General features: G+C 43.5%; 7 protein-coding genes across 14 annotated transcripts; 2 read left to right on the top strand and 5 right to left on the bottom strand.

The window, feature by feature from the left end:
* Positions 1-79,213: 79,213 nt before the first annotated feature.
* CAAP1 (caspase activity and apoptosis inhibitor 1) lies at positions 79,214-104,636 on the bottom strand. Its single transcript, XM_035097470.3, has 6 exons — positions 104,465-104,636; positions 102,406-102,606; positions 96,073-96,157; positions 94,858-94,936; positions 89,769-89,842; positions 79,214-81,492 (listed from the first exon to the last, which is right to left on the bottom strand). Exons 1-6 carry the CDS (start codon positions 104,588-104,590, stop codon positions 81,155-81,157), a joined length of 903 nt encoding a protein of 300 aa, XP_034953361.2. The 5' UTR covers positions 104,591-104,636; the 3' UTR covers positions 79,214-81,154.
* A 3,901-nt stretch (positions 104,637-108,537) lies between these two features.
* Positions 108,538-134,685, bottom strand: PLAA (phospholipase A2 activating protein). The gene is made up of 14 exons (XM_035097471.3): positions 134,497-134,685; positions 129,788-129,981; positions 128,749-128,849; positions 128,518-128,638; positions 125,409-125,576; positions 123,865-124,000; positions 122,300-122,469; positions 117,572-117,729; positions 117,224-117,443; positions 116,798-116,869; positions 115,618-115,689; positions 114,110-114,211; positions 111,785-111,949; positions 108,538-109,258 (listed from the first exon to the last, which is right to left on the bottom strand). The coding sequence occupies exons 1-14, from the start codon at positions 134,643-134,645 to the stop codon at positions 108,693-108,695; spliced, it is 2,394 nt and encodes a 797-aa protein (XP_034953362.2). The 5' UTR covers positions 134,646-134,685; the 3' UTR covers positions 108,538-108,692.
* Positions 134,686-135,372: 687 nt separating this feature from the next.
* IFT74 (intraflagellar transport 74) lies at positions 135,373-185,100 on the top strand. 5 transcript variants are annotated; one of them, XM_088658726.1, is made up of 20 exons: positions 135,373-135,459; positions 136,900-137,044; positions 137,981-138,116; positions 138,586-138,634; positions 140,651-140,749; positions 141,450-141,510; positions 141,691-141,750; positions 142,988-143,049; positions 163,933-164,071; positions 164,511-164,573; positions 165,097-165,240; positions 165,612-165,652; positions 166,704-166,783; positions 169,258-169,311; positions 170,739-170,836; positions 172,781-172,907; positions 179,660-179,823; positions 181,598-181,723; positions 183,680-183,740; positions 184,647-185,100. In XM_088658726.1, exons 2-20 carry the CDS (start codon positions 136,925-136,927, stop codon positions 184,760-184,762), a joined length of 1,800 nt encoding a protein of 599 aa, XP_088514852.1. In that variant the 5' UTR covers positions 135,373-135,459; positions 136,900-136,924; the 3' UTR covers positions 184,763-185,100. The 5 variants fall into 5 exon arrangements, with proteins under 5 accessions (XP_088514852.1, XP_034953364.1, XP_034953365.1 ...); XM_035097473.3 differs by having other exon boundaries at positions 135,373-135,595; XM_035097474.3 differs by having other exon boundaries at positions 135,373-135,654.
* LRRC19 (leucine rich repeat containing 19) lies at positions 143,169-154,204 on the bottom strand. Of its 3 annotated transcripts, none has more exons than XM_035097475.3 (5): positions 154,089-154,204; positions 152,516-152,593; positions 150,775-151,285; positions 149,590-149,781; positions 143,169-144,543 (listed from the first exon to the last, which is right to left on the bottom strand). In XM_035097475.3, the coding sequence occupies exons 1-5, from the start codon at positions 154,110-154,112 to the stop codon at positions 144,230-144,232; spliced, it is 1,119 nt and encodes a 372-aa protein (XP_034953366.2). In that variant the 5' UTR covers positions 154,113-154,204; the 3' UTR covers positions 143,169-144,229. The 3 variants fall into 3 exon arrangements, with proteins under 3 accessions (XP_034953366.2, XP_060124707.1, XP_060124708.1); XM_060268724.2 differs by having other exon boundaries at positions 149,617-149,781; XM_060268725.2 differs by having other exon boundaries at positions 149,704-149,781; positions 154,089-154,203.
* A 9,752-nt stretch (positions 185,101-194,852) lies between the features above and the next one.
* Positions 194,853-249,128, top strand: TEK (TEK receptor tyrosine kinase). 2 transcript variants are annotated; one of them, XM_088659071.1, is made up of 23 exons: positions 194,853-195,243; positions 207,248-207,559; positions 214,526-214,636; positions 215,589-215,741; positions 217,021-217,152; positions 219,517-219,657; positions 220,941-221,072; positions 222,361-222,515; positions 223,642-223,792; positions 225,365-225,499; positions 228,164-228,298; positions 231,223-231,516; positions 232,638-232,934; positions 235,448-235,614; positions 236,600-236,810; positions 237,889-237,999; positions 240,871-241,061; positions 242,260-242,373; positions 242,988-243,058; positions 245,023-245,063; positions 246,626-246,722; positions 247,335-247,434; positions 248,735-249,128. In XM_088659071.1, exons 1-23 carry the CDS (start codon positions 195,171-195,173, stop codon positions 248,807-248,809), a joined length of 3,399 nt encoding a protein of 1,132 aa, XP_088515197.1. In that variant the 5' UTR covers positions 194,853-195,170; the 3' UTR covers positions 248,810-249,128. The 2 variants fall into 2 exon arrangements, with proteins under 2 accessions (XP_088515197.1, XP_034996942.3); XM_035141051.3 differs by having other exon boundaries at positions 225,344-225,499.
* Positions 249,129-249,152: 24 nt separating this feature from the next.
* Positions 249,153-269,066, bottom strand: LOC118075238 (RNA exonuclease 1 homolog). The gene is made up of 16 exons (XM_088659072.1): positions 268,860-269,066; positions 266,495-267,843; positions 266,002-266,097; positions 265,136-265,343; positions 264,146-264,288; positions 263,181-263,318; positions 261,339-261,453; positions 261,125-261,184; positions 260,537-260,686; positions 259,362-259,475; positions 257,940-258,013; positions 256,471-256,581; positions 255,458-255,573; positions 254,432-254,570; positions 253,283-253,403; positions 249,153-250,354 (listed from the first exon to the last, which is right to left on the bottom strand). Exons 1-16 carry the CDS (start codon positions 269,032-269,034, stop codon positions 250,263-250,265), a joined length of 3,201 nt encoding a protein of 1,066 aa, XP_088515198.1. The 5' UTR covers positions 269,035-269,066; the 3' UTR covers positions 249,153-250,262.
* Positions 269,067-271,441: 2,375 nt separating this feature from the next.
* LOC148683445 (uncharacterized) lies at positions 271,442-284,251 on the bottom strand. The gene is made up of 6 exons (XM_088658948.1): positions 284,113-284,251; positions 279,720-279,827; positions 278,613-278,678; positions 276,889-276,954; positions 274,742-274,913; positions 271,442-272,643 (listed from the first exon to the last, which is right to left on the bottom strand). The coding sequence occupies exons 1-6, from the start codon at positions 284,249-284,251 to the stop codon at positions 271,809-271,811; spliced, it is 1,386 nt and encodes a 461-aa protein (XP_088515074.1). The 3' UTR covers positions 271,442-271,808.
* Positions 284,252-288,358: the final 4,107 nt, after the last annotated feature.

Raw genomic sequence — 288,358 nt, 5'->3', positions numbered from 1 at the left:
GGCTGCTGTGGGGCCACCCACAGTGCCTGGACTTCAAGCCACCCTTCAAGCCGCTCCACTTCTGCGTGCAGTACTCAGAACTTGGCTGCTGCGATGTGGAGTGCGCCATCGCCCTGCTGGAGCGCTATTACCGAGTGGCCGAGAACTTAGACCAGGCTGCCTATGCCGCCTGCACCAGCCACCTGCAGAACCTCTTGTGCCAGGTGAGCTTGGTGGGGCGATGGCCCACCCCTTGCCTCCCACCCACACCCCCAAATCCTCGTGAGAGGGGCCATGGTGGTGCTAGAGTGTGGGACCTGTGGGACCAGGGTTCAAATCCCCACTCAGCCCTGAAGCTTATTGAGTGACTTTGGGCCAATCACTCCCTCTCAGCCTGACCTACCTTACAGGGGTGTTGTGAGGATAAAATGCAGCAGGGGAGAAAGCGGCGTACAACTTACTTTGGGGTTCCCCCCCTTTAAAAAGGTCGGCAACTCTGGGAAACGGGGGGAGGTGCAGGAGGGACCTTTGCACCACGGCGCCGGATGGGCTTAATACAGCCCTGCACCCACAACACAGGGTCTGGTTGCCAGGTCCCACCCTGCCCTCTTGTTAGGGAGGACCCAATTTAAAGAGCAGAGGGCTTCTCGCCAGTCTTAACACCGTGGTGTTACTGCTGAGACAGGCAAAGAGCAGAGGGGTCCATAGCTGCCAAGTCTCCCGTTTTCCCCGGGAAAACCCCGTTTTTACTTACCTTTTCCCAGTGGTCCCCCGTATCACTTCGTCTCCCGTTTTTCTCCGTTATTTTCTCCTGCCGGCGGCCATTTTTTTTCTTTCCGATTTGCCCTTCTATGGGCACAAAAAATGGCCGCCGCCAGCTTCAAAAGTCGCATCTACGCATGTCCGGAAGTGCATAGACGTGACTTCCGGTGTTGGCGGTGGCCATTTTGGTGCCCATAGATGGGCGGAGCGACACCGGAAGTTCCGTTGGCACACTTCCTGACATGCGTACAAGCGACTTTCGAAGCCGGCGGCGGCCATTTTGGGTGCCCATAGAAGGGCAAAGCGACACCGGAAGTTACATCGACGCAACTTCCGGTGTCAAATGGCTGCCGGTCCCGGATTCTGCAGTCCGGAACTTGGAAGGTAAGGAGGGGTCTTATCTCCCAATCTTTAGAGAGCATCTCTAAGAATCGGGCAGAACATTTTCGTTCCCAATCAGATCCAGGGACCAGGGATCATTTCCGGCCGCATCTTGCCAGGCCTGATCCTGCTTTAGACATTTGGTTATTCAAGAAAGCTTTCGGCTGAATGCTTTTTTTTACGTGCGGTATTAATGCTCTGTTCCCTTTTAAACTTCTTGACTGCGGTTTTATAAATTGCTGTTCTTCTTGATGCTTGATGCAATTTTTTTGGCTTGTCGTGTTAAATGCTGTTTTACTGTGATGAGCAGACACACGGGGGGGGGGGGGGAGACCGAAAATGAGCCCTTTATTTTTTAAAAAAAATGGAGACAGGGTATATAAGAGTTTTTTAAAATAAATAAATATATGAATCATAGCTGCCAAGTTTTCCCTTTTCTCGTGAGGAAGCCTATTCAGCATAATGGAAAATCCCTGAAAAAAAGGGATAACTTGGCAGCTATGATATGAATGTGTCAAGGGAATTCTTGGTCATAAGGTCAGGGCTAAAAGCAAAACCTCCTCCATATTCTGTATTGCCATTTTTCTTTTCTTTTTTCCCCTCCCAACTCCCCCCCCCCAACTCCCCAAATGCAAATACTTAACTGTTAAGTTAAGTCATTACTCTCCTGCTGTTCTGGTCTGATTAATTCCCCCAATATTAGCTGGCGATTCATTTTATCCCTCCATATCACAAGTCCAGCTGAAGGAGATAAGTGGCTGATAAAAGATCTTTGAGAACAGTTACAAATGATTCACTTTCAAAAGAATAATAAAGCAGCTGTGTGGAAGCTTGAGCAAAGCGTCCATACATCGCACGTAACTAATCTCATTTTAAAACTTCAGCAAATTAGTCAATAATCCTCACTGTCACCCTGCTGTTCCCCCAAACTTTGGAGCAGAAACCTAATGCTGAAATGCAAATATTTAATTAGTTTTTAATGGTGAGGTTTATTTTTACTAAATCTGGTCATCTGTCTCAATTATTTTCTCCATTTTTTATAGTTAACCACTAATTGTCATTCCCAGGAGATTGCTTCCCCCCTCCCCCTCTTGTTTTGCATTTCTTTTTTTCAAAAGTAGCTTTGGTGTAAAGCAGTTTTGCTCTTCTGTGTAAAAAGGACCCATGCTAATAGGAGATAAATGCCTCTATCATGACACTAATCGAATATAAAAAGATTCAACCCTCATCTTCAAAGTTCCTCTGGCCCAGTTCTCCGAATCACCTCACCCTGTGCTAACATGACCTCCTGCCGTACTTACATTTGGCGGAAAACAAAACAATGGTTCATTTCACACCGCCTGTGAAATGTGATTTGGATGAGCAGGCAGCATTGAAGAATGAGGCTGATTTGTACCTTCTGGGGACCCTGTGTGGCATTGATACCCTCTCTTTTATGCCCATTTATGGGCAGTGACATCATCCCAAGAGGAAGAATAAGAATCTACTGGGATCCTGCAATGTACCATTGCCCATAAAGTACACCTCCTATGGGCAACCTTTTGAGCTTGGTGTGTCAAAATTCGCCAAGAAAACGAGCATAACTCGGGTGGTGTGTCACTTCGAGAGAAAAACCATAATTTCGCGATATTTATAGTTTAAATAACAAAAATGTATAATTGTAATATATAACTGTATTTAATAAACCAAAAACTAATTATTTAACCAAACCAAACCAAAAACCCCTTATTTATCACAAAGTGCCCAGAGTTGTTGAGCTTTTGGGGGGGAGCTGCTGAGCTTTTTGGAGGTTTTTTTGGGGGGTGCAAAAGTTGCTTTGCTTTTTGGGGGGGATGCCCCAAAGCTGCTGCACTTTTTTGGGGGAAAAGAGAACAGAAATAAGTGACGAATAATACCTTCGTTGGAACTAACACGCAGCACCGACATAGTCTGCCAAAGCGCCAAAAAAACCAGCACAGAACGGGTTAAAAAACTAACGCTGTTACACCCAATCATAGTCTGCCAAAGCGCCAGAAAAAACCAGCACAGAAAGGGTTAAAAACCAATCTCTGGCTACCAGCAACAACAAAAAAGGATCCAGGTTTTAACAGCGGAGACAAGCTGTAGCGGAGACAAGCTGTAGGAGCAGGAGAACAAATGGGGGGGAAACAACAACAGCAGCGTGAATGGGCCGATGGGGCGCGTGCCAGCCGTGAGGGCTCTGCGTGTCACGTCTGACACGCGTGTCATAGGTTTGCCATCACTGCCCTAGGGGATACTGAGGAGAAGCATCAACTAGGTTACTTTGCAATTGCAAGCAATATTCTTGCCTGTGTTTGTAGAAGTTGAGCAAGAAAATAGGAATCCATTTTGACTCCTGGATGCAGTAACAAAAATACCAGACGTTTGCCTTCCTCTAACTCCATCCCTTTCAAACTAGCATTTTGAAAGTTTCTTCTTCTGGAGTAATGCAATGTAAAATTCCTTTCGGAGTCTCACAGTATAAACAGTGCAAGACAGAGAGGGGTGCTATCACTTAGGCCATTTTTAACAGATAACACCACCGTAATATCTTTTATGGCACTTCTTTAGAGGGTCTGGGGTGGCACATAATGCAGTCTGTTGACTCATGAACTGCAGCGCTGTGACTGCTATGTCAAAGGATTTTAGACTGAAAATTATTCAGAGTCAAGGATCTCTTCCCCTTTATGTCTTGCATAACGCTGATCATAGCAGCAACATCTAATAATACATCCCTCTGCAGACCGATATGGAGGTTAATGCCAAGCAATTCAACATCGTTTATACAAATCTCCTTACCAGTGAGACTTAACTTAGCCAGTATCTCAGTTCCATCAGATTGCAACGTCAGCTTTGGAGGACAACAAAAATTACAATGCCGCCATCAACTCTGGAATGAGATTAAGAGACTCTGGAAACAGATGCCACACTGATTCCACACAGTCATCGGGCCAGAGGGGTTACTGTTAAATCTATTTTATGATATACTGAAAGGCTTTTTGCCAATGTCAACATTTCTGTTCTTCAAGTCCATCTATAATATGTGCAGTGCTCATTTCATTCCCCGAAACGTTGACTTTAGACATAGCCAAAAACCAAGCATTGCTTACTCATCTCATATGATTAATTACTATTAACAATTATATCAGCCTATTAAAGTTTTTAGTTCCCCATCTGCCTTTTAACTCAAACAATAAATTAGTCTGTTAAATTTAAATACATGTGTATAATACCAATTTCTCATTGTAGGTGCCTTTTAGATATATTAAAGGATGCTTAAGATTTATATGTAATTTAGCAAGCAAAAGTGACTTCTAATCATTAGGTGATAGTTAATATGTACTTTTCAATTCCCTACTGGAGCAAGGCATCAGATAAAAGCAACAATTACTACAGCAAATAAGCAAGTCTTATCAATTTGTTTTAAGGTTTCACTTTCCTGCTGGGTTTCGAGGATGAGTCATCAATTCGCCTAACGACTGGAATGGAAGCACCCAACCTTTTCTGCCGCATTTGCCAGAGTGAAACCTCCCATGCAAACTGCAAACTTTTCTTTACAAAATGGTTTTCAAACACAATGCATACAAACATTACATTTTTTGCATATTAACTTATGTCTTTAAAAGGATAGAAAGGAAAGCACAAGACACAACAGAGTTCCCTCTCTTGTGCCATCATCATTCACCCTAGACACCTTCCAGTTGTTAGGAGCTGGATGGCTGTTACATGGAGCCTCCTCTTAATGCATACATTTTATGCGGCAGAAATTTAGTAGCTCGTGGAGCTTTACCCTTTAATATATACAACATACCAAAACATTTTTGCACATAGTAAGTCAGGTTTTAAGAAAACAAAAAAACCAGCAGTTCAGCAATGCACAAGCAGTTCTGACGCAGCAGGAAAAGCTTGATGGGCTCAAAACCATAGATTCCACCTAGTAACATTAATAATAATAATAATAATAATAATAATAATAATAATAATAATAATGGCATCAATCACATATGTATGGATCACAATGAACAGGGAACATTTCACAAGCTAATATTGAGCAGCATATTTTTCTCCTGGCCAATTACTGACGGAAAAGCATCTGAAGGGAAGTAGTTTTTCTTTCCCATTAAATTCTGTCTAAATACAAAAAATATTGCACCATTACCTAGCGAATTGTTTTTTAACATACAGCAGTTCATCATCTGGCAGATACTGTCATGGCTTGATGTTTGAGTCATTATACTTATGAGATTTAATTTTTAATGATGCAAAAATTATGCATGGTACACAGCTCCTTTTCTTCACACCGAGAGACTGTGATCTGATTGCTACCAAACTATAACGTAAATCAGAGTTAGCCAACTTTCATAATCTCAGAGACTATTCTACTCTTCAGGCACTTGTCCTCCTGGAGCCAAAAGCCATCTGACCGCACTGTGGATGGTGAGCAACTATAATATAATATGCAGCCTCACCTAGCAAGAAGGGCATCAGATACACAGGAGGAAGGCATATGGATGGAGTTAAGGCCTTCCATTGATGGAGATTCCTGACATATCTCCTTGGGCAAGTGGCAAAATAAGCATGTGAAGGCTTGTGGGCTGCAACCTGAGTGTGGGCCAGAAGTGAGCTGCTGGAATTGCTTTTCCATTATAAATGGATGCCTGGTAGAACAATAGCATGCATAGAATCTGATAAGGGTTGCAAATACTGAGAATGTGTAAAAAGTAAAGGTAAAGGACCTTGGACAGTTAAGTCCGGTCAAAGCGACTATGGGGTTGTGGCGCTCATCTCACTTTCAGGCCGAGGGAGCCGGCGTTTGTCCACAGACAGCTTTCCAGGTCATGTGGCCAACATGACTAAACCGCTTCTGGAGCAGCCTTCCTCTTGTGTGTGACTAGAGGTGGGTGTGACCTTACCTGTCCAGGTAACAAAAGGGCAAGGCACGGAGCACACTTCCTTCTTTTCAACTCTTCTCCATCTTCCTTTCGTCGTGTGAGCTGCAGTGACTGCCGGTCTGCAGTCATTGGGATTATCCCCCCATATGGGGTAGATCCAAATGCACATACTTTGTAACTAAGTCTGCCTTCAGGGATCCAACTGTGAACTGATGGTGTAAGTAAACCTTTTTTATATACTTTACACAAGATTGTGGCGTGTTCATTCTTCTAAAAGGGATATATAAGGGAATTTACCAGGAACCTAATATTGAGAGGCTTAAACAAGCCTGCAACAAGCTACCCGCAGTGTGTCTAAAAGGGGAATGTAAAACTCTGCTAAGTTATAGAACTTGCTAGCACAAGTTGGGAAGGATACTAATAAACAATATATCCTCTCCTGCCTCCCTGAGCAATCCCACAGGACAGGGCTACGGCATGAATCTGGGACCTTCAAAGCAAAGTATGCCTTTCTTCCCTCAGCTATTGTCCTTCCCAGTTCACATGCTTAGCTTTCTCCTTTCTTCTGCGACATCGAGTAGAAATTCTACAAGTCCTGATGTTGCATTATTCTACTTGTCCTAACCCATGCCCCACATCATTGACTACTCCTATCAACATAATGATGCAAAAATACATATACAGACGTTCGGAATACATATACAAACGTTCGGAAACCAAAGCGCAGCTTCTGAAATCGGAAGCCACGGAAGCTGCTTCAGACATTCGGCTTCCGAAAACCATTCAAAAACCGGAACACTCACTTCCAGGTTTCGATCGGGAGCTGCTTTGTTCGGGAGCCAAGGCGTTCGGGATCCAAGATACAACTGTACATATATACACTAGAGCAGGGAGAACCTGCAAGGCCAATGGTCAGCGATAATGGGAGTTGTAGTATAGCAACATCTAGAGGGCCACAGGTTGCCCACCCCCCGCTGTCTTCCATGGCAATTGTGCATTTTATGTAATATCTAGTGTGGAGAGAGGGATTCATAGACAAATTTGGGTTAATTTCCTTTACCCCTTTACAAATCCACAGTTATTTAGGAAAAGAGAAGTTCTCGAATCTAGAAAGCCATGTTCTTGTTTCAATCACTCTTTCTCGCATAGCTTGAATGGCACAATAATTAGTTCTTAGGTTCCCCCCCCCTTCTTTCCTTCTAATTCAGCCCCAATAAAAAAAAGTTTACTTTATGAAGGCTCCTGATATATAACATTTAATATTCCACAGAAGGTAGCTTATTATGGAGCAGTGCATTATTTCCTTGAAGGCTCCTGACAGGCAAAGAAATCTAGTGTCCCCATTGTGAAAACAACCAGGCTGCTATCAATTTTGGTTCCTTCAGCACTTAGATTTCAGTGATTAAGCAACTGAAGCAATATTAGGTCACTGACCCTATAGCTCTCCATGCCTTTTTATTGCCTTTCCTCATGGGATCTTTCACATCCTTTATATGAGCCTATCAACAGAAACACAGCAGAGAGTCTTCCTCTCTCCTCCTCCTCCTCATAAAAGGCTTGTACAGGAGAGAGGAAATCCCTGTGCTTTGGTAGATATTCCTCTAGGGCAGGAAAGCATGAAGACCATTTCTCTTTGGAAGCCATAAGATGTTGACTGCTCCAGTTGCTGCTTAATTTCTTCTGTGTTTTTATTTGCGGGGGTGGTTGGGAGGAAATATCTGTGGGTCCAGAAGCGCCTATAAAAAAACAATGCACGTCCCCAGTACTCACTACAGTGGTACCTCGGTTTAAGTACACAATTGGTTCCAGAAGTCTGTGCTTAACCTGAAGCGAACTTTCCCATTGAAAGTAATGGAAAGTGGATTAATCCGTTCCAGACGGGTCCGCGGAGTACTTAACCTGAAGCGTACTTAACCTGAAGCGAACTTTCCCATTAAAAGTTATGGAAAGTGGATTAATCTGTTCCAGACGGGTCCGCGGAGTACTTAAACTGAAGCGTACTTAACCTGAAGTGAACTTTCCCATTGAAAGAAATGGAAAGTGGATTAATCTGTTCCAGACAGGTCCACGGAGTACTCAACCTGAAGCGTACTTAACCCAAAGTATGAGTGTAATTGGTTCTGGAAGTCCATACTTAACCTGAAGCGAACTTTCCCATTGAAAGTAATGGAAAGTGGATTAATTTGTTCCAGACGGGTCCGCAGAGTACTTAAACTGAAAGTACTCAAATCGAAGCATACTTAAACCGAGGTATGACTGTATGAGATTTGGCTAGGTGATGACTTCGTTGAGGACAAATGAAGTCAATTGATGGAGAGGGTAAGAGAGGGCGATTGAAATGCAAAGGAAAACAGGGTTGTAAGTGGTGCTGGAAATTTATCCCCGAAAAGGGGGGACTGTTTAAAACTGCAAAACAGTGGTGGCTTTCTATCTTGATTGACTACAACTCCCTCATCCTTCCCCACTGGCCATACTGAATGGGGATGATGGGACTTGGAGTCCAAAAACGTCTGGAGGGCCAGAAATCCCCCCCCCCCACTGCTGTAGAAAGCGTCTTTGAAAATTTGTATGTGGTTTTCTCTCAACCAGCATAAGAAGTTGGAAGTTCCATGAACATGAGCCTAGATGTTCCAGCCCATTCCTAAATAATAATAATAATAATAATAATAATAATAATAATAATAATAGATTATTATTTATACCCCACCCATCTGGCTGGCTTTTCCCAGCAACCCTGGGCAGCTCCCAACAGAATATTAAAAACACAATAAAACATCAAACATTAAAAACTTCCCTAAACAGAGATCTTCTAAAAGTCAAATAGTTGTTTATTTCCTTGACGTCTGATGGGAGGGTGTTCCACAGGGTGGGCACCGCTACCGAGAAGGCCCTCTGCCTGGTTCCCTATAGCTTCACTTCTCGCAGTGAAGGAACTGCCAGAAGGCCCTCGGAGCTGGACCTCGGTGTCTGGGATGGATGGTGGGGGTGGAGAGCTAGGGTCAAACCATACTCCTAACAGAGCAGACCTGTCTTTCAAAACCTACTGAAGGAATTTCAAGGTGGGTCACCTGAGGAAGTTCCCTCTGTAGTAAGAAGAAACAGCATTGCGATGGAAGCAACCCGAGTAGTAACCCCCAGACTTGCGTCCTGTGGATTTGACGCAATTTTTGTCACTGCAGCGGGTTGGGGATCCAGTGCTTTATGATAATGACTTTGGGTGATAAGCAGGCTGCTTTTCTGATTATTTCCAAAGGCAACGAACAGGGTTCAAAGTCTTACATTATTGAACTTTAATTAGGAGCCTAGTTTGCATATATTTTAAATGTTAATCACTGTTCAGCCAGCCAGGGAATTTTGATGGGTCACAACCCGCCTGCTGTAGGAATAGTCTGTAGCTTTCAACTGGTACTTGTGCCCACAGCCAAACAAAATAGTCTGCGCATGGATAGCAGTGAGCCCTCTGCAGCAATGAAGCTTTACTAGAAAGAAAGAAGGAGGGAGATTTTTGAAAGACAGGATTTTAACTAAGGGCTAAATGACGCACTGCATACAAATGTGCGATTGCAGCACCCGAGATCTACCTTGTTTGCGGAAAAGGAGATTCAGAAGAGGGAGAGTCAGGGTCAAACCATATTTGGGCCCTTAAGTATGGGGGGGGGCAGTTAAGATAAATTGATAGCATGTAGAGGTGGAGATCTATAAGAAGCAGGAGACCCTAGTTATTTTTTTTAATAAAAATATTTTTATTAACGGTTTTTTCAGTTTACAAAGACGTGTACAATGTCTCTCATAACATTTTTACAGATCAGTTTCAATTGTTGAGACATTGGGGAGGAAAAGGGGGAGAGCGGTAGATAAGGGAAGGGGGTGGGGGTGGTGTGACAATGTTTCTGTTTTACTTAATGTGGGGGGGGGTTGTCAGCGTTGGTTGTGCAGGTTCTTTGTTGTGCATTTGTTTTCCTTTGGTGGTGAGAGTTGTTGGGGTTGGCCTAGGATATAGTTTTCTTTTGTGGTTGGCTGTGGTGGTCTGTTTTATGTGAGTGGGGTGGGTGGGTGTTCTGGGTCAGGTTAGCCAAATTGATTTGTATGCTGTTGGTGGATTTCTGTCGTTTTCTTGTTGGGCTGTGTATGTGATGAAGGGGAACCATATTGGTGTGAAGCCGTCTTCTTCTATTTGTCCCCGTGTCAATTTCAACTTATTGGTTAATTTTTCTAGTAGGGCTGTTTCCCATACCGCCTGGTACCATTGGTCCATGCTTACTCCTGACAGGTCTTTCCAGTGTCTGGTTATGATGCTTCAGGTTGCTGAGAGTAAGTGGTTTATGAGTTCTTTGTAATGTAGATGGGCGTTATTGGCCTGGAAGATGTTTAGCAGGGCCAGTTCTGGGGTAAGTTCTAATGTTTGTTGGGTTATTTTACCTATTTCTCTTACGGTTGTTCTCCAGAATTGTTGGGTTTGGGGGCATTCCCACCACATGTGGAAATATGTGCCTGTTGAGGTGCATCCTCTCCAGCATTTTGATGAGGTTCCTGGGCGTATTAGTGCTAGTTTTCGTGGTGTTAGGTACCACCTGTAGATGGTTTTCAGAGTGAGTTCTTTCCTTTTTGCTGATATGGATTTAAAGGGGGGTTTAGACCACATTCTGGTCCATTGAGTGGGGTTAATCTGGGAGACCCTAGTTATGATGCAGATCAAGTTCCCTATGCCATAAATTTGCACTGGGGGAGGAGTTCCTAATTAAGCAAGAGAAAATTGCCAGCGTGGGGGGCCCAATATTTTGGGGAGGCAGCTGGCCAGGAGTACCATGCAAAGCTTCATGGGGGCTACGGTGCTCAAGGGTGCTGAGTTGGCAATCCCCGTTTTATTTTATTTTTTGTAAATAGTTTTTATTTCCAGGTAGGTAGCCGTGTTGGTCTGAGTCGAAGCAAAATAGTCATTACCAAGCTTAAAACTATGGAGCCACCTGGGATGAATAAAGACATCGGATTCTTATCTCATTATGCATGATCAAGCTTTTTTAGCGCCTCAGCCCTTGTTTTTTTCCCCCAGGACTAATTGCAGTCATCACTCCCATCAGCCACTCCCATCAGCCCATCACCCATCCCCACCCACCCCCACCACCCTCTGTATATATATATATAAGGGTCTGACACTTCTGTTTCTAGTGTATCTGAAGAAGTGTGCATGCACACGAAAGCTCATACCAAAATAAAAACTTAGTTGGTCTTTAAGGTGCTACTGAAAGAATTTTTTTCTAGTTTTTATTTCATTTTACAAATTCATTCACACTCATATTCACTCAATGTGAAAAAAAATAAATCACAAGATTCTTCCGAATCTCAAAATGTCTCTTCTCCCTTCCGTGGGTTCTTTAAATAACTTTTTAACTGCATATTATAAGTCTGTCCTAATTACAGTCCTCCATTGTATCCACAATCTTTGTATCATTGCAAGAGTTATTTAAAACCTGCCAAAGAGCTCAAGTGTTTACAGCGGTATTTCAAGTATAATATAAATTTGCCCCATTCTTTGTTGAAGTTTTGATCCTTTTGGGTTTCTTATTTTCGCGGTTAGTCTTGCCATCTCTGCACATAGCTGCCAAGTCTCCCGTTTTCCCCAGGAAATCCCAGTTTTTCCAGCTGTTTCTAGCTGAAAAAAACGGATTTTTTGTTATTTCCCGGTTTATTCTGGCGCAGAGGCCATTTTGGAACTGGGCAAAGCAGCGTCAAAAGTCACTTCTGAGCATGCTCCGCCCAGTTCCAAAATGGCGGCAGCCCTACTTCCGGTCTGCTATTTCCGGCCCGGTGCCTTATTTCTCTGACAGCAACTTGGCAGGTATGTCTCTGTGGAGTCCAATAGTTTCATCTGCCAATCCACCCTACTAGGTGTCTTATCGTCTTTCCAACTCTGGGTGAGAAGCATTCTTGCAGCTGGGTGGTCCCTGCTTTAAAAGTCCTTCCACTGAAATCGCATCATGATATTCAGCCACAGAATGTGGCTCCCACATTCTACCTGCTACCAACTTCTTTGTCCTCCAGACTCCTCACTTTTTAAATCAGAGGCAATTCTTCAAACAAATGTTTCCACATTTCTCCACTCCCCCCCCCCCCCGCCGACAACCACCCCGACAATTTTTATGAGCAAGGACAAACACTCGAAGAGCGCAGTTACACCGAGTGCTTGAAGACAGAAATGATTTCCTTAAAGTGGTTAATTGTGCTTTTGAAAAACTACTTTCTCTGGTGACCTAATCACATAAATCATAGCAAAAGGTTAAAGACGAAGTTCAATTGCACCAAATTACGTGTGGTGCTTCTCCAAAATGGATTACTTCCTATTAAAAAGGGAACATATTTCACTAAATATCCATATATTTTTTCAGGCAACTTCAGGGTTCTAGCCTCTAAGGGTCAGACGTGACGTGACGGTGTGGCACACCTAAACCTTATTTATTATTATTATTATTATTATTATTATTATAATTTATATACCGCCCTATACCAGGATGTCTCAGGGCAGTTCACAGAACAAAATCAAAATATAAAACCACAAAATATATAATCAAAATAAAAACAACTTAATAACCCCCCCAAAAAAACTCCACCACATTTATTATTATTATTTATTGAATACACACACACACACACACACACACACCTATATGCTGTATCTATACAAAGCAGAGGTGGGTGGAAGGTATTTAAAAACACAGCCGAGGGACAGGGCCGACCCTACTGTCAGGCATAGTGAGGTGACCCCCTAAGGCAGCTGCTTGGGGTGTCATGAATTCTTTGTTATTTAATATATTTGCTGCCAGGAAGAGGTGCTTGTAGGATTTCCTTTCTTTCTCGGGTGTCACAACAACTTATCCTTGGGTCCCGTACATCTTCACTCGCCTCAGGTAACAACATGCCATGTGCTGACCCAAATGATGGAGGGGTTGGTGTCACGGTCCGGTCGGCGGGCGGTTGAAGCCCTGGCTGAGGACGTCAGGACCAGAGGCAAGATGGTGGTGTAGAAGCAGGAACAGGTGCAGGGCTGAGGGTCCAGCAGCAGGCAGCTGCAGGGTCAAGGAGCAAGGCAGAGGCGAAGGTCTGGGAGTCAAGGAGCAAGGCGTCGGCAAGGCGAAGGTCCAAGGAGCAGGGAGCAAGGCAAAGGCTCAAGGAACAAGAAGCAAGGCGAAGGTCCAAGGGTCAAGGAGCAAGGCGAAGGTCCAAGAGTCGAGGAGCAAGGCAAAGGCAAGGCAAGGGTCCAAGGAGCAAGGCGTCGGCAAGGGTCCAAGGGTCGAGGATCAAGGCGTCAGCAAGGCAAGGGTCCAAGGAGCACGGAGCAAGAGGCCAGATGCAACCAGGCAGGGATAGCGTTGCTGTGGCAAAGAGCTGAAGGGAAATGCTGAGCTTTTATCCCTCCCAGCTCCTGCCACCAGGTGCAGTGAGGTATCAAGTGGCCTCACCTGAGTGACCACTCCTTGCCTCTCCAGCACAAGCTGAGGTCTTCACCTGTGTGGCCACTCCTTGCTTCTCCAGCACAAGCTGAGGCAGGCCCCAGTCCTGCAAAGCACTACAGGCCTGACTTCTGCCCATACTCCTGACAGTTGGGGGACGTGACCTGAACCCGCCCTCGCAACTGCACTTTTGCCATGGTTAAACTGTTTCGCCTCAGTCATCCCCCACCCAGTGGGTGTGACGATTGGCAGCACCCACCCCATCGACTGAAAGCACTTCAACCACTTTAACAGTCACGGCTTCCCTCAAAGTATCCTGGGAACTGTAGATGGCTAAGTGTACTGGGAACCATAGCTCTGTGAGGGGCCTTGTGGAAACTTTCAGCCCCCTTAACGAACTACATTCCCCAGTATACTTTGGGGGAAGCCATGACTGTTAAAGCAGTATACATGGGAGCTTACCTTGGGGATAAAGGAACGGTCCAGGTGTAGGACCACCCTGTCCTGGTGGAAGGAGCCTAGTTGGGGGGCAGAGGACAGGGTCCATGTTTCTGAAGCCCTCCTAGCTGAAGTGATGGCAACCGGGAATGCAGTCTTTAAAGTTTGAGGACGGATAGCCATAGCTGGCATGGGTTTGAAGGGACAGCCCATCCAGGGGTCCTTTACATTTTACCTACTATTAGGGGATTGGTCTGGTTAAGAAAGCTGCAGAGTAGTGGGTGTCAAAACAGGGAGAAGCTTCCTTTGCAGCCCAGGAATCTGCCCAGCGTCACTGCTTGTCTCTTGCCTAGGACCCTCGTACTTACAGGACCATCTCTCCCAGTATGCCCCGCGGAGGACCTTAAGGTCCATAAACAGTAATACCTTAGAGATCCCAGACCCAAAGGAAATCAGATTAGCCTCTACTAGAACCAGGGCCTTCTCAACACTGGCCCCGACCTGGTGGAACGCTCTGTCTCCTGAGACCAGGGCCCTGCGGGACCTGACTTTTTTCCGCAAGGCCTGTAAGACAAGAGTTGTTCCGCCTGGCATTTGGCCTGGAGCCAACCTGATTCCCTCCCCCATTTTCCCTTTCTTTTTCCCTTTTATATGAGGCTGCATTTTTAATTTTTAATTTAATTTTGATGTATGTAGTCTTGTTGTCGAGTTGTATTTTAATCAGTTGTTTTATATTTGGTGTTAGCCTCTCTGAGTCCAGCTTTGGCTGGGGAGGGCGGGGTATAAATAAATTTTATTATTATTATTATTATTATTATTATTATTATTATTATTATTATTATTGCCGCAAGTTCTCAGTCGTTTCTTCTTCTTTGGCAATCACTAATAGTTGAGTAAGATTGTCTTCCATGAACACGGTTTTAACAGTGAGTCCGTAAGTGACTGTGGAGGCCAATTCTGGATCCACACGCCATAGCTGCCAAGTTTTCCCTTTTCTCGCGAGGAAGCCTATTCAGCATAAGGGAAAATCCCTTTTAAAAAGGGATAACTTGGCAGCTATGCCACACGCCCTTCCACAGTGGGGACATTGGTTTCCGGGCGGGAGTTGATCATGGTGAGGGTTTGCCAAATGTGCCTTCCTCTTAGCACATTTTCGTCCTGAGTTCGACCGTCTTCAAAACCTACAACACCTTTGGGAAAGGCTGCTCTCCAACTGGAGCTCTCGCAGGCCAGTGTTTCCCAGTTGTCCGTGTTTATACTATACTAGTGTCTTCAGCCCGTTAAATAAACGGGTGCTAGAATGCATGCCGGCTCCTCGATCCGGTGCTCCGCGCAGCGCTGATCAGCGCCGACCCGGCAGGCCGCGAGATCAAGGAAGCGGCCTGCCGGGTCGGCACCCAGCAGCGCTGCACGAAGCACTGGGGGACTGGCGGCGGGGAAGGCAGGCAGACGCTTGCTCTATTGCCTGCCTGCATTCCCCACTGCCTGTCACACGAAGATCGGCGGGCGCCGCTTGCCGGGGTTTGTCAACCCCGGCAAACAGCGCCCGCCGATCTTCGGCTGTCCCCCGATGCGCTACGGCTCGGGGAAGCAGGCAGGGAGACGCAACAGCCCGCAGCTTCCTGGGCTGTTGCGTCTCCCTGCCTGCTTCCCCAAACTAAAGCGCGCGGGGGACAGAGCCGAATTGCGGCGCGGGGGGGGGCTTCTCGTCGTTTGCCTTCCCCGAGCTAAGGGGGAGGCAAACGGCAAAAAGCCCCCGCCACGCCGCAATTCGGCTCCGGGACTGGCTTGGCGGCGGCGGGAAGGAGGGGAGGAATTCCTCCCCTTCTTCCCGCCACCGCCAAGCCAGTCCGCAGTGGGGGCTTTTCGCCGTTTGCCTTCCCCCCAGGGGGAGGCAAACGGCGAAAAACCCCGCCGCGCCATACTTTGGCTCGGAGACTGGCTTGGCGGCGGCGGGAAGAAGGGGAGGAATTCCTCCCCTTCTTCCCGCCGCCGCCAAGCCAGTCCCCGAGCCGAAGTGCGGTGCAGCGGGTGCTTTTCGCCGTTTGCCTCCCCCTTCACTCCGGGAAGTCAAACAGCGAAAAGCCCCTGCCGCGCCGCACTTCGGCTTGGGGACTGGCTTGGCGGCGGCGGGAAAAAGAGGAGGAATTCCTCCTCTTCTTCCCGCCGCCGCCAAGCCAAAGCCGGCTTCCCTCGGCGCCCGCTGCCGCTTCAGCCGAGGAAGCGCCGTCCCATGCCGGAGGTGCGCGGCAAGGCTGCCGGGGGGAGCGCTTCTTTCCCCCGCCGCCTCGCCGCGCACCTCCAGCATGAGACTGGGCTTCGGAGCGGCGGTTGGCGGAGCGGCGGTTGGCCGTTGTCCCTCCGTCCAATCCCTGTGTCTCTGGGGTACATGCGCAGTACCCCAGGGACACACGGGACAACTGGACGCAGGGACAACTTGGACATTATTATATAGGATATATTTTTTAGATTTGCCTTGAGAGAGTCTTTGAGCCTCTTTTGTTGACCACCAGCATTACACTTTCCATTTTTAAGTTCGGAATAGAGTAGTCATGGAGGAACTCTAGGATGTTGGAGATATTCCTGACTGTGGGGTCTTCTTTGCTCTGACTATGCCACACTACGTAGACCTTCCATGTTGAACTGTATGTTCTATATGTTGACGCCTTGCAGGAGACCAGGAGTGTGTCTCACAATTTTAGGCAGGTGCTTGTTATCCTAGCATGAGACTGGTTGTTGTTGTTATGGTTGTTACTGTCATTTTATAATTGTTGTGTAGTGGGTCTTCAGTGATTTCAGCTCAGTGCAAATAAGAAGCAGGAGGCGAGGATCTGGCACAACATCTCTTTACTTCAAAGAACAAGTAAGAGCCAGAACACTGGGAATGGGGAAAACTGGGGCTTATATAGTAACAGAGAACTAGCAGGGAAAAGATACATTTTGGTGGGAACCAGTGGCAAGGATTCCCTCCAGCGTAAACCAATCCAACAGCGGATCCAAATCCTGCACTCTGAACCAGCAAATGATATACGTTCCCACTGGAACTTATGCATTCAAATAAACTCTGCAATGCAATACAATAAACTCTCTCTATATATTATATTACAATACATACCCTGTTTCTCATATTTTAAGACATAACCACAAAATAAGCCATAGCAGGATTTTTAAGCATTCAAGGAATATAAGCCATACCCCGAAAATAAGACATAGTGGTAGGTGCAGCAGCAATGCCGGCCGCGGCAGGAGGAGGAGGAAAAAAATAAGACATCCCTTGAAAATAAGCCATAGTGTGTTTTTTTTGAGGAAAAAATACATATAAGACGTGTCTTATAATATGAGAAACACGGTACTTGGCTGTGCTATTACTTTAATACACAACAATAATGTCCTCCTGTTTAAATATCCTGTTTTATTGTTATTTTAAAACTACTGAGAGGCCGTGGGCTGAAGAATAGGGGCGCGAGAGCGCTAAAAGCAAAACGAAATGTGCTGTGTGCTGTAAGGAAAAGCAAAATATGCACACACACAAAAACTCGCAATTACCAGTGGATAATTGCCTGAGGGAGGATTCCTTCCCAGCCCCCAATATTGATGGTGGCCTAATGCTCTCTATAAACTTAAACGTCTCTGTAAGTGAAGAAGCAATATTGAGGAGCTATGCACCCGATTAATATTCTTTCCGTTCCAAAACAAATACTCATAACTCAACAGCGAGTGGTGGCAATTTTATGGCAAGGAAGGTTAGCTACATGCGTTGTTTTAAGATTTGCATATGAGAAGGTGAAAGGTAATCCTTTGAGGACGGGCCAGTTACCAAAGGAAATGTCACCCCAGATCACTGCTGCTACAGCTCCTCTGTCAGGTGGCACCTCCTTGGAAAAAACCGCATCACACTTGGAGGTGGAAAAATAGCAGCCTGTTTGGTTTATGAAATATACTCGGGTAGCCTGGATGAGTGGTGCGATGCTGTGTTGCCTGTGGTGGCTGTGTGCGGCAGGCAGCTCAGCAGGATCCCACCTTCGACGCCAGTGAAATATACTCGGAGTCCTGTATATGCTCTTTATTGCAGCACACAGCCACCACAGGCAACACAGCACACTCACCCAGGCTACCCAAGTGAATGAATTGCCCCCCCCCCCAAACACTGAATGAATTGCCCCCCCAAACTTCAGGCTTTTATATACATTATTTACACAATGAGCCCCGTCTGATTGGCTGGTTCTGCTTTCCTCCTGGAGCCTGATTGGTCTTTTCCTGCATGTGTATTACACGATTTCTCTACACTTGGTTGCTACATACTTGATAGGGATGCAGGTGGTGCTGTGGTCTAAACCATTGAGCCTCTTGGGCTTTCTGATCAGAAGGCCAGCAGTTCGAATCCCCACAACGGGGTGATCTCCGGTTGCTCTGTCCCAGCTCCTGCCAACCTAGCAGTTCGAAAGCACGCCACTGCAAGTAGATAAATAGGTACCACTGCGGTGGGAAGGTAAACAGCGTTTCCGTGCGCTCTGGTTTCCGTCACAGTGTCCCGTTGCGCCAGAAGAGGTTTAGTCCTGCTGGCTACATGACCCGGAAAGCTGTCTGTGGACAAACGCCAGCTCCCTCGGCCTGAAAGCGAGATGAGCGCCGCAACCCCATAGTCGCCTTTGACTGGACTTAACTGTCCAGGGGTCCTTCACCTTTACCTTTAACTTTACTTTTACCTTAACTTTACATACTTGATGTCTAGCAGTATCATACTTTATACTTGACTCTGTGAACTGACTCCACTGGGAAGCATCGTCTTGAGTTTCATGATTATTTCATGAGTACTGTATTAGAAAATCTTCCCATAGGTCCAAGGTGATTGGTGACCCCGGCCCTACAGGAAGACAACTATTAGGGAGCTATAAGTTCCAATGAATGTGTGAATTAGGAAGCTGGTTTACTTTGTCCTAACTTTGCAAAGAATAGAGATCCCTCTGGTCGAGGTTAGTCTCTCCCCAATCCCCTGCTTAGATACAGATTTTCATTTCTGAGTTTTACCCTCGTTATTGTATCATCAGATTAGGCTGTGTTTAAACACGTTTCTTTTGCCAAGTCACAAAAACCCTCAGAATATTTGCAGTCCTTTATGGCATCCGACTGTCAGGGCAATTAAACCGAATCTACCATTCTGCATACCAGTATCATCCAGTATTGTCGACGAGAGGTTTATAGGAGTTATAAATATATATTCATTATACCTTTCAATTTTGCATCTCATGACCTGGGAATTGCCTGCCTTTAATAGTTTAATGCATCTTGCAGCCATTGATGTAGAAAAATTAATGTAAATGAAAATAAATTGGGTATTATGCCCAGTAGGGAAAGCCCCCTAAATGATATCCCTCATCTAATTCATTGCTACGGCCAAAGAGCAGCATTCTAATGCAATGCAATTTGTTCAGAGTACAGTGCAAAATGCATTTCTCATTAACAATTTGCCAGAGAAAGGAATATAACCCATAGCACAAGCTCCACTTGGAAAAAACATTATCCTCTTTATGGATAGCGGAGACTTTCGGCTAGGATAGCCAAAATATGTGGAGCTTTTTAAGGCTCAAGTCATAGATGCTTAAAAAAAAATCCCTCACAAGGAGTTGTCCTGCTGTCACAGACACAGTGCCAAATTTACGTATAAGCTAAACAAGCTATAGCTTAGGGCCCAGGTCTCTTGGAGGACCCCCCCAAAAAATTAAAGGAAAAAAAACTGGGTGTACATTTCCAAAATATAAGATAAAAAACAAATAAAATAAAACCTACATACAGCAGCAGTGTTCTGTATTGTGTAGGCTCCTATGATGTAAGGAATGGGCCCCGCCTGCTAGCCAGCTCCCTAAAATATCACTGGTTTGCTCATTTCTATATATAGGGTGCCTACATTCTGCATGGACTGGTTGCAGGGCAACATGGGCAAATGGCTTTAGATACCTATTAGGTCCATAAATTGCCATATAGCATATATCCAACACAAAAAACAGCGACCATTTGTTGTTGACAAAGGACAGCTGGACATATACCTTCATTACCTTCAGTAGCTTCGGGCCTCATCAAACCAAAATCTGGCCCTGCACAGACACATGGAGGTAGCAACTAATGGCCAAAAGGAGTATGCAGCATCTCAACAATTTACATGAGCACAGAGTGAATGTTTGCTTTCAGTGCTTGTATGAGGAAGGTGCACACTGCGAGGAAGGTGAATGGTAGAACTACAGACCCTTCAAGGGTCCCTATTTCCCAAGTCCCAGATTTACAAAAGCTGCCCCGGTTTCTGATGTGATCCCAGAATGTCCCACTCTTCCTTAGGATGTCCCTAGTTTCACCGGAGAAATGTTGGAGGGTATGGAGCAATGCAACCCCCCAAGCCAAGGAGATAAGGAAGCTTTAGAAGACATCTGAAGACAGCCCCGTACAGGGAAACCTTTTAATGTTTAATGTTTTATTATGCTTTTACATATCTTGGAAGCTACCCAAAGTGGCTAGGACAACCCGGTCAGATGGGCGGGATATAAATAATAAAATTGTTGTTGTTGTTGTTGTTGTTGTTGTTGTTGTTGTTGTTGGACATCCCTATTTTTATTGCATAAATGTCAGAGGGTATGCTACTTTCTAAGATATGCTGTGTGTCTAATGCAAAAAAGGGCCTTCTTCCTGGTGGCCCCCTGACTGGGGAATGTTCTCCTCAGGGCAACTTACTGTATCTGTCACCAATCCTGATATCATTTCAGTGCCAGGACAATACCTTTTAATTTTATCAGGCCTGTTAATTCAATTTGATCTGCCTTATTTTCGCTTTGTTTGTTGTTGCTTTATACTCCTCCTGTTGATTTTAAAGTATGTCTGTGTGTTTTCATTTTGTTTTATTGTCTTTTAGAGTTTTGTAAAGAAATTGTTCTTGAAATAAATAAATCACAAAATAAATATATTTCTATATGCAACTCAATACATACCCTCCAACATTTCTCTGATGAAAATGGGACGTTCTATTCAATAAGAAGAAGAAGTTTACTATTTGTACCCCACCCATCTGAGTAGGTTGCCACTCTGGGCAGCTTCCAACATATATATAAAAAAACATCAGAAAACATTAAACATTTGAAAACTTCCCTATACAGGGTTGCCTTCAGATGGCTCGGGGGTCCGATAACTCCATAACCTCCAATACTTTCCGATAAAATAGGAAAGGCAAGACATTCTTGGATCAAATCTGAAACCGGGATGGCTTTTGTAAATCTGGGACTGTCCCTGGAAAATAGGGACACTTGGAGGGTCTGCAAATAAAAATGCAATAAAGAAATATGTATTGCACTGTAAAATAAAGTCTCCATTAGATTGAAAGCTTCTTGGAGTGGGGCTCCGGCTTTTTTGGATATACACCAAGCATATGTCCACTGATGCAGTCGTATAAATATGAGAGTGACTAAGATGCTATGATTTTGCAATAGGTACCTCATCCTACCACTGCATGAAAACAACACAGAACAAAGCCCCTTTATTTAATTCAGAACTATTTTTTAAAAACAAAAACACCATTCCCACATACACTTCTGAAAAGCGCATATTAAAGTTTCCACGATAACCCCCATGTTGCTGGATTCCTTCATTAAAATTCTAGTCCTATAGAGTTTAGTGACCTTATCCGCAGACATCTTATTCAATATTGAAATTGATTTTCTTCACCTTCTCATACAAAGACCCAGGGGCATATACTATGTATTCTCAGCTATACCTGTGTAAAACTGAAGTAACGCCGCTGAAATCTGTGGGAAGAATCCCCGTTTACACTGGTAATTAGAACTGAGTGTGGCCTTTGGAGCGGCCCGGGATGTGAAAGGTAAGCCCCAATGGGATTTTTCTACAAAGTGATACAATAAATAATACGAGCATGAACTACAAAATGGAAAGTTTCTCCTTCCTTTCGCTCCTCCTCCTCCTCCTCTTCTTCTTCTTCTTCTTCTTCTTCTTCTTCTTCTTCTTCTTCTTCTTCTTCTTCTTCTTCTTCTTCTTCTTCTTCTTCTTCTTCCTTTCTTCACAGAATCCGTGCCAAAGCTCATTACCAAAAAGCCACAGAAAAGAAAAGAATAAAGTAAATAACTACGAGAAGGTTTTATGCTGGTGGCCAGCAGCAGATGCAAACACACATAATAATAATAATAATAATAATAATAATAATAATAATAATAATAATAATATTTATACCCCGCCCTCCCCAGTCAGAACCGGGCTCAAGGCGGCTCACACCAATAAAATTACAATAAAACATAAAAAACTATTAATTAAAATACAGATTAAAATACAGTATTGAAATTTAAAATGCAGCCTCATTTTAAGTAGTCCATAAATCCAAGCCATGAGGGAGGAAAACCCAAAGGCCAGGCGGAACAGCTCTGTCTTACAGGCCCTGCGAAAAGATGACAAATCCCGCAGGGCCCTGGTCTCCTGTGAAAGAGCGTTCCACCAAGTTGGGGCCAATACTGAAAAGGCCCTGGCCCTAGTTGAGACCAGTCTAACCACCTTATGGCTCGGGATCTCCAGAATATGGTTGTTTGTGGACCTTAAGGTCCTCCGCGGGGCATACCATCCTCCGTTGGTGGCATTCAGTGAAGTTTAACTCAGACGAGACGCACTGAAATTACCGTATTTTTCGCTCCATAAGACGCACCCGACCATAAGGCACACTTGGTTTTTAGAGGAGGTAAACAAGAAAAAAAATATTCTGAATCAAATGTTGTACTAAACTATTTAATAAACAACCGGTCCTGCCACCGCCTCTCACTAGGGCAGGCACTGCGCTGTGCCTCTCCCAACCGCGGCTCCTATGCCGGCTCTTGTGAGCAGCAGAGGCGGCAGAGGGACGAGCAGCCCAAAAGGGCTGCTTTCGGACTGCTCGTCCCTCCCCCAACCCTTTGCCACTGTCGACGGCTGCGGCGGAGGGAGGAGCAGCCCGAAAGGGCTACTTTCGGGCTGCTCGTTCCTCCGCTGCCGCTGGGAGCCATGGCTCCGGCGGCAGAGGCATCCCTCCACTTGCAACTCCAGCAGCAGCCGAGGGATCCTGCTGCCGTCCAGTGCCTTCGCTCCGTAAGACGCACAGACATTTCCCCTTCCTTTTTAGGAGGGGAAACATGCATCTTATGGAGCGAAAAATATGGTGGTTGACATTTTTGAGGGTCATTTTTGTGAGTCTACTTAGTGCCATTTCTTCTAGGAAAAGAGATGCCAGAACACACCATGAACACCTCCCTCGTTCTCTTATAATGGCAAGGGTGCCCACCCCAGAGGTCTATAGCTATAGGTATTCAGACACGAGACTTTAACTCAGGCATCCCCAAACTTCGGCCCTCCAGATGTTTTGGACTACAATTCCCATTATCCCTGACCACTGGTCCTGTTAGCTAGGGATCATGGGAGTTGTAGGCCAAAACAACTGGAGGGCCGCAGTTTGGGGATGCCTGCTTTAACTGAAGCTAACATTATATATAAATACACGCACACACACACGCACACACACGCATACACACACACACACACACACACACACAGTGGTAACTTGGTTCTCAAACTTAATCCATTCTGGAAGTCCGTTCCAAAACCAAAGCATTCCAAAACCAAGGCACACTTTCCCATAGAAAGTAATGCAGAACCGATTAATCTGTTCCAGACTTTTAAAAACAACCCCTAAAACAGCAATTTAACATGAATTTTACTATCTAATGAGACCATTGATCCATTAAATGAAAGCAATAATCAATGTACTGTACTATAAAATAAATAAGACAGTATTGTAGATGATAAAAATTAGAATTAATTTTTTTTTCCTTACCTGCACTGATGATAGTCATTGTTTAGATGGGGTTTTTTTTTATCCATTTCCGCAGTCACACAATCAATCAATCAGTAGCTGAACTAGGTTCCACACAGTCACAAAAACAAATGAACCGAAAAAGCCTCAAAAAAACAAACGCAAAATAAATAGCAAAAACAAAAGGGCCAAATTTATTCCGTTCTGGAATTCCGTTTGACTTCCGAACTGTTCAAAAACCAAGGCGCAGCTTCTGATTGGTGCAGGTGCCTTGGAAACAATAGCCGACAGCTGCATTGGATGTTCGGCTTTCAAAAAAACGTTCGAAAACTGGAACACTTACTTCCGGGTTTTCAGCATTTGAGAACCAAGCTACCACTGTATATACAGGTGAAACTCGGAAAATTAGAATATCGTCGAAAAGTGCATTTCTTTCAGTAATGCAACTTATTATTATTATTTTCTTTTAATTTTTACAAATGCTTTCTTTTGGAAATTCCACAGTAATAAAACAAATAGTTACAATAATACAAATATAAACATCGCTATTACATTTCATTAATTACATTCCATTTATAATTGACCCGCCTAACGACAAATAATTACAATTACAACAAATAAAGGCTTGACATATCTTGCTTTGCATGTCATGCATCTATCTCGTATATTGGTTTCACCTTTTAAATTGCGTTACAGAAATAAATGCACTTTTTGACGATATTCTAATTTTCCGAGTTTCACCTGTATTTAAGGCCATTCTAAAGGTGAACTGTTATGAAAACGGGGAAACTTGTGAGGCTGCACACCAAAAAGTTTGCAGCTAGGCACTTTTAATATTTTAAACATTCATTAGGCTGACGCAGAGAGTGTATTTCCAGGTGTAAGTTTGTCACGCAGAGTTCCTGCTATTGGAAAACAATTTATTCCATGTTCTGGTATAACCTTTAAATTGATTACGACAGGTGCAAAGGAAAGTGTACTATTACCTTGGTGAATGTTCTCTTAGGAAAAGCAATGAAAGAGCATGCTTACTAGTTTAATAACTTCTGTAACTAATCTTGGACAGTGTATTAAGGGATTGTGACCTTCCCCTTGTGGCAGCCGGTTATGTAATGATCAGCTCTTTTCTGGCAAATGAAAAGTTTGTCTGAGCTAAACTGGCGTATTTATATCAAGATGCCTCTATCAAAACTGTTGATGTGTGTTGCAGTGTGAAAGCCTTGGAAGATATATAATGTGAAGGCCTTATGCCAATAGTAAACGCAATAAACCCTTATCATAAAGTTACCACCAAGTTTGGGACATTCTTGTTTCTAACACTCATGGTTGCCTTTATTGAAGAAAAATACCCACACTCTAAATGGAAAGTAAAATTCAGCAGCTCGTTAACCAGACTACCAACTGGGTTGACCCATGTTGCTTCCACTTGCCTGCCCAAGCGACCTCAGCAGCTAAAAACAAACTGGGCTAGGAGAAGTTATGATTCCATTACCTGCAGGAAGGCTAATTTTTGATCCATTCAGTCCTATTTTTCTATTAAAAAAAAAAAAGAGGGGCCGGAACTCACCATGAACTCCTCCCTCATTCTCTTAGAATGGCAATAGCGCCTAGTGGTGGAGCTTCATGCTCCAGCACCGGGGGGAAGAGAGCAGGCGGGGGCATGGCTGGCTCGCATCTCGGGGGCGTGGCACGCGTCTTGGGGGCGTGGTGTGCATCCTAGGGGCGTGGCGCTCCGCCTGCGGGGCCGTGGCACCCAACGCGGGCTGGGGGCAGCCGTGATGGCACCCCACCGGGATCACACTGCTGGGGCCGGTGCTCTCCCCCCGCACCCCTCTTCCTCCACTAGTGATGGCACCCACTTGAGAGGTGCCGGAACTGAGTTCTGGAGAATTCCAGCTGAAAAAAAGCCCTGGATTCATTTCAACCGAATGGAGTGAGGATGTTACCACATATGTCCAGTGTGTCTTTTCTTCCTCCAAAAGGCAACAAGCAAGCTTACACTCAAGGCATGCCATCAGTTAGAACCACCACTCAAGAACGGGAGTCAGTATCGCCGGAGGTTTTGCTTGTGCAAATGGGAAAGGAAGACATAACAGATTGGCATGTCTCCATGAAGTCATAGCGCTACTAATTTGCCTGTTGGTGCCCTCAAAGACCATGCTTGTGTGACATGGAGAAGGGGAGCTGGGTGGAATTGTGGCATGGAGACATAGCACGACTAACTTCCGTGGGATCCCCCCACCCCCACGTTTCCCTCTGGGCGGGCAGCAGCTGGAGGGTGGGCGGGACAGAGGCTCCGGGCACTGCACGGTGCGGCATGGTGGAGGCGGGTAAGGGCTGTGCTGCCAGTGGGGCTGGAGGGTAAACTTTACGTCCCCTCCCCACCGCCTGCCCGCCTGGCCTGGCCCCCCACCGGCTAGGTGGTGCACACGGTGGCGCTCTCCCTTCATCCGCATTTGCAAGCAGTGCCCGCTGCGCTTCGGCTCCAGGAGAATGGCGGCGGGGGCGGCACTTGCTCGCTTGGCTCGGGGAAGCGGGCGGGCTACCTGGTGCAACGCGCCAGTAGCCCCAATAGGAAAGACGGGGCTGGATGAGGCCCTAAGCTACTGGAAGTAATGGGGCCCTTTATATGTCCAGCTGTCCTTTGTCAACAACAAATTGTTGCTGGTTTTTTTTGTGTTGAATATATGCTATATGGTAATTTATGGACCTAATAGGTATCTAAAGCCATTTGCACATGCAGAATGTAGGCACCCTATATGTAGAAATGAACAAACCAGTGATATTTTAGGGAGCAGGCTAGCAGGCGGGCCCCATGACTTACATCATAGGAGCCTACACAACAGGGCCGTCTTAAGCGCCCCTGGTGCCATGGAGTGGCGGATCCCTCCAGCGCCCCCCCCGCCCCATTTCCCAGTGCGGTGGGTGGGCAGGTGGGCGCAGCACAGCTGCGCGCCGAACCGGCCGGCCAGCGCAGCCAGCGGGCGGGCCAGCGCCGTGGTGCCCTGCACCACCGGGGGTCTACCTAGAGCCGGCCCTGCTACACAACACAAAACACTATTGCTGTATGTAGTTTTTATTTTATTTGTTTTTTTATCTTATATTTTGGAAATGTACATCCAGTTGTTGTTGTTTTTCCTTTAAATATTTTTTGGGGGGGCCAAGAGAGTGGGGCCCTAAGCTATAGCTTGTTTAGCTTATACGCAAATCCAGCACTGACTGGCGAGAGTCAAAAGAGGCCAGTCAATAACACAGGAGTACTGCAGAACATTTTTTTTTTTTTGGTGCAAGAGGAGGAGCAGACAGTCCAGGACAAAACTGCTACAAATGAACATTGACCCTCAAAAAGCTTCTTGCTACTTACATTTAACTTCCTATTACCCACATTGTGTTGTAGAAAGTTTCTATTTGATTATGTAATGCTCCTGTCTGTAGGATAAGATGATTTTTTTTAAGTTACTTGAGACATTTTGCCCCCTGTTTTATCAGTCAACATATATATATGTCGCTCTGATTTGGACTGTGTTACTAATTCCTGGTTATCATGGAAGTCAGTTTGATTTTCCTTATCAATGTGTTTGTTCTCTGCTCCAGCTTTTAAGGAAGGTTATGAAATCAACCTGACTTATGTATTGCTTATGTATCAATTTTTGCAACCTCTATTTAACAGTATATTTGCAGGATATTTTCTTTTGCTTCCCTTCACTGGACCGTGTGAGAGTTTTCTACATTGCTACTGGCATTTGACAATACACTTTTAAATATATCTTTTAATCTAGTCTAGAAGCATTTGTGAGTTTTTCACAGTTTCTCCTTTCCCTATATAACTTTTTTGTCAGTATTTATTGGAATATTATTAGGGTCTGGTAACCAAACTTAAATTGAATTTTCCCCCTTCTCATATCTTTGCTTTATATGCTGTCCCTTATAAAGCAACATGGTGCTTTTAAAAAATAAAAAAATCCCCCACGGTGTTCATTTTTTGAATTGCAAGCCATTTGGAAGCTGCTGTCAGCTATGTCCCCCCGCACAGATTTTATTTTTCCCTTACTTTTTCCTCTCTTTTTGCTATCACATTCATAGTTTTTGTTCTTCCTTATTTGGTATGCAGTGGGCTCTAATCCACAAAATGCTAAGTCAATTTGTCTCCAGTAGAGTCCTTTGTGCTGATAGAAGTCACTTTGATCTTGGAGAGGATTTGGAAACTGGAACAAAGAAGGAAGCAATTATCCGCAATTCCTCCTTCCCCCTGAAACCCCCATTACATCTCCCGCACTGTTTCAGGGGGTCCCCCCCCCAAACACTGATAGGGTGGTGGGGACTTTAGGCAGGAGGTGGCAGGAAAGTGGCATCTGTTCTGCTTCATCTCCCAATCTGCCACCTCAGACAAGTGTCTCCTGGTAGGGCTGGACTCTAATCTATATATATATATATAAATGTAAAAATTGTGAAACTGCGTCCTACACTTTTCTCCGTAACCGCTTGACCGATCGTCCTGAAATTTTGACACAACGATCCAGGCCACTCCCCGAGCGTTGTTGGGGGCAAAAAACCCTCAAATCACACACCTGGGCAGGTGTAGACCTGGTTTTCCACCAAGTCAAACAGCGCCCTCAAGTGGCGTAGTACCCTCCTCCACCGCCTCCCTTCCTGTGAAATCTAAGCCACACCCACAAACCAAATGACATCATCAACCAAGCAACTGAAACCCCAAGGCAGTCATTATCAGACAGACTAGGCCGCTTTCCAGACTAGGCCAAGTGGAGGGGGGGGATAGAGGGCAGGGATAAGTAATGGGTCAGAACAGGGTGGGGAAAGACACAGGGATGAAACCTGCCCTCTCCACAATATCTCACCTCGGCTTTGCAGACTAGGCCGCTTTCCAGACTAGGCCAAGTGGAGGTGGGGGGGCCAATAGAGGGCAGGGATACGTAATGGGTCAGAACAGGGGGGGACACAGGGATGAAACCTGCCCTCTCCACAGTATCTTGCCTCGACTCAGGGGGACACTGAGGCTCAGGGGGATCTGAAGGGGGGCTATTACCCTCCATTTCACAGACTAATGCACAGCAACGCGTGCAGGGCCAGTTAGTATTAATAATACAAATGCCTTCAAAAATAACTCTACATGGGTACAACTCTACTCAAACCTACCAATTTCCACTTCAAACAAAGAAAAGTAAACAGCACATTAACCGGATGGTGCTGAAGAAAATATTCAACTTTCACTTCAGTTTCCATTGCAAATGCAAAAAGATAGCTTCCACAACGTGAGACGGAAGAGCCTATTTTGTTCGTATGAAAGAGAGTGATTCATTTGAACACCTATGGCAGCCTTGATCCCCATTCATCTTGAGGTTTTAAGACAGTCAAATGAATGACTCTCTCCTGTTTTCATTTCTTCAATTAAGAGATTACATCTCCGATCCAAAAGATTTTTAATGCAGATGTATTCATTTTTTCTTACTTTTTTTTTAGTTGGATGGGATTTCTTTTCATAAAAAAATGATTAAGTTTCAGTCATATTATTTGCAAGTAATGGATTGGGGGTTTTATTGCGATTGAATCTTTGTTCATATTATTATTTTTCCTTCTCCACTGTATAAACAGCTTTCTTCTTATTCTGTATATACACACTGCAGCCCCCAGCCTCATTGAAATATACTCGGAGTCTTGCGTTGACCTCTCGGCGGCTTCGGTTGCCAGGGCTTCCTCCAGAGCAATCTGGAACGTGAGGTCTTTTTTGGCGTAGAGGCGTCGTTGCAACATCTCGTCCCTCAGGCCACCGACGAGGCGGTCACGAAGCATGTTCTCCAACTCTGAGAAGTTGCCTAACCGGGCGGCTTGGCGGAGGGAGGTCACAAACCCAGTTATGGTTTCCCCCGGGGCTTGCCGCTTTGCGTAGAAGGCATTTCGGCAAGCTACCACCGAGGGCTGTGGTGAAAAGTGCTCCTTCAGCCGTTCCATTATTGTTTTGTAAGAGACGGTAGCGACATCTCTAGGTGCAAGGAGAGCCCGGGCGATTTCAAACGTCTCCTCTCCACAGACGCTGAAGAATGTCGCCCTCTTCATGGCATCGTTGGTGACTTCTTTCGCTTGCAGGAGGAAGTTGAAACGGGCGGCGTACCCTTCCCAGTCTCCTGATGCTGGTTTGAATGGCAAGAAGTTGCTGTCGGTTGCCATTCTGGGTTCCTTGGGTCCTGGAGCTGAAGCCTGGATGCACGGTGCGATGCAGCGGTGCAGCAGGTGGCGGTGCTGCGGTGCAGTGCGTGGTGGCGGTCAGCTCAGCAGGATCCCACCTTCGTCGCCAGTGAAATATACTCGGAGTCGAGAGTGAATTTCATGCTCTTTATTCAGCTCATATTCATCAAGGAGAAGAAGAGAAGATGAATGGCTCTTTTCCCAAAACCATCTGCTTATATACATTATTTACACAATGGGCCTTGCGTGATTGGCTACTTCAGGGCTACACCTGTGGGCCAATTATATTGTGGATTGACTTCTGCCTGCAGCCTGATTGGCTGCTCCTACAGGCCAATCAGGTAGCAGATTCACTTCTGCCAGCCGCCTGATTGGCTGCTCCCGCAGGCCAATCAGGTTGCGGATTCACTTCCACCTGGAGTTGGATTGGGTAGCTCCCGCTGATTCTGAATCCTATTGTTCTAGGATTCAGCTCAGTACATAACACTCATAATAGGCAGCTGCAAAGCTATCCCCTTTATATTATTATTATTATTATTATTATTATTATTACTACTACTACTACTACTACTGAATAGCTCAACGTCAAAAAAACCAAGATCATGGCCACTGGTCCCATCACCTCCTGGCAAATAGAAGGGGAAGAAATGGAGGCAGTGAGAGATTTCACTTTCTTGGGCTCCTTGATCACTGCAAATGGTGACAGCAGTCACGAAATTAAAAGACGCCTGCTTCTTGGGAGAAAAGCAATGACAAACCTAGGCAACATCTTAAAAAGCAGAGACATCACCTTGCCTACAAAGGTCCATATAGCTAAAGCTATGGTTTTCCCAGTAGTGATGTATGGAAGTGAGAGCTGGACCATAAAGAAGGCTGATCGCCAAAGAATTGATGCTTTTGAATTATGGTGTTGGAGGAGACTCTTGAGAGTCCCATGGACTGCAAGAAGATCAAACCTATCCATTCTGAAGGAAATCAGCCCTGAGGGCTCACTGGAAGGACAGATCCTAAAGCTGAGGCTCCAATACTTTGGCCACCTCATGAGAAGAGAAGACTCCCTGGAAAAGACCCTGATGTTGGGAAAGATTGAGGGCACAAGGAGAAGGGGACGACAGAGGACAAGATGGTTGGACAGTGTTCTCGAAGCTACGAACATGAGTCTGACCAAACTGCAGGAGGCAGTGGAAGACAGGAGTGCCTGGCGTGCTCTGGTCCATGGGGTCACGAAGAGTCGGACATGACTAAATGACTAAACAACACCACTACTATTACACTTGTAGCTCCTAGCCTCACCTTGCTGCTGCCCTGCTCGTCTTGACCCTTGACCCTTGACTCCCTAACAAAATGTAATGGGAGCCAGTGTTATATGGTCCCAGCAGCCACTCCCAGTTTCAAGGCATAAGTATCTACCTTCGAGCCATGGCTGCCTAGAAGTTAGATATAGGCTGCTTCAGAGGAAAACACAAGGAACATAATTGCACTTAAGAACTGATAGCTGGTTTAAATTATCCTTTTGTGCATGCTTGATTGGGCCCATCAGCTGATTAAGACAACGGGGTCTTAGTATTTGGCATTACTAATTTTGTACAGGACCAAAGAAATGCCCAGCCATAAAATCAAGACATTTGTAGAATGTTAATTCAACTCCAATGAGCTATTTATTTTTTTTAAAAAAAGTATTTTCTTGTGCGTGAGACATTTCAACGTTTTCTCAATCAGAGCAGAATGCCTCAGAAATGCCAGAGTGGTTTTAGCTAATTGAACAAATAGGATTCTTCTGGACTTTTCCCTCTCGGTTCTTTGCAGAAAGATTTAGTGGGTTAGAAAATAGAACAGGCATGTCCAACAGGTAGATCGTGATTGATCAGTAGATCACTGGACATTTGTGGTAGATCACTGGTAGATCATTAGCTCTCCCCCAAGGAAGCTGAACAACTGTGGCTCCCCTAAAAAAAGTTCAACATTTACATTTTACCTCCTCCCTGAAAAGTCAACAACTTTGACCCAACCCCCCCCCCAAAAATGGACCTTCCTCCTTCCTCTTTCCTAAAAAAAGCTCAAAAACTTTGATGTGAACCCCCAAAAGGGGGTGTCATCTGCAAACTTGCTCAGGATGCCTCCCATCAGATGTCAAGGAGATAAAGAAGTGTCTCCACTCCCATCATTCAGCCTGGACACTGAGGTCCAGCTCCAAGGCCTGGGCATAGCCAGGATATTTTGTTGGTGTGGGGGGGGGTCAGGACTTTGTTGGGGAGGCAGAACCGATGTAATTGGTAAGTTAATTAAGTCTTTCTATTCTTTTAATTGATCTGGGGTGGCAGCTCCCCTCTGCCCCCCCCCCGGCTATGCCCATGCTCCAAGGGCCTTATGGCGTTTCCCTCACTGTGAGAAGTGAAGTGAATCAAGCAGAGGGCCTTCTCCGTGGTGGCACCTGCCCTGTGAAACGCCCTCCCATCAGATGTCAAGGAGATAAAGAACTATACAGCTTTTAGAAGACATCTGAAGGCCGCCCTATATAGGGAAGTTTTTAATGTTTTGGTGTTTTATTATGCTTTTATATTGGCCGGAAGCCACCCAGAGTGGATGGAGAAACCCAGTCAGATGGGTGGGGTACAAATAATAAAATTATTATTCATAATAATCCTGCTACATTTGGAGGGCCAAAGGTTCCCCAACACTGTTCTAGGACAATGATAAATTTAGAACTCTGTAGCATTCCAGAGGCAACAGGTGGGTGTGCTTCCCTTATTCCTGGGATTCCCACACTTTACCCAACATGGCTTCATTGTTAAATGTGATCAGTTCTTAAAAAAGAACAATTCTGTATGCTTAAAAAGGGTGCAGATCTTTAATATCATAGTTGCATCCTGCCATACAACACAGGCCCTCTGCTATAGTCCTGTGTGAAACTCCCCTGGGGCAAATAAAAAAACACCACTATTTTGAGAATGATTGCAGACAAAAAGGAATTGCAAGGACAATAGGATTGCGGCCCCAAGCAATAAGGCAACAGAAAAGAGGAAGAAGACAAAAGAGAAATGCAGATATATCTCTCAACTGAGAGCTGTGCATTTTATCAAAACAAAGGAAGACTCATGACAAATCATTCTTCATCTATTTCCATGGGCACAATGCATGCCTAATAAATTTGCTCACCAATCTCCTGCAGTTACCAAGCAGTAGAAGAATATACAGTCCTGTGGAGGGGGGGGAAACAAAGTCAGAAATGCCTTTTGACTCTTTTATGCAGGTAAGAAATCTGTTTTATATTAGAACAAACAAACAGAAGCCAACATAAAAAAGAATTGCATTACTGCTTTGTTAACATAAGCCTTCTTTGGGCGTTGCTTTATGTGCACGATTACAAATCATTGTGACAAAAGAGATTACACAGGAAAGTGAGGAGTCTGGATCCTCGATTGACTTTGATTTCCAGTTCTGCACCTGATTTACCAACATACAACTGGTTAGTTAACCCTTCGACTCTTCCCGGTTGCTGTACATGAAACATGGTTTGGGTTACATCCCATGATGCATCTGAAGGAGCATCTCCAGCCCCATCGTTCAGCCCGGACAATGAGGTCCAGCTCCGAGGGCCTTCTGGTGGTTCCCTCACTGCGAGAAGTGAGGTTACAGGGAACCGGGCAGAGGGCCTTCTCGGTGGTGGCACCCGCCCTGTGGAACACTCTCCTATCAGATGTCAAGGAAATAAACAACTATCTGACCTTTAGAAGACATCTGAAGGCAACCCTGTTTAGGGAAGTTTTTAATGTTTGATGTTTTATCGTGTTTTTAATATTCTGTTGGGAGCCGCCCAGAAGGGTGGCATTTGTTATGCAAGTACACTTTCTTACCAATGCAAATCTTGCCTCTATCATACTAAGCCAAACTTGAGCAAAGACCTCATTAAGCCCAATGTGTGAACATTGCCCAACTTTGCTTTATTATTATTATTATTATTATTATTATTATTATTATTATTATTATTCCACATCTCAGGAACTCACATCAGACTGTGCCGGGAACATGAGCTGCTTTTCACACACAAACTTCAAAGCTTTTTGAGCACCTCTCTGCAATATTAACATCTGATTGTTGATCATACAGAAGAAAAAAGCAGGGAGACCAGTTTTGCATTTACATTACTAACCTGATTGAAGCAGGAGCTGCTGTAAGCCTTATGTGTGAAAGATCTCTGGTACTCAGGTGTTATGTACTAAGCTTGGATCCTAGAACAAGAGGCAAGTAGGATCGTAGAATGCAACAACTGATTGGCTTGCAGGAGATGACCAATCAGGCTCCAGGAAGAAGTTAATCAGCCTATTAGGCTGGTAGGATCGTAGAATGCAACATCTGATTGGCTTGCAGGAGATGACCAATCAGGCTCCAGGAAGAAGTTAATCAGCCTATTAGGCTGGTAGGATCGTAGAATGCAGCAACTGATTGGCCTGCAGGAAAAGACCAATCAGGCCCCAGGAGGAAAGCAGAATCAGCCAATCAGACGGGACTCCTTGTGTAAATAATGTATATAAAAGCCTGAGGTTTGGGGGGGCATTTCATTCACTGTTTTACAAGCTGCAATAAAGAGCATGAAGTCATTACCCCACGTCACAACAATTTCATCAGCGCTATTGGGTACTCTCTTTCCTGTTTTGCTCCGGAAAGAGTCCTCACTCTGCTCTGCTTCATATTCGACTTCTCAAAACCTTGCTTTTAAACCAGATGGAGAGAACTCTTGAACCTTGTAACTGCTTTTAAATATTATGAATATTATGTTCTCTTTAATCCCCTAATTAGAATCCCATATGCGATCAATGAAGGCATGTTTCTTTTGCTCTTTTCCCCCTTCCCCACTCTTTACAGTAGTATACAAGGCACTTTCTTTTAAAGCTGCTCTGTGAAGAAGATGCCTGATGCTCCAGCAAACACAAGGGTGAAATCTCAGATTACTACAGGCGAGGTGCAGGGACTGCTTTGCATAACAGTCTTCTTCCAAGTGTGTAGATCCCAAAGTCTAACCAGGAGCACTGTCAACAGATGTGAATAAACTCCCAAGTCCTAATAAGTGAGTCAAGAGATCTGCTTTCCTGCAGCTTGTAATGTGGGAAGAAGAGAGAGAGAGAGAGAGAGAGAGAGAGAGAGAGAGAGAGAGAGAGAGAGAGAGAGAGAGAGAGAGAGAGAGAGAGAGAGAGAGAGAGAGAGAGAGAGAGAGAGAGACCCTGAAGCTTCCATTATCCAGGCTGTTCATCAGAGCCAAAGTTGCTGTGTAAAATCAGCTGTGGATATGGAGAAAATCAGCTCACTCAGAGCTAAACTACAGTAGATGTGAAGTTAATTGCATTAATGTCATTAGCATGGCTTTGTGGTGGTGGTGGTGGTGGTGTTGTTGTTGCTGCTGTTGCTGCTGCTGTTGCTGTTGCTGTTGTAATAGCAGCCAGGTAAAAGCTCGAGCAGTCTCTGGACCTGGAGTGGGGGGGGGAGTTTAACTCTTTTTCTCCCTGCCACAAAAATAGTCTCTCCTGAGCTGCTTTTTGCATTTCAGGGGAGATTCTGACGGAAGCTTCCTCTGAAATCCAAATAGCTCCTTCGGATAATAATAATAATAATAATAATAATAATAATAATAATAATAATAATAATAAATAATGATGCTTTTGAATTATGGTGCTGGAGGAGACTCTTGAGTCCCATGGCCTGCAAGAAGATCAAACCGATCCATTCTGAAGGAAATCAGCCCTGAGTGCTCACTGGAAGGACAGATCGTGAAGCTGAGGCTCCAATACTTTGGCCACCTCATGAGAAGAGAAGACTCCCTGGAGAAGACCCTGGTGCTGGGAAAGATGGAGGGCACAAGGAGAAGGGGACGACAGAGGATGAGATGGTAGGACAGTGTTCTCAAAGCTACAAACATGAGTCTGACCAAACTGTGAGAGGCAGTGGAAGACAGGAGTGCCTGGCGTGCTCTGGTCCATGGGGTCACGAAGAGTTGAACACAACTAAACAACTAAACAACAACAATATTATTATTATTATTTCTACCCCGTCCATCTGGCTGGGTTTCCCCAGCCACTCTGGGCGGCTTCCAACAAAAGATTAAAAATACATTAAAACATCAGTCATAAAAAACTTCCCTAAACAGGGCTGCCTTCAGATTTCTTCTAAAAGTTGTGTACTGTAGTCGTTTATCTCCTTGACATCTGATGGGAGGGCGTTCCACAGGCTGGGCGCCACTACCGAGAAGGCAGATATTGCATGAGCCATGCAATATAAAATATTTGTTGGGAAATGTCAAATTAAGTCAAAGAAAAACAACTTTATGTAACTGTGTAAAATAATCATTCGTCGTTCAGTCGTCTTAGTCATGCTTGACTCTCCGTGACCCCATGAACCAGAGAATGCCTTGGAATTTCTTCTCAAAGCTTCTCCTTTTGTCCATGGCAAAATACGGGAGTGGGTTGCCCAGTTCCTTCTCCAGTGTAAATAATAGTTTAATTGTAAATCAGTACAATAAAAAAATTCCTTCAGTAGCACCTTAAAGACCAACTAAGTTTTTATTTTGGTATGAGCTTTCGTGTGCATGCACACTTCTTCAGATACAGTGAAATGGAAGTTTCCAGGCACTTATGTAGAGAAGGGGTGGGGAGGGGTGGGGATGGGGAGGGGGGATCACTCAGAAGGGTGGTGGAAATGGGTGATTGACTGACTGATAGCTGTTGATGACCGCAAACGACTGCAAATGGTTTTGCATGAAAAAGCAAGGGTTGAGATGGCTGAAGATCGCTTATCATGTATAATGAGATAAGAACCCGATATCTCTGTTCAAACCAGGTCCCTCCATGGTTTTGAGCTTGGTGATAAGTTGCAATTCAGCAACTTCTCTTTCCAGTCTATTTCTGAAATTCTTTTGTAGTAAGACAGCTACTTTGAGATCTTGTATAGAATGTCCTGGGAGATTGAAGTGTTCTCCTACTGGTTTTTCTGTCTTCTGGTTCCTGATGTCAGATTTATGTCCATTTATCCTTTGGCGTAGGGTTTGGCCTGTTTGTCCAATATAGAGAGCTGAAGGGCACTGTTGGCATTTGATGGCATACACAATGTTAGAGGATGAGCAATTAAATAGTCCTGAGATGGTATGTTGGATGTTGTTGGGGCCAGTAATGGTGTTGTCTGGGTGTATGTGGCAGCAAAGTTGGCATCTGGGTTTATTGCAGGCTCTGGTACCAGTGTCCATGTTAAGTCTGGTGGTTGTATTATTGTGGGTGAGGAGTTGTTTAAGATTGGGTGGCTGTCTGTAGGCAATGAAAGGTCTTCCTCCCAGAGCTTGAGAAAGGGAGCGGTCATTGTCCAGGAGAGGCTGTAGATCTCTGATGATGCGTTGTACTGTTTTAGCTTGGGAGCTGTATGTGATGACTAGTGGTGTTCTGTTATTTTCTTTTTTGGGTCTGTCTTGCAGCAGGTTCTCTCTAGGTATCTGTCTGGCTCTGTTGATCTGTTGTTTAACTTCATCAGGTGGATATTTTAGTTCTAAAAAGGTTTGCTGTAGATCTCTTAGGTGAGATTCTCTGTCTGTAGAGTTGGAACAGATGCGGTTGTAACGTAAGGCCTGGCTGTATACGATGGATTGTTTGGTATGTTTGGGATGGTAGCTAGAAGCATGTAGATATGTTTGTCGGTCAGTTGGTTTTCTGTATAAGGTGGTGTCTATACGTCCATCCTGTATTTTTATAGTAGTGTCCAAAAAATGTATTTCTTGCATAGATTGGTTCATTGTTAGGTTGATGGTGGGGTGAAAGTCATTGAATGTCTGGTGGAAGGTTTCCAGGGTCTGTTGTCCATGTGTCCAGATAATAAAAATATCGTCAATGTATCGCAGGTACAGGAGAGGTTTGAGTGGGTAGGAGTTAAGGAAACGTTGTTCTAAATCTGCCATGAAGATGTTGGCATACTGTGGGGCCATGCGGGTGCCCATGGCTGTGCCGCTGATCTGGAGGAACAGGTCATCACCAAATTTGAAGTGGTTGTGGGTAAGGACAAAGTGGCAGAGTTTGGTAGCAAAGTCCACTGTGGTTTTATCTGAAATGGTGTTCCTTATGGCTTGTAAACCATCATTGTGTGGGATGTTGGTATATAGAGATTCCACATCCATAGTGGCTAGTATAGTATTGTTAGGAAGATTGTTCAAATATTGTATTTTCCTCAGAAAATCTGTGGTGTCACGTACGTAGCTGGGAGCACTGATAGCATATGGTTTCAGAACAGAGTCCATATAGCCGGAAACACCCACTGTAATGGTGCCAATACCTGAGATGATGGGGCGTCCTGGGTTTCCTGGTTTGTGTATTTTGGGTAGAAGATAGAAAGTTCCTGGCCGAGGTTCCGCTGGTGTGTTTGTGAGGATCTGTTCTTGGATGTGTAGGGGTAGCTCCTTAATAATCTTGTTCAGTTCTTTTTTGTATGCTTGTGTGGGGTCTGAGTCCAATTTCATGTAAAAGGCAGTATTGGAAAGTTGTCTGTGGGCCTCTTGGATGTAATCAGTTTTGTTCATGATGACGACAGCTCCACCCTTGTCTGCCTCTTTAATTATAATGTCTGGGTTGTTCCTGAGATTTTCTATGGCTCTCCTTTCAGCATGGTTTAGATTTTGTTGTAAGCGATGGTGTTTTCTGGTCACATCCGTTTGGATTCTGTGGCGGAAGCATTCGATGTACAGATCTAGTGTGGTATTGCGTCCATCAGGAGGGGTCCATGTGGAGTCCCTTTTTGTGTAACTTCTTTTCGGTGGTAGTTGGTGGTCAATGTTCTGTTCATTGATGCGTTTGGAGGGTGATGGTTGTTCCCCAGTAAGTTGAGAGGTGTTGTGTTGTGGGGATGTAGTTTGTTCTACTTTGTCTTGTTCTTGTGTGTGATGAAAATACTCCTTCAGGCGTAAACGGCGGAAAAATGCTTCCAGGTCCCCGCAGAACTGAATCATGTGTTGGGATTTGGCAGGGCAGAATGATAGTCCCCGTGAAAGGACGGATTCCTCAGCTGGGCTGAGTGTTTGCTGTGAAAGATTGACAATGTTGTACTGTAAATCAGTACATTGGCTTAGTCGGAAGTTTCTTTTCTTCGCTGATTCGCACATCAGATATAATTATGTTCTTTTTCTATTCACACGTTTATCTCTTTTTTTCTTCTCTCTCTTTTTTCTTCTTCTGTTCTTTTTTCTATTTATACTCTTTACAATCTCTACAATTCATTGAATGTTTGTGTGTCGGTATTGTATGTATTTTAAGGTTTTTCTTGTTTAATAAAATTTAATTTTTTAAAAAAAATTCTAAAAAGTAAGCATGCCCAGAGTGGGTAACCCAGTCAGATGGGCAGGGTGCAAATAATAAAATGATGATGATGATGATGGAATAGGACACCCCTATTTTCATCAGAGAAATGCTGGAGAGTATGAAAGCTAGATGTGGGAGAAAGCGACCGTGATGAATGCAAAAGAGGCTGGTGGAACACACCAGCAGCTGTGCCCATCTATAAAGCGAGATTTTTGCAAACAATTTGGCTCCGTTAGCTGTAACGATTGGAGGAAGCCCTCCATTCATTCATCTTTTGGTGCTTTCCCACCAAAGAGGCACCCAGCACTAGAAGTGTTAAACTAAGAAACCCCGAATGTCTAATCTGCTAGAAACATACGAGAAGAGCAATCATATCTGGGATAAGTAGCTCGGAATGAGGTATGCCTGATTGCTTTAGGCCATGCTGTTTGTCAGTCTTTTAAAATTCAAGTCATTACCAGATGCTGATCTGCTATAATATTGTGATATTTTATCTGATTACACTTATCTGATTGTGCCATATCTGCTATTTGCCTCCCCATTTTTCCATGTATATTAAATGCAGGTGGTTTTATTATTCCGAGAGCTGGAAAGTGTTGACTGCTCTGAATATAAATGGGGATATTATATCATTAACTTGCTCTGAAATGCAGGCCCGTTCAGTGTGTAAATCACATGCAAGGTACCTTGCAGAGACACAATAAACCATAATGTCTTGAGAGAGAAAGCAATGAGGAAAGGATAAGGAGATAAAAATTTAAGGCATTGTTAAAGAAGGATAATCTTCATAATCCTATTTAGTTCTTTCCAGCTACTATTTGTTGATAATGGAACCTTTTCTATTCAGAACTCTTCCCCCCCCCCAAGTTCATTAAGCATCTCTTGGCAGAGTTGTTGTTACATGGAATGTTATCAACAATATGATTGAAGAAAAGTCGGTCTTGGTGGACCATCAAGTGGCTTTCCTAGCTTACTAAGAAGATTGCATCACTATATGCTGGGATAATATATAGACAACAACCACTTGGAGTCTTCCTGGCAGCCTGTATTATGTCTAACTCCTCTTTGGCATCTTTGTGGATAAAATGTATTCTCAACTGCCACAGAGTTCAACCCTAACAAAGTACCACACTTTCCCGTGTATAACATGCCCCCCGTGGGGGGGGGGACTAAAATTTAAGAAAATGGGGAAAGGTTGCCCAAAGTTGTTGAGCCTTTTGGGGGGGGATTCACCAGCGTTTTTGATGGGCACCCAAAATGGCCGCTGCCGACACCGGAAGTCGCGTCTACGCATGTCTGGAAGTGCGTAGACGCAACTTCCAGTGTCGCTCTGCCCTTCTATGGGCACAAAAAATGGCGGCCGCCGACACCGGAAGTCACGTCTATGCACTTCCGGACGTGCGTAGATGTGACTTTCGGTGCCGGCACCGGCACTGGCCATTTTCGGTGCCCATAGATGGGCAAAGCAGGAAAAAAAATGGCCACTGGCAGGAGAATTTTAGGGGGGGAAACGGGAGACAAAGAGATATGGGGGACCGCCAGGAAACGGTATGTAAAAACAGGGGTTTCCCAGGGAAAACGGGGTACTTGGCAGCTATGGGTTTCTCTGGTGGAGACAAACACTAAGCTAAGCCATGGACTAGTTAGGGTTGCCATACGTCTGGATTTTCCCAGACATGTCGGGGATTCCAATGATGGAATCCCTAGATCAATCATTTGTTGTAGTTTATTTAAAGAATTATGGTTTAAATAAGCTGGCTGTTTGCCGTAATTGATGGGTTGAGTGACAGAATAAGCTTCCAGGGGGCCGGGGGGATTTCGGGAAACATCTAAGTTTTTGAAACTTTCCCAAAGAAAGCTCAACAACTATCTTTGGGCGATTTTCCAAACAAAAAATGTTGAACAGGACTAAGGTAGGGGCAGCTTCACTTTGAGAAGTCACACATTTGCTTGCTCACACTCAGCCAAATTGCAAACTGGTCCATAAAGGCTCTTTCCCTGTTATTTTATTTACTGAAACTGGGAATGCTTAAATGCACTGCTGTGTGTTTAATTCTGGAATGTTCCCCAGTAACTCTCGTGTGATTGGTTAATTTTTGGGCACATGGGGGGTATCTTAATTACATTTTCCATTTTGTTTTGTGTGTGAGTGACTTGACTATAATGGCTGCATCTTCTTGAACACTGAAGAAGAGGCAGTGTTAGATAACTCTCTCAACGCAATTGAGGAGAGGAGTGCTAATGTTTCTGTGTGAATGTATGTGGCAGAAAGAAGTACAGAAGTTGATGTTCTCCCAAAGAAGCAGTCAGGAGAAGTCTGCTGGAAGGAGAAAGTGGGAACTTCTCAGAAGGTACTGCATGGCCCAGCTGGGTCATGTGCACAAAGCTGAGTGCAAATACTGGAAAGAGAGAAAGATAAGGTTTATTTGAATGTTTAAGAAGGAAGCTGTCCTCTTCAACTAAGAAAAACGAAGCCCATGCTCGGATGTGAATGCAAACACTTTGCATATATTCTTCTTCAGCTATAAGCTCTGCAAGTAAAAGCTGTTGAATATTTTAACAAGTGTTTGGACATTGTTTCAATCAGGGCTGGCCCTAAGGCAAGGCTGGGTGGCACAATGCGGTAGGGCGCCGGGGCGCCAGGGGGCGCCGCGCTGCGCCCGCCAGACAGCCCAGCCGCCCTCCAGCTCGCCCTGCTCCTTGCCTCCCGCCCGCCTGCCGCGGGTTCGAGTCCCGGCCTCAGCCTGGCGGGTCAGGTCAGGGGCATGAGGAGGACAAGAGGCCGGGCGCTGCATGGCACCGCCCCTGCCCCAGAAGAGGCCTCCGCGCAGGAGGAGGCGGCGGCACCCGCGCCCCGGAGGACAACCAGGCAGCCCGGCCCACCCGCTGCGGCGCCCCTGAGCCCAGCCCACTCTCAGCGCCCGGCCCACCCATGCCATGTCCCTCCTCTGCGTCCGCGGTGAGTTGGTGGGGGGGCGGCGGAGGTACCTTTGCGCCACGGCGCTTGATGTGGTTAAGACGGGCCTGGTTTCAATTCCAAGAAGAGAGACAGCATTGCAGAGGACATTGGCTTCCCAGCTGCAATTTAGCTACTCTGCTAACATTTCCAACATTTCCAGGCCTCTCTTCTAACAAAGTAAAAGTCAGTGTTTTGTTGTTGTTGTTGTTGTTGTTTTGCTTTTAGCGCGCAGTTGGACCCTGTGAGAAATAAGACCCAAAATGTAGAGTAGGGGGGAAATGTGCAGTTTAAAAGCTGGTAATGCGCTATTTCAGGGGTCAGCAAACTTTTTCAGCAGGTGGCCGGTCCACTGTCCCTCAGGCCTTGTGGGGGGCTGGACTATATTTTGGGGGGGAAATATGAACAAATTCCTATGCCCCACAAATAACCCAGAGATGCATTTTAAATAAAAGGACACATTCTACTCATGTAAAAACATGCTGATTCCTGGACCATCCGTGGGCCGGATTTAGAAGGCGATTGGGCCACATCTGGCCCCCAGGCCTTAGTTTGGGGACCCCTGCACTATTTGAAAAAAATGGAGGAGGAGAATTACTTATACATCTGTTATAGGAATTCAAAAGTCTCAAATATAGAATAAATGTTGATAATTCACAAGGCAAACACACATACTTAAGTATATAAACCACATGTCTAAAATAATACGGGAGAGAAACCCCAAAGCCATCTTGACTCTCCTACAGACTCTTAGTGTTTCCTCTGCCTCCTTCATCCCCCTTGCCTGAGAACAAGTAGGCAGATAGCAATCAGGGGAAGTTCCTGAAGGATTTCCTCTCCTATATCTATGGACCTCCTTGGTATTAATGGTCACGAAAGCTCATACCAATGACAAACTTAGTTGGTCTCTAAGAATTTTTTTTTATTTTGTTTCTATTAGAGAAGTTATGGTAACCTGTTGCTTTATGAAACTGATGATTTTGCAAGCCCCCCGCCCCCCAATTTGGGCAGGAATACAGTACTGCTAATATGTGAATCACAAAGATACAGCTGAAAGTTAGAACGTTAAGTTGCTACATGGTTTAAATGGCTACACGTAACCCAGCTTCCCAATACTGATACAATGTAACAGAACGATGGGAATCAGAACTGAGTCATCATAAATTGCCAGTGCTTATTGTGCATGTGTATATGACTGATGAAAATTGAAATGCTTTGTTTGAAACTTTATAAATACCACTGCCTGAACCATGGGGCGGGGTTGCAGTTTTGTAGAACTATCTGACTGTAACCTATTGCTTGGCAATGAACGTTGGACTCCTAACTCCTCGCATTTCTGAGTTTTATTATTGGCATAAACTCAGGAGATGAGCCATTTTTTGCTTACAACAACCCCACCTTAGGGGGGGGGTGTAATTTCTGACTGTTTGTAGAGGGGATGTCCTCCTTCTCCACGCCAAAATGCAAACCCTTAAAAGAGATGTTTCTTCTTGGTTCTCTCTTGCCTCCTTGCTAGGAGGGAGGGAACTCTGTTGCAACAGAAAAATAAAGATGTGCCTTGCTTTCACTGCACCTACCTCCATCCATTCATCACTGACCCATCATGGACTTGGGGGACTCAGTCCTTTGGGGAGTTGGGCAGCAAAAGCCAACCAGCCCTATTTTTCTATAGCACATCAAACATGAAAAATGACAAGTGGTGTCAGGAACAGTGTCAGACAGTTACTTACTGATGATAAACAAAGAGGTGGCTTCTCCTTGCCAGACTTAAAGATTTATTATGAAGCAGCGACCTTTTGCTGGTTGAAGGATTGGTTTTTGTTGGAAAACTCAGATATTCTAGATTTAGAAGGATATGACAATGTATATGGTTGGCATGCATATGTATGGTATGATAAAGTAAAGGCCCACAGAGGCTTTAAAATGCATATAATAAGAAAGGCATTGTATAGTGTTTGGTCCAGGTACAAAGATTTGCTAGAAAGAAAAACACCTAAATGGATTTCACTGTTAGAGGCCAAGGTTCGCAAAAGACTAAACACGGAACCCAGTTGGCCAAAATATAGAGATTTCTTGACTCAAGAAGGAGACCAATGTAAGCTAAAGACTTATGAGGAGTTGAAATGTAAATTAGATGATTGGCTCCAATATCATCAGATAAATGAAGTTTTTAAAATGGATAAATTAATTGGTTTTCAATTAGAGAAGTCAAAGTTGGAAACAGAATTGTTAGAACCTAAGTCGAAAATGCTTTCCAGAATGTATAAACTGCTGCTTGAGTGGCATACGAAAGATGAACAAACAAAGAATGTTATGATTTTGTGGGCAAAGGATGTGGGTCATAATATTATGATGGAGGAATGGGAGAAAATGTGGAAGGTGAATATAAAATTTACTGCGTGTAGTTTATTACAAGAAAATTTAATGAAGATGATGTATAGATGGTATCTTACACCAGTAAAATTGGCAAAGATATACCACGGTCATGACAATAAATGTTGGAGATGTAAGAAAGATGTAGGAACCTTTTACCACATGTGGTGGACGTGTCCACTAGTAAGTGACTTCTGGAATAAGATTTATAATGAACTAAAGAAAGTGTTGAAAAACACATTTGTGAAAAAACCAGAAGCATTTCTAGTGGGCATAGTAGGGAAAGAGATTCCAAAGAAAAATGTATCTTTTTTTATGTATGCTACAACGGCTGCAAGACTCTTGATTGCGAAGAACTGGAAACAACAAACATTACCAACGATTGACGACTGGCAGATGAAGATGATGGAGTTTATGGAATTGGCTGAGATGACTGGAAGAATCCGCAACCAGGGAGAAGAAGCGATGGATGAAGAATGGAAAGATTTTAAATTATATCTCAAAAAATATGCTAAAGTAATATATTAGAATAGAAATTAAGTTGTTAGTGAACTGTGGAAATTTATAATATGTGAGATGATAATTAAAAAATAAGATGTATGAAGTGACTAAAATGATATAGAATTTGCTAATTATAAATTTACTAAAGGACCAAAGGGAGGGAAACCCGAGGGGGTCCCTATTGACAATGTGAAGGATTAAGGAACAATCAATTTGATTTTATGTTCTTCTTTTTTGTAGTGCTATTTTTGTTATGTTTTTTCTGTTTTTTCTGTTATAGTGTTATTTTTCTTTGTTGTATTTTGAAAAACCTTAATAAAAAATATTATAAAAAAGGAACGGTGTCAGACAATGAGGGAGGTGTTCATGGTGAGTCCTGGAACCTTTCTCTAGAAAAATAGCACTCCTCAGGAACCATATGTTCCTAAATTATACAAAGGTAGAATGCATATGTGGCGATTCGCCCTGAGTCAGGACCCAGCGTGTAAGGGGTTAAGCTTGGGACAGTTAGAACCCTCAGGGGCGGGCTCAGCCAAGGGATAAAAACCCCTCCCGAGTTGCAGTTGGAGTTGAGTGAGTTAGTGAAGTCAGAGTTGGTTGGGGAGTGAGAGTCAGAGAGCTAGGTGGAGTATTGGGGGGAAGGAACAGACAGACAGGATAGCAGTTTGATATAAAACTAGTTGTGTTGTATAACTTAGAAGGTATAGGCCGGTATAGGCAACAGTTTTAAGTTCATGGTACAATATTATCAATCCAGTAACCGCACGCATATGTACCAATAAATAAACTAAACTTGTTGTTTTTACATCATATCCTGGTCTGTGTCATCTGAGAAGGGAAATAGAAAGTATCCAGCTGGCAGTCTGAGGGGAGCTGCAGCCTGGGATACAAAGTGTCATTGGTGCAGCATCAATTGATCTTGAAAACATCCAGTGGTGCTGTACACAGGTCCAGGCAGGACCGTGACAGCATATTTCTGTTATTTCCATATTTACAGCAAACTGCCCCTATGAAGTCACCTTATTTTTGGCCACAACCTCCTCCTCTTCTTTCTTCATCTTCAGGTAACTAATGCTCTGCCACATCCTTGTAATTACTTCTAAAGTTCTTATTTTGTGCATGCCTGTTAGTTACTGAATTGAGGCAGATCCCTAAAGAAATTGTGGCTATATAGTAGATAAGAAAGGGACGCGGGTGGCGCTGTGGTCTAAACCACTGAGCCTCTTGGGCTTGCCGATCGGAAAGGTCAGCGGTTCGAATCTGCACAATGGGGTGAGCTCCTGTTGCTCTGTCCCAGCTCCTGCCAACCTAGCAGTTCGAAAGCATGCCCAAAAGTGCAAGTAGATCAATAGGTACTGCTCCAGTGGGCAGGGAAACGGCGTTTCTGTGCACTGCTCTGGTTTCGGTGTTCCATTGCGCCAGAAGCAGTTTATTCATGCTGGCCACAAGACCCAGAAAAACTGTCTGCGGACAAACGCCGGCTCCCTCGGCCTGTAAATCGAGATGAGCGCCGCAACCCCAGAGTCGTCTGTGACTGGACTTAACTGTCAGGGGAGCTTTAGGTTTACCTTTACCTTTTTAGTAGATAAGAGCTCCTAACTCCTGTCCGGAAGCCGCCACTGATACAGGGTGTAAACAAGGAGCAAAGTTTGCTTTGTGTTCCTGTTTTGCTTTGCTTTTCAGGTTGTCTGATCAGGGATTTGTGCAATTGGAAAAATCTGCTTTAAAAAATGTTTTCTTTAAAAACATTTCTGACCCAGTGATGACAATTGGTAGTGCCCACCCCCACACGAATGAATAAATAAATAGATGAATGAATGAATGAATGTTTGGATGACTTGTTACAAAATGTTTTTATCTTGCAGGAGCTTTAAGGAACACAGAGGTTTAAAAATCTGTATAAATACATCTATGGGGTCCAGTCATTTATGCACTCTGTTTTCAAGCATTGATATGAGAGTTTAAATTTTCATTATTCTGTCCCATTGTGTGGCTAGGAAATGAATAAGGGGTTCTTTGGACTGAAAGCCATTCTACCGCTAAACACTGCAAAGGAATGAGCTCCCAAACACATATGGTTTACAACCTATTCTGATGGATTCACATTAGAAATAAAGCCAAACCTTCACCTATACTCCTTTACAAAAGCCCTTTTAGCAAGTCGTTCACGAATATCCGGCTTTACTTCATTGGCAGAAATTACATTAGCTGCAAAAATATCTTCACACTATATTACTCCATTATCTGTGTTTATTTATATGCTAATGTCCTTCGTAATGTTTATGCTGTAAATACATCTTATTTTTGTTTTCCATTGTCGGTAGTGAAGTAGAAGGCTCCTGAACCGACCTCACATGAAGTCCGAGGATTGTGGCGTTGTGAAAATTCATTTAAATGATAACGTTTATATTGTTCTGGCCGTACAGCACTCCAGACATTATCGATCAATCAATGATTTACCAGGAGGCATCCAATGCGATTGCAATGACACAAATTGGATAGCATTTCTGTATCAGTGATACGAGGGAGAGCTTTTATAGCGCAGGGCACAGTTTCTTCTCTTGGTGACCAAATTCACAAACTGATACCTCACGAGGTGAAGGATATCTCATATATATATATATATAATCATTCTGCAGGCTAAGTGGCTGAGCACTCGTGGATGCCAGAGGTCAGTTGACGGCAACATCATTGTGGTTTGTTGGCTCTGATAACTGTCTTAAGGCATAATAATAATAATAATAATTCCACTGCAGGAGGCGTGCTATGGTCCATGGGGTCACGAAGAGTCGGACATGACTAAACAACAACAACAACAACAACAACAACAACAACAACAATGATAATATATTTATATTTATATCCTGCCCATCTTGCTGGGTTTCCCCATATACTCTGGGCAGCTTACTGCATACAGTGGTTATGAACTTAATTCATTCTGGAGGTCTGTTCTTAACCTGAAACTGTTCTTAACTTGAGGTACCACTTTCGCTAATGGGGCCTCCCGCTGCCGCCACACCGCCACCGCGCAATTTCCGTTCTCATCCTGGGGTAAAGTTCACAACCCAGAGCAACTACTGCCACATAAACCCAGACAACACCATTGCTGGCCCCAACAACATCCAACATACCATCTCAGGACTATTTAATTGCTCATCTTCTAACATTGTGTATGCTATCAAATGCCAACAGTGCCTTTCAGCTCTCTATAGGCCAGACCCTACGCCAAAGGATAAATGGACATAAATCTGACATCAGGAATCACAAGACGGAGAAACCAGTAGGAGAACACTTCAATCTCCCAGGACATTCTATACAAGATCTCAAAGTAGCTGTCATTTTACAAAAGAATTTCAGAAATAGACTGGAAAGAAAAGTTGCTGGATTGCAACTTATTACCAAACTTAAAACCATGGAGAGACCTGGTCAGAATAGAGACATTGGATTCCTCTCTCATTACACATGATAAAGCTATTTTAAGCCATCTCACCCCTTGCTTTTTCCTGTAAGACCAATTGCAGCCGTTAACAGTCATCAACAGGTTTACCACACCTATCAGCCAATCACCCATTCCCACCACCCTTTTGAGTAATACCCCTCCCCACCCTCTCACTATATATAAGGGTCTGGTGACTTCTGTTTCAGTGTACAGTGGTACCTCGACTTACAAACGACTCGACAACCGAATTTTTCGACTTGCGAATTGGGCAAATGGCCGCGTGCTTACGAATGTCTCGACATCCGAAAGGAAACCGCGGCGGTTTTAGATTGGGATTTTTCAATTTACGAATTTTTAGATAGGGTTGCTTCGACTTACGAATTTTTCCGTCTCCAATGCATTCCTATGGGAAATCACGTTTCCAATGGCGCTTTCCGACTTGCGAATTTTTCGACCTCCGAAGGTGCCTTCAGAACTGATTAAATTCATAAGTCGAGGTGCCACTGTATCTGAAGAAGTGTGCATGCACACGAAAGCTCATACCAATAACAAACTTAGTTGGTCTCCAAGGTGCTACTGGAAGAATTTTTTTTATATTTTGTTTCGACTACGGCAGACCAACACGGCTACCTACCTGTAACTTCACTTTACTTTACTTAGTCCAGTGTCTCCTAAGATTTCTCTGACCCCCCAGAGCTTGGTGAAATGTTTAAAAACTGGGAAGGGATGGATCTTCCTACATAGATACGAGGTGACAGAGGGGTGTGGCAAGTCTTTCTTTCGTTAGGAAGAAAGAAAGCTTTGCTATCATTCAAAGCGGCAGTGGAATTAGAATAAAAAGCAGTGGCCTGCTGGCGTCCATCCTTGAGAATGGCCCAATGGTGCTATGTCATGTTGACAAAGCTATTTTAAAAAAGCTATTTTAAAAAAATAAAATAAAAGAGAGACTAATTATAACCCTTTGTCAATTTGTATCCTGACATTTTTTAAAAGAAAAGGGAAAAAAATGAAATTTTACCTCATGGAAGTCTCCAAAAGTCTCCCTCCCCTCACTTTCACAGGAGACTGACGGTCCCATTTTCAGCCCACCCTTAGCATTAATTTGCACAATCTTTAAAGGCAGAATAAGGCCAGAGGCCATCACCACCTTTTGTGCCAATGAATTCCATGTGATAAGCATGCGTTGTGAGGGGGGGGGACCTGACTTTCTATTGTTGATTATTGCAAATTTTATTTATTCCTAGTAAGTACTTTGGGGCACTTAAAAGGTCTGTTGTAGCTGCAATAAAAAAAAAGAAGGAAAAAAATTGTTACACTATTAAACATTTCTCCTTACTAGGTGACAAAAGAGAAGCTCTCTCTCAAGTTGATGGCAATGAAAGACAGAGGATGAATCATTGCTTGGGGAAACCAATTTATTTAGTCACTCTGTTCTGCGGTTATTTATTACTTGTCAGCACATGCTGTTAGTTCAATTAAATATAAAAACTCTGATGTTCTCTGCTGGCCCTTCCCTTGTCTCCCCCCCCCCTTCCGAACGCCTTTTTTTTTTAAAGCCCCCATACCAAACAAGAAAAATGACACAAATATGCAATACTAAAGCAGAACCCTTTGGGTTTATTGTGCTTGCCTTGTTTTAATTAAGCATTGTTTATTAAACCTTTTGCAGCGAAGGTAAGGGGATTATTAATCTTTTTCACTAGCTGGAGATAAAAGTTTGCGGGGTAAGAGGACATTATAAAAAATATAGTTTAGAGTTCTCCGCCGAGATAAACACACCGGGGGGGGGGGATTAAAATGAGGCCGCAAGACGAAGTGTTGATTATAACACTTTATCAATACCAACATGAGAAACCACAAAGAGTGAACCGCCATAGTATAATATATACGGTATATCTATTGCTTCGAGTGCATAATGGTGTGGGGGATTTAAAAAACAGAATGTGCCATTTCACTTTATAGAGGGTATGTGTGACATATGTGTCAAAAGAAGGGTTTGGGGGGGGGTTGGTTGTTTTTTTAGAGTACTCTGCTTAATGATGTCTATTTCTTCCCTACTCTATCCAAAAGGGATTCGCAAGGGGAGGGTGTTGCAGTTTATATAATTTCTCCATGTGTTGCCCAAGGTGTAGAAACAGATGCCCCAATCGCAGCCACGTGGAAACATATTTCTTAAGAGGATGAGGAACTGAAGATCCAAAGGATGTTTTGCAGTCCAGTCAAGCCGCTGGAATTGCATCCAGTTAACTGGCAAAATCGGTACTTTGCTTTTGGCAGGGAGTGGAAAGTTTGCAGATCCTCCAAGTGTCCCTATTTTCCAGGGACAGTCTGATTTGATCCCAGAATGCCCTGCTTTTCCTTAGGGTGTCCCTATTTTCATTGAAGAAACTTGGTCCTTTGATAAAGGGGGGGGGGCAATAAAGTCTTACAAACAATAAATTCAGCCCCTGCCCACACCCAGATACAACTAGGGTGTGGGAATGTTCAGGGAGGCAATAGAGGATATATTGTTTATTAATATTCTTCCTAACTTGCGCTAGCAAGTTCCTTTACTTAGCAGAGTTTTCACATTCCCCTTTTAAATACACAGCGGATAACTGGATGCAGGCTTGTGTAAGCCTCTCACGATTATATACAATTCAGTATTGAATTGTATATTCCTGGTAAGTTCCCTTTTATCTCTCTTAAAAGAATAAACATACGACAATCTTATTTAAAGTCAATAAAAGAAGTTTACTCACATCATCAGTTCACAGTTAGATCCCTGAAGGCAGACTTAGTTACAAAGTATATTCATGTGGTTTCTGTCCCATATGGGAATAGTCCCTTTGTCATCTGTTGGCTAAAAACCAACAGAGCATCTCTAGCTAAAAAGCTGTTGGTCCTACGATGGAGGAAGTCAAAAAGAGAGTGATGGCTGAATGCCTTGTCCTTTTGTGTTACCTGGACAGGTAAGGTCACGCCCACCTCTAGTCACATGCAAAAGGAAGGATGCTCCAGCCCAGAAGGAAACAGGAAGTTCCAGCTGACTGGACCAAACATCCCCTTGCATGTCCACTCTAGGAAAACAAGGAATGTTGTACTTGACTGCTACTTATGTATCACATCCCACATAGGGGTGGTGGGAACTGCCATCGAAGTTGCCCTCATGTGTTACAATCATACTCAGATCTCCTGGTCAAAATTTGGTGGAACTTTAGACTCTTCTTGTATCGCAAGCTACAGGGACAAAATTTGCATTTTTTGAGTGTTTTTCGGTCGTAATGTTGAAATAACAAGGGTCCCTGCTGCACACAGAGACAAAGAAGCGCATCTCGGTTGTTCTCGCTTTCTTAAACAAAAAAAGTGCCAGCACAATTTATAGCCTCCACAAAGGGATTTGCTGTTCACTTTATTCATGCCAAACCGAAGGTCTCAGGCAAGAAGTCTGCATTTGAAGGGGGGGGGGGAATTGTCTGCATTTGCACACATCACTGGGGGGGTAGCGGGGGAGGGGGAGATCTCTCCCATCTTGACTTCCTTCCCCCACTCCACCCATAAAAGCTCTCGCCTTTCCAATCAACTTTCCCATCAACTTTATACGTTCAATGTGTCGAACTCTGCCCGCTAATTTGGGGGGCTTATTAGAGCATTCAATGATAAACGTATATTACACCTCAAACAGCTTTATGAGGCCTGCAGTTCTTCATCGACCATAGATCTTAACCCTGCCATGTTCATTCCCTTCGGCCTATTGATATTTAATGAACAGTAGTGACAACATTATCTGCGTTTGCTGCTGCAAAATGGGGGGGAGACGTGCCTCTGTTGGGCATGTAGCTCGCCTGTCTCCATTCTCCCCCTTTTTTATTTGCTTATTTAAATAGAGTTGGATCATCACAAGAAATCCAGACAGGACTCGTCGGTAGCTCATCCCCGAAGAAAATGCAGTTTCACGTCACCACCTTTAAATGCTCTTCAGGTAAGGAGGCTATTTCTGATAAATGCACAGCAAAGGGCTTAGTGAACAAATGATGGATTTCATTCGATATCTGATGCAGGACAGTTAATTAAATGGGAATATGTTTTCCCCAACATCTTCAAACACTGGGAAGTTCCAGGGCGGCAGCCTTTTTGAGGTTTTTATAAGTTTTCTATGAGCACATAACTGCTCAGTAGCACTTAGCTCTACGTAGAAATGCATAGGATTGAGCTGGTCGTTTTCTCTGCAGAGAAAGGGATTACTAGATGCTTCCAGTGCTTTTTGACGTTTCCATTTTTCCAAAGATCAAATCTAAGAAAAGGGGGACAGATAGATTTCCAGGAAATAACAGCATTTTAAGGAGAGACTCAGCAGACCCTCCAAGTGTCCCTATTTTCCAGGGACAGCCCCGGATTTATCAGAAGTCATCCAAGTTTCTGATTTGATCCCAGAGTGTCCCGCTTTTCCTTAGGACGTCCCTATTTTCATCGGTGAAATGTTGGAGGGTCTGGAGTTAACCGACTCCTGAGCCAAAGGGAGAACAAATTATACAACATGAAGACATCGGAAGGCAGCCCTGCGTAGGGAAGTTTTTCAATGTTTTATTATGTTTTTATAGATGTAGGAAGCCACCCAGAGCGTCTGGGCGGGGTATAATAATCATAACGATATAATGGAATAGGGTGTTCCTATTTTCATTGGAATTGGGACACTGGTGGCGCTGTGGGTTAAACCACTGAGCCTTGGGCTTGCCAATCAGAAGGTCGGTGGTTCAAATCCCTGCGACAGGGTGAGCTCCCGTTGCTCGGTCCCAGCTCCTGCCAACCTAGCAGTTCGAAAGCATGTCAAAATGCAAGTAGATAAATAGATACCGCTCTGGCGGGAAGGTAAATGACGTTTCCGTGCGCTGCTCTGGTTTGCCAGAAGCGGCTTTGTCATGCTGGCCACATGACCCGGAAGCTGTACGGTGGCTCCCTCGGCCAATAAAGCAAGATGAGCGCTGCAACCCCAGAGTCGTCCGTGACTGGACCTAATGGTCAGGGGTCCCTTTACCTTTACCTATTTTCATTGGAGAGTGCAGGTAGATAAATAGGTACCACTGCGGCAGGAAGGTAAATGGCGTTTCCATGCGCTCTGGTTTCCATCACAGTGTCCCATTGCGCCAGAAGCAGTTTAGTCCTGCTGGCCACATGACCTGGAAAGCTGTCTGTGAACAAACGCCGGCTCATTCAACCCGAAAGCGAGATGAGCGCCGCAACCCCATAGTTGCCTTTGACTGGATTTAACCATCCAGGGGTCTTTTACCTTTACCTATTTTCATTGAAGAAATGTTGGGGAAATGTAGGTTACTGGATCCTCTTCCCCAAGACCCCTTCTTGTCTCCCAGACTGCAAAACTCAGGATACAGTACATATCTTACGTTAGCAACATTTTAGCTGCCAAACTGTTCCGAAAGTGCAGGGGATTTTTTCCCAGCCTAGCAGCCTGCAGCCAATGTTCTTTCAGCAAGCCCCCTTCAGACCTTCTTGCTCAATGCAGGAGGAGTGGGATGGAGAGGAAGACATCCATTCTCAATGAATGCAACTTGCATCCTCAATGAATGCAAGTTAAGAATACCTGACTAGGGCTTCTGCTGGCGGTTCAGGTATATCCTGATCTTGGCACAGGCATTCTACCTGTTAGTTCAGAACAGTTCAGGACACGCATAGCAAGAATCCAGAGACACCAGCTATTAATCACGTAACAAATTCTAGAACAGATTCGAATTCCCCACAATTTATTATGTTCATCATTAAAAGCTAGCCCAACATTTCACAATGTTTCAAGGAACTGTCTTCTCCTTTGTTGGCCTCATCTCACCTTTAACGCAATCTGGCAGGAAGTGTCACAAAAGAGTCTCCTTCGCAGTGCGTTCCTAAACGTAGGACTCAGCTACACGAGTCAAAATATAGTGTTATAAATGTGTTGTAACACTGTGGCACCAGATGGCGCTCTAGAGCTGAAATCACAACTCAAAGATATTTTCAATTGTGAGTTTTACAACTTTATTTGCAGATCATTTTCAGAGCGTTTTTTAGAGCCATGTTTACTCAGTAGTAAGCCACACTGAGCTTAATGAAACTTACTCCAGTTGTGAAAGGATTGTTGTTTTAGGCACTGAGGCAACTCTTAGCTTTGTATATTCTCGATGAGTTTTAATTTTTCCTGCGATTAAGGCACAATACCACACCCTTATGTCAATCTGTGCCTGCCCAGTCCTTCTCTCTTTTCCTGCTAATTTCATGGAAATTAGAAAGGGTTGGGGTGGATTTTTCATTGTCCTGGTACTATAATAGCATTTAAGAGATAAGATATCTTTATTGTCATTGTCCCCTTGCGGGAACAACGAAATTACTCGGTTGCTACATCCACTCCGATAAAGATGACTTCAAAGTCCAGGCTTTCCATTTAAGGCCAAAATCGCTCTAGAGAAGAAACTGTTCCTGAGACGGCTCGTTCTTGCCTGCATAGTTCTATATCTCCGTCCCGATGGCAGGAGCTGAAAGAAATGGTGACCAGGGTGCGTTGGATCTCTTGATATATCTAGTGCTTTTCTATGGCACCTGGTGGTGTAAATTTGTTCTAAGGTGGTGAGTGAGCAGCCAATAATGCTCTCTGCTGTTTTAATAATTCTACACAGCCCTGCTCTGTCCTGGGAAGTACAGCTTCCGTACCACACACATAAACCGTACGTGAGCACGCTCTGTATGGCACAGTGATAGAAGGCAAGCAGCAGCTTTTGTGGAAGATGGTTTTTCTATAAATTCTCAAAAAATACAGTCTCTGCTGCGCCTTCTTCACAAGCCCCCTCATATTAACACTCCAGGACAGATCCTCCTGTAACTCAATGCCTAGAAATCTAAACGTTGTTACCCTCTCCACACAAATTCCGTCAATCAAAAGTGGCTGGACCTCGTTCTTCTGTCTCCTAAAGTCCACCACAAGCTCCTTAGTTTTCTTTGTATTTATGAGCAAGTTGTTGACTCTGCACCACTCTGTCAGCCGCTCCACCTCATCTCTATACTCAGTTTCACCCTCCTTATCAGAGATGAGCCCGATCACGGTTGTGTCATCTGCAAATTTGATGACCCTATTTCTAGGGTGGGCAGCGACACAATCATACGTATAAAGAGTATAAAGGAGCGGACTAAGCACGCATCCTTGCGGTGTTCCTGTGTTAGTCCTAAGCATGTTAGACATATAAGGGCCCAACCGGACCCTCTGGGAGCAATCTGAGAGAAAGTCCAGTATCCACCCACAGAGTGATAGCGGGAGCCCCAGATTTCCCAATTTAGTTATCAGACGTCGCGGTAGAATGGTATTGAATGCTGAGCTGAAATCTACAAAAAGCAGTCTGGCGTAGCTCCCCCGCTGCTCCAAATGTGCAAGAACAGCTTGGAGGGCAATCGCCACAGCATCCTCTGTTGATCTTTTCGTTTTGTAGGCAAATTGGAATGTGTCCAATCCCTCTGGTAGGCAGGCAATGACATAATTTCGTACCAGCTTTTCAAAGCACTTCATAATTATGGGTGTAAGTGCTACTGGACGAAAGTCATTCAGATTCTCCGGATTGGATTTTTTTGGTACTGGAACAATAATAGAGGACTTCAGGCAAGATGGGACAGTAGCCTGGGCTAGGGATCGATTTAAAATCCCAGTGAAGACTCCTGCTAGTTGGTCTGCACAGTCTCTCAAGACTCTTCCAGCTACTCCATCTGGCCCTGTAGCCATCTGGCCCTGTAGCCTTCCTTGAGTTGATTCCCTTCAGCCCCTTCCTCATCTCTCCTTCCTCCACTTTGAATACCACATTCCTTTGCACCGCATATTTACTGCTTCGCTTGTTCAAAGTGATTTTTAAACAGTCGTGTGTTTCCCATGAAGTGTTGCCCCTACAGAACAAGGCAGGCTGGGTCAGTGATAATTAAAGAGATTTTTACGTCACCTTTTGACTAATAAATGCCCTCGTGATTCATTTTTATTGATCTTGTAAGCATGTAGCAATAATTAGACAGACAACAAAAGCACAAATAGGGAGCAATGACAGGCGTAAATTTATATTGTAATGCTCTGAAAAGCATGGGAAAACAGGACAGGCTTAATCTGGCAATTAAATAATGGCAATGACAACTCGAGGAAAACTTTTCAACAGAGGTGGTTGCCACAACTGAGTTGCCACCAAAGAAAAGGAATCTCTCTATTTTCCTCTCAGCCGCAAACAGAAGAGGCACTTTGAGGAGGGCCTGAGATGATGATCATAATCAGCAGACAAGTTGATATTATTATAGTATTAATAATTGATATTATTATAGTATTATATTATTACAGTGGTACCTTGGTTCTCAAATGCCTTGGTACTCGAACAACTTGGAATCCAAACACTGCAAACCTGGAAGTAACTGTTCCGGTTTGCGAACTTTTTCCAGAAGCCGAATGTGCTCCGTTTTGAATGTTACACTTCCAATTTGAATGCCATACTTCCATTCTGAGTACCACGCTTGCATTTTGAGTGCTACGGTAACCCTAACCCTAGTGTTTTGCTATTTATTTTGCGTTTTTGTTTTTGCGGCTTTTTTGTTTTGTTTTTGTGACTGTGTGGAACCCAGTTCAGCTATTGATTGATTGATTGTGTGACTGTGGTACATTTTTCATTGCTTTCATTTTATGAATCAATGGTCTCATTAGATAGTAAAATGCATGCTAAATTGCTGTTTCAGGGGTTGTTTTTAAAAGTCCGAGATGGATTAATCCATTTTGCACTGCTTTCTATGGGGAAGCACGCCTTGGTTTTGGAACGCTTTGGTTTTGGAACAGACTTCTGGAACGAATTAAGTTTGAGAACCAAGGTACCACTGCATTATTATTATTATTATTATTATTATTATTATTATTATTATTATAGAATTAATTTATTAGAATTAATTTATTAACCACCTTCTAAACCACCATCTCAGGGCAACACATGAGTAATTAAAGCTGTTAAAACCACAAATGCACATGGGCATAGCATGGGGAGGGCCTGGGGGGCCATAGTCCCGTTAGCATGGTTTGGAGGGAGCGAGAGCCAGGTTTCCCCATGCAAGGATCCCCACCCTGACTGCCGCTGGAGGTCTCTGGAGCCTGGAAGATGGCAACATTTAGTATTTTTTCCTGTTTAATTAATACTGAACATGGCTATTCTACACATGTTTTAAGGTTCCATTTTGCATCCAAGAACCAACGGGTGGTAACAACTTTATTCAGAATAGATTCACAGAAATCAATGGACATGGACCAATCTGGATGCCGAGAGCATCATCTCAGGCCCTTCTTTGTGTGCCTCTCCCATGAGCAGACTGGAGGGTGGCAACACAATTAAAGAGCTTTTCTGTGGTGGCTCCACATTTGTCGAATGCTCTTCCCAGAGAAGCTCATCCGGCACCTTCCGTTATTATCTTTAGGTGCCAGGAGAAAACGTTCCTCTATAACTAGGCCTTTGTCTGATTAACAGCCATTTAAATGTGTTTGTGGTAGAGTGCTTATTGGTCTGTTTTTTTGTTTGCGTACCTATTTTTTATTTTTATGTCATGAACCACCCAGTGATCTTCAGGTGGACGATATACAAAATTTAATCACAACAACAACAACAACAGCAACAAGCAGGTTCATTAATTTCAGTGGGTTTCCTCTGAGTAAAAGCTAGTTTTGACTGGATACTAATACTAATACTAATAATTAAAAAAAAACTAATTTATTAGTACCCCACCCATTTGGCTGGGCTTCCCCAGCCACTCTGGGTGGCTTCCAACAAAATATTAACATACAGTAATCCATCAAACATTAAAAGCTTCCCTAAACAGGGCTGCCTTCAGATGTCTTCTAAAAGTCTGGTGGTTGTTCTCTTTGATATCTGGTGGGAGGGTGTTCCACAGGGTGGGTGCCACCACCAAGAAGGCCCTCTGCCTGGTTCCCTGTAACTTGGCTTCCCGAAGCGAGGGAACCGCCAGAAGGCCCTTGATGCTGGACCTCAGTGTCCGGGCTGAACGATTGGGGTGGAGCCGCTCCATGTAACATAAACCCCATTAAAAATGATATGCTTAGGATTAGATGCGCATCAATTTAAATTTGAATAAACAAATCTCAAATGTGTTTAAATTTGTCTGGATTCTAGACTAAAGGAATTCGAATATCTGAACTAGCCTCAAATCTTGATTCACTGAAGGTTTATCCTAGATTCGGGGAGTGGAGCCATTAATCTCTGTGACAAAAGTCCTCATATTTAAATGCCAACAAGTGAAATCAGGAAGAGGAAGGGGCAACCTCTTTATAAAAGGGACTATGCAATGAGAAGCACTTATATAACAGGCAGGATATAAAGACACCCAAAGATTCCCTTTTTATAGGCACTAGCCATTAAAAGGCTCTGGAAACGACTGACTTTGACCATGTATTTCCAGAGGGTTCTGTTGGAGCACATGAAGATGCTGGGGAGAAAAAACAACCAGAGATGATAACTTGTCCTCTACAGTTTAATAACCATGCAATATTTACAGTTATGCTCTCGTTGCTTCTTTCCCCCTCTGACTAGAGAGTCACTTTGATTAACTGGTATGCAGCAAAAAAACCTTTTTTACAGGCTTCAGACTTTTCTTCACCTTTTATGTATCCTGTTTACATATTTTAATATTAATGGAAAGAAAGGACCATAAAACACGAGACTTGACAAAAAAAATTGCAGTATTTTAACATTTAAATTTGGCCATAAATAAAGTAAACATAATAAACACTTTTTTTCTTTTACCCCCCTCTGCACATATTGCAGATTGACTTAGCAATAAACATGAAGCTTTATATTATCATGACTAAACTGCAGGGCTTAAAAATGAGTTTTTAATTTGGGATCTGGGCTCCTTGGGTGGCATTATTTTCCTTTCCTTTTGGGGCAAAGTCTGAACCTAATACCGTCTCCGTTGGAAGTTCCACTGTGAAACTCTACAGGTCTTAGCAGAGTCTGGAACACCACCTTGGGGGGGGGGGTGTCCTGGCAACAGACGTGGATAACTTTGCTAAAGGAAGAAACATCCTCACATGAGTTTTCATGCATGCCCCAATTACGCCAAGAGCGGGGAGATCATGTTGGATGCACACACATCCCTCCCATAATGTGCTTTGAAGGTAAAAGATAAAGGACCCCTGGACAGTTGAGTCCAGTCAAAGACGACTATGGGATTGCGGCGCTCATCTCGCTTTCAAGCCAGGGGAGCTGGCGTTTGTCCATAGACAGCTTTCCGGGTCATGTGGCCAGCAGGACTAAACCGCTTCTGGCACAACGGGACCAGAGCGCACAGAAATGCCGTTTACCTTTGAGACTATCATTTCTGGGACGGATTTCGGTAATAAAAATGAGCATATTACCAAAGTTGATTTTTCTGTTTCAAAACATCCCAATAATACGCAATACAGGATGTATAAAAGAGTGGCAGAAGGAAATCTCTAGATTTATTTGGCACGGAGCAAGGCCGAGAATTAAGCACAAGTTGCTTATAGATAGTAAAGAGAGGGGAGGATTTGGTCTCCCCGACCTGAATTTATATTATGAAGCGGCCTGCTTCACGTGGTTAAGAGACTGGTTTCTGCTTCAGAGAACCAGTCTGTTGGATCTAGAAGGATTTGATTTAAGGTTCGGCTGGCACGCATATGTATACTATGACAAGACCAAGGTACACAGAGGGTTTAGTAACCACATAATAAGAGGCTCTCTTTATAAAGTATGGGCGAAATATAAAAATCTTTTGGAGCCCAAAACTCCATTATGGATTTCGCCGGTGGAAGCCAAAGCTGTAAGGAAAAAAACCACCAAGGACAAATGGGCTACTTATAGATCACTGCTGATTAAGGATGACGAACAATTTAAATTAAAAGGATATGATGAAGTAAAAAACGAATTAGTAAGCTGGTTAGATTACCATCAATTAAATGAAGTCTTTAAGGAGGATAAAAAAATAGGATTTAACCCAGAAATGTCTAGACTAGAAAAAGACCTGATGAACAGTAATAATAAGATAATATCTAAAATGTATCACTTCCTTCTTGAGTGGGAAGTATTGGATGAAGCAGTGAAAGAAGTCATGATAAAATGGGCCCAGGATAATGGCCATGCAATTATGATGGAGGAATGGGAGAAGCTGTGGAAATGCAATATGAAATTCACGGTATCATATACGATCAAAGAAAATATGTATAAAATGATGTACCGGTGGTACCTCACGCCCTCCAGACTGTCCAGAATGTATAGAAGCATTGCAAATGTATGTTGGAGATGTGGAGAGGCAAAAGGAGATATGATACATATGTGGTGGACTTGCCGCAAAATTAAAGTGTTTTGGAATCAGATACACGAGGAGTTGAAAAAAATGCTTAAGATCAATTTTACTAAAAAACCAGAGGCTTTCCTCCTCGGAATCCTGAATACAGATATGCCAGTAAAATATAGAGAGCATTTCCTGTATGCTACGGCGGCAGCCCGCCTGTTGATAGCTGCCAACTGGAAAGGAGACAAAATCCCCACAGTTGGCGAGTGGCAAGTCAAGTTATTGGGTTTTATGGAAATGGCTCAATTAACAGATAATTTAAAGGGAAAATCCAAACAGGTATTTACGGAAAAGTGGGAAAAATTCAGGAATTATATACAAGAAAACGACAACAGGGAAGGAATCTTCATGGCAGTTTTGCATTGATGGGTATACCATAAATACTCAGACAATTTGGTAGGATAAGCTTTATTATGTACAAAAAGAATAACAAGATTATGATGAGGAATGTCAGTACATGAAGAATATAAAGGAGACAAGTTGCAGATGGTGATGGGAAGTCAACGGCAGTATTTTGATGTATTTAGTTACCTAGGTGATGAAATGATTTTTTTTTCTTTTTTTTCCCTGTAAACTTTTTGTAAAACATTACCTTTCAATAAAGATCTGTTAAAAGCAAAGAAAAAAGAAACGCTGTTTACCTTGCTGCCGCAGCGGTACCTATTTATCTTTTTTTTTTTAATTTAAATACCTTTATTTCATATTTTATAGTTACAAACGAGATCATAAAACATAAACCATAAATCATAAATTATATATCAAAGTTACATAACAAAATCATAAAACATAAATCAATGAGATAGAAGAAAGATAGAAGAAAAAAAGGAAAAAAGAAAAAAAGAAAAAAAGGAGAATATAGCATATATATATACTCCCATGCATATGCAATATGTATGCATACACATGTACATATACATACCAGGTAAAAAACAACACATACATAAACATAGAAATATAATACCGATTAAAGAAAAAAAAGGAAAAAAAAACATTTCCTATTGTTTGAACATCGCTTCCCTTTATCAGTTCTTCCTTGTCCTGCTTTATCTCTATCCCCACATTATCTACCAAATTGACATTTCCTCCATTTATTATCCATTTGTTATTCATCCTATATGTATTTTACTCAAAGCATATCACCAAACTTGTATTTATCTTTTCTTTTTTTAAATACTCTTCAACATATTTCCATTCTGCTTTACTTTTCTGTATCGGGATATCTCTAATTGCTGCTGTCATCTTTGCCAAGTTCATGAATTCCACTAATTTTACTTGCCATTCACCAATTGTTGGTACTTTCTCTCCTTTCCAGTTCTTTGCTATAAGGAGGCGAGCTGCAGCGCATGCATATAATAATATATTTTTCCTATCGTTAGGGAAATTATCTGGCACCATACTCAATAACATTATCTCTGGTTTTTTCTCAAATGTAAACTTAAGCATCTTTTTTAACTTTTCATACACATTGTTCCAAAATTCATGTATTTTATCACACAGCCACCAGCAATGGTAATAATTTCCTAATTTCTTTTTACATTTCCAACATTCTTTCGAATTGGTTTTATAAATTTTAGCTATCTTTTCCGGTGTGAAATGCCACCTGTATATTATCTTCATCATGTTCTCTTTTATATTTGAACAGGCTGTAAATTTCATGCTTTCCCTCCACAAATTGTCCCATTGCTTTCTGAATATCGGTCTTCCTAGATCTTGTGCCCACCTTATCATTGTACATTTCACTTCTTCATCTTTCAGCTCCCACTCTAACAAGTGGCTGTATAATTTTGCTAATAATTTACTTTCATTATCTAACAAGATCTCCTGTAATTTAGATTTGTTATCTACAAAACCAATTTCCCTATGTTTGCTTAAAAGACTCTGCATCTGATGGTATTGCAGCCAGCTCGAACACTTATCCTTGATCTCATAATACGGTTTCAATATTAATTTCCCATTTTCCTTTATCAATAATTCTTGATAAGTTAGCCATCTCTTATCATAAGTTCTACTACATACGGCCGTCATCTCTAAAGGTGATGTCCACCAAGGCGTTTTCGGTTCCAACAGGTGTTTATAGTCCATCCAGATCTTTAATAATGCTTTTTTGAAAACGTGATCTGAGAATTCTTTTGGGTTTCCTCTCTTTTCATTTAATAAATATGTGTGCCAGCCTGCTAAATTTCTAAACCCTTCCAAATCCAAAATTTCTTTATTTTCCAATTTTATCCAATCCTTAACCCAGCACAAGCCTGCCGCGGCATAATAGATCTTTAAATCTGGAACCCCCCACCCCCCTCTTTCCTTAATGTCAGTAAGTAACCTAAATTGAATCCTAGCTTTTTTCCCCTCCCATATAAATTTACTTAAATCCCTTCTCCAATTCTCGAAAACCTCTTTTTTATCTATAATAGGGAGCATTTGAAAAAGAAATAACATTTTGGGTAAGACTGACATTTTGATTGCCGCAATTTTGGCTGAGAATGATAATTTCAAATTTCCCCATCTTTCTAAATCTTTTTTAATGGACTTCCAAATTTTAGCATAATTATTTTCGAATAAATTAATACTATTTGTTGTTATTTCAATTCCTAGATACTTTACTTTCTTCACGATTTCCCACTCTGTTATTGCTTTTATCTCCTCTTCATCTTGTCCTCTTATATTTTTAACCAATATTTTAGTTTTTTTCCAATTTATCCTTAATCCTGCCACCTCTCCGTATTTTTGTAGCGCCAATTCAAGATTTTTTATTGAATCCTTTGGATCTTCTACCATTATTACTACATCATCAGCGAATGCTTTAATTTTAAACACATTGCTTTTAACTTTAATCCCTTTAATGTTCTCATCCTCCTTTATTATTTTCAACAGGCATTCTATTGTTAGCACAAACAGGAGAGGAGACAGTGGACACCCCTGGCGTGTCCCCCTTGACACTTCGAATTCATCTGATAATTCCCCGTTGATAATTAATTTCGCTACTTGCCTTTTGTATATTGCGTTTATACCTTGGAAGAATTTCCCCTCTATTCCTACTTTCACCATCATTTTTTTCATATAGTTCCAATTTACATTATCAAAAGCTTTCTCTGCGTCCAGGAATATAAACGCTACTTTTTTCCCAGGGTTCCAATCCAAAACCTCTATAAGATCTAATACAATTCTCACATTTCTGCTCATCTTCCTTTCTGGTAGGAAACCCTGCTGATCTGCTCCTATAATCCTATTGAGAATCCCTTTCAAGCGATTTGCTAAAATTCCGGCGAAGATTTTATAATCTGAATTCAGTAGGGAGATGGGCCTAAAATTTTCCACCTGATCATTGCTTTTATCTCCTTTAGGTATTAACGTTATAAACGCCTCTTGCCAGGTTTTGGGAGTGACGCCATCCTCCAATATTTTATTTACTAATTTTTGATACATCCCTTCTAATTCTGATCTGAATACTTTATAATGTAAATTTGAAAGACCATCAGGTCCCGGTGATTTTCCTATTTTGAGTTTACCTATGCTTTCATGAATCTCTTGTATTGTTATTGGGTTATTTAAGATTCTCTTTTCTTCTTCACTTATTTGTGGTACTTTACAATTTTTTAAATATTCTTCTATTTTCGCCTCCTCTACCTTCCTCCCTGTATATAATTTCTTGTAATATTTCACAAAGCACTTTTGTATGTGTCACAGTGGCCGGAGCGGGCTACTTCAGAGTAACGACTCTACACAGCTCTGCATTTTATTCTTTTATTGGTGCTGCGTATTTACAGTGCTGAAGTCATTGCTATTTACACGGAGCTTTGTGTTCAGTCGGGTTCAGAACCTCCGAATGGCTTTTGGCGCGTCTTTCTCCAACACAAAAGCCTGGGTAGACCCATCCTCTTTCCTCTCCGCTTTCTGCGTAATTACGGAGTTGGGGGGATGGGTCTCCCCCCCTTATTTGCCCCTTCCTGTCCCACCTGGGACCCTGGCTCCACTACCTTGCCTGAGCCTCGGACACGACTTCCTGCTTCCCCACTGGAATCGGAACTCTCTCTGCTTTCCCCTGTGCTCGGGGATGGGCTTGAACTCAGGAGGGGAGGGACTTCGCGATATCCCCTGTCCCTCACATCCACCCCCCTCCCAAGCTCCCCTTCTCCCCTCCCCAGGGCCCCCCCAGGTGTCGGTGACGACTGGAAGCCTAAGAACTCAGTACTTTCCGAGCCCGTTGGTGTGAACACCTCCCCCCAGTCCTGCGAGCCCCCCCCTTCCGCCTGGGAGGACTGGAATCCCAAAAAGTCCGTGGCGTCAGAGCTGGTGGGGGTAAAAATGTGCTGCCAGTCTGCTTCTTCCTCTGACTGGGTGGATCTCGGCGACGCCCATACTTCTTCCTCTGGGTCCTCAAACTCCGCTTCCCATCCCCATGGTGAACTGCTCTCCAGTACTTCCTCCCCCTCCCCCTCCCTTTCCATGTGCCAGGGCTTGGGTCTGTGGGGAAAGAGGGCGTGAAATTCTTCCACCAAGAATTCCTCCCGTATCTGAGTGGCTGGGACCCATTCATTCTGTGACGGTGGAGCATCCTCCCATGCCATGAGGTACTCCAGGCCCCCCACCCCTCTCCGTGAATCAAGGATGGCCGTGGCCTCATTGAGTTGCTCCCTGCCTTCCCTCTCCCCCCCTCCCTCGGGGGTTTGTTCGCTGTCTCGGAGCCTGCTGCTTTCCCTGTACGGCGACAGCAGCGATCTGTGAAACACTGGGTGCACCCTCATGTCCTCTGGTAGTGCCAATCTGAAGGCCACCGGATTGACCTGTTGCGTGACCATGAAGGGGCCCAACCTTCTGGGCGCCAGCTTTTTGCACCTCCCTCTAATAGGAAGGCCCTCCGAGGACAACCACACCTTGTCCCCCACCCTGATGACCTCCCCTTGTCGCCTGTGGCGATCTGCCCCCTTCTTGTACGCTTCCTTGGCCCTCTCCAAGTGTTCTCTGAGCTGCTGGTGCACCGTCTCCAGTTCCTCTGCCCAATCCTCTGCCAGTGGGCCCTCCTCCTCCTCCTCCCCCTCCCTCTCCGGGAAAGATCTGAGGTCGCGCCCGTAGTTGGCCTTAAAGGGCGACACCCCTGTGGAGACGTGCACTGCATTATTGTAGGCAAATTCCGCCAGTGGCAGGCGATCCACCCAGTCCGTTTGTCTCTGGCTGACGTAGCATCTCAGGTACTGCTGCAGAATGGCGTTGACCCTCTCCGCCTGTCCGTTGGTCTGCGGGTGTCTAGCCGTCGATAAGCTGACCTCCACCTGCAGGAGGTTCATGAGCCGCCTCCAGAACCTGGAAACAAATTGGCGGCCACGATCCGAAATAACCCTTAAAGGTAATCCATGCAGTCTGAATACGTGGTCAACAAACAGTTTGGCTGTCTCTTCTGCAGAGACCGCCCTGGCACACGGTATAAAGTGGCACATTTTGGACATAAGGTCCACCACCACCAACACTGCGGTCTTGCCCCTGGACGCAGGCAGGTCCGTGATGAAGTCCATGGACACCACTTCCCACGGCCTGTGTGGTGTGGCTAAGGGCTCCAGCAAGCCTGCTGGCGCTGCTCTGACTACCTTTGCCCGCTGGCAGGTGTCACAGCCCCGTACATAGTCTCTAACATCTTCCCGCACCCCTGGCCACCAGAAGTGTCTCATGACTAGGTGAGCGGTTTTGTCCCTTCCAAAATGACCCGCCGTTGGGTTGTCGTGCATCTGCTTGAGGACCTTACGTCTAAGCTGGGTGGTGGGCAGGTACAGTGCCCCCTTGTAGAAAAGCAGCCCCCTGCGTTCTGCAAAGTCTTTTGCCTGCTCCCTCCCCCCTCTCAGTTCTCTGAAGATGCGGGTGGCAAACGCATCAGCTGCTGTCAGTGCTGTGAGTTCTGCCTCGCTCACCACTGCTGCTCCGCATGACCATGCTGATGGGGGGAAAATGTGCCTGGGTGCTGGAGGCAACTCCTGCTCCATGTACTCTGGTTTGCGGGAGAGGGCATCCGCCCTGACATTCTGCTCCCCCGGGATGTAGTGGATGGAGAAGTTGAAGTTCGAGAAGAACTCTGCCCACCGTATCTGCCGCTGGTTGAGCACCCTGGCAGTTCTCCAGAACTCCAGGTTCTTGTGGTCCGTGCACACCTGGATGGGGTGCTTGGCGCCCACCAGGAAGTGTCGCCAGTGCTGGAAAGCAGCGTGGATCGCAAGAAGTTCTCTATCAAACACCGTGTAGTTGCGTTCCGGCTGGGTCAGCTTCCTGGAGAAGAAGGCACAAGGTCTCCACTCTCTGTTGGCGTCCAGTTGCAACAGGATCGCTCCCAAAGCCCGGTCTGAAGCATCGGTCTCAATGCGTAGGGGCGCATCCTGCACCACGTGGAACAGGTTTTGGTCTGAAGCGAACACCCTCTTGAGGCTTTCGAACGCTGCTTGCGCCTCTGGTGTCCACCTGAACTTCTGCTTGCCTCTCAGGCAGTCCGTGATGGGAGCCGTAACACGCGAGAAGTTCTTGATGAATTTCCTGTAGAAGTTGGCGAAGCCTAGGAGGCGTTGGGCATCTTTGCGCGTCCTGGGGCTGTGCCAGTCCAGGATGGCCTGCACCTTGTCCTTGTCCATCGCCAGCCCCTTGTCTGACAGTTTGTAGCCCAGGAAGTCTACTTCCCTGGTGTGAAACTTGCACTTCTCCAGCTTCACATACAGGTGGTTCTCCTTCAGGCGCTGCAACACCTCCCTGACATCCTTCACATGTTGCACTGGGTCATTGGAATAGATAAGGATGTCATCCAGGAAGACCAAGCAGTTCTTGAAGAGGAGGGACCCCAGGACGTGGTGCATGAAGGCCTGGAAGCATGCTGAGCCGCCTTGCAACCCGAAGGGCATCACCAGATATTCAAAAGAGCCCAGAGGCGTGAACATCGTGGTTTTCCACTCATCGCCTTCCCGGATCCTGATCAAGTTGTACGCCCCCCTCAGGTCCAGCTTGGTGAAAATCTTGCCCCTGCGTGCCGCTGTCAGGAGATCGTCCACTCTGGGCATGGGGAAAGCCACTGGCTCTGTCACTGAATTGAGCCGTCTAAAATCCACCACCAGGCGGCGCTGTTGCGTGTCTTTCTTGTCCACCCAGAAGACCGGGCTGCCCCCTGCTGCCTTGCTTTCTCTGATGAACCCCCTCTTGAGGTTCTTGTCTATAAACACACGCAGATCCTCCAGTTCCTGATCTGACATGGCGTACAGCTTGGCTGGGGGTATCGTTGCCCCTGGCACCAGGTTGATCTGGCAGTCAAAAGACCTGTGTGGGGGCAGGTGGTCGGACTCCGCTTCGCTGAAGACCTCCTGCAGGTCCCAGTATGGTTTGGGTATCGCCTCACCCCCTTTGACGTGCATGGTGGCCACCGTGGCTATTGGAGGCCCCTCCCCTGGTTGGTGCTGCATGCAATGTTCCAGACAAAAGTCCGACCCAAACGTGATGCATCTCTGGTGCCAACTGATGGAGGGGTCGTGGCGCGCCAGCCAGCTCATGCCCAAGACGATGGGGGGGTCTGAGATGGTGGTGACGTTGAATGCCAGTGTCTCTGAGTGCCTTCCCACCGTCATTCTCATGGGGGGGGTTGATGAGTGATGGCCCCTCCCAGCAACTCCCTGCCGTCAATGGTGGCTACGTGCAGGGGAAAGTCCAGCTGCAGAAGCTGGATCTGGTGCTCTTCTGCAAAGTTTCTCGAGAAGAAGTTGGCTGATGCACCACTGTCAATTAAGGCGAGGACCGTCAGGGGATAGCCATTTGGGAGCGTTAGCGTCATTTCTAGAACCACTCCTGCTCTGGGAGGGGTGGGCTGGCTCTGCTCCGCGCTGTGCGGGTGGGCGGGCTGGGGCTGTTGTCTGCTGACTGCGCCTGGCTGCTGCCCCTTGTCTCCTGCAACCAGGCTTTCCCGTTTCCCTGCTGTGGTGCTGCGTCAGTGGGGGAGGGCACAACCGTTCCCGCCTTTCCTTGCCACTCTCTGCGATGTGGGCAGTCTCTGACGAGATGCTGGGGGGAGTTGCAGAGAAAGCAATTCCCGCCCCTTCCCTCCTTGCGTCTTGTCGCCGCTGGGGTTTGAAAAGCCTCCGCGCGCGCGCTATCAATTTGCATGGGTTCCTGGTCCTGGCTGGCCCCAGGCGTGGCTTGGAAGGGTTGTTGGGGGAGTGGCTTCTCCTGCGACCGTGGGAACCAAGCCCGCTTTGCGCGCGTTGCTTGCTTGTCGTTCCACCGGGATTCCTGTCTCACCCCCACCGCCAGAGCCGCTTTGCTCAGCTGATCCATATTACTGGGCTTTGGACCTCTCGAGAGCTCATCTTTCACATCCTCATTCAACCCCAGGTAGAACGCCGCTTCCATCGGAGGCGAGTGCAGTTCCCACCCCAGTCTGTGCACTAGCATGGTGAATCTCGCCCAATATTCACGAACTGTCGTTGTTCTTTGCCTTAAATTATGCAGTTCCTCCTTGGTCTGGTCCATATGGCTATCGGACGCATACATAGTTTTCAAAGCCTCTAGAAATAGTTTGACATTCTTCATGCAAGGATTTTTTGTCGCTATTAACGGTCTTAGCCACTCCCTGGCTGCCCCTGTAAGGTGTTCCACAATAAACGCTACCCTGTGCTCATCATCAGGGAACTCATCGTGGTGCAGCTCAAGAGCATACACGATCTCAGTCTCAAAGCCATGATATTCCCTCGGGTCTCCATTGAACTTGCTTACTAGGGTCCCCGCTCTCCTTCCTGGCAGCACTTGGAGTTGGGGGGCCCCTCCCGCCTTGTTTTTCTCGGCATCCAACTTGTTTTGGAGCTCTACCGCCACCGCCCTTAATTGCTGCTCTTTTTCCTGAAGCGCTCTCACCTGTTCCGCAAGTTGTAGCCGGTCCTCCTGGACCTTCTTGGTTTCTTCTTTAGCTGCCTTTAATTCCCCCTGTGCCTGCAGCGCCAGTTGCTGCAGGTCCTGTTGGGCTTTCTCCGCGATCTGCCGCCATTTCTCCGCCTCTGACGCACTCATCCCGGCACTCCAAAGTAGCCCCCAAAAAAAGGATTCGGAGGTTGCTGTCACAGTGGCCGGAGCGGGCTACTTCAGAGTAACGACTCTACACAGCTCTGCATTTTATTCTTTTATTGGTGCTGCGTATTTACAGTGCTGAAGTCATTGCTATTTACACGGAGCTTTGTGTTCAGTCGGGTTCAGAACCTCCGAATGGCTTTTGGCGCGTCTTTCTCCAACACAAAAGCCTGGGTAGACCCATCCTCTTTCCTCTCCGCTTTCTGCGTAATTCCAGAGTTGGGGGGATGGGTCTCCCCCCCTTATTTGCCCCTTCCTGTCCCACCTGGGACCCTGGCTCCGCTACCTTGCCTGAGCCTCGGACACGACTTCCTGCTTCCCCACTGGAATCGGAACTCTCTCTGCTTTCCCCTGTGCTCGGGGATGGGCTTGAACTCAGGAGGGGAGGGACTTCGCGATATCCCCTGTCCCTCACAGTATGTCTTCTCTTTTAATCCAATTTTCTCCCCCGTTTCTAATATTTGTGATTATTTGCCCGCTTTGTTGTTTCCTTAACCTCCATGCCAATAGTTTCCCAATTTTTCCCCCGGCTTCAAATGTTCTCTGTTTTGCCCATTTAATTTTCTTTTCTAACTCATGACCCATTAATGCTGATAACTCATTTTGCCAGATTTTAACTTGTATTGCTGCTTTCTCATTTTTAGGGTTTTTAGCTAATTCTTTTTCTCCTTCCTCTATTTTCCCCTTAATTATATTTAAATTTTTTTCCCTTTCTTTTTTTATTTTGCTTCTCTGCTGTATATACATACCTCTTATGAATGCTTTACCTGCATCCCAGACTGTTTCTAAGCTCATATCTTCTGTTTCATTGGTTTGGAAAAATTCTTTTATTTCTTTCTTCATTTTGTTTACAAATTTCTCGTCATTTAGCACACTCTCATCTAGACGCCATCTGGTAAATTTCCTATAATTATCTTTTATTTTCAACATCACCGGGTTGTGGTCTGACAAAGATTTTGTCATTATTTCAGTTTTCACTACTTTTGAAAGTAAGTTTTTAGATACCCACATAATGTCAATTCTCGACGCTGATTTTTTTGACTCTGAATAGAAGGTGTACCTTCTCTCTCTTTCATTTCTTAGTCTCCAACAATCTACTAAATCAAAATTTTCCACGATATTGAAAAACACACCTGGTAGTCTCCCTTTATTCTTTTTCTGGTTGCTTGATTTGTCTATATCCGGTCTCACTACCCCATTAAAATCTCCTACTAGGATTATTTCTTCATCATTCACAAATTCTCCTATCCAATCACTTAACTCCTTAAAAAAATTTGTTTTCCCCCCATTTGGCGCATAGACATTTATTACCATGACATTACCATTGGGGAGATAGAGTCTCGTTCCGACCACTCTCCCTTCCTTATCTTGGAATATTTTTTCTGTTTTTATTTTATGTTTAATATATGTTACTACCCCTCTTTTCTTTTTTGGGTCTAGCGAAACAAATTCTTCCCCCAATTTTTTATTTTTCAAAACTCTTTCATGTTTTCTTGCAATATGAACTTCTTGTAAGCATATCACGTCCCATTGGCTTTTTTTCAAAACATGCTCTATCTTATTCCGTTTAATTTTATTATTTAAACCGTTCACATTCCAGGAGATAATATTGAGATTCATTCCTTTATTAATATTATAACACTTTCCCAATCACTAAAATAAATTTCACGAACTTGCAAAGAATTTTAAACACCAAGGAGATATCAATTTTCCCTCAAACTTCTGCTTTATCTGCTTAATTCCTCCTATTTCCTCCCTCAAATCTAAATAGATCTTAATAGTTGTTTATATTTAACTAAGATTTAAATTCAATTATCTACACACGCTATCAAGCAGGAAAATACAAAAAAAGGTAAGAAAAATAAGATAAAGTAAACAACCCTATAAAAACCCTTCACTACATACAATTATCCCTCGATTTGACCCTCTTCTTCGTTGTTCTCCTCCTCCTCCTCCTCCCCCCTCAGATCTTTCTTGTTTCTCTTGACAAAACTTTCCGCTTCTTCTGCCGACCTTATCGTCTTCCTTCTTCCTTTAAATGAGAATGTTACTCCTTCGGGGAATTCCCAAACATACCAGCTTCCCCCTTTACTCAGGGCGTCTGTTAATACTCTATAATTCTGTCTTTTCATTCTCAGTCTCTTTGGAATTTCTTTAAAAATGGAAACTGTTCTCCCTTCTATTACCAAATTTGCTTGTTTTTTCCTCTGTAAAATTTTGTCCTTCAACAACATCGAGTTCATGTGGATCAAGCAGTCGCCTGGCATCTTATCAGTTCTCCTCCTATCCGTCCTTATTCTGAAGATTTTATCTATGTCTAGCCAGAGGTCCTCTTCTTTGACCTTTAGCCACGCTGCTAACTCCTTTACTATTTTTTCATCTATTTGCTCGCTTGGGACCTCTGCCACGCCCCTCACGCGCAGAATTAAAGATCTTTGTTTCATTTCCAGCATGGCTATCTGGTCTGCCAATTCTTCTTGCTGCTGCTTCAGTTTTCGTCTTTCTTCTGTTTCTGCTGCTTGTACTCTTTGTATTTCTTTATTTTCTGCGGTTATCTTCTTTATCGAATCACCCTGTTTATTTACCTTCAGGTTCACCTCTTTCACTGCTTTATCTAATTCCTTGTTCTTGCCACTCAGTTCTTTTATCTGACCCGACATTTCTGAAATCATTTTGGAATTTTGTTCGATTTTAGCTTCCATTGAATCTAGTTTCTCATTTATTGATTTGTTCATTTCAGTAATCAACTCCTTTATATCAGCTAATGCATCATTTTCCGCCGTCATCGATTGTCTTCTATTTTGATTTCCTGATGCACCTGCTTTCGTGCTCCTTGTTGACGTCATTATCTTGTCCTGAAATGATTTACAAAGTCCAATATATTGTTTCATAAAGAGAAAGAAACCTTTTCCGCACTTAAAAACACGTCCTGATTTGCTCCTTTCAATTTTGGGAATCCCCCTTGGTGCAGTTTCAGCAAGACATTATTTCCCCTTAGCGTCTTATGCAGCACTTAGTCCACCAGGCAGCACTTTCTCAGTTATACGCTAGCTGGTCTTTAGGCACAATATATTTTAAATTGTGAGCTATAGACTGCAAGCATTCTTTCTGTCCACAGGATGTCGCTGTTTGACTGTCTCTGCTTCCCCTTTGGCCACTTTGCTTTATTCACTTAATTGCTCTCTCCTTGCTCCTGTATTTCCGTAAAGAAAGCGGAAGAGGTGAAGCTACGTGACTTAGCACAATTTAGATCTCCATTTTGCCCTTCTCCTAAGGTCTCCCACTTGCATAAAGTTATAAAAGCAAAGTGTCCTTACACCTCTCTTTGAAGCGCGCTGTAAACTGCTTTCGGCACTTCAGTCTCTTCCTCCCCCTCCACTCCTTTCCAGGGTCCTGTTCTCTCTGTTCTCTCTGCTTAAAGTATCTTTTAAAGAGCCGGTGGGGGGAGGGGGGAGACGGGAGTCTAAAGTCTTTCTTTCAGTTCGGTCTCTCCCAATGCTACAATGTGACAAGCTTCCCACTAGTTAGTCCCTTTAAAAAAAAGTAACATATAGAATTATACTTAGCAGGTTCTTTTCGCGATGTTACAAACGATCCCCTGATCTTTCTTCCGGTTCCGGTCGCGCTAGAGAGCGGAGGGGAAAAGCGGAGCTCCGTGTTCACGGAGGTTTCAACGCTAAATCTGAAGGCTTACAAGAGTCGGAGGCAAAAAAAAAGGGGGGTGAGTGCTCAATACACCCCTTCTACAACAGCAAAGCACGGGGCTTTGCTGGAAAAGGGAACAGCGGCGTGAGAAGGCAGAACTCTGTGCCGGCACCCCTCTTATCAGCGGTGGTGGAGGCGACGGAGAGGAGCCGAACGCAGATCGCAAACGCAACCAAGTTGCAACCGAGTTGCCTTTCGACAGAGCGCCCCCAGATCCGCCTAGCGAGCGCCCAGAACTCCCTGATCTAAGAAGAGGAAAAGTAACCGGTTTGGCAACACGGAAGGAACTTTAAGATCAAACGTACTGTAACAAACCGGTACCTATTTATCTACTTGCACTGGCGTGCTTTTGAACTGCTAGGTTGGCAGAAGCTGGGACAGAGCAATGGGAGCTCACTCCATCACAGGGATTTGAACTGCCGACCTTACGATCAGCAAGGCCAAGAGGCTCAGTGGTTTAGATCACAGCACCACCCATGTCCCTATACTTTGAAGGTACTGGAGGTCAACAAGCAACCCTCATTTACTTTACCTTAGGTCCTCCTAGATGGACTTAAAAAGACAACTCGCCTAACTGTGCCCATGACGCGTTTCTCATGTTACCCTAGTTTTTAACCAAATTGGAATGCTTTAATGCTTTCAGACAAACATTTTACCAATGTAAGCACCAATCTGCAGTCGCATAAATCACATGTACCACATGTAAATCACATGTACATTGTACCATCTCAAGAGAGCAGGTAGGGAGCGATATGTTGGAATGTCAACTTCTAAATCTCTTTGCATGTGGATACCAGGCAGTGCAGACCCTCCGAGTGTCCCTATTTTCCAGGGACAGTCCCAGATTTACAGAAGCCGCCCCAGTTTCTGATTTGATCCCAGAATGTTGGAAGACACCCAAGACATTGGTGTACAAATAATACCAAAGCTATGGTACTACTAACAACCTTACTGTATGCTTGTAAAACGTGGACCACTTATAAATGCCATCTCCAACTCCTCGAAAGATTCCATCAATGGTGTCTCTGAAAAATTTTACATATCACTTGGGAAGACAGGTGAACTAATATCCGTGTACTGGAAGAAGCAAAGGTCACCAGTGTTGAAGGGATGGTTCTTCAACATCAACTTCGTTGGACTGGTCATGTTGTGCAGATGCCTGATTATCGTCTTCCAAAGCAACGACTCTATTCTGAACTTTAAAATGGAAAGCGTAATGCTGGTGGTCAACAAAAACGGTTTAAAGACACTCTCAAAGCAAATCTTTAAAAATGTAGTATAAGCATCGACAACTGGGAAACACTGGCCTGCAAGCGCTCCAATTGGAGAACAGCCTTTACCAAAGGTGCCATGGGCTTTGAAGACGCTCAAACTCAGGATGAAAGGGAGAAACATGCTAAGAGGAAGGCACGCTTGGCAAAACCTCACCATGATGAACTCCCATCCGGAAACCTATGTCCGCACTGTGGAAGGCCTTATAGATCCAGAATTGGCCTCCACAGTCACTTACAGACTCACTGTTAAAACCGTATTCATGGAAGACAATCTTACTTGGCTATGAGGGATCACAGAAGAAGAAGAAGAAGAAGAAGAAGAAGAAGAAGAAGAAGAAGAAGAAGAAGAAGAAGAAGAAGAAGAAGAAGAAGAAGAAGAAGAAGAAGAAGAAGATATAATCATAATAATACAATTATGATGCTGATGCTGGAATTGGATGTCCCCATTTTCATTGGAGACATATTGGAGGGTATGGAAGTGGCCGTCCCACCTTCTCCCTATATGCAGTCCTTCAACAGAAGGATAAAGCAGTACAGTCCCAAGAACTCTGTATAGGTGACTTTTCTGCCTGTGGAGATCAGCTCTCCATATGATCAGTTTTCCAACCTCATCAGATTTGTACCATGGAAGCATTTCTCATCAGACATATGGGAGGAAGGCCCTGAAGAGTATTTTTCATAAGAAACTTTCACCAAGAGGCTTTGAAACTCCGTTTCAAGCTGGGCATAGTACTCTATATCACCAGCTTCACAGCTGAATAGTTTGAAACAATTGAAGGACATTGGCAGCATTTTTATTATGTTGCCTTTAGGAGACGTCATCTTTTTTTTATTCTTATTGCTATCTAATAACCTGCCAGCTTTGTGATCAATGCATTAATACCTTGCAGCTAATTATTTCAAACCTGAAAGATGGCAAAAATCCTGAAGATATTTAGAAGCAAATTAACCAGGCCTCTGGGTTTACTAAGCAGTTTAGGCAAAACATTTCCCTGCAACTGCAAAACACTATAATAAAGGAAGGAGCTGCAAACAAACCTGAATTGTTTGGAGGAAATGCCTATAATTTGTCTTTTAAAAGTGACATTTTGAAGTCTAATTATTGTTCTCTATCAAATCACCATAAAAACAGCATTAAAGCCTCATGCCAGGAATAATTGGTACTTTTGATTCTCGGGGGAGTTGCACCTTTTTATTCAGATCATCCAACTGCAGTCTTGCCAACACTGAAGCGGCAAAGAATCATTTAATGAAACTGTATTCCTTGGGAACTCGGGCGGCTTAATGAGGACTTGGAATTTTCCTGTCACAGCCGACATTTCCATGGATTTCCTGGATTGTGACAAAGGACAGCTATTCCCACGCCCCTCCCTTTCTTAAGTTCTGAACTAGTTAGGAACTAAGTTCAGGCTGTAGTCCCAGACACATTTACCTGGCAGGAAGTCCCATTGAACTCGGTGGGACCTACTACTCAATGGGCGTGTATTGTATTTGCATTTTTCCTTGCCCATCTCACTTCATCGTGGTATCCAAGAGGCAGATTTAGGGCAGCTTGACCGGTTCTGCCGCATTGGACAGCAAGCCCATGGGGTGTCACAAATATGATGTAGTGAATTGAGCGGAATGGAAGGCGAGGGGCGCCAAATTCTGGGCTCATCACAGGAGTTTGAAAGAGCAAAGTCTGTCCCTTGTGGTTGATTTCTTTATGGGCATCCTTATTCTGGCCTGTACACAAGAGCTTTCTGCTCCTGGTTCCAGCATCCTGTGTAGTGGAGATTTGGCCACTGCACTAAGTCTAGTCCAGAAGATGTAGATAACCTATCATTTGAGAAAACACAAGGGACTAGGTTGGGGAATAGTCACTTGTGTGCTACTCTGTACTGGGAAACACTGGCCTGTGAGCGCTCCAGTTGTCTTGGGCTTTGAAAACACTCAAACTCAGGACGCAAGGGAGAAACACACCAAGAGGAAGGCATGCTTGGCAAACCCTCACCGTGATCAACTCCTGCCCGGAAACCTAGGTCCCCACTGTGGAAGGACATGTGGATCCAGAATTGGCCTCCACAGTCGCTTACGGACTCACTGTTAAGACCATGTTCATGGACAACTATATTACTCGGGTACGAGTAATCGCCAGAGAAGACGACAACTCTATACTGGCCAACTTCCAGTCTTCCACAAGTGACCGGATCATGTGGTAAACAAGGCACCCTCCCAACATTTCTCCGATGAAAATATTATATCTCCCCCTCCTCCTTTCCTGCCCATTTCACTGGGTTGCCCCAACCACTCTTGGGTGCCTTCCAACATGTATATTAAAGCAGAATAAAACATCACACATTTTAAAAAATCTCCCGTTATACAAAGCTGCCTTCAGGTGTCTTCTAAACGTAGTATCTCCTTGGCTGGGGGGGGGGGGGGAGGTCGCGCAACTCCATACCTGCCAACATTTCTCTGATGCAAACAGGGACGTCCTAAGGAAAAGCAGGACATTCCGAGATCAAATCAGAAATCGGGGCGGCTTCTGTAAATCCGGGGCTGCCCCGGAAAAGAGAGACACTTGGAGGGGCTACATCTGTTCTCACTAAGGAATGGAAGAGCAGATTGATACACCCACCTTGGTTCAAATTTAAGCTTCCAAGGTTGTGATAAGTTTTATTGAATAAGGGTGCGTACTAACTTGTTGCTGGGACATGAAAATAGGTTGAATGCTTCCCTGCCTGCAATACTACTTCAGATGTTTGCCTGCTCTTCACTGTTTCACCCTAAGATTGCACTCCTAAGGATGTTCTCCGCCCAGTAAAATAGGAGATATGTGGTTCTAGAGAGCTGTAACATATATACCTTATGAGCCATTGTGGCAGTGGGTCTGTTCTTAGAAACACTGGACTTTAAATGTTTCTTGAATCCCAAAGAGCAGTTTAGGATCTTGTCACCTGCCCTTTCCTTATTTATTTTGTCCTCCACCTGCCTCCTATCTTGAGGCAATCCCTAGCTCTCCAAGCAGCCAAGAACAAGAATTACTGGAGAAAAATTAGGCAGAATTCTCAGCAGCATCTAATTGGCTCACTCCATTCTTCTTTGCATTTGAACTCCGGCAAATATCCCCCGACTGCTGTGCTAAATGAAAAAATCTGGGGTCAGGGATGCCCCTTGCTGATCACCAAAAACATCCCAGATTTATTTATTTATTCACGAGTATCATGAAGCCCGTTAAATTAATGGGTGCTAGAACATGTGGTGAAACGTTTGTTATAGCAGCTCCTTTAAATTTGGAAAGTACGGCGCACGATTCCCCCCCTCCCATTCCCGCTCTCTCTTGCTCTCTCTCTCTCTCTCCCCCTCCCTTTTCTCCACCCACACGCCTCCCTGCCTCCCTTTATGGCTGCTCTGCGCATGCGCGTTGCTGCGCTGCTCTTCCAGTGTTTCCCTGCGCTGTGGGAGGTAAGTGCTGGCTCCTGACGCGGGTGCGTGCGGTGCCCCCTCCCCCGCTTAGTCCCTCCGCTCGGCCGCTTCAACACTTCCGCCCGGCCGTCACCAAAGCAAGAGGGAAACCGAAGCCTACTGAAACCCTCTTTTTAATTTTATTTTTTGGGGTGCTATTCGATTGCTAAGCCCCGCCGCTCCCTCTATATACAGTATATATATATTAAGCACCCATAGAGTCACGGAAGGGACCCTCCCTGTGGCAACATAAGGACACACACACACACACACACACACACACGACTCACCGGTTCCTCATAGGGTCACTCCTCACCGGCTTGCTGGTGCCTCCATCCATCCGCCCGGCGACGGCTGGGAGTAGTTATCCTCTGCCCCTTTCCCTCTTAAGGCGCTGCTCCGCTTCCCTCCTTGTCCCCGTCCCCCCGAAAAGCCCGCGAGGGGCAGCGGGTCGAGAAGCGGCCGCTCAACCTCCTCTTCCCCCCTCAGACGTACGGGAAAATGCCCCCCGCTCGAGACCTGAGCCGGGTGGCGATGAGAGAGGGGAGCGCATGAGCAAGCGAGGGCGAGCACTGGCGTGCACTCTAAGTCCCAACGGCTGTCCGTGGGGCACATGCGCAGTAGCGCAATCCCACGGACACAGGGACTGGGCGCAGAGACACTTGGACTTTATTATAGAGGATTCACGGTTAATGTAACAGCTGTGTCATTAGATTTATACCTCGATTATAACTGACAGCTGAAGGGGAGGGGTTTTTTTTAGTGAAATCAACTGCACTTTCATTTTTAAGACATCATAAGGAAATCCACTTGCTAAAAAACAGTGCCCAGTGGCGAATCGATGAAAGGAATGCCTGGGAGATATTTTAGATACTTTATTTTTCTAGACTATTGCTTCAAGAATTCACAATGGTCAGTGAAGCTTCTACATTCAGAAATAAACCCAACACTTTACCACTCTAGTACCGACAGCTGAGATTTCTGTTAAATCACAGCTGAAGAGATAGTTTTGACAATGACTCTAATTTCATGTGAAAAATTTGAAATGTATGAGCTTAGGAAGGCAGAGATGGTATCTATCACAAGAAAAAGCTTAGATGCCTTCTTTGTGCATTTCCCCCCCAAGTGGTGTCAACAACCATCTACAAAATAAAACATAGGAATGTTAACACTTCCTTGATTATACCTAAACTCAAAGGCATTTAAATCCATTAACTTTTCTTCTAGGTTTCCCTGCATCATTTCCAGATCAGTTCATTTACCCCCAATTTCCTCCCTCACTTAACTGTCCCTTCTGCTCCCCAACCAAGGAGATGAAAAATCTCCATTTTTCTCATTCAAGCCAACTGTGTTTCCTTCCAGTCTTTAATGCACAAAATCGATGGTCCCCATTTTTCACTCATTTCAATGCTAGGCTCAGCAAGCTCTTCCCTTCTCCAGCCTTTTCCCAACCCAAACATTCAAGCTTAAGGAGGCAGAACAAAAGCATGCAATTTAAAATGAGTATTTATTGTTCAATCAGCAATCACTAGCCAGCCTGCCCCTGCCCTGCTATACCACACCCTGCGACCTGCTGGAACTTCCACCCATTTTTTTTATATAAAAAAATCAATCAACTTGAGCATGCACAGAAAAGTATAGTCAAATGTATTTATTAACACATGTTGATCTCCCACACTTTTTGGCCGTTTTCAAAAGAGCGGGTATCGGTGTGCCTTGCACCCTGAATAAGGAGTCTTACATTTTTATTTATGTCTTTATTTTCCTGCAATCAGTGCAGACTTACTTCAAAACAAAACCTCAGGATACCGACATTTTAAGTCTTAGTCACTCTGCTTCATAACGTACAGGATAGACACATGTGTAACAACTACCCCAACTGCATATAAATATCTACTTTTGCATTGTCAAAACGTCCTATCTAGTCCTAGGAAAGGGTCTTCCTAGGCTGAGGTTACAAATTACATTTAACCATATTAAGTCTGTAACTTAACATTAAAAATGCACTTAAGGGATCAAATATGAATTTGTAACATGTCCTGGAAAGCTGGGCTCTACTCACATAAACTACTGTCAAGCACCAGAAATTCGTTTTAAAGAGTTTGTTTTAGGATGCACTCACATCATTACTTAAACTCACTAAAAAATTAAGGGAGACAGTAATTGTATTATGTTTCAAACTATACAGATTATGAATGCTTATGGGCTGGCACCAGGAGCTGCCAAGACCTATTAAGGGCCCCACAGACCGTACTACCATCTTGCCTCCCTTGGCATAGGGCAATATTTTGCTCATGAACTGAACCCAATGAAAACAAGAAATCTGGGTCTCAACTGCTGGTGCAAGGGATTTCTCAATATACATGCCCGATAGGCTCTGCTGGTCTTTGTTTTTTTCTCCCCAACTGAAACTCCCCAGAATGCTGGAGTGAGCCCTGAGAAGGCCTTACATCACCCCCCCAATTATTCTGCAAAGCACCGGGATTTAGCAAGAGGTGCATATAATCTACAACCATTTCCCAATTCGTGTGGAGGGCGGGGACGGGGGAAATCCAACACCAAGAGAGAAAATGGCCAGTTGAGTCAAACAGTGTCAAGCCTCTCCATTTGTGCGAGAGAGTCACACAGTTCCGATGGCAGTGACAAACTGCTGCCAACTCCTTCAGCCATGGGTCAGGATACACAAAGGGCTTGAATGAGGAATGTCAAAACCGGTTCAAATATATTTTAGCACTGAAGGGAGCTGACATCACACCCATCAGAACAAATGCAGACATCTTGCAAATGAAACAGCCCTGCGGCTATTTTTTTACATCTCCGGCTTTCATGAGAGCCTTAATAGCCCTCGCTCGCATCTCAAGCTCCAGGAGTTCCAGCTGCTGTGCTGAAGGCTGGACATCATCTGTTGTAGGAACCGCCAAAGTTGCTGCCTTTGGCTCCTTGGAGGAAGATTCGGCAAGCCCCAGGATCTCGTTCACGCTTTTCTCAATGTCCTTCTGGAGGTCGTCTATTGGACCATCTCCACTTCTGACAGTCCTTTCTAGCCCATCTGGATTATCTTCCTCATTGCATGGGCCTTCAATGTCACTGTCGTACGCGTCTGCGTTGATGCTGAGAACATCGCTGTCTTCTCCTTTGCCTGTAACACAAAATTAACAGAAAGGAAGAATTCGGAAGCCCTTTAATTAAAAAAAATTGGCTTTTCATCTTGTGAAACATTTCCTCTGCATACAAATACTCCTTTGCATAGATTTAAGGTATAGGAAAGGTCATCTATAAATTAAAATCAACAGTTTCTCTCTTTCCTCCCCTCCCCCAGCTTTAAGACTGATCTAATTTAGACAAGTTTTAATGCATTTTTATTCCAATTTAGGAGAACATGCAGTAGACCAGAGCAGCAGCGCTTGGAAAATTTATTCCATCGTATGGAATTGCATGATCTATTTTCCTAATTAAAATGTCATAAGGTTTTATATCACAAGGACGCCTCTGCATTACAAAATGAAAGTTGATGTGGGGAGCCTTTGGGGCTGACTGCTGTTTATTATTTTAGAAGTGAATTTAATTCCTGAAGTGCAGTTTAAAAATACTCCTAAAATTCTCGTGTACATTGCAACAAAATAAAATGAGGGTACAGATATCAGCGTGCCAACGCACTTATTAAGAGATATCTGTGCAAAGACTTTTAATGAAGTGTTTCGATTTAAGTCATCTCAAAAACAATTACAGCGTTCCTATTTGTTCAATTATGATTAAAAACATGGGCTGGGATCCAAAGAACTACTTTGGACATGACCTCAAGGTTTGAGAATTTTAAAAGGCCCTTTGAATGCCAAAGCTCCATTCCGCAGTAGTTCATTGGGCTTTTGGAATCCCAGCAGTTCCAAGGGAAAATAAATCATGGAAGATGGTGAACTAGGGTTCTAGAAACACAAGCCTCAAACTCCCTGAGAACTAGGGTTACCTTTCTCAATGGTCTTTAGGAAAATGTAACAGAACATGATGCAAGGAAACAAGTTTGAACGTGACATGACAAATACTCATAATAAAGCATATATTTATTTCGGCATCTCGTCCTCAGGTACTATATAGGTGTGATCATTTATCTCTGGAAGTTCTCCATTAACACTCCTTATATTTGTTAAATGCACAATAAGCCATTACAAAATGTAATCACATCAATGGAACTACCAATGGAATCTACCAAGGATTGGCTCACACACACAAACATTCTCTACAGAGGGTGGTGAACACAGCACATGATATCATAGCTGCCAAGTTTTCCCTTTTCTCGCGAGGAAGCCTATTCAGCATAAGGGAAAATCCCTGTAAAAAGGGGATAACTTGGCAGCTATGCATGATATCATGGGCTGTCCCTTGAGTCTGCTAGATGACATCGCAAGGGATCGTTGCCTTAGGAGAGCGAGAAAAATTCTCAGGGATGACTCACACCCTGGCCATCACCTCTTTAATCTTCTACCCTTGGGCAGGAGATATAGAAGTATAATCAGCTGTACCAACAGGCTAAAAAATAGCTTCTATCCGTGGGCTATTAGGCTGTTGAACGGAAAATAACATTGTGAAATTGACTTGTGAGGTGTTGTTGTTCAATAAGAGACTGAGTGTTTGGGGGGGGAGGCTCATTTAATTTCATTGTACACAGGTTGTACAATGGCAAAAAGGTATTATTATTATTCATTACTCAATGGCTCTAGCATCAAATTATCTACTCAATATGTGAAGATGGCATCGCAGAGCCAACAATATGGACACAGGTGCCACCACCTCACCCCATCCACACAGTGTTTTCTAATGGAGTCAGTTCACACATAATCAAATGAGGACACATCAAGTTATACGCAAGCACCTAGAAGCAACCAATGTCATCAGGCTACAGTAGAGGAGAGATGGGACTTCCGAACTTCTCCGTCAACCGAGCTAAGCCATCAGCAACATTCAGCTCCTCCTCTCTCCTTGAATGCTCTCCATCCCAGGTGGCCATTTCAAGAGTTCTACGACCAAGTACTGATCGAGTTTCCTTTTTTCCTCCTCATTCCCAATCCCTTTCCTTTTTTAGTTGTGTCATTTAGACTGCAAGCTTGAAGACAGGGATTTATGGGTAAGCTGTTCAACGAGCTTTCCCCCTTCTTTTTGCTGAATATCAGAGAAAATACTTTAAATGTATGAACCAGCCCTTGTTCAATGTATCGAGGCATAATAACACAATCGCTGTGACACATCCCAACCTACAATTATGGCCTAGGCAAAATTCAGAATTCATTACCTATATTAAAAAGCTGGATTCAAACACTACTTACCCACTGGTACCTCTTAAGGGACATATGTCCTATTATGGCAAAGATCAATATGTTGCTCTTTGGGAGATTCTTTATGTGCAATGGTTTTAAAGAGACGATGAGAAAACCCTGTCAAGAATTTACACGCAGCCTGGCAACAGCAAAGTGATAAAACACACAACTGCTCATTTGCCCAATTTACTGCAGGAGGCCATGGCATTATGTTCCTCTGGAATGTGTGCATTCTCTGTAAGCCTTACAGTTTAAGGCCTCGGCTCACAGATTTGGAGTTTGTTAGGCTGAAGGTTTACACTTGCCCATTTTTATCCATTCTGCCTACAATATGTCACTAATAGCAGCCACTATTATCAATGAAACCTCAAGAGTTTTAAATTGATGTGTGGATTGAAACACAGATAGCTCTTCAGCTCACTCTGAAAAGCCTAAAGTAACGCGGCATTCATTTGAGAGCTCCTATATGCCATTTATGATAATAAAAGGATAGCAACAGATTAGAACACTCTGAAATAATTAACGTGTTTATCAATACTCTGCTGTCATTTTCTTCTTGGAGATTCTGGTTTTTAATTAGCCCTTCCCCACTGGGTCCCAAATATTTTCTTTTACTGGACGGCTTTTGCAGAACTTAGCAGTTTCCCCTCTTCTAGCCTCTCCTCTCAAATCTCCAAGGCTTGAAGTGTTATTGATCTGGTACTATTGCTCATCAGCACCACAGTCACTGATATACTGGAAACCAATACAAAGCGGCCTCTGAATTGCGGTTCCCGAAGATCAAATAATCCCAGCCCTAGTAAAGCTTTGTTTATAAAGGGAATGCTGGTTAATCAGATAACAAAAAATTAAACCTTGGTATCCTTAAAATTAGGGGTGGTTGATTTGACTCTCAAATTTTAATCAAGATGTGATATAATCAGCTGCACAGAAAGAATGGATTATCTGGGCATTCCACATGACTTTTACTATATTGCTAACTTATATCTGTTAGGGAAAAACAAAATGCCATCACCCATCTGCTTGTTCCCCCAGGGATCTTTCAGGAACCACATTAATTTCTTTAGCTCCACCATCTACAAAAAGGCAATGGCAAAGGCTCCATCCAATATCTTCTGTTTTGTCACTGTGAAGATAGAGGAGGCCAACTTTTATTACGGGGTGCATAGTTCTGACCCTTGAGCCACTTTGTGCAGGATGAAGTAGCCCCTAAGAATATGGAAGCTGGTTACTCTAGCCTTTTATAACTATCAGTTGCGGCAAGTATGTCATAAGTAGCAGGTGCAGCAGTGATCCATGGCAGTTGGGGAAAGCATCGGGTCCTGTGGACCTGGTTCTGGGAGCATCAGGTTTCATTCTCCTTCCATCCAATGAATGAGCTCCATGCATTTCCAGGCAGGGGTTCCATGTATCACAAACTGAGCCCCCCGCCACTCACTGCCGACTCCTTGGTCGCCAATGGAGCAGGTGAATTGGGCTGCAGCTCAGAACAGAGTGTGCATCTGTGTGCTGCAAAGAGATGGGTGGTGTCCCTCATTTGTAGTGCACAGAGACAATCCCATACATTGATCTTGACCTCGGACACTTTCATGAATGGTTGGCAACCACTAAGTCATAAACAAGAACCATGATCCAGAGAAATTATGCAACCGTGTCTGTCTGCCAAGACTCCCACAGCACCCAGAATGTCATAGATTTGTGATGTGTCCATACCATATTTGGCAACAGAATTGTATTGTTGATATTGCCAGGCTTTTCACAAATTGCTAATAGGCAAAGTTTCATTTTCGCAAAAGTCCCACATGGATTATTCACCATGCTTTGGCCTTATAATGAGAATGACAACGAAGAACTAGAAATCTTTTTCAACATGTGCTGGCCTCTGCTTATCAAGAAAGTTTCTAGATTCTAGAGACGTGTTGCTGTGCTGTTAAATATTTCAGCGCCTTTGGCTATAGTAGTATACTGTATCACAAAGCTAGAGCTACATGGATGTGAGGGTTTATTTTGGAAAATGGGATGGAGTAGTAAAAACCTCTCCATACACATAAAAGGCAATATTCTCTGCTTGATCTTTATACTGGATACTTTCCATTCTCAGCAAGTCCTCTACAAAGACTGAGCAGCAGAATACATACTACTGGAATTAATCTGTGCTGGTTCAAAAATGAGTTGAAAGAAGACTAGTTTCCCTCTCAAGACAAAAGTAGGAGGAAAGGCTTTAGAAATTCTAGCCTGGCTTTTAAATCTTTTTAGAAAGAAATATCACAACTTTCTTTGTGTGTGTATGGGTCTTGTGTTTATGAGCAAGGAAGAAAATCTTTAGAAAAGCATATTTTCTTTGACTTTTTATGATATAACTGGAGGGGGAAGAAAAATCAATACCGAACACTAAGAGAAATGTATAATAAATGTTCTTCCTCTGCAAAGTAGGAGGCAGCTTTCCATAAAGTAACTAGAAAGTAAACCATTCCACATGTAGCAGCTTTACAAATATTAGAAATATACATAGACAATTGTAGCCTGTAAATATATTATGAGGAAATCAGCAAAACCAATGTTTTTAAAAAACACATACAGAATCACACACCTGATTCAAGAAAATGTGAGAATAAAGCCAAGCTAACCTTTAATCGTCTACTATATTATTGCATAAAAGCCTGGCCGACTTACAGTTATTAAGTATGCTATATGTTTGCAAAATCAGATCAACTGAACACAGCATTGATCTGATGAGCTTTACACACAACAACAAAAGGTGAAAGAAGTTAGATTACATTAGGAGGCAGGTGGTCAAGGCTATAAAACTCTAAGTCAAACAGCCATGGTTGGGGTTTCTTGTTCCTCTGACAAGTCTACCAGACCTATGAAACAGTGGTTTTAAAAGCAGCTGTTAGAAACTTATGCAAAATATGTCTTCTGAGGAGCAGTTCTCAAAAACATAATCAAATAGCCAACTTTGATCCGCAAGGTGTCGTTTTTACTCTTCACCACACATTGCCTTCAGTCAAGCAGGCATGAACTCCAAACATCTTCCGACTGCTTTTAACTTGCCAGAGAAGTGTGTGAAAGATCAAAGAAATGGGAATCAATAGGATTAAGGAATGGAAATTCTTTTGCTTTGCTGCAGGGCACTAGTCCATATTTACTTAACGCATTGTTCAAGTGAACAGAATATCTCCAAAGCGAGAATACATTCTCAGCGGAATACGCTGGGTTCAAAGTTCAGAAGCAATGTTCCAGCACACTCCTCTCCTGTTGCCAAAGGCCAGCGGATCCAAGTGAAAGGGCACTGACCCGAGGGAATGAGACAAAACTATTTTTTATAGAAATCATTTATCCTTCTGCTGGAGAATAAGAAGTTACCTAAACCAGGCTTAAAGGTACAATCAGCCCAGACTCTCTACAGAGTTGAAATCTCCATGGAAGTACAATGCACAATAATCACATAGCCCAACTGCCCTAACAAATGTTTAATTAGCTGAACCGCTTCATTCCCCCCCCCTTTTTTTTTTGCAGCTGTAATTTTACATAGTAATAAAAGTCTCTGATGGCGTTTTTCTCATTATCTTTTTCATTTTGATAACTTGTATTTATTCTTTCAACTAGGATAGCAAAATTCATTTCCAGGCACTTAATTTCTCTTTCTTAACCACTTTTCACTCATTTCTGCTTACCCCTCGGCTCTCGTACTTTCATCTTCAGCATCACAGACTGCAGTGTGGAAGAAGAACAGTTACTAAGTTTTACCATTTATGCCTGCACAGTCTCAAAAAGCTCTTTAAAAGCTAACATCCTGACTAGCACTGTTGTCATTGCCCAAAGCCATCACGAAACCAGTGGCTGATAAAGTCATAAAAAGGACAAAGAAGCAATCACCTGCAACAGTCATCAATTCCCTCTGATAGCAGAGAAGGAAGAGAGGAAGTCTGCAGGAGACATGTCAATTCAGAGGTCATTCCAGAGAGTGCAACAAGCAATATTTAAAGCAGTCTTCACAAAGTCACAGCATCCTGCTAATCGCTTGGCTGCCTTATGAGACCATTTTAATCAAGTTCAATTCCCCCTATTAGCTATTTTTACCATCTTTAAGGAAGAATGGGGCACTTCTTTCTAAAGAGCTGTAAGTAATTACTGGGGATATTTCCTGTGGCAATAAGATACAGAATGATCCTTCCCCATGGCTTGCAGGCATGCCTGTCATCACTGGGCAAAGAGGTGAAAACGTTGGCAGACACAAACCCATACAATACATTAGGACTCACTATTTGGGTTCACACTGGTGTTTCGCTGATGGGTTAAACCCTGAAAACCAACAAAACAACTCTTTTTGTTCCCTGTGTGATCCTAAGTCTACTCTCTTCTCCTTCCAACCTTCTTGCTCCTGGGCGAACAGCAGAGATGGAGTGCGAGTTTTGCCCTCATCCCAATAGTTTCTTTAGGTTAGGTCAGTGTTTCTCAACCTTTTTTGGGCCACGGCACACTTGTTCTATGAAAAAAAATCCCACGGCACACCAACTCTGTGCCGCCCTATATTTAGTTTAGTTTGGAGGGGAGACGTAAAAAAGCATGCCACTGAAGAACTGCTGCGCGGTAGCCAGGCGGACCCACCAGGCGCTCTCACCTGGGTTGGGGGGTGGCGAGGGGCCCTCTCCTCCCTATCTTTCCCTTTTTCCCTCACCTGGGGGGGGCCTCCCTCCTTTTCCTCTTCTCCTGGGGCAGCTGGGGTGGCGACGGCTGCGGCGACGAGGCAGGGCCGGCGCGTAGTGGGAGGTCCCGGGCTTCGGAGCTCTTCCCGGCCGCAGGCGGGCTCGCTGGGGGGCTTTAGCGGCTCCCCGCTTGATCCGCCGGGCGATTCCGACGCCCACGCGGCTGCCGCGGAGCCCAGGGGTCCGTCGATCCTCCAGCCGGGCGCTTTCGGTGTCGCTCCGGTGGGGTCGCGGGGGGGCCCCTCCAGCGGCTCCCCGGTCGATCCGCCGGGCTCACTTGGCGCCCGCGTACCGCCGGCGGCGGTTCCGGCGGTCCGGAGGCTAGGCTGGCGGCACGGGCACGCTGGTCGCTCTCAGGAGCTTCGCGCTGCCGTGCCGCGCGCCATCTTGCCTCGCCGGAAGTCCGTCAGCAATGCAAAGCGCCCTTTCCCTCGCCACACGTCGCGGCACACAAGCCGGTGTCTCGCGGCACAGTACTGTGCCGCGGAACACCGGTTGAGAAACGCTGGGTTAGGTATACTGCACTTTTTCTCATAGGAACAAAGGACACTCTTTCACTTACACAAGAGGAAGTAAAGGGGTATACTCAGGGGCACCAGTATGGATAGTGATTAAATCTGCCTTTGGCAGAAGCTTGGTTTACTTTGTGCAATGGGAGCTCCCGCTATATACTGCACCAAATAAACAATGCTCTAAATCTGGGACCCTATTGCACTATATCTCCCAGGGTCAAAGGCTTGAGCCTTCCCACAGGAAACAGCCCATAAAAGACGCCCCCCCCCAACATTCCTCCACACACTCTTGTGTACCTACCAAAGAGGGCACAGCTATGAAAATAGGCGGCTCAGATGGTAAAGCAAGATGTCAGAGATGGATGGTGTGCTAGGGAAGACGTATCAAGAAGAGGAGAAATGGGTTTGGGGGGAAAGTCAGGAACTCTAGATTGGATCACTACTCCTATCAAATATGACAACAAGTACAAATAACACCCAGAGATGGATTCGATCTTTGTTACAGTCTAGAATGACTAAGAAGCATAATCCACAGCTAAAGATGTAACGAAGAACTGGCATCACAAAGCCATGTTTAGTGAAAATGTTTTTTTTAAAAAAAAGGAAGCGCAGCCTATCTACTTGCCCAAAATGCTGATGAACTCCTGGGTTTCATTTGACAACTAGCTAGAGAAGGGGGATCCTAATGTCTGAAATTCAATTATATCTTCCAAAGAAAGTTGTTCTATCATGCAGCATTGTTGCATTTGCAATCTATTATGTAGTATTTGCAGAGATTACCCAGAGCATTTGTTTCGAGGCAAGTAACATTACATTATTGCTACTGCTCTATTCAGAATGCCAAATGCAGAGGTGGCAACGTTTAAAGCCTTCTGCAGTTCCTACCTTGCTTTGAGTCCAAAGCTTCCAGTTTGTTGTCTTCCTTCAAAGAAGAAGTAGAATCTATGCTATTGTCTTGCCTGAGAACAAACAATAATACATTTCAGTTAGTATACCTTTTATGTTTATAAAAAGAAGCATTTCATATCAATACTCTCATGCCCCCACATTTCATTGTTTGCTTATTTTATGAAGCAGGCCTTGCATATTCAGGCAGTAGTGCTGATAATTACCTTTCTTCTCAAGTTTAAAAGGGCTGCCCAGAATGTAATGCTCTTCCCCAATGATATAGGGCTAGTCCAGTTAATGTAATTATATCACTTACGAGGTAAGCAGTGCCTGCCCAGTTGGGGACACAACTATAGGAATATGCCAATTTTTCTCAATCAGAAATCAGTTTTAACTGCACCCAAGAAGAGTAAACAGAACAGAAACTGAGTGTTACAGACAACATTGTTTTGAGGACAAGCAAACATCTCTGGCTAGCCCAATACACAACTCACCCAACCACCAAAGCTATACCAATATTTCTCCTACCATGTGGCAAGTTCTTGTTTTTATCAAAGGCAGAACAAAATAACTCCACTAAGTCTGAGAAGAAAATTCAACTAATCCCTCCATCATGGACTCAGGCAGTATGCATGCATAAATAAACCATATATCCTAAAAACGAAAACAAAAACCTACAAATGTTGATTTTACTTTCCCCCTCAGTGTGGGGGAGCAATCCAAAGGAAAGGCAAGGAAAACATCCTCTTCTGAAATGTCAGCCTAACTCCTGCCTTCCAATGAGAAGAACCACCTAGTTGGAGGTGTCTGACCAAGCCGGCAACCTACAGAGATATGCTGAATTAAGGTGACAAGAGCTGGAGCTACGAGTCTCAAGTTCAAATCTTGGTTCAGTCAAGAACTCTGTGGTTTATTTCACACAGCTCACCCCCTAAAGATTAATAAGGGATCTGCTTTGCAGGGCAGTTTTAAGGATTGCTGAGATAAAAGTTATGTTAAATGCTTTGAAAACTTGGAAAGTACACTGTATTAACCTTATACCAAGCCAGACCACTGGCTCATCCAAGGTTTCCTACAGGACTATCACCAGTCAGGGCAGTCTCGAGCAGGTCGCGCGCACGGGGGTCTACCTAGAGCCGGCCCTGTCACCAGTAGATGTTGGGGATCAAACCCAAGACCATCTTAATGCAAAGCATGTGGTTTACTGCTGAGCTACAGTGCCAAAAAGTGATGCATTCCTTGTCCATTTCCCCAGAATCTCCACCACTGTTTTTCCAAAAAGGAACCTTGCTGAAGAACGAGAAAGAAAAAGACAGCCCCCAAACACCCCTGAGAACATCTGTGCTTGTGAAAGATACAAAACATCACCAACAGAGACCCTAACTGTGAAGTTTCTTTGGTTGATGTCACTGCTATCAGGGGAAGAATCTGGAGAGCAAGTTCGTTGAAAGACATCAATAGGATGAAAGAGCTCCCCAGTAAGGCAACTGCAGAAACATACAGAGAAAACCTGTGGACGATAGGGGAACTGCGCACAGAAGGAATTACATGTATGAATTTGCCCCACAAAGCAGCAGATCCTAACTCTACTTACAGTGTTCATCAATGCTGCTGCACAGCAATGTATTTATAATTGCTGAGATTAATACTACAACCACACTACTGATCATCAATTTTAAAAGTAATCTAGTCTCTGACAGAAAAGGGGGGAAGGTATTTTCAGACATGAACCCACTGGATCATTAAGAAATAAGAGCAAGGCAAGGATGCAACCTGCAAAAAAAATATGATCATTTTCCTCTTTTTTTTAGGGTGGGAGAGGGAGGGATGGGGGGGGGCTTTTTTTCTTTTCTTAGCAGAGACGTATGGATAGATAGTGGGGTGGATACTCTTCTCTGTCTTGTCTCGTAACCCGGAGCCCACTGGTGGCAGAAGAGGACTCTGGGGGAGGGAGGGGGGAGGGGTATAAACCTCAACTATAAAAATGGACCACCTTCGACTATCCGCCCGGCACGGGACCATCTCGTGGCAGGAGGGGACTCGTGGGGGGGGGGTGGAAGAGGGTGGAACGAATATGATTTGTGTCTCTTATGTTTATCTTGTAAAACCAATAAAAATTATTTTTTTTTAAAAAAAGGATGCAACCTGCAAAACCGCAATGTGCAGCCAAACTCCCAGACTTAAGAGGGCAAATCTTCAAAACAGCCTTGCGTATTACACAATCTGCACAAAAATGATAAAAAGATTACTGAACTCACATTTTGGGGTGGGATGGAGTGGTGCTGGTTTAGCTATTTCTACACGTTCTCACCAAAATTTGACACATTGCTTTCTGTTTCAAAGGATGGGGAAACAACTCATAAAGCGCTAAAAAGGACGACATTTTATCTGCTATCTCGCCATGGTGTTCAACTGTCTTTATACAAAGCATGAAAGCAAATGAAAGATTGTAAGACACACTTGAGGAAACAGGATACAGCTCTCCACAGGATTTCAAAATCATAGAAGGCAAGTCCAATTGTTGAGTTTAATGAGCATTCTAGCCATAAAATTATTTTATATTCATCTAACCAATTTCATACCTCAGCTACTTTGTCTAAAATTTGTAATGTACGTATTATGTTAATATGCACACAATCAAAGCATCCAGCTTGCAGGGAGGAGTTAAATTTAACATTACAAGGTTAGTGTCATCCTAACTTACGTTTCAGAGGTTTAGCTCTAATGGCGTATGTCCACCTCTGTTAAGTATTGTAACTAAACTATGATTAAAGATAATTTTTAAAATGAGAATGCATATATAAGCAATTCATTTTTATCCAGATCCCTGAAAAAAAATCTATCTGCCCACAAAGAGGAAACCTTTTTCCTGCTGCCTCTGGATTTGTCTCCACAAGCCTCCTTAATACAGAAGCTGCCAAATATTCCAATGGGCTTCTCTCATCTCAATTCACTTCTGTTCAGTACCAGGTAGTGCTAGAGAGTCAGCCCTCAAGGCAAAGATTTCCTATTGAACCCCCAAACCTATGAAATTATTACAGATATTAAGATATTAAGATGTTTACGCAGAACATATAGATGCGTGTGTGCAGGGCATTATGAAGGAGAAAATTGGTACAGGGTTCAGAATGCAACACTGGCTTCCATTAGAAAAAATAACAGCAACTAAACTTCAATCCTTTAAGGTTGCAGGGGTAAATTTCAAACCTATGAGGAGAAGCAGCGTCATGAAAGAGCACCAAATACGGGCAAATAAGCTTGATTTAGGCTACAGCAAGCATGGGTAACTTTATTTTGGACAGAAGGCTGTATTCACCCTTGGCCAACCCACTGGGAAAATATATGATGAGCAGAGTGGAAGAGGCAACTCTCTTCCCATAGCTGATGGGGGTGCAGACTGGCCTCTCCTTGTTCATCAGATCAATCATTTGATGAATGAGGAGGGAGTGGCTGGCGTCCCCATCAGGGTGCTGGGTTGGGCAGACAGGCTGAAACTTTCTTGGCACAAAATTTTATTTATCCTGATCCAGAATTTCTGAAGCTGTTTGGTGCAAAAGGAACCTGACAATCTTGTCCCTGGCATTCATATCCCTCATTCCTAACCAACCACAGGATGAAGACATCGGCTCCTAAATGAGTGATAATGCCGTTATGTGATAATGTCGTTATTAAGTATTGCTCATTGGCAAACAGGGATGATCTGGCACAATCATCTGGTTTGCAGAAGGAAAATGTACCAAAGGATATCTGCTCTAGGATAATAAAGCTCCTGCTGTCTGGAGTCGTCCTGCCAAATTTTGTTCAGGAATCAGGATTGTTCATTTGGCAAGAGCCTCAGCAGCAAGTTCTTGATTTCCAATTGTGCGGCTTATTTTAAATACTGGTCATGGAAATAGAGATTTTCAACATATTAGCTGTACCAAGTTTTCTCACCTCTGAACAGTGCACTGCAAAACTAGCTGCAGATACTATGTGGTACCTGCTTGAGATCAACCACTTCGGTAGAAAGGTACACATACTAATACAGACAATCTGCTGTATTGTCACTGAGCAATTCTTATGCTGTCATAAAACGGCTTCTTGGTGTAATGGCGCAACTCTTAAGTTTAATACACATGGATTTTCTGCCATCTTGTGGCCAAATGTTGCAAATATTAGATTTTTTTAATAAGATGCTTAGTATTAACCAAAATAACTAGCTGATATGTGAGTCACTTACTACATCTCGTTCACATTGAAAGCACAATTCACATGCATTTCTACTCAGAAATAATCCCCGCTGAGCCCAAATCTATTCAGTTCCAGGCAACTGTAAAAAACTGCTGTTTAAATGTTGATTCACGCCAAGAAGGACCCATACTATGCTACTCACAAGCAACCAACGTAAAGAGGCTTGGTAATCCAAGAACCTCTGGCCTTCTCCCAACCCTATTACATAACAAAATGAATCAAAATTCTCCAAGCTGATTTAACCCTAGCAATTGACAGCCAACCAAAAACAAAAAGATCCTATTTGCAATCATGGGATGGGCAACAAGCTGATTACAGGCAACTCCCATTTTGCGCATGTTCAAAGCACGCATGACCCTGCACATGTGACACTTTTGGACCAGAAAGGGGACTGAATAGGCTCCATCAGCATGCACAATGACCCGGAACGCAACCCCCTCACAAATCGGGGGTTGCCTGTACGGAAACAGTTTTGGATTGGGTTGGTTTTCCTACTTTATGCCATGATTTCAGAGCAGCTGCATACATACCCTTGTACCATAGGATTTGATGGAGGATACAATTAGGATTCTCTGTTCAATGCATTTTGGGCTTCAGGTGATTTTGCCAATTTAACTAGCATTTCAATGGGATCTCACCAAGGCTCGCTGGGTTTTTACAAATGCTCAGCAAGGTTCACTGAAGTTTCACCTGAAGTTTCATTTCGCTAATGTTTTGCAAATTTTCACCAGAGTTTAGCAGCGGTTCAGCCAAGATTTCACCATGGTTTAATCTGGGATTTCACCAACACAGCACAAACTTTTTAATAAACTGTCAGAGGACAGTTAAATTAAATTTGCTCATTACAATTACTTACTGGCTAATAGATTCAACTACTGCCTTCTCTTCTCCACCATTAGCCTCTTCATCACTGTCGGAGTCACCTTCATTCTCACCTTGAAATACAACGTCAATGTGAGATGCTATACAGTGTGGCAGTATTTTTCTGCCTCATTAATACATGCATCAGTAAATACTGTTATGACTGTCAAATGAAGAGACACAGCCCACCTGCTTGACTAAGGTACTCAACACAAACCATTTGGAGCTGTAGCCTGTGAGGCAGACAGTGGCGTGAGTTTTGAAGATGGCTGGCAATAAGGAATCATAGCACGTCCCAAGGCTATATTGTTTGGAGAGCCAGGGGCGAGGGGAGATAGGATGCTTCAATGACCAGCAATAAGTGGCTGGCTGCTTCTCTGCACCTCCATGCTTAACTTGGTAGCTTTGCAAGCAAACAACTATTACAAATACAGAGCAAGTCTTCAGTACTTTCACCACAAGGAAAAAGAATCCATGTAAAAGGTTTCCCCAGAAAATTTCTGTCACTCAGGTAAGAGGGGAAAATGTTACCCAGCCCAATAACCTTTGCCAAAGGAATAACATAAAATTAGCCCTATCTTCTTTTACAGCACATCCATTTATATTAAACTATTGTAGTAGTATTTGTACAGAAAACAGGTATTCCTTTTTCTTATGCAAACACACACACACACACACACACACACACACACACACACACACGTAATACAGGCCACAGTGTCTGTTCAAGGACCTGTTCTCATACTACAGCTCTGAGTAGTCTATAGATAGAACATATATTCAGCAAGACATTTAAAAGTGTTGCGCAACTTCTGTAACAGAAGTTCAGCACTAAAGCTAAAAAGGGTAACTAACAAGGAGGAGTTAAAACTATTTAAAAAAATTAAGCACAATCATACATTGCTCATTAATGTAGATAACTAATGGAAAGCTTATAAGGGCTGGTTTTCCAGTCCTCAGAGCAAAAAGGAAAGGCCAATATAACCACAAGTAGATCTCTTGTAAGCAGCTCCTCTGAACGCTGCAGCCATTAATTTTAAGACTCTCTATAACAGGGTTCCAAGTCATGACTGCCCTCATTTGCTCAAAGCGTCTCTTCCGATCTATCTTCTAGACAATCGCCATGCTTCTCTGCTACATACAGTATACAATCAAGCATCCATGTACTTGGTGTTTTTTAGGAGATCCAATATGATACAGTAGTGCCTACCTTCAAGAATTCTCAATAACTTCTTCTCAGACAGGAGCTCCAACTGTTCAAGACAAAGCCTTTTGATTTCTTCTATTGAACAGCCCTACCGAAAGAGAGGGGGGGGGAAACTGTTATAAACAGTGCTTGCAACTAGCCAGATGCCACACGCATTTTGCACCTGACTATCGGCCACTTGCGACCAAGTGAAGATTGGCAACTGCAATCCTGGTTTAAGGTGCCATTTGGCACCTAGCTTTTATATCTGAGTTTCTAGCACTAGTTATACACCACGGCTAGACTCAACTAGTTGAGGTAGCAAGGAGCCAACAGGAGGAGTCCTACTAGCACAGTAGGGCTTCCTCCCATGTGCCCCACCCCCTACCCCAATTGTCTCTGGAAGAGTTGGGGAAACTTCCAGAATGAGAGGAGGTTGGGGAAGAGGGGAGACCACTCCGTTCAGTGGCAGGTGGTCTATTTAGCGCTTGTTTGAATTTCACATATATATACAGTGGTGCCTCGCTAGACGAATTTAATTCGTTCCACGGGTCTTTTCTTATAACGAAAAGTTCGTCTAGCGAATCCCATAGGAATGCATTGAATTTTTTTTGCCCATAGGAACGCATTAATTGAATTTCAATGCATTCCTATGGGAAACCGCGATTCGCTAGACGAATTTTTCGTAAAACGAATTCGTCTAGCGAAGCTACCTCCACTAGAAAAAACCTTTCGTTAAGCGGAAATTTCATTAAGCAGGGCATTCGTTAAGCGAGGCACCACTGTATCTCACAACAGTATATATGTCACGACAACATACAATCTGGACACTAAACCCAAACTTAAAATATATGTTCTGAATTAGAAGTTTTATTAAGACGGTTTTGCAAAAAGACAATGTTAAGGAAGTAGCAGAGTATGCCAGATCGGAACACTAGCTTTCTTCCTAGGTTTCCCAAGGCAGGCATTGCAGCCAGTTGTACCTCTCTTCTGACGGAAGGCGTTCTAATCCAGCAGAGGCGTATGTTGGCAGAAAGAGTAGCCCCCTGTGCACATACCCCAATCTGCTCAAGAGCGCTGGGGGACCCTTTGAACGGTGTGGCAAGCGCAGCAGGGGATTGCAGGAGAAAGGAGGAAGCTGCAAAAATTACCTCTCCCCTCTTTTTCACCTCATGGACGTTTCTGCTGGATCAAACAGCCTTCTGTCAGTGGGGGGTCATACAATTAAATACAACCCAAGGGCACTTCTCAAATTCCCTAATGCTGGCAGTTGGATATGGATTATTCCAGCCACTGTTTCTCATTAGTATTGCTTGAGTCAAAAGAAGAAGAAATACAACTTTCTGAAAAATATCACTCTCACCCTAATAAGGCTTTCGGTATTTATGTTTTCACTCCTGGTAGGTAACTGTGTTAAGTCTGGTGCAGCAAAAGAACAGTCTTGTGCCATAAGACTCTTAAACCTTTAATACATTCTTTTTCATAATAATCATTCAGAAGACTTCTTGTTTGTACTTTACACTTAACTGAGAATTTTAGTGGACCAGCCCATGAAGCATTATACAGGTAGTTTAAGCCTTAATTATGAGAAACAGGGCTAATGCAGATATAATGTAACAAGTGTTATGAGGCACCAGCCTTGGAAACACACTTTCCTGTCTACCCCTTCCTGGAATTAAATTTTATCATTTGCCAGCATCAAATTAACTGTGATTAAGGCTAATCAAGGTTTCCCTTAACCTAAGATTTAAACCCACTTCAAACTCTTGTATGATTTATTAAAATGTGCTTCCATTTTCTTTTTCTTTGAAGAGTTAAGTGAAGAGAAAATAAAATTCAACCAATAAGTTTTGTTGATATTCCTGAGAAGATCTGAGAAGTTACAACAATGGAGTACCCGGTTCCTTCCCCGATGCAGGCTGGCTTTTGCAAGAAGCATAGCATTGCAGATCAATGTTCTGTTTTGAATTACCTTATCCAGCTGTTAGTGGCCCCTCAAAAAAGCAGTATGTTACATTTATTAATCCCTCATTTGCCTTTGACTCCATGGATCAGCATCATCAATAAGAGGAGTAGCTAATTTTTTGCAGGCCAAGGAACATATTGACTTATGACCAACCTTCTCAGGTCTGCAGCACAAAAGTGGGCACAGCCAACAGGTTGATATTTTCTACCATAAGACACATGATGTTTTTCTGCTAGAGATGCCTAAATGGACTTTGGACATGTAAAGAATTCCAAGTCTTCATTCTGGTACATTAAAATTGCATCTGATCACAAAAAGTGTTATTTTCCTGCAGGAATCAATCTATGCCCACAGAACAGCTGACCAGTAAATTATTTAATAAGCCAACATATGACCATCTTTGTGTATGTTGATCAGACCAGATCAAAGACATTGTGTGTTGTATTTTTATTGCCCCCTTATACAATCCACCTAGGAAGATTCCTCTATTCATTCGAAGTTTTTTTTTTTTAAAGAAGGTCAATCAGATTATTTCAAAAACATAGGGCTGCAAGCTGATGTATACAACTTTGTAATCTAAAGGATAACACTCTCACCACCTGCACATGTAGAGCTATGGGCTACGTTATATATCCAAAGCAGTGTTGACTCTGCCAAGGAGATTTTTAAAAATCTAAATCTAATCTGGGGAGTGTTATAATTTTAAGTTTCAATAATTTGCAGTTCTAAAATTTGAAATGTTTAAACTTATCTTGAATTGTCTTTGTGTGTGTGTGTGATTTATATTGTAATAGACACTGGCTACATACAACAAAAAACTGACTGAGGCAAGTGCTTTAGCATTTCCAGCGATTCCCATCTTCTCGAACTCCTTGCCTGATGGAGTAAAGATTCTACATAATCCCATATCTATGGTAAACTTGTAAACAGCCACTTGTCTGATGACTTCCAAGCAGGCTGAGAAGTTCATACAAATTTCTCTTCACAGGCTTTTTAGGCCATGAACATGGGAGCACGGGAGAACAAGGACTAACTGAAACATTTGGGAGGTAGCAACATTTCCAAGGCTGCTCTACCAGGACCAGCCCACCCATGAGGCAAGGTGAGGCAACTGCCTCAGGTGGTAGCAGACCCCCCCCCCCAAGTGTCCCTATTTTCCAGGGCCAGTCCCAGATTTAGAGAAGCCTCCCTGGTTTCTGATTTGATTTGTCCTGTTTTCCCTTGGGACATTCCTATTTTCATCGGAGAAATGTCGGAAGGTATTGGAGTTATGCAAACCGGAGCCAAGGAGATATACATACACCCTTGGAAGGCATCTAAAGGCAACCCTGTATAGGGAAGTTTTTTTTTAATGTTTAATGTTTTATATGTGTTGGAAGCCACCCAGAGCGGCTGGGGCATCCCAGTCAGATGGATGGGGTATAAATAAATTGATATTAATATTAATAGGACACCCCTGTTTTCACTTGAGAAATGTTGAGAGGGTATGTGGTAGGGGGCAGAAGATCTAGCTTCCAAGCAATGCACGGCCTGCTGCCGCAGTAACAGCAATGGCTGTGGCACATTCCTTGGAGGCCGGATCTGCTCTCTCCCCTGTAGCCCTGCTATGCCACTTATACAGCAGCCTCTCTGCCCTGGAGAGGTGGGGGCGCCGTTTTGTAGTTTTCCTCAGGTGCCAAAATGTATTAGGCCAGACCTGGTGTCTGCAGTAGAAGAGGAGCTCAGTGTTGCTGGCAGGCAAAGTGTTGCTATGGAATCTGCTCTGCAGCCCTAGGGATGAACTACAAGAAAAGCAGCATGGTTAAGGGAGCATTTCTGTTCCCAGTCCAAATTTTACAAAATCTTTTTCTCCAGGAATGTTGAGACAAGATTAGTATATCATAAAAATGAACATACGTGCTTTTCTTGCCAACTGGAGCATTCTATGATATTCTTATAAATAGCCAGAATACCTATTGTGTGGTTTTTACTTTATTTTTAAATCCTGCCTGCCCCCAATTTCAAGTTGCTTTATTTTCAAGCAAGCATAAGTCTGCTGGGAGTAGTGTTCTTTTTTAATTATAAATTACTTATTTATAAACTGCCAGGCTGCCACACTCATCTCTGATGGTGTTATGTCCAATTAAAGAAAAATTTCAACATCCCTGTGGAAATGCTATAATTATATACTACATTATTCCATATGCCACAGTAATTAAGGTTATTTACATCTGCAGCCTGCTTCATTCCGAGGGCTCTACAACAGCATTTATTAAAACACACACATACACAAATATATAAACTCTGAAAGCCTTTGTAGCAGTCTGATCTCAGTACTGAACTAGCTTATAAGTGCATAGGATACACACTGAATAGAGCTGCAAGTTTTAATTGGAAAGTTAATCAATTACAGCTTAGGTTGATTAATCAGTGCAATACCATTTTAATAGGTAAGAGTACATTCTAATTGGTGGGGTTTTGATGGCACTTGCCCATTTTTAAGGCTATTCAAATTCTCGTGTGCTTGTTTATTACAATGTTTCATAAACTAATGATAGCTGAGACACACTTTCTTAGGGAATGAAAACTTAACCCAAATTAAACACTAATAAGAAGGAGCACTTACCAGTGGAGGAACCCTTGGGCCTCCAGATGTTTTGAGACTACAGTTCCCACCATCCCTGACCACTGGTCCTGCTAGCTAGGGATCATGGGAGTTGTAGGCCAAAAAATCTGGAGGCCCAAGGTTGAGGACCACTGCTCTATGGGAGTCACTTTCTCAGTGTGCCTTCTGGTTGGGAAAATGCAGCCCCTGACTAGTGACTCATGCAGATAATTGATGCGCTACCTCTTCTGTGGCAAGAAGGGCACACAGAAACCTTTCTCTAATGCATTACATAGGGCAAATTAGAAGAGCTCTTGAACAACAGAATTTAGGAATTCCTGAGTTACTAAATTATAAATTATCATACTCCACTTTCAGTTTCTTAGAAAGATACCTACATTAAGTGTTGTTAAACTGCAAATTTATTTAGCAAGAATCAATTAACCAAACCGTTTTTTAAAAAAAGATGAATCAACTAAAAATTATCTAATTAGTTGATAGTCCCAACGTGGAAAGTTGTGCCATTCTGAAACATAAGCTATGGCATTATGCTGGCGAAAGCCGATATTTAAACATGAAATTTGGATATAGGTTCCCTCTTTATGGCAATGTAGTGTGACACATGTATGTATGTATGTATGTATGTATGTGTTTTTTGTTTTTTTGTTTGTTTGTTATTGTATATTCTACCCTTTTCCACCAAAGCTGTTTCCACACCAGCAGATAATAATTATAACTACTATGTGACTTTAAGAATGGGTGCTGATTTTTCTCTTCCCTTCTTATTCCCTTTCCCTTTTGTGTCATGTCTTGTAGATTGTAAGCCTGCAGGCAGGCTTGTTTTCATTGATCTTACATAAACTGTAAGAGCCTGTACATAAACTCCGGGAGCCTGTACAGTTAAAGAGCAGGATAAGAACACCTTCTATAAATATTTAAAATATAAATGCAGGCATGGCTCCTTAAAATGTGAATCTGACTCCTTTATATTTTTAATTTAATCTATGCATGTACAGTCGTACCTTGCTTCTGGAATGCCTTGCGACTCGAATGTTTTGGCTCTCAAATGCCGCAAACCCGGAAGTGGGTGTTCTGGTTTGTGAACAGTTTTAGGAAGCTGGACGTCCGACACGGCTTCCACGGCTTCTGATTGAGTGCAGGTTTTCAAACGTTTTTTGAAGTTGAACGGAATTCCGGAATGGATTCCGTTTGAGAACCAGGTACAACTGTATATACATCCAGTATCATAGCCATAATTAAAGAAAAAGAAAAAATGATCAAGGAAATAACCTTAGAAATGTTCTAATTAAAATTAAGGATTTCAGTGCGTAACCAGAGAATGTCCCATTTCCAATGAAGCACCAAAACCATTCAGAGTTTCCTTACTATCTCAAAAGCTAGCCAATTGCACATGTCAGGGTAATAAATTGATAACAAACATATACGGTTTAATTTCTACTGTACAGATGTCAACAGAAGGATAATGACTATTACACTACGTGCAGCTAAGCTACTGAAACCCCACTTGAATTGAATTTAAGCAACCTCTATGGAGCCAACAGGGCAGCATACCTTTAATTTTTGAAATATTTTTTCAAACTTGATAAAAGAGAATATTTTAACTGTAGAATGAAGAAGCAGGGTTAAATGGTATCAGAGTGGTTATAAATAAATAAAATCCAGAACATGTAGCAAGAGGCTTACGGTAACCTTTGTTATGGAGCATTCAGCTCACTCCCTATTCCTGATAAATGATGAAGCAGTTCAGCTTTCTCCAAAATTTGCCAGAATATGTATATTTCAGTACCTTTAAGACATCAGGCAGCATTTTCTGCACTTTCTTCTCCCCTATGATACAAAAGCACTGCTGAAGCATTTCCTTCTTATCTGCGATGTAGAAACTAACTGGCTTCAATGGCACGCTGAGATCTAATCCACCTTCTTCTAGGTCACTGGGTTCTTCTTCCACATCCTCATTTTCTGGAACTTGTGCAGTACATTTTGTTTCCTAAATGACACAGAAAACTGTTTCACTCATGACCCAACACAAAAAAACTTGCTTGATTATGTAGTAATATCAGCAACTAAGCTTTGACTACAGAAGTAACAGTGCAAGCCATTTCATGTCTACTCAGAAGTAAGTCCCAAAAGGTTAGATGGGTCTTACTCCCAGGATATAGGATATAAGGAGCTTCTTATATAGGCTCCTAATACTGTAGTCTAAAATACAAATGCAATGTTTAAGATGCTCCATAAAGTCGTTCAGTTTTGCATTTTGAAGTTACTTGAAAGATCATATAGTCAGCAAAGACATTTACAGGTGAATGCTGCAAAAGGAAATCCACCGGGATAGTTCTCTCAAAATATTATGCCACCCAGTAAAAGGAACTGAGAATACATTCGGGGGGCGCGGGGGGGGGGAATGAAACTACGCATTCAAAGAACTTTGGTTACTATCTCTGTTCTTCTCACACCAGCCTTGTAAGGCAGGCCGATACTGTCATCACATTACAGGCAAGAGGTTGAACTCAAGATATAGTAGTCTGCCCTGTGGACACCTTGTGAATTCATGGCTGCGAAATTTGAGTATCTGGCTCATATTTTTAAAGTTGCAATCCTATGCAAACCTACCAGAGAGTAAGCCTTAATTCAAAGTAAACATGCATAAGATTGGTCAGAAAGCTGCTCCATAACACCAGATCATAAGAATGTTCATGTAGCATACAATTAATGTGTTAATAACTTCCTTGCAAAAGGTAGTGATGCCTTCTGGCTTAAAAAAACTTTAAACAAATTCATGATAGGTCTGTCAGTGGCTCTTAATCAGGACAGGTAAAAGCAGAACCATATTGAGAAGTGGACAGTCACGTCTGTGATTAGCAGTTACTGCAGTAAAAAAACAAAACACGAGGATGATTATGCTCCATAGTTAAGCCATCCAGAGTGGCTGGGGAAACCCCCCAGATGGGCGGGGTATAAATAATAATTTAATTATTGTAATTAATAGTTAGTTGGAGACAAAAATCTTAACCTTGCTATGCTGTTAGTCAAATTGATCAAAGCAATTAATAATTTTACCACCACCACTCAAATTTTCAATATAAACGTTTCTGGAAGTTCTTATTTGATTTTTGTAAAGCTTTCCCCCCCCCCATTTTGGGTTTCCACCTTGTGATGTGCTGCAACAGATTCTGTATAAAGCTGGTTTAAAAAGGTAAAGGTAAAGGGACCCCTGACCATTAGGTCCAGTCGTGACCGACTCTGGGGTTGCGCGCTCATCTCGCATTATTGGCCGAGGGAGCCGGCGTATAGATTCCAGGTCATGTGGCCAGCATGACAAAGCCGCTTCTGGCAAACCAGAGCAGCACATGGAAACGCCGTTTACCTTCCTGCTGTAGCGGTTCCTATTTATCTACTTGCATTTTGACGTGCTTTCGAACTGCTAGGTTGGCAGGAGCTGGGACCAAGCAACGGGAGCTCACCCCGTCACAGGGATTCGAACTGCCGACCTTCTGATCAGCAAGCCCTAGGCTCAGTGGTTTAACCACAGCGCTCTGCAACAAAAACTGGGTTGCAAACAAGTAAACGGCAAGAGCTGTTCATAGGAAATGGACACAAGTCCAGGAATATGGGGGGCGTTACTTCAAAATCTCAAAAAGCTGAATCCAAACGTAATTAATTAATTAATATAAAGTGCCATCCACGTAAGCTGCGCTTTACAAATACTGAAAGGTCCACTCCCAAGGCTTTTAGAAAACAAGTGTAAGAAGCGCGCGCGGGCGGGCGCGTGGCCGCCAAGGCAACTTGCGCATGCGCACCAGCAGCCCGGCCCCGCCTTCCCTCAGGCCGGCCCAGGCGGCGGTTACCTCGGCCAGGCCTTGAAGCGACTCGGTGCTCCGACGTTTCCTCTCGCTTCCTCCGCCTCCTTCCTCCAGGCAGCCCAGGCGGGAGCGGTGCCGCTTCTTCTCCTTGGGAAACTTGCGCCCCGTCATGACGGCAACCCGAGACAACCGGCGTCGGCGGCGAGCCTCTCGTCACAGAGCGTCATATATCAAGCGGCGAGACGATGCCTCCGCCCCGCCCGGCGTGTGTCGCGCTTGGACAACGTCACCCATGCCGCCCAGCCAACGTAGAGCTAGTGAAGAAATGTAGAGGGGCTCGTTCGGGAGAGGGTGGAGGTTCCGGGTCCAACTGGTCCGGAGAGGAAGAGGTCGGGGAGAAGGGGAGGCGGAAGGAGCTCGGGCTCCGAATCTTCCTTGATTGCATGTGGGAAAAAAGGAATCCTATATAATAATGTCCATGTTGTCCCTGCGTCCAGATGTCCCGTGTGTCCCTGGGTCACTGCGCATGTGCCCCAGGGATACAGGGATTGGACAGCAGAGACTGCGCGCGCGCACTCTCCCCCCACTCTGCCTCCTCCAACCGCCGCTCCCGCCGGGGTGGAGGCCGGCGAAGGCCTCCTCACAACCCTCCCTGGCCGTGAGGAGCGGCGGTTGGAGGAGGCGGGGGGGGGGGAGAGTGCGCGCGTCCTTCCTGTCGGCGGCTGGGGGAGAGGAAGGAAGGAGGAGAAAGCGCCGCTTTCTCCTCCTCCGTTCCTGTCCCCCTGCCGCCGACAGCAAGGACGGGTCCCAGGGTTCGGAGAAGCGCTGCGCAAGCGCTTCTCCGAACCCTGGGATGTCTGCTTCCTGTCGGCGGCTGCGGGAGAGGAACGGAGAAGGAGAAAGCAGCGCTTTCTCCTCCTCCGTTCCTGTCCCCCTGCCGCCGACAGCAAGGACAGGTCCCAGGGTTCGGAGAAGCGCTGCGCAAGCGCTTCTCCGAACCCCAGGATTCTAGCGCCCGTTATTGAACGGGCTGAAAACCACTAGTAAACGATAAAATGATAAAGGGCAAAATAGGATCCTATAGATTTCAATAAAATAAGATATATGATATAATGTAATATAAATAAAATAAAAATACCCACCTTATTTCATTGGAAAATAGGATCCTATAGATTTCAATAAAATATAATATATAAAATAAAAATACCCGCCTTGTTTCATGTGGAAAATAGGATCCTTTAGATTTCAATAAAATATATAATATAAAATATATAATATAATTCCATTCTGAAGGAAATCAGCCCTGAGTGCTCCCTGGAAGGACAGATCGTGAAGCTGAGGCTCCAATACTTTGGCCACCTCATGAGAAGAGAAGACTCCCTGGAAAAGACCCTGATGTTGGGAAAGATTGAGGGCACAAGGAGAAGGGGACGACAGAGGACGAGATGGTTGGACAGTGTTCTCGAAGCTACAAACATGAGTTTGACCAAACTGTGGGAGGCAGTGGAAGACAGGAGTGCCTGGCGTGCTCTGGTCTATGGGGTCACGAAGAGTCGGACACGACTAAACGACTAAACAACAACAACAATATAATATAAAAATACCCGCCTTGTTTCACGTGGAAAATAGGATCCTTTAGATTTCATTAAAATAAAATATATAATATAATATACCCACTTTGTTTCATGTGGATCATAGGATCCTTTAGATTTCAATAAAATAAAAATATAATAGATATAATAAATAAAATAAAAATACCCATCATATTTCATATGGAAAATTGGATCCTTTAGATTTCTATAAAAGAAAAAGAAAAATACCCGTCCTGCCCATATATCACATGCTCCCATGTTGCAAGCTCCTGCAATACTGCTTAATGCTGCACCCCAGATGGGTTAGGACTCCCAGCCCAAAGTCTTCTGTAAACCCTTCAGGTTGCAGTCAAAATTCAACCTACGCTCGACTCACAATTTCATAGAATCATAGTGTTGGAAGGGACATCTGAGGGTCATCCAGTCCAACCCCCTGCAATGCAGGAATCTCAACTGAAGCACCCAGGGCCCTCCAACCTCTGCTTTGAAACCTCCAAGGAAGGAGAGTCCACAACATCCCTAAAATATCACTGTGTATAGGGTGCCTATATTCCGCATGGACGGGTTGCATTGCAACATGGGCAAATGGCTTGAGATACCTTTTGGGTCCATAAATTACTATATAGCATATATTCAACACACACACACACAAAAAAAACCAGCGACGATTTGTTGTTGACAAAGGACAGCTGGACATATACCGAGGGCCTCCTCGGTGGTGGCGCCTGCCCTGTGGAACGCCCTCCCGTCAGATGTCAAGGCAATAAGCAACTCTCTTTTAGAAGACATCTGAAGGCAGCCCTGTTTAGGGAAGTTTTTTATGTTTGATGTTTTATCACGTTTTTAATTACAGGTAGGTAGCCGTGTTGGTCTGAGTCGAAGCAAAAATAAAAAAAAATCCTTCAGTAGCACCTTAAAGACCAACTAAGTTTTTATTTTGATATGAGCTTTCGTGTGCATGCTACTGAAGGATTTTTTAAGGTGCTACTGAAGGATATTTTTTTTTACGTTTTTAATATTCGATTGGGAGCTGCCCAGAGTGGCTGGGGAAACCCAGCCAGATGGGCGGGGTATAAATAAGAATATATTATTATTATTATTATTATTATTATTATTATTATTATTATTTAAAGCGCCCCATTACCTTCAGTAGATTAGGGCCTCATCCAACCTAAATCCGGCCTTGTGTGGGGCTCATGTACTGCTTGCAGGTTTCTGGTGGGTCCTGTGAGAAGAGCAAAGCTATACTTATGTTCTCTGGCCATTCTCGAAAGTTATCTGCAATGTCTCAGCCTATATGGCATTTTGCCAATGAATTTTTCACACATTGAAAATATATCCTTCAAACCCCACCCTCCCACTTGTCTTCTTCACCTGTCTACAGGGTACAGGTTTTTACTTTTCAAAGACATTCTTTACACAGCTCAAAGTGCATGTTTATTTTTATCTGAGCTATTTCAGTTCCAGACACGTTTTATTTATTTTTAAAAAAATGTGTTGTCCACTTGGTTGAGCACACTTTAGCAGCAGTGTTTGAATACGGTCAGAAACGGGTGACATTATTTGGTGAAACAAAGTGTCATTTGTCCAGACCAAAGCTTATCCTTACATGTTTAGCCAAGCTGGAAACGCATCAAAGGAGAAAGTGATAGAGGGAGTTTGACAACATCAGCAGACTCCCCACTTTGGTTATCGAGGGAGGCGTTGCTCTCAGCAGGGGGGGGGGGATTCCCCAGAATAACATTTAACTAGCTTGTTTGAATTTCCCGAAATAAAACAGTACGTTCTGATCTCAAAATACTTATTTGCATATTTAGTATTGCAGCTGTATTTCTAACTGAACAAGGACAAAAAAAAAGGATAAGCGCATGATCTGCATGCGTCTGATAAGGAACTAAGAAATAATGGTGACATTTAGGTATAAGGGATTAGACTTTAGAATGAACATCTCATCAATATGAATGAGACAGCTTAAACTCGGCAGTGTTATTATTGCACTCTGGCTGGCTGCAGATAACATTGCACTTCTTTCAGCACTGGAAGGTTATCGCTGAATCCCAAAAAAAGATAAAACCCCATATATATTCCAAAGGAACATTTTACAGAGGGTCAAAAAAGCTCACACCACACACCAGACAACTCAGAGTACATGTTTCCTGGCATACTACATATTATCAGATAAAGTGGTTAAAAAAAACACCTGTGAAAATTAAAAACTTTTGCATTATTCTGTTCCACAAGAAATCAGGACCATGTTAGGCAGCGGTGCCTCACAATCTAAAAGCTGGAACAATGAGTGTAGGTACTATAACTTAAAATGCTGTGGTTGTACACAGATGTACTTTCTTTTAAAACATTACATGAAAAACAAAGCTGAGATAGCCCGTTCTTAAAACTGTCTCGGCCAATCAAGATTGCTTTGTTGATTTCTGTTGGCATTTAATTCCGAACACTCAAAAGCTACTTGCAGGCCGACTACACAAGCAAACTCTGATGCATTGCAGCTTTGAAGGATAACAAATTCTGTATCAGTGCAAAAAAAGATTTTATTTAGGTTTTTTTCACTTAATGTCCAGATAGTTAACCCACAGTATTTCTTCTCTCCATTGTTGTAAAATATGAAAAAGTTTATCTTCAGCATAGCCACAGACTCTCAAGTGCTTTTAAAAAAAACAAAACGGTTAGAGCAGGTTAAGGACCAACCTACAGCATTCGTTTACCTTAGCCGGTTCCGATACAGAGGAATATTTCTTAATTTGAGAATCAACCCCCAGAGACTTAGCTAACTGTACAGCATCTGAATCACCACTGATCAATGTCCCAAGGGCCACAAGTAGTCTAAAGATAGCTTCGAGGTCTTGCACAATTTCCATGACTGTGCTGATCACTGATAAGCACTGAGCTTTCCCCTCAATGTTATTAATTTTATGTAAACAGACAGCGTAGTTCAGAGCCAGGGTGGCTAATGCAATGTGAATGTTCTTATTGCTGCTTATTTTCAGCTCTATTGCCTGTGACATTATCAAGTCCCCCTGTGACATCATGAGCTTCTGGCCAACTGGGTGGATAAAACAGTTGCACAAAATTCTAAGGGCCAGCATCTGGTTGGCTTGCTTTCCTCCGGGGTTCAGGAATTGGATCAGGTGGCTGCTGAACTGTAGGCCATCCTTCTCGCTGCAGAAGCTTTCGTTCACGCTGGGATGCCGGATGGATAACCGAAGAATATCGAGCGCTGGAAAGACAATGTCTAGGAACACAGGGAAAACAAGCGACCTTGTTATACTTTGAAATGTTGCAGAGTTTTCAACAGGTCTGTTGAAAGCAAAGCTTCGTCTAGCCCAGGGGGGTCTAAGGGACTGGGGGTCTAAGGGACTGGGCAGGGGGTGAATAAAGACCTGGGGTGGAAACGCCTGGACTCTGAGGTCCACCTCCGAGGGCCTTCTGGCGGTTCCCTCTCTGCGACAAGTGAGGTTACAGAGAACCAGGCAGAGGGCCTTCTCGGTAGTGGTGCCCAAGTGGTTCCCTGTGGAACGCCCTCCTGTCAGATGCCAAGGAAATAAACAACTCTCCGACTTTTAGAAGACATCTGAAAGCAGCCCTATATAGGGAAGTTCTTAATGTTTAATGTTGGAAGCTGCCCAGAGTGGCTAGGGTAACCCAGTCAGATAGGTGGCATATTATTATTATTATTATTATTATTATTATTATTATTATTATTATTATTATTAATGTATATTAAAAATAATATTTATGAACTCTGAAATAAAGGGCATTAAGAATGTAGGGAGTGCACCTCCCTTGCTCAATGAGGAACTTCTGTGCAGGACAACAGCATCTAACATGGAGGTTCAGTTCTGAGAGTTTTGCCTATACAGTACAGTGGTACCTTGGTTTACAAACTTAATCCGTTCTGGAAGTCCATTCATAAACTGAAGTGTAAGGCGTGCTTTCCCATGGCATCGGGGGACTCAATTTACAAATGGAACACACTCAACAGGAAATGGAACATGTCCTGCTTCCAAGGCAAAGTTCACAAACCAAAACACCTACTTCTTAATCCAAGTTGTTCACAAACTAAGCTGTTCTTAGACCAAGGTAAAATAAAAAAATTCCTTTAGTAGCACCTTAAAGACCAACTAAGTTTATATTTTGGTATGAGCTTTCGTGTGCATGCACACTTCTTCAGATACACTAGAAACAGAAGTGTCAGACCCTATATATATACAGAGGGTGGTGGGGGTGGGTGGGAATGGGAGATGGGCTGATGGGAGTGGTAAACCTGTAGATGGGTGTTAATGGCTGCTGATGGCTGCAATTAGTCCTGGGCTGAGGTGCTAAAGAAAGCTTGATCATGCATAATGAGATAAGAATCCGATATCTCTATTCATCCCAGGTGCTTCCATGGTTTTAAGCTTGGTAATGATTTCCAATTCAGCAACTTCCCTTTCCAGTCTGTTCCTGAAATTTCTCTGTAATAAAACAGCTGGGATGAATAGAGATATCGGATTCTTATCTCATTATGCATGATCAAGCTTTCTTTAGCACCTCAGCCCAGGACTAATTGCAGCCATCAGCAGCCATTAACACCCATCTACAGGTTTACCACTCCCATCAGCCCATCTCCCATTCCCACCCACCCCCACCACCCTCTGTATATATATAGGGTCTGACACTTCTGTTTCTAGTGTATCTGAAGAAGTGTGCATGCACACGAAAGCTCATACCAAAATATAAACTTAGTTGGTCTTTAAGGTGCTACTAAAGGAATTTTTTTATTTTGCTTCGACTCAGACCAACACGGCTACCTACCTGTAACTTAGACCAAGGTATCACTGTACATGAAAATCAGCTATACACAAAACCTTGAAACAGAGAGATTAAAAGCTCTTGCTGCTCAGGAAATGCCAAGTGGACCAGGCACAAAAAGTTTTAAAGCTCTCTGCCTTGCCTGCATTTAACTTGCGCAATTTCAACCAGCTTTTGTCTTCAACCATGCAAGGTTGAAATCGCAGAAGTTAAATATGTGTAAGAGGCCATTTTAGTGTATTTTTAAAAAGACGATTCCACAATACAATGGGGTTCTCAGACTGTGCTGCTGTACAAACAGAGAAGCAGGCTAAACAACGAAGTACATGGTGACTCAAGACTCACAAAACCTACAGCCCAAAATTCACATGCTTGTTAAAAGCCCATTTGGCCCATCCATCTCATTAGAGAAATTTTTTAAAAAGTTTGTCATTATTTTCACTTGTTTTACTTCCTTTAAAAAAAATTATCAATTGCCATTGCCGAGAATCAAAATTAATAAATCATTACATATTATTTCTAAAACTTTTTCATTTATATTCCTAAGAATTTGGGTTTGGGCTGATGACAATTTTATGAACTCAGCAGTTTGGGAACTGATCTAGCCTAAATTACATCTCTCTATTTCAGGAAAGTAATGGAATCCTTAGCATATTTATGTAACTCAGACAACTGAATTACAAGTGTCATTGCTATTAAAATAAGCTGGTTTGCAGGTGCAGTAAATAGGATAGTCTTAAAGATTAAACTTTAGAACTTTAATCAACATTACCCCATGGGCAATGGAACAGCACTCCTATCAGCCACTATTATATGACAATCACCAATTCAAAGAAAAAAAATTGTTTGTGGTATAAAAACTGGTGTTATCTAAAGAGATGTGAAATAAGGTGAACTTTTTGAACTGCTACCCAGCCATCTAATTTGCTGGACCTACTAGAAGATGTCCCCAACAAGGATTTCATACCATTTGGCCAGTTAATTGCCTTCCACAAAGTTTGCAGCTGTTGTGCTGTGGGTGCTTCAGAGGAGGTGTTGCATGTTATAGAGAGCATCTTCTCCAGAAGACCTAAATCATCTTCGGTTAACTGCTGTTCAGCCGGGGCACTTCTGTTAAGTTCTTTCAGTTTGCCTGTGAGACAAATGGGAGATACTTTGAAATGCTCTATTTGAACCTCTTCACGCTATGTTTTACGAAAATGAATTCAAAAATGAATTATCGATTCAGTGCCTGTCAACCTAGATTCCTAGTGGGTAAATCCCCAGTGATAAAACAGTTTTGCTTCATCTCAAATGTGCTCCAAAACCTGATTTGCGTGATGCATAAACAGTGTGCTCTCCAGGACTTGTACAGGAGTTATTTCCATGGCATTGCTTCACAATTGTTTTATGTTCCTTTCACCACACAAATGTTAGACGTTTAAGTGAGAATTTGGAAAGCGTCGTAGAATGAAAGGGAATGTTTGAAACAGCTTGATTTCAGCATATGATCTGAAGTCCAAAACAATTTAAGATTTAAACCCTGAAAGCATGGGACAGAGGCTGCAGTCCCAAGGTGTACTTACCAGGAAGAAAGCACCACTAAATTTAGTGTAAAGTACTCCCAAGTAAACCTATTGAAGTTTGGTGTGGAAGATGAGAACCAGATGTTTACAACAAATTCAAGAGCATTTATAATTGCTTTGAGCTTCTGAAAACAAAACTATAGCCCAAATGAGAGAGAGCACATGAGCAGCATGTCAAAGTTCTCATTTTCAGACCCTCCACAATGAAGATATTTGCACAAGACGCCCAGGAGAGCTGCTGCTCGGCAGAGCAGACATTGCTGGCATAGACAGTCAGCCTGAGTTGGTATAAGGCTACTTCGTGTGTACCTCCTTCTTGAGACTTTTAAGTCTCTGCCCTATGGATGCTTCCTATGGGCGCTCCCGACCTGCTCTTAATTTTGAAAGTCTTATGAACTCTGAAAATCGTGAAAGGTGATAGGCTCACTAAGTGACTGGTGCCAAAGACAGTACTGCTTGCCTTAAAAAAATAATAAGTAAACATTAAATTAGGTTCCAGTTTGGGGGTTCCAGAACAGTGACCCAACTTACGTGGCAGAGGAACAAGTAAGTACTCCTTCCCTACATGCCTGAAAGAACATGCAATATTGGGGGGGGGGCAGTTGTACAAGTTGATAGGCACCAGCAGTGTTGTGGCGCCAGCTGACATCTGGGTGCCCCATGTGCCGGGTGGGGTGCGGAGGGTGAATAGAACTTACCACGCCAGCAGGGCTGCGCACAAGGGGGAGCCCAGCCAGACAAAACGGCCCTTGGTGGAGAAATCCCCGCCTCCCCCCCACTGCCCAGGCAGCCATTCAGTAAGGGGTCGTGGCAGCCAGGCTGGGCTCTGGGGCCCAGAGGCCCCCGGCGGCGAGCAGGCAGGCAGGACGGGTATCCCTGCATGGGGGCGCCTGGCTCTCATCCCCTTAAAATGGTGTGCCTGGGGCTGCCCCCCTCCCCCCGCTATGCCCTTGAATGGCACAAATTGAGGATGACATGTAAAATTGCACACTTCGCATTATCTGAAGCACACAGTGGAGAAGAGAGCCTGCAGAACCCATGGCAGATTGCTGCATGAGTTTGGTGTCAGCCGCAGGCTTGGGTTACACTAGCATCTCAGATGATTTCAGGAGTCTATTCCAATATCCTTCCAAAACACGAATCACGTAATACAAATCAATAAGCTTGAAACTAACCTTCCTTTTTAATGCCTTAAGAACAAAAAAAGGTTTGTACTGTACAGCTTTGCACAAAAGTCCATTTGCCACAAAAGCAGATCCACTGATTATGTTGCTGCTCATTGCTTGCACCCCTTGTCATCTATTCCAGCTGCATAGAAAGGGGAAAGTAGGCAGTGCTTTTAATGCTCCCAGCTATCCAGGGAGGACTGCGGTCAACTGAAAACCACAGGGGCAAAACGGCAAGTACATTTGATATATTTAGCAATTGCTCCAGTCTTTACGGCGTATCAAAATATTCACTTCTTCTCAACAGGGGGAGATAAGCAATTCTGGAAAGAGACTGACCTGCAATTTTTCTAATTCACAAGAAGCAAGTGGCTGCTTTATTATATTAAAAACACACATCTTTTGTGTAATCCAACCTTCCTGTGTTTTATTTCTCAGACATAAAACTAGGCTGAAAATACATTTCAGGGGAGTAAAATAAAGCGTTTTACAGGACTGACATATTTGAAGGATAATTGCTCACCCCAATCATCATTTAATAAGCCGTATAAATACACTCACCCATTATTTGTGTAGGGTTGGCCTGATCAAAAGCAACAGCTTCCTTCTTTGGAAAATAAATATTTTCAGCTTTAGGTATAGTTAATTTGTAGGCACCCGTCCCTAGAAGGGAGAAATAAATTGTTAGAAACTTAACAGTGTAGCTTTGCACCCTATAGCAGGGGGAAAACATTAGCTTAATTGCCACACATTATGTAGCTATTTGAAAGATTGCTAAACCGTAATTTAAATTACTCCATGTCTACATTTTTAAAATAAAAATAATGCTTTGTTGACTGTGTGGCCTTGACCAAGTAATTTAATCTAAGGCTACTCAAACACCTCTCTGCACTCCTGGGAGAAAGAGTGGGATAAAATCTAACGAATTAACTCCTACAGAAAAAATGGTTACATAAACAGCACTTCATATCCTGAGCGTTTCAGCTTTTTAATTAGCTAACACATTTCAGAGACTAAAGTGGCCTCCAAAGTTTAGTTCAAAGGGAGCCCAGTATCATTAATTTTATTAACTCCATTTGTGTTTATCCATGCGCTACTCTAAAAGCCAGCTAGCCACATTTCACATCCTTCTGAGAACAGGGATGGAGAATCTTTTGTTTTTTTTAAAAAAAGTTTTTATTAAAGATCTTTATTTATTAAAGATTTTCTTGTGTAACAGACAAATAAAGGCAAGGACACATAGTGTGTCTCCACTTCAATTCACACAAGTCTTTTTCACAGTTTGCATTCGGTCGGTATGAGATACGTGTCATATGTGGTTTGGGGAGGAAAGAGAGTTGAGTTTATCTAGGCGTTCTTGCCTTTTTCAATAGCTTCTCTTCTAAGATTGTTGCTGCTTCATGGCAAACAGGAAGGGAAGGAGCTTTTCAAGGCAAAAGGGCAGGCAGGTGAAAAACTCTGGGAGTCTTAGCGATACAACAACTGATAAGTTTCGAGGAGGGAAGCTTTTAGCATTGGTCACCTGTGAAATTTTTGAAAGCTCTCTTGGGCTCAGTAAACCAAGAAAATGTGCACATGAATAAAATGAACAGCTTAAAACAGATTTGATAGAGAAATTTCCCTGGAGTCTTAATTTACTTACTATGCTTTTATCTCACCCTTCCTCCGAGGAGCTTAGAGTGGTAGCCATGGTTTTCCTCCTCCTCCATTTGGCCTCTCCTGTTTTATCCCAAACAACTGATACTTCACTCACCGCTGCCCCAAATACAAACCTCTAGGCTGCTCACCCAATCTCTCCTTTCCTTGCCTTCCACCCCAACTTTCCCTTTATCTGCATTTCTGCAGGCTAAACTGCAACCAACTTATCCACAAGCATGAGTAAGTGGAGAGAAAGTGTGGTCAGCTATTATAACGCTGTGCTTGGTTTCTCTAGTTAGAAGCAACACAAAGGCAGCTTAGCTAGAGTGAAGTGCCAACAAGATGGGTATGGGGGGGGGGCAAGATGCAAATGACCAGCACGGAGCTTTGGCACAAGTTTTCAAAACTGTGAGACGGAACAATTTCCTTACCTGTAAATGGATCAGTTCCACTTGCAGGAGCTGCAGGGGCAGATGCTGAACCTGGGACGTAGCGGCCTGTACCTAGAGAAAAACAGGAACAAAATTGCATTCACATTGCTTAAACGTTCACAGGATGAAGTGTTTGGGTTTAAATAATAATAATAATAAAAACAGCAACAGCAAGCCCGCACTGCATTTTTCTCCATTTTTGTAGGTCCCATACTTAGATCCCAACATTTTGCTCAGCACCAATGGGTTCTACGTGGTTTTTACTTCTATTATTTCAAATGTGTGTGTATATTGTTTTCCTAGAGAAAGTGCATGGGATTGTAGCCTTAAGTTTCCTGTGTGAGAGAGCCCAGGATTGAGTTTTGCAGGAATCATGATCATCCTACTCAGGCTTCCTCAAACTCGGCCCTCCAGATGTTTTTGGCCTACAACTCCCATGATCCCTAGCTAGCAGGACCAGTAGTCAGGGATGATGGGAACTGTAGTCTCAAAACATCTGGAGGGCAGAGTTTGAGGAAGCCTGATTAACACTTTGGCAATCATTACGTGTCTCAACTTCTATTCTGAACCTCAAACTCAGTCTTCAAGACTGTTAAGCAGCTGGCTCCTAGAGGATGCTATGACTCATCCACCAGAGTTGCCTTAGCGCCCAGATGTATGGTCGCCATCGAAACCAAAGCCCTTGATTTACCTGCCAAGCGCCTTGCTAAGCGCGATCATCCCCCCCCCCCCGAGATGCAAAGTTTTGCGAAACTGCTCTACAACACCCATACTCATCTGAATCAATCAGTACCAAATGATCATTCATTCAGGACACACCTGTAAAAAAAGGTTTTGCAAAAAAAAAGCCAGGCTACAACAAGTTTCTGGTCCAAAGTTGCATTTAAATGTCGCGCCTTTGCTTCTAGAAATGCGGTGCTTTTTCTGTGTAACAAGGGTGAACGTTCTAGGGCTCCCCTGGGCAAAGACTAGATTACGCTTCCAACTCTATGGCACAATTCTATGGCATATTTTTCTTAAAAAAAATAAAACGATTCTGAGCCAACATCACAGCTTTGCTCCCCGTCTCATCCATCTGGAATTCCAACCAGCTCCATTTCCCCCACACCAACTGTAAACCCAAACTTGACATCTATGCCCCCAGAAGAAGAAAAAAACTCTGCCATCTTTGGCACAGTACCTGTAAACGGATCTGCACCTGGGAGCCCTTCCCTGGACTCCGAGGAAGAACCTGGAAGATAGCGGCCACCGCCTATGAAAAGATAAACCGAAGAAAGAGAATGCAGTTGTGATCCAATGCACTCTATTATTAAAATATTTGGGGGGGGGAGACACCCCATTAACTTCGCTCCTTAATGAAGTGCCCATACTTTTAAGAACACGCCATCCGCTGCAAACAGAAAGGCAAATTATTATTATCATTTATTACATTTACCGTATATACCGCCCGCAGGTCTCAGGGCAATTTGCAAGATAAAATGACAATATAAAAACACAAAATGCATCCTCAGTATTCCGCAGCATGGCCAGGGGCAAAAGAACTCTGGCACGCTATTCAGCCACATATTTAACAAGCAGCGAGGTAGCAAATTTAGCTCTTTGTTACCTGTGAAAGGATCTGAAAAATCTGAATTCGCGGGTCCCAGCGTTTGCCCTTTGGTGTTATCTATTATGAATTTGGCCACCTGGTCCAGGAACATTGGATTTAGGTCATTCTTCTGCAAGAAGTTGTACGCCGTCAGCCAGGGATCATCACTGATGTTGTAGGGCAGCTTGTGAGATGGCCCGCCTTCATTCACATCAATAGTAAAAACATAGTCGTATTCCTTTTTTAAGGAAAAGAAAACAGTGAGAGTGATTTATTCTTATATATACCATTCCAGTGCACACAGACAACAATAGGTTGGGCTGCCAGGGTTTAATTACTAAACATTAGGGATGAAAAATTACTTACCCTTCCTTCAAATAAAACCTTTCCAGATGTCTGCTGTGTGGCTCCCGATGAACCGACCACATCCCCAATCTTCATCCACCTCCCTTCACCAGTGCTCCACTGATAAGCTTCAACTTTTCCATTACTTTTAATAAGTCTCGTTTGTCCATCTCTTGTACCTTAAAACACAGAGAGGAGAAAATAAGCTGCGTGCCTGGAGAAAATGGTTTTAGGTCAGGGATCAGCAAAGTTTCTGTGGCTTGGGCTGGTTCACGATTCCGTTGACGCCGCGGTGGGCCGGAGTGTGTGTGCGCAAACACTATTTCTGGCGCTCCTTCCGGCGTGGAGGAGGCATGTGCAGCTTCCGATTGGTTGCAGGAGCTTCCTGCAGCTAATGGGAAGCCGGCCAGCATCATGGAAAGTGGTCCCTGCTCTGCCCTGCGCCGGTTTAGCGCGGCGCATGGGAACCAACCGAGCGGGCAGCGGGGGTCCATGGGCCAGTTAAACACCCCCCCCCATGGGCCGCTTGTGGCCCATGGCAAGGGCGTACCCACCATGGGGCAAGTTAGGGCAGCTGCCCTACTCTAGAAGCCAGATGGCAGCTGCCCCTCTCTAGAAGCAAAAGGACGCAGCGAGGGAGTGGAGGGGAGAGAGCGCAACACCCTCCTGCTGGAGCTCGCCCGGGCTGCCTCCCCACAGCCTTCGCTCATTCAGCTCATTCTGCTGCTGCTCTTACTGGAGCAAACAAGGAGGGGGGAATGGAGAACCAGAATTGGAAGAGCTGGGGTGTGGATTAAAACACTGTACGTAAAACACCACACTCACTCTGATGTTCCTCCCAGGGATCGCGGTGGGAGGGAGGGGGGGAAGAGAGAGAGAGAGAGAGAGAGAGAGAGAACTTGAAGCTGGCTGCTGAAGGATTGAAGTCCCTCTCTCTCTCTCTCTCTCTCTCTCTCTCTCTCTCTCGCGCGCGCGCGCGCGCGCAAAGAGAGGAAGCTGGACAGGGCGAGCCTTCCAAAGCTCCTGTGCCAGTATTTAAGATACAATTTGTTTCCTTGTTTCAGGGCACCACAGCTTTTACTCTTGTCCTTGGGGAGGGGGGATCTTTATCAGTTTAATGAAACCTCCAGCGATAATGAGGTGTGAAAGGAGTTCCGTTTTAACTGGGTGGTTTTGCATAAGGAGGCTTGGAAGGCATGGGAATGCAATGGTGTTATATCTTTCCCAATTGTCCTCCCTCCTTTGTGTCTTTTATCATCCAAGCTGTTTGGGCAGCCACTGTGTGATGTGATCTTAAAAGATGTGTGTTAGAAAGGGTGGGCATGGATGTCTAAGTTTTCTCTTTCAGCCTTAAAGGGCCAGCACCCCTTTATTGCTATAAAGCAGGCATGTCCAACAGGTAGATCATGATCTACTAATAGATCACTGGACGTCTGTGGTAGATCACTGGCTCCCCCCAAAGAAGCTCAGCAACTTTGGCTCCCCTAAAAAAAGCTCTACATCTTTGCCCTGAAGCCCCCAAAACAGGGCTTTCCTTCCTAAATAAAGCTAAACTTTGACCTGAACCCCCTAAAACATGGATGGCTTTCCTTCCTAAAAAAAAGCTCAACAACCTCAACCTGAACCCCCAAAAGGGGGTAGATCAATCACTGCCAGTTTTTAACTCTTGGAAGTTGGCCACCCCTGCTATAAAGAGTCTGCATGTAGCTTCATTGGAAGCGATGGTATGTTGGCATTGACAACAGATATTTTTTATGTTGTTATGTATTACGGTTTTTAGTTTCTTTGCTGTCTCACCAATAGAAAAACCTGGGTGGTCACTGTTAGGGAATTTTATAGGGGGGGGGCACCCAAACGAGGCTTCATTTGGGAATCAAGATTGGCACAAATGCCCTCAAGGGGACCCCATTTGATCCTACAACACCACTCTAGTATCGCACCAACACGAACCCCCTCAAGATCAAGCCCTGTGTAATAAAGGCTCCCTTTCCTACCCTTTCTCTGTTGCCTGAGACTCTATGTAACCATATTTCTTTATGAATGAATACCGTGTATCTGTATTTCTAAATGAAACCCCCTTTTGCGACTCTGGCCAAGGGCTCTCAGGGATGCAGGGAACAGCCATAATCCTTTAAGCAAGAGTTCAGGTAGCCAGGGTGGTGCTCCTCTGCATATCCATAATGCATTCAGGTACCATCTCCTGCCATTCCCAACCCTCCGAAGCCAGAGGCAATACTCACACCTGGACCCATTGTCCCCCCCCCCCGCCAGGTACTCAAGGATCCCCTCCCAGATACTTACTGGTACTTGCTTAACAATGTCCTGGGACATCGTGCATTGTTACCGTATGTTAATCCTGTTTACCTCCTGTTTACCTGTATGCTAATGCCCCTTGCCCCTTCCCCTTTTCTGACGTTTTACCCTGTCACAAGTGATGTATGTATGATGCTTTCGATGTACATTATGGGATGGTGGTGGGAACTTTTAAAAGTTCTTGCAGCCCTGTTCATGGTGTTCAGTCTGGCATTGAACCTGCTGCGCAGTAATAAACCTTGCTGTTTGCTCCGGATCGTGGCTGGACTCCTTCCTTTTATACTCTGCAACGACCACAGGCCCTTGCCTGATGAGCTGGGTGGCTGAGCATTCTCGCACCCAGAATTTTGCCCTAACAGTCACTTTTTATCTTTGGGCAATGCTCAGAACAAAACAGGAAGAAAGCAGGTGGTGGACTTTTGGGGGAATTGGAGTCCTTTTACTTCTTCTCTCCTTTAGGAGGAATATAACTTTCCATCTCCCTCTCATAACGAACTTTGCCACTGTTTGCCATGTCTTCAAACTTGCCTATTTGTTTTGCTGACATTGTCCACCATTGAGACGATTGGGTTGCATTTCGCAGGGCAGAAGAGTCCGGACCTTGGTGTATTCAGCTTGCTAGGCTTACAGGAATCCGGACGTATGAAAGGGGTCGGTCTTGCTGTGGGCAGGATTCCTGCATTACCGGGGGGGGGGTTGGACTAGATGACCCTGGGGTCCCTTTCAGGCCATCTCTACAGGATTTCTGTGAGGGGTTCAAGTGAAAGGAGCGGCTGTAGATAGTTTCTGTGCTTCAGGCTGCTATCCTATACAGACTTACCTAGGCATAGATTGATTTCTTAAGATGGTTGTGTGAAAATTATTATGGACAAAGTATAATTATGTAGCGCCTGTATTGTAGGCTCAGCTTATAAATATGTGTAAATAAGCAATACATCATAAAGACACCACTATCTCCACTGTGGAAATATGAACCCTGGGTAAGTGCCTGGGCCCCTGGAATCTCACTGTTGTGGATATTGGGGTGGCATGGAACAATATTAAAACTTGCAGTTTGCCCCCCCTCCTCCATTCCCTCAATACTTTTCATATAATCATAGAATCACAGTACTCCAGGTGAGGTCTGACCAGGGCAGAATACAGTGGTACTATTACTTCCCTTGATCTAGATGCTATACTCCTATTGATGCAGCCCAGAATGGGATAAGGCAAAAAGATGGGATAAGGCAAAAGCAGGCAAACTTTAATTTATTTCTGTACAGCAGGCTTTGCTAAGCTGATTCCCCTCCGTGTGCTTTGGACTACAACTCCCATCTGCCTCTGGCAGCGCAGTTGTGGTCCAAAGCACGTGGAAGGTGCCAGGCTGGCAAAGGATGCTGTTCATTTATAATATGAGTGCCCATGTGCGTAGTATGGGATATGCCTTGTCCTTGCTCTTGCGTAACCACAGCTGGTCCTCAGCAGGCTCATTGAGAATGTCCCTTTTTATAGCTGCTTGTCCTGACCTTTCTCTGATCCTCCTTATTATTTCCCTGGATTTCCCCCCTTTTGGTGTTATTAGACTGGAGTCAGTTTCACCTGGGCTCTGTAGCCCCACCCACGTCCCCACTTTGTGGCACCTCCCCTCCTGTGCCTTGGGCCCACCCCTTGCCCCCCCCTAGTTTTGATCCTGGGTACGCCCCTGGCCCATGGGCCTTAGGTTGTTGAGGGCTTTGTTCTGAGTAGACAGAAACACCTTAGAGGTGGGTAACATTGTACAATATTTAACTTTTTTTATTTAAGGAATTTTCGTTGTGCTTTTTGAAGAAATCCTCGTCAAAGTGGCTTACAATAGTTCCAGCAGCCAATCGGAAGCAGCAGAAGCCCCATCAGCCCTACGGCTTCCAAAAATAGTTTGCAAACCAGAAGTTTGCAGCGTTCGGGAGCCAAAATGTTCAGGTAACTAAGCCGTTCGACTTCCAATGTATGACTGCAATCCCTAAATGAAAGGGTGGCAATTCATTTAGGGGGCAGAGGACCACAACAACCCCCAGCCAACTCCCTGGGGGCTGAAGTGTAGAAGTGAAGATGCCAAGAACTACATTTCTGAAGATGCTATCCAAAAGGGGACCAATGGGTAAGACAGGGTTTGTTTGTTTGTTTGTTTTACAAAAAAAATAGAAAGATGACACACCTGGGAGGCCTTGGGAGACCACAAAAAACCTTAAAAATATTTGGGAGCAGAGTATAATAAGAATAGGAATAAGAATACAGTTTGAGGGAGCTGTCAGTTAAAAGAAAAACCTTAACTTAAAAAGATGGACAGTTTGTAGAGTCTTGGCATCACAAAAAAAACCTTTTTGGGAGGGCACTCCTGTCCTAAACCTTTCATTTACCAGGACAGAATAGATGAGGAGGGATGTATGTTTGCAGGATACCGTAAATTTAAAATTCTACCTGGTTCGTCCAAATGCTCTCTCCCAGGAAGCTCATCAACACTGATGTCCCCTAAATCACCAGTTTTAGGATCAATTTTTGCTTGAGAAAGTTCGTTTTCAAAAGCCTGAATCTCCTCCAGATTTGCTGTGCGCTCCAAAGATTCAGTGAACACTCTAATAATGCCATCACTGAAAGAGGAAAAATAATAATTCATTATCCAGGAAATCGTTCCCCTGCCCCCGCACATCCTATTTCCTTTCTTACTGCTGTCCCCACCCCCAGCCCTCTCTAAGAAAGAAATTCAGATTGCTGACCAGGTTTTATATCATAAAATTTATGCCTCACCTTCAAACCGATCTTCCCCAGGAAGCTAGGTAATTAATTTTAGAATAATCTGGTGAAATGCAGCAAGTTGCGGACCTACTTCAAACTTGTGAAGTCTGCATTTTTTTTAAACCTAGTGTTCATTTCAGTCACTGATCAGGTACAAAACAAGAATGCACAGCCAAACTCTACTCAAGGTTAAGGCATAAATGATTTTAAATAAAAGCACACATTCTACTCATGTTAAAACACGCTGCACGGTCCACGGGGAAGATTTAGAAGGCGATTGGGCCGGATCTGACCCCGGAGTCTTAGTTTGCCTACCCATGTCTTGGTGATCATTCTGCTTTCCAATATGCAAGGTTCAGTTTTGAGCTGAGATGTTCAATAGCTATCCACTCTCCTTGACCACACAATTTGTCATGCGCTACCTATCCCAAAAATGGAAACGAGGGCGGGGTCCTGAGTCAGAGCTGCTTGTTGCAACACCTGGAAGTGGTAGGAATAACTGGGCTGGGGCTGAGGAAGGAAAGCAACCTATGTTTTTCTACTTTGTGGGTAGTTTTCGAGTATGTGCTTTCTTTGGGTTGGTGCACAATATTCCTGTTTGTTTTGTTTGCATGTGTTACTAAAAAATAATAATCAATAAGGATTTAACAACAACTGCTCTGTACCGTCTACCGGAAATTGGCCAGGGATCCACTGGTGAACTATGGTCAAACATCTGCCAATTCCCAAAATGTATGATGGAACTACACATGTGTCTTTAAAACTCTGCTTTGTTCAACAATCTCCTTTGAATGCAATGCTATATCATAGTTTAGCATTACAAGAATATATATCGGGATCACACATTCCCCTCCTTATGCCTCTACTGCACTCCTCTAGGAGGAGTTCAGAAGCTTTTGCTTCCATTTTTCATGCTAACTTGTTATGATAAACAAACCCTTACAAACTGGGTTCAATGTTAACTTTGCTGAAAGAAGTCAGCTTTGAACCCTTAGCATAGGAAACTGTGTGGTTTCAAATAATCATAGAGTTTAGCCACAGTTTAGAATTCAGACACACTGAACTGTGGCTAATCTAAAAATGGAAGTAGAATCTTCCATTTCCTCTCTGGCTCCACTCCAGAGAAGAGCAACGAAGTGTGTGAGCATGAGGCCAAATCATTTCTTCTCATGGCACAAACATATCTAATTGGCTTGCCTTGTGCCTATTTATCTTGATGAACAGATGATAGGAAGCCGAAATCTGAATACCTTGCTCCAACGACAAGGTCTCCGTTGTCCAACACACAACAACACCAGATGGACTGAGCTGGAAGTCTGATTGTCTGTGTGCATTCCCCCTTTCTCCAGATCCTGAGCGATCGGTCTTCGCTAGTAGTAACAAAATCTAAAATAATGCAACGTGCCATTCATTAAATTGAGAAAGATGCAAATGTAAAGTTAGCTTTCTCTACATCCGTGACTCAAATTATGATCGTACACATTTAATACACCTTATACAAACATGGCAATATATGTTATAAACTAGTTCTATTGTGGCTTTTGGCTTTTATAATCATAAGTTGGAAGGGACCCCAAGGGTCATGTAGTCCAACCCCCTGCAATGCAGGAATCTCAACATGCTGTGACCCATCCAATTTGAAACCTTACCAAACCCTGCTTAGCTTTGCTACCGTGCTAGCCGTTTTATTGCTGTGCCACTAGTTTTTGCTCTTCCGTTGCAAGCCAATGGCTTGCATTTCAAAACTTGCCTGTGCAACTGAAAGCATTTCAGTTCACAGCCAGATGTGATTGCTTGTGCAAACCCCTTCCCCTAGCAGCAGCACTTGTGCCTCAAAAAGACCTCTCTCATCTTAAGAGCACCTTGGCATCAAATCCATCAGTTTGAAATAGGGGTAGGAAAAAACAAGTAGTCAAAGCTACTTGCCAATCAAACCACTCCATGCTTAGCTAAAACAGAGGGTTATCCTTGTAGTTTATCAGGTTGCAAAAAAGCTGAAGAAATCTGTTATTTGTGTTTGTGTATAGCACTGACATCCTTTGACATCCTCTTCAGCCGTCCATTGCAGGAATTTTCAAACTACGTTTAGGGAAATCTGGGGTTCCTTGGAGCGTCTCCACCTCCATCGCTCTGCCCAGACACTGAGGTCCAGCACCGAGAGCCTTCTGGTGGTTCCCTCGCTGCGAGAAGCCAAGTTACAGGGAACCAGGCAGAGGGCCTTCTCGGTAGTGGCACCCGCCCTGTGGAACGCCCTCCCACCAGATGTCAAAAAGAAAAATAACTACCAGACTTTTAGAGGACATCTGAAGGCAGCCCTGTTTAGGGAAGCTTTTAATCTTTAAGAAATTAGTGTATTCTAATATTTCTGTTGGAAGCCGCCCAGAGTGGCTGGGGAAATCCAGCCAGATGGGTGGGGTATAAATATGTTGTTGTTGTTGTTGTTGTTGTTGTTGTTGTTGTTGTTGTTGTTGTTGTTGTTGTTGTTGTTATCATCCTAGGATTCCTTAGCTGCCAGGTTTTACAAGAACTAAGCAAGCCTGGTCAGCTCTGCACATATACTGAGTAAACCCTAGATTGCAGGCCAAAACATTAGATTGCAAGCCAAAACAGGGGTACTGCAGCAGATAAATTAATGTGGATTCTCCTATGGATAGAGTTTGAAAACCATTACTCTAGTGCCAAAGAATTATAACTTACTAGGTTCTAAATCTACTTTTAATTAGAAGGCACAATCCTTTTTATAGCATGTCTTTTTTTATAAAAAAAAAAGTATGTCTTGAGGTCAGTTTCTTACCTTTACTTTGTGGGAAGACCGATATGCAGTATATATAATTGGTGTGGCCATAGTAAACCTCAAGACACTCTCCCGATACCTGCCACTTTCGAATGCTGGCGTCGTTTGCACAAGAAAGAAACTCCGTCTCGCTTAAAATGGCTAAGCCCCTTACACAGTCTTCATGTCCTTTATGAAAGGAAATATAGATAAAACGTAAGTCTCACTGAGAACCTTTCCACATCTTATTGAAAGGTGATATTCTCTAGCTATGAAATGCTTTATAAAACCATGTTCTCATGTGGTGTACTAAAAAGTAGATCTCACTTTAAAATTACTAGTAGAAAGCCATGTGGTCAGCAACAGGGTCTTGCTTCCCCCTAGTCAGTGAGATCGTCTCAAATATAGACCCTTTGTGTACGTATCATTTGTGTAATTGTAGCCTCAGACTCATGACCACTACTTCCGAGTTCCCTCTCGAAGACAGGAAGCTATGGCTGGCACATAACAAGATGGCTCAGCTTCTGTCCAAGCACAGGCTGCTGGGAAACATTAGACTGGTGGTTCAACATGAGCATTATGCAAAAAACTAAAAGACACTGTACCCGGTTCAAAGCGTAAGAACATGAAAAGAAATCTTTAGTGACACTGCTTACAGCACAGGACTGTCCTTTCATCAAAGGCATTTTAATAAATTGCTTTCCTAAATTTGTTACACGTTAGGGCGGTCAAAGATTTTTCAGAGGTTAATCATCCACTTTTTCACTGATCTGTTTACATGTCAGTGGGACTACACACAGAGAGAGCTTGAACACAAGTATTGAGCTACTGAAGGGAACGTTAGGTACATTGTTAAAGGAGAGGCAAACTTTATATTCCCCTTCCTTTTCGGGGTGCACTTTCCTTGCAAAAACTCAGAAGCCACTGGCTCTGTCACTTCACTGTTTCAGGAAATCGTCACTGCTGTGCCTGACAAATGGCACCTCCAAAGAAAAATTACTATTAACAGCTTTCTGCTTGTGAGCAAAAAGCACCCTCCTCCCTCCCAAAATGGACTTGCTCAGTGTGTTAGCTTTGTACTTTGACCTGAGCTAAGTGTTCAGTTCCAAAAACGGCTCCAGCTAAGTGTTGACAGTTGGCTCTGCTAAGTTTCATTTCTTTACCCCAGTCTAAGTTTCTGTTCTTTGGCCACGCATTAAGTTTCATTTCCTTCTTCAACAAAAGTACCAGTGCTCTGAATAGCTCCTGGCTTGGCCCAAGTGATCTACATAACGAGAGGTAGCAGCCCCCATTTCCAGACCTTTTCATGGTGAAGAGGCAGTGAAAACTCATACATGGGACAAACCTCCATAGTTCATGAATGCTTTGGAACGCCTTGACAGGTATATCTAAAAGTTCTATCCGCAAACCCCAAATGCCATATTCAGATAGCTATTATGCCAATAGCAAAAATCGGCCATAAAATAAAACCCACAAGGTCTCCCAACACTGAGACCCTACTTTGTAACCACAGATTTACAGTAAACCAGAAGAGCCACATACAAAAAAAAAGGGGGGGGTATTCCATACACTTTTAAAGATTGCAAGTGACAAGGCCTGGGCAATTTCAGAAGCAAAAGAATTCCACAAGTGTGAGGCCACCACTAGGAAGGCTCACCATTTAATTGTCTTTGATTTACTAGCCTTTTTTACATAAAGTTGGTGAACTTGCCATTTTTTCTTCCTCTAAGCCAGGCATCCCCAAACTGCGGCCCTCCAGATGTTTTGGCCTACAACTCCCATGATCCCTAGCTAACAGGACCAGTGGTCAGGGATGATGGGAATTGTAGTCCAAAACATCTGGAGGGCCGAAGTTTGGGGATGCCTGCTCTAAGCTTTCAAGATAAAGAACCACACTAATTTCTACAAATGGGCTGGGGAAGAAGAACCCTCAAAACCCAAATCCTACTAGCACTAATACATCCAGGAACATCATCAAAATGCTGGAGAGGGTGCACCTCCACAGGAACATACCTCCACATGTGGTGGGAATGCCCCAAAATCCAATCATTCTGGACAATAACCATACGAGAAATTTGTAAGATAACAAAGCAAGTGCTAGAAATCACCCCATAACTGGTCTTATTAAACATCTTCCAAGACAACAACGCCCACGCAGAACACAAAGAACTCATAACCCACCTACTGTCAGCAACCAGAAACATCATAACTAGACACTGGAAAGACCTGTCAGAAGTAAGCATGGACCAATGGTATCAAGCAGTATGGGAAACAGCCCTACTACCGTGTTTCTCATATTATAAGACATGTCTTATATTTATTTTTTCCTCAAAAACACACACACTATGGCTTATTTTCAGGGGATGTCTTATATTTTTCCTCCTCCTCCTCCTGCCATGGCCGGTATTGCTGCTGTGCCTATCACTATGTCTTATTTTCGGGGTATGGCTTATATTCCTTGAATGCTTAAAAATCCTGCTATGGCTTATTTTATGGGTATGTCTTAAAATATGAGAAACAGGGTAGAAAAACTAACCAGTAAGCTGAAAATGACACGGGGACAGAAAGAAGAAGACACCTTCACCCCAATATGGTTCCCTTTCATCACTTACACAGCCCAACAAGACAATGACAAAAACCCACCGTCAGCATACAAATCAATATGGTTAAACTAATCAAAAGTACCCACCCACCCCCACTCACACAAGAAACCAAAGACCACCACAGCCATCCACAAATGAATAATCACACCCTACGCCAACCCCCGACCTCTCTCACCAACGAAGGAACACAAGTGAACAACAGAGAACCCGCATAAACAGCGCTGACACTGAACCCTACATATATCAAGGAAAACAGAAACATAGACACCCCACCCCACCCACCCACCCATCCCGCCCCCCTCTTCCCCCCCTCTTCTTCCTAATGTCTCAACAAGCAAGATTGATGTGTAACAATGGAATAATTATGAGACACTGTATTACCTTTGTAAACCAAGAAAACCCTCAATAAAAATTTTAAAAAAAACCCCAAATCCTAGAATAAAACTCATATCTCTCAGTTCTCTGGGTATGGAGGCATATTGCCAAGTTGCATATATACACAAAAGCTGTCTTAGCCAAGTTCCTACCAGTAAAAGTTCTCTCGCATCGACCTGCCTTCCACAGCTTAATAGTTTTGTCAGCCGAACCAGTCAACATTAATCCTTGTTCAGGTAATATCTTCACAGCCCATACTGCTGCAGTGTGGCCCTATAAAGGTGAACAACATGAATGCTGATGGAGACAATCTACATTTTCTGAAGTTCAAATAATCATGATCTGCTGATAATGAACTCTTGTCATCAGCAGAGTTTCTGTACCTGTAGTGTCATCATGCATTTGTCATTCAACCAGACTTTGGCTGTTGTATCCCACGAGCCACTAAGCAGGGTGCCAAACTTCCCAGATGAGAGGCTGCAAACTAGAACAGAAGATTAAATAAACATCGCCAAAATTCACATTTAATCTACTCCCCGATTTGCGTGAGCGTTGCGTTCCGGGACATTGTGCGCTTGTGTGAAACTGAATCGCCCTGTTCCTCCCTTTTAGTGACGTCTTTTATGACATTTCCGAGTTACTTCCAAGTTCAGCAGTTTGTGCATGTGTGTGACTGTGCACATACCAGTCACGCCTAAAACGGGTTGTGTGTAGCTGAGTGAGAAAAGGTGTTCTAAGATTTTGGTCTATTTTCAGACAATATGCCGTAGCAAATTTCACTAACCTAATTTTCATCCTTGGAAATACATGAGGTGATGAGAAGATACCACAAACAACTGGAAAAGAGAAGCAGCACTTTTGACTGAAAAATAGCTACACAAGTAAGGTTCTGTCTTCTCAGCTTTTAACAGATTGTGGAACATATTTTTCTGACCTGGTGACACTATCATCAGTCTCTCTTATTCCTTCATTAAACCAACTTCCAAGCCATATCTCCTACCTCCAGGCCCATTTCCCTAGAGAACCTCTAAGGTGCTAAGATTGGTTTGAGTCCTAAAGACACACCTCTTTGCCCTGGCTTTTGACACCTGAGAGGTATATTTCTAGGACTCGCCTTATTTCTACAATTTCAAGGCTTTTAAAACTGTTTTTAATATTGCGCAATATTTCCTTTTACAATTAATATTATATTTTAATTATTGTAACCTGCCCTGCGACCAAAAATTGTAATAGTAATAATAATAATAAATGTAACATTTCTAAAGGTCACAATGTTTCAGAAAATAATGCTAACATCTACTCATGATAAAACTTTAGAAAGCAAGTTATTTCTTAGAAAACATAAAACCAAGTGACTTTGAGTCGTTAAGATTCCAAAAGCGGTATGTTGAAAATAATATTTAAAAATCTGTGTACTCTTACCTGTGTTTTTATGACCCTTAAGGACATACAATGGTGCAGAGTTGTCCAAAGCGAAAATGCAAATGTTGTTGTCATTACCGCCGGTGGCAATTAATCCACGTGGATAAAGCTCGCTTGGAGGGATGACACACACACAAGAAACGAAATTTGAATGGCCACTCATGCAGTGCACTTCCGTAAATCCTCTGTTGGGACTGGGGACAAAAAAGAAACCAAAGTTTTTATGTTCCAGTATTAAAGGAATCCTACCCATTTAAAAAGCCAGGTAAAATCTGTCTGGTATCTAAATGCCAATGTACGCTCTAGGCATAGTGCAAATTTCACAGGGTGAGCTCCCGATTTGCACCACTATAGCCAATTAGATTTATCATTGATCGCATTGGATTCGTGCGCTCCCAACACCCCATGCATCTCTCCCCCTCTGGCACAGCCAGAAGGCAGAGGTTGGAAGCTTTTATTCCCATTTTGACTAACTGTGGTTTGTTATGTATGAACTCATACAGATAGTTAGCTTTTAACTGTATTAACTAAATTTTCTTGTTGTTTTGTTGTTGTTATATTATTATTACAGTGGTACCTCTGGTTGCAGACACGATTCGTTCCTAACGCAACATGAGGTATGACATTATTATTATTGTTGTTGTTGTTGTTGTTGTTGTTGTTGTTGTTGTTGTTATTATTATTATTCTTTTGAACCTGCCAACTTCAAATCACAGTTAATAATTCTGGCTTGTTGAGACAAACTCTAGTTAAGGTCAACCACATTCACACAGAACAATGAACAAGAGGAATCTTCCAATCTTCATGCCTGCTGTTCCAGAGAAAGGGGGAGGGAAATCATGCACAGGAAACTCACTCACATAACGCAAAACAGTGTTTTAGCATTACATCCATATAAGCCATTGTGATTAGGACTTGGCCATGCATTGTTGGTATGTCCAACAACTACATGCCATCAGGGAATAACTGCAGTTATTCCTGTTTCAAAACATTTGTTTTTATGCACAACCTCAGTGCCACTTCAATTCAAGGTCTCCTCTAAAACATGGCAAGCAATCTAGCTTGATAGCATGCACCCATGATTAAATTCTTCAGAATGTCTTTATTTAGTCTAAAAGACTAAACTAGTTTTGACTATAAGCATCACTTCTCTGGAAGATTAGTTGTCTTTGTTTTATTTTACTGAAGGCCACAGGGATCTTTAAAATAAAATGGTGTTGCAATTCTGTGCATTCTCAGGGTTGTATCCAGTGGTGACTTTGACCTAGAAGAGCCACTTCTGCTTGCACCTGATTTTTGCCAATTCTTCGTATCCATTAGCTGCTCCTGAGAGCATGAGAATGGTATAGCATATGGCATAGACAAGGGTTGCATTTGGAAGGAGGAATTGGTAAAACCAATTGTGCTAGCCTAAGTAACTCCACTAATGCAAATCCACCATTTTAATAGTATATATAATATCTTCATAAATCCCTTTCAAGATTAAAACAATGAGTGGTACTTTATACATAGGCTCAAACTTCATCTATCTCGATTTGTAAACTGGTCTTGACATTTTAGGGAGTTCGCTCATGATTTTATGGCCTCGAAGAACATAGTTTGGCGTACATATGTCAGAAAGAACCGTTTCCTTACAGAAAAGTCTAAGAATGGCCTTAACAGTTATGGAGCTACATAGAGTAAGGTTTGCTCAACAACTTTAACCTGAATCCCTTAAAAACAGGGCTCTCCTCCTTCCCCAAAAAAGCACAACAACCTTGACCAGCTACCCCAAAAAAGGGGGTAGATCACTGCCAGTCTTTAACTCTGTGAATAGATTGCAGTCTCTTGGGAGCTGGCCACCCCTGGTTTATAATAATTTACCCTAATGACAGCCACACCAAGTCTTGACTTTCTTTGGTAAGCAAAGGTACTGGGTTTGTTCAGATGAACAGCCATTGGTATTGTATTGGTATTGGGAATTTCTTTCAGTAGCTGTTTTAAATTCAGTGAGGGCCGTCCTGTATTATAATATTTTTTAAAAAGTTTAGGGATTGTAGTCCTCAAAACACTGTTGCTTGCTGAAGTCTGCATTTGCTCCTCCTTATGCTCCCACTTGTAACTCCAAGGTACTTCTCAAGCTGTTCATGTGTTTCGTCCTGCTGCTACTGAGTGCACAATACTTTTCCTGTCACATCCAGACCCCAGCACTAGAATGTTCCATGACCAGAAGAACCTGATCTTGTCAGTCAAACTGTGGCCCCATAACTCTTGGCACAAGGACAGATAATAAATTATATGCATACATGTGCATTATGCGCACACCATGATAAACACATAGATATACACCTGCACATTAAGCCTACACTAAAGATGCAAATCAACAATGCGCTCAAAGTGACCTAAGCTCAAAGATGTTTTTCACAAACTTATTTTTTTAGCTCAGGGTTCACAACAACTGCAGTCAAACCTTGCCTCCCAAACACCTCCATTTCGGAACGTTTCGGCTCCCGGACACCTAAAGCCCAAAAGTAAATGCTCTGGTTTCCAAAGGTTTTTTGGAAGCCGAACGTCCGACATGGCTTTTGCTTGAGTGCAGGAAGCTCCTGCAACCAATCTGAAGCCGCGCCTCAGTTGTCAAACATTTCAGAAGCCGAGTGGGCTTCCGGAACGGATTACATTCGACAACAGATGTTTGACGACTGTACTCGTAAATATTTCCTTCCAAGTTACCAGGCAAAGTGCTTGCAATATGGAAGAGCCTATTTTTCTATTTCATTTATCTAGGCAACTAACCTATGACAACGTGGATATGTGCTTGAAGGGAGACTAGTCTGTGGCACGGCAGGTAACTTGCGATCACCTGACTATTGGCCACTTGCGACCAAGTGAAGATGCCTTAGCCGGCACCTGACATATCCACCATCTGGAGAGGTAACTAATACCACACCCTGTAGAATTCCATCCATTCTATTTTATCGGCACAATCAGAACGAATTTCAGGAACCAAAATGCTTTTTCTGTACAGCCTGAGCAGGGACGGTTAACAATGCTATAGCTCATTGTTGTCGCTTGTCTTCACTTACCCCACCCCACTGCCCTGCTCACAGTTGTGAAGAATATTCTTGCGTAATAAATGGTCTGTGTCACCATTAAGAAAGAGAGGTAGGAATAAGCCAGTATATATGTGGACTCTCCCTGGATCTTAACCTAGCGCAAGGTTGTCCTCTGAACTAGCCAGATGTTTAACTGAGAATCAATCACATTTGAAAAATAAGACTTTAGAGCAGTCTTGCCCCAAAATGGCAACTAGACATTCCGTTTTGGTGACTGCAACCTTGGTTTAAGGAGCCATTTAGCCCCTAGCTTATATATCTGAGTTTCTAGCACTGCATGTGCAGACCTACACAGCAACCTGGATAAGAGACCATCACGAACCCTGCGTGAAAAGAGACCATCACTTTAGAAAACCATTTAGACGTTTCAAGTTGCAAGCTCGCGGCTTTCCTAATCTAAGCAGTAACTTGTAAACATGCGGCACGATTCACAACTCAGATAACTAGGCAGTCCTAATCCCACTGAAATCAAATGGTCAACCCACCACACCAGTCAACAGTGTGATGCAGCAGCAAAAAAAGATAATTCTATTCTAGGCTGCATCAACAGAAGTCATAGTACCACTCTATTATGCCTTGCTCAAGCCACACCTGGAATACTGTGTCTATTTATGGGCAGCACGATTTAAGAAGGATGTGTGCAGAGGAGTGCAACCAAGATGATCAAGGGGCTGGAAACCTAGCCTTATGAGGAGCGCTTGAAGGAACTGGGTATGCTTAGCCTGGAAAAGAGGAGACTGAGAGGAGACAGGATAGCCATCTTCAAATATCTCAAGGGCTGTCACGTAGAGGAGGGAGCATGCTTGTTTTCTCCTGCTCTGAAGGGCAGGACTCAAACCTGTGGCCTCAAGTTACAAGGAAGGAGATTCCTGACTAAATATCAGGAAGAACTTTCTGACAGCAAAAGCTGTTTGACAGCGGAACCATTTCTCATGGGAAGTTGTGGACTCTTCTTCCTTGGGAAGTTTTTAAGCAGAGACTGGATGGCCACCTGTCATGGATGCTGTAGCTGAGATTCCTGCTTTGTGGGGAGGTTGGACTAGATGACCCTGGTGGTCCCTTCCAACTCTACAATTCCTTGGAGGTTTTTAAGCAGAGGTTGGATGGCCACCTGTCATGGATACTTAGCCTCTGAAGGCAGCCCTGTTTAGGAAAGTTTTTAATAACTGATGCTTTAATGTATTTTTAATCTTTTGTTGGAAGACGCCCAGACTGGCTGGGGAAGCCCAGCTAGATGAGCGGGGTATAAATAAATAATAATAATAATAATATATTATTATTATTATAGGTTCCTGCCTAGCAGAGGGTTGGACTTAGATTACCCTCAGGTGCCCTTTCCAACTCTACGATTCCTTGGAGGATTTAAAGCAGAGGTTGCATGGCCACCTGTCGTGGATACTTTAGCCCAGATTCCTACCTTGCGGAGGGGTTGGGCTAGATGACCCTCGGGGTCCCCTTACAACTCTACGATTCTAACCCACCCCCACCCCGCCATGCTCCAAACGGAGCCAGCAACCGAGGCATCTTCATTTCAGAGGATATCGAAACGGCGAAGGGAGGGCAAAGGCAGGGCAAAAGGCCCCTCAGGGCTCCTTCCTTCCCTTCAAGACTGACCTGTCGGGCGCCCAGAGCCGCGCCGTCCGGTCCCGGGACACGGAGACGAATGAGCCGGCGGGGAAGGGACAGCAGCTGAGGCCCCGCACGTCCAGCTCGTGGCCCACCAAGGAGCAGCGAAGCCGGTAGGTGCCCCCCGCGGCGGCCATCGCGAACAGCCCTCGAGCCCCCTGACACAGCAGCAGCAGCACCGGCGCCCGCCTCCTCCGCCGGAAGTGCCGTCACCCCGCAGGGCGCCGGAAGGGGCGCGACGCCCAGAAGGCACCGCGGAGGGGTGGAAGGGACTACATTTCCCAGAATGCAAATGGAGGCTTCGGGAGCCCAATAGGGGAGAACCTGGGCAGGTGGAGAGAAGTGACTACATTTCCCAGAATGCAAATGGAGGTTCAGGTACCAGCCAGGGTGGCGCTGCGAGTGACGCCAAGGTTGCAGGTTCGATCCCCGGCGTAGGTCAAGAAGCTTGTGTTTTCAATCTTTTCGAGCCTATTCTTTGGATTTATTACAAAAAAAAGCTCTCAACAATTTTGGTGGTTTCAAAAAAAAAGAAAAAGCGCTCAGGAAAAAGCGCTCAGGGTTGAAATATAGCAACCCTACTTGAGGACCAGATTATCATCTATCTATCTATCTATCTATCTATCTATCTATCTATCTATCTATCTATCTATCTATCTATCTATCTATCTACTGTATCTATCTATGTCCTGTATTTTGCCATACTAAACCTACCCAACTCTTAACACTTCTATGATTCCAAGTCCCGTCTCGGGGAGGCGGGCGGGGGGGGGGGGAAATGGACTAGCACGCACGCGCACAAGACTCGTTCCTCTAGGCATGCGCCAAAGTGGGGGGAGTGGGCGAAAGCTGCGCGTAAATCTCGCGATGGAGTAACGGAGCGTGAGGAAAGAAGAAGCCGTGCGCTCGGCGTGGTGCCAGAGCGACTGCGCGGAGGGAGCGGCGCCGGGGGTTGGCTGGTTGGCTGGCGCGGTTGCTAGGTTACGGCTTGCCTCGCTCGCGCGGAGAGGTGTTCGTGGAGGGGGAGGAAACCGTTAAATTAACGGGTCTCGTTTGCCCACTGCGCGTGCGCGCGGGAAAGAGTCGGGTAAGAGGAGCCCCGCAGGCTGGAGTGCGGATGCGGGAGTGCCGACCCTCACGACCCCCGTACGTGACATGCCTCAGCCCATTCCCCTCCCACGACGGGCCCAAGTCCCCCCATTACTCAGAAGGAGGCGGGGAAATGATGCGGGGAATTTAAGGCTGAGAGGTGGGCGTCACGTGTGAACGCTCTCCTGCGCGACATGCGTCGTCGCAAAGTGGGGAAAAAAGCGCCCAGTAACTCATCCCTCCTCCAGGGAGTTTTTCTTTTAAAGTTGGGGGGGGGGGAGTTGTTAAGGTTCCTGAGGAGTAAGGGGTCGATCTGCCCTTAGTATGTTGTCGGCCCATTTCTGGATTAATAAAAAATAAAACACAAATCAGTTTGATTTACAGAGATTTTGCAATCGCTTAATGCCTATATTAGAGATACCCACAACATGTGTTCCTGTCTGTCAAAATAGTGCCGGGGGAGGGGGAGCTGGCCCTCATCAATAAAAATCTATAAAAATACTTAACTGAGGTTCTGCCCCCCCCCCTCAAAAAAACCCCCAAAGGTCTGCACCCCCAACAAAAATCCTGGCTATGCACATGAAACAGTGGGTTTCTTTTCATCAATTGTGAGTGTTTTGTTTAAGATACTGTACTGTGTTTCACCCCCTATTGTAATTTCATCTATGTAATCACATAACTGCAGAGTTGGAAGGGTCATCCAATCCAACCGCTTGCAGGGCTGGAATCTTTGGCCCAACTTGAGGCTTGAACTCGTGACCCTGAGATTAAGAGTTTCAAGCTCTACCAACTGAGCTATCCCAGATCCATGTCTTTTATTTTCTTAATCTCAACCGCATAGGTCAAAGTTCTTTAGACTTTGCTCCATCATGAAATGATTCATAGATGATCTCTCACCCAAATATTGACTAGACCACAACACCCGTAGTTTTAGCAAGCTTGGTTCACCATGAGCTTACATTCCATGCCCAAGGACTGCAGGCGGTGGAATTTTGATCTTCTGGCTACTGGGCAGGACTGGCTCCTAAAAAATGGTGGTGGTGCATATGCATTTTATTTATTTTTAGTCCTACCTCCTACTGAAGACCTAATTCTAAACATGCATTTGATTCCCTAGACTGTGTTGAAGATAGCTGTCCTAATGGGCATATTTACTCATGATGATTCCAATTAAAAAGCTAAAGAAAATTATTACTTGTTTTATTTAAAATAATTTTCTTTATCAGTGTCTTAAAAGTTCTCTTTTAATACAAAATACACATTTAGAGGATTCTAGTATGTAACGTATGTTTGTTTCTAAAGAGAAATTTGAAGAAAAGAGGAAAAAATGGCAAGTAATCACAAGCCTCCTACAGCCCGCCCGTCTTCAAGAGCAGGACTAGGCCTGGGAGCCAGACCGCCCTCATCCTCCCTACGGCCTCCATCCGCAGCTCTACTTGGAGGAGGAGTAAGTTAAAATTAATCTTTTTTAAAAACCTATTCTGTTTGACAAGTGATACAGTTTCATTAAAGAGTTTATCTTCATTTTCTGATTCCTAAACTAGAGCCTTGTGCATATTGTTTAACGTAAGGGATTCTATAACACGAAGGGATAGGTTTCTGCTCCAAGGATCTTACCATCTAAAAATAGCAGCTAAAAACCAGTCTGTTATCCCAAATTTTTGGCATTTTTTTTTCTTTTTATCTCCACTGCTTTTTGTGTCTCGCACTCCCTTTCCTTTTCCTTTTAGTTTATAAGCTTGTAGGCAGGGCTTCTGTGTTTGGGTGCTGCTCGACGTGCTTATTGATAGCTTTATCTTGTTATTAATTGCTACAACAATGGCTTGGATCCTAACATGCGTGTGATAGAATCCTTATGGTTAGTGGTAGCAGAATTGCAGAGGAGCAGAAGGGTTACTCTTTCTCCATCCTCAACTTCTTTACTTCAAATTGCAGCACCAGCCACTTTATCCCTTTTTAGGGTTTCAAAATCACCTTCTTCCTGAAGCTGCTTTTATTTTACAAAAAGTTTGTGGGGTCCTATTAGGTATATGAAAGTCTTTAGGGTGAAGCTGTTCAACTAGGACCTTTGAGACCAGGGTTCAAATCCTCAGTCAGCTATGTAACTTCACTGGCTGACCTTGGGCCACTTATGCACTCTCACTCTAACCTACCTCACAGGGTTATTTTGAGGATAAAATGGGAAGGAGGACTGTCACCACCTCGAGCTCCTAGGAGGGAAGGTGGGATATAAATGTAACAAAAGATGTGTCTGCCATGTCATTTGGTTTCATTTAAATCTCAAGACCTCGGCCTGCTTATTGATAAGTAGATAGACTAGTTTTCTGTTCTGTGGAATAGCTGCATTCATTATTTTTTCTACCGATTCTGTTTTCGGTGTTAGATCCCTCCAGGAACATCAAGACCTGGTACACGTGGTGGATCCGTAGGTACTGGTGTGGTTTTGTCCTCCCAGATTAAGGTTGCAGACCGTCCAGTGACACAACAAGGGCTGAGTGGAATGAAAACTGGAATGAAAGGTATTTTAAGATATGAAGGCATACAAACATTGAATAAGTTAGTCTTGTGCCTGTGATTATAAGGGGAAACAGAGCAATACACTTTACAGTGGTTTTGGCCTCATAGAGACATAAAAATGTGTTGGAACTTAGGAAAGGGCAAACCAATGTTTTTAACGTAAGGGCAGAACTGAGCCAGCATCTGTAAAATCTCAGGTAGAACTTGGAAAGATGGAATAGCACCAAAAGCTTTGAACCTAGACAGGTCCTATACTATTCAGAGCATATGACATTACATCATGGATCATTTAAGAGAATACGTACATTACATTATTTACAGAGGATTTATTTATTTATTTAAGCCTCTCTCCGTCTCTTTATGATGATTTTATCACCTTGCATGAAAACAACCACTGGATTCTTTAGTAATACAATTGTTTCTCACTGTACTGTGGTGTCAGGTAACAATTTGACACTTGTTATTTGTTAGGTCCACAGAGACAAATTATGGATAAATCCTATTACCTGGGAGTGCTCAGGTATGTGAAAGTTATATGTCACCAGTGTTTGTGCTGTTTTTATATGATTGTGTCAAGAGCTACTGCCTTATTGGCTGTCTCATTGATCTTGCCTAGCTTGCAGTGCTTGGCAGGGATGAGAGAGGTTTCTTAGCTCATGCCTCCCTAGCAGTAGCTCTTCCTCCTTTCATAGTCCAGCTGGCCCATTTTTCCTGCACTTGGCACAGGTATAAAGGATTGGACTATGTTTTGTTTCATGCTTATCTTATCCCACTGCCTTCCCCACTGTTTGTCTGTACCAAATGCAGGCCTTTCCTTCCATTTCTTTCCTGTTTGCTAGAGTAGATACTTGTGACCAGTGTCCAACTGGCTTCCTTTGCTTTACTGCGAACCTCACTGCTTCCAGTCACCCAGCTGTGCTCCACAAAATTTGACTCGGAATCAGCATAGGGTTAAAAATACTTTTTGAAGTTGAGGCGAAAGAGATTTCTGTAGACCTTTTTACCTTCAGAAGTGCTCACCAAAGGAAAGGCCAGGTTACTTAGCAGATTAATGCAGTTGTACCTTGGATCCCGAACGCCCTGGAACTCGGACATTTTGGCTCCCGAACTCCGCACCCCCAGAAGTGCTTGTTACGGTTTGTGAATGTTCTTTTGGAACCCGGATGTCCGGCGGGGCTTCCTCAGCTTCTGATTGGCTGAAGGAGCTTCCTGCAGCCAATCAGAAGCCGCAATTTGGTTTTTGAATGTTTTGGAAGTCAAACGGACTTCCGGAACGGATTCCATTCAACTTCGAAAGTACGACTGTACTTAATTGGCAAGTTGTCAATAGCAGGTCAGGTGTAAACACAGATTCTAAAATATTAGGGTTGGCTTCAGCTAATGAGTCTGTCAGCAAAAGCCCACTCAAAGACTTCCACTTGTGCTTTGGGGTTCCCCCCTCCTCTCTTGTGCCCCGCACAAAAAATAGATCTATTGCAGAAAACAACCATACTAATCTCTATGTAGCATCTGAAGACTCATAAGTAAACTCCACCTTCATGAGTTGTGCTGCCTTGCAACTCATTTGCCTACCTAAAGGATAAAGTAGCATATGTAGTACAGTGGTACCTAGGGTTAAGAACTTAATTCATTCTGGAGGTCCGTTCTTAACCTGAAACTGTTCTTAACCTAAGGTTAAGAACTTTAACTAATGGGGCCTCCCGCTGCTGCCGTGCCGCTGCCGCATGATTTCTGTTCTCATCCTGAAGCAAAGTTCTTAACCCGAGGTACTATTTCTGGGTTAGCAGTGTCTGTAACCTGCAGCATCTGTAACCCGAGGTACCACTGTACACAGAACTTGCACTGGTCATCTTTAGTGTAGCCCTCTCGCCTTCTCACTCTCTTCCCAGAGTGGCCTTCCAGAAAAAAACCTAGATACTGACCAGGGTTTGAGCATAATGTGGGCCTATAGCAATGTATGGTATAAATTTAACTAGACCTCATTGGGTTGTACAGATTAAACCAGGCACCCTTTTTATTAATAGTTTTTGATTGGATTGAAGAAACAAAAACATTAATTGAAGAAACGAAAACAAATACAGTCATGCAATGCAAAGAAAATCCTCATTAATCAAGACATGTTCTCTGGGTACAAATGATGAGGCGGGGGGATGTCTAGTAGTCTGAGCAAATAGATTTGTATACAGAGTCCAGATATCAAGGAATTCCCCATCTTTCTCGTGTTTATGGAAGGTCACTATCTCATATGCTGCCAACTGAGTCATGTTCTCTGCCCACTGTAGGATTAGGGGAGTGGGCTTCTTCCAATACTGATGAACTAGACATTTATCCACCATAGGTGCCCTTAGAAGACTGTTAAATTGTCCCTCTGTCAGTTTCCAAAGGACTGGTACATAATTCAATAAAACACTGATATTTGCAAATCTGAAGAGGTGTCCAAAACCATATTTATGTGGCAGATGACCTCTGACCCAGAGACTGTTGCTTTAGAATAGGACTAAATTATACTTAACATAAGAACTATTTTTTCCTACAGGAGCAAAATAAATGAACTCACCACAGAAATGAACAAGCTTCAGAAAGAAATCGACATGTATAATCAGGAGAATTCTGTCTACCTATCATATGAAAAAAGGTGAGATAGATTGCACTTATTGTCATAGAATTGTAGAGTTGGAAGTGACCCTGAGGGTCTTTAAAAACTTTTGTGTTAATTAAAGTCAGTGGAATCATGTACACAAGTAAATTTGGATTGGAAACAGCAAGCTTGCAACTTACGTAGGGTTTACGTTCCAAGGATCGTGCCTAAAGTCAAAATTGCATATACAGTGGTACCTCGTTTTGAGTCCGCCTCATCAAGCGTCCATTTTGTCAAATGTCTGCGGCAAACCCGGAAGTACTGGAACAGGTTACTTACAGGTTTGCTGCTCGCGCATGCACAGAAGCACTAAATTGCACATGCACAGAAGCGCAAACCGCTCCATGTGCGTGCGCGGAGTGGCGCTTTGTCGTGCGTCCTTTTCGTCTAGCATCCAGGGCTCAAGAACAGATCCCAGTCGCAAAACAAGTACCAACTGTAGTCAAAACACATTGGGTTCAATGGCAGGTGGGATTGCCAAAGTCTTTTTTCCTGGATGTCCGCCCCTATTTATTTATTTATTTATTTATTTATTTATTTATTTATTTATTTGCCCAGCAGTTAAAGCTGCATGCATATAGCTTTAAATACATGTAAGTTGCAGACTTACTGTATGTTAAAACTTGAGACTTGCTTTGATTACATTTTATCACATAAGCTATGTTATATAGTAACCATTCTTTTCCTGTTCTCTTAGGGCAGAGTCTTTAGCTAGTGAGATCAAAGAGTTTCAAGGACAACTAGCTGATTACAATATGGTATGTTATTGTTTATATTACACACACACACACACACACATATATATATACACACACACACACACACACACACACACACACACTGAATCTAATTTTGAATTGCAATTGCATAGATAATTACCTATAGATAAATCAGTGGGAATAAAACTAGGAATTAATTGAGTTTCTGTGTTGTTTTAGCTGGTGGATAAACTTAATACCAATACCGATATGGAGGAAGTAATGAATGACTATAACGTGGTGAGTATTAACATTGTTTTATCACAGAATTAGCTTTGCCTGAATTGGTTGTTGGTCAACTTGGACTGCTGCTAACCAGTGATGTTCAATAGCTGCTGGAAAATGCTTGGGGGGGGGGTGGAATGATTGATTCTCAAGATGGGTGAAACTGCATATACTGTTGGGTAAAACACGTGTGTAGAATGACATTTTCAAAGTAGCATCTTAGTTAATAGAAGGAAATGTAAAAAGCCACAACTCTTCCAAACATAGAATAGAAAGGACGTATAGTTAAATGGTAGTTCAAACAGAACATAAGTGAAGTTGGGGTTTTTTACCAGTGAAATGAGTAGTTGATACCGGCACTAGCACATGGAAATTTTACTGATCAGCTGTTTGGGAGGGGAGCAAGAACTGGCTTTAAACCGCCACCGCCACCCTCCAGGAACCCCTTTTCGACAGATCATCTTATCAGTGAGATGCTTGCAATTTATCTGAAATTACTTGTGCTTGCAACTTCGTCTGTTTCAGTCAGCATCTGTAACTTCAAATTTGCCTTTGGCATACCTTGCTGTCTTTACCCCACAGTACCTGGCAAAGATTCCTGGGTTGTTTAATCCTCTGAAAATTGCTGTTGTGGTGTTCGGTGTTTTTAACTCTGCTGACTGCTTTTAAAGCGCTCTTTTACTTTGTAATGTTTTAATGTTATTGTTTTAAAGTTTGTTTTATTTTTTTGTTGGCTGCCCTGAGAACCTGTTAAAAGGTGGGATAGAAATCAAAGAAATAAAAATAAGTAAATTGATATTTGTGGAGAACTGTTACTTCATTCAGGTATGTCAAATGTGGGGAACCTTTAGCCCGCCATATGCTGCTACAACTCCTACGGTATCATCTCTCTTTACTGACAGTGCTACTGAGAGGCTAATGGGAGTTGTAGTTCAGTAACATCTGCAGCACCAAAGCTGCCCCTGAGCTATATAAACATTTTACCTATAGACACAGTCCAGCCATTATGCATGTAAATTAGTACAGACACATTTGAAACTGCCCTTAATTCTGATTTATGTTCCATTTCTCAAACATATTTTTAGGATCATGTTGTATTTCTTAAAAATCATTCTAAGACTGATCTATGGTATATAAGCTATAGTAGCAAATTCAGTTGAATGAAAGACGTTGGCTCTAGAAACGGGAAATTTATGTGCTGTAGATATAGCAGAGCTATTCTCATGCTGTTGGTGGCTGTGTCTTTTAATAGTTGAAGGCTCAAAATGACCGTGAAGCTCAGGGCATAGACATCATTTTTACAGAAAGACAAGCGTAAGTATGAATTTTAAAAACGAAACTGAAAAATAAACAAATGCATAGAAATGTTCTGTATTGTGTTATAATGCCATTCATAGACCCCTGACATTTGTCTGGTTATTGTACTCAAGCAGTAGCAGGTGTGTGCTGACCTTTCACACTTTAGATTTTTATTATTATTTATTGAAGTTATATGCCACCCTATACCTGGAGGTCTTGAGTCGGTTCACAGAAAAGATCAACATAAAAAGCACAATATATATAATCAAGTAAAAACATCATCCTCTGGAAACTACCATCCAAGTAGGACTAAAACCAGCGCAGAGTGATGTCACCCACTCCTAACGCAGACAGCCGCTCTAGAAGGGTACCCATGGTATCGACCTGTTTTTCTGATTATTTTTTTCCATTTAAAAGTGAAAAAAAAAACATTTTTATTTACAGTATTTTATTTATCTTATATCTGTCATAGTTGTGTAGTACAACAAAACTGAAACCCAGTTTCTGTTAATTAGAATTATTTTAATTACATATTTCTGGATGCTCAGACACAGAAGATGTTATTTCTTTTTCATTGATGGTCAGATTCTAAACTCCCAGGCATTCTAAACTCTTTAATGATTTGTGTAATGACTTCCTTAGCATGCCAGACCCTTGTTTTGCCTGTTTTTAAATATATAGTCGTACCTCGGAAGTCGAACAGAATTCGTTCCGGTAGTCCATTCAACTTCCAAAATGTTTGGAAAACAAGGTGCGGCTTCTGATTGGTTTCCAATTGTGCTGGCGTGCTGGAAACAATAGTGGAAGCTGCACCAGTCATTCGGCTTCGGAAAAAAGTTTGAAAACCGGAACACTCACTTCCGGTTTTTGATCATTTGGGAGACAGAATGTTCAACTCCCAAGGCGTTCGGGAGCCAAGGTACAACTATATAGGCTTATGTTTCTCTTTCAGGTACCCAAACAAAATGCCCTGATTTACATACAAAAAAAAACTTGATCCTCCAGCACCATTTCACTAATGTAGTGGTTTTCTGTAATGATGACAAGATTAAATAATGCATATTTTGATTAATCACAAGCAGCAACAGCTTGGTTTTTTAGCCCATTGCTTTATAGAGCTACAGATATAACAGCCCTTTGCACATATTTCAGAACAGGACAGAGAGATTCAGACTGCAACATTCATAGTAACTCTTCATGTATCAATATATTTGTCTTCAATAAATCCATCTTCTTCTGGAACAAATGTATGAAATTGTTCAAAAACCACAACCGATTCTTCTTCTTTGGTACCCGGTGTATGTGGGAATGTGCAGTTATGAGATGTGTAAGTTTCTTCAAACATCTCTGGTTCGTCTTCCTCCAAACGACTATGATTATAGCTAATCAAATAACGGTACCATACTGGGAATCTGATGACCATACCAATCAGCAATGAAATGCTGATAACAACAACCAGGACACCAATCAGAAAGGTCCAACTTTTGCCAGGACGATGAACATCCACACCTTAAAATAAATGAAACATCGTTTTAGTACTTTTCAGTATAAATACGATTTACAACTCTTACCCCATTTTTCCTCATAAGGTTACCTTTCAGAAGTTATCAAGTAACTTCTCTCTCTCCATAGAAAAATAAAGGGTTGGAGCTAGACTCCTTCCATTCACAGAAGTGAGTAAAATCCAGCAGAGGTTCCCACTCTGCAAATTGCCTGTTTCTGTGGGCTGAAGGTGCATAGGTGATTTTTGCAAAATCCCATCCCCACTGCAACCCCTGGTACTACCCCCTATACTGTTCCTCAAGGTTCCCTAACCTTCCATACCAGCTTTTCAGAGGTAAAAGGAGCTGAAGGGGGGAAAGACTATGCAAAAGACACTTTGCACTTCAATCCGCTGGAGAATCAAGTTTGTGGTTTTGCAATTCCCACACAATTCTGACACCAACACATCATCTTTAGAACATTTGACTATTAGCCTTTTAAAAGCAGTGCTTTAGTAAAGTTTGGCACTTGACTGAACATATTTCAGTAGTTACTCTGTTGAAGAGTTCTGAAGGCATCCATCGTTAACATAATCGTGGGAATTCAACTGGTACAGTTAAATGGACATTATGCCGTGTGCTTGGATCCCAGATACCTGCCTCATTCCAGGTCTAGTTATGTCTGTTTGTCTGTGACTAGTGACCCCAGATAGGCATATTCATCCAAATCATTGGAATAATTCATCAAGGTTAGTGAGGCCCTGAGCGAGTATCTTGAATTAGATCAGCAGAGGTCTAGCTGCACCGGAAACAAGTTTAACAAAAGAATTTGAACTTTGTGCTCCCAATGATGCATGATTATCTGGGTTAATCTGAGGTTTACCAATATGCATAAAAAACTAGAAAAGGCTATATTGCAATTATATATAGTCTGTTGTTGTTGTCGTCGTTTAGTCGTGTCCGACTCTCATAATAATAATAATTAGAATAATAATAATAATAATTTATACCCCGCCCATCTGGCTGAGTTTCCTCAGCCACTCTGGGCGGCTTCCAACAGAAAAATAAAATAATTGATTAAACATTAAACGCCTCCCTAAACAGGGCTGCCTTCAGATGTTTTCTAAATATCTAGTACAGTGGTACCTCGCAAGACTAATGCCTCGCGCAACGAAAAACTTGCAAGACGAAAGAGTTTTGCATTGCACGAGGGACTCGCAAGACGGCGAGGTTTTCTATGGCAACTGCTTCGTCTTGCGAAGCGCGGCCATAGAATGTAGCGCAGGAAGGCAGCAAAGGAAGATCAGCTGTCAGCGCGGGAAGCTGACAGCTGATCTTCCTTTGTCTTCTTCTCGCGCTACAGCTGGTTTCCCGGGGCTTGCCAGGGGGGAAGGAGCCGAAGCGCGGCGGTGCGGGGGCTGCCCCCGCCTGTCGTCACCGAGCCAAAGGGAAGACAGGAGGCGGCAGCCCCAGCAAGCAGCGCCGTGCTTCGGTTCCGTCCCCCTTGCTTTGGCAAGCCCCGGCAGGCAGAGCCCGCCGCGCTTCGGCACCGGGGGATGGAGCCGAAGCGTGGCGGTGCGGGGGCTGCCCCGCCTGTCTTCCCCGACAGCCTCAGCAAGCAGCGCCCGCCATGCTTCGGCTCCGTCGTCTTGCGAGGCACCACTGTAGCTGTTTTTCTCTTTGACATCTGATGGGAGGGCATTCCACAGGGCGGGCGCCACTACCAAGAAGGCATCATAACTTTCAGCATATTGCATGTTTTAAAAGACAATTCAAAAGCTTTTGGTAATACATCTAATATTATTATCAATATGTATGCTAAATATTCTAATTTATATGAGGATAGCATAGAGACTGGAGTCTATAAACCAAGCCAAGGACTGGCTCCTTGTTGAATTTTACTTAAAATGCACAGGCTGTGTGAATTCTTCCTGAGAAATGTAAAGGAAATGGTGGAGCTGCTCTTAACAATGTTTAAGGAAAAGAATGCACAGTTATAGGTTTGATAATAGTGGCAGAAGAGGAGGGGAGCAACCTTTACCAATTGCCTGTTGACCTTGCAGACCTTTGCACCCTATGAAAATCTGCTACAGAGAGTAGGGGGATCATGGGAAGACTACAGAACGGGTGGGGATTGGGCAAAAATGTTGTTCTTCCTTCCACCAGCAGGATCCCTCTGCTGGATCAAAAGCTATCCATGAATTAGCAGACAGCTAAATTTGGAATCAATACACATTTGCTTTAAATTCTGTATCAGTGCACTAAATGAACTTCAGTATTGTTTCTGAAATGCATGGCTTCTATAGCCATATGGGCGCTGCCAGTACCGTGTTTCTCATATTTTAAGGCATCCCCAAAAAATAAGCCATGACAGGATTTCTAAGGGTTGGTGAAAAATAAGACATACCCCGAAAATAAGCCATGTCGTGTAGCCCCGACCGAGCGAGAGGCGAAGGCGCGGGACACAGCAGGAGCTCCCTTCCTGCTTCCCCGAGCCGTCGCGCATCGGGGGACAGAGCCGAAGATCGGCGGGCGCTCCTTGCTGGGCTTGACAAGCCCGGCAAACAGCGCCCGCCGATCTTCGGACCTGTGCTGTGTGACAGGCAGGGGTGGGGGGAAGCGGAGATCGTTCTCCGCTCTCCCCCCACCCCCGCCTGTCACCAAAGATCGGCGGGCGCTCCTTGCTGGGCTTGACAAGCCCGGCAAACAGCGCCCGCCGATCTTCGGACCTGTCCTGTGTGACAGGCGGGGGTGGGGGGGAAGCGGAGATCGTTCTCCGCTCTCCCCCCACCCCCGCCTGTCACCGAAGATCGGCGGGCGCTGTTTGCTGGGCTTGACAAGCCCGGCAAACAGCGCCCGCCGATCTTCGGCCCTGTGCTGTGTGACAGGCGGGGGTGGGGGAGAAGCGGAGATCGTTCTCCGCTCTCCCCCCATCCCCGCCTGTCACCGAAGATCGGCGGGCGCTCCTAGCTGGGCTTGACAAGCCCGGCAAACAGCGCCCGCCGACCTGTGCTGTGTGACAGGCGGGGGTGGGGGGGGAAGCAGAGATCGTTCTCCGCTCTCCCCCCACCCCCGCCTGTCACCGAAGATCGGCGGGCGCTGTTTGCTGGGCTTGACAAGCCCGGCAAACAGCGCCCGCCGATCTTCGGCCCTGTGCTGTGTGACAGGCGGGGGTGGGGGAGAAGCGGAGATCGTTCTCCGCTCTCCGCCCACCCCCGCCTGTCACCGAAGATCGGCGGGCGCTCCTAGCTGGGCTTGACAAGCCCGGCAAACAGCGCCCGCCGACCTGTGCTGTGTGACAGGCGGGGGTGGGGGGGAAGCGGAGATCGTTCTCCGCTCTCCCCCCACCCCCGCCTGTCACCAAAGATCGGCGGGCGCTCCTTGCTGGGCTTGACAAGCCCGGCAAACAGCGCCCGCCGATCTTCGGACCTGTCCTGTGTGACAGGCGGGGGTGGGGGGGAAGCGGAGATCGTTCTCCGCTCTCCCCCCACCCCCGCCTGTCACCGAAGATCGGCGGGCGCTGTTTGCTGGGCTTGACAAGCCCGGCAAACAGCGCCCGCCGATCTTCGGCCCTGTGCTGTATGACAGGCGGGGGTGGGGGAGAAGCGGAGATCGTTCTCCGCTCTCCCCCCATCCCCGCCTGTCACCGAAGATCGGCGGGCGCTCCTAGCTGGGCTTGACAAGCCCGGCAAACAGCGCCCGCCGACCTGTGCTGTGTGACAGGCGGGGGTGGGGGGGAAGCAGAGATCGTTCTCCGCTCTCCCCCCACCCCCGCCTGTCACCGAAGATCGGCGGGCGCTGTTTGCTGGGCTTGACAAGCCCGGCAAACAGCGCCCGCCGATCTTCGGCCCTGTGCTGTGTGACAGGCGGGGGTGGGGGAGAAGCGGAGATCGTTCTCCGCTCTCCGCCCACCCCCGCCTGTCACCGAAGATCGGCGGGCGCTCCTAGCTGGGCTTGACAAGCCCGGCAAACAGCGCCCGCCGACCTGTGCTGTGTGACAGGCGGGGGTGGGGGGGAAGCGGAGATCGTTCTCCGCTCTCCCCCCACCCCCGCCTGTCACCGAAGATCGGCGGGCGCTCCTTGCTGGGCTTGACAAGCCCGGCAAACAGCGCCCGCCGATCTTCGGCCCTGTGCTGTGTGACAGGCGGGGGTGGGGGGGGAAGCGGAGATCGTTCTCCGCTCTCCCCCCACCCCCGCCTGTCACCGAAGATCGGCGGGCGCTCCTTGCTGGGCTTGACAAGCCCGGCAAACAGCGCCCGCCGACCTGTGCTGTGTGACAGGCGGGGGTGGGGGGGAAGCGGAGATCGTTCTCCGCTCTCCGCCCACCCCCGCCTGTCACCGAAGATCGGCGGGCGCTGTTTGCTGGGCTTGACAAGCCCGGCAAACAGCGCCCGCCGATCTTCGGACCTGTCCTGTGTGACAGGCGGGGGTGGGGGGGAAGCGGAGATCGTTCTCCGCTCTCCCCCCACCCCCGCCTGTCACCGAAGATCGGCGGGCGCTGTTTGCTGGGCTTGACAAGCCCGGCAAACAGCGCCCGCCGATCTTCGGACCTGTCCTGTGTGACAGGCGGGGGTGGGGGGAAGCGGAGATCGTGCTCCGCTCTCCCCCCACCCCCGCCTGTCACCAAAGATCGGCGGGCGCTGTTTGCTGGGCTTGACAAGCCCGGCAAACAGCGCCCGCCGACCTGTGCTGTGTGACAGGCGGGGGTGGGGGAGAAGCGGAGATCGTTCTCCGCTCTCCCCCCATCCCCGCCTGTCACCGAAGATCGGCGGGCGCTCCTAGCTGGGCTTGACAAGCCCGGCAAACAGCGCCCGCCGACCTGTGCTGTGTGACAGGCGGGGGTGGGGGGGAAGCGGAGATCGTTCTCCGCTCTCCGCCCACCCCCGCCTGTCACCGAAGATCGGCAGGCGCTGTTTGCTGGGCTTGACAAGCCCGGCAAACAGCGCCCGCTTGCACTTTATTAAAAAATAAGACATCCCTCAAAAATAAGCCATGTCGTGTTTTTTGGAAAAAAAAATTAATATAAGACATGACTTATAATATGAGAAACACGGTAAATTAAACTGAAATATACCTGACTTGCGCCATTTTCCATTTGTACCATTATATGGAGATAGACTATCATTTTTAGGATTAAGAGAAGTGAAAGATATGGTAGTTGCTTCAGTCTTCATCTCTCTTTTCTCACAGTTAGTGATAATTGCTGTCTTGACAGTATGGTTTTTCAGGCTGCTTGGAGACATACACACAGTACCGTTCTCGTTTTCTGTAAATATAAACATTTCAAAAAGATAAATGTTATTGACCCTAAGAACAACTTCATATAGTATAGTTTAGAACTTCCAAAGTAATCCATGAGACCATCTAGTGTGATAGGGTTGCCAGAGGCAAATATATTATTTCCAACAATTATTCATTCCATGAAAATATCCCTGAACATAAAATATATGAATATATTCAGTATTACCTATAATACTCTCAGGCAGGTTTGACTGCTATTCATCCATTTTATAGGAGTCTTAAGGCTGGGAGTAAGTTGCATTGAGAAGGCTGGCGGTTCGGATCCCCGCGATGGGGTGAGCGCCTGTTGCTCTGTCCCAGCCCCTGCCCACCTAGCAGTTTGAAAGCACGCCATTGCAAGTAGATAAATAGGTACCACTGTGGCAGGAAGGTAAATGCTGTTTCCGTGTGCTGCTCTGGTTTTGCCAGAAGCGGCTTAGTCATGCTGGCCACATGACCCGGAAAAACTGCGGAAGAACGCCGGCTCCCTTGGCCTGTAAAGCGAGATAAGCGCCACAACCCCAGAGTCGTCCGCAACTGGACCTAACAGTCAGGGTTACCTTTACCTTTTAAGTTGCATTGAACTCAGTGGGATTAATTCTTAGTAGGTGCATATAGGATTGCACTGTTATTTTATTTTATTTTTGAAACCACATTACTTAGCACATTTCTAGTTCATAGGGCAAACTCCTCTCTTTTCCTATACAAAATCTGTTGGATGAATAGGCAATTTTCAGACATGACCTTTTCAAATACCATCTTAATGTATGTGCTCAACATTTAGTTCATATTTTATCTTTTCAGTGTGCTTTTTATGGACAACTACTTTTAGGGTTTTTGACTCTCAGTCTAAAGGAATTCATATCTCAAAAAAAAAAAGATGTGAGGATAGCTAAATTCATACGTCAACGGAGTACAGTTAGTCCTCCTGAAATGGAAATCATGTAGATAAAAATTCAATAAATTTTTTGATACTTACCCATGGTTACTTTAGTGGTCTTCAGCCAACTCTGTAAACTAAGGAGGTCACATGAACAATTCCATGGATTTCCAATTAATGTGATTTCGGTTAAATTAAGGGATACTTTTGCATCAAAATATCTCATAAGGTTATTTTTTAGGTTTAGGACCTCCAAGCTATTTAGCAATGCAAACACACTGGAATCTAATTGCACAATTCTGTTATTCTGTAGGTGCAAAATATTTAGTTTATTTAAACCAGCAAATGCTGCCTGTTCAACTGTACTGATAGAATTATTGCTGACATCTAGAACTTCTAATTTTGAAAGTTTGTCAAAGGTAAAATTATGGAGGATAGAAATGGAATTGTTGCTTAGGTATAATTGTTTAATATTCATGTACTTTTGAAGATTTGTGGTATCACTTTCATTTAAAGTGATGCTGTTGTAACTGAGAACTAGTATAGAAACATTTTTGTCTAGGCTAGGAGGAACAGAAGTATAGTTTTTTGCTGCTTCATCACACTTAACCTGTTAAACAAAGAGAGAGAAAATGTTACAAATACAGATTGGGTAAGATTACCAGGATAAAACAGATAATATGTTCATAAAGCTCTCATATATAGGGTTATGAAAACTTTTCTAAAATATATTGATGTTATTGTTTGTTGTAAAGGAAAATTCTGCCCGGCTTATCTTCAGAAAGAAAACCAGAACAGGTGACATTGCAAAATACAATCCTATAACAACATTGAAAGTATGTTAATAATATAGAAACAAAAGCAGCAGCACAAAACAACTATACAGTATAACCATACAGCTGTTCAAATTTGTGGTCCTTCATATTAGAATCAGCTATATGAACAGTATGTGAAAGAAAATGACCATAAAAAGTAGTTCAGGCTGTAGGAAAACAGGCCTGCTCCTTTTTTGTTGAAATCTTGGAGCACAAATATAAAATGTTAGAGTTAAACTCTTTTCTACAATAGAATATTGAGCTTAGAAATCTGAAATACCAGGGCTGAATATAAATGCTTTGGCAGAGGGTTGTAGGGCTAAAGGGAACTTTTATAAAAGACCCATCTATTTCCCCACCCTGCTTATTGCAAGGCACATCACATACCATCTTACAATGACCAGAACAAAACTCCTGGAATATTTCTTCCTGGTGCTAAGAAGGGAGTACCATGAAATAACTACCGTATTTTGCAGGTGGTGAGAATCATAATATGATTGGTTAGGCACTGTATTTTGTGGGTTTTGGATCCTATATATTGTTGGCATCCGTCTGTCTCGAAAGTCAATGGAGTGCGCCTCCAGGGGTGAAGTCAAATCACCTCATTAGCAGCACCCAAGTGACCTCCCCAGGGCGCAAGCCTGGGCAGTGTGCATGGAAGTCCAGCACTGCTCAGACAACAAGACCTTGCTGGTGTGGTCCAAAGGAAATCATAGCAATACGTTTGTCACCAGCTTGGTGGCAGGAGTTGCTGGAAGGAAGTACCATCCAACCTTCTTAGGGACTGCCCTCCGTCCCACAAGGAAGCGGAGGTGCTATCATATATATGAATGTGATAATTTCTGCTACCCCACCCTAAAAGAGATAAAATAGCCTAAGGCTGCAGTCTTAAGTATGCATAGGAGTAAACCACATTGAACACAGTGTGGCTTTCTTCATAGAATACATGTAAAGGATCAAGCTGTTGACAGCTTTATAGGAAAAGTAGCCAAGTAGTAGTAGTTTGATTTGGTTATGAAGCTTACCATTTGAGAAGCAGCAACTGGGTGTAAAAAGAGAGCGGCAACCAGTGTCGGGAGCCAAGCAAGCTTCATATTCTGAACCTGTAGGTACACGTTATCACTTGAATAGTTTTGAAGCTCAATTTGTTGATGAAAAAGAAGTTCACAAAGAGCATCATAGTTGTGATTGCAAAGCCAAGTGAATCAACAGGATTTGTAGAACTGAGTAAAATATAGAAATGTAAACTATATATAGTTTGTGCTATGAAATCAGGCCTTTGTCATCTGTCAATGTTCAAGAAATTATTTCACCTAGTGTTCTTTTTTAAAAAATATTTTTAATTAAAATTTACAATTTAATATTCAACACATTTGTCATATAAAAGAAAATAGAATAAAACAAAATTCCCCCCACCCTGTGACTTCCCTCAACTTCTCCTTCTGGTTCTTTAACTATTTGCTACTTCTGCTTAAATTTTCTCTTATTTTTCATCTTTCAGCTGAATGCTCTTACATTCTTAGCATTTTTATACCAAATTTTCTTCCAGTTAGTTCTTACATTTAATTAGTTTCCATATTGTCGTTTCTTAACCTTTACTCTTATTTTCTTAATTGTGTTTTACTCAAACCCTGCTAGTGAGTCCATTTCTTTACAATATTTCTGTAAATACAGCATGAACGATTCCCAGTCTTGTTTGAAAGTCTCTGTTGACTTCGTCTATTTCACCTAGTGTTCTGATACTTTAAAAAACAACATAGCTGTGATCTGTTAAAGTGCTCTGTAGACATACAATAAATATTATTCAAGTACTGGAGTTCTTTCATCAGATGTCTTAAGGCCATAGCTGCCAAAGTTATCCCTTTTTTAAAGGGATTTTCCATTATGCTGAATAGGCTTCCTCGCGAGAAAAGGGAAAACTTGGCAGCTATGCTTAAGGCTACCGTTATAGCTATTACCAAATATTTAAGAAAAAAACTGCAACAGCTATACTTCAGGTACTTGAATCTTTCTTCCTGCCCATCCTCCCTCCAGAGCTCTGAAATCGCGCTACTGATCAAGGCTACACAAGATATGAGCCGTATCTATTCACTGGTGAGAACTGCTTGACCCTTCCCTATAGGGAAAAGTTTGCAAATCTCAAAAAGATAGAGAAAAGCACAGCCGGGAATATATAGAAACATTGGAGCACACAAACAAAGTAATATCAGTAACCCACACCAAAAAAAGTTGTAGTGTCTCTTTTGAAAACTTCCTCCTTTTAGTCCATATATATTTGTATTAAAATCAAGTAAAATTATTCAGGGATTCACATTTATTTCTGAAGTGTTCCATTAAAGACCCTCCGTTATTTAAGAAGAATAAAACGGGCAGCTTTCCTGTTTAAACTGAGGGGAAACATCTGAAAAATATTTTCCAAGCTTCCAAAGATGTCCGCTTGCAAAGCCATCGAGTTAATTCATACAGCTTTGAACCAATATAGTATTTAAACTCTAATCTTAATAGTTGGATTGTGAAACAATGTATTTTATTATACATTTGCTAATAAAACAAACATCTATACGTTTGATAATACTAGCAGTTTACCCAATCTCTTACCTTCTTATTTTTTCTCTGGAACATATACCTGTTTGCGTGTATCCTTGTGGATAAAAAAAGGAAGAGTACAATGTTAACTTCACTTGGCTTCAACCTTTGTACCCTATTAGCAAGCAGGTCGTTTAAAATAAGGAACTTCAGGATGCCTTTAGCAAAAGATTGACTTGGGTTCTTATGTGATTTAATGGGCTTGCAGCCAATGAGGAAGTTTTAGAATATGATCGGGTATCATGTTTATGACATGAAGTGAGGGAGAAAGAGCAAGTTTACCCACGGTTAGAGTTTCCAATAAAACAGGGTTGTATTGGAAACGGAGAGCCATGGGTTGAAGTTTATTTTTTAATGGGGTACAGTTACCAAACATCAGTCATTATGAATACATAAAGTGCATATTTAAAGCGACAGCTAAAAGCCTTTGCAGTTGTTAAAACGCTGATCAGGGTGGAGGTTAGGTATAAGTTACATTCAGAGAATTAAAAATCACCATTAACCTTTATACGTCACATGTATCATTCAATCAAAACCAGGGAGAGGAACTACTAAACATTTTGGATCAGTTCTGATTCAGCTGTGAATATAGTTGCTCTGATTCCAGTTTAGGCTAACAAAGATTCAGTAACCTATTTGACACCCGTCTGCCGGTTCACATGAGAAAGTACAGTGGTGCCTCGCTTAACGAATGCCCTGCTTAAAGAAATTTCCGCTTAACGAAAGGATTTTTCGAGCGGAGCTTGCCTCGCTAGACGAATGCGTTTTACGAAAAATTTGTCTAGCGAATCGCGGTTTCCCATAGGAATGCATTGAAATTCAATTAATGCGTTCCTATGGGCAAAAAAAAAGTAAAAAAAAAATTCAGTGCATTCCTATGGGATTCGCTAGATGAATTTTTCGCTATAAGAAAAGACCCGTGGAATGAATTAATTTCGTCTAGCGAGGCACCACTGTATAAATATTCAAATTACGATAGTGATTTGCCTATGTGGTCGAGTGGGTGTGGTCATCGTGATATTGTGCCCTAATCTTCCTATGTGGTAGTTTTATCTTTTGGCAGTGGCTTTGGCTAGATTAAATAAATAAATACAGTCATACCTCGAAAATCGAATGGAATCTGTTCCAGAAGTCTGTTTGACTTCCAAAACATTCGGAAACCAAGGCGCAGCTTCCAATTGGCTGCAGGAAGCTCCGGAAGCCAATCAGAAGCTGCGTCAGACATTCGGCTTCCAAAGAAAGTTCGCAAACCGGAACACTCACTTCCGGGTTTGCGGGGTTTGGGAGCCAAAACGTTCGAGTCACAAGGCATTCGTCAACCAAGGTATGACAGTAAGATGGTACTTAATAGTGAAATTATTTAATGTCTGCTCAAAAGTAAGGCCCATTAAATTCAATGGGGCACACTCTCAGGTAAGCCAGTATCCTAAATGTGTTAGGGAGAGAGTGCTGATAGCTGAGAAGGAACACAGGGAAAATACGGCTGATAGCTCAATATGTAGTGTGATGGAAAAAATATGAAGAGCGATTTTTTTACAAACTGATCCTGTTGCTCACATCTCTGCTGCTGCTGCTGCTTGCCAGATTCTCTCTCTCATCTTTTAATGCTTTTAATGCCACCCAAATTTCGATACTCAGAGCTTGCAGTTCTGTACAGTGCCTGGCTTCCATAGGCCATACCAGCGTAGGTATACAGACCGAGATTTCCCCCAGGAAGAATGTGTATGCTTCACTTAGCTCAAAGGTTTCAGTAACAGCTATAGAGATTAGCCAACCTACTGCATGAGGCTCACCCTTCCTCTGCCAAGCTGTTTTTCCTCATAATCTTCAATAGTGAATTTCAGCCTTTTTTTTTTAATGTTTAATCTTTATTAAGTTTAAAATCAATATAAAACAAAACAATTCTCTAAAATAAAAGCAAAATCAATACATACATATATATTCATACAAATTCAAACAAAGCTTACTCCATCTTCTCAAATATATCGTCAACTTGTCTTATATATCTTCCATTCTGTCTTCACATCTTCTTTTGTAATTCGACTTCCCCTTCTCTTCTATCCTGACTATAACATTGTTTATCCTCCTACTGCTTACATTAACTTTCCTCCTTGGAATACTACAAAATATTGGTTTCGAACCCAAGTTCTTTTAAATATACTCCAAATTTTCCCCAATTATCAATAAATTTTTTATTGGAACCGCCCCTAATTGAATTCGTCAATCTCGCTAAATCAATATAACCGATTAATTTCTCTTGCCAATCTCTAATAGTGGGTACTTCCTTACTTTTCCATAATTTTGCAATTAAAATTCTCGCCGCCGCTACCGAGTATAAAAATATCTTTTCATCTTTTTTTTCCACTTCCTCTTCAACCATTCCTAATAGGAAAGATTCTGGAGTCTTCTTTATGTTGTATTTAAATATTTTCTTTAACTCTTCTAACACTCCATTCCAGAAAGGTTTAATTTTTGGGCACTGCCACCAGATGTGTAGGAACGTACCTACTTCTCTTTCGCACCTCCAGCAATGATTATCTTTAACTTTATACATTTTATAAATTTTGACCGGCGTCAGATACCACATATAGAACATTTTTATTAAATTTTCTCTAATTGTTTCTGACGCCGTGAATTTCCATGTTACACTCCAGAGTTTTTCCCACTTATCCATTTCTATTGCTTTCCCTAGATCCATTGCCCACTTCGTCATTGTCTCCTTCACGACTTCATCCTTCACTTCCCATTCTAGAATGGTGTTATACACTTTGGATATAATTTTCCGTTCACTATGTAATAGACTTTTTTCAAGTAGGGATGGTTCGGACATAAACCCTCCTTTTTTCATATCTTCTTGAAACCTACTATTTAATTGATAATATTGGAGCCACCCTGCCAGTTGCTGCTTAACATCTTCATATTTTTTAATTTTAAATACCCCTTCTTTTTCCTCTATTAAGTCCTTATACTTTATCCATTTTCCATCATTATTTACTTTTTTCACTGTTATTATTTCGATAGGTGACAACCATTTTGGTGTCTTCGGTTCCATCAGAGGTTTATGTCTTTCCCATACCTTCAATAGAGATTTTTTAATAACATGCGTGTTAAACCCTTTATGTATTTTTACCTTTTCATCCTGCAAGTAGGCATGCCAACCCCATCTATTTTGAAATCCCTCTAGATCTAGTAGCTCGTGATTTTCCAAGGTAATCCATTCCTTTATCCAAAGAAGGCTTGCGGCATCATGATAGATTTTTAGGTTAGGAAGCCCCAGTCCTCCTCTCTCTTTTATGTCGGTTAATAATTTAAATTTTACTCTGGCTGGTTTATTGTTCCATATAAATTTGGATAGATCTTTATTCCATTGTTTAAAAATTCCACTTCCTGTTCCTAGGATTGGGAGCATTTGAAATATGAACAGCATTCTCGGTAGAACATTCATTTTAATGGTCGCTATTTTGCCCAGAAGTGATAAATTTAATCTTTTCCATATTTCTAAATCTTTTTTAACCCCATTCCAAATTTTGACGTAATTATCCTTTACCAAATTATTAGTATTATTAGAAACCCAAATTCCTAAATATTTAGCCTTTTTAACCACCTTCAATCCTACTCTCTCTTGTAACCTTTCAATCTCCTCTTTCCTTAAATTTTTGACCAACATATTCGTTTTATCTTTATTTATGCTAAACCCCGCTAACTCCCCAAATTTCAGCCTTAAAGCTTCCTGCAGCTTCCCAACCCTTAATGTATAACTTCCGCAAACCCAAAATGTATAACTTCCTTCAAGATAGGAGTTCATGTGCTCAAGCTAGCCCTCTTTACATAAGCACTGGCACATGACAGAGGGAGGGGTCAGACTCACACCCACAATCCCCGCTCCTGCCCTCTTCAGTTCTCTCTCTTTCTGAGATCTAGTATCTTGCAAAATGCAGAATACAAATTAAATGGAGAAGGCTTATGCCTGTACAAAGTGTGCCTGTGGGCTCTGTTCAGAAGCTTAATGCGGAAAAGGGTTGGAAGCAGAGACAGTGAGCATAAACCTGGATCCCCTTGGAAAATTCACTGGGCTCATGAGCTTCTGACTTGCACTCTTTATAACGATTTGAGGGTTGAGGTTATTACCCCTTGTGACAAATTGAAGCACTTTTGAAATGTTTATTTCTGTCCGGCTGGCAAAGAGTTAACCCACCTTTAGCCTGACTGACATAGAACTCTGATGGGGGCGGGACTGTGCCCGGTTTGAAAGGAGGGAGTGTCGGTTTGGTCAGTTAGGAGGGAGAGGGAGGAAGGTGTGGTGTGGTGTTATGTGGTGGCTTGTATGAAGACAGTTAAGAGGCTAGGACAACTTAAAGTTAAATGTTTGACTGAGTTTATTTTGTACAACTGGAACAAAGCTAATTAATAAATGACACGTTAAAGAATCACTTATGTTTTTAACACAATAAAACTTCATCTCTGTTTTTGCCAACAAGAGGTCCGTTTGTATTTTTCCAGCGAGGTACCAGGACTCACAGCCGTGGTGACTCAAGAGAGGGCCAAACTCACCTCAGGCAGGGAGGTGGTGGTTTGTGTCCTGAAGTTACACGGAGGAGGCTTAGAAGGGTAACCTGAGGTGCCAAGAAGTTGCCAGAGTGCCTAGGGCAAACTTCTACAGTGGGGGAATCCAACTGAGGGAGACCCTTTACAGGAGGCAAGAGGTTATTCCTGGGGGACAGCCTAGAGTTTCTTAAGGTACCAGGCCACGTAGGCTGGAAGGCTCTCCTTACTTAGAAACCCATTAGGAAAAGGGGTTTATTTTTGAGGCGGCAGGAGAAGAGGGTGGGTGTTTTCCCCTCTGGATTCCTGTGTCGCAGTGATAGTAAGGTAGAGTGGGACCCGGGTCGTCACATTTTTGGTGGCAGCGTCGTGATCGAAATTCAAAGCTCACGCGCCTAGTTTGGTTTGAGTCTGTCAGGATTTTCCTGTGAGGAAAATGACTCACGTAAGAAAACCCAGAGAGGCAAAAGGAGATGAAAGAACGGAAGGGGCTGAGGGAAGCCCAGGTTCTGAGGTAGAAGTTATGAAACTACGAATTGAGATGGCCCGAATTGAAAGCGAGAGGGAAAAAGCCAGAATGGAAGCTGAGGAGAGAATGCAGTCCGAGAGGCTAAGGGTTCAATTAGAACAGGACAGAATGAAGCTTGAAGAGATACGTTTGCGATCAGAATTAACTAGTAGCCCAGTTAACAATGATAGTACCGCAATTAATTTAAAAAGGTTCCCCAAATTTGGAAAAGACGATAATGTCGAATCGTTTCTATTTACCTTCGAACGCGTTTGTGTGGAATTTCAAATACCTGAGGAGAACTGGATGCTTTATTTAAGACCTCAAATTTGTGGGATACTAAGTGAAATTTATGCTGACCTGAGGGAAGAAGAGCTGTCAAGTTACCAAGTATTTAAGCAAAGGGTCAGGGTTCGATGTGGACTCACGGCTGAACAAAGCAGAAAGGCTTTTCGTGAGGCAAAAAAGGAACATAAAGAGACTTATGCCCAACTAGCTAGCCGCTTAGATAAATTACTTGACAGATGGATTCAAGGGAGTGGAGTGAAGGACTTTGATGAGTTAAAACAATTAATTTGTTTAGAACAATTTTTTAAGCAAATCCCTAGCAATTTACGTTGGTTCTTGAGGGATAAAAAACTGAAAACTGTGGCACAGGTTGCCGAGGTCTTAGACGAACTACAAGGAGATTTCAATGAAATAGCATTCCCAAAACACTCACAGAAGGGTAATCCATGGAGAAACAGAGAAAATAAAGACAGGCAAGAAAATTTTCCTGTCAGGGAATCAGTTTCTGACAAGACAGGGTCTAAGAAAATCACTTGTTTTTTCTGTAATCGTGAGGGCCATGTACGTGCCAGGTGCCCCCTGCTGGTTAAGTCGCAGACTACACCTACTGCAGCTAAACAAGTAAAACTGGTAATGCAGTCACAGGAAAATAGCTCGCCTCAGACAGAAGGCTCAGAGAAAACAGACAGTCCAGCTGAGACTACTTCTAAGGTCTTGCAGGTCTGGAGGGCTGAGCAGGAGTGCAACCAAGATTACATGGAGCCAATTGAATTAAATGGTCAGTTTTGTTTAGGTTTGAGGGACACAGGAGCAGAAGTCTCACTTGTCAAATCACAATTTGTTCCAAAGGAGCAGTACCTCAAGGGTCAGTCCTATAGTTTAAAAGGCATATGGGGCCCACATTTTGAAGTACCATTAGCTGAAGTTGATATTACCTACAAAGGATTTTGTGGCAAATGGAGAGTAGGAATCCTAAATGAATTGGAGGTACCCTTTTTAATAGGGAATGACCTAGCTAGTCAGAAGCACCGTATTCAAGTGATAACTAGGTCACAGTCTCAAGTCACTGAGAGTAATCCTCCTGCAGTTATAGAGTCACCCATTGAGCCTGGTGAGGATGAAGGGCTGATTAGCGTGCCAGTGGTCCAGGAGCACGGTGCCCAATTCTTGAGTGATCAAAAAGAGGATGAAACTATAAAAGAGCTGTGGGGTAAAGCACAAAGTCCTACTGCAGAAGTAACTGTGGAGAACCCCTGCTTATTTACCACCATTGAGGGAAGACTGTATAGAATTTCTAGGAGGAGGAAAACTGCTGCGGTTTGGGAAAGGAAGAAACAGTTAGTGTTGCCAAGAGCTTACCGGTTGCAAGTGCTACAAATGGCACACGACGCACCCTCAGCAGCGCATCTAGGCATTAGAAAGACTAGTGATAGAATCCAAGCAAGATTTTACTGGCCTGGGATGGGCAAGGACATCAAAGAGTATTGCAAGTCCTGTGTGATCTGCCAAAAAGCAGGCAAAAGAGCGGACAAAACGCGAGGCTTGTTACAGTCTATTCCTGTAATTACTGAGCCCTTTTCCAGAGTAGGAGTGGACATCCTCGGGCCTATCTCCAGAGTTACAAAAAGGGGGAATAAGTTTATTTTATGCCTCGTGGATTATGCTACGCGCTATCCAGAAGCAATACCTCTAAAGGACATTGACTCAAAGACTGTAGCAAAAGCCCTCATGTCGGTGTTCCTAAGGCTGGGATTCCCCAAAGAAATTATAACAGATTTAGGGACATCCTTCACGTCCAAGACCATGGAAGAGCTTTTAACTCTTTGTGGGATTAAGCATGTTAAAACTACGGCTTATCATCCACAGTCGAATGGCTTGACGGAGAAATTTAACTCAACCCTGAGCCGGATGCTAAAAACCTATTCCATCAATCATCCTAACGACTGGGATGAGAGGCTGCAACACTTCCTATTTGGTTATCGCGAAGTGCCGCAGGAGAGCACAGGGTTCAGTCCTTTTGAACTCCTATTTGGTCGACAGCCACGAGGACCCCTAGACTTGATGAAAGCAGCGTGGTCAGGGGAGGAGCAGATCGACAGCCCTGATGTTGTGACGTATCTACAGGAGCTGCAGAGCGACCTTCAAGAGCTACGGGAGCAAGCTGCTCACAACTTGCAGCAGGCACAGCGTCGACAGAAGCAGTGGTATGATGCACACGCAAGAGACAGAACTTTCCAGCCTGGTGACAGTGTGCTCGTGTTAAGAACAAGACGTCGAAAGAAGTTGGAGATGTCGTGGGACGGTCCCTTCAAAGTGGTCGAGAGGATATCTGCGGTGAACTACTTGGTAGAGTTAGATGGGGAAGGGAACCGATGTAAAAACTTTCATGTAAATTTACTTAAGCCTTATTTTGACAGAAATAAGTTGGTGTTACAAGTAAAGGGGAAGATGACACAAGGAATTCATTTAACTGGGTGGGGAGAGCTGAGTAAGGGCACAACTCTAGCAGAGGTGTCATTCGATGAAGGTCTGACCCCAGAGCAAAAGGAGCAGTTAAAAATAGTCCTTGCTCAGTTTGCTCAAATCTTCTCAAACATCCCAGGGAGGACCAACCTAGCAACTTATAAAATAGACACAGGGTAAGCACATAAGTGGGAAGGAAAACATCATAGCGGACGCTTTGTCTAGGTATATTTTTGAGAGGTATAGAATGGTGCAAAGTATTATATGAAACGGTGGTAACCCTAGCAAAACAGTTGTGCTTAGGCGTTATAATCTAACACATGTCAAACATGGTTTATTTGTGTACAAGTTTATGAGATGTTAATTTAGTTGACTTTGTAATATGAGTGTTATAGAATGCATTGAAGGATTTATAACCCCAAGCCCATTGCTTTGGCATTGCTCTAGTTAGTTAAGAGCAAGCCGACGCAATGTCTTTGTGGTGGGGGAGATATGTGACAAATTGAAGCACTTTTGAAATGTTTATTTCTGTCCGGCTGGCAAAGAGTTAACCCACCTTTAGCCTGACTGACATAGAACTCTGATGGGGGCGGGACTGTGCCCGGTTTGAAAGGAGGGAGTGTCGGTTTGGTCAGTTAGGAGGGAGAGGGAGGAAGGTGTGGTGTGGTGTTATGTGGTGGCTTGTATGAAGACAGTTAAGAGGCTAGGACAACTTAAAGTTAAATGTTTGACTGAGTTTATTTTGTACAACTGGAACAAAGCTAATTAATAAATGACACGTTAAAGAATCACTTATGTTTTTAACACAATAAAACTTCATCTCTGTTTTTGCCAACAAGAGGTCCGTTTGTATTTTTCCAGCGAGGTACCAGGACTCACAGCCGTGGTGACTCAAGAGAGGGCCAAACTCACCTCAGGCAGGGAGGTGGTGGTTTGTGTCCTGAAGTTACACGGAGGAGGCTTAGAAGGGTAACCTGAGGTGCCAAGAAGTTGCCAGAGTGCCTAGGGCAAACTTCTACAGTGGGGGAATCCAACTGAGGGAGACCCTTTACAGGAGGCAAGAGGTTATTCCTGGGGGACAGCCTAGAGTTTCTTAAGGTACCAGGCCACGTAGGCTGGAAGGCTCTCCTTACTTAGAAACCCATTAGGAAAAGGGGTTTATTTTTGAGGCGGCAGGAGAAGAGGGTGGGTGTTTTCCCCTCTGGATTCCTGTGTCGCAGTGATAGTAAGGTAGAGTGGGACCCGGGTCGTCACACCCCTCTATTATTGTCCATGCCGAGTTGCTCAACCATTGCTACTGTGTCCTTTTCTTTTAGCAGATCAATATGATCAGATGACAGCAAAAATTGCAATATTTTTAGCGGGGAATAAGATCTGCTATTTGATTATTGATGTAAACCCCCAAAATGTATTTTCTATAGTTAAGTTTTTACCTCTATCTTCAGTGCTGTACATTTTATTTTATTTTATTGCTGTGGCTAGTAGCTGATTCATTCACTGGTCACGTGAATTGGACTATTTGGGACCAGAGAGTGTACTAGTCTAAAATGCCATATATATATATAATCAGTGACCTGTTCTTTGTTGTGGTGATGGTTCTCTTCTGATTTGGGCTCAAACAAAATCTTTAATTGATGGTTGAGCTTCCCATCTATTTGTGGGGCAGAGAGCAAAGGAAGCATTCGATTCACATTTAGTTTAACTCTGACACTTTGGTTTTGGTCAGACTACAAGCTAAATATGTCCCATCAAAGTTTTTTCCCTTAGGAAAGTACTTCTGCTTTTCCTCCCTGGAATTTTTCAGCAGAGGGGAGTTGAAGTAATTTCCTTGTTTCTGGTACTCATCTGGTAGTAACAGATGAGAAAATGGGCAGTTGGCAGCAGTGGTTAGAAGAAAGGGAAATGGTGTTCTCTCTATGAGTCTTTAGCAGCTGTCAGAACCAAAAGCTAGTAGAGCAAGCTGAGTACTTCTGTATAAATGAGAGATTTGAATAACCTTTTTTTTTAAAAAAAAAAATGAAACAGATTTACAAAATATTTGCTTTTGTGATGCAGCAAAGAAAATCTCATTCAAGCTGTGGAAGATGACATCCAGCAGGAAAAGCAGGCGGCAGAAAACATAGTCAAAAATATGTCTGAAGAGGATCAAGCTAAATACATGGAGACAAAAGTGGCAAATGAAAAGCTCTTGCAGGTGACTCTTTCATGTCTGAACTACATCTTGTTGAGCCCCATCACAATCGATAAAGAGTTTATAAATGGAAAAGAACTCCTTCTGTAGCTGAAATCCAACAAACCAACACAGAAGCTGTTCTGTTTTTATGCAGGATAGCATGATCTTGACTAAGCTGTCATCTCCCCATATTTTTTGGAAGGTTCCATTTTCTATGCACGTAGCCTCTGGTAGCTTTCATTAACCAAACACGCCAGTCCTGCTTTTGGGTTTCTGCCCAAAAGGCTGCCCACCGCCAAGATAAACACAAGGAACTGGACAAACTCCAGCTGTTTGGGTATCTGAACCAGTCTTTCGTTTAGCAAACCTTGGGTATAACTAATTGTGTTCAGGTAACAGATTTCAGGTAACGAACATTCCAGTAGCAGGACCTGCATACTAATTTATTTTACTCTTGTAGGAATTGTGTGCTTTACAGCAAGAACTGGATGCTGTGAATATAAAAGAACAATCTCTAGATGCTGTATGTATGACATTAAATTCTTCTATTCAATTACAAAATGATTGAAATTTGAGGGTGTTTAAAACAAAATCTGGCATAAGTTGTTGGGGTTTTTTTGTTTTTGTTTTTGGTGTACCATTAAGAAAATATGGCCAAAATCCCATGATAGCCTATTTATTTATTTATCTGGACACTGGATATCAATTAATGCTTGTAATAGAAGCCATGGGCTTTGTTACTCAGTGATTGTAGGTTCTTGATTTTTAGTTCTCTACTCGGTTTTTTCCAAGATGTATAGTTTTGTTTTTATCAAGTTTTAAAGGGCATTTTATTGAATAATATTGTTTGTATTTATATGGGGGTTTTTTGCGAACAATATTCAGGGATATATATTTCTTTATAAACAAACTATAAATAAATGGTTACCTGGCAGTTTCAGCACATGAGCAGTTTTGGTTGATGTACAAATATTCTTAACAGATCACTTACATGACTTTATTCACAAAATATTTCATCACTTTAGTAATGAAGTTTATCTCTTCAGGAAATAGCACACTCCCAGATTAAACAGGAGGCTCTGCAACTGTACGAAAAGCTTCATGGCCTTGAGGAACACCGGAATCAAATGATTGCAGAGGACAAAAGTATGGGATCTCCCCAGGAGGAGAGAGAGAGATTGCTAAAACAGGTATGTAGAGTGCTAAACAGACCGACAGAAATGAAGAGATGTTGTTTTGCCTACAAAGGGCAGTTGAAAAGTGATAACTGGGAGGTCAAGTAAACACCTCTGTCCAAACCACCAGCTATTGATAATGACGCTCGAAACAGAACTGACAGGCGTCATTGATTATTATTAAGTGGTCTCCGTTTTTAGCATAACTGAGTAATTTTTTAAAAAAAATATTTATTGCATTTTTTTAAAATTTCAGAGAAAAGAATAAATTAAACATTACACCCAAATATACAGAAAGAAAAAGGAAAAATTTTGGAGAGACCAACCCTCTTTGATTTTCCATTGTTATTTAATGAATGTTTCTTCTTTTTTTAAAAAAAAAAAAGGTGAAGGAAGACAACCAAGAAATAGCAAGCATGGAGAGACAGTGAGTGTTGTTCCATATTGTTCTTTTAGATCCTGGTTCTGAATATAAATGCAACTCTATTATCTATTTCTGCAAAGCTGCTCAACTGATATAACCAACTTGTATACTGCAGCCGCTTGTAGGCTATATAAAGAAACAGACCTTGTGTTTTTTGAATGCCTCGCAAAACACTTCTAATTACAACGTATTTTGAACTGAAATGTGATCTGTTTGGGATGACTTGAACTGTTACTAAAGTGCTGAAAGCAAAGTAGTATGTAAAGCCAAAGGCTGCATTTACTCAACCAAGTTTCTCCCCATATCTACATGTTCATCTCGTGGCAATTTACCTCATTCCAAGGGAATTTTGGTGGAAAGGAGCTTAGGCAAGGTGGAAGATTTCCAGGGTTCTTAAACATGCAGTAAACCTCTGCAGGCATAAAAGAGAAGTAGACCTCGTATACTCATCCCCTTCATGTGTTTTCTGTCCCTTGTTCATAATGCTAAAGATGGCTTTAATCAGGCATCCCCAAACTCGGCCCTCCAGATGTTTTGGGACTACAATTCCCACCATCCCTGACTACTGGTCCTGTTAGCTAGGGATGATGGGAGTTGTAGTCCCAAAACATCTGGAGGGCTGAGTTTGGGGGTGCCTGGCTTTAATGAACAGTACAACTAAAACAATTGTGCATTCTTCTATTATAGCAAACAGTGAAATCCTATATATGTCTGCCCCAGTGATTTCAGTGAGACTTACTCCCAGTAGGTGAATTAGTATAGGCTTGCAATCCAAGTCATTATTATAATGCTCATTAACCAGCAGGTGGACCCATTTGTTAAGTTAAACAAGGCGAGATCGCTCCTTTGCGATAATCAAGTTTCTGTTTAAAGTTAAATTCATAGATTCACTGCTGGAATGCTAAGAACCTAAAAGATGTTAGGGAAAGAAGCTAAAAGATGTTGGTGTTTTACATTTGTTAATTTCACTCACCTTGCTATTTCCCTTCCAGAAAATGCCTGCTAAATGCTGTACTTTTCCAGTTTTCATCATTTATTTTTTGCATGGTTTTAGGCTGACAGACATAAAAGAAAAAATCAACCAACTTAACGAAGGAATACGGCAGCTTGACATGGATTTAGAGGAGCAGCAAGGTAAAATAGACAGGACCTATTAACCTGGTTTTTGAAAACATTATTAAGGAGGGTATTCAACTAAGTTTTACTCAGAACAGGTCGATTGAAATGAATGGACATGAATAAGTTAGATCTATTATTTTCAATAGGTCTACTCTAAATAAACTTTATTTCATAAAAAAAATATATATACTGTTTGATAGTTTAAAAAAGCCCTCAAATCAAAAAGAATAAAACAATAACAATATTAGTCAAAGCAGTTAAAACATTCAGAAAATTTAAACCAGCAATAAACTAAAAGCACATCAACATTCTAGGTATCTGGGTAAGCTTGTCTGAACAAAAATGTTTTTAGCAGGCATCGAAAAGGGTACAATGAAGGTGTCTGTCTGATATCAAAAGGCAGGGAGTTCCAAAATGTAGATGCCATCTTGTTTAGTTTTTCTTCCATGTAGTAGATCTGATTCAGAAGTGAATTTGTGATTTTCCCACTTATTTATGATCTCTGGATTGAGGGTGCTGAAGATCCGTGCGCACAAAAATCTGCTGTTGTTTTGAAGGACCTCGGGGTGAGAATAGTGAGTGAAGATAACATGATGAAGTTTCTCCTTTTCAGGGCAATGTGTACTCTATACCAGAATAGGCCAGTTCCTTTACTAAGTCCAGCCCAAATTCTGTGATACAAATCAGTTTTGCAAATGGAACAAGCATGCACATATTTGCTTATTTTGCATAGTAGTCTTTCCAAGAATGGCTGCTTACCCAGTCTGGGGTGGGCGGCAGTTGTGGCCTGTTGCCATCGGCTCCACAACTGCCAGAGCAGCAGCCACCAGGTTGCCGGCTGTTAGAAAATCCCCTGGCCAGCCCCTAGGCACCATGGGAGTTCCCACCTCGTCACTGCCATTTGACTTTGGCCAATCCAACTGAGCCTGTGGGGCAGGGCATATGGGAGCAGGCTGGACTGTTGCAGGCTTCACTCTGGCCTGCTACCATCTCATATATAAGCAACAGTCCAGACTTCAGTAAGAACAGCAGTATCCTGTTGGAATAGACGGGGTTAGTGTTTTCACTACAGAATGCAAGGTTTATTGGTTATTATTAATACTATTATTATTATTATTATTATTATTATTATTATTATTCTCCACCCATCTGGCTGGGTTTCCCCATCTACTCTGGGCAGCTTCCAGCAAAATATGAAAACATAATGTAAGACCGTTTGCAGAATGTGTATGTATACTTCTCTGAGTATATATCATTGAGCCCTGGTATCATGTATAAGTTCATGAGAAAAATTATTTGAGATGTAGAGAATTGTTAATGCAGCCTGAATATATCCAAAGGGGCTTATTCCTAGTTCCTGCTAATCACTACTCTGTTAAGGAACTTAAATAGTATTGTTCTTTCTTGTACTCTCATCACTGCTTAATTTGTTCTCTTCGTTTTCAAATAATAGTAACAATTTCATCATTCTGCTTTTATCCTTTTTTTTTTCTTCGCATATTGCTTTTGCATTATTTTCTTGTATCGTTTGGATGACTATAGACGGTAAGCAATAGATTGCTTTAGTGATAGCTTAGCAAAAACAGCACTCTCTGCCTTTAGACTGTTTTGTTTCTTGTGGCAAGAGTAATAAAACAAAGCAGTAGAAATATTCTCCAGATTTTTAAAAATTAGTCCAGGAATATATTCATGGTCCTCTGAAATGTGGGCTAGACTTTTTCATGGCACTTCTGGTAAGTTTTCCTGTATCATGAAAGGGAGAGTCAGCCAGGAACAGGCTCACAGCTGCAAGGAAGTTCAAGGAAAATCATGGTCCCTTGTGGCCAGTTGCATATGGTTATAATTTGTATAAGTAAGATATGAAGGAAAGCTGAAGGGATGTCAGTACAATACTATTGGAGAGGAAAGAAGATGTTGGAATTCTTGACTCTAAATGTATCTATATTTAGCTTATCCTTTCAATTTTTTTGCTTATGAAACACAGACATCTACTGGAATATTTTTTTATATTTTAAAGACTGAAACTTCTCTATTCCTTATTGTCAGTGTGGGTAACAATGATCAGAAATGGTAAACCATATTAAAACACAAACGAGGTGTACAAGGTACCCCCCCCCAAAAAAAAAAACATCTCAAGCACTGAATATTTGCTTTAAATCAGATTTCCATACATGGATTTTGGTCAGCTCCTAAATGAACAATATTTATTGAAACAGGTCAAGGAACAAAAGGTATAGGAATTGATCGCATGCAGTACTAGTTGAATGCTTGCACTAAGGATCTTTCCCATACCACCTACTCACTGCAGCCCCTGTGCCTTTTAGGATGTGATTTGAGAGGTTGTAGTAAAAGGGAGAAATGGGGAAAATCTAGCAGAGACAGCTTGTGCTGTGAGTTCCGCTGAGGTCAGTAGGGTTTATCTCCAAGTAAATGAGAAGATTGCAGTCTTAAATTGTTAACTGTTTAATTTTAAAATGGCATTTTTATAGGTGAGAAAAATCTGAAATACAAGGAGTTGAAGAAAAGAGAAGAAAGCATGGACAGTAAGTAGTTTTGAATGTATGTTGACATGCACTGTCAAAATGAAGGCATCTCTTAATGCACATTTCATCTGCATTAATAGCTTTTGGTCCCCTGGCATGAGCGCTGTTCTTAGCAACCTTAACCAAAGGCATATCCCCACATAGCCACTGGCTTTGCAGCAGTATATAGAGCAATAGTTGATTGCTATTTCAGGCATTCAAATCATCAGTCAAGAAATTCATCTTGGTTTGTAGGCTGCATTCAATGTTTTTCACAGCACAATTATTTGTTGAAAATTGAAAATAAAATATGTCCGGATGTGCCAAAAAATGCTGTATAGACACATGAAAAAGATTATGACGATCAAATAACAGCAGTTTTTAAGTTCCATGTGCCCTTCGTAAGCTGCTTTTGTGTAAAGATGCATCTGTAGATTGTGCTTTTGTCAGGAGACTATCCTCAAAGGAGAACTAGACAAGGAAGGCATTTTGCGCATCTTTACAGTGCTCAGTTGACTTAAAAGCTGCCTTCCGCATGCATGAGTCAGAGCAGGGGTCGGCAACCTAAGGCCCATGGGCCACTAGCGGCCCACGGGGTCGTTTAACTGGCCCACAAGTTGCCCCCAAAACTGAGCCACCCGCTTGCCGAGTTCCTGCTCGCTGGGCTAAACCAGCGCGGTGCGGGGACTCACTTCCGCAACACCAGAAAACATGTCTGCGCAGATGCCGGAAATCCCTATTCTCCTCTGTCAGAGCAGCTCTTTGGACAAATGTCCATTGCACCCACACAGCCGCCTTCTCCACATTGGAAAGTTTTACTACTGCAAGGGTGACATATATGCACCGGAAGTAAACTATGCATAATGTTAATGGCACACAGCCTTAGAGTTCTGCCGGGCTCTAATGGAGCGCTTCCACAGTGGCACAAGAGAGGGATGGGCAGAGCAGCAGCACTGACCTTGTGACATTGGGACCCCTGCAGTTCCTCCGGGGCACAGCATTGTCCTCCTGGCATCAGCACTGCTTCAGCTCACTGGAGCCAGGGCAGTGACAAGGTTGGAGGAGGTCCAAGCTGGCAGCCTTGATGTCCCACAAGAGTACTTCTTTGCAAGCTTAAAACATTTTCTAATACAGTACATAGAAGAGAATAAGAGGGCAGCTTTTTATGTGGCTCTTCATGTGAGCTTTTACTATCCTGTCATTGCTTGATCACTACATACATATTAAAAGGTGAATAAAAGGCTGCAAAAACCAGCTCACATTCTAGATATTCCTTACACATAAAAAATTTCTTGGTAAAGTTCCATTTAAATTGCTTTAAGATGTTTGTTTTTATATATAATTGCTTTTAAATTCAGAATCCTTATAGCTATAAGTCACATTTTAGGACTTTTCTGCTCTTCCTTTTATAAACAGCAGCCTCCCTTATCTTGTTTTTCAATCTTTAGACTTTCTTGAATCTTTTGAAGAGGCAAGGAACCAGGAACTAGAACGGAAAACACAGATAGAGGCCAGTATTGTGGCAATTTTAGAGCATTCAAGCAGGGTGAGTGGCTTTGGCTCCAATCATAAGCTTGGAAGTAAGTTCCGTTGACTCTGCTGTGATTTTCATTTTACTTTTATTGATTTTTATGTAAACAAATCCAAATGAAAGCAAACTAGAACCAAGCGAAATAACAAATAACCAACTTATTTTAGGCATTTCACTGGGAACACTTGCCCAAAAAGTACATCATGTCAATCCAAGAGCATTAAATCACTTACTATTTGCCATCTTTGCAGTGATACCAAAGGATAATCTTCCTTACAGGTAAGCCTATTTTCAAAGGAAAAGAGGATCAATGAGAAAAAAATTCTGGGTTGGTGTGTGGAGCCTGATGGTGTTTTTCTTTTTCTTTTTGTAGAATTCACTAGGCTTTTACTGCCATGTAAATGTGGCTAGGACAACATTTTTAATCCCTTTTTCATAAGAACACACATTTATTCCTTAGAATAAAGATGATACCAACCACACTTATTAGTACTTTCCAGATAATCAAATTGTTTGGTGATAATTTAATTAGTTGCTTTTATTCTTCAGAAAGCATATCAAGCTATAGCTTACGGGGGTTGCTTGACATATAAAAAGTTTACAAGTATGGCATTAACATGTGAGAGAGGGGGTAGAGAGAGAGAGAGAGAGAGACTGAGACTGTAGCATACTACCTCCCTGACCCCTCTTATTCTTGGGGCCAGTGCAGAGATACCACAGACTTCCTGTTAACTGCAGTTAACAAGTGAATAGTCAGCTGTGGAGATGTATGCTCCCTAACCTCATTTCAGACTTTCCCTTCTGTAGACATTTCAGAATCTGAAACCCATTTGAAATCATTGCTTTGGATCCTAGTTAAGAGAATCCTGCTTAACCATAACTTTGGTTAACATTGATACCAGCATGTCACTTAACTTGGTATAGCATTGGGGGGGGGGGAATCTGCTTCAGGGTGAAGAGGGGTTTGGTTCCCAAGGCTGGCTCCTGTTTTGTTTTGTTTTGGATCACAATTTAGGGAGAGCCATTATTGCATCTTTTTCTTCCTGCAAACTCCACCCTCCTCCACAAACAGAACCACCCTAGTTTCTTCTGCCGACACCTCAGTCTTTAATGGCACTAACCTTTTATAGCCACGAGAAGAAGCAAAACATTTCATAGTTTACCTCCATCACATATGGCACTAAAACTAGGCAGACGTAGTTATTTATGCTCTTTCTAGCTTAAAGTACAAACTGCACCTGGAATCACTCCCTGTTTATGTAACCTCATATGTTCTTATTTTGCCTAGTGTATCAAATCCCCCCCCCAAAGTCAGAAAATTTAAGTCGATAAAATTACTATTTTAACATTGTTACACCTTTGGCTATGTTAACTAAGCTTGGTTCTCATTTGGATATGTTCATTGTTCTGTTGCCTTTTCCCCCCAAGAAAATGTCATTGTAATGGCTTTTATGTGCAACTTTCATTCGTTCGGCTTTTGTCACTCAAGGCTGCTTCATGGAGGAACAAGCATTTTCACTTTTTAAATACTGCATGCTACAGTAAAAGCAACTTAATTTACATTGCTGGCTCCTGCTTATAAAACCAGGATCTGATTGTCACATTCACAATTTGGAGTTGAGTTGCCCGTAGGATATAAGCTTTGAAATGCAAGGTATTCCATAACGTGGGGGAGGGGGGGGGACATTTACTGGGAGCAAAGACTATCCTCACTTGAACTTCCCCAAATTGCACAGGCCTCTCACCTTTTGTTCACCCTTGGCCCTGTTTCCCCAGTCGTAGGTGAGACAATACAATGGTCTGTAAAACTGCAGCAATCACATTTTTTATATATGAACTCCAAACAGCTAAAACGTTTTTCCTAAAGGGATTTGCTGTAGCTGATTCATGGTTAAGCTACCAGTTGTAGCAGTTCATTTGGGGTGTGTCATCTTCCACTACTCTTCTTAAATCACGCAGAACGTAAATCGCATGAAGCAGATATCTTCTGTAACAAACCAAGAGCTGAAAATCATGCAGGAAGATCTCACTTTCAAGTCAAGTGAAATGCAGAAATCACAGAGTACTGCGAAAAACCTGGGAACAGGTATGGCAAGCGAAGTGTACATTGTATTTATTTACAAATTTCTCTCCCATCTTCTAGTGCAAAAAGAAAATGGCCTTAATGCAGCTTACAAGAATAAAAACCCCAAAAGTAAAATTCACTGCACAAACTAAAACATCATATCAGCAGATAAAGAGATAATAGAAAACTAGCAGATAAAAGTTATTGAAATAGCTTGAATACCAATAAAAGTCCATATGAACAAGACATATGTTGTCTTGTACCTAAAGGATAATGGAGTTGGTCCCAGGCAAGCTCTGGGGAGAGGATTCTTTGCATGTCCCTACAGAAAATACCCTTTATCAAAGAGCTAGCTGCCTGACTTCAGAAAGCAGTACTGCCCAGAGAATGGCTGGTAGAGATTATATTAATTGACAGTAAGGTTAGGATTTTAGTAAACTGATTTAAATCTAGTCTGACCTTTGGTCCAGCTACTTCAGTATGATGCTGACCAGCCTGGGCTCTGCAGGGTTTAAGACACGAATCTTTCCAAGCCTAGGGATGCTTGGGATTGAACTTTGGGACATTTAGCATGCAGGATGTGTGTTCTATCACAGCTACAATTCTTCCAATTCTACTTTGAAGAAGACACTTTTATAGAAAACATGGCCCTAGGCTTAAACCAGCAATGGTACTTTGTTTCCAAACTCAGTTTAAAGCCAGTAAAAATCTTGTAATACTTTATGAGGGATGATCAGCAAATTTTCTTGTCTTTTTTTTAAAAAAAGAATTTTATGAGATACATGATCTGTGTCATATGCATGTGCTCATATTAGTGTATGATTTATATTAAAATACCCAGCTACTTTAGGAGACAAACTTCACTTGATGCACCCAAGAGTCCAGATACTATCCAAACTGATTTGTTCTTGCTGATAGAACTATCTGCTTAGCACTATGTCGAATATATCCTTTTAGATATATTCCAGTTCAAGGGTAATTCTTGCTAAACTATTGTTTATATAATAATAATAGCTTAAAGGTCCTGGGCCCTAAGGAAGCCAAACTACCCTCCACCAGGGCCAGGGCTTTTTCAGTGATGGCTCCGACCTGGTGGAATGCTCTGTCCCACAAGACTAGGGCCCTGGAGGACTTGATCCCGCCTGGCCTTCAATTTGAATTAGCCTGATCCTCTATTCCCTTTTCTCTTCCCTTTTCTATGAAGAAACCCTTTCTGGGACCCCACATTTGAATTCTTCCCTGGTCTCCTTGCTGGCCCTGGTAGGACCAACTTGGCCAGTTAGCACTGGTGATCATTTGATGTCTACTGATTTGGGGGGGGGTTCCCCCAAAATGACCCCTGAATTTTTTAATGTTATTGGTATTGATGCTGCATTTTATGTTGTATTTTATGCTGTTTTTAAGTCGCATTTTAATCAATATAAAAAAATTCCTTCAGTAGCACCTTAAAGACCAACTAAGTTTTTATTTTGGTATGAGCTTTCGTGTGCATGCACACTTCTTCAGATACCTCTTCAGATACACTATCTGAAGAGGTGTGCATGCACACGAAAGCTCATACCAAAATAAAAACTTAGTTGGTCTTTAAGGTGCTACTGAAGGAATTTTTTTATTTTGCTTCGACTCAGACCAACACGGCTACCTACCTGTAATTTTAATCAATGTTTTATATTTGCTGTTAGCCACCCTGAGCCCAGTTTTTAAACGAGGAAGGCCAGGGTATAAATAAAAAAATATTATTATTATTATTATTATTATTATTATTATTATTATTATTATTATATGTTTCTCCACCTATGAGGCCTGGCAATTTGCTTTATTCTTCTTTAACATAAAGGAAGTTGGGATCCTGAATTCTAATTTGATTCTGTGCTCCGTGCAAAAGAGCCTTGTGGACCCATATAATGCTGTAGCAATGCACCTCGGGGCCACAACCTCACTCTTTGTATAAAGATCATTGCACAGAGCCTTCTCCTTCCCTCCCCAAAGGAAACTCCTGCAAGTAAACACATTTGCTGATGGCAGCATTTCCCAGTAACATTTCCCTGGGTCAAAGCACAAAGCAGTTTTGTCTCAGAATTTGCTACTGTGTACACATTTGCTTGCTGAAGTCCGACTTAGTGGCATATCAGAAGGAACTGGACTGCATCCTCTTCCTGTCTCTTCCCAGAGAGAAGGGTTGTTATTTTTTTTTCTTTCCTTTTTCCCTTTCCTTTTTTTTTCACTGTAGGATGGCAGTTGGATTTAAGAAAATCCCTTACTTTCTCCAGATTATTTTACAGGGGAAGCCACCTACAGCAAGTCAGGCCATTGTTCCATCTAGCTCAGTACTGTCTGCTCTAAGTGACAATGTTTCATCAGGGGTTCAGGAAGGAATTTTTTTGAGCCCTGCCTGGAATGCTAGGGACTGAACCCAACACCTGCATTCAGTGTATGTGCTTCACCAGTGAGCCACAACCCATCCCTTCTACAGCTCCTCCTTCCGTAGAAAGCAGATCATGTTTTAAATGCATGCCAGTGCCATTTGAGGCATATAAGCTTGCACAAAGACCTATGAAACTGTCCTGTACTCTCAGTCTGCCCACCCAATACTGCCCAGAGGGTATGTTAGACCCTCCTGCCTAAGACCCTTAGAAGTGGAAGCACCAGAGACCTTGTTCGTGTAAAGCATAGGCTCTGCCACTGAACTATACATCCCTGTTGTAGCCCCATCTGAGTCCCTTTGCCGAGCAAGCAGAGGCTACGATTCTCTGAGGAACACTTACCTGAGATCAGAATCCACATAAAAAGTCAGACAGTCCAGATGTTAGGAAATCCAGATGATCGATCACAGAGCCCAAGGGTCAAGATGGAGCACTAGAAGCAGTAAGGTAGGGCCGGGAACCACAGGCATTATTTCCAGCATCTGGCGACAACATCAACAATTTATTTATATATACATACATACATGTGGGACCCAGGTGGTGCTGTGGTTAAACCACTGAGCCTAGGGCTTGCTGATCAGAAGGTCGGCGGTTCGAATCCCTGTGACGGGATGAGCTCCCGTTGCTTGGTCCCAGCTCCTGCCAACCTAGCAGTTCGAAAGCACGTCAAAATGCAAGTAGATAAATAGGAACCGCTACAGCGGGAAGGTAAACGGCGTTTCCATGTGCTGCTCTGGTTCACCAGAAGTGGCTTTGTCATGCTGGCCACATGGCCTGGAAGCTATACGCCGGCTCCCACGGCCAATAATGCGAGATGAGCGCGCAACCCCAGAGTCGGTCATGACTGGACCTAATGGTCAGGGGTCCCTTTACCTTTACATACATACATACATACATACATACATACATACATACTCCATACATACTCCACCCATCTGGCTGGGTTTCCCCAGCCACTCTGGGCAGCTTCCAACAAAAGTTTAAAAATACATTAAAACTTCAGTCATTAAAAACTTCCCTAAACAGGGCTGTCTTCTAAATGTCAGATAGTTGTTTATTTCTTTGAGATCTGATGTGAGGGCATTCCACAGGGTGGGTGCCACTACCGAGAAGTCCCTCTGCCTGGTTCCCTGTAACCTCACTGGTTCCCTGTAGCCAGAAGACCCTCGGAGCTTGACCTCAGCATTCGGGCAGAACAATGGGGTGCTCCTTCAGGTGTACTGCTGCTGAGAGCCCTGTTTAAGAAGCCTGGAGCAAGCTGGTTCTCATCCGTGCCTTCTGCTCTGTGACCTTGAAGGCTGAACAAGTGTGTGTGGAGTCATTTCACCTTCTCCTCCTTCAGCCTGCTGTTCAGCAGGCAAAGCTGACTCCTGGCACGACAATCCCTATAAAGCCTCTCCCTCAGTCATTTGGGACTTCCCAGTTTAGGAAAAGGGAAAGTAAGGGGGGATATTATAGAGGTGTATAGGATTATGGATGGTGTGGGAAGAGAGAAGCTTTCTTCCCCCTCTCACAGAATTTGTGGCCATCCATTGAAGCTGAATGTTGGAAACTTCAAAGCAAGCAAGGAGGTGGTTCTTCACTGTGCATAGTTAAATTTGCTCCAATAAGTTGTAGCTGCTGCCACCAACTTGGAAGGCTTTAAAGAAGGATTAAACAGATTCACGGAGGTCAAGGCTGTCAGTGTCTAATAGCAATGATTGCTAGGTTTGCCGTCCCCTATCAGAGGCAGTAATGCCTTTGAATAAGAGTTTCTGGGAATCACAAGTGGGAGAGTGATGTTGCAGGACTCGGGCCCTGCTGGGTGGCTTCTAATAGGCATTTGGTTGGCCAGCGTGAGAACAGTATGGGCCTTTGGTCTGATCCAGCAGAGTTCTTACAGCTTGAAAATGTAGAGCCATCCAGAGTGGCTGGGGCAACCCAGTCAGATGGGCAGGGTACAAATAAAAAATATATTATTATTATTATTATTATTATTATTATTATTATTATTATTACTCTGATGAAAAGAAAAAGTTCACTTAGCAGCAAACCTTTAAAAATTAGCTGAATACCACCCAAAGAAAATACAACTTATTTGCTACAATACTCAAACGCCTTGGTAGTGGTACGTTTTGGCTCCCAAACGCCAAAAACCCGGAAGTACATGTTCCGGTTTTTGAACATTTTTCGGACGCCAAACATCCAATGTGGCTTCTGCTTGAGTGCAGGAAGCTCCTGCAGCCAATTGGAAGCGTCGCATTGGTTTTTGAATGTTTCAGAAGTTGAATGGACTTCCGAAATGGATTCCATTTGAGAACCAAGGTACGACTGTACTCCTACCAGTTCCGATGACAGTATCAACATGCATACACACACATGGAGGGAGCCAGGGCACTCAAGACAATGAAAGAATGCAGCACATGCCTTTGCATCGCTATGCTTGCAAGACAATGCCACAACACTCCCTCAGGCCCAGTGACACAGCCAGTAGAAACCGTCCAGTGATGAGGTTGCGCATGTGTTCTCTGTATGGATTCCTGTGTGTCAGTGCACAGCTGCAAATAACAGCACTGGGTATACAGCCATTTGCCCTTAACAGTTCCCGGATCAATATGATTTCTTGAGCTACTTCGCTCATAAGAAAAGTTCACATGTTTCCCTCCCTAAAACTGCACTTTGTTTCTTGCATATTGCATCTGCCTTCATTACACTCCAATAAATCTGTTCAAAGCAGTTAGGGAATCAGGTACTAGCAAATCTATTTGGGGGTAAGAGAACGCTAATCTACGTCTTGTAAGCTGTATTCTCTTTTGAAGAGATAGCGTGTATTAAACAACTCAAATACCTTGTGGGGGAAACAATTGATTTTTTTAAAAAAAACAAACCCAGTAAAAATAAAAAAGAACCCTATTCCAATCATTTGTTGTTGTTGTTTAGTTGTTTAGTCGCGTCCCAACTCTTCGTGACCCCATGGACCAGAGCACGCCAGGCATCATATACCCCTGGTTTCTAAAATCTTACTATCCACTTCAGGGCCTATTTTTCAAACAACATTAAAAATAAAACCTCTAATCCATTTTCATCATTCCCTGCCACTCTCAGATTTTAGTTTATCACGAATATATCTGAGCTATACCTAAGAAGTCAACTTCCTGAAGAGCAAGAGATGGCACCCCAGGGAGAAACTAAGTGCAGTGTACTAGCAACTTAGCACGATAGCCACTATTGCCAGTAACAAGCAGTTCAAATGAAAGGGGACCGTGATTTTTGTTTGTTCAGCTTTTCCTGAATGCTTAGGGCAGGTAACAAAAATCACAATGCCTAATAAAAGGCACCAAATGTCCCTAAAGAAATTCCTTAGGCCATTTCCCCCCCTTAAATCTGGATTAAGCTCTTATGCAAAAATTTCTTAAGGAGAAGAACTGCTTGCCACTACTTCTCTCTGCAAGTTTTCAATCCAACACATGGTGTTGAGGTTAGAATCATGCTGCCATGCACCTCTCTTTTCCAGCATGCTCACCTGATATCTGCACATTAGGCACCATAGGTGCGTAGAGGCCTGTGCATAAAACCTTATGACATGTACACAATTTTTCAAGCCTAGACACATCAGACGACGCCTCTAGGCCCCTTTGTAAACAGCCTTCAGCGTGAGGCCACACTTAAGAACCCAGTTAATGTTCTGGGAGCATTTGATCAGTCATGAGTTTTCAGGGTTGGGCAAGTGTGATCTATAACATGAGTGAGAAAACCTCTGGGAGCTCCATCTAAGAGTTGAACGTAAGGGCAATAAATATGGCATCCAAACTGCAGATATTAAGTAGATTCAAATACAGAGGGGGTCAGCATGACCTCAGTCTGCTAATAGACAGTAAAACAAAAATATGCATGTTGAGCTTAACCATGTCCATGGTTCAAGATACTATTGATGTGCTCACCCCCACACCAAATTATTAACAGAACCGTTGAGGGTCCTGTACCAGTCAAAACGATCCTTAGGAGTAGGTCACCTAGAGACTTTACAACACTTTTCGTAATTTAAAACTAAAGAGGGCAACGGGATCCTTTAGCATAGTTTTATGGACAAATGTAAGCTAAGAACAACAATGCTAATTTCTCTTTGCCAGTTTTTGTTGCAAATATGTCAACACTAGTCTTAGCGATACCACTACTTCATCACATAATGGATATTTGTATGTAAAACTTAAGGATGTACTTAAGAGCTTTCCTGGACTAAAGCCAAGGTGAACAAGGCAAGCAAGAGTCAGTTGTCTCCTTGAATAAGTAAATGCACGATTCACTTCTCTCTGTGCTAGAAATTAATCTCCATTGTATGTCAGTAATGCTTCTCGGCTCTTTCTGTTTCAGATAGCCAACGTCTGCGGATGGACCTCCAGAAAATGGGCCTGCTGGAAGGCAAGATGGTTGATGAACTGACTTCTCTCAAAGAAAAAATAGAGCAAATGACCAAAGACCTGGAACTTTACAACAATCTGCCAGCTCTGAAAACAGCAGGAGAGGAAAAGAAAAAGGTAGTTAACAATCAAAACACATTAATGATAGATAGATACTTTATTGTCCTTGTACAACGAAATTGAATGCCACCCCATAAAAACAAAACAAAAACACAATTTCAGCCACACACACATACATACACACCCATCTCAACTCCCCAAGATCATATTATTTAGTTACAGCACTTAATATGGTTGTAGCTCTTGGATAGATATTTGCTTGAGACTGAGTTATTGAAATATTCCAGCTGCATCTTGTTAAATGTTCTGTCTTGGTGTCCTTTACATACTCGTACACTGAGGCATGGTGGAGCTGCTTCCCAAAGGTGTTAACAGTTTGTGGCTACTCACACGATCCATCCCCCAGTCAGGTAGTCATGGTAGCTGCTTTACCTGCCACATCTGCATGGAAGATTGTCTGTGTGGACCTGCAGCTCCTGTGTGGCTTCTCATTTCTCATCAAAACTGAGGAGAATCCACAACCTCCCAAGGGAGACCGTTCCACTGTCAAACAGCTCCCTTGTAACTTGGAGCCACAGGTTCGAGTCCTACTCTCCAGCGCAGGAGAAAACAAGCTTGCTCCCTCTTCCATGGGACAGACCTTGAGATAAGTAACATGCAACATTTCCTGTGCAACTAGAAAGATTCAGAGGCACCTGAGTTAATTTGGCATCCTTCTGCCTCAGGAGACAGTGGAAGAGAGCACCTTCAGGGGTAAGGTCAAACCGTTGGAATGTTGTACTGCTGTTACAGTAGAGACCAATATGGGAGAAACATGTTTTGCTGCAGCTGGGGCAGATGAGGGCATCCAGTTTTGCTGCTACAGGTGCGCCAGGGCATTTATTCTCTCTGCATTCCTCCCAGCAGTCATTCCTCCTCTGATCTTTCTGTGGCTACACAACCTGCCAGTCTCCAGGCACTGCGATCATCTGCAAGCAATTCCCATATGGCGGGGAATCGTTTGCCCAGCCTTAATGTCGTCTCTGAGTATCAGTTGCTGGGGGAAACAAGCAGAAGAGTATTATTGTGCTAATGTCTTGCTTGTGAGCTGCTCTCGGCTTGAGGTTGGCTACTGTGAGAAAAAGAATGCTGGACTAGATAGGCCTTTGGGCTGATCCAGCAGGGCTCACATATGTTCTTGGGATTAGCATTTATTTTAGTTGTTCATTATCTGCAGAAAGTGCTTTATTATCTGCATGCCTTTCTATTGTCTGGAACAAAAGCTTTCAAGGGAAAGGTATAAGAAAGTAGCCAGAGTACAATATTGTGCACAGAAAGAGGAAATGTTTCACAGTTCGGGGAAAAAGAAAGTGTATTAAAGAGGGATGGAGAACCTGTGCTTGATGTTAGATACCAACTTCCATTAGCCTCAGCCAGCATGGCAAATAGTCAGGAATGGTAAGAGTTGTAAACTAAGAACTTTGGGTGGCCAAAGGGTTCCTTATCAGTGATGTACGAGCCATGGGTTTTCATTCCTAAAGAAATAGAAAGCCCTTGTGTTCTCAGACATAACTTCTATTTTTCCATTTCAGAAAGATTTGCCAGCTTGCAAACAGTCAACCTAACACAGTCAGACAAATCAGTCCATGCATCTTTCACACGTGAACCGGCCACGTACTTTTTCCATGCCATCTGTCATATACATGATTATATGCTTTCATGGGAATGAGTGCTGGATGCTTAGATTCAAGCATAAATGCTTCCCCCCCCTCTCTGAATTTTAGAAATAAGCTAGAGCACTTTTAAGATGAGTACTTTTTAATGTTCCTTTTTTTATTTCCTTACTCTTAAGAAACTGCAAGAAGAGAAAGAAACACTAACAAAGCGCAGGAATGCTTTCAAGAAAACTATGGAGCATCTGAATAGAGAATATGAAAGCTTGAAGTTGCAGCTGCAGGAGAACGAGACACATTCACAGGTACAGTTGAAAATGCCTTTTGGTGTTGCCTTTTCTCCACCTTTTTGGAGTTTTGAAGCTTTGTATAATATGCCTATACATACATAAATTGTTTTTTAAGCCTCTTTAAATAACTTCAAAATCTTGAAAGACATAAGATCTCTTTCCAAGAAATGCTGCTTGCGGCAGGACTAAATGAGAAAAAAGAAACACAGAACTCTTCCAGTTATGAACTAAAGAGCAATAATATTAATATTACAGGAGATACATAAAATAATATTAAAGTAATTGAGATGATTTTGTAGAAACTAGTCCATACAGAAGAAAAAAGTGTGAATGTGAATATGTACTAACCATGCCAAATCTCAGGCAAGTCTAATATTTCTATAATTCTCTGAGCTCTGTGCTCTTTCACTCCTGCCATTCTGTTAATGGAATAGAGCTTTTGTCCCTGAGATTTTATTGTTGTGAAAATGACAGGTTTGCTGGGGGAAATTGAGGGGAGAGGGGTAACATGAGGGGAAAATATAACCCTCCCTCTTCCATATCAGTTTTGAATTTGGCAGAATTAAGAATATTTAGCTCCCAGATAGTTGTGGGTTTTTTGCACATTCATGGTCAAACAGTTGAGAGTCAGTGATGCAGAATATATAACAAGTGGGACCTGCAACAACTTTTTTGCACTGTGAAATGTTCCCTGTTTAGGATTCCATCCACTTCATCCCATTCTTCCCTAACACCAACACCTCCAACCAGCTTTTCCTCCCAGAGCTACTTTCGCAAACCTTGGGTTTCCTCTGATCCTGCTGATAATTCCCTTTTTTTACATGAGTGTTAACTACTTTGGCTACATAAACGAAGACACTCAGAGACTGACGACGGGAAAGTAGAGGGAACGGTGGAAACCAAATGGGATTTCACGATACAATTTGATAATTTGAAAGGCTCAGCTGTATTTATGCTGAGTGTCGCACACAAGTCACCCTGTAAAATGTATTGAAGCTTTTCTTTGTCACCTGTTGCATTGTATCCCAAAATCTACTAGCCATCAAAGGCTCAATAAAGTGCATCGAGCTCTTTTTCTGAGCAGAAATTGTGATGGGCAATTGCTGGTTTGGAAGGTGTACCAAATAGCACTACACTCACATACTAAATGTTAGCTTCCACAGAGCTATTCTGAAATATTCATTGCAAATAGCTTGCATGTCTTGATGGCACAAACTCTGAACAGTAGCACCAGCCAAGCAAATCAATGCTCTGCAAATTGCATTGTTAGGAAGCAGCCATCAATATAATAGCCATATTGCCTTCCTGTTGATGCTTAAAGTGTTGTCGGAGTCCCAACATTTAGCCTGCAGTCTTACAATCTTCTCAACGCAGTCCTGCTCTTATCATAGCTTTTGGCATCAGACAGGAAATTTAGCTATGGAAATGAGGAAGTTTCTTCTGTGCAGTTCAGAGCCCAATATAGTTTCAAGATACATTGCATGATAAGCCTTACATATTCTGAAAACAGTTGTTAACCAAAAAGAAACACAAAGTTCAGTGTCCTGCATAAATCATAGTCTCCACACTGTAATTAAGATGATATTCTCATTGTTTACATTGATTGCAAACTGTCTTTTTTATGCAGTGTAGTTACAAACTGCATGTGCTTTGCTGAAATCCTTATCAGTTCTTGAAATTTCTCTACAGCTCTGATTAAGCATATGTCAAACTTACTGAAAATCAGTGAGACTGATTTAGTAAGGCTACCGACATAGACATACTTACTAGAGAGTAAGCCCCAGTGAACATAGTGGGACTTCTAAATAGCTGTGTATAGATTTGTGCCTATTGTATGAATTGTGCTTGATCTTATTCACTTGGTAGAATCGTTTGGGTAGAAGGGCAGAATATACATTTAATAATAAATAAAACAAAATTAAATTAAGGTTGTTACGCAAGTGGCTATCTTTTTTCATTTTGTTATTGCAGCTTACGAATTTGGAAAGAAAATGGCAACACCATGAACAAAACAACTTTGTCATGAAAGAATGTATCCTTTTTAAAAAAGAGAGAGGGAAGATGCTGAAAATAATCATGGTAAATAGTTTTTTTTAACTGCTTTTACTCAAAAAAGGTAACCCAAAGGAGTGCAGATATTTGAAGTGATACTTCTGAATAAGTAGAGTTAGGGTTAAGCTATAAGTCATTATTCCAAAACCAAGTATATGCTAGACATTTAAAATTCTGATTGATTTTAATTAAGAACATAAGCAGGTGCTTAAATCTCTTAAATCAGTTGGGCTTGCTTAACATTTGCTGAATCATGCCATTCTCAGCATTTTATTCTGAAAGAGTATCTCCTCCGTAATATAAAAAAATTCCTTCAGTAGCACCTTAAAGACCAACTAAGTTTTTATTTTGGTATGAGCTTTCGTGTGCATTCACACTTCATCAGATACACTGAAACAGAAGTAATAGTTTATCTGAGGCAGCTGACAACCTTAAAGCAGTTTGGTTTGCTGAGATATCATTGGAGGGGGGCGGAATTGCCTTCCTTCTGTATACTCAGAGCCCACACAGATGACCAAACTGCTTTTCTCACTCACAATCATCTGTAACATCCTGCAAAATCTCAGTGTGAATGGTGCAAATGTATAGTAAAATAGCTGTTTTTCCAGGTAGGAACTATTGTACCTGGAGATTTTAATACCTATAACTTAGGACACAATCCACCTAACAAGCTGAAATCATGCACAAGGGCTTACACTTGCACAATGGGGTTTCCCCCCTTTCTGCCGCCCCCCAATTTTGCTTTGGGGGTTGCAAGGACCCCCAGAATGTCATGAGGGGGGGTCATTCTGTCTGGCAAGATAATGCTTGTGTTTATTTTAGCGTGACATTGAATTCTACCCTCTGATGCTTGTTGGAGAATTTCCCTTATCTTTTTTATCATCAGTTATAGCAACGAAAAGCCAGGAAAGTGATTACCGGCCTATAATGAAGAATGTGACAAAGCAGATTGCAGAATATAACAAAACTCTCATTGAAGCTTTACAGAGCAGCAGGACCTGAGCTTAGGCACTCTTCCTTCTCATGTCCGCAGACCAATGAGAAGAATTATTTATAGTGCTACACACTCCCCCAGTACACAACAGCAATATCTATGTGCATTTTTCATTCTGGCTAGTTAACAACAACCAGGAATTTGTTTCTTCAAAATTAACTTCGCTGGATTTAGTCCTCTATTCTCAGCCAACGGTTTATTGAAAACAATGTAATTTACATCATTTTGGCCTTACTAAGTTAAGAAAATAATTCTATCCATCTTAAGTATTTTTAATAAGGGGAGGGGGCTGAATTGTAGGGATAAAATCAGATATGTAACAATAAATAATTTTTAAAAACTTCAAGGGGGAATTATCCAGCATTATTTTCAAGAGAATATTATTTCATAGGGCTCACATGCCATAGGATACAAGTTCTCATGCCTCAGAATTCAAGAAAATTGGTTTTTGGCTAACTTGAGCAGAGTGAGAGCACTATTAAAAAGCAAAACCATGCATATATTAGCCAATTTCCTGCTCAACTTGGTATAAATCTGTTGCATTCTGGGTTTTCTTTCCTTCATATTACAATATCTCTAGATAAGACACAACAGGATTTGTATAGGCCTGAATCTGTTATCTAGGGGAAATTCCCACTAATATCTCTTCCTTCCTTTTGGGGAGAGCTTTCAGTTATTGCAGTGAGAGTCTTTTCCCCCCCTTTTTTTTGCTGAGGTAAAGTTGGTGTCTGATATCCCCACAGGCATCTTCCTCAGCCGCTCGGTTTGCCCACTGAAATCCCTTTGCGTTAAAACAACACGTTTTGATGACCGATGGAAAGAACCCACCTACTGAATAAACATAAGGAATGAAATTCGCTTTTGCTCTTCTCATGGGCTCCTTACGACATGGCACTGATTTTGCAAAATAGCATGGGAAAGTTCACCGGCTTTTGTTCTGTCCTTCGCAGGACTTCCACCATAAACAAAACCCTGCCTGTAGAGTTCTGTGTTCCTATTTTCTTTTCCCATGAAGCTTTACTCATTAACCTATAGGGATGCAGGTGGCGCTGTGGGTTAAACCACAGAGCCTAGGGCTTGCCGATCAGAAGGTCGGCGGTTTGAATCCCTGCCAATCTAGCAGTTCAAAAGCACGTCAAAGTGCAAGTAGATAAATGGGGACCGCTACAGCGGGAAGGTAAACGGCGTTTCCATGCGCTGCTCTGGTTCGCCAGGTCATGCTGGCCACATGACCTGGAAGCTGTACGCCGGCTCCCTCGGCCAATAGAGCGAGATGAGCGCCACAGCCCCAGAGTCGGTCACGACTGGACCTAATGGTCAGGGGTTCCTTTACCTTTTCCTTACTTCAAGACTGACAGTAAATTTCCTCCCTCAAAACTTCCCTCCGAAAGCAACAGGTTCTGGGGCTCTAGAAACAAGCGGTTTTGTGTCAGTGTAGCCCAGAAACCCCAATTTTGAACATACCGTAGTTATCTGCATAATATTCCCCCCCCTCCGCCTGGTCTGCATATATTGCTGTATAGTACCGCGTTTATGTAAAAGGATGTGTGAAAATTCATATATTTTAGCTCTGGGCAGCAAGAAATAGACAAGTTTACAAATTTGTGTTGTGTGTGACAAATTCCAGAGGGGCCGTCCTGTTAGGCTGCAGTGGATTGTGTTGGATTGTTTTGAAAGTCATTGCACCACGAGGTGAAAAAAAAATGCCCTCCAGTCGTCGTCAACCCCCCCCCCTGCCCCCCGTCCTGTCCAGTACATTTCCGAGCACAGTTCAAAGTGTTGGTGCTGACCTTTAAATCCCTAAATGGCCTCGGTCCAGTATACCTGAAGGAGCGTCTCCACCCCCATCGTTCTGCCCGGACACTGAGGTCCATTGCCGAGGGCCTTCTGGCATTTTCCTTGTTGCGAGAAGCCAAGTTGCAGGGAACCAGGCAGAGGGCCTTCTCGGTGGTGGCGTCCACCCTGTGGAACGCCATCCCATCAGATGTCAAAGAAAAATACAGCTACCAGATTTTTAGAAGACATCTGAAGGCAGCCCTGTTTAGGGAGGCTTTTAATGTTTAATAGATTATTTTATTTCATTTTTCTGTTGTAAGCCACCCAGAGTGGCTGGGGAAACCCAGCCAGAGGGGCAGGGTATAAATAATAAATTATTATTAGTATTATTATTTTGCCAGAACAAAGTTGCCAACCTCAAATGCTTATGAAAGCAGTGTCTACTGCTGCAGCAAACGGCTGGGAGAGGACAAGAAAAGGCACTATGGGACTCAGTAATTTTAGATGACTTAATGGTCTTATCTGACAGGTGCTCTTTAGAAGGTGATGTGCGGGGATTTTTTTCCAGCTGGAACTCTTTACTAAGCATTCGTTCTGATTTGTTTGCAAAGAGGTTAGACAATGTTGTTTTGATCAGTTGATGTTCGACCGCTTTCCAGTGCCTTTTCCCACCTTATCACAAAAAATCTGGGCATTAGGTGGGTTTGTGGCCGCCAAGCACCAAATCAGCTGGAATTGCAGAAGCTGAATTTGGTGGTATGCAATTGCATCCCACCCCAAAATAGGAACAAGTCTTTGCTGCATTTATTATTAGTAGCAGTAATACAATTTATTACCTACCTCGCTGTGGTCTCAACCACCGAGCCCCTTGGGCTTGCCGATCGTAAGGTTGGCAGTTCGAATCCGTGCGACGGGGTGAGCTCCCTTGCTCTGTCCCAGCTCCTGCCAACCTAGCAGTTCAAAAGCACACCAGTGCGAGTAGATAAAGAGGTACCAGTGCGGCAGGAAGGTAAACTGCATTTCCATGTACTCTGGTTTCCATCACGGTGTCCCGTTGTGCTAGAAGCAGTTTAGTCCTGCTGGCCACATGACCCAGAAAGCTGTCTGGACAAACGCCGGCTCCCTTGGCCTGAAATCAGAAATGGACGCCATACCCTCATAGTTGAATTTGACTGGACTTAACTGTCCAGGGGTCCTTTACCTTACCTAACCTTCATCCAAAGATCCCAGGATGTGTTAAAACAAAACACATTATTAAGAACAGTTTTAAACAACTTAAAAGTACAGAAATTGGTTGGGCCCTAAAAATACACCTTTCAAGTGTCGAAAGCCAGAAGGGGGGGGGAGGTGCGTCTTCAGCTTTCGCCAAAAGCCATATAATGAAGGTGCCAGGCGCATCTCTGTGGGGAGTTCCACAATTTGAGCACAGAGAACACCCTCTTCTGAGCTGCTTGCAACCCACCCAAACTTTTGAAGGCAGAACATCCACAAGGGTTCTGTAGGGAAGGAGGCAGTCTTTCAGGTATTTGGAGCACTGAAGTTGTTTAGGGCTATAAACACTAATGGGATCACCTTTAATTGGGTCTGCAAGCAAACTGGCAACCAGCACAGCTGTTTTAAAACGGGTTATAACATATCAGATCTGAAGAGAACCAAAGCCGGTAATCTGGCAGCTGCATTTTGGAACATTTGAAGTTTCCACATCCTTTTCAAAGGCAGCCCACCATAGAGCACATTGCAGTAATAATTATAATGATAGATTGAATTTATATACCGCCCTACACCCGAAGGTCTCAGTGGCGGTTCACATAAAAAGATCGCAGTATATAAAATAAAAATAAAAGCAATAACCCACACACCCCAAAAGTGCCACTTTTTTTTAATGCTTTATTGGTTTTAAAACTGTATAACAGAAATGATCAATAAAGGTTAAAGACAAAATAAAAATAAACATTCATTCCTTAATTGTTAGTTGTTTTGTACATCATTTTGTAATTAAATTTAATGTGACCTCCGATCTTCCCATTATGTTCCCAAATTGGATTCCTTGAATACGCACTTAACTTTATTTTTTCCATGTTATTAAACTTACTTTAAATTTTATAAAAGTTATCCTGTTTACACACAGTAACTCAACCGAAGCCTGCCAACGGATTAATATTTTGTAAATGTTCTTTTACATAAACTTTGTATATGTCCCACTCTCTGGTAATTTTTTTTTTACAAAAGAGCTACATTTTAAAAGGGTATGGGATGTTGATCAGGTCAACCAAAGGTCTGGTTACAAAGGAACATTTTTGCCTGGTGCCTAAAGGTGTTTAATGAAGGCGCCAGGCGTGTCTCCCTGGGGAAGGCATTCCCCAAACCGGGAGCCACTGCAGAGAAAGCCCTGTTCTCATGTTTCCACCCTCCTGACCTCTCAAGGAGGAGGCAAACAAAGGAGGGCCTTGGAAGATGATCTCAGGGACCGGGTAGGTTCATATGGAAAGAGGCAGTCCTGAAGTATTGCGGTCCTGGTAAAACTCTGGGTTTCTGTGACCTGTTTCTGTGGAAGGTAGCAAAAAGCGATTTCTGGAGCTGTGTAAATCTGAATGCCAGTTGCTTCCCCCACCCCTTCCCCTCGGCTTTCTACCAAATCACCTCAAAATGCCAACTATTAGTCAAATCCCATTACCTCCAAATGATAGAAGAGAAGCATCTATGCAGGCTTTACTGGGCTTTGGGTTGACCTTGAACTTTAATTAATGTGTGTGACTCACCAGCCACCAAATTAGTCATTCTCTCTAAAAGATCTCAGAATTTGCCCTTGTAGTCCAGCCTTGAAATTTCCCAGAAGTGCCACATTAAGGAGGTCTATCGTTTGACCTATCTGTTTATTATACGCATGCAAATTTGATGTTTAGGTGGGGTGGGTGTACATCGGAAGCCATAAAGTCAGTTTTGCAACTGGGCACATCGCAAGAACTTGATGTGCCAGAGAATTCTTGTGTACAGAGGTGGCCATTCGAACCAAGAACAATGTTGAGACATTAATCAAGGAAGTGCCAGGAGAGCATAAATGAACGGTTTCCAAACCAAACATTCCTTATTTTTGTATTAAAACTCGAGAGGGAAGAATGAGAAGGGAAGGACGACGTGTTTCGTCGTTTTACAGAGCTGAGTTCAAATTCCAGCTGAACTGACACACAGCATATTTCCAAAGCTCTTTTTCCGCCTCTTTTTCACAGCCTGCTGCAGGACAACCAAAAGTAGTAGTGGGAACCACATAGCCATGAAAAAAGCAGTATTTTGGCTAAGAAACAAAAAAGGGCAGCCTAGGTTTTCTGAGCACAGCTCTTCTCCCCACCCCACCCCCTTTTTTTCCTTTTTTTTTTCTTGCAAAATGTCCTCTCCTCCCCCAGTTTACTCACCCTTTACATGGCAAAGGCACTTAACCCTCCAACATTTCTCTGATGAAAATAAGGAGGTCCTATTCAATTATTAAGGGACCCAGGTGGCGCTGTGGTTAAACCACTGAGCCTAGGGCTTGCTGATCAGAAGGTCGGCGGTTCGAATCCCTGTGACGGGGTGAGCTCCCATTGCTTGGTCCCAGCTCCTGCCAACCTAGCAGTTCGAAAGCACGTCAAAATGCAAGTAGATAAATAGGGACCGCTCCGGCGGGAAGGTAAATGGCATTTCCATGCACTGCTCTGGTTCGCCAGAAGCAGTTTTGTCATGCTGGCCACATGACCTGGAAGCTATACGCCGGCTCCCTCGGCCAATAATGTGAGATGAGCGCGCAACCTCAGAGTCAGTCACGACTGGACCTAATGGTCAGGGGTCCCTTTACCTTTATTCAATTATTATTATTGTTATTGTTATTATACCTCACCCATCTGACTGGGTTGTCCCAGCCACTCTGGCCGGCTTCCAACACATATAAAAACATAAGAAAATATGAAAACACTTTTTTATTAAAAAAAACTTCCCTATACAGAGCTGCCTTCAGATGTCTTCTAAGGGTCGTACGGCTGCTTATCTCCTTGGCTCGGGAGTCGCATAATTCGATGACCGATTAAAATGGGGACATTTCTACCATACCCTCCAATGCATCTCTGATGAAAATCAGGACGTCCTAAGGAAAAGCGGGACATTCTGGGATCAAATCGGAAACCGGGATTCTGTAAATCCGGGACAGCTCCTGGGAAATGGGGACACTTGGGTGGTCTGCAAGCAATGCACCCATTCTTTCCACCGTGCCACTGATGTAATACAAGGGTTGCCAGTATGGGGCCCATAGGTGGCACCGAAACCTCCTGTGGTGCCTGCAAAGGGTCTCCAGAAATTTCCATTTTTGTGCCATGCTCCCACTGGATTCATTTTGTGATATGCCATCCCTCAGGGTGGATTTGATTTAAATCAAATCGATTTAAAACACTAGTCAGTAAGACTTGATTTAAATCGTACATTTTTTTTACAGAAAGACATTCCTGCTAGTATACCGGTAATCTTAGTATTTACAACCAGGTGGAGATTTCATTTTTTGAATAATAAATTTTCAGAGCAGTTTTTACAGTTATATCAGAAATTACTGACCTGGTTATACTACAGTGGAACCTCGGTTTATGAACACCTCGGTTTATGAATTTTCGGTTTATGAACGCCGCGGACCCATCCGGAACAGATTAATTCATTTCCCATTACTTTCAATGGGAAAGTTCGCTTCAGTTTATGAACGCTTCAGTTTAAGTACTCCGCGGACTGTCTGGAACAGATTAATCCACTTTCCATTACTTTCCATGAGAAAGTTCGCTTCAGTTTATGAACGCTTCGGTTTATGAACAGACTTCCGGAACCAATTGTGTTCATAAACCGAGGTACCACTGTATTAGAAATACATAGACAGATAATTATGAAATGATTGCAAGGTTTCATAAGTTAACTGTTTATATTTGGACAACTTTTCTGCTGTGCTTTATTGGAAGGAGAAAAAGAATCATTTCCTTAATAACAATTTAAACAATTTCTTTAACTAAAATGATAACATTATAGCGTATGTTTCCATGTTTGTTAACTGATGTGGCTACACTTTTTTTAAAAAAAACAACTTAAGACTGTTTCAGCACACATGAAAAACTTAAAAGAAATCCTTATTTCCTGATGGATAATAGCCTTTGGACTATAATGTAACTTAAACAGAAAGCTATCTTGAGAAAGATTTTTTTTCCCTCCAAAAGCATTTTATTTAAAAAATCCAATTTAAATCCAAAAATCAATTTAATTTTTTTTAAAAATCATGAAAACACACACACACACAGTGGTGCCTCGACTTATGAATTTAATCCGTTCCGAAGGCAACTTCGTAGGTCGAAAAATTCGTAAGTCGAAAAGCACCATTGGAAAGGCGATTTCCCATAGGAATGCATTGGAAACAGAAAAATACGTAAGTCGAAGCAACCCCATCTAAAAATTCGTAAGTCGAAAAAACCCTATCTAAAACCGCCGCGGTTTCCATTCGGATGTCGAGAAATTCGTGAGTGTGTGGCCATTTGCCCCACTCGTAAGTCGAAAAATCCGGTTGTCGAGTCGTTCATAAGTCGAGGTACCAATGTAGTTGATTTTTATCCGCCCTCCACTCCCCCCACATGACAGCCGTTTTGTGACTGGCACCCACCATAGCACATTTTTTTCTTCCTTTCAAAATTCCAATTGTTGCCACTGGTCAAAAAAAGGTTGCCAAACCCTGATGCAACATAGGGAGCAGGCACTCGATATCAAAACGGGCTCCATTTGACCAGGCTCCAATTTTGCTACCTGCCACCGCTATGCTACCTCCCTGGCCAGCAATTTCTGCAGGGCCACAGGTTTATATCCCTGGTATATAACCCAGTTGGCCTTAGTCTTCCATTCTTTATCATCATCTCCTCCTTCTTGGCTGAGAGCAATAGCGAGCAACCGCCTTGTAAACTGTCCATCTTTATTTCCTCTTAGACATTCTGAGGAATACTTGCCCCTTTTTTTTTTGCCCTGGGGAAACTTGGGAAACTTTGTTGTACAGAAATAGGATTCTAGGGCCCTAGCATTTCTCAAATCTGCCTTTTGTTCTCTTGTGGCTTTTGGCATTTGTTACTGTTTCCAAAGCAGGATATGCATAACGCCGAACCAAACTTAGCTTCTTTTAACTTCTCGGAGGAGATAGTAGCAGGAGGAAATGAGCCGGGCAAACCTCTTGGGTCCTCTTGAATTATGCCGTGCAAATGGAGCATCGCATGTGGGTCTCGATCCTGCAAATTCTACCCGCCTCCCCGCCAAAATGCAGTTTGTTTATAGGTTTGCAAAGCTCTGTTTAGATTCAGGTAAGGGCAGGTTCCCAAGCAGAATAGTGCATATTGTGGATTCCCACAACTGTTTACTTCCCCGAAAGCAAAGACTTCCATTACATAGATCAACTTGTTCACCTGGGGGGGGGGGGAGCCACTCATAGGAAAGAATACATGTTGTGCAAAAATTCTCCTCTGGAGTACTGAAGTTTTTAAAAATAATAATAATAATAATAATTAATAACAACCCCTTTAAACACACACGGCATCAATCTTCCTGAAAATAGAGATTTGCTCACTGAAACCGACGGCTATCCATTAATAAATTTGTAGGTAAATTCAGTAGAAGACACTCCAGTGGATTTTTAACGCTCTTATTTAGCAGATCATTAGAATAATTCGGCAAATTCACAGCTCAATAGTCTCGTGCTTACACAGAAATAAGTCCCACTGTGTTCAGTGGGGTTTCTTCTTGAGTAAGCATGTTCACGATTCCAACCTTTGGCTTCGATGCTATATCCACTTATCTGGAAGTAAGTTCCACCGGATACAGTAGGACTTACTTCGGTGTAAATGTGCATGGGATTGCACTTTTAATGTGGATTTAACCTCCCTGTGTCATTGTAGCATCAGAGAATGCTATTTAAGGTTGACCTAAAAGGAAAAATGGAACTGATCCTCTGAATCACCTCCATCACTGAGGGAGGAAGGGGGTGCCATGGGTGCGGTCTGCATCCTTGGGGGGAGGTGACATCACCGCACCGCCCCCACAGGTGGCTAGCCCCACCCCCGGGTGCCGGAGCAGCCAGGTCTGCCTCTGACCTCCATGTCCCCAAAACATCATGTTGGAGCAGTTTGTAGACACATCTGTTTGGGAGAAATATATCCAAGATTTGTTGCTCTACCCAGCCTACAATTCAGACAAATTGCTGCGCGCCCATCCATCCCCAAAGCAGACCTAAATGTCCAGAGAAAATAAAACCGACCCTCGCCAAATTAACACCTTAATTCTGCTCACCCAAAGCCAACCGGTGCTGCTTAGAAACGTTTGGCAGCTCTTTCCTTATCACATGTGAGCTCAGTTCTCAGTTGGAAATGTAGCCGGGGAAGAAACTGAGAGGAGGGGAGATAGGATTGGACATCTGTGAAAAGAACGTGGCTGGCTGACTGGAACAGTGAACAAGACCCTCCGCGCTGCAACATTTTGTTGCAGCTCTTTGTCTCCTTTGCAGCTCCTTTGCAGCTCTTTGTCTCTTGAGCATGGGTAGGCAAACTAAGGCCCAGGGGCTGGATCCAGCCTTCTAAATCCGGCCCGCGGACAGTCCAGGAATCAGCGTGTTTTTACATGAGTGCTTTTATTTAAAATGCATCTCTGGGTTATTTGTGGGACATAGGAATTCATTCTTTTTTTCTCCTTTTTTTCCAAAATATAGTCTGCCCCCCCCAAAAGGGCATCTTTCCTACATTGCTTTCTAAACAGCGTGAATGCTGATCTTCTAAGGTGAACTTTCAGGGAGCAGCGCCATCAACCCCCCCCCCCTCCTCCCCTAGCCCTTAAAAAATCAATCTCTCAACACCCACCCACTTTTTCTCACTTATGTAGCTGAAAAGCTAAGAAGGATTCCAACGGCTAAGTATGATGCCAGCGTTGCTTATTACAGAACCTGACCATCAATGAGGACCCCGGGGGGGGGGTTCCAGATCAGGTTCTGGAGACTAGAATGACCCCCGAGAATCCAGAAGTTAGCCATTATAAACAGATAAATCAAGAAAACAAAAGGATTTCCCCCACCCCACCCCACCCTAAAAGCCTTTTATGGGGGCCTGCAAGTTTGAATAGTATCTCTGGGAGTAATTAGAATAGGAGGTGGACTGGCACATTTTCACATACCACACATAGGCGGAGGGGCTTGTTATTCTCTTAATTCTTCCTATTGGAGGATGTCCCTATTGTTTCTGACAGCGCTGGCCGTGACCTGTTGGGGGTTCTCAAAGTGCAATCCTCTCCCCCCCCCCCACCACCACTCCCCAGAGCGGCAGATAAGTGTTTAGATGTAGGAGATGGATGGAGCTCGCAGAGAGCCTCTCGAATCCTGCTGATGCATAATGCCTTTAAGATCCTGCCTTTCCCCATCCTAATCTACAGAGGAAACAGGAAAAAGGAACTTAAAACTCCCTTTGCTTGCTCAGACAGCCACAGAGTTTTGTTCTAGCCCACTCTCAGTCTTGCAGTTAACTTGTTGCTTCCTGAGCCGGCGAGCATCGCTCGGCGATGCAAGCAAAGAGCAACGACTGAGGGGTCTTTTACCACTGAAAGGGCATCTGTTATTCCGTGAACTGGATGGATATACTTGGCAAAGCAGGGACTGTTTTACCACTTCTGGTTTTCTGCGCATTCAGCCTCATTCTTTCAGGTAGGACTACTTCAGTTACTCGGGAGGGTCTGTCAGAGTATATCAGGGAACTTCTGTAATGCACCGAGGAAGGCTCAGATTGCAAAATCCTTTCCCCCTTTCTCGTTTGATCCTGGATTCCTCGGTTCATTTTGTTCCAGAGAAGTGCAGCTTGTTATGACGGAATCCTGCCTGTCACATTATTATTTTTTGAGCATTTGTTGCAGAGAGGGTGCATGCAGCTACCTTTGCAGGTGTTTGCTTGAGTCAAATATACATTTTAGATTGGGTGTAAATATTTTCGATAATGATGGTATTGATGGCAATAATGCGACTCTTCCTAACTTGGTTCAGAAGTAGAACATCAACGGTCTGAGAATTTGCTGAGAAAAGGACTCCCAATTTTTGTTCCCTGGGTGCTTTGCAAATAAATTTGACACACCTACAATATCCGGGTGTGTTTTTACTTTTGAAATTTCTCAGTACATCCCTTTCACTTAGCGAATCTAGGCACTAATGGGGTAAAATATTGTTGTGATACCGTGTTTCTCCGAAAATAAGACACCGTCTTATATTTATTTTTCCTCAAAAAACACACTATGGCTTATTTTCAGGGGATGTCTTATTTTTTTCCTCCTTCTCCTGCCGTGGCCGGCATTGCTGCTGCGCCTATTACTGTGTCTTATTTTCGGGGTATGGCTTATATTCCTTGAATGCTTAAAAATCCTGCTATGGCTTGTTTTATGGCTACGTCTTATTTTCGGAGAAACAATGTGAGTGCTTACATTGTTGTTGTTTAGTCAAACTCAAGTTGGTAGCTTTGAGAACACTGTCCAACCATCTCGTCCTCTGTCGTCCCCTTCTCCTAGTGCCCTCAATCTTTCCCAACATCAGGGTCTTTTCCAGGGATTCTTCTCTTCTCATGAGGTGGCCAAAGTATTGGAGCCTCAGCTTCAGGATCTGTCCTTCCAGTGAGCACTCAGGGCTGATTTCCTTCAGAATGGATAGGTTTGATCTTCTGGCAATCCATGGGACTCTCAAGAGTCTCCTCCAGCACCAAATGGACTTACATTACAAATGGATTTAAATCACTGGGACTGCTTAATGGCAGAGCTAGCATCCATTGTTTATATAGATTTGTGAGAACTGCAAAGTATGGCATTTATTATAATTAGTGCTTGGCAATTAAATGCACACTTTTAATGCCTGGAGATGTTTTGCTACTTCAGTTAAAGATGATAGTGATACTTAAAATGAGAAAATGTAGCTTGTTCCTTTTCCTTTTACCTTTTCTCTGTTTATCCCAAGTATTGCTCAGTTCCCTTATCTCCAGGCAGCCTTCCTAGGCTGCAACATTAAGGCTGCCAATCCTAAACAAACTGAGATGGGACCCAGGTTGCAATTTTATACTCACTCAGGAGTAAGTCCCGTTGAATTCAATGTGGCTTTTTAAAGGAGCTGTTTATAGGAATGCACTGTAAGAAAAACTTCACAAAGCAAAGCAGGTGGAATAAGAAAAGTAGAGCTAAACTTGTGATAACTAGCATGTTGACTTGGGTGGTATGGGTTCAAATCCTCCATAGCCATGGATTTACTGAATGAGTTTATCCAATACATTACAGTATTACTTACCTCACTGGTCCATCCGTACAATAGGAATAAGAGGAGCCCATTGCACAGTATGCTTGTGAGGGTAAATAAGAAGGAGAGGGAGCAGGGGTTTTTCACGCACCATCATTTATTGTTAACCATTTACACTGGAGGCTTATGCCACAATCATTGCCGTGTTTATGATATTTATATTATGTGCTAGAGTCCCCTCTGTTAAAAATAATACTTGTGTGTTGGTTCAGGAAATTTGAAAACTAGGTTGTAAAACATGCTATAAATAACAAAAAGTTTGTGGATGAGTCTAGAGTTCACCTCCAAAAACTTTCTATTCAATTCTTCTGGGAGCAGCAAAATCTGTATCTGATGAACTACTGGAACAGCCCTTCCCCAACTTGGCGCCCTCTAGATCAGTGTTTCTCAACCAGTGTGCCTCCAGATGTTTTGGGACTACAACTCCCATCATCCCTAGCTAGCAGGACCAGTGGTCAGGAATGATGGGAGTTGTAGTCCCAAAACATCTGGAGGCACACTGGTTGAGAAACACTGCTCTAGATTTTGTTGGACTCCAATGGTCAGGGATGATGGAATTTGTCACCTGGAACCAGGTGTGCAAAGGCTTTAGAGTACTAGAACATTATCCCCACATTACCTTCATTGAGCGTCAAGCACTTGAAGAGAAAAGATGGCAGAAAAGTCCATTGCAAATGCTAACCTTCGTACCTGTCTGAATACACAGGGGTTCCACAAGTATGGTATTTCTTTGTGTAAATATCTGTACAATGGGTACAATCCAAGAGAAAATGAGGTGAATTTCAGCCCGTTAAAAATCAACAGGTTTAAATATGCCCGGCTCTTAGCTTGCAACTTGCTTGGTGATTCACAAATGAGTTAGGAGACCCTGCATCTAGTGAGGCCTCAAATTTATTCAGGCTCAAAAGTTGCTACTGAACAGATGAGAAAGCAGAGATCGCAGAATGCTTTGTGTTGTGTTAGGTTGTATGTTAAAACGTTATAGATGGCCAGCTGCCAGCATACAGAAAACCCATATGTCTGAACAGAGGTCAGTTTTGGAGAAAGGAAGTGCACTTTTTGAGACTCCATGTGGAGTCTCCACAAGAATGGTCAACTTCCACCAGGGAGAGCTGGGTTCGAATCCTGCTCAGCAGCCATGAGGCTCATTGTGTGACCTTGGCTGTATCTTTATCTCAGCCTAATGTACTATCCAGGGGTGGTGGTGTGATAAAAGCGGGGGGGGGGAGAGGACACATGCCTGTTTCCCACTCGGTCCTCTCTGGAACAAAGGCAATACAAAAATGGAGCTTTATTTAGTTTTTAAAAGTGAACTTAGCGCAGCTGCAGCTCTCTCTCTCTCTCTCTCTCTCTATATATATAAATTCCTTCAGTAGCACCTTAAAGACCAACTAAGTTTTTATTTTGGTATATATATATACTGTATATAAATATAAAACAACAGCAGCTACTGTACCCCTTCTGCCCCCACTGAGAATCTTTTCTCTTGTATGATGAGCAGCTGCCCTGAAGATACTTATTTTGGTAATTGTCCCATTGTATCTGTCCTTGAAACCTCAGCATTTTAGCCCTTAAAATTACATAGGCATGGGTGGGGATGGGGGGGAAAGGAAGGCATGGAGAAACCCCAGCTCTGAAAACCCGCCAATCCACAAGGCTCAGCTGCTTTAGGTGTGTTATGTAGCCACACCCATCTCAATAGATCTGTCAGCTTTCCCGCTTTTGTTCAAGTGTGATATCATGTTTCCTGGGGCGAGCAGTGGAAGACAATGCAAACACGCCTTCCTTTAGATACAACAGGCGGAGTCCAGGAAAACAGTATTGACATTCCCCCGAGCAGGAGAGGCGATGGCAGAGCTTTTAAAACTCGCTTAACCTTGCCCCCAAGTGGTGGTGGGGAAGGAAAGAGGGGAGGAGGTCTGTTGCGGGTGTTGCCACTGCCGAGAAGGCGAAAACCAACTCCACCCTTGTTCCAAGGTGGGACAAGGCCTCTGAGCTCGGCTGCCAAAAAAATTGCTTTCCCTCCCTTTCTTTGTGTAACCCCATAGATCTGCCAAAAAAACATGCTGCTGTCTCTTCTGCTGCCTTTTCTTGACTAATGTAGCTGAGTCCATACAGCAATATGCAATAAAATTTAAAGAGCTGTACATGTTTAACGAAATATGTTGTTCTTGCATATCTGTCATTCACAATATTTGTGTTTGTGATGCAACACTTCAATGTATATTAGCCGAAGAGCTTCCATTATCAGCAGTGTTCAATGCCTATACAGAGATGAGCATCTACAGTATATCTGGGAACATGTGAGAAAGAGATGGGTCATCAGCCCACTGGCATCTGCCTGTCTCAGGAGACAATGGAGGAGTGCACCTTTGCGGATGAGGTCAAGCTGTTGGAAGGTTGCAGCAGCGCCTGCTGTGGCTGTGGAGACCGATACAGGAGAGACATGTTTTCTTGCAGCTGGGACAGATGAAGGTGTCCAGTTGTGCTGCTGCAGATGAACCAGGGCATTTCTCTTCTCTGCGCTCCTCCCAGCGGTCATTTCTCCTCTGGTCACTGCTGCGGATGCTTCTTCTTCTTCTTTGGCAATGACTCATAGCCAAGTAAGATTGTCTTCCACAAACACGGTTTTAACAATGAGTCCGTAAGTGACTTTGGAGACCAATTCTGGATCCACACGTCCTTCCACAGTGGGGGCATTGGTTTCCAGGCGGGAGTTGATCACGGTGTGAATTTGCCAAGCGTGCCTTCCTCTTAGCACGTTTCTCCCTTTCGTCCTGAGATCGAGTTTCTTCAAAACCCATGACACCTTTGGTAAAGGCTGTTCTCCAACTGGAGCGCTCACAGGCCAGTGTTTCCCAGTTGTCAGTGTTTATACTACATTTTTTTAGATTTGCCTTGAGACGGTCTTTAAACCTCTTTTGTTGACCACCAGCGTTACGCTTTCCATTTTTAAGTTCGGAGTAGAGTAGTTGCTTCAGAAGACAATCATCAGACATCCACACAACATGACCAGTCCATTGAACTTGATGTTGAAGAATCATTGCTTCAACACTGGTGATCTTTGCTTCTTCCAGTACACTAGTATTAGTTCGCCTGTCTTCCCAAGTGATGTGTAAAAATTTCGAGGAGTTGGAGATAGCCAGGGCCATCTCAGGCAGGTCAGGCGCCCTGGCGCTGAGGCGCAGAGATCGCTTCGGCGCCCCTGCCCTCGCCGCGTGCAGCATGGCTTCCGCACCACCGGGACTGCACCTAGAGCCGGGCCTGGAGATAGCGTTTATAAGTGGTCCATGCTTCACAAGCATATAGTAAGGTTAGTAGTACAATAGCTTTGTAAACAAGCATTTCGGTTTCCCTGCGAATGTCCTGGTCCTCAAACACTCTGCACTTCAATTGGGAGAAAGCCGCACTCGCAGAGCTCAGGTGATGCTGGATTTCGGCATCAATGTTGGCCGTTGTGGAAAGGTAACTGCCTAGGTAGGAGAAGTGATCGACATTTTCCAACGTTACACCATTGAGTTGGATTTGTGGCGCTACAGAGGGGTTATTTTGTACTTGTTGGTGCAGCACATTGGTTTTTTTGGATGTTGAGTGATAGGCCAAGCTTTTCGTAAGCTTCTGCAAAGATATTTAGGATGGTTTGGAGGTCATCCTCTGAGCGTGCGCACACTACGTTGTCATCAGCATACTGTAGGCAATACAGGAAGGAATATATTCTCCATTCCTACATAGCTGTAACTCCAATAAACAAAAATGCCCTTAAATGCTGAGTGAAGGCATAATGTGAAAGCAACAGAATGCAAAATCTTCTGTCACCAGTATATGGCTGGTTTAAACATGTATGCCATGACATGAAGGAATATTATCATTAGGATTTCTTATCTGCCTTTCACCATAAAGCAGCCTTCGAAATTAGCCAGGCGCCAGGCGCATTTTGCAGCTGGCTGTCAACCACTTGGAACCAAGTGAAGATGCCTGGGTGCCAGGATAGTGCTTGATGTCTCCACCAACGGGAGGTGCATGCCTGGGGGTGCTTGTATCTGGACTGTTTCCACATACAGTCAAACCTCGGTTGTTGAACGTAATCCGTTCCGGAAGACCATTTGGCTTCCGAAATGTTCGACAACCGAGGCGCGGCTTCCGATTAGTTGCAAGAGCTTCCTGCACTCAAGTGGAAGCTGCGTCAGTGTTATGGACTGAGCTGAATCCTAGAACAATAGGATCCAAAATGCAGCAGTCTGATTGGTTCGCAGGAGCCACCCAATCCAGCTCCAGGTGGAAGTGAATCAGCAACCTGATTGGCCTGCAGGAGCAGCCAATTAGGCTGCTGGCAGAAGTGAATCTGCAACCTGATTGGCCTACAGGTGCAGCCCTGAAGTAGCCAATCACGCAAGGCCCTTTGTGTAAATAATGTATATAAGCAGACGTTTTGGGAAAAGAGCGATTCTTCTCTTCTTCTCCTTTTGCTACTACAAGCTGAATAAAGAGCATGAAATTCACTCTCGACTCCGAGTATATTTCACTGGCGACGATCAGGTTGCAGATTCACTTCTGCCAGTAGCCCGATTGGCTGCTCCTGCAGGCCAATCAGGTTGCTGATTCACTTCCACCTGGAGCTGGATTGGGTGGCTCCTGCGAACCAATCAGACTGCTGCATTTTGGATCCTATTGTTCTAGGATTCAACTCAGTACATAACAGCCAGACATTCGGCTTCTGAAAAGCGTTAAAAAACCGAAGCATTTACTTCCGGGTTTTTGGCATTCAGGAGCCGAAACGTACCAAAACAGGCATTCGGGAACCGAGGTTTGACTGTACCAGCAATACATCCTATATAATTCTATCCGTTATATTTTATCAGCACAATCCGAATTAATTTCACAAGCCAAAAAGTCATATTGAGAAATGCAACTTTCGAGCCGTCCGACCTCAAAATGGCAACAAGGCATTCCGTTTTGGTAACCCTATCCCTCGTTTAAGGAACCATTTGGCATCTAGCTTATATATCTGAGTTTCTAACCCTGCCATAAAGTCCCATGAGGTTCCAGGGAAGGTTACAACAATATAAATATACATTTTGAAATCAGTTTAAAAATGTACAAACACACAAATAACAATCAGAAGAAGAGAGCGTGGCTTAAAAATACATTTCTTGGGTGTCCCAGGCTAAGGGAAAGAGGTGGGTCTTCAGCATATGACAAAAACTATGCAATGAAATTACCAGGCACAGCTCTGTGGAAAAAGAAATTCCACAGCTTAGGGGCTGCCACAGAGACCGCCCTCTGCCAACCTCAACCCCCTCTCACATTTCAACATTTGCTTCCTTTATTTGATAATGATGGGAGAATTAGGAAGGCAAGGAACTAGAAGTTGTGACTAAGCAAACACAGTTACACTTTAGCCATCTTCATAAATGAATTACGTGAAGGGGGTATCCACATGGATAGGTAAAAGGTAAAGGACCCCTGGATGGTTAAGTCTAGTCAAAGGTGATTATGGGGTTGCGGCGCTCATCTCGCTTTCAGGCCGAGGGAGCTGGTGTTTGTCCGCAGACAGCTTTCTGGGTCATGTGGCCAGCAAGACTAAACCGTTTCTAGCACAACAGGACACCGTGACGGAAACGAGAGCGCACGGAAATGCCGTTTACCTTCCCGCCACAGCGTTACCTATTTTTCTACTTGCACTGGTGTGCTTTCGAACTGCTAGGTTGGCAGGAGCTGGGACAGAGCAACGGGAGCTCACTCCATCGCTGGGATTCGAACTGAATATTTCATGTACAGAAAGGTCTGTATTAACAGAGTTCCCCTGCTCAGTTGTCCACACTCAACACACAGCGGTTGGGGGGCAGGAAAGCCACACCAGGGGGAGGAGGACCCATGATGCATTGCATATCAGCTCCCTCGCACAATTAACACAACAAGGCAGCTTATCTTGCAGCCCGATCTTAAGCCTGCTTAGGGAGAAGGACACACCACTGTATTCACTGAGACTTACTTCCTAGTAAATGTGCATAGCATTGTAGCCTTAGACAAAACAACACAGTCCCGACAAACAGACTGGGCAAACTATGACTCAAATAGACACCTTTGCACAATACAGCCATATTCCATATCCATATTTTATAACAGTGTGTGCCATTTTTAAAAATAGTATGCAACGTTTTCCTTCCTCAGAACATGTTAAATACGTTTTTCGAAATCTCCACAAGTCACAAGGCTTGTTGTTGTTGTTGTTGTTTAGTCGTTTAGTCGTGTCCGACTCTTCATGACCCCATGGACCAGAGCACGCCAGGCACTCCTGTTTTCCACTGCCTCCCGCAGTTTGGTCAAACTCATGTTCGTAGCTTCGAGAACACTGTCCAACCATCTCGGCCTCTGTCGTCCCCGTCTCCTTGTGCCCTCAATCTTTCCCAACATCAGGGTCTTTTCCAGGGAGTCTTCTCTTCTCATGAGGTGGCCAAAGTATTGGAGCCTCAGCTTCACGATCTGTCCTTCCAGGGAGCACTCAGGGCTGATTTCCTTAAGAATGGATAGGTTTGATCTTCTTGCAGTCCATGGGACTCTCAAGAGTCTCCTCCAGCACCACAATTCAAAAGCATCAATTCTTCGGCGATCAGCCTTCTTTATGGTCCAGCTCTCACTTCCATACATCACTACTGGGAAAACCATAGCTTTAACTATACGGACCTTTGTCAACAAGGTGATATCTTTGTTTTTTAAGATGCTGTCTAGGTTTGTCATTGCTTTTCTCCCAAGAAGCAGACGTCTTTTAATTTTGTGACTGCTGTCACCATCTGCAGTGATCAAGGAGCCCAAGAAAGTAAAATCTCTCACTGTCACAAGGCTATTGGGCAAGCATTCTCTCTTAATTTGGTCAGGGTCATACAAGCACAACAGTCCCATGGGCAGGGGGGGTTTAAACAAGATGTTAGTAAATTTAACAAATGCATGGGGGGGGGCACGGAGTTGCATGACCCTAGGCCAGGGGTCAACAACCTTTTTCTATATTTTGGGGGGAAATATGAACGAATTCCTATGCCCCACAAATAACCCAGAGATGCCTTTTAAACAAAAGCACACATTCTACTAATGTAAAAACACCGGAACGCACCGCTCCCCTCTCAGTGACACCTGTGAGACTCAGGCCAGTCACCTTTAGATAAAGTAATGCGTAACAATCATTCTCAAACCTAGCCATGTCGATTTCCAGTAACAATTCTACGGCACCACAACACAGAAGTACCTAAAAAGGCCTAGAAAGCAAAACAGCACCAAGAGAGGAAAAATGTAGCAGGGCAAAAGGAACTAAGAGCAAAAGGAAATGCTGTTTGCAACTTTGCTCCTCCACTTTGCAAAATCAAGAGGCTACACAAGAGGTGAACTAAATGGGGGACTGTTTCAATGGGGGGAAATTTAAAAGCCCTGTCTGTTATCTCTCTTGGAAAGTACAGAGTGAGTTTGTAATCTGTTCCGCCTTCCATACGAAGCTGATAGGGAGGAAATGTGCAGCTAGAAAGGAAACTTAATGATTATTCTGCAAAAACATGTCAACAGTTTCTTAGGCAGCATGATTGTGTTCCGTAATTACTTTCATTTTGTGAGTTGCATACACACACACACACACACCATATTTTTTCTGGCTGGGATATTTTCTGAGCTTAAGCTATTTTCACACTGGAGGCAAATTGGTGAACATATGGGCAATGCTCTCCATTATAAATAGGGAATACTGCTTGACCAAGCATTGGCAGTTTGTCGCTGGTATTCAAATAGAGGGACATAGGCATGTTCTCTCATTTGGTCTCCAGCATTACCTGCCAACAAAGTGAACTGGTGTGTGAATCAATCGGCCAGGTTTTCTGCAACCGAATGCCTCAGCTCTGCCAATCCCCAATGCGGTACTTCCTAGAAAGTGAGCAGAACATGTGGACGTACTGAGACTGAGACGGAGTCAGCAATCTCTTTGGGTGGGGGACATCGTAGTGTGTTCTGGAACTGGAAGACAGTAAGAGTGGCAAATTATACTCAAAGAAGCAAGTGGTTTTCATAAAGCGCCACAATATGCATGGAACATGGAACCCCAACAAGAGGATCAAGGTCAAAGTGCTTAAACTGGATAATGGCCCTGAATATAGGTTTCAGTGAACTGTGTTTACAAGGACAAGGTATGGTGTGTGTGTGTGGGGGGTGTCATAAAAAGGGATGCGGGTGGCACTGTGGTCTAAACCACTGAGCCTCTTGGGCTTGCTGATTGGAAGGTTGGCAATTCGATTCCCTGTGACAGGGTGAGCTCTCATTGCTCTGTCCCAGCTCCTGCCAACCTAGCAGTTCGAAAGCACGTCAAAATGCAAGTAGATAAATAGGAACCGCTACAGCGGGAAGGTAAACGGCGTTTCCATGTGCTGCTCTGGTTTGCCAGAAGCGGCTTTGTCATGCTGGCCGGCTCCCTCGGCCAATAATGCGAGATGAGCGCGCAACCCCAGAGTCGGTCACGACTGCACCTAATGGTCAGGGGTCCCTTTACCTTTTACCTTTTATGCTAGGTACCACCTGTGGCAGGAAGGTAAACAGCATTTCCATGACCATGCACTCTGGTTTCCATCACGGTGTCCCGTTGTGCCAGAAGCGGTTTAGTCCTGCTGGCCACATGACCCAGAAAGCTGCCTGTGGTCAAACGCTGGCTCCCTCAGCCTGAAAGCGGGATGAGTGCTGCACCCCATAGTCACCTTTGACTGGACTTATAGTCGCCCAGGGGTCCTTTACCTTTACCTTTTACCTCATAAAATTGTCTCACGGGGCAAGATGTGTAGCTGTGGCATGATCTCAAGTGTGATTCCAGTATTATTATCAAGCTGAAGTGTAGACCAGCTGAGTGTCCCTCTTTTCCAGGGACAGCCCCAGATTTACAGAAGCCACCCTGGTTTCTGATTTGATCCTAGGATGTCCCGCTTTTGCTTAGGATGTCCCTATTTTCATCAGAGAAATGTGGTGGTTGGACTCTTTCATTCAAATCCTTATTCCGCAAGTGGCAAGTTGTCTTCATAGAGAGGTGGGGGGGGGCGGGGGAAGCCAGCTGGCAATGTGGCACACAGGAACTCCCCAGCTTTGGCCAAATGCAGCAGGAGCCGGGGAGCTCCCCAAATCGTTGCCACTCATCCAAGAGCAGGAAAGAAGAGAACACCTCCCTCTCGGCAGCAGAAGCAGCGGGACTTGCTGATCGGAAGGTCGGTGGTTCGAATCCCTGCAACAAAGTGAGCTCCCGCTGCTCTGTCACAGCTTCTGCCAACCTAGCAGTTTGAAAGCATACCAGTGCAAGTAGATAAATAGGTGCCACTGTAGCGAGAAGGTAAATGGTGTTTCCATGCGCTCTGGTTTCCGTCACGGTGTCCCGTTGCGCCAGAAGCGGTTTAGTCCTGCTGGCCACATGACTCAGAAAGCTGCCTGTGGACAAACGCCAGCTCCCTCGGCCTGAAATCGAGATGAGCGCCACAACCCCATAGTCACCTTAGACTGGACTTAACCATCCAGGGGTCCTTTACCTTTTACCTTTTTTACCTTTCAGATGCCACAAGGGCAAATAAATTGAATCTTCCCCTTTCATTTGCTAATCCATCCTGAATTTGCCCCATTGCTAGTAAATAGTAGGAATAAACCAGCAGCAAAGAAGAGTTTAAGAGACATGACTTCAATAAAAGAAGTATTTCCATTAAGGCATTTCTTTCCGCAATCATTTCTCTAGAAAGCATTAATATATTAATTGACTATGCATGTTCTTTTCTAAAGGCTTTCTTTTTCCATTAGGTAATGCATAGCTATCTGTTCAAAGAGTGTGATTGTGACAATCTCATTGGGAGGGGCCAGTATACAGTAAGTGTGTTACAATGTGCTTCATCCTACCCCAGTAGAAAAAGGCTGATAGAGAAATGTGCCTCTCTCCCTTCGATAGAGAGACAAAGTGCATATGTAAAAGCCTACGGTAAGCGCTGGCTTTATTCATATTCTGCATCTTAGCACATTACTTCTATAACTCAGAAAGCTCTTTGAGAACTTGACCACACTTAGTAGGCCTATGGAGGGTCCACTGCGCATACGCAGAGTGCAGTTGACTCTAAACATAAAGGTGAAACCAAAGAGTAATCACATACCGTACTTTACTACCTAGAAGTACACTTGACATACCTTGCTGGGGCAGAGCAGGAGCTCTCCAAAAACAACCTCAATTAACATTGGCTTTGTAGCAGAAGCCGGCTGTGCACAGTGCCGATTGGCAAGTACCTGTGATGTTCCCAAGAGAGTTTCGCCAGCACTGAAGCCATTTGGCAGCTTGGTTAGAGAGCGGACTGTGCTTTGAAATTTAACAACAACAAACTTTCCCCTTTCTCTGCAGGTAATGTGGAAGGAGCATTTGACTTGATACTGATCAATTCCCTCCCTACCGTGGCTGATTCAGAGACATCGCTGACCTGCATCACATCGAGATGGCGTTCTCGGGACTCGATCACCATTGGGAGAGACTATGAGGCCTTGATGGGCCAGCACCCGTACCCCCTGGCCGTGGCTGAAGACGAGGCGAGAGGGGCAGCGAAGAAAGTGGTATGGCCAAGGGAAAAATCCGGTGAAAGCATTGGAGCGTATTTCTGTGAAGGAAAATTCAAAGACAAAGCAATGAGGGTACATACGATGAAGATGCAACAAACAGGTACCTTAAGCATTTGCAAACAAAGGTGTGTCATGCCCCAGTACATGTTGTTGTTGTTGTTGTTGTTGTTGTTGTTTAGTCGTTTAGTCGTGTCCGACTCTTCGTGACCCCATGGACCATAGCACGCCAGGCACTCCTGTCTTCCACTGCCTCCCACAGTTTGGTCAAACTCACGTTGGTGGCTTCGAGAACACTGTCCAACCATCTCGTCCTCTGTCGTCCCCTTCTCCTAGTGCCCTCAATCTTTCCCAACATCAGGGTCTTTCCCAGGGAGTCTTCTCTTCTCACGAGGTGGCCAAAGTATTGGAGCCTCAGCTTCACGATATGTCCTTCCAGGGAGCACTCAGGGCTGATTTCCTTAAGAATGGATAGGTTTGATCTTCTTGCAGTCCATGGGACTCTCAAGAGTCTCCTCCAGCACCATAATTCAAAAGCACAATTCTTCGATGATCAGCCTTCTTTATCAGTCATGATACACCAGTACATGATGAATCATGAAAATAGACTCTAAATAGATAACAGTAGCTATCCACAGGCAAATATTAATTCTAAGTAGGATAAGGAACTTTTGAAGAGCACCAGTTTAGCTTTGGCATGGGAATGGTGCATTTTATCAAGGGCTAGAGGTCTAGCTCAGTTGGTTAGATCATGGTGCTGGTAACACCAAGGTTGCAGGTTTTAACCCCCCCCCCATATGGGGCAGCTGCATATTCCTGCGAGCTTATTTCCCTGAATTTGCATATTCAGATTTGCTGGACCCAGTCAGAAACAGTGCTGGACCATCTAACAGTCTGAACAAAGAGGCGTAGACCTAGGCTCTCCTCTAAAACAGAAAGACCGAGACTTTGAACTTTAAATTTGTAGCTTTAAATTTGTACCCTCCAACATTTATCCAATGAAAATAGGGACATCCTAAGGAAAAGCAGGACATTCCTGGAGCAAATCAGGCGGATAATACACAGTCCTTCTCTACTCAGAAATTAGTTCAATTGAGTCAAACTACAAGAAAGAAGATTCCACCTAAACATTAGGAAGAACTTCCTGACAGTAAGAGCTGTTCGGCAGTGGAATTTGCTGCCAAGGAGTGTGGTGGAGTCTCCTTCTTTGGAGGTCTTTAAGCATAGGCTTGACAGGCATATGTCAAGAATGCTTTAATGGTGTTTCCTGCTTGGCAGGGGGTTGGACTGGATGGCCCTTGTGGTCTCTTTCAACTCTATGATTCTATGATTCTATGAGTCAAATGGGCCTTACTCCCAGGTAAGTGGCAAAAGAATTGCAGCCTGAGTATTGGAAGACCAGACAAATCTTTAGACCGAGTCATCCCTAGACTTTAATGTATGGGAGCTAGCAATCTTATGCAAATGGACGTGATCAACACGAGCTCATCAAAGGTCTATGAAAAATTAAAAGTTTTGAAGTAGAAGAGTTCTGAAACTTCCTGGAACTAAGTAGCTGGAAACCCTTTTCAGTTATTGGAGTATTATTAAATGCTTTGTTTCTGTGCTCCTTTGAAAGTTTTGTGCATGTTTGGGCATGGACTGCATACTACGTTCATTATATATATATTTTTCAAAAGGACACCAGCCCATCCTCCAGTTTTTATCAGAGCAGACAAAGCTTTCCTTGTTAATTTTTTCAAAACAGACAAGGAATTGTGTGTGTAGCTGAATGTCTTAATGTTTAGGACCAAAATAGAACCTCAGAATGATCTCGCCCTTCTAGCCCAAAAAGACATTTTGCCATAGCGTTCCAGGGGCCATTTGTCACACATCTGTTTTCTCCCCAGCAGAGTCTTCTGTGTTATGTGTCCTTTCCATGGCCATTCAGCAAAAAAAAAAAAAAAGTAAATTAGTTGTACTTTGGAAGCGGCATTGATTTGATTTAGCCCCATCGTGTCCAGTACTAGTTGCAGCCTAAACCAGGCACGCTTATCCCAAGTGCGGAAAGTTCTATTCAGGCACTCTAATCTGTAATCGTGTAATCATATGGGCTGTAAACTCAGTGTTAGAACATTATTATTTATTATTGTTATATCTATTTATCTATGTAGGGACACGGGTGGTCTAAACCACAGAGCCTAGGGCTTGCCGATCAGAAGGTTTGGCGGTTTGAATCCCTGCGACGGGGTGAGCTCCCGTTGCTCGGTCCCTGCTCCTGGGCAGTTCGAAAGCACATCAGAGTGCAAGTAGATAAATAGGTACCGCTCCGGCGGGAAGGTAAACGGCATTTCCGTGCGCTGCTCTGGTTCGCCAGGCTTAGTCATGCTGGCCACATGACCTGGAAGCTGTATGCCGGCTCCCTCGGCCAGTAAAGCCAGATGAGCGTGCAACCCCAGAGTCGTCCGCGACTGGACCTAATGGTCAGGGGTCCCTTTACCCTTTATCTATTTATTTATATCCAGGGCTGTCTTTAGCATATGCGCCGCCGCGGTGCAGAACCCCTTTTTTGGGGGTTGTTGAAACACCATCAAAGCATTCTTGACATATGCCTGTTGACCCTTTTTTTGGGGGGGGGGGAGAATTGCTCACCTGTAACAATGACACAATGGAAAAAACTGCTTTTGTTTGACACTATAGAGCAACAGAGCAAGGGGGGGGACGGGGGACTTTCGCTCCATTGCTTTTCACTGTCATCGATCGAGAAGGACCGGTGTGTAGTAGGTATATATTTGGCACCCCTGAACCCCCAGGTAAAGACAGCCCTGTCTATATCCCGCCTTTCCCCAAGGCAGGGACTCAAAGTGGCTTACAGATAAAATTAAAACAAAGTTTAAAAAATCCTTCCACTAGCACCTTAGAGACCAACTAAGTTTGTCATTGGTATGAGCTTTCGTGTGCATGCACACTTCTTCAGATACAGATGCATGCACACACAAAAAATTTATTTTGTTTCGACTACGCCAGACCAACACGGCTACCTACCTGTAGATAAAATTAAAACAGCTAAAAACAAAGGGAAAATATCATTCAAAAGCAAATAAACACTAATAGAATTAAAATTATCTATCATACCCTCCAACATTTCTCCAATGAAAATAGGGACATCCTATTCATATTATTATTATTATTATTATTATTTTATTGTGCATACCCAGCTCAACTCCTCAGATGGGGCACTGAAGTTCCAGTTCTATGTAGCTATCTGACCACTGCCAGTCAGGGATAGCATGATAGAGCTAGGTGGAACAATGGCATGTCTCTATATAAGGCAGCTTCCTATGTTTCTAGTATATTCATACATGGAGAATTTGAGCTCCCTAAGAGCCGTTGTGTTTAGGTTGGTGGGGGTCCGCCCAGGCAGGGCAGCATTGCTTGTCTGGGTTCCAACTGCATGCGCTGCTGCCATAGGGGCCAACTTTATGGGGCTGAGGACACATCAGCCCCCACAAAAGTATGTTGGGACCGGGCTGAGTCCCACCCCCACCTCAGTACAGTGGAACCTCCGTTTATGAACACCTCGGTTTACGAATTTTCGGTTTACGAACACCGTGGACCCATCTGGAACGAATTAATTCCATTACTTTCAATGGGAAAGTTTGCTTCAGTTTATGAACGCTTCAGTTTATGAACAGACTTCCGGAACCAATTGTGTTCATAAACCGAGGTACCACTGTATTGAGGAGCCAGGCCTCACCGGGCTTTCCTGCAGCAGTGGCGGGCCTCGCGGGCTCTCTCGACGTGCGTTACTTACCGTAACAACTTCTTGGTGAGTTCCGGCACCTATTTTTCTTGAAAAACGGGACTGGGCAAAATTGCACACAAACACATGCACGTTAGGGAAAGTTATCACTGAAATGCTGAGAAATTTTCATGAGCAAATATAATAAAAAAGAAAATCACAAACTGATGAAAAAACGTGTAGGCTAGGGTGATGACTTTTTTACAACCTCATTTCCCTATATCATAATTTGATGAGCTTTCATTAAAGATTAGATAAAAGCTTACTTTCAAAGAGATTTGATTAAAAAAACCCTCACGCACAAAATGATTTTAAAAAAATTATTTATCAGTTTTTTGACCATTTTTGAAGTCACTGTAAGCAGATATAAAATTGAACCCAAGCTTTAGAGTCACATATATACAACATTATATAGGGTCATCAAACACACGAGGAAGCTTTTTTTAGCTGCAGTAACAGTATAGACGCCGCTAGAGGACGATGTTTTGCTACCTCTCCTGTAGGTTCTTTTTCCAGCATGCCCGGCAGGGTCTGCTGGCTGAGTTTTGAGGTCCCAAAAAGAGGCTTTTACCTTGCGCAGGTGTGGCATTTGTATACCCTATGTTGCTAAGAACACTCCCCATTGTGGAATGTGGTGTTGTGTCCAAATAAACACTAATAGAATTAAAATTATCTATCTACAGTATCTATCTACAGGTATAGCTATAGCTACATACCCTCCAACACTCCCCATTGTGGAATGTGGTGTTGTGTCCAAATTTGATACGAAATATATATAGAATTGTTAATACAATTTTATGAAATGGTAAAACAGCATACAAAAAAAATTAAAAACGGTTTTGCGTAACCTTTTTAAATATTTCAATGGAATATACCTCATTTTAGTAGTTAATAGGCAAAAGTTCATCCATTTGTGCTACAGGAAATAATTTTTGAGGGAAAAAAATGAAAAAGTCATCACCCTAGTGTAGACTTAAGACTGGAAGAACGGGAAACTGGGAGAAAGAAAATTTGACTCCTGCGCCCATCCCTAGTTGGAGGTAACATGAAAAGGCATCGTTGCCCATTATCCCAGAGAACAGCTGCTACTCAGAGTAGATAACAATTCATGTCCCTCCAATAACAGCAGGTGTGTTTGAAATAAATGGAGGTAGCAAAGAAACTGCTTCTGAAACAAGCAGGGGTGTTTTGGGGCAAGGGGAGGAGTAATGGTTGGGAAAGCCAGCAAAACTTCATTGTGTGCGGAAGTGCTTGTGTATATACCTCAAGGAACCTTTGTATCCTTGGCCAAGATGCTAATCGACATGTGATGCAAACAGCCCTCTGCTCCAAAGCCCAGTTATTGTTCCTCTCTGAATAGTGAGTCCCAGGCCATTTGTAAACTAATGAATTAACTCAAATATAGGCCACGAGCTAAAAATACGTTGGAAGAGAGCCCGCTGAAGAAGGTGGATTCCTTTCCATTCCAACAATACTGTGAACCCAAGAGTTTGCAGATAAACTAAACAACACCTACAAAAGGACTAAAGGACTTTGGGGTGGCTGGGTTGGTGGGTGGGACTCAAGGAAGCAAAAAAGAAACACAGGGATGTTTTATTCCAAAGTATTTGTTTATTTTTAAAAAAACTAACTCACTCCAACCAGCCCTCATAGATGAACCCTGCAAGCTTGGCTTGTGGAAATATTTGCAACAAACTTGTTTATCCTTTCTGCCGCAAGTATTTATTGCTGTTATGCTTCAGCCCCCCATCCCTTTTGGGGGAGGGTTTATATGAGTTTCCAAAAGAGAGAGCAAGCTATGAATTGATTTGCCCATCTTTTCAAATTTAGATTGCTCCCACCGTATATCACATTTCCACTTTCTGTTCTGAAGGACTAGCCCAGGGGTCTGCAACCTGCAGCTCCGGAGCCGCATGTGGCTCTTTTACACCTTTGCTGCGGCTCCGGAGCGGATACGAGGGGAGGAGGCGTCTGAGCCATGCGCCGCCTGAGCCATGCGGCGGCGCCCGCCACGCCCGCCAGACACTCGCACGGTGCCCACCGCCGCCGGAGCACACAGCTGCGGCGGCGCGCTGTGCGCCTGCGCCCCGCACGGTGTCCACCGGCGTCCACAACTCCGCTGTGCGCGTGCGCTGTGCAAAAAGAACGCAAGGTGACGTTAGCAGCCCAGGGAGCATGGTCGGCCCCTCCCTGCATCAGCCCCTCCCCACCGCATTTCTGCAGCCAATAGGCTCAAGGGGGGGGCGGGAGCGGAGTTATTTATTCTTTAAAACGGGCGCGCTTCTTCCCGCCCAGCAGAAGAAAAGGCTTGCGGGCTCGGAGCGCGTGTTTGCTGCTGCTGCTCCTGCCTGTAGCCTCCTGCCGGCCTGGTCAGGAGATTGAGGTAGATGTATTAATCAATGGGTTGATTCAATATGAGGAAATTTTATAAGTTCACTTGATGGGAGCAACACACTTGAAACCATACAGGTGTCTTAATAAGGGAGTCAGAGTTTTGCCCATTCCCAGTAATCATAACGCAGTGGTTGCTGGTTCCCATTCCCAGTACAGTGGAACCTCGGTTTATGAACACCTCGGTTTATGAATTTTCGGTTTACGAACGCCGCAGACCCATCTGGAACGGATTAATTCATTTTCCATTACTTTCAATGGGAAAGTTCGCTTCAGTTTATGAACAGACTTCCGGAACCAATTACACCCATGCTTCAGTTTATGAACGCTTCAGTTTAAGTACTCCGCGGACCCGTCTGGAACGGATTTATCCACTTTCCATTACTTTCAATGGGAAAGTTCGCTTCAGTTTATGATCGCTTCAGTTTATGAACAGACTTCCGGAACCAATTGTGTTCATAAACCGAGGTACCACTGTAATCAAGGCAGCCCAAACTCATAAGGCAGTGGTTGCTGGTGCCCATTCCCAGTAATTAAGGCAGCCCAAACTCAAAGTTATTTTTATAATGACGAGGATGACATTGGGCCCTCATTATTAATTATTATTTACATCAGGCACTGATTATGATTTATGGTACACTGGGGCCCTGATTAATTTTCTATGGCATTTTGGGGCATTGATTATTGGGCATAGCAAATTTTGCTATGGGGCCCTCTGATTTCTAATTACGTCCCTGTTTTGCGGCTCCCAGGTTATTTTTTTTCTTCGGAAACGGGTCCAAGTGGCTCTTTTTGTCTTAAAGGTTGCAGACCCCTGGACTAGCCAAAGAGGTAAAGATTATTAGAGCTAATCCACATTTCATTCATTTCCCCCCCCCCTTTATTTTTACATTTTAGCTACCTTTCTTCCAGTGGCTTTAACCATTACCACTAACCGCGGAGAACCTGTCGACATTCCCTTCATCAGAAAGGTTGTTAAGGAAGAAGATGCAGTTATCTATAAAAATGGTATCTATGCCCCTTTTTTCTGCTTTTATGGTTAACACGTGAGCACCTGTGTTGATATGACGTAAGGTTCAGACTATGATCTGAGAAGAGTCCTAGGTGGCCTCTTATTAAGGGTTCCTCAGGGGTGGGGAAGGAGCAAGTGAATTGAAAATGATGAATTATGAGTGCCTACCTCACACATCGAAGGGATGCGGGTGGAGCTGTGGTCTAAACCACAGAACCTAGGGCTTGCCGATCAGAAGGTCGGCAGTTTGAATCCCCACGACAGGGTGAGCTCCCGTTGCTTAGTCTCTGCTCCTGCCAACCTAGCAGTTCGAAAGCACGAAGTGCAAGTAGATAAATAGGTACCGCTCCGGCGGGAAGATAAACGGCGTTTCCGTGTGCTGCTCTGGTTCGCCAGAAGCGGCTTAGTCATGCTGGCCACATGACCCAGAATCTGTACGCTGGCTCCCTTGGCCTATAACGCGAGATGAGTGCCGCAACCCCAGAATCGTCCACGACTGGACCTAATGGTCAGGGGTCCCTTTACCTTTACCTCACACATCATAGGCATGTGTTAGAACGGAGAGGCACTCCTTTGCTGTGGAAGTCTGAAATGTGCCTCTTATCTCTCTTGATATCTTGATTGTTGCTAGTTGAATGTGTGAACTTGAAAAGTTTATCTCAGGCACCCCCAAACTCAGCCCTCCAGATGTTTTGGGACTACAACTCCTATCATCCCTAGCTAACAGGACCAGTGGTCAGGGATGATGAGAATTATAGTCTCAAAATATCTGGAGGGCCGAGTTTGAGGAAGCCTGATTTATCTTATGGGAAGTCTTGTGTTTGAGGTATGAGGCACCCTGAAGTCCTTCAGAGAGTCCTCATTCTTCTCCTTTAACCTCCTAAGCCCTTTTCCTCCATCAATCGTCTCATTGGTTATGTTTTTAATGGGCTCTTCTCTCCGCTACAGGTTCTTTCATATCTTCTGTCCTCAGGCATGAAGTCCCAGAAGTGCTAAAAGTGTCCTTGCAGAATGACCAGACACAAGATTCAGCAGTGTATTCTGTCAGATACATAGGAGGAAGCCACTTCACGTCAGCTTATACCAGGCTGATAGTAAGAAGTAAGATTTGAGCCGCTTCTTCTTAAGTTAAAACTACTGACAGAAACCCAGGGACTTGTGCACACAAAGGGCCTTCTTGGTAGTGGCACCCGCCCTGTGCAACGCCCTCCCATCAGATGTCAAGGAAATAAACAACTATCTGACTTTTAGAAGACATCTGAAGGCAGCCCTGTTTAGGGAAGTTTTTAATGTTTGATGCTTTATCGCTTTATTATTATTAATATTAATATTCTGTTGGGAGCTGCCCAGAGTGGCTGGGGAAACCCAGCCAGATAGACGGGGTATAAATAATAAATTGTTGTTGTTGTTGTTGTTGTTGTTGTTGTTACACAAAGAGTTGGATCAGGACTTAGTCATGCTTAGAGTAGACCCACTGAAATTAGTGGGGCTGACATTTAGTTACGAGCAAAGTTATGTGTTTATTTATTTAATTCGACTTTTAAACTTCCCTTCGTCCGATCCGGATCCCAGGGCGATTTAGTTAAATACTAGTTAAAACACAGCAAGGTAGAAACGATGAAGCAACAACCCAGAATTTAAAGGGAAAGGGAAAATAAAAGCTAGCAAAGCTGATTCTCCAGCTGCTGCTATAGCTTTTGTAACAGTGGTACGTAATAGGTTTCTTAGATGGAGAGATGGAGGTGTGTAGAAGTGGTACGTTCCCAGGTGAGGGAAATAGGGCACAGCTGGATCCGATTTTGTAACTTGCGTGGGAAAGGAGCAAGTGATGGTTTGCGGGGGGGGGGGGGAGCTGAAATGTGAAAGTTGTCTTTTCATTTTTACCGAGACCGTGTAGTAGGGGAGGCACAATTGAAAGTTAGACTACAACAAGGCCAAGTTTAAATGGACAGGAAAAACCACGCTTGCTGGCTTGTTCATTGTTTACGTGTTCTTTCAATTTATATGTCACCCCCCCACACACACAAACAGACTCGAAGTCACCCGTGTTTAGGAAAAAACACAGCTGTAAACAGTTCCGAAGGAAATGTACGTGTAAGGAACTGTTCTTTCTGAATGCTTAATTGATATTTTTTTTAAAAAAAAACCAGCAGCAGAACACAACAGGGTTGATTTCAGAACACATCAACACCATAAATTTAAAACACATTTAAAAGCACTCCTAGCAGAGGAGGAACTAGAGCAATTCATTCTTGAGTGGTGCTGTAGAAGCTTTTACAAGAGACACCTGTTAAAAAAACCACAAACACACACAGAGCACTGTATTTGATTCAGGATCTCTCTATTATTTCCCTCACTGACTCTCTACTTTTCCACAAAGGGTGTGCATCTCAAAAATGGGGACCCGACTGTAGCTCTCACTGTCCAGAGTGCAAGAACAATGGCATCTGCCACGAAGATACCGGGGAGTGCATTTGCCCCCCTGGCTTCATGGGGAAAACGTGCGAAAAGGGTAAGGAATGTCGAAACATTAAAAAATTAAAGCATACTGTCACAGAGGGAGCGTTGCGACTACTCTAAAGTAACGACTCTCCAAACCGTTGCCTTTTCATGCTTTTATTGTGTGCAGGCTATTTACAGTGCTAGAGCTGTACAGGGTACATGTTGTTAGTCTGACCCAGAACCCTGGAGTGACGCTTCCCGCGTTTTCTTCCAACATAAGAGTCTGGGCACCCCAAATCTCCTTCCGCGTTTCCTCCTGCGTAATTCCGGAACCGGAGGGAAACAGGGTCTCCTTTCCACGTTTTCCTTCTCCCCCCTTTCCCCCCCCCGCTCTCTCTTCCTCTCTCACGTGCAGCAAAGGCTCTTCTATCCTGCCAGAGCCCTGTCTCCTACTTCCTCCTTCCCCACTGGACTCTTCCCCCTCCCCGCTAGCTCCGCTGCTGGTGGAGGAACTGCTCTTCAAGATGGGAGGGGGCTCTCTGTACTGTTTCCCCCTCACACATACACTGCAGATAAAATCTTCCTTTCTTAAAAGTACAGTGGCACCTTGGTTCTCAAACTTAATCCGTTCTGGAAGTCTGTTCCAAAACCAAGGCGCACTTTCCCATAGAAAGTAATGCAAAATGGATCAATCCGTTCCAGACTTTTAGAAACAACTTGACGTGAATTTTACTATCTATACAAGACCACTGAGCCATAAAATGAAAGCAATAAACAATGTACTGCAGTCACACAATCAGTCCATCAGTAGCTGAACAACAAAAAGAACCGCAAAAATGAAAACACAAAATAAATAGCAAAAACAGACAGACCTCCGTGTAACGCTCAAAAGCTTCCGTTCGGCTTCCGAAAAAAGTTTGCAAACCGGAACACTTACTTCCAGATTTGCAGTGTTTAGGTTCCAAGTTGTTTGAGTACCAAGGCGTTTGAGAACCAAGGTACCACTGTACAACACATTTTTTCCAACAGGCAGAAGTTTAACCTTCAGCCGTTCCAAATGGTCATGACCAGGCATAGGCAAACTCTGGCCCTCCAGATGTTTTTGGCCTACAACTCCCATCATCCCTAGCTAACAGGACCAGTGGCCAGGGATGATGGGAATTGTAGTCCCAAAACATCTGGAGGGCCAAGTTTGCCTATGCCTGGTCATGACCCTGCTTGACAATAGAAATCACTGAGTTCCACATTTCATTCACACATTTGCCTGGTTTGCACGTCATGATAAACCGTAAGCTGTCCTTACCATGAAGCAGCGGTGAGCTGGCGAAAGGCACAAATACAGGATGGGAGACACCTGGCTTGAGAGCAGTACATGTGAAAAGGATCTAGGAGTCTTGGTAGACCACAAACTTGACATGAGTCAACAGTGTGATGCAGCAGCTTAAAAAGCCAATGCAACTCTGGGCTGCATCAATAGGAGTATAGCATCTAGATCAAGGGAAGTAATAATACCACTGTATTCTGCTCTGGTCAGACCTCACCTGGAGTACTGTGTCCAGTTCTGGGCACCACAGTTCAAGAAGGATACTGACAAGCCTGGAAACGATGCCTTATGCGGAACGGCTTAGGGAGCTGGGTATGTTTAGCCTAGAGAAGAGAAGGTTAAGGGGTGATATGATAGCCATGTTCAAATATATAAAAGGATGTCATATAGAGGAGGGAGAAAGGTTGTTTTCTGCTGCTCCAGAGAAGCGGACACGGAGCAACGGATTCAAACTACAAGAAAGAAGATTCCACCTAAACATTAGGAAGAACTTCCTGACAGTAAGAGCTGTTCGACAGTGGAATTTGCTGCCAAGAAGTGTGGTGGAGTCTCCTTCTTTGGAGGTCTTTAAGCAGAGGCTTGACAGGCATATGTCAAGAATGCTTTGATGGTGTTTCCTGCTCGGCAGGGGGTTGGACTGGATGGCCCTTGTGGTCTTTTCCAACTCTATGATTCTATGATGCTTGCTGCTCAGTTGAATCTGCATACTAAGATGGCAGCGCGTGCAGACGCAGTGGCTGGTTGTGGCTCTTTTTCAACTCAGAATTTGGCCTTTTTGTCCTGCCAAAATAGATCTATTTATTTTGTAGCGATGGTGGGAATTTAAACCTTGGGCTCCCCTCTGAGTTCCAATATGGATTGAGGATTCCACACCTGCCATTTGCATTGGTTTGGGGAGAAGCCACTCTCATGCCTAGCACTATACCTGCGTGTGTGTTTAGTCTTTTGAGAATACTTGGTCTTTTCTAAGGTTTTTTGTTATCTTTATTAATATATCCCATTTTTGTTATGTTTATAACCCATAAATATATTAAAAGTATTCTATATTTTTTGCAGAGGGCATAAGAGGGATACTTCATTGGTCTGACACTTTTCTTCTCCCGTTTACAGCTTGTGGAGAAAACAAATTTGGCAAGGCTTGCCAGGAGAGCTGTAAAGAAAAGTCAGGTTGCAAATCTTTTATGTTTTGCCTGCCTGACCCATATGGCTGTTCATGTGCCTCAGGATGGAACGGACTTCAGTGTGATGAAGGTAAAATCATATACATACTTTTACACTAGTGATGTGTGAAGGTGTTGTTGGGGGGGGCGGGGGGAGGGACAGAAAGTCACTTAAAAGCAGACCGTGGGCCAGATTGCTAGGTTTGTTTGTTTTTTAATCCACTCTCTATTCATTCATATAAATTATTTGTATTCATCGACTGCAGGTAGACGCAGGTGGTGCTGTGGGTTAAACCACAGAGCCTAGGGCTTGCTGATCAGAAGGTCGGTGGTTCGAATACCTGCAACGGGGTGAGCTCCCGTTGCTCGGTCCCAGCTCCTGCCAACCTAGCAGTTCGAAAGCATGACTCAAAGTGCAAGTAGATAAATAGGTACCGCTCTAAGCGGGAAGGTAAACCGCGTTTCCATGCGCTGCTCTGGTTCGCCAGAAGCGGCTTTGTCATGCTGGCCACATGACCTGGAAGCTGTACGCCGGCTCCCTCGGCCAATAATGCGAGATGAGTGTGCAACCCCAGAGTCGGTCACGACTGGACCTAATGGTCAGGGGTCCCTTTACCTTTACTGCAGTATTATCTAAACAGTGTTGGGCGATTTGAGCGAGCATCTTGGATGAAACTCACATGAGTGCTTTTACAAATGTAAAGCGGCTTTCTTCAGCCACACATGCATAGTTGAGTTGCCGTATCTGTGGACTGGGTTATGAGAAGGGTTTGGCATGGGTACTTGCAAGGGCAAGGTGCAAATCTTATAGTTCAAAGAGTGGTACCCTACAAGCCCACATTTGCAAGAAAGACTCTTTATTCCAGCTGAGACACACAGAAATAACATAAAGCTAAAGGACCCCTGGAAGGTTAACTCCAGTCGACTATGGGGTGTGGGGTTCATCATCTCGCTTTCAGGCCAAGGGAGCCAGTGTTTGTCCACAGACAGCTTTCTGGGGCATGTGGCCAGCAGGACTAAACTGCTTCTGGCGCAACAGGACACTGTGACGGAAGCCAGAGTGCATGGAAATGCCATTTACCTTCCCACTGCAGTGGTACCTATTTATCTACTTGCACTGGCGTGCTTTCGAACTGCTAGGTTGGCAAAGTGCAATGGGAGCTCACCCTGTTTGTGGGGATTCAAACCACCAACCTTATGATCAGCAAGCCCAAGAGGCTCAGTGGTTTAGACCACAGCGCCACAACCGCATCCCCAGTACACACAGAAATGCTCAAAGCAGATAACTCTAACAAGCTGATTCATGAAATCCAGAACGATCCTTGTATCTGATGCCACACTGTTAACTCTTATCCCACCTGTGCGTTTTTGCAGGTTGTAAGCCCGGTTTCTATGGGCCCGATTGCAAAGTGAAGTGCAACGGCTGCAGCAACCGGGGAACGTGCGACAGCTTTAAAGGCTGCATCTGCCACGTGGGTTGGCACGGTCTGGAATGTGAAAAAGAAGGTAAAGCAAAGGTAACACTGTAGTGCAACAAAAGTCTTTTGTGCTTCGTACGGAGGTTGCTATCTCTCTCTCTCTTCTCTTTTTGCCAAGACTCACTTGCCGTAGCTCAGTGGCAGAGCACATACTAATAGCCTCCAGCATTTCTCCAATGAAAATAGGGACTTCCTATTCATTAATAATAAAATTAATAATTATTTTTAATTATTAATTAATAAATAATTTAATTAATTGATAGTAATTAATAAAAAATAATATTATTATTATTTATACCCCATCTACCTGACTGGGTTGCCCCAGCCACTCTGGGCGGCTTCCAACATATATTAAAACATAATAAAACATTAAACATTAAAACTCCAACAGGGACGTCCTAGACTCGTCAATAATAATAATAATAATAATAATAATAATAATAATAATAATAATAATAATAATACCCCACCCATCTGACTGGGTTGCCCAAGCCACTCTGGACAGCTTCCAATGTATATAAAAATATAATAAAACATTTTAAAAATCTTCCCTATACAGGGCTACCTTCAGATGTCCTCTAAAGGTTGTATAGTTAACTCCACCTCCATCATTCTGCCCGGACACTGAGATCCAGCACCGAGGGCCTTCTGGCGGTTCCCTCATTGCGAGAAGCCAAGTTGCAGGGAACTAGGCAGAGGGACTTCTCGGTAGTGGCACCCACCCTGTGGAACACCCTCCCACCAGATGTCAAAGAGGAAAACAACTGCCAGACTTTTAGAAGACATCTGAAGGCAGCCCTGTTCAGGGAGGCTTTTAATGTTTAATAGATTACTGTATTTTAGTATTCTGTTGGAAGCCACCCAGAGTGGCTGGGGAGCCCGGCCAGATGGGCGGGGTATAAATAATAAATTATTATTATTATTATTATTATTATTATTATTATTATTATTATTATTATTAACTCCTTGGCTCAGGGGGTCGCATAACTCCATGCCCTCCAACATTTCTCTGATGAAAATAGGGACGGCCTAAGGAAAAGCGTGGCACTCTGAGATCAAATCAGAAACTTGGATGGCTTCTGTAAATCTGGGACTGTCCCTGGAAAATAGGGACACTTGGAGGGTATGCTATCATAAGTTGATTAATCCAATTAAACCTATCAACCCTGGTTTCTTAGCCTCCTGGTTGCAAACAGGATAGTGCCCCCCCAAAAAAACTGAGCCAGGGATACCAGACCCCAGACCTCTTCTATCTCTGGCGAGAATGAACAACCTACCTAGCATGCTGTAAATTCTTTCATCTCCCTCACACACAGGTGCAGCAGATGAACCACCCGAGATAAAGAACTTGCCTGGTGCTGTAGAACTCAATGCCGGTTCGGAGTTCAAATCTAGCTGTATAGCTACCGGCAAGCCACTTCCTACAAACGAAGAAATTAAACTGATAAAAAAAGATGGGACGGTCCTTAAGGTAAGTTGCTTATCAGTTCCCTCTTTGGAGTGTGCAGGAGCTGTATTATTATTATTATTATTATTATTATTATTATTATTATTATTATTATTATTTACAGCCCTATACCCATAGATCTTAGGGTAGTTCACAACATAAAATTACTATATTAAAAAACCCACAAAATACACATAGCTGCCAAGTTATCCCTTTTTTTAAGGGATTTTCCCTTATGCTGAATAGGCTTCCTCGTGAGAAAAGGGAAAACTTGGCAGCTATGAAAATACATAACAAAAATAAAAGCTCACCCTGCACTTTTAATAACTGCATGGAAGAGAGGATTTCAGCAGGTGCAACTATTAAAATTGTGGTAGCCCTATCCTGCAGCAAAGTGATTCCTCAGATACTGTGACCAATTAAACAAGATCCCCTTTTAAGTGCAATATGAAGCCCTCAGCTGATATGCAACATTCAAAGGCTCCATTTGCTTTTGGCAAATGACACTTCCCACCTCCCCTCCCCCCCCCAAAAAATAGGATAAAACCCATTTGAACAGCCTCAAAATTCACCTAAATGAAATTTCTAGGTGAATTTTTGGAGTAACCTGCTTGGTCAAAATATCTAAGGAATGTCAAGGAAGGCCAAAAAGAGAGAGTAAATCTAGTGAACTGTTATGGGTAAGGTATGCCCCGCGGAGGACCTTAAGGTCCACAAACAAACATATTCTGGAGATCCCGAGCCATAAGGTGGCTAGATTGGCCTCAACTAGGGCCAGGGCCTTTTCAGTATTGGCCCCAACTTGGTGGAACGCTCTTTCACAGGAGACCAGGGCCGTGCGGGATTTGTCATCTTTCCGCAGGGCCTGCAAGACAGAGCTGTTCCGCCTGGCCTTTGGGTTGGATTCAGTCTGACCCCTGTGTTTTCCTCCCTCATGGTTTGGATTTATGGACTACTTAAAATGAGGCTGCATTTTAAATTTTAATATTGTATTTTAATGTGTATTTTAATTAATTGTTTTCTTTTTCTTTTATGTCTTATTGTAATTTTATTGGTGTTAGCTGCCCTGAGCCTGGTTTTGACTGGGGAGGGCGGGGTATAAATAAAAATTTATTATTGTTGTTGTTGTTGTTGTTGATTGCTGTTTTAGCCTACCCAAGTGGCAAATAGAAACGAGTCCGAAGCTATGGAAGCCACATTTCATGTTGAAAAAGTGCAGCCTTCTGATTCTGGAACGTGGGTCTACATTGTTGAGACAGTAGCAGGCATGGTGGAACAACCTTTCGAAGTCACAGTTAAAGGTAACTGTTTACTGACTGACTTCTGGCTTGACGACACCAAAATATCTCACCCAAATCATTGCGACCTAAGTGTGCACTTAAATTATATTGATTGCAATAAAGGTAAAGGTAAAGGGAGCCCTGACCATTAGGTCCAGTCGTGACCGACTCTGGGGTTGCGCGCTCATCTCACGTTATTGGCCGAGGGAGCCGGCGTATAGCTTCCAGGTCATGTGGCCAGCATGACAAAGCCACTTCTGGCAAATCATAGCAGCGCACGGAAACGCCGTTTACCTTCCCACCGGAGCGGTACCTATTTATCTACTTGCACTTTGACGTGCTTTCGAACTGCTAGGTTGGCAGGAGCTGGGACCGAGCAACAGGAGCTCATCCCGTTGCGGGGATTTGAACCGCCGACCTTCTGATCGGCAAGCCCTAGGCTCTGTGGTTTAACCCACAGCACCACCCGTGTTCCATTGATTGCAATAGGCATGCATTAATTAATGGATAATATTTGTTGATACTCAACGGGTATTGCACCCTTAAGAGTCAGGTGTAATTCCTCTGAGTGCAAGCCATGAGTTTTGCTGAAATGTTGATTTGAAGTAGAAAATGCCCTCAAAGAGGAGGAAGGAAATTCCCCCGGAATCCAGTCTGTTAAACACTATATGACTTCAGTGCTTGGTTTCCCGTAGTAATGAGAATGCCCAGAAGCAGTGGCCTCTGGAAATAATTTCAGTTGTCATGGAAACCAAAGAACTGAGAAAGCAGTCAGCTAAATCTGACAGCTGTAAATCTCCACAGATCTTAAAGGCCCTTTGAGTCTTGCCTGCATGACAGGAGGACAAAATGAGTCACTGGCAACGGAGATCAACATCAGTCTCCCAAAGTTGACTTGAGCACAGTTTTGAGTTAGAGAAGAACAGCAGCTTTTGACCGAACGACACGGAGGGGATTGCTGTCAGGGAGTCAACTGTATGGAGACTAGATTTTGTTTGGAAAGAAAAATGGGATGAGTATGAGAAAGGGAATGAGGAGATAGAGGGAGGAGAACCTTGCCTAAAAAGAAGAATGGGCAACCAAATCGACCATGATGGCCGATGGGAAGTGAATGACTCGGTCTCTTAGCTGTGGTGGCATTAGTCACATGACCGAAATTGAGCACACCCTAAAATGCATCGCCAAACCTGGTGCTTGAAACCAGAGAGATCTCTTACTCGTGGTGGCTGGTGTCTGTTGGGTGTAAGGCAGGAGGCCAACTGTAGGTGGAGACAGAGCCAACTATAGACCAGTCTCCACTGCTCTCTAATGCCGTTTCAAGAGCTGTTTCATAAGTTATCGTTTCTGATGGGGAAACTAATCACTCTGTCTTGCAATGTATGAATAACAGGCTTCTGTAGATTCCATACTAGGGGCTCACATTCTGAAAGGAGGATTACCCCCTCCCAGGCAGAGCAGCAGGTTAAATATAATAACCGCATTGACCCATTGCATGCCTCCTGATAATTCAGGAGACAAACAAGCTTCATTACTATTGTTGTTGTTGTTAAAACAATTCATCTTCTTGACCAGTTCTTCCCATGCCTCAAAAAGCTCCAACACTGGTACAAAGAGGACATAATTTTCTCGTCATCGATACGAATGCTGATATATATAGCGGGGATGGGCCGATTGTATCAACGCAGCTTCTCTACAAAACCGCCAAATTTCAGTGGAAGTCCTTGGAAGGTAAGAGTTTATCGCAAGAGTTTCTTTATATAGGCCACATGTAGGTGCTACCATCGTTTTATTTTTCCCAAACAATCTGGACGCTTTGGTCAGTAGCTTCTGATCATCATGGCTGCTTGCTACTTCCAGGATCCTGTCTTCAGCCACCAGTTGTGGGGGAACAAAAACTGGAAAATGGATTAGGGCACTCATTTCTTGCTTGTAAGCTTTCTGAAAGCATCTGTTTGACCACTGAAGACGAGACACTGACCCATCAAAGTTCTTCTTACAGTTCCATGAAGGAGAATTTTTGCAGAGATTCTTCAGCCGTTCACCAACTGAACCTACAATTCCCATGATTCTTTAGTGAAAGCCATGACAGGGGTCTACCACTGATATGGGCTTTGCAGTATAAAAACGCTGATGCAGTTGAGCCCGGTTCGATTTCTTCAGGTGGTGGGCCAATGGTTAGCATCACACATCGGTACACTGTTTGTGTTTAGCAGAGTGCTCACAGTTGGTGCGTTGCCTTGCCCCCACGACTGAGGTTGCCTTGGGGCCGTGTCACATGACCCTGCTGTGTGTGCACACCCTGCAGCATGCATGCATGACGTCAGCATGCCCCGTGGTGTACTGACGTCACTCGTGTATTTCGGGGGGCATGCTGGCGTGTTGTGCAGGCACCGCGGGAGTGTGCCGACGTCATGCACACATGACTTCTGTTGCATTCTGCTGAATTCAGGTCGGAGTGCTGTTGTTTATGAGAGAGAGAGAGAGAGAGAGAGAGAGAGAGAGAGAGAGAGAGAGAGAGAGAGAGAGTCAAAGGAAGTGTGGTGTAGTGGTTAAGAGCAGTGGACTCGTAATCTGGGGAACTGGGTTCGCGTCTCCGCTCCTCCACATGCAGCCGCAGGGTGACCTTGGGCTAGTCACACTTCTCTGAAGTCTCTCAGCCTCACTCACCTCACAGAGTGTTTGTTGTGGGCGAGGAAGGGAAAGGAGAATGTTAGCCGCTTTGAGACTCCTTAGGGTAGTGATAAAGTGGTATATCAAGTCTGTTGTATTAAGTTAACTGCAGTACTCCTTCTGGCCACCGTGGCTGCAGTTCTTACCCTGCCCACTGTGGCTGCAGTTCTCACTCAGGTCCACAACATGCAAATGAAGGATTGAGAGTGCTGTTCACAGATTGGGTAGCTAGGGGAAGTTTGTTACTGTTGCAAGTTACTGAGTACTATATAAGCCAGTTGGCTAAGCCAGTGTTTCTCAACCTTTTTTGGGCCAAGGCACACTTGTTCCATGAAAAAAATCACGAGGCACACCACCATTAAAAAAGTTAAAAAATTTAACTCTGTGCCGCCCTATATTGACTATATAATTATGACTGTAAGAAACACTTGCCAATTGCTGTGTTGGTTGCAATCTCCTGTAATAAGGCTTCACAAGCCGCTGATTTCTCTGCCAGCACAATCCTTTGCTCAGCAAGTTTCAGGTTGAGCTCATCCAGCCAGCTTCTTTAAGTTTGTCTAAAACCACCCTCCCGTGGTGGTGGCTGTTGAGAGCTGCGCTCGCCCCGCGTCGTGACCCGGCCGGCTTCCTTTCCGGCGGGTCAGTGCTGTTTATTGGTGGCCGCCAGGCACGTGACAATGCAAATTGCCCTTCTCGTTGCCGCACGTCGCGGCACACCAGCCAGCGTCTCGCGGCACACTAGTGTGCCGCGGAACAGCGGTTGAGAAACGCTGGGCTAAGCTACTGTTCAGTCTGGACTCAGAGCTAGAATAAAGAGCTGGTTGTTTTGAGAGCTGTGTCTTCATCCTTCTTACCCACTATTCTACAAAATCCAAGCTGCTCCTCCTCCTCCTGCTGCTGCTCCTCCTCCTCCTCCTCCTCTTCTTCTTCTTCTTCTTCTTCTTCTTCTTCTTCTTCTTCTTCTTCTTCTTCTTCTTCTTCTTCTTCTTCTTCTTCTTCTTCGTATTACAGTGGTACCTCTGGTTAAGAATTTAATTCATTCCGGAGGTCCGTTCTTAACCTGAAACTGTTCTTAACCTGAAGCAGCCCTTTAGCTAATGGGGCCTCCAGCTGCCACCGCGCTGCCAGAGCATGATTTCTGTTCTCATCCTGAAGCAAAGTTCTTAACCTGAGGTACTATTTATGGGTTAGTGGAGTTTGTGACCTGAAGCTTCTGTAACCTAAAGCATTTGTAACCTGAGGTATCACTGTATATCTTTATTCATCACAATACTGTACATCAAAAACGGTCTCAACACAGTTACAATCAAAACACAAAACTTGTATTGAATCCCACAAAGGCACTGCTTGTGGTATGTCCCTAGTCCTACCTCTGGCAAATAGGTTTTTCCATTGTTCCCCAAAGCATTAAAATCTTTAAAATGCAGAGTCCATATAGAAAAGTCCCGATAATACTTTACTGAGCAACCTAGCTGAGAAGAAAGGAGCAAAGAGGTTTTGTCTTTCTTAGATCAGGTCCTGTACATAGCAGGGAGACATATGACCAAACATACAGAGGGAAACTCCCTCAGAACTACATAGCCAACCAGAACACGTGCACCTCAGTAAACATCATGCAACCTTTGAGCAAAAGAAGTATGTTTGTTTACAACTCTATCTTCCCTTATCACTTAGCAGTGCATGTAATTCAGTTGTTGTTGCTGTTTCTCCTTTCAAATTCAGTCACTGAAAGGATCTGGAAGTTAAGTGATCTGGAACCCAAAACAGAATATTCCTTCTGTGTCCGGCTGACTCGCAGAGGAGAAAAGGGCGTGGGGCATCCTGGGCCAGAGGCCAGTTTCACTACAGCTGCTGTTGGTATGCACGTCTTCGGACCCTTTCCATAATCTTACAACTGTCTTACTACCTGTGGCTACATTGTGCCTGTGTATAGTGGTACCTTGGTTCCTGAACGGCTTAGTTGTCGAACAAATCGGCTCCCAAACGCCGCAAACCCGGAAGTGAGTGTTCCGGTTTGCGAACGTTTTTTGGAAGCCGAACGTCCGGCGTGGCTTCGAATAGAGTGCAGGAAGCTCCTGCAGCCAATCGGAAGCCATGCCTTGGTTTTCGAATGGTTCCGGGAGTTGAACGGTGCGACGTATCCTGCCGCTATCACTAAATTTGCGACGATCCCACCGAAAATGTGCGGATCCCTCCCAAATTAGCGATGTACCTCCCTTATCTATCACTAGCAGTGTGTAGAAGGAACTCAGTTATTTTACAAACAACCCACTATTCCTTCTTCCTCCCAAATAAACTCCCTGTTTATATATGGGGTTTGCTAGTAAATGGAGTGCAGCTCCAGCTCTCCAAATAACGTGGCTCAGTATCCTTAATAACTCTAGGCAAGTGTTACAGGAACAAACTTGTGCCCACAGTAAGGATTCCCTTTCACCTCAGGTTCACCTCAGCAGCTGTTTGCCCTAGCAACCCTTGCTCCTTTGTGGCACCCTTTCCCCGGCACTTGCCTCCCCTGTGCGTGACCTTGAGGTAAAAACTATTCTCCTGCTCCTCAGGTTTAGTTTTGCCTCCTCTCTTCAGTCACCACCCTTTTGAGTTCAGATACGTTGCTGGAATAAGGAGGAGCATCCGTTTTTAACACAACATTTAAGAAAGCTTTATTTAACTAGAGGACATGTAAAGTTCTTTATGGTTTCATTTGTATAAACTCTTAGTTCATTATCTTAGTTACATATAACTCAAACTAGTTTATTCAGTTCCAGTAAACCTCTCAAACTCCACTACCACCCACACACTCCCGCTCCCAAAACCCTCTCTCAACTCTATCTCCCTCAATCAACTCAATTAACTGCTCCCCATCCCCTTTAAACTCGTGGCGGTCCTGCCCCTCAGGAATGGAATGCGTCACTCAACTAGGACGCTGGGTTTAATGCTTAACACCCTGGAGTTCTATTCAAGCCAGCCCACTCCGTCACAAACGGACTTCCAGAATGGATTCTGTTCGAGAACCAAGGTAGCACTGTATAGCCAGTTGCTTTTTTTTTTTTTCTTCAGCCAGAGCTCACTGGAAACTCAGCTCTGGCACCTCTCAGGTGGGCGCCACTGCTTTTCTAAGAGAACAAGGGAGAAAGCTCACGGGGAGATCTGGAGCCTTTTTCTCTAGAAAAATAGCACTGTGCATGTGGAAAATGTATTCCTCTAAAAGTGATAAATTGAGCATACTGGTGTGTGTTTTTAAAGCAAAAATAACAATAATTTGAATTAGAGCCATTAAATAGTACATTGTATACAATCTCAAGCTTTGTTACTGTGCCCTAGTGGCGCATCATGCTAAGTAAAACTGGTTTTGACCTATAAAGCCTTAAACGGTTCAGGACCGCAATACCTCAAGGACCGCCTCTTTCCATATGAACCTACCTGGAGCCTGAGATCATGTTCTGAGGCCCTTCTTCATTTCCCTCCTCATCGAGAGGTCCGGAGGGTGGCAACATGAGAGCAGGGCCTTCTCTGCAGTGGCTCCCCATCTGTGGAATGCTCTCCCCAGGGAAGTTCGCCTGGCGCCTTCACTATACACCTTTAGGTGTGAGGCAAACACATTCCTTTTTAACTAGGGCCTTTGGTTGATCTTACTGACATCCAATACCCTTTTAGAAAGTGGCCCCTTTTGGGGTTTTTTAATTGGGTTATTGTTTTTAATTTGATTTTATATATTGTGATCTTATTTGTGAACTGTCCTGAGACCTCAAGGTATAGGGAGGTGTATAAATTCTAATAATAATAATAATAATAATAATAATAATAATAATAATAATAATGAATTATTTATATCCCGCCCATCTGGCTGGGTTCCCCCAGCCACTCTGGGTGGCTCCCAACAGAATATTAAAAACGTGATAAAACATCAAACATTTAAAACTTCCCTAAACAGGGCTGCCTTCAGGTGTCTTCTGAACATACCTGCCAAGTTCCGGCCTGAGAAATAAGGGACTGGACCGGAAGTAGCAGACCAGAAGTAGCGCTGTCGCCATTTTGGAACTGGGCGGAGCATGCTCAGAAGCGACTTTTGATGCTGCTCTGCCCTGTTCCAAAATGGCCACCGCACCAGAAGTCGTACTGCAGCCATTTTGGAACTGGGCAAAGCAGCATCAAAAGTCGCTTCTGAGCATGCTCTGTCCAGTTCCAAAATGGCCACCGCGCTAGAATAAACCAGGGGGGAATCCGTTTTTTCGGCTGGGGGCAGCCGGAAAAACAGGGGTTTCCCGGGGAATACGGGAGACTTGGCAGCTATGCTTCTGAAAGTCAGATAGTTGTTTATTTCCTTGACATCTGATGGAAGGGCGTTCCACAGGGCAGGCGCCACTACCAAGAAGGCCCTCTGCCTGGTTCCCTGTAGCTTCACTTCTCGCAGGGAGGGGACCACCAGAAGGCCCTCGGCACTGGACCTCAGTGTCTGGGCAGAATGATGGGGGTGGAGACACTCCTTCAGGTATACTGGGCCAAGGCCGGGTTGTGGTGGGTAGTGGTGGTTATCTTAAATAAGAATAAATATCCATGATAGCTCAATGGACTCTCAGAGGCAAAATACATCTAGAGGATAAACGCTAGGGACACAGAGGAGACCCTCCACACCTTGCTACTGTGCTTTCTGGAAACCCCTGGGCAGCCATAGTGGGGAACAAGATGGCGGACCACAAAGGACTCTTGGCATCATCTTGGCAGGTTCTTCTTTTGCTCTGAGGGGTTCCAAAGGCATTAACATTCCTTCTCATGACTCTCCAAAGGCCTCCCTCCGCCAAGGGGGCTCTCCCTCATTCCTAAAGGCACGACGGCGCTGGCCTTGTCTTGGCAGCCAGTGGGCCAGCAGGTGGGAGAGGATGTCCACCTCGAAGTGGAATGGAAGAGCGTGGATGATAAGAGCAGGGGTGTCACCCCGACCCATCGGCTGTGGGGAAACGAGTCTGCCTTGGTCATTGACAATCTGGAGCCCAGGCACCACTACAAGTGCCGAGTCCGCGTGAATAGCAAGTCCGAAGGAGAATGGAGTGACTATCTGGACGCATGGACCTTCAGTGACCGTAAGTCAAGGCAGAGTCTAACAAGCCCACTTTGGATGACCTAGCAGGCCTCATTTGTAATTTGTACAGCATGGTCCACCCCAGGGCTGGGGAACCTCCTTTGCTCCAGGCGTTGTGGATTCCAGCTCCCATCAGCCTCAGCCAGAATGGTCAATGGGTCAGGGAGGTCAAACGGCTCAGGACCGCCTTACCTCAAGGACCGCCTCTCTCCATAGGAACTTCCCTGGACCCTGAAATCATCCTCTGAGGCCCTTCTTTGTGTGTCTCCTCCACGTGAGGTCCCGAGGGTGGCAACACGAGAACAGGGCCTTCTCTGTGGTGGCTCCCCATTTGTGGAATCCTCTCCCCAGGGAGGCTCACTGTTCTTCTTCAACCAAGCCTTGGGTTGATTAAATCCAAGACCCTTTTAAAATGTGTTGTGGAAGCGGGGAGAGGGAGGCCATAGGTTTGTTTATGTTTTTATTATGTATGTTTTGTGGGGTTCCCCCCTTTGCATTTTTATGTTGTGAGATCTCATAATAACTGAGTGCCTGATGACACCTAGTGGCAGCAAAAGGCATTTCACTCTCTTCACTTTGTTCATCTTCCACCAGGAAACTTATTTCAGGGATTCACAGAGCTCATTATTGTATTTCCTCACCAGGGCCAATACCGTTCCCTAATTTCTAAATCTGTCAGTTGATTAAAGGATTCTTAGGTACTTTTAGTTCATTATTATTAGTTCATTATTAACCTGCCTTTTAAATCCTTTTAAAACCACCAATCAATGCAGCTTAAATAACTTTGCATCCTGCCAAAACCTCAGTGGAGGAGGGTTTTTGGTTGTTGTTTTTTAAAGAGAGACTTATTTATTGAAAGCATTTAAAAAAAAACCTCTTTTCTTTAGCTGAAGAAAGTCCAGAGAAGCTCGCAAAATTACTTAGCAGGGCTTGCATCTACATAGCATTTTATTCTAGAATCAAGGGAGACTGCATGCTTGTTTTTGTCTACATAGTCCACCCACAATGCAGAGCTATTGCATTTTTCTTTTATTTTTTGATGAAAACAACTCCACATGACTTTTCTTAGCGAGTGCGCAGAGTGATGCGAAACAGAAGCTAATACATTTGTTTCTTTGCTAGAACGTCCCCCTGCACCTGATAACTTCACAATTATAAATGTCACTGACTCCTCGGCCGTCATCTCTTGGTCGACTGCGGTTGGGCATTCCATCTCCTCCATCATTCTCAGCTACAAAGGCCGTGGCAAGACGGAGCACAACCACATCGATGTCACCATCAAAAACACAACAGTTACCCAGTACCACCTCAAGGGTCTTGAATCAAACACTGAATATGTGGTTCAGATAAGGGCACAGAACAACGTTGGACCAAGTGATAATCTTTCGGCTGAACTGAAAACTCTCCCAGAAATGAAAGGTTAGATCTTGCAGAGACTAGAGCATTTCGTGTACCAAGCAAGCATATGCAAGTTTATTCCAAATGAATTGAGTCCCAGCAAAAGCTGCAAAATGCATGCTGTGTGGTTGATAGGATTTCCATGATGATGCTTTAACTGCAGTTGTTTTGCCATTTGTGTGTATGTGGCTTATGTATAATTTGTGCTTACAGTGGTACCTCGGTTTATGAACACAATTGGTTCCGGAAGCCTGTTCATAAAATGAAGCGTTCATAAACTGAAGCGAACTTTCCCATTGAAAGTAATGGAAAGTGAATTAATCTGTTCCAGATGGGTCCGCGGTGTTCGTAAACCAAAAATTCGTAAACCAAGGTGTTCATAAACTGAGGTTCCACTGTATGTGGCTTATGCATAATTAGGAAATTATAGATCCTAATTTCCCGCGAGCAGAACTTCACTCCTGAGAATACAGGAGGTATTTTTTTATACAGTGGTACCTCGGGTTACAGACCCTTCAGGTTACAGACGCTTCAGGTTACGGACTCCGCTAACCCAGAAATAGTACCTCAGGTTAAGAACTTGGGATGAGAACAGAAATCGCATGGTGGTGGCGTGGCGGCGGCAGCGGGAGGCCCCATTAGCTAAAGTGATACCTCAGGTTAAGAACAGTTTCAGGTTAAGAACGGACCTCCAGAACGAATTAAGTTCTTAACCCGAGGTACCACTGTAAAACTTTGCTTCCCATGGCCTGCAGTTATGCTCTCAGTAGCAATGCTTTCTAAAAGGGACGCGGGTGGCGCTGTAGTGTAAACCACAGAGCCTAGGGCTTGCTGATCAGAAGGTCGGCGGTTTGAATCCCTGTGACGGGGTGAGCTCCCGTAGCTCGGTCCCAGCTCCTGCCAACCTAGTAGTTCGAAAGCACGTCAAAGTGCAAGTAGATAAATAGGTACCGCTCCAGTGGGAAGGTAAACAGCGTTTCTGTGCGCTGCTCTGGGTTTTGCCAGAAGTGGTTTAGTCCTGCTGGCCACATGACCCGGAAGCTGTCTGCGGATAAACGCCGGCTCCCTTGGCCAGTAAAGCGAGATGAGCGCCGCAACCCCAGAATCGTCCACGACTGGACCTAATGGTCAGGGGTCCCGTTACCTTTATCAATGCTTTCTAGAGCAGGCAATTGGAAATAGAATATTGTGAGTCAAGGCCCCACCCCACCCTCACCCCGCTTTGTGATGAAATAAGACGCATAGGCACAAGTATTTTAGGTTAATGGGCTAAAAAAGGCCACAACTTTTTTGGTTACAGAATGTGAGTGGTGTTGGCTTAGGCACTGGATCCGAACAGACTATACTTGACTCCTGCCCGCTCTGCAGGGAGTCACACAAGTGTTAACCACCTGTAGGGGAAGCCTGTTGATGCAAATCCACTGGGAGCTTTCCCCTAGAGTCAGCGGAGGGTCGTGCCATGGCCCTAGCCACCACCTGGGCATCAGGCAGGAACCACGACTGCCGGATTCCTTTAACAGAATACCCTTCAACCTCCCCTCCAACACACAGCCCATTTTCCAATGCCTAACCTTACAAAGTTTTGATGATAGTTACAGGTAGGTAGCCATGTTGGTCTGAGTCGAAGCAAAATAAAAAAATTCCTTCAGTAGCACCTTAAAGACCAACTAAGTTTTTATTTTGGTATGAGCTTTCGTGTGCATGCACACTTCGTCAGATACACTGAAACAGAACCCACCAAACCCTTATGTGTATTCAGAGGGTGGGGGGGGGGTGATGGGAATGGGTGATGGGCTGATGGGAGTGGTAGAAAGAAGATGTCAGTTTGTACCTGTGCAAGTTTCTTGGTGAGCTTGATGGACTTCCATTTGCTACGAGATAGGTGAAAAATCAAGTGGCTGGTGCCAATCTGTCAAGTGGAATAATTCCTACCAGGGCCCTTGGACAGGCGACCAACCGAGGTCCATACCAAGGTCAGGTGCTGAAGCAAAACCTAGAGGGAGGGAGGGCGGGTGATCCAAGGAAGCAGGAACCAAACAAGGAAGAGCTCGAGGGCCCACAGCCGTTTAAATGCGGCTAAACCACGCCCCTCAGCCAGCTGGATTGGCTGGCTGGGGGGCATGACACGAGCCCAGGACTCCAGTGATGCAGGGGACACAGCCACACACCTGTATGAGCGCGGAAAGCAATTCCTGCTCACAATCCCTCCCCTCTAGGAAGAGGAGAGGCTTTCTCAACACTGGGTACAAGGACAGGGAGGAGGAAACACAAGTTAAAGCACTACAGGAAAACTATGCTGTCAGGGTGAATGCGCTGTTAGGACCCACTTCTGCCAAAATCCAGAGAACCTAAAGTCCATTGAAGCATGTGAGTGAGTCCCTCTGGTTTCATAAAGGCATCTAGCTTTATTTAGCTTGCTCCAATTTCCCTCTGCCTTTGTTTTTTTTAGCCTGTAAAATTTGGGTTCTAGTATTTGTCGATGAGGTGCTGAATTCAACTTGTTTTGCTTTATTATTTTATTTTAATGCCTATAGTTCCCACAGTTCCATTTGAGTCCAAAGGAGGGAGAATGCTACTGATTGCTATCTTGGGCTCTGCAGGGATGACCTGCCTGACGATTCTGCTGGCCTTTTTCATCATGCTGCAGCTAAAGCGTGCAAATTTCCAGCGGCGAATGGCCCAGGCCTTTCAAAACGTGGTGGTAAGTCCCTTGGTTTTCCTTGAGGATAAAGAGTACCCCTTTGAAATTGGGACACAGGTGGCACTGTGGGTTAAACCACAGAGCCTAGGACTTGCTGATCAGAAGGTTGGTGGTTCGAATCCCTGCGACGGGGTGAACTTCTGTTGTTCGGTCCCTGCTCCTGCCAACCTAGCAGTTTGAAAGCACGCCAAAGTGCAAGTAGATAAATAGGTACCACTCCAAGCAGGAAGGTAAACGGCATTTCCGTGCGCTGCTCTGGTTCGCCAGAAGCGGCTTTGTCATGCTGGCCACGTGACCCAGTTGCGGCGAGATGAGCGCCGCAACCCCAGAGTCGGTCGTGACTGGACCTAATGGTAAGGGGTCCCTTTACCTTTACCTTTACCCCTTTCAAATACAGTTTGATGGGCGTTTCCCATTTAAAATTGGTTAATCTTAAAGGTGTCACACAGGACTGTTAACAAGGGACTTCCAAAATGGTAAATGATTATTCCCCTCCCCTAAACATTCCTGTATCAAAATTGGTTTTGCTTGTAGCTTACTTAAAGCCTTGATTGTGAACTTACATGGTGATACTTTACAAAAACCAAACCCACCAAAAGATCACCAAATGGATGGGCTGCGCCCAGTAAAGGAGGGATTATACCATTTCATGCAGATATAATAAAACTAACCAGATAGAACAGGATTATTTCCCTACTTGCATTCCTGCAATGCAGGTTCGTATTCCCCCTGGAAAATCTGTGCCTACTTTCCTTTGGTCAGTTAAATTGACTATATATTTATGGGTGCTTTTAAGCCAAGGAAAACCTATTCTGCTGCACACCGTGTTGTCTTTTAACTCATTTTAGAGAAACTTCATCTTCACAGAACAACACCACATCTCATGACAAGATTACATAAATATGCTTTTAATACATTCCGTTCTGAGTTGTTATCTTCTTCTGTACCAACCACTAAATAGTGTTTGCCTAACTTTCCCCCCCAGAGAGATGAGCCAGCTGTACAATTCAATTCAGGAACTCTTACTCTGAGCCGGAAAGCCAAAAATAGCCCAGAACCCACGATCTACCCAGTTCTAGAGTGGAATGACATCAAATTTCAGGATGTGATTGGAGAAGGCAACTTCGGCCAAGTTCTCAAAGCACGAATCAAGAAGGATGGCTTGCGAATGGATGCAGCCATTAAAAGGATGAAGGGTGAGTCTTTGCGGGAGCCTCTTAAGGCAGCAAATCTGTAGGAGAGATTTGCAGGTTGATAATACCTGGCCTCGAATCATGGTCTTTTAAATGTTGGCTTAACGGACTAACCGCATTATATGCAAAAGCATGTAACAGAGCCTGGATGCACTTATTTTTTAAAAAGTAGGAATGAGCAGAGAAGCAGTAGGGTCAGGATCTGCTTTTGTTTTTGTTTTTATATGACAGTTTATTAATTTTCCAAAAAGATAACATCAAAAATAAACATAAAACAACAATATATAAAGAAAAAGAAAAAAACGAAAAGAAATAACCATCATAATCAAAAAATTTAAACCATAATTTTTGCTTGACTTCCATCCCCCCCTTAGTTTCATTGTTTAATGCTTGTTCATGCAAGTCCTTATAACCTTTTAATAATCCATTTTAGACCTTGTTAAAACAAGTGAGTTTTTAAAAGTTATACTAATGTAAAAATCTATACACAAACCTTAAAAAGTGGGCATTAAACCCTTACCCCATTTTTTATTATTCAAAGTCCTCTTTCTGTCTTTAGGGTCAGGATCTGCTTTACCATTTCCCTTTGGGGATATTGTTTGACACAGCGGGCTCACCAACAGCTGAAAACCCGCATTTTCCAAATATGTTTTGTCCATCGTTAATGGGAAAGCAAATTTAAACTTAAGGAAAATCAACATGCCACCCACCCAGCAGGAACATCCTATGGTTCTCCCCCCTCCAAAAAAAATGGAAGGTGCAAGTAACATACAAGGAGGATCAAGGGAGAGGGTGAATGAGCCCAGCGTCAAACAATTCTTATCCCACACTTTCTAGCAAATCTTCCCCATCACTTTCCTTACTGTAGGAAGTCCACTTGGGGAGGGGGGTATTGAGCAAGAGGGCCAACCTGAACTTCCGGGCATGTGACCAAATCTCATCTGGAAGCACATTAAAAAAAAAAATTATTATGATGTATGGTTTTATGGGCTAAAGCCCATTTCATCAGGTGCATTAATTAAACATGTGGTAAACATCGTAGGAGTAACTGTTGCACAGCACTATCTTTTTTCATTTGCAGAATATGCCTCCAAGGATGATCACAGAGATTTTGCTGGGGAACTGGAAGTACTTTGTAAACTTGGACAACATCCGAACATCATAAACCTTTTGGGAGCATGCGAACACCGAGGTACAATGCTTTTCTTTTTCAATTTTGTGAAGAGTTTTCAACATACAAGACAATAAAAACCCAACTAGTTTAGAATTCATTTTAAAAATACAGAAAAAGAAGTAGGATAAAAGAGGGAAAGAGAAAGGGAAGAAAAGGGGGGAAATAAATAAATAAATCAACAACAACAATGTGAGGTGTGTGTGTGTGTGTGTGTACAGTATACAGTATCACAATTATATCTTAATTTTCAATCTACATTCTGAATCTTCCCAGCTCTCACCTGCTACAATGCTTTTCTGTAGGTGTTTGTTTTCAAGTTCTGTGGCTACATTTGTTGTAAAACATATTCAAACCAAGATCAGCTGGAATTTGTGCACAGGTAAACATGTTGCACAATTTTTAAACACAAAAAGACGCGCGTGCACGCACACACACACACACACACACACACACACACACACACAAAATGAATCCTATATAATAATGTCCATGTTGTCCCTGCGTCCAGATGTCCCGTGTGTCCCTGAGGTACTGCGCATGTGCCCCAGGGATACAGGGATTGGACAGCAGAGACTGCCCGCGCGCACTCTCCCCCCCCCTCTGCCTCCTCCAACCGCCGCTCCCGCCGGGGTGGAGGCCGGCGAAGGCCTCCTCACAACCCTCCCTGGCCGTGAGGAGCGGCGGTTGGAGGAGGCGGGGGGGGGAGAGTGCGCGCGTCCTTCCTGTCGGCGGCTGGGGGAGAGGAAGGAAGGAGGAGAAAGCGCCGCTTTCTCCTCCTCCGTTCCTGTCCCCCTGCCGCCGACAGCAAGGACGGGTCCCAGGGTTCGGAGAAGCGCTGCGCAAGCGCTTCTCCGAACCATGGGATGTCTGCTTCCTGTCGGCGGCTGCGGGAGAGGAACGGAGGAGGAGAAAGCAGCGCTTTCTCCTCCTTCGTTCCTGTCCCCCTGCCGCCGATAGCAAGGACAGGTCCCAGGGTTCAGAGAAGCGCTGTGCAAGCGCTTCTCCGAACTCTGGGATGTCTGCTTCCTGTCGGTGGCTGCAGGAGAGGAACGGAGGAGGAGAAAGCAGCGCTTTCTCCTCCTTCGTTCCTGTCCCCCTGCCGCTGACAGCAAGGACAGGTCCCAGGGTTCGAAGAAGCGCTGCGCAAGCGCTTCTCCGAACCCTGGGAGTTCTGCTTCCTGTCGGCGGCTGCGGGAGAGGAACGGAGGAGGAGAAAGCAGCGCTTTCTCCTCCTCCGTTCCTGTCCCCCTGCCGCCGACAACAATGACAGGTCCCAGGGTTCGGAGAAGCGCTGTGCAAGCGCTTCTCCGAACCCTGGGAGGTGTCCTTGCTGTCGGCGGCTGCGGGAGAGGAACGGAGGAGGAGAAAGCAGCGCTTTCTCCTCCTCCGTTCCTGTCCCCTTGCCGCCGACAGCAATGACAGATCCCAGGGTTCGGAGAAGCGCTGCGCAAGCGCTTCTCCGAACCCCAGGATGTTCTAGAGCCCGTTATTGAACGGGCTGAAATACACTAGTATATATATATTCATTCCTGTTTGATGATGTGCTTCAGTCACCATATACACACAGGCAGCTATTTGAAAACTGAGTTGTTTGAAAATCAAGGTACCATTGTATTGGAAACACCGAAGGCAAGAGAAGTTGTGGACAGAATGTTGTTGTTGTTTAGTCGTTTAGTCGTGTCCGACTCTTCATGACCCCATGGACCAGAGCACGCCAGGCACTCCTGTCTTCCACTGCCTCCCGCAGTTTGGTCAAACTCATGTTCGTAGCTTCGAGAACACTGTCCAACCATCTCATCCTCTGTTGTCCCCTTCTCCTTGTGCCCTCCATCTTTCCCAACATCAGGGTCTTTTCCAGGGAGTCTTCTCTTCTCATGAGGTGGCCAAAGTATTGGAGCCTCAGCTTCAGGATCTGTCCTTCCAGTGTGCACTCGGGGCTGATTTCCTTCTGAATGGATAGGTTTGATCTTCTTGCACTCCATGGGACTCTCAAGAGTCTCCTCCAGCATCATAATTCAAAAGCATCAATTCTTCGGCGATCAGCCTTCTTTATGGTCCAGCTCTCACTTCCATACATCACTACTGGGAAAACCATAGCTTTAACTATACGGACCTTTATCGGCAAGGTGATGTCTCTGCTTTTTAAGATGCTGTCTAGGTTTGTCATTGCTTTTCTCCCAAGAAGCAGGCGTCTTTTAATTTCGTGACTGCTGTCACCATCTGCAGTGATCAAGGAGCCCAAGAAAGTAAAATCTCTCACTGCCTCCATTTCTTCCCCTTCTATTTGCCAGGAGGTGATGGGACCAGTGGCCATGATCTTGGTTTTTTTGATGTTGAGCTTCAGACCATATTTTGCGCTCTCCTCTTTCACCCTCATTAAAAGGTTCTTTAATTCCTCTTCACTTTCTGCCATCAAGGTTGTGTCATGTGCATATCTGAGGTTGTTGATATTTCTTCCGGCAATCTTAATTCCGGTTTGGGATTCATCTAGTCCAGCCTTTCGCATGATGAATTCTGCATATAAGTTAAATAAGCAGGGAGACAATATACAACCTTGTCGTACTCCTTTCCCAATTTTGAACCAATCAGTTGTTCCATATCCAGTTCTAACTGTAGCTTCTTGTCCCACATAAAGATGAGGTGATCAGGCACTCCCATTTCTTTAAGAAATGGACAGAATAGGATTTGCATTAGAGCCTTGCATCCTGCAGGGATAGCATAGAGAGATCTGACAAACTTTGGTCAGCTTCATTTGGGGCTGGGGTGAGGAGGGGGCAAATGCTCTGGGGCCCCCAGACCCTTCAAGAACCCCTGCCCCCAGGACTTCTAAATTTGGAAGGCCAACATTTTTTGCCCAGGCTCTCTGAACTCCTTGCTGTTTTACGCCAGGGTACCTCTACCTCGCTATTGAATATGCTCCCCACGGAAACCTGCTAGACTTCTTGCGGAAGAGCAGGGTCTTAGAGACCGACCCGGCCTTTGCCATTGCCAACAGCACAGCCTCCACACTCTCCTCGCAGCAGCTACTGCACTTTGCAGCGGATGTGGCCCGAGGGATGGACTACCTAAGTCAAAAACAGGTAGGCTGTTTTGTTTCATTTTGCTAATACAAGTTATTTACTGAGTCTGCCACCAGGGTTGGCCCCCATCCTGTGTAATACAGGATTGGTCCCGTATTTCAATGTAAAAATGCTATCGTTGAATCGATATAGGAATCAATACAGGATACAGTTTTGCTGAGTCTCCCTCTGTCTCTCTCCAACACCCTCCATACCCTCCAACACTTTGAAGCCAAAATCCAGGACACCATCTTGCTGGGCGCCATCTTGCCGTTTTTTTGTCACGAGAGCACGGTGCCCATTTTCGTTGCGATTTTCCACCATGCTCCCCGCACTAAAAAAATAAGTGCTTTTTCACGCACAGCACCCACAAATGTGAGATTGGGGGCACTGTGTGAAATCACATGCAGGGAGGGGGAAGCACTTTGGGGGGCGGGGAATTGCGCCACGAAATCGCGTGAGATCATGGGAACCCATATGGCCACCGTGCTCTGTCCTGTCCTCCATTCTGTCCTGTATTTTGCCAGACCAAAGGTAGCAACCCTATCAGCGACAGGGGTGGGGAAGTCTGTTGACCTACTTCCTAGGTGCAGTAATGCTGTGGGGCAGTGCCACCTCCCGCCAGAGCCCTCCAACGGGAACTGCTTGGCCGGTGGAGTCCTGGCTCCCCTCTGACGGCCAGGGAGATCGAATACTGCCTGCCTGCCTAATTGGCCAATCACACGCAGGCATATGAATTGTAACCTGGAGGAAGGGAGGACCTGTTGAGCCTGCAAGCTTTACTCAAGTCTGCTCCCCCTACAACAGGCATAGGCAAACTCAGCCCTCCAGATGTTTTTGGGACTACAACTCCCATCATCCCTAGCTAACAGGACCAGTGGCCAGGGATGATGGGAATTGTAGTCTCAATACATCTGGAGGGCCGAGTTTGCCTATGCCTGCCCTACAACAACCGCACCTCTCATCATCCTTGGACCATTGTCCAAGCTGTCTTGGGCTGGTGGCAGTTGGAGTTCAGCAATATTTGGAGGGCAATATTCGGAGGGCTATAGGTTCTGCGACCTAATAATTACCAGCCAAACGCCCATGGAGTATGCACAGTGCTTAAGTTGCAATAAGCCTTTGCAATGTGTGATGCAAAGGCATCGGAAAGATAGGACAAACCTTTTCTATTTTGGGAAGGGAGAGAGAAAAGCAACAATGTTTTTGTTTCCTTTAGTTTATCCACCGGGATCTGGCAGCAAGGAACATCTTGGTTGGAGAAAACTACGTTGCAAAAATAGCAGATTTTGGACTGTCTAGAGGCCAAGAGGTTTATGTTAAAAAGACAATGGTAAGAAAGACCAAAATTGATTTGTCAGCTATGTTTCTTGTGGAGAGGTAACAACTGCCCTTTGATATTACCTGTAAAAAAAAATGAAATTCCTCTTCAGAAGCTGCAGAAATTAAAAATGGAGCTTCTCACAACATCTAAGAGGACAAAGGCCGCAGTCCTATTGAAACCACCGGGACTTAACCCTAAAGTCTAATTATTTAGGACCTGGACATTAGACAGCTTAAGGGGGAAGTTTTCAGCTTTTGTTATTTGTAGATTTCACCCATTAAGAGTTGGAAAACCAGCTGCTACAAGGGACAAAAACTGAGATGAGTTTTGCGTTTCCGTAAACCTCAGAGTTCATCAGTCCAGGAGCAAGATCAAAGTGCAAAACCTCATAATGTACAGATTAGAAAACCTTCGCCAGTGCCACTCTAGATGCATCTCAACAAACAAACAAACAACAAACATGGGGGAAGTATCCATCAATTTAAGGGCTGGGAGCCAGTCTGCAAAGAGGTCTAACTATAGAAATGAAGGGGAAAGCCATTCTGGGTTAGGGGACTCTGGTAATGCATCAGAACAGAACTGTTGTGAGAGGCTGTAACACCATTCTCAACTCATTGTTTTAGGGAAGGCTTCCAGTGCGATGGATGGCGATTGAGTCCCTAAATTACAGCGTGTATACCTCAAACAGTGATGTGTAAGTGACTCTGTTTATGTAGTTTCTGACTCTGTGATGCTGGGATTTAAAGTGACCTTCAGTAATGCAGACGCATTGGAAAGGTGGGATAAAAACTCATAAGTAGATTTGTAACGATACTGAGCTTTCTCTTTACTATAGGCCATTTCCCTGTAGTTAAGTCACACGCAGAAAAGAGGCAGGTAATAAGAACAAGAGGATAAATGGAGAAAAGAACATCAGGCGGGCCCTGCTGGGTCAGGATAATGACCCAGACGCTTCTGAGAAACCCACAAGCAGGACCTGAGCACAAGAGCTCTCGCCTCTCCTACAGTTTGCAGCAACTGGGATTCAGAAGGATCAGTGCCTCTGACTTTGGAGGCAGAAAAATCATGACTTGTGGCCGCTGATAGGCTTATCTTCCATCAAGATGCCTCCTCTGGAAGCAAGTCCCCTAGTTTAACTATGTACCATGTGAATAATTGCTTTCTTGTACCTGGCCCTGAATCTTCCAACGTTCAGCTTCTTATATCGCATTATAATCTGCCTTCCATGGAATTCAAAATTGCAATGCAATAGAACACTTTTTTTTAAAAAAAAATCAATATAGATATTTAATGTGGACATGCCTCAGGCCACCTTATTGAAGCTCGTGGACCACTGGCAGCCCACGGGCCACAGTTTGGGAAGCCTTGTGTTAGAGGTTTTAAGCAGAGTCTGGTTGACGGGTCTATCTGAGATGCTGTAGCAATGGATTTTCTCCATTAGTGGGTTAGAGGACCCTTGATGGACAGGTCCTGCCCTGGTCTAGCATACGATGCAAATGGGAACATGTATTCCAATGGTCACCTGGACATTCCATTGACTTGGCTGGGACCAACTGCCATTGGGCTCCTCCTCTAGGATAGCATACAATGTTTGTCAACCCTCAAGCAGACAAGATTAGACAGCCAATGCCATCCCAATGGTTTTCAGAGAAGTAAAGGTAAAGGTAAAGAGACCCCTGACCATTAGGTCCAGTCGTGACCGACTCTGGGGTTGCACGCTCATCTCACATTATTGGCCGAGGGAGCCGGCGTATAGCTTCCAGGTCATGTGGCCAGCATGACAAAGCCGCTTCTGGCAAACCAGAGCAGCACATGGAAACACTGTTTACCTTCCCACTGTAGCGGTTCCTATTTATCTACTTGCATTTTGACGTGTTTTCGAACTGCTAGGTTGGCAGGAGCTGGGACCAAGCAATGGGAGCTCACCCCGTTACAGGGATTCGAACCGCCGACCTTCTGATCAGCAAGCCCTAGGCTCAGTGGTTTAACCACAGCGCCACCTGGGTCCCTTTTCAGAGCAGTAGTTGAGCCTAAAATGCCATGCAAGGTCTCTGTATCAGCATGTTTAGAGCAAGACAAAGGTTTTACATTTTAAGTAGTGATTGTTTGATTGCATTCTTTTATTTCTATTACTTCTGCTTCATTTCTTTTAAAATAGATGTGTTCATGCCAGTTTAACTGGAAAAAAACCAACTTATTTTTAAGCACATGGAGGTTTATTTCTGGTTTTGTATTTCGTTGTCTTCTTCATAATAAAAATAGGGAAGGGGGAGGCAAAATGAATATTTTTTGTAATGGCGCAAGTATCTTGGACCTGATTTTAGATATAATAATTGTAGGTGTGTGCCTGTTTATCTAGCACTAGATATTTTATAATACCCAGTCCTTCTAAATACAGTGGTACCTTGGTTTACAACCCTAATCCGTTCTGGAGGTCCGTTTGTAACCAAAACAGGTTGTAATTCAAGGTGTGCTTTCACCAATGGGGCCTCCCCAAAATTTTTTGTTAGTAATAAAAAAATTATGGGTTGTAATCCAAAAAAAGGTTGCAAACCGGGATGTGCACTTTCGGGTTTGACGTGTTTGTAATGCAAAACGTATGCAAACCAAGGTACCACTGTACAATTGTTACAGCTTTTCTTTTTATTCTTTTTATAGGTGGTCATATGGCGTGCTATTATGGGAAATAGTTAGCTTAGGTAAGTATGGTAATGTGTGTGCGTTTAGCATTATAATTTTTGTTAAAAATATGAGAACAGCATAGCTGGATCAGACCAAGGGTCCATTTTGTCCATTGCTGTTATTTCTTAGTTTATATCCAGCAACTATTCTTTAAAGATACACTGCCTTTGAACATGGAGGATCAAGTTAGCTAGAATCGCTCAGTGGCATTGATTGACCTCTTCACTATGAAAGCCAGCAGGTCTTGGTATGTTTGAAAGGGTGAAACTTTATCGTGCCAAAATGCAAGAAGCCTCAACTGTACTGGCATCCTGCTAGCTTTTGAAGATACACCTGTTTAGACGGGAACTCCTTGGATCGCTCTACCTGAGTCTCTCCTGTTTTAATTGCTGTGTTGTTTGTTTTAATTATGGACTTTCATAATGTTTGTGTAATTGGTTTTCATACTTGTAAGCTACTAGGAAGTGGCACCCACCCTGTGGAACGCCCACCCACCAGAGGTCAAAGAGAACAACAATTACCAGACCTTTAGAAGGCATCTCAAGGCAGCCCTGTTTAGGGAAGCTTTTAATGTTTGATGGATTTCTGTATTTTAATGTTTTGTTGGAAGCCGCCCAGAGTGGCTGGGGGAACCCAGCCAGATGGCGGGGTATAAATATATTATTATTATTATTATTATTATTATTATTATTATTATTAGTCTGTGAGCACTACATAAATTCTTAATAATACAGCTAAAGGCCTTTGTGAGAGCTCTCAGCCATATACGATTGACAAAGTATAATATGCAATGACAAAATTATACAAATCAGTCATAATTCAAATCCATCAAACTTCAGTACCATCACCACCTCTGGGGGCAAGGAGTTCTGTAAGCAGATTATGTATTGTGCAAAGTGTTTTATTTGCTCAGTCCTGAAGCTACTGGGTGGCCCTGATTGGCTTAACCCACAACTACATATAGTATTTTTACCAAATACTTGCAAGCCTTCATACATGGCTGCTGGGCTTGGTGCAACAGTTGTTTAGACCTTGCCTAGACTAATTACCTGTCATGGATTCACTGCTGATAATACCACATTGGGACTGAATATAAGCCTCACCTTCCCCCCCGAATCCCAACAGTGAAAAGTTAAAGTGTGGCTTATATTCGCGACCTTACGGTACGCAGCCAGGAGCGTGGGGGCAAACAGCACCAGGAGCGCGGCAAAGCAGTGCCCACCCCGTGCATAGTCCCCCTTCCTCTCCCCCAAGGCCGGGAAGGGAGAGAGCAAGGAAGGGGAAAAGGCCGACGGCAACACAGCGCGGCTCTCCCCTCCCCAAGTATGCAGCTAGGAGCAGCGAGGAATGGAGGGGCTTATATTCGGGTATTTTTTCTATTCCCCCCCCCTCCAATTTTAAAGGTGTGGCTTATATTCGGGTGCGGCTTATATTAGGGCCAATACGGTATTAGTGATTTAGCCTCTTGCTTCCAGAAGGTAATCATCAACGCACGGTCTTTTTTTTTTTTTTAGTACAAGCAGCAACGACAGCAAAGAAGCATCCTTCGGACACTGACTTGTTTAATCTTCTGTTCTAGGTGGAACACCCTATTGTGGGATGACTTGTGCAGAACTGTATGAGAAACTTCCCCAAGGGTACAGACTGGAGAAGCCTCTCAACTGCGATGATGAGGTGTAAGTAACTCAATCTCACTGAACGCCCTTTCCCCTATGCCCTCTTTGGCTGACGACCTATTAGAAAATGCGTCGGTCATTGACGGGTGTTGAATATGTGGGAATTTACTTCTTGCAAGTTAGGAGATGACTCCTAGGATTAATTATACTTTGACCAATTTAGTTTGGAAAGCAGAAGGAAGTTGCTAACCATGAAAGAAGTTGAAGTTCTAGAGTGATTACCCTGGAGCAGAAACCACAATTTCATCTGTCAATTGGCCCTATAAAATTGATTCTGTAAGAAATGCTTTGCTCTTTTGAGAATGTCTCACTTCGGTCAAGAGAAAGCTTCACTCCTTTCCCTACGCACACGTGAACTGCTGTTTCTCTTGCTTTAAGCCCACTTGAAATGAATTGTGAGGGTGTGTTTTTTTAACACCTTCTTTTAATAACAAGACCGTTTGTCCAGAAAAACCTCCCACAACCTCTTGCCATTTGTTTCTACTCCAGACACATTGGAAAGCCTGACTTTTCTGCTTTTTGCTATCATGCTATCTCAGATAGTCATCGCCTCCTGCTTTTAAATGTTGGGCTGCATTCAAGTGCTGTAATGACCTTCTTCTTCTTCTTCAGTTATGACCTAATGAGACAATGCTGGAGAGAAAAACCTTATGAGAGGCCATCATTTGCCCAAATACTCGTATCACTGAACAGAATGTTGGAAGAAAGAAAGGTAAAAGATGATCACGGTTGTCAGGTTGGGGTCAAAAAAGCATTTCTCAGCTCCCCAGCTCATGAGTTTGCTTGGTTGCCACTGTAAATCGTTCCCCTCTGGTCAGCTCCTGTCCCATGTGAAAACTTTGCACGTGTTTGGCCATATTCACGATTCTTCACATAAAACGTGGTGAGATAGTTATTTGGGTGTACAGTCATACCTTGGTTGTTGAATGCCTTGCAATCCAAAACATTTTGGCTCCCGAACGCTGCAAGCCCAGAGGCGAGTGTTCTGGTTTGCAAATGTGTTTTTGGAACCTGTCAGAGGCGTGCGGCTACTCGCGAGTAAAGATGCTCCACTTCCTTTTTAAGGTTTTATTGTGCATACTATTTACAGTGCAAAGAACTCGGCAAACATGACTGTCTAGTCCGTGTCAGAACCCCGCAATGGCTTCTTCCAGGTTTTCTTCCAACATAAAAGCCTCGGCACCCCAAAGCGCTGCCCTCTAGCCCTACGGGTGGCTGCTCCCCTAAATTCTGACATTGGAGGGAACGGCCTTCCCCCCAGCTGTTCTGCGCTCTCTGGCTTTCCCAGCTCCTCCTCCCCTGCTCCTCTCATGGCGATGCTGGGGCTCTTTCATCTGCGACAGCCCCGACACCTCCCTGCTTACTTCCTCATTCCCTTCTCCTGACTCGCTGTCACTGCTTGGTGAAGAGCTTGCGAGGAGAACCGGTGGAGGCTCCCTGTAAGTTTGTCCCCTGACAGAACCTGAATGTCTGAAGAGGCTTCCAGTTGAGTGCAGGAAGCCCCTGCAGCCAATTGGAAGCTGCGCCTTGGTTTTTGGATTCCAATTGAAAACCAAAGTATGACTGTACCTAGGAGTTGCTGTACATCACCAGGTTCTAAAGGAGACTTTTGTCAGGTGGTCTAACCATTGGTCTGCAGCTAAAAGGTCTGATAAGCAGGAGCATCAACAGTATCTTTTAAAAATAGGTTTGTGTTTTTTAAGAGAAAGAAAAGCCATCAACTAGGACTAGGACACCTGTCACCTGACAATTGTTGTTGTAGTCCACGATCAGGGTTGATGCAACTTGTAACCAAACAACAGCTGAAGGTCCTGCAGTTCTGGCACATACTGGTAACCTAAAACTGTTTATAGAGTCCTGTGACCAGTGCAGCCCTTTGTGACGCGTTAGGGATAAAAGGGTATGATTTGGGCTTGGAAGCTGGAGGTTATCTGCAACAGAGAAAATTTCTATGTGCTGCTGAGAGCAAAGAGAAAATATTCTGAGCCTATTTTTCTTAATTGTAATTCCAGACTTATGTGAATACAACCCTGTATGAGAAGTTTACCTATGCAGGCATTGACTGTTCTGCTGAAGAAGCTGCTTGAGATGGAAAATCTTCAGTTATTTATCATTTTGAGCAACCTCGAAAGATGATGAAATGTGCTGATGTACAAAACTGTGTAGAACGCTTTCTGTACAATATCTTCTTAGCTATATACACACTTTTGAGTGAGTCCCGAATCAGTATGCTGTAGGAATGTGTCTGTATGTGTGTACATAGGTATGTTTGTGTGTTTATGTGTACTGTGTGCATGTGCACTATATATATCTATATAAATCTTTTGTCTGCCTATACATGCACTTACACATACATACACTTTTTGGAAAGAGAAAGTGACTGAAATAAATACATTTTACATTTCATAGACTTATGTATTTTTTCCCTATAATGTTGGAATTTATTGCAAGCAATAAAGTCACACTGCATAACTCCACCAATCCTGTGAGCCACTGCAAGCAAAACACAAAACACGGTAGGAATGTAAAGGAGGCAGTGATTTGTCATGTATATTTGTGTCGCAGTATGCGGTGTTCTTTCTGTACCCATCTTCTCAAATATTGTATATTTGCTTATTTTCTTATCAAATTTATATCATGTCCCTCCTCCTGAAGTCCAGCGTGCACACGAGTAAGAAAACACCATTTAAACTTCTAAAAATAGTTTAAAACTGCTTTAAAAGAATCATAGGTTATTTCAGGATTGGGCTTTAACAGACCTTCTAGCCATCAAATATATGGGGTGAACAGGAATGTTTTTAGATTCTTCCTAAAAGTTAATAAAAGAGACTTGCTTCAATCCAGCTTGGATGATCCAGTGTTGCTCTCCTAGGCTCATTGGACTAACTAGCTAGTGCTGTATGCTCATCTCAAGCTGATATATGCAACTGAGAACTGGAACATGGACTTGACAGAAATTTCAGTAATGGACACCCTTTGACTTTTTATTTAAAAATAAAAATTACCACATTTTCACTGCTGCCTTTAATCTCTATTTGCAATTTAACTTACTTTGTTCCATAAAATTAACAAATAGATCAAAGCCATAAAGCAATGACAAATTGCTTACCAATGGCCACCTATGCAACTGCTAGAGAGATCTGCTAACCAAATGAATGGACTGCATAATGTTTAACATTTGTTGCATTTATAACAGCTTTTTTGTTTTTATTTCAGCAGACAGTGACAGCCAGAAAACAACTTTTTTGCTTAGGACACACATAAGTTTCATAAAAGGAAAATAAGTACAGTATTCTTTCCAAACTGCCAATATTGGGAAATGTTCGCTGTTTACATTAACAATTCTGACTAGCACAAAGCTCCCATAATCAACTAATATTATATTGAACAAAAATATCATAATCCTGAATAACATTAACCCAAACTTCTAGCAAAACTAACTAGTGCATATACTTATTGCAGAACTCTTTTGAATTAGGACAATAACGGGCAGAAAACTGTCACTAGGCAATGATGAAGAAAGGCTGTAGTTGCAAAGCATTAATATCTTCTGCCTTTAGTATCCTCTTTTACTTTCCAAAGCATAAGTTCCATACAAGCAGTTGCATCTTCACTACAGTCATGACCACCAACTAGAAAAAATAACATTAATGAATATGCATAGTATTTAAAAGATTAGAAAGTTGGCACTGAATATTTAACATTAATGGTTGTAGTAATAAACTCAAGTATTTGCATTTGTTTCCAAAATTACCCTATTAAAATACGTTCAAAAATTATCTTGAAGGTAGTGTACAGACTGCCTTAGCAATCCAGTATCTCCTCAAAGCACATTCTTTCCCTCAAAGAATTCTGGGCACTATAATTTGCTGTTTGGAGCTATAACTCTGGGAGAGGTAAAGTACAGTGCCCATAATTCTTTGAGGGAAAGAATTTGCAGCCAGATGGGTGAGGTATAAATAAAAAGGCCTTTCGCCCTCCCAGTGTTGTGGGACTCATTCCCATCATTCGTCATGCTGATTGAGAAAAGAGAATTGTAGTACAACAGCATCTGGAGGGCCACAAGTTTCCCACTCCAGCTCTGAATCCTGAATGTAGGCTTTTGAACTCCTGATGACTCCAGCATCACATCGTAATGGAGCAACTGTAAAGTACATGTGTGATTATGTTAGTTTTCTGTAACTGTAACCCCACAAGACTTAAAAAGACAACATGCATTATGTATAGGTGAATAACTCAATTCAAGAACATGTTTCTATATATATAAAGATGTAGGCATTGCGCACGGAGATGTAACAGCCTTTCACCGTAACCGCTGAACCGTTGTAACAAATGTAACAAACTTGGCCACACCTTTCACACCTAAAATAATGATTAAACACAAAAAAGTGGTGCCCCTATGACACGTCACCAGCAGAAGCTCTGAAGACTCCAGCAGCATCCAATACAAATGCTGACCGCGTGCTGCCACCTACAAACCCTCTCCGACATTGGCGCACACCTCCCGAGCCGACAATTTACAGTCGCCACCTCAACGCTGCCCGCCATTTCTTACCTCAAACGGCTACCCGCCATTTGCGCCCACAAACTGCCGCCTCCACCTCCTCCGACGCACCGCCATCCACCATCCCCTGCTGGTGCCTCACTTCCCAGCCTCAAACGGCTACCCACCATTTGAGGCCACCTCCTGCAACAACGCGCCTCCATCCGCTGCCTCCCGCCGCCGCTGCCTCCGACGCGCCACCATCCGCTGCCTCCCGCTGCTGGTGCCTCACTTTGCAGCCTCAAACGGCAGCCCGCCATTTGAGACCGCTTACCCACCGCCTCCTACGGATCCTAATATTAATATTAAAAAACAAACAGGATGACCAATACCAAAAACACCTTCCTTGGCACCTAAAACTCCTCAAATATACTGTCAATATAAACCATTAAAATAAAATAAAAAACCTCACAAACAATAAAGGGGGGGGAACCATCCCAACCTACATTCCAACCACCACCTCCACAATATTACAATCTGTAAGTCACCCACACACACCTTCCTCAGCACCTAAAACTCCTCAAATATACTGTCACTAACAACCATAAAAATAAAATAAAAAACCTCACAAAAAACAAAAACGCCAACCCATCCTACATTCCAAACACTACCTCCAAAATTTGGCAATCTATATAACCAAAAATAAACAACGCCAAAATCATACACAGTCAAACCTTGGTTTACGCCTACCTCTGCGAGCGACCGCTTCAGCGAGCAACTGCCGCAGAACCAGAAGTGTTTACATCCAGGTTCCACGGCGTCAGATGCACAGAAGCGATCTGCACAGCGCGTGTAGAAGCACTCTATTGGTGCTTCGCGCACGTGCAGAAGCGTACCTTCAGCAAGCGACCGCCTCCGCGGAACGGACTGCGGTCTCAAACCAAGGTACCACTGTACAAAACAAAATAAATGACAATTCCAAAATTAAATTAATCAATAATAACTTCATTTTCTCATGTTTTTATTTCAACAGGGTGGGGCCACTCACAGGGATGTGCCGGAGGGGTGGGGGGAGAAGGGGGCTCAATAGCTCATGGGTCGGGACAGGGTGGAGGCAGTCACAGGGATTAGCCGGGGTGGGTGGGGGAGGAGGGGCAGGGTAACTCATGTGTACAGACAGAGTGGGGAGAATCACAGGAAAGAACCACAGCAACGCATGGCCGGGTCAGCTAGTCAATCATACAAAATATATCCAATGTTTGGAGAACATCTATTTAGAACAGGTGACTATGCTTTAATAGCATGAAAGAGCTGCAGGTGAGCACTGATTTATACAAACTAGACATGAAACCACAAATACTGTTGCAATTTTAGCAGTGTAGCTCTTGAAAACGATGAGAGGATTGAAAGATGTCTTCCGAGTGATATTTGTTCCAATAGTACATATTCTTAATTACCCTCTGTGCATTTTCCCACTTTCTCGCTCAACGTACGAATCCTACAAGAAGTTGATGTGTAATCCCATGCATCTGTAGTCTTCATTTAAGATGTTAAAATCACTGAGGAAACCAGCTAACTTACCCTCTGCTATGGCATGGCTCTGGCCAAGGTTAAAATGTGTAGTATCTGCGTGATTAGTTTTAATGATACCTGGGGAAGGCACATGCCACATGTTTCTTGAATTAAGGAAAAGAGGACAGGTTGTGAATCTCTTCTAATACACAGCCCATACTATTTAATTCTTGTGAACTTCCAGCTGATTCTTAGATACACATGCTCATAACTTAAAAGAAGCAATTGAGATATGATTAGCATATGTGAATAGGCCACCACAGATCTGACATTACAGGGAACAGGGAGAACTTTCATTCAATATCACCTCAGAGACAGTTATTTTCAATGCAGTCAGTTCACACACTCCGCTTCCAGTGATCAAACAAGGCACATGACCAACCTAATCCTTATTTTGGGAAACCTGGATTGAACTGGAAAGTCTGAGTGACAACATAGGTATTGCTTGCTTCTTGGTTCTTCTCCATTAACTGTAAAATACACTGTCATTTTCACCAGGTCTTACCATCATATTGAATAATTCTTTGGAGATAATCAGCCATTAGATTTCTAAGTGCTCTTTTATGAGGCAGGCCTAAACGATGAGGAAAAACTACTGATGTATCCACAATCTTATTATGAAACAGCTGGAAAAGAAACAAAGCTGGATGATTCAGTGACACTTCAAACTGGATTGCGTGTTGCCTCCTAAAATATTCTTGTGGTTAAAAAACGCACTATTGCTTCAGTTAAAGCTTTTATAATCCTGGTACCATATCACATTAACTTTTTCACATAGGGGCCTCTGAGCCACAGCAATGCCATTGGGAAGTGGCGAAAAGGCTACCTTGTGGCACTATTCTGATGTCTCTCCAGTAGCATAGCATCCAATGGCTGAGAAGCCCTGGCCATTCTGAGGGCAAGATACTCTCACAAGGGTTTGGATTTTGCCCCAACATGGGATTTGGAAAGTAGATTTGGGGGAAGGCTATAAAAGGCCTCATACTACGCATCCTAGCCTCTTTCCTGGCTAGCAAGCTACACAACCCACCCTCCCATTCTCTGTAACATGTTTACCATAGCAGTTCTTTCTCCGAGCATAGTTAAACGATTGAATTTGCTGCAACAATATACCGTGATGATGACTAGCTTTGCTTATTTTAAAAAAAATACGGTAGTCAAATTCATCAAGTATACAGCAACCCATCAATGGCTATTATTCATGATGACTATATGCCTGCATGCCACCTCTAGGACTAGAGGCAGTGTGCTTATGAATATCAGTTGCTGGGGAACAACAACTGGTCAATTTCAAGATACACACCTAGTGCCAAATCCTGCTGAAATCTGTAATCAATAAAGTTGTGGCTTCTTTAAATTCCAATACTCCTATCCTGTTTTACTGCAATTCATGTCAGGTCTATCCCTCACTCACACCCTACCAGTGAACCTGAACCCGCAAAGGAGAGAGTTGTTGTCCTCATGTTCTGTCTCTGGGCTTCCCAGAGGCAGTGAGTTAATCACTGTGGGGAACAGAATGCTGCACTAGATGGTATGAATCCAGCAAGGCACTTCTGTGTGCAGTGTTAGACAGTACACTGAAGTTAAACCTAAACAGGTTTTAAGCCAAACATTTCAAATCATTTTAAATATATTGTCATTCTGTATAATTTACCTTAAGAGCAAACAAATCACTCTCTAAACTGTGTCCAATTAAAATTGTGTCTGCACTAAACAAGTTTAACAATATTGCCTGCACATCCCGAATTGATGTTACAGTACTCTTCATGTCTTCTGCCGTCACTCCAGAAAACCTAAAGCAAATCAGAGTGTCAAGGGAAGTAAAACAATAGGGAGACATGAATATTTTAGAAATACCAGATTCACTTATCCCACAATAGATACAACTGAAGAATTTTTATTTTCCTTTTGGAATGAAAAATCTGGGGAAAGAATCAAACTGACAACGTAAAAACATTACAGTATCTCTCTATTTTTTGTCCGAATCCTATTCTCTGCTGGTATTTTGCACATATTTTACCTACACTTAATTATTACTTATAAAATTCAATTAAATAATAATAATAAGTAACTTAACTCCAGAGCCCTGATGCACTTCTTATAGAAATACTATAGCAAAAAGCAGTGATGCTATACAAGTAGCCCATGAGGTATACATCACTGACAGCATTCACCTGCAATGCTAATCAAAAATCCTGTCTTAATGAGCCACGTTATGCACAAGGGCAGCCTCCTCCTTCTCCCTTTTATGCATGCAGCTGATCAAAGTTGGCTTTCAGGACTTAAATCATAGCTTATCATTTACATGTAAAGATTATAATTATAATTTGTGGCTTCAAAACAACTGAAGATATTAAGCCTGAAGATATTAACCTAGCCTGATTTGAAGCCATTTGCCATTACACTTAGGAAGCTAAGCTTTAAGGTATGCTTAATATCTTGGGTTGATTAGAAACAATTAATTATACCTGGGTTCACATAGATTACACACTAAAACCGGGTTTGTTCAGCTGCTCACACAAAGGGAGGAGTGAAGCAAAAGCAAAGGAGCTCTATTGCACTCACATGTAGCTCATGCAGAGTCTGACCTATTCTCAGGATTTCTGGTTTACTGTTGTGTGCAAACACAGTTACTTATCTTCAAACACTTGATGTTTTGGTGTTTGAATAAGACACATACCTATTATTAAAATCTATTATTTCATTATCAGGTTTAACAAACGTTTCATAGATGACATGAAGTGAAGGATCGACTACTGTCACTCTGGAGAGTTCCAATCCACGTGTTGTATAACACTAGAAGAGAAATGTGTTAAACAGAATTTTTCATAATTAAGTTTAGTTCCTGATTATGTTCTGAAAACTGAAATGAAAACTAATTTTGAAACGGTGGAGATAGGTGAACACATCTTTGCTACTTTGTAACATGTTTTTTTACGTTGAAAATCATGGCAGTGCATGGTGTAGGTACCGCATTTTTCGCTCCATAAGAAGCACTTTTTTCCTCCTGGAAAGTGAGAGGAAATGTCTGTGCATCTTATGGGGCGAATGCATGGTCCCTGGAGCCGACTTGCCCAGGGGTGAAAAGCAGATCATGCCTTTTTTAATAAAAAAAAAAGAGAGCTAAAGGCTAACAAGAGGGAAAGAGGGGGTTGAAAGGAACCCGCTCAGCAGCTAATTGCAAGAGATCGGGGAGGGAGATAAGAGACGTTAGCTCCCTTCCTGGCCCCAGCCCCTTGCCCAGGCCTCCATTGTTGTGTTTCCCCAGCAACATGTGACTGGCTGATTAGATTATCTGTTTGGGAACTGTAGAAATGGGTCCCTTTCCTTTCCTAAAGAAGCTGCAGAACTGTGAGTTCCCTTGCAAGGTAAGCTCAACAACTTTGAGCTGATCCTCAAAAATGGAGCTTTCCCCCTTTGCAAAAGAAGCTGCACAACTGTGAGCTGATCCCCCCCCCTGTCTGATCTACATTTCTCAACTGATGAGAGTAGCATCCAGTGCCTTTTTTCCGTTGGAGCTCAGTTCCAGCACCTCTCAGGAGGGCGCCATTGCCATTCTAAGAGAATAAGGTGAGTTCCGGCACCTCTTTTTCTAGAAAAATAGTACAGGTAACATCTGTACTTAAGCTATACTGCCAGGAAAACAATTGCACTTTAAATTGTATTTTTAAAAAGGATCCTAACTTAGCATACCATTTCACAATCTAACGCAAATACACCATGATTTCCATCAAGTGGAGGTGGTTTGATGAAAGTCTTCACAAAGCCATCTATATTTTCTTTTCTGCCATCATGAACATGGAGCTACAAAGCACAAAGGAATATTCAAATTAGTCTGAGAAGTGACATATTTTCAGAAACTTTTAATTAAGTTACAATACCATTTCCAACTTCCCCTTTCTGGAAATACACCTTGGAAATTTACTAAGTATCTTTTGGAAGTTTATACACTATTTTGTCAGACACTTGATTATTGGTTGATGTTAAAGAATATGAAGTTGAAATCCTCAGCGTTCATTATCTGTCTTTTAATTTTTAAATGCTACTTCTTCATGCATTTCAAATGTTCATTTTCCCCACACAATAACCAAGATGAGGGAGGCAAAAAAAATTAATAGAAGACCACAATCTAAACCTTAATACAGAAAGCAAAGCAATTACAGCATCTGCCACTGTTCATCAAGATACAGCTTGTTTTAATATCAGGATCAAGTCTCAGAAAGTGTAAACTAAAGTGTCCCTTAGCATGTTAAACACTAAATTATTTTTATCTGCTTTTCTCTCACCAATTTAGATTTAAGGAAATGAGGACATGCTTGAGCCCCAACACTTTTTAGAACCAGTCCCATCTTGTTTTCTAGCATATTATGCTATCATGAGAACAGAATTCCCAAAAACAAATTAAAAATCTACCCCTATTCTCATCTCCCTTTTAGGAACTTCAGAAATGCATACATTTTTAACATGTCTGTCTCTCTGCCAAAGACTACGCTCACACAAATATTCAGTTCAGGAAACTGTTTCTAGGGCCAAGAATAAATATAGAGCACACATTACACCAGGGCAGCCCAACTTTTCATATCAAGTGGGCTGCCAGAGGACTTTGACATGGAACCTGCGGGAGCGGGGGGCGGCCAACATTTGACACCCACCTCCTTCCCAAAGCTGGGAAAGCACTAACTGGGTTTAGGAAAGCAGGTGGAATGACTCTAGGACCCTGTCACAGCCTCCCTCCCAAAGCCCAGAGCCTTGCTTACCCAGCTTTGGGAAGGCAGTGGGAGGGCTGCAGCATGGGGGGGGTGTCAAATGTTGTCAAGGGCCACCAAAGAAAGACACCAAGAGCTCCATGTGGCCCTTGAGCTGCACATTGGCCACCCTGCTCTACACAAAAGAAGAAGGTTGCAGCTTCTTGGAAGTGAACTTGGTCACCTATTTTGCTCTAGTTCTGCTAAGATAACAAGACTAACAGAACAGCTGTATCTGGAATTCAGAAGGAGATTTTAAAACACTTTGTCCTTCATGCTCGACCCGTCAATCCCTCTCTATATAGACAGCCAATCAGTGGCTATAGGGAGGTTGCTGCAAGCAAAAGTTAAAACAAAAGCCTGAGAAATATATATGCTGTGAAAAGTTTGAGAACAGCAACTGGAGAGTACTCTCACCTTTGCAACCTGGCATCCAGGAGATCCTACCACTCCTTCACAACAACTGTAACGTGTTTCCAAACCACCCGGAACTGTTACAGGGTAAGTAATAGGAAGCAGATGAGTAATTCCAAATCAATTCTTATATTAAAAATTAAAATTTTGATCAAATGTACTGTGAACTATCAGTTATCTTCTTACACTGACTTGGTTCACACGTCACAGTCAAATAATTAAAATAAACAATGGTTTAATGTGAACAAACAAGTTGATGCACACTGCTGAAATCGCAAACATTTTTTCCTTTCACTGCTGTCAGGAAAGGTACCAGTGTCTGCTGTGTCATGCAGTTCAACCCTGGGCTCATTGTTAGTTTCCCCTAAACAAAACACAAGCAGAAGCCAAGAACAAAACCTTGGTTTTGGATCATGGTTTGTTTGGAGAAAGAAGCTACAAGCCCAGGTTTTGACAACACAACAGTCTGTTTCCTGGCAGCAGTAATACTGAGGGATGTGTGAAGCGCCCATAGTTTTAGCACCATACACCAATACACTTTTCGTTCACATTAAACCATAATTTATTTTAAACCAGAACACCATGGGAGCAGCTCTGCTTAAAAAAAATCAGTTTAACAAAACCAAGCTGAATTCCAAGGATCAAATAAATATACATGCATTGAAGAAAGGGATACTGAATTGGACTTCTAACTATCCAAAGAAATTATAGTTTTATTACAAATGTGTGTCAGTTTCTCTCAAGACTGTAGCTATACTGAGAATATAAAACAACAACCTTATCACCCATCAAGTATTTTACTAAAAAGAACAAGAAAATGGAGGTGAGGTACTGTACAAAGTCAAGCATAAATAGCTGAATATAATTTATTAGTTTAAACTACACTACCTACATGGACTCTTTTGGGGGTGGTGACAGTCCTGGCATGCTAAACCACCATTTAGGAAAGTTGGAACAACCATCAGACTTTGATGTTCCTCCCTCAGATGCCAATTTTGGTTTAATTTAATCACCATCACAGCATCAGTTTTGTTAGATCTGAAATCGGGCACTGTGTTGTAATGTTGGTTTACTGAGCATAATATTAAAATCAATTCCAGTTTAAGATCCTGGCTACTAAAATACTAAGTCACAATTCTCTGTATTGTTATATATTGAAACGAGCATGAAAAACCATGTGTGACAGGAGACCCAATGTTTGTTCCTTGCTTAAGAACATTACACCACAAATTAGTGGAAAGTCTGTATCTAATGGTAAGTGATTGGTGGCTTAATAAGGAAAAATGTAAGCAAAACTGTTTTTAATCTCTTCCTTGTTAATCAAAATTTAACTTGCTGGCCCTGCTTCAGTGGACATTACCTTAATAGTCTCAAACTCACCAGAATGTTCAGTCTATGTCTGGGGAGACAGAAGTTTATTCTTACCTTTATGCCGCAATACTCTACCAGAATGGTAGCTGCATTCTTCTTTCCGAACATGCTTTCCTGATGAAGTTACAGTATATATTTCTCCGCATCGACAACAAATTCTTCTGGAAGCTGTAACCGGTAACACAATCCAGTAGTAAGCCAGAATTGAGACTTGCAAGATGTTCATCTGCACTTACCCCCAGACATAGCTGCCAAGTCTCCCGTATTCCCCGGGAAACCCACGTTTTTCCAGCTGTCCCCAGCCGAAAAAACGGATTTTTTTTTGTTTTTTCCCGGTTTATTCTGACGCGGCGGCCATTTTGGAACTGGGCGGAGCATGCTCAGAAGCAACTTTTGATGCTGCTTTGCCCAGTTCCAAAATGGCTGCAGCGTGACTTAAATGGCGGCAGCACTACTTCCGGTCTGCTACTTCCGGTCCAGTCCCTTATTTCTCAGGCCGGAACTTGGCAGCTATGCCCCCAGAAATCATTTTAATCATCAGAGACAACTGCAAGAAATCTAATGGATTTGGTTCTCATTATCAGGCAGCAGAATTGCTACCGTGTTTCCCCGAAAATAAGACACAGTCTTATATTTATTTTTCCTCAAGAAGATACACTATAAAAACCTTTAATAATAATAATAATTAAAAAAAAGAAGACACACTATGGCTTATTTTCAGGAGATGTCTTATTTTTTATTATGCGTCTAGCCTCGCCTCTTCCTTGGCGCCCTCCAGAACTGCACCTATCACTATGTCTTATTTTCGGGGTGTGGATTATACAGTATTGCGCAAATGCTTACAAATCCTGCTACGGCTTATTTTATGGGTATGTCTTATTTTCGGGAAAACAGGGTACCACTAGTGTAATTACAGATCAAAATAGTAAAGCTTTGGTAGGAGTAATTCAGAAACTGTATATTCCAATTATGCACAGAACAGATGGATAATCATCCAAACAATATTAATTGTTAAATTATGATAGTTCAGGAGCAGAAAAAGTATAGTTATCCTTCAAGCTTTATTAACCAGGATGACTTGATTCACAGTACTGGCAATGAGTGACACTTATAAGCATTTTATTGTAGCACATTGTGGATGAAATCTTACGTTGGAAGGCATTTTTTGAACAATATAGGAAGATTTTTCTGATGGGTTTAGATTTTTCATTCCATTCTCACTTACTCACAGTCAGATAAGGCTGCTTTTACGGCTCCACTGCATAGGACAGCACTGCCAGGTTTCTCAGGTTTTGGTTCAGGGAAACCATTTTCCTTCAACTGTTCATCAGTCAAAGCATAGTCGTTTAGAAGTTTATAGAGAGCAATTCCTGTAAAATCTTAATCACCCCAACAAAACAATTAAAAAACTCTGAAGAGCTGTCATCCAGACATTATAACTGTCAGAATTATTTTCAGATTCAATTTATAGGTAGTCAGTAGCAGCTAGTTTTTCTTTGGTTAAGTTTATATATGCTGTGAAACTTTACAAATTCATCCTAAATATATGCCATTTGTCATAGCATTTACTGAATTTATATACAATCCTTCATTTAAAGATCCCAGCACAGTTCGCAGCATAAAAAGACAAAAAAGAAAAATACATAATAAAACATTTGAAAGCACTGAATTTTTCATTACTTTTCATTTCCATTATAAGCAAGTAATCAAAGAGTATCAGAACTAGTAGTAGTTTTTTATATTATAGGTACTTCACTCGTGAAATAATTTTATACTTTGTGTAAATTTTTCAGAAGACAGTAAGTGTTTTATTTTACCATTTTTTTCTTCTTTTCTAAAGCCAGTTGAAGTAGTGCGTTTATTGTCTGAGGGTTGGCCTATATAAAATATAAAATCACAGATGTATCACATTGTTAATGTGAACTTATTTCTACAAACAAACATTATATGCAATTGAAATGTATTTAGAAGAGAAATAAAATTGGTCCATTGCAAGTACTAGTTTTCCCTTGCCACATCACTGGAACTTACCATCTGATGGCACACTGCTATGATCCCTCAGTTTTTTAAGCTTGTTCACAGCTATGTTCAAGTATATATTTTTACTACCACAACGGTCATATATTGCTTTTTCTTCTATCAATGCCTACATTAAAAAGGAAAGTGTGTATGATACATACTGTAAATTGCACAACTACCCTGTACCCTCCCCCCAATGTAACAGAGTATGTAACAGGGAAGAGCACCCAAACAGATTAAATAATAATAAAAATAATAATGATAATATGCTCCCCTTCTGACTGGGTTGTCTCAGCCACTCTGAGCGGCTCCCAACAGAGTATTAAAAACATGATAAAACATCAAACACATCAAACACTAAAAACTTTCCTAAACCGGGCTGTTCTTTTTAGTGGTTCTGTTTTTATACATAAGCAACTTTAAGTCCCATCAGGGGAAAAGGCAGGATATAAATAAATATATAATATTATTTATATCCTGCCTTTTACCCTGATATATATAGACATAAAGTGGCATTTAAAGTTCAGTGGCCACAACTCAAGAGATCCACTTCAGTTGCACCAGACAATTTAATGTTTTCATTCCTACCATCACAAACTGCTTTTAAAGGTCTTCTGGTTTTCATCAGTGGCTTTCTGTGTGGCACTGCTGTGTGTGCTTGCATGACAAGTCCAACATTCCACTAGTGATGTGCTGTAAATAGTCCTATAGTTTTGCAGTGCGTTAAGTGTTTAACTGTAATGGTCTCACAACAGATTCAGAGATAAGTACAATCACCATATCCACTTCAATTTAAATTCAGGATTTATTTTAAATCAGAGTCTTTTTTGAAATCAATTATTTTCATTCATGAAGATTGTGTTAGTTGTTTTCCTGGATCTCCAATTTAGGTTTCTTTTGTTAAATATGCAATAACAATTTAATAACATATGAGTGTTCTATTTTTAGCCTTTTTATTACTAAGGAATGTTTTTTTCCCCAAATACTGTTTGGAAATAGGAATACTGATGGGTGACAGACACATTTAATAAAGTAATTAAATATTAAGAATGAACTTTTACTTTTTAGGACTAATCCATAATGAATACAGAAAGTCCCCATCACTTTTGCCCATAAAAAAGGAAGATCTTCTAAATTTGCCCCATCAGACCAATAGGTTAAAAGAGTGGAAGCATCTGTAACCAAAGGAATTATTACCAGATTAAACCTTCAGCCATTAGCAATTTTCAAAGAGCTTATTAATATATCATATTGGTCCAAATATAAGCCACACCCAAATATAAGCCACACCTTTAAAATTGGAGAGGGGGAAAAAATACACAAATATAAGCCACTCCATTCCTTGCTGCTTCTGGCTGCGTACTTTTGGGGGGGGGGAGCCATGCTGCGTTGCTGGCAGCCTTTCCCCTTCCTCCCTGGCCTTGGGGGACAGGATGGGAGAATATGTGCGGGACGGGCGCCACTTTGCCGGGCTCCTGGCTGCATATCGTCAAGTCGCGAATATAAGCGGCACTTTTTAATTTTTCATGGTTGGAATTTGGGGAAAAAGTGAGGCTTATATTCAGGCCAATATGTACGGTATGTTCACCTAGAAACAGGTCCCATTATGGTCAAAGGGACTTTCACCCCAGTAAATAGGTTTAGGATTGCAGCCTAAAACTGCAGTACACTGCATGCTTCATTGGGAGCAAAAGTCCAACCAAAATAAATGGCATTTACTCCTAAGTATACACACACAGGATCACACTGTATGTTATGTTTGCAACAAAGCACTCAGCACTTATTTCACATATCCACAATTCATATAACTGTCATAAAAAATAAATTACATTGGTTTTTAAAACTACTGCAGACCTTGTCCAAAGCTTCATTGACTGTTGCACAAACTTTCAAGAATTCTTCCCAAAAAAAATTGACATATCGTTGCCTTGTGTCATGTGGTACTTTGGATCCCAGCTCAGCAATTACAGGCGGCCTTCTCTGACTTGGTGCCTGAAATGTTAACTTATATTTAACTTACTATGTGCATGAATTGAAATAACACAAACCATACATTCCTAAACTTATTGAAAGGTATTGTTTTGGGTAAAAGGATTCTAAATCACTGAAAAGACTTCTGAACAAATACCTTATTATAGCTACAAATTCTTCTCCCTCAAATCCTATCCCCAAAATTGCAAAGTCAGAATATTTTTCAACAGCAAACTATATCTCTGAATATACTGTATTGCGGTGGTTTGTTAACACTTTAAATCCCATTGGCTGCATTCCCTCTTTGCCAGCCCATCAAGGTCAGCAGGGCCAAAAATGAGTCCTGGCCTACTTACTATCACACACATGCAAACGTGGGCATGGACAAACACACACACACACACACACACACACTGATCTGGCCCAAATTCGAATGAAATCATAGTTAAAATAAGCAGTTTACTATTGGGTCACAGCACACGAGAATGGAGGACTATCCCTATACAGATGGAACAACCTACATAACAAAAATGTTCATACTAGAATTAGGCTTGAACGCAGTCTTCAGTTTATGTCAAAGTCTAAACAACACATTGCAGTGAAGAGAAGGGGCTGTGGACTGGATGGGAAGGCCCTATTGGTCACCTTCAACCTACAAACCACCTCTGCGTTACTGCATTGATTTTTATTTTTAACAAATAATATTAGGATATCACCATTTCAAACTAGATTTGTACGGCACTTTATGCACTGGTTTCCCATATGTCCCCCAATAACTTCTTAATAAATTTGACTATAAATCCAGAGGCCTTTTACTCTATTTTAACACGAAGGAAAATATGAAATACCTTAATTGGCACGGGAGTATTTTTTTTTACAGGATAATTGGGAAGTCTACATGGCACTGATGTTAATGCATTTCCAGGAAGTAGTACATTCACTTGGCCAGTGCTTGTTCCAACAGGCTGAACTTCAAACACATTTAAACAAACTGAAATAGACAAATATTGTACAGTTTGAAGCTTCGTTTGTAAATGCACTTCACATAGCCAAACTATCTTCTTAAACTTTATCTGGAAGCTGAAAGATTGTAGTAAATGCCAGAGTGACCATTAAGGCAGTCACATGTGCTGAACAGCTTTTGTGTGGTGACCATTCCATGCCACAGGTATAACAGACAATATGACTTGTCATGTTGAGCAACCTGAGCTCGCTGAAGGTTTCCATGCTGCTGGTTGATAATACTGTACCAGCCTTTCAACAGCTTGCTGAACATGTGTACCGGCATTTATTTTACATATAACAGCAATTACATAAAGCAATATATCCCGAAACCATCCTTTACACATCACTGATTCTATCAGCCTTTGAAATGCACAGGGGTCATTTTTCCACAGTGCACTTTTGTACAGTGGTTACCAATTGTGCACACCTTCTTGCAATCACCTCATTTAAAGTCACAGATACCATCTGCATTGTCTATACACACAGGTGTGGATGTTTTCAAATAGTGTGCAACAGTGTATCCCCTTCCTGTTCATGGCTAGGGATGATGTGAATTGTTGAAAACATCTGGAGGACACCACATTTGTCTCTCACACAGATTTTAAGCTATCAATGCATGGACATATGACTATGTTTTGATGAAACCTGATCTTAATCAGAAGCCTAGGAACAATCAGCTACTCATTCTCTACACACCTTGCTGTTGGTTTCTTGGTCTGGAGGCCTGGGAAGCAAAATTAAAGCTAAATTTTATGAGATCTTGTTTTAACTCACACAAACCCTCATATGAAACTCAACAAATATCAAAAGTGTAATATACTACTTAGTCATACCTATGGGGCCCATGCTTTGAATCTGAGTAGCTGGTATTACAGATGCAGTTCTCTTTGGGCCGCAAGTTGCAGCAACAAAAGCTTGACCACTTTTAACAGCAGTTGTTATTTGTGTTGCTTGTTGCTGTGCTTGCAGTATTCTGGAATGACAAATCCGCTGTGGAAGAGGTGCTTTTAAAGGCACAATTATTTCTTTAGTGGTATTAACCTGGTGAGTATTGAAGAATGAACAATTTCTAAATTCAGTAAGTGCAATACTGTATTTACTACCCTAAAGAAAAGTTACACCCCAAGACTGTAAAGCAGTATTTCCATCTCTTCATAAAGATAAATGGTCAAACAGTTGGGTCACTATTTCAGTTACTATCAATACCATTCTGTTGAAAGTAGAGCACCTTGCATCAGAAAACTGTTTGTCCATTAGCAATTTGGACTTCTTCACCAATGTATCATTTGATATTTTGTCACCATCTTAGTGTTTGGTGACTCTTAACTTTAAGGTGATATGCAAATTGTATCTACAATCTATTGATGAAACAATCACAAATTAAGTCAACACCTGAAATCGTAGTAAAGAGATGAAAATGCAGAGATGAAAATGCAACTTAGAACCTGCCTGACAGGTTTAACATGCTTTAACAAAGTGTTAGTATCTCATTTAAGATATTAAGAACCATTTCCCACACCATGGGCTATATCTAATGATACTCCTACTCACAGCAGACCCATTGAAATTAATTAATATGACTACGTTAGGTCCCTTAATTTCAATAGGTTGACACCTCTTATTTGCTATTAACCTATATCCATGTTTACATAATGAAATACTAGCAAATATTTCCCCAAACTGCTAGATTGAAACTCACATCAAATTTTGCAGTGTGTGCAATTCTTCTCTTCTGTCCAGGAAGCATACTTGTCTTCAAATCTGAGTCTGTGTTTGTTTGCACTGCATGGGCCTGCTTTTTTTAAAGAAAGAAAAATAGCCATACACAAACTACAAAAAACTATCAAGATTGTTGTTTCTAAATTATAAAACTACAACAAATTACGGTTTGTTTTCATGATACTGCAGTTCTGTAATGAACTCTGGATTCCTGAAACTTATAAAGACACTTTCAGAAGATGGAAATCCAAAGGCAATCTTTAATATTACAAAAGCTCTTCGTTTAACAAAAAAGTACTACTTTTTTCTAGCTATTAGCTGGAATTTTATCATCTGTTAATTCCAGATTCTCACCAAGTAAATATGCATTGATACACCAAAAAAAAGTGCTGGTCAGAAAAAAGATTAAATAGAAAACACTTTATACCTTCCTCCTTGTAAAGGCAGACACAAACTGAGAAAAGCAAAAGTACCTGCTTTGCTAACCTTTCCTTTTGTGCTTCATGTTCAACAAATTCATTGAAAATTCTCCGACATTCTTCCATAGTATCATCTGATTCAGAAAGTTCATTATCCTCTTCAACGTCATCTTCTTCAGAAGAGTCCAATACTATTATCTCATTTTCTTTGGCATCCATTTTCATAGTTTTATCAGTACAATTTCTGCCAGTTTTTTCAAGAAATGTATCCTCATTCAAAACTGGAACACAGCTTCGTGTAATAGGCAATGCATTGCTTTTTCCATGTAGCTGAATGCTGCATTTCCCAAAAGGTACTGGATCTTTTTTAGAGCTTTCTTGTAGTGCTGTAACTCTGTCTTTTGTACTGCCTCTAGAATATAGGTTAGTCTGAGTTTTGTTTTTCAGCAAAGTTTTATTACTAACCTCCTCAGTCATATTGCATGCTTTAACAGAAATAACATTCAGTGACTCCTCCTTCAATATTTCTTTGTTCATTTCAAACTTCATCTGAGGAGATACATTATAGCCTTTAGTAGCAGGGTAATATTTTGTCCAAAGTTTGCTTCCTACATTCAAAGCACTCGGTTTGACATCTGCTAAGTTAGCACTTTCCGCTGCTGAAAATTTTATTTTACTTTTATTTCCATCACTTTGATTAACACTATACAGGCCAACAGTGATGACTTCTGATCTTTCTCCATCTAAATTTTTTAAAATATCAGATGTTCCAGAGTTTTGAACAGTTTCTAAATTAGCTCCAAAACTCATCTCATTTATTTCCCTATTCCACTTTTTATAGGTCTTGCTTATTCTTGGTTTCTTTGATACATTCACTGGTGGGGCATCTATTATAAGCATATCATCATCTGATTCCTGGAGTTTTATTGGTGAAGAACTTACTGATCTCTTCCTTGGGGATCTGAATCTTTTTTCACCCGGAAAGGTTTTTATAGATGCTTGTAAATCTCTACAATGAGATTTTTTAAAACATTCAGAGTAGTGTGTGTCATTCTTATCTACTTCCTTCAAAGAAGACCCAAGACCTGCAGAATAATTGAGTAATGGGTCATATTCAAGATCAGTAGCTGGACAGCTATGGTCAAGAATATATTTACTGGACCTTTTTGATTCCTTTGAGATTGAAATGGCATTATTTTTTACTTCTACAGGACTATTACAGGCACCACCTTCATCAGAGAAAGATTTATTTCCTTTGTTGTGATTTGTTGCAAGAATCACATTATTTTTGAAATCTTGCACCCAGTCGGAGCACAATAGTTTCTTCTGCTCTTCAACTTCAGTCTTGACTGATTGAATTGCTTTGTTGATCATTTCTAATTCTTGGATATTTTTATCAAGACCTGTTGATTAGAAGAAAGTTTTATAAATACCATAGCCTTAGGTTATACACAAATATTTCAATTATATGCAAACAGAGCATTAAAAAATACAATTACAGAACTTAGCCCAAAATCTTAGTTCTGTCATCAACTATTTTTAAAGGGCATTGGAATACTTTATTACTTTAAAGCGACACACCATTATACAAAATCCCAGCACACCTAAACCATGTTTCTAAGAATTACTCAATGAAGACATTGTAAAAGAGCCAAAGTGAATGCATTTTAGGGGTGCCTAAAAGAACCGTATTTCAAATCACCTGAAAAATAATGCCATGGCAACACATTTTAAAACAGGAACATAGAAATAAGAACTATTGAAAAAAGATAAAAAGACTATTAACACAACACCAGGGCCGGATTTAGGTTTGATGAGGCCCTAAGCTACTGAAGGTAATTTATATGTCCAGCTGTCCTTTGTCAACAACAAATTGTTGCTGTTTTTTGTGTTGAATATATGCTATATGGCAATTTATGGACCTCTAAGTATCTAAAGCCATTTGCACATGCAGAATGTAGCCACCCTATACTGTAAATAGAAATGAGCAAACCAGGGATATTTTAGGGAGCAGGCTAACAGGCAGGGCCCATGACTACATCATAAAATCCTACACAAGACAAAACACTGTTTTTTAATCCTATATTTTGTAAATGTACATCCAGCTGTTTTTTTTCCCTTAAATTTTTTTGGGTCCTATATAGCTTGTTTAGCTTACACGTAAGCCCGGCACTGCACAACACAGATGCCGGTCATTTAAAAGGTCCCATTTTCCATCTCCTTTCTCTGAATGAGGAGACCCAAAGCAAGGAATATCACTTTTTAAAAGCGCAGGTTTTATCCGGCTCATGGGGAAGAAGAAGCTCCAGTTCGGGGAAACTTTTGTGGGGAAAGGCAGCAGCGCGCGACCGGGCGTTAAGTAAAACGCGCGTTTCAGGCCCGACGTCCACACGTGCCAGCAGTTGCTCCCTTCCCTCACCCATCGCGGAAGAGCCACTCAGCGGCCGCGGCTGAGGGACCGGCGGCTCCCCTTGAAGGCGTCGGCGTCGGCGGCGCCCAAGGGCCCCGTGTCTGTACTGGCAGTGGGGCCGCCGGCACCCATGGGCGTCGAAGGGGCAAGGGAGACTCCTGAAGTAACCCGCCGAGGGGAGCATCCCGCCTTTCCCCGCCTCCCTCCACCACCACCCTCCCGGAGAAAAGGCGCGCAACGCTCCCTGCGAAGCCTCGGTCACGCGGCGAAACCGTTGGGGGGGAGGGGCGATGCCACGCGCCGCTGAAGCCCCGCCCCCTTTCTTTCCTTTCTTGCCGCTGGTCCTCCCACCCTTATTCCGCAAAGGCGCCTCCTTATATTTAAATGACGGAGAGAAAAAAGCGCAATCCCCACCCACTTTCGGGGCGTGGCTTTTGCAACGGTGTTTAACGGTCCCCGGAGAGCGGTTAAGGCACGTGGCTTCTGATTAAGCCTGCCTGAGGAGCGGGCCGCGCATGCGCCCTGCTGGGTCTCAAGTCCTTGTCAGGGGTCTCAAGTCCTTGGTTTTTTTGATGCTGTGTTGTCCTATATAGCTTGGGAATTGCGGTTTGCCGGAGGTGCTGGGGGTTGTAGTTCACTTTTGTTCTGGGGTAATGTCAGGGCCAGCCTCTTTGGTCGGGGGAAATAAAGGACAAACTATAAGACTGGTAGAGGGGGGTGGTGGAGGGGGGCTAAAATTACTTTACCTAGTGTATAAATTACTATCTATTCCCTTGCCCACTCTGGCCCACCCGCCTCTGTCCATGCAAAAACTCTTCCACCAGGGCTGTGCAAACAAACCCCTTCTCGCTTTCTGACCTGCCTGCAGCCTCCTCTGCCCATACAAAACCCAATACTCCACCCATTGCCCCCACAAAAACTATCTCTATGTGCTATTTTTTTTTTACAGAAAGAAGTGCCTGAACTTGTATTGTCCTCTTATAGGTAAAGGTAAAGGACCCCTGGACAGATAAGTCCAGTCAAAGGCGACTATGGGGTTGTGGTGCTCATCTCGCTTTACAGGCAAGGGAGGTCAGCCGGTGTTTGTCCGCAGACAGCTTTCCGGGTCATGTGGCCAGCAGGACTAAACCACTTCTGGTCAATGGGACACCATGATGGAAGCCAGAGCACATGGAAATGCCATTTACCTTCCCGCCGCAGTGGTACCTATTTATCTACTTGCACTGGTGTGCTTTCGAACTGCTAGGTTGGCAGGAGCTGGGACAGAGCAACGGGAGCTCACTCTGTTGCGGGGATTCGAACTAACAATCTCTTTTCCCAGCGAAATCTGGGAATTGTGGCTCTGTGAAGGAAATAGGATTTCCTAAAAACTCTCAGTACCCTAAACATGCTACACTTCCCAGGATTCTTTGGGGAAAGCCATGTTTTACACCTGGTATGTCACTGTGGTCTAAACCACTGAGCCTAGGGCTTGCCAATCAGAAGGTCGGCAGTTCGAATCCCCGCAACAGAGTGAGCTCCCGTGGCTTTCCTTCACAGAGCCACAATTCCCAGATTTCGCTGGGAAAAGAGATTGTTAAACACCTCAGAATTCTTTGGGGAAACTATGTTTAAAGTGGTAGAATACTGTGTTTCATTATGCATATTAAAGTTTATTTGCTAAGTGTGTGTGCTTGAAGTGCGTCTAAGGTTTTGCTGTTGATGAGTTGATTGCCTCCCCCCCCCCCTCTGTGTGTGTGTGTTTGCTTGTGTCTGTGTTGAGTAGTCTGTGAGAGAATTACATGGGGGAGGAATTGTAATTGCACAGGTGTGTGTAACGTGGTAAGAAACATGCAGTGGAATTTGGTTGCAGCATTACGTTGTGTGTTTTATGCCATCCATTTTGATGGGCATGCACTTGTGGCCTTATTGCTGCTGGGAGTAGTAACCTGAGCCGGCTTCCAAGGAACAACTGGGAGCCTTAAAGTGCTCCTGATTGTTACCTGGCAAGGAAGCTTGCTGGCTGTGCTTCTTGTAACTGCTGATCAGCCAACTGGTGGTGACAGCTAGCCTGCAGTGACCATCTGCATTATGGCATTCCCAAAAGGGAACTCTGTATCACACAGCCAATCCCAGCAGGCTTCCTGTAAGCGCTGAACATTTTGGATGTTATTTCAGTGGACGATTAGAACCACACAGAGGGTTTCTAGCTTGCTGCATACCCAGCCTCCTTGCTTTTAATCACATACTTTTTTAATGGCATGTCAGGAATAAAAGCTTCAGTAGTTGATTTTTTTGTAGGTTAGGTTGCTGAACAAGCCCAGTAGAAAAGTTGTGAACTCCACATAGGGGAGACCCCATACTAATGCTGTCTTTCAGGAAGGAATGCCTTGCTGTTTTCATGAATTTCAGGATGCATGGAAAGAGGTTTCCTATAGCTCCATACCGTATTACTCCCAAACCCCACAGAAACCTGTTTTGTTCCCAGGATCAGTTAACACCAGCAAGGGGACCTAGCTGACTCTCCTCACCACCATATTTAGTGACCTCTGCATTAGTCTTGCTGAAAATAGCCATTAAGTCTACATCTTAATTTAGGGGAGACGAGAGTTCATTCATATAGCTGATTTATTGTACAGAAAATTTATTCACGTTACGTAACCTTATGTGGCTTTTGCCATAGCTAGTGATTCAAAGCTTTATTTATTTATTTTTCCACATCATAATATGAAACTATTTCAATGTCTCTTGGGAGTACGTACTTTCTTACACCACTTTTGTCTCACTAAGCTCAGCTATCAATTCCGTTCCAACATGCCTTCAGACCCCTGTAGTCCCAACTTCTTTGTTGGTTTTCTCCTCGCTTCAGAATCTCAATATTTCTCTTTCTCTGAATTTTGTACGGAGCAGCCAACTGTGAAGGTAGTAATCCAGATTTCTTTCCTTCTTTTTCAAAAATCATCTTGTCAACATCAGGATTTAACCTTGTGGTGGCGGTGGTGGTGCTGCTGGGCCACTAGGCGGAGGTGGGGGTGCAGCTCCAGGTGTGCTTGGTGGAGGTGCTGCTGCTGGGGCACCAGGTGGTGGTGGGGGTGCAGCTCCGGGCTCGCTTGGTGGAGGTGGTGCTGGTGGTGCTGGGCCACCAGGTGGTGGCGGGGGTGCAGCTCCAGGTGTGCTTGGTGGAGCTGCTGCTGCTGCTGGGCCACCAGGTGGTGGTGGGGGTGCAGCTCCAGGTGTGCTTGGTGGAGGTGCTGGTGGTGCTGGGCCACCAGGTGGTGGTGGGGGTGCAGCTCCAGGTGCGCTTGGTGGAGGTGCTGCTGCTGCTGGGCCACCAGGTGGTGGCGGGGGTGCAGCTCCAGGTGTGCTTGGTGGAGGTGCTTCTGCTGCTGGGCCACCAGGTGGTGGCGGGGGTGCTGCTCCTGGTTGACTTGGCGGTGGCGGCGCTGCTGCTGCTGGCTGATTTGGTGGCGGTGCTGGTGCTGGTGCACTTGGAGGTGGTGCTTCAGTTGATGGGGCTTGAGAGGGTGCCACTATTTCAGTTGGTTCTGTCTCTCTAGGCCTGATTGTCTCTACAGTGCGGGCTGATTCATCAGAAAATGATGACACCTCATCCACTGAGTGTACAACAGGATCAAATGTTAGCATCCTTGGGGGTTTAGCCACCGAGGGGCTCCGTCCTGCTGGCCTTGGTCCAGACTCGTTCCATATCAAGCTCTCAGTTCTAGAGACTGCCGATTCGGATTCAAAGGGATGGAAAAAGGCTGGCCCAAATAGTGCTCGATGTTCAGAAGCAGTAAATGAGAGCTCTGTGAAACTGGAATGCAAAGAAGGGGTGTTGATTTCGTGTCTGCTGTTTCTAAGGATCTCAGGGCTGTGTCACACAAAATACCTTCCCACGTGGAAGACACTCGCATGCACAGCATTTCCTACAGGTGAAACTCGGAAAATTAGAATATTTCAGTAATGCAACTTATTATTTTTTTTTTATTTTTTTTTTAATTCTTACAAATGCTTTTTTTGGAAATTCCTCAGTAATAAAACAAATAGTTACAATAAAACAAAAATAAACATTGCTATTACATTTCATTAATTACATTCCATTTATAATTGACCCGCCTAACGACAAATAATTACAATTACAACAAATAAAGGCTTGACATATCTTGCTTTGCATGGCATGCATCTATCTCAGGGGTCCCCAGACTTACCGGCGTTTGGGCCGGTTCCCACCGCGCCGACCGCGCAGAGGGCGGGGGAGTGCGCGCCCGTGCGCATGCGCACGGGCGCTTACTGGCACGGTGGCGCGCTTCCCGGGTGGAAAAAGCGCCGAAAATCCGTTGTGCGCATGCACGTGGGCCTCCCCCGACCCAGAAGTGCACCAGAAATGACTTCTTCTGGGTCGGGAGAGGCCCATACGCATGCGCAGAAAGGATTTTCGGCGCTTTTTTCCCAACCCGGAAGAGCGCTGCCGCGCTTCCCGCCGTAAGAGCGGGCGGCGGGGGTCGTCGCGGGCCGGATTGGCAGGCCGTAGTCTGGGGACCCCTGATCTATCTCATATATTGTTTTCACCTTTTAAGTTGCATTACTGAAATGAATGCACTTTTCGACGATATTCTAATTTCCCGAGTTTCACCTGTATGTAGGTTTCTCCACAATGCAGAGCGTTTGCCTGCAACCTGCATGGTCATAGGACACACAGTTGCTTTACCAAGCCACTTCCATTGGAGATGGCAGCATGCAGGCATATTAGGGGAGATGCAAGGAAATGTATGTTTAAAAGGGACAGGCAGCTTTTTGCCCCCAGTGGCAGGGCCCTGCCCCCCCCTTAATATCAGAGCAAGGACATATAGGACCTATAAGTATACAGTCATACCTCGGTTTAAGTACGCCTCGGTTTGAGTAATTTCAGTTTAAGTACTCCGCAGACCTCTGCGGATTAATCCACTTTCCATTACTTTCAATTGGAAAGTTCGCTTCAGGTTAAGTACACTTCAGGTTAAGTATGGACTTCTGGAACCAATTACACTCATACCTCGGGTTAAGTATGCTTCAGGTTGAGTACTCCACAGACCCATCTGGAACGGATTAATCCACTTTCCATTATTTTCAATTGGAAAGTTCGCTTCAGGTTAAGTACACTTCAGGTTAAGTATGGACTTCTGGAACCAATTACACTCATACCTCAGGTTAAGTACGCTTCAGGTTGAGTACTCCGCAGACCCATCTGGAACGGATTAATCCACTTTCCATTACTTTCAATGGGAAAGTACGCTTCATAGAATCATAGAGTTGGAAGAGACCACAAGGGCCATCCAGTCCAACCCCCTGCCAAGCAGGAAACACCATCAAAGCATTCTTGACATATGCCTGTCAAGCCTCTGCTTAAAGACCTCCAAAGAAGGAGACTCCACCACACTCCTTGGTAGCAAATTCCACTGCCGAACAGCTCTTACTGTCAGGAAGTTCTTCCTAATGCTTCAGTTTAAGTACAGACTTCCGGAACCAATTGTGTTTGTAAACCGAGGTACCACTGTAATGTTACAAGATGGAGTGTTCCCGTTCCAAGATTTGAGCCAGTTAATCATGCATTCCGCCTTCCGGGATACTCCATTCCATTGTTCTTCCTCCCCTGCCCCTATAGCAGTTAGCCAGTGTTCTGCGCCCACTGAGCATGTTCTGTCTTGACTGAGTTGTTTTGCCTTTTCTACTTCAAGTTAGGTGTTTGTTTGTTTTTTTTAAAATACTTCTCTAAACCTTTGGGTTCCCCCAAGCCTACTGATGCCTTCCTCTTGTGTGTGGATGATGCCATTTTGGCTACACAAGGAACCACACTGAGAGAATGTGTTGACTATTAATACAGAATATACAAATGAATAGTTAGAATTCACCATTTGTGTGATGGGCAGACTTACCTAATTCTTTTGCTACATTGGTATACAGTCATACCACAAAGCATTGTAAGCAATATTAAAACACACAGAGTTGCTGAGGATACACCCAACAGTATTTGTTCCCGGGGTCGTGGTCTTTCTTCTTCTTTGGGGACAAGTTGTATGCGCTTCTCAACCTCTGCATTGTCTGAAACTTAAGGCAGGACAGTTGTTTAAAATTAATCAAATGGAAACAGCTGCTTACCTTTAAATCCACTAAATTGCTTACCAAATTCTGTAAGAAAAGAAGTCAATGTGTGATCAGCAAGAATTAAAATCATACATTTTAACTTTATCAAGCATTCTTTTTGCTAAATGATGGAAAAAGAAGAAAAAGAAAAAGATGTGGGACCAAGCATTTTGTTGTTGTTAAATTAACTGAATTACAATTATCAACAGATTCATCGGCATAGCTATGAATGAATGGAAACAAATTATTTGCTATATAAGTAATGATCAAGCTCTGAACATAATTTTATAAATATATGTTAAAAACTGCTTATTGTACATCTTTGTATATGTCACTGTTTTACCTGCAGTTGTTGCCATTGTTGCCTTTGTTGTTATACTGTAGATTTTCTGAAGCCAGCTCAGACTGGAAAAAAATTCCTGAAAGATTTAGCTTATAGTGGTTCTCCAGGCAATGGGTATTCCACTATGGGGGAGCAATGCATAAACACTTTTGTGCATGCATTTGCCATTTCGACTTGGTGCATAGATGTCATAGACAGAAGTGTATTCTTGGTTTATCTGAGAGATCTTGACAGTACGTGTTGAAAGTATATGGACAGGGCTGCATAAATCCTAGATACCTGAACCTCTGGATAGAAAATTCCCAGGAATTTTTAAAAGCAACCCAGTTTGCATATCATAGTATACCAGGGGTCACTAACATTTTTTGACTAGCAGGCACATTTTGAACTTTGAGAGGGTGCTGGAGTACCTACCAGTCACAAAATGACTGCCATGGAGGGGACATGGCATAACACAAAATTAGAGAGACAATCACTCCCAACAACTTTATGCACATACTATGGGAAGTCAGCTATGTCTTACTGGTTCCTAATTATGGAGATTACACACACACACATTCACTGATGCTGTTGTTGTCTAGTAACAACAGAGAGCATTCCTCAATACAGTGGAACCTTGGTTGTCGAACGCTTCGGTTTTTGAATGCCAACAACCTGGAAGTGAATGCTTCCGTTTTTGAACGTGCCTTGGAAGTCGAACAGCTTCTGAGGTGCATTTCTCCATTTTTTCAATGGATTTTGCTGACCGGCAATTGCTCCTCAGTTGTCAAAAGTTTCGGAAGTCGAACGGTCTTCCGGAATGGATTACGTTCGACAACCAAGGTTCCACTGTACTAAGGAAAATACAGTGGTACCTCGACTTGCGAAGGTGATCCGTTCCGCGGCACTCTTCATAAGTCGAAACCTTCGGGTGTCGAAGTGCCCATTTTGCGCATGCGCGGAGGGCGATTTTGTGTTTTGTGCAGGCGCAGACTGCGCGCGCCGCTTCTGCACAGGTGAACGCGCACACAGCGAAAATACTTCGGGTTTGCCGACTTCGTAAGTCGAAACTTTCAGAAGTCAAGGCTTTCAGAAGTCTGTATACAAAATAACCACACCACTCTCATTTCACAGAAATCATTTAGAAGGTACCTGCACAATTTGCCCCTTATCTTTATTTCTAGGAGAACCTGAGCCCCCCCCCTTTTTTTTTGGTAAATGAAAACTCAGTCTGGGACACCTGCTCAGTAGCACACCACTGCGGGTCACAGGCTGGTGACCCCTGCAAGTAATCCATAGTTGATGTTTAACTGTGGATGTGCCAATCTGGTTTAGCATCATGTTTGATGTAGGGATGGTTTCTTTTGCTTTAACAAATCATGATCACTACGGTAAAAGAAGCAGCAGAAGTGGCTACAGATCATAGTTTCAGGCAAAACATACCACAATCTCTAGGCCAGAAGTAAAGCTAAGTCAAGGCTGGATCCTTGAAAATTTAACTATTTCTTCAGCTCCAAATATGGGCAATACAAAATGTTCATCTCTTGTGCAAATGATTATGCAAGGTAAGATCATATGGCAATTTCAGATTTCACCCCTGCTAAATTGTGTCCTTACTTGGTACTGGTTGGAAAAAGAGATCTTTTACTGGACTTCTGTCAATATCTTCATTAAATATTCGTCCTGTAATAAAAGTTAAGAATGCAATTCAATTAAAAACAAATATTTAATTTGTGCATTGCTTCTTATGTACATAGTTCAAGCATAGCTAATGGACTGTCCATTCTGTCCAAGCCAGGGATCATGGTTTCTTTTTTCAAACAAATCGGTCAGTAATCCAAGAGTCCACAGAGCATGGTTTGCTTGAGACAAAACAAACTGCAATCCCTAGTTCAAATATATGCTAAGTCAGGTATTGCAGTCTGTTTTCTCTCACACTCTAGCAGGAAGGATCAAAGTGGCCCAGATTGTCATGTTCACAGCTAACCTTTAAATATGGTCTATGTTGTTGTTTAGTCGTTCAGTCGTGTCCGACTTTTCGTGACCCTATGGTTTATAATGACATGCAAATGCGGTCAGTGTCAGCTCTTTTTAGGAGCGGTACTGATTCCTGAAAATCCACAGGAATCTTCCCAAAGGGGGTGTGGGGGCAAAGTATATACAATACAGGCAACCCTTCATTTATGTGGGGGTTAATTTCCAAGGCACCACATGCTTAAGTGAAATCATGTATATTTGAAACACCATTGAAAAAGCCTGCAAACACCCCATTCCACCTCCACCCCATTTTGCCCCCTTTTGTGACTTTTTGGATCACTTCTGGGCTTTGATGTGATAAGTGTTAGAAACTGAGATATGAAAGCTAGGAGCTAAATGGCACCATAAACTTAGGTTATGGGCGCAACAATGAAATGTCTTGGCGTGCTTTTTTATAGCAAGAATACAAAGCTGAAAATGAATGAACTGCAGCTAAAATATTATGTTTGTTATGTACTGAGCTGAATCATAGGACAATAGGATCCAGAATCAGCAGTCTGATTGGTCCGCAGGAGCCACCCAATCCAACTCCAGGTGGAAGTGAATCCGCAACCTGATTGGCCTGCAGGAGCAGCCAATCAGGCGGCTGGCAGAAGTGAATCCGCAACCTGATTGGCCTGCAGGAGCAGCCAATCAGGCTGCTGGCAGAAGTCAATCCACAAACTGATTGACCCAAAGGTATAGCCCTGAAGTAGCCAATCACGCAAAGCCCATTGTGTAAATAATGTATATAAGCAGATGGTTTTGGGGAAAGGGCATTTTTCTCTTCTTCTCCTTGATGACTATGAGCTGAATAAAGAGCATGAAATTCACTCTCGACTCCGAGTATATTTCACGTTCATTTATCACGTGGTCTAGTCCTTCCCCTGCTTACCCCCTAATGTTCTTAAGAGGGTCTCTTCTCCAGTCTTCAGCGAATAGCTGGAAGTGGGGAGGCCGAAAAAGGTCCTCCTTTCCTTCCACTCTGCAGTTTTAATCTGAAATCTTAGGCACAGTACTGCACCCAGAGCTCAGAGACTGCTCGCGTATGAAATTCCCTGTTGCAAAATGTGCCTAGAACAATGGGATTTTCAAACACTGGATGTGATGTGTGGTCGCACACATATTTAAATGCAGATAAATGGGGGGTTGCCCGTACCCCAAATAAATAACACATAGCAATCATCAGAGATTAGGCCTACTGTAGGTGTTCTGGTAGCTTTGGTAACTGAACAATAGTGAGACCTAAGTAGATACGGCCTCTGAAGAATTATTTGTACGGTTGGATCACATGGAGGTTTCACCACAGCTAACTGTGCCCTTACCTGGTACTGGATGAAAAAGGACATCTTCTGGTTCATTTTTATAAACATCTTCATTCTTTGGTGGTACTATAATAAAAGTTAATAAATATGTGCTTCAATTAAAAATTAAATCAGATTCCTTGTTCACTAATTTCTTATGAACATAGGTTATGGGTAGTTAATGAACTGCCTTTGTACTATGTCCAAACTTGGGACCGTGGTTTATTTTGCTCAAACAAACCACAATCAGTAATCCAAGAACAAGCATCAAATTGTCTGAGATTGTGGTTTGTCTGAAACAAAACAAAACAAATCCCCAGCTGATTCATAAAGGTAAGTGGTGTCTATCTCTAGATTGTAGTTGTAGGGGGTAGGTGGGAAGAAGGGGCAGTAACTGAATGGGCCCCTCCATGGTTTTCCCTCTAGGAGAAAAAAACCCGCTATGGGAAGAGTTAAACCTCTCCCCTCAGGGCAGGAAAGGGTTAATATGCCACACTCTCACTGCAGGTGAAGGTTCCAGACAGGAAGGGGTTAAGCCCACCCACCCCATACTGTATAGATAAATTTGGGATGTGCAGCCCTAGAATCAGGTAAGCGAGGCACTGGGCCTTGGGAAGCAGCTGTGAGAGCCCTGACAGGGTGCTAGGGTCCTCCTTTCTAAAGGCCAGTTAGCACTTTCCCAGCTTTGAGAAGGAGGTAGAAGGGCTCACACCTCCCTTCCCAAACCCAGTGCTTCACTTACCCAGCTTTGGGAAGGCTCCATGTTGTCAAATTTTGGCTTTGCTCCACCTCCCTCCCGCTGCACGACGAGACAGTGTGCAGTCTATGGGTTCTGTGTCCGCTTGGTATAAAAAAGAGAAGCAAAGCAGCCCAGAACTTTGCGTTCCCAGTAAACCACAGTTTTCATTATCCATGGTTTACTATGACATGCAAATGAGGTCACTATCAACTCTTCAGAATTTAAATTGGTTCCTGAACATCTAGTGATGGCTCCCTGAAAATGTAAATATGGGCCATGAAAATGCACTTTTTGTGCAAACCAGTAACTATGGTTTATCATGACATGCAAATATGATAAGGTTGGACCACATGGGATTTCCAGGTTTCATCACCGCTAACTGTTCTTACGTGGTATTGGATGGAAAAGGTGATAAGTGGATACACTTTTGTCAACATCTTCATTATCTTGTATTCCAACATCTTCATGATTCTCTGGCCCTATAGTAAAGTTAAGAACTGTGCAATTCAATTAAAATTAAGCAATCACTTAAAAATAAGCAACCTCTTTGTTTCTAGTTAATGAACTGGCTTAGTATTATGTCTTAACTGGGGATTATGGTTTCTTTTACTGATGAATGATCAGTAAGTAGTCTAAGAATAAATATCAGCTACAGATTGTAGTTTGTTTAAGGCAAAACAGACCACAGTTCCCAGCTCAGACATAAAGCTAAGCCACAGATGTTGTTTTGTTTCTCTCGCATACTAGCAGGGAAGAATAAAGTGGCCCAGACCAAATGTCAACATTTTTCAGCAGTAGTACCGATTCCTGAAAACCCAGTGATGGCACCATGAAAAATAACATGATTTTTACCAGCCCTAGATAAGGGCAATACAAAATGCATGTACATAACGTGGATTCACACACAAATTTCAATTTTAAGCACTGCTGAACTATGTCCTTACCTGCTACTCAATAGAAAAAGACACCTTTGGGTGGATATTTGTCAACTTCTTCATTATCTCATACTTCTGTAACAAAGTTGCAGAAGTATGCAATATTTTTTATTGCACCCACCACTTTCTTTGTCCATTGTTTTGTTATGTACTTACAGTAAGCCCACAACTTTCCTGGGGTTCCAGGAAAAAATGCCTTTGGCAATCACACCTGCCACTGAACCCAGTGCATTTTGACTATATGCAATTTTGGCTTTAGGCGTGATCCCCAGAACATAACCCCCACGTAATTTGCAGGCTTACTGTAGTTCTTTGTTTTCTAAGTGCAGAGATAGCCCTCTTCCCAGTGTGAAGAAGAATGACGACTTTGGCAGTACTCTCCTTATTGCATAGTTTGGCTGTGCAAATTCCAACATCAGCCATGAAAGACATAGATCAAGGAGAATGAACAGCTGGAGGCTTGTTGTAATTAAAACGGTGCCATTGTTATTCATTGATACACAAGTGTAGTAGAGTTTTGCTGCTCATGGCTACCAGAAGCGAACACTTGAAGTAAGAAAGAGGGGTTCTTTTGATTGGCAGCTACACTGAAGACCAGATGGAGCATCTGTTACCACTGCTTACTCCATATGAAAATGGAGGATTGCCATTTCCCAGAACTAGCTGTTTCCTAGTTCTGCTGGATCTCTCAGTGTCCTTTGATACCATCGACCATGACATCCTTCTGGACCATCTAGAGGGGCTGGGAGCTGGGGGCACTGTTATACAGTGGTTCCGCTCCTTCCTCCTGAGCTGTGTTCAGAAAGTGGTGGTGAGGGATGAGTGTTCAGACCTCTGGGCTCTCACTTGTGGGGTGCTTCAGGGTTCGGTCCTCTCCCCCATGCTTTTTAACATCTATATGAAGCTGCTGGGAGGGATCATCAGGGGGGTTGGGCTGGGTGTTCATCAGTATGCGGATGATACCCAGCTCTACCTCTCTTTCAAATCAGAACCAGTGAACGCGGTGAAGGTCCTGTGTGAGTGCCTGGAGCAGGGCTGGCCCGCCCATTGACTCCAGTGGTGCGGGGCACCAGGGCGCCTGTGCGCTCAGGGGGGCGCTGAGGGGCGCCCCAGCATGTGGAGGAGCTGCACGACGGCCTCCCTTTTCCCTCCGCCAGCCACGCCGCTCAGGATCTCCGCTCAGGGAGGTAAGCGAGCGGAGCAGGGGCATTAGGACCCTGTTCCGCTTTGCAGCGCCAGGGTCATCCCTCACCCCGGCGCTGCGCTTCATTGGCATTCCTGTTGGCGGGAAGGCTCGGATGCCTTCCCACAATCTAGGACTCTCCCCGCTGCCCGCTGGATCCATGGCGCCCATCTGGCCTCTGCTGCCGGCGGGAGGGCTCCAGACTGCAGGAGCGGGGCTCTCCCTGCTGGCTCCGCGGGGCCAGGACGCCAGGCCTCTCTGCAGGCCGCACTCTCCCTTCCCGGCCCTGTGGTTCTCGGCTCAGCCGAGGCGTCGCCCCGAGGCCTTACGGCTCAGGGGAGACGGCGCACTCCTCCAGGGAAGGTAAGAGTTTTCTTTTTTCTTTTTTAAATGGAGGGGAAGAGCTGGAGGTGCAGTGTTGTTGTTGTTTTTTTAAAAAAAGAGTGGGGGCGGGGGGCGCCCAAGGGATCCCTGCACCAGGGCGCCCAATGTGCTAAAGATGGCCCTGGCCTGGAGGCGGTTGGAGGATGGATGGCGGCTAACAGATTGATCCTGACAAGATAGAAGTACTGTTTGTGGGGGACAGGAGGCGGGCAGGTGTGGAGGACTCCCTGGTCCTGAATGGGGTAACTGTGCCCCTGAAGGACCAGCTGTGCAGCCTGGGAGTCATTTTGGACACACAGCTGTCCATGGAAGTGCAGGTCAATTCTGTGTCCAGGGCAGCTGTCTACCTGCTCCATCTGGTTACGCAGGTTGAGACCCTACCTGCCTACCGACCGTCTCGCCAGAGTGGTGCATGCTCTGGTTATCTCCTGCTTGGACTACTGCAATGCGCTATATGTGGGGCTACCTTTGAAGGTGACCCGAAAACTACAACTAATCCAGAATACGGCAGCTAGACTGGTGACTGGGAGCGGCCGCCGAGACCATATAACACCGGTCCTGAAAGACCTACATTGGCTCCCAGTACATTTCCAAGCACAATTCAAAGTGTTGGTACTGACCTTTTAAGCCCTAAACGGCCTAGGCCCAGTACACCTGAAGGAGCGTCTCTACCTCCAACATTCTGCCTGGACACAGGTCCAGTGCCGAGGGCCTTCTGGCGGTTTCCTCACTGCGAGAAGTGAGGCTACAGGGAACCAGGCTGAGGGCCTTCTTGGTAGTGGTGCCTGCCCTGTGGAACGCCCTCCCAGCAGATGTCAAAGAAATAAGCAACTATCATACTTTTAGGAGACATCTGAAGGCAGCCCTGTTTAGGGAAGTTTTTAATGTTTAATTCTATATCATATTTTAAATATTTGTTTAGAAGCTGCCCAGAGTGGCTGGGGAAACCCAGCCAGATGGGCGGGGTATAAATAAATTATTATTATTATTATTATTATTATTATTATTATTATTATTATTATATTGGTGTAAGGCAGTTTTTCTTTTCAAAGAAGAATAAAAGAGACAGTCACCCTTCTGGAAAACTGCCCACCATCAACAGTAAAATGAATTGTTTGATCCTTAAAATATTTATTATCCACTTTTTGCTAAACTTTGAAATAGGAAGTTTGACCATAACATGCAACTGTCTTTTACCATTGACTGCCACCAATTGAATCAGCTAAAGGTCTAGTAGTTAATTCGTGTTTGAAGCTCTGTTGTGTGGTATACAAGAAGGAAAATTAGATATATAATGTATTGACTGAAAAGCTAGATTTTGTTTTGTTTGAAAACCAAGGGACTATGGCAGAAACCACAATATTATTGCTCCATACGTTAAGTTTACCTTTCTTTTTTTTAAAAAAACTTTAAAACTTACAAGATTGTTATCATACTTATCCCAAACTTTACCTAATAGTGTCTATACAAATGATTTTCAAATAGCATTGAATTCATCCATTGCAACTTGTTCATGTGTTGCGAATTTATACATATCTTTTATCCATTCGTTGAAGAGAGCCACATTTTTATTCTTCCAGTTCATCAATATCAGTCTTTTTTCCATAGTAAGGGACATTCTTACTACCCCTTAGTTAGATTCCATGTACTGGGAATATAATTCAAAAGGATATTTTCCTCTGGAAATTTAATATTTTTCTGTATAGTTGCATTAAACGTTTCTGTTACCCTCTCCCAAAAATATACCAATGTGGGACATTGTATGAACATAAGTTTTAAAGAAGCATTATCATCTCCAGCAGCTAGATGTCTTAGATAGCCCTTTCTTAACTTCAGTAAATTCAAAATATTTTTTTTTGTATGAGTCTTAGTCTAAGGTCCAGAAACACCCTTGTTATAGAATTTAGCAGAGTTTCCCTTTGCTTGGTTGAGATTGACATCCCTAATACGTTATTCCAGGCACCCCCCAAACTTCAGCCCTCCAGATGTTTTGGACTACAATTCCCATCTTCCCCGACCACTGGTCCTGTTAGCTAGGGATCATGGCAGTTGTAGGCCAAAACATCTGGAGGGCCGCAGTGTTCCATTCATCCATTCACATCTGCATATCAAACTGGTTTGCTGTATAAACATTTTCATAAGGAGATAGTTGGGTTTTTTTGTTACATAAGTGTTGATCAGATGTTTTAATAACTCGGGCCTCTGAGGCTGTAAAAGTTGCTGGTCTTTTGCCTTATAAATATTTTTATTTTTTAATAAATAATAATAAAAAAAGTTTACCTTTCTCTATAGAAATCTTATGTACAGCAGGGTGTATGATGATGTGCTTTGTACTTTCTGCCGCTTCCTTCTCTTTCGCTTCCTTCTCATGATTTAACCGAATAATAACTTTATCTTTCTCTAGATGAAGTAGGTGCATTTTAAAAAAAATATCACTTTATTCAATTATAGGTAGGTAGCCGTGTTGGTCTGACATAGTCAAAACAAAATACGGTTAAAAAAAAATCCTTCCAGTAGCACCTTAGAGACCAACTAAGTTTGTCATTGGTATGAGCTTTCGTGTGCATGCACACTTCTTCAGATACACTTTATTCAATTATGGTTGAAAGAGCAGAAGCCTGCTATGAATTCTTCATCCAAACCCAACATCAGACCTTTAAACAATACTCTGAGACAGTAGTCTTCAGTTTTTCCAGACCTTGGATCTACCTTTAACCCAAACATGCATTTGAGGACCCATTTCTTAATGTTATACCATATACTTGTAGGTTTGTTAGTGCTAGCATTGCAATCCACGCCTTAGATCAGGCCATGCTCTGGCAGTGGGTCCCAACCCAACAATTGAAGACCAGTACAGTCATACCTTGGTTTAAGTTCACTTCGGTTTGAGTACTTTCATTTTAAGTACTCCATAGACCCATCTGGAACGGATTAACCCACTTTCCATTACTTTCAATGGGAAAGTTCGCTTCAGGTTAAGTACGCTTCAGGTTAAGTACGGACTTCCAGAACCAATTACACTCATACTTTGGGTTAAGTACGCTTCAGGTTGAGTACTCCACGGACCCGTCTGGAACGGATTAATTCACTTTCCATTACTTTCAATGGGAAAGTTCGCTTCAGGTTAAGTACGCTTCAGTTTAAGTACTCCGTGGACCGTCTGGAACGGATTAATCCACTTTCCATTACTTTCAATGGGAAAGCTCACTTCAGGTTAAGTACGCTTCAGGTTAAGTACAGACTTTCGGAACCAATTGTGTACTTAAGGTACCACTGTACTCTAAGAGTAGGGTTGGGAACCTTTGGCCCTCCAGGAGTTGCCGAGCGACAACTTCCATCAGCTCCAACTCGCATGGGGTGGTGGGAGTTGTAGTACAGCAACATCTGGGGAGCCAAAGATTTCCCCAGCCCGGCTCTAAGATAATTATAGAACAGGTTTTTATGTTTCAAATGGATTACTCTTAGGTCATGAGTATTAATACATCAGAGGTCCGCTTGAGGCCAGGGAAACCAGTGGACTGAAGGATGACTAACTTCTGTGCTAGATTTAGTCCATTATGGCTACATGGAACCTCCAGGTTTAGATATACCAATTTGCTGGCCTACATCCTGGTCCTGAACCAGTGGGTTACAGTCTGATCCAAGGTGAGTTGCGATAGGAGCACTACCACCATGCAAATATATGCTTAAAAGATTTAAAAAGTGCGTCCCCAAATGCAAGTTTGGGTTAAACGTGGGTCCGGGGTCTGTAAAGGTTGAAGGCATACCTGGCCTATATGGAGTTGTGGTCAGATCCACCAGGGTTTTTAAGCAGAGGCTTGACAGGCATATGTCAAGAATGCTTTGATGGTTGTTTCCTGCTTGGCAGGGGGTTGGACTGGATGGCCCTTGTGGTCTCTTCCAACTCTATGATTCTATGGTTCTTCTCATATTCTTAACATGACTACAAATGGAGACAAAAGGCAAATAATAGCGGTGGAGAGGAAGACAAGGTATCCAGCCACCAACACACCCCAAATCACTGAATTTTGTTGCTAGTAGAGTGGTGTCAGAAATTAAAGGGGCGGGAGCTTAAGATATTCAACAAAGTACATCAAACATACCCAACTGAGAATAGAAGAGTCCAGCTGAAGAGAGGTTCTGAGTGACACCATACAGTGATTATTGTCTGAGCTAGTCACTTCCATTTCCTCTCCCCCCCCCCCGCCCGTTGTTTGTGGTTTTGCAGCACAATAGTAGTGTAAAATAAACATGTTCTGAGATGTGGCATATAGCTTTCAAAGAGATCATACCTTCGGTAGCTCCTGCAAATATTAATGAAGATAAAAAGATAAACAGTAGCAGATTCATAAGGGAAACTGTCCGTCTCAAATCATTCTTCTGGGCGAGTCTCACTCTTTCCCTGCTGGAATCATCCATGTTGCATGCTGTAGTATCTCATTATGACATCACCATGCCCTTTAACCTCACAATGAACCAGCTGGAGAAGAATGGGAGACTGGGCATTTTGCAGAGTTGACGCAAACACATCTGACTTGGATCAATTTCCAAACTAAGTACCCAGAATTCCTGGGAGAGGGGGATGTGCATCAAATGTGCTGTAAATGTACAGTGTGGACGCAGCTTAAGTGTACAATAGGTCCTCTTCTTGATCACACGAGCATCCACCTAGTTCGGGATGCTAAACCCTTTTCATACATTCCCTTTGGGGGGGGGCATGTTCAGAGGAGGGTACGGCCAGAAGAAAAAGTGTCGGAAGCAACAAGTAAGTTTGGTTTCTTCACACACCCCTCTTTATCCAGGGACCTAAGCGGCATTATCAGCGCTCAAGGACACATCCCAGCCAAGCAAAATCCCCGAAGGACAGAATAAAGTAAGGCTTATGAAGGGAGTGGTTTGAGGTGAGGTTGTGTGGCTGAGGCCGAGAGAGAAGTCTTCCGGGGGCCAGACAGAGAGGCCTGGGGGCGGCCTGAGGTTCAACTCTGACCATAGGCAGTGTTGTCAAAAGTATCATGGCTCTGGCCTCCTTGGAAATAATTGCTTCTGTTCATCCAGGCATTTGGCTCTGAATTGGGTGATAGCCCAAGTATGTATTGCTGTTCATCTTTTACTAGGGTGGGGTAGAATTTGTCCGTATGTAACTGAAGGATGAACACTTTCAGTCAATTGTTATTTTAGCTTTGTGGTAGGCTTAAAATTTTGTTACCATTTGTTGTTGTTGTTGTTTAGTCGTGTTGTTTAGTTCGAGAACACTGTCCAACCATCTCATCCTCTGTCGTCCCCTTCTCCTTGTGCCCTCCATCTTTCCCAACATCGGGGCCTTTTCCAGGGAGTCTTCTCTTCTCATGAGGTGGCCAAAGTATTGGAGCCTCAGCTTCACGATCTGTCCTTCCAGTGAGCACTCAGGGCTGATTTCCTTAAGGATGGATAGGTTTGATCTTCTTGCAGTCCATTTATGCTTTAATAATTGTATTGCTCTGAGACATTTTTGTACTAAGCGATTAATAAATGCAAATAATAACAGTCATAATTTTTTCCCTTCCAATGTTTGTGTGCTGCTTGTGATTTCTCAGTGGTAAGGTAAAGGATTCTGCATATGCTCACAGCTACTCTTCTCTTTAATACTGTTACCCATTTTCAGAGCTGACCCCAAGCGTTTAAATGTTTTCTAGAGCTGTGCTTTGGGAAATCCTAGTGAAAATAAAGCCTTTCAGGGAAGTGGGGCAGGGAGGGGAGGAACAGGATGAGGAAACAGGTGTATACAGAGACAAAGAGGCAAGGAAAGAAGAAAAGTGAAAAATGAAGGGGGGAGGGAAACAAAATAATTTAGGGTGTGGGGTAGAAATAGTGAGTGGGAAACAGGAAAAAAGAGGCCAAGAAGGAAAAGCAAGGTCTGGGTCAAAAAAGTATACTTAAAGAAACCTTTTTTGGAAAGGTCAGAAAAGAGAGAGAATTGTGTGGAAATTGCGTGGAAATAAGCCATGACAGGATTAGAAAAGAATGGAAATGCTCAGATAATTTAATGGGTGAAAAGGGGGAAATGAATGACTGTGAGGTACTGAGATAGTTTTTAAAATGCAAAGGAGGAGAGGGAAAAAAGGAAAGAGAGAAACATTTGGCACACTGAAGCATTTGGCTAAGAAGGCATTGCCTGACATTTGTTTAGCAAACCCTGCTTTAAACCCCACCACCACCCAAACTACCATCATGGGGTAGACTGCAGGGGCAAATACAAGAGAGTTATCTCCCTATCTATAAAATAAAATGTTACAGGGATTTGGGGGAGGTTGAAAGTGAAGGCAGGAAAATAACACTCTTAAACCTGAAGCAGAAACAAAAGTAATTTGTACGCCCTGCTATAAATGCCCAGCCCACCATTTGTCTGCACAAGGCAGACCTATTGCCCATGGTTGCTTCAGATCCAGTCCTTGCCCAGCAGCGGCTGCTGAAGGATGCCAGCTTGGCTAGTAGGAGAAAAGAACAAGGGTCTTAGAAGCCAAACAGCCACCCCACCTGTATCACGCTG

The sequence above is a fragment of the Zootoca vivipara genome, chromosome 15 (genome assembly GCF_965207765.1).
Source record: "Zootoca vivipara chromosome 15, rZooViv2.hap1.1, whole genome shotgun sequence".
Lineage (NCBI taxonomy): Eukaryota > Metazoa > Chordata > Lepidosauria > Squamata > Lacertidae > Zootoca > Zootoca vivipara.
This window is presented reverse-complemented; position numbering and strand designations above follow the sequence as displayed.

Bases quoted from the DNA above. Each gene is read 5' to 3' on its own strand.
- TEK (XM_035141051.3), top strand. From the start codon at position 195,171: ATGGATATACTTGGCAAAGCAGGGACTGTTTTACCACTTCTGGTTTTC. The intron at 215,742-217,020 runs GTAAGATTTGAG...TTTTCCACAAAG, and splicing joins TACCAGGCTGATAGTAAGAA to GGTGTGCATCTCAAAAATGG. The intron at 241,062-242,259 runs GTAGGCTGTTTT...TGTTTCCTTTAG, and splicing joins ACTACCTAAGTCAAAAACAG to TTTATCCACCGGGATCTGGC.
- LRRC19 (XM_035097475.3), bottom strand. From the start codon at position 154,112: ATGTTCCAGAGAAAAAATAAGAAG. The intron at 152,594-154,088 runs GTAAGAGATTGG...GTGTACCTACAG, and splicing joins TCCAGAGAAAAAATAAGAAG to GTTCAGAATATGAAGCTTGC. The intron at 144,544-149,589 runs GTATATTTCAGT...ATTTATTTTAAG, and splicing joins TGGAAAATGGCGCAAGTCAG to GTGTGGATGTTCATCGTCCT.
- CAAP1 (XM_035097470.3), bottom strand. From the start codon at position 104,590: ATGACGGGGCGCAAGTTTCCCAAGGAGAAGAAGCGGCACCGCTCCCGC. The intron at 96,158-102,405 runs GTACTGAAATAT...CTCTTTCGGTAG, and splicing joins TGCTGCCTGATGTCTTAAAG to GGCTGTTCAATAGAAGAAAT. The intron at 81,493-89,768 runs GTAGGAACTGCA...TTTGTGTTACAG, and splicing joins AGCTTTGGACTCAAAGCAAG to GCAAAGGAGAAGACAGCGAT.
- IFT74 (XM_088658726.1), top strand. From the start codon at position 136,925: ATGGCAAGTAATCACAAGCCTCCTACAGCCCGCCCGTCTTCAAGAGCA. The intron at 166,784-169,257 runs GTAAAATAGACA...GCATTTTTATAG, and splicing joins GGATTTAGAGGAGCAGCAAG to GTGAGAAAAATCTGAAATAC. The intron at 181,724-183,679 runs GTACAGTTGAAA...TTGTTATTGCAG, and splicing joins AGAACGAGACACATTCACAG to CTTACGAATTTGGAAAGAAA.
- LOC118075238 (XM_088659072.1), bottom strand. From the start codon at position 269,034: ATGCTCCCCTCGGCGGGTTACTTCAGGAGTCTCCCTTGCCCCTTCGAC. The intron at 258,014-259,361 runs GTAAGAATAAAC...ACCCTGTAACAG, and splicing joins TAGAGTATTGCGGCATAAAG to TTCCGGGTGGTTTGGAAACA. The intron at 256,582-257,939 runs GTGAGAGTACTC...TGTGCTTTGTAG, and splicing joins CTGGATGCCAGGTTGCAAAG to CTCCATGTTCATGATGGCAG.
- PLAA (XM_035097471.3), bottom strand. From the start codon at position 134,645: ATGGCCGCCGCGGGGGGCACCTACCGGCTTCGCTGCTCCTTGGTGGGC. The intron at 129,982-134,496 runs GTCAGTCTTGAA...TTTTGTCCCCAG, and splicing joins CGGCTCTGGGCGCCCGACAG to TCCCAACAGAGGATTTACGG. The intron at 122,470-123,864 runs GTATTCAGATTT...TTCCTCTTTCAG, and splicing joins GACCTTGTCGTTGGAGCAAG to TGATGGCATTATTAGAGTGT.
- LOC148683445 (XM_088658948.1), bottom strand. From the start codon at position 284,251: ATGCACCTACTTCATCTAGAGAAAGATAAAGTTATTATTCGGTTAAAT. The intron at 276,955-278,612 runs GTAAGGGCACAG...CTTTTATTACAG, and splicing joins CCTTTTTCATCCAGTACCAG to GACGAATATTTAATGAAGAT. The intron at 272,644-274,741 runs GTAAGTCTGCCC...TTTGCATTCCAG, and splicing joins CAATGTAGCAAAAGAATTAG to TTTCACAGAGCTCTCATTTA.